This window comes from Dipodomys spectabilis, unplaced genomic scaffold (assembly GCF_019054845.1).
Source record: "Dipodomys spectabilis isolate Male_0828 unplaced genomic scaffold, ASM1905484v1 ptg000234l, whole genome shotgun sequence".
In the NCBI taxonomy this organism is placed as follows: domain Eukaryota; kingdom Metazoa; phylum Chordata; class Mammalia; order Rodentia; family Heteromyidae; genus Dipodomys; species Dipodomys spectabilis.
This window is the reverse complement of record NW_024870911.1, coordinates 17065993-17281878: the sequence shown is the minus strand read 5'-3', so window position 1 is coordinate 17281878 and position 215886 is coordinate 17065993. Positions and strand designations below refer to the sequence as shown.

The following is a 215886-nucleotide window of genomic DNA, read 5'->3' as shown; positions in this document are numbered from 1 at the left end:
GTGTGTGTGTGTGTGTGTGTGTGTGTGTGTGTGTGTGCTTGTGCCAGTAATGGGGCTTGAACTCAAGGCCTTGTGCTCTCACTTGGCTTTTTTTTCTCAAAGCTGGAATTCTATCATGTGAGTCATACCTCCACTTCTGTCTTTTTTGCTGGTCAATTGGAGATGAAAGTCTCAAAGACTTTTCTACCCAGGCTGGCTTCAAACAGAGATATTCAGATCTTAGCTTCCCAGTTCATTGATGAAAAATTTCTGCCAGGCATGGATAGCTCACGCCTGTAATCCTAGCTATTCAAGAGGCTGAGATCTGAGGATTGTGATTCAAAGCCAGCCCAGGCAGGAAAGTCCATGAGACTGTTATCTCCAATTAACCACCAGAAAATCAGAAGTGGCACTGTGGCTCAAGTGGTAGAGCGCTAGCCTTGAGCTGAAGAGCTGAGGGACAGCACCCAGGCCCAGATTTCAGACCCTATGACAAAATAAAAAAGTATACAAGGTGGGCATTGGTGGCTCACACCTTAATCCTAGCTACTCAGGAGACTGAGATCTGAGGACTGAGGTTTAAAGCCAGCCTGGGCAGGAAAGGCTGTGAGACTCTTATCTCCAATAAACCACCAGAAAACCAGAAGTGGTGCTGTGGCTCAAGTGGTAGAGCACTAGGCTTGAGCTGAAGAGCGGAGGAACAACACCCAGGCCCAGAGGTTAAGCCCCAGGACCAACAACAACAATAAAAAATGTATACAACAAATTCCAATGGAAAAGATCAATTCATATACCTGTGTTGTTTCAATCATACTTTATGTTTTGCAGTGATGGAGTTGAGGTTTTGACACTGTTATCTCTCTTGCATACAGATTACAAAATGGTTAAGAAAGGCCTTTCCAATTGTAGCTCAGATCTGAACCTGGTCACTGACTGCATGGAGCATGCTGTAACGTCGGCACACCCTCGTACTCGATATGTGGCTGGCTGGGATGCTCAGTTCATATTCATACCACTCTCTTACTGGCCTACATCACTGGCAGACTACATATTGACCAGCCACATGCCCAAACCAGCTGAGGCAACCTAACAACAACAACAACAACAACAACAACAACAAACCTGATTCAGTTGTTCTTGGAATGAAGAATAAATCAGAAACTTGTTGGTGTCTCAGTAATCCAGTGTATTTTTTGTTTGTTCTGTTTTTGCCAGTCCAGGGGCTTGAACTCAGGGCTTGGGCACTATCCCTGAGCATCTTTTCTTGCTCAAGGCTAGCACTCTGCCACTTAAGCCACAGTACCACTTCCAGGTACTAAAGAATCAAACCCAGGCTTCATGAATGCTAGGCAAGCACTCTACCACGAACCACATTCCTATCCCAATCCAGTCTGTTTATGGTAATATATTTTCTTGCCTATACACATTTAGCTAGCATCCTGTTTGAGTTCCAGATAGCCATAGTTTGCTACATTTAGGTAATGGATAAGTATTATTTTACCCAGTGTTAAGATGAGAATGTTTCCAACATGTACTATTCTTTCTTGCCTTATTTATTTATTTCTTTTTTTTGGTCGGTAGTGGGGCTTGAACTCTGGGTCTGGGTGCTGTCCCTGAGATTTTCAGCTCAAGGTGAGTGCTTTAACACTTGAGCCACAGCGCCACTTCCAGTTTTCTGGTGTTTAATTAGAGATAAGAGTCTCACAGAGGGCTGGGAAGGCGGCTCAGTGGTAGAGTGCTTGCCTTGCATGCATGAGGCCCTGGGTTCGATTCCTTAGCACTACATAAGTAGAAAAGCTAGAAGTGGTGCTATGGCTCAAGTGGTAGAGTGCTTGCTTTGAGCTGAAGAGCTGAGGGACAGCGCCCAGGCCCAGAGTTCAGGCCCCACGACTGGACCCCCCCCCCCCCGCCCCAAAAAAAAAAAAAACAGTCTCACAGAGGGCTGGGAAGGTAGCTCAGTGGTAGAGTGCTTGCCTCACATGCATGAGGCCCTGGGTTTGATTCCTCAGCACCACATAAGCAGAAAAGGCTGGAAGTGGCACTGTGGCTCAAGTGGTAGAGCGCTAGCCTTGAGCTGAAGAGCTGAGGGGCAGCGCCCAGGCCCAGAATTCAAGCCCCACAACCGAAAAAAAAAAAAAAGAGTCTCAAAGACTTTGCTGCCCAGGTTGGCTTTGAACCATGATTCTCAGATCCCACTCTCCTGAGAAGCGAGGATGCTAGGATTATAGGGCTTGAGTTACTGGTACCATCCTCTCTCTCTTTCTTGCCTTATTAAATGGTTACATAAGACAATTCAAGCTGCTTGATATCTTTTTATATTTTTTTGGGGGGGGGGGGCGGATCTGTACTGGGTTTGAACTTGTTCAGTGTGCTGGCTCCTGGCTTGTTCTTTTGCTTGAGCCATGCCTTGAACATAACTTTCTACTAGTTATTTTGGAGATGTAGTTTTGTAGACTGTTCTATCCAGTCTGGCTTTGAATCACTACTCTCTGGATTTCAGTTGCTAAGGTTACATCATTAAGCACATAAGCACATGGCTTAATGATGTTATTATTATTTTTTAATGTATATGAAGAATGCTTCTGTGCTGTGCCCTTATTCAGGGACTACTGAGAATCATGTAGGTATGTTTATCCTTCCTTGAAATGAATCTGACTACAGATATGTTAAACCCAGGGCCTTATGTTGTTAAATAATATAACTAACTTTTTCTTCTTTTTTTCCAGCTCTTATTTTTCAATATATTTCTGTGTAATTTAAAAATAAATTGTTTGCCAGGTGCTGGTGGCTCAAGCTGTAATCCTAGTTACTCAGGAAGCTGAGATCTGAGGATTGCAGTTCAAAGCCAGTGGAGGCAGGAAAGTCTATGAGACTTTTTTTTTTTTTTTTTTGGTTTGTTGGTTGTGGGGCTTGAACTCTGGGCTTAGGCGCTGTCTCTGAGCTCTTCAGCTCAAGACTAGTGCTCTAACGCTTAAGCCATGGCACCACTTCCGGTTTTTTTTCTAGTGGTTTATTGGAGATAAGAGTTTCTTGGACTTTCCTGCCTGGGCTGGCTTTGAACCATGATCCTCAGATCTCAGCCTCCTGAGTAGCTAGGATTACAGGCGTGAGCAACCGGCGCCAGCTCTTGGAGACTCTTATCTCAAATAAACCACTCAGAAAACCGAAGTGGTGCTGTGGCCTAAGTGGTAGAGCACTCACCTTGAGCTGGAGACAGCGCCGAAGCCCAGAGTTCAAGGCCCACAACCAGCCAAAAATAAAATAAAAAAAAAAATATTTAAAAATCAATGCATATGGGGCTGGAAAGGTGGCTCAGTGGTAGATCGCTTGCCTTGCAAGCATGAGGCCCTGGGTTCGATTCCTCAGCACCACATAAGCAAAAAGAAAAAAGCCGGAAGTGGTGCTGTGGCTCAAGTGGTAGAGTGCTAGCCTTGAGCTGAAGAGCTGAGGGACAGCGCCCAGGCCCAGAGTTCAGGCCCCACAACTGGACGCAAAAACAAAACAAAACAAAAATCAATGCATATGATTAATTAAGCTCAATTAATTTATTTGATATTTAATATTAATTGATACTAATTAATATTCAGAAGCTTAGTATGAAAAGCAGATGCTATCCTTCAAAGCAGATGCTCTCAATTTTAGCTTTTATTTGGTATTTAACCCTGAATTGCTAAATAATATATTTATCTTTTTAAGTTCTATCTACCTATCTTCCATTTATTTATTCATTTATTCATTTATTTTGGTTTGGAACTGGGACTTTAACACAGGGCCTTACCCTTTTGTTGTTGTTTTTTATCTCCTCAAAGCTGGTGCTCTACCACTTGACACTTGAGCCACACCTTCATTTCTGGCATTTTGATGGCTGATTGGAGATAAGTGTCTTATGGATTTGCCTGTCTGGGTGGCTTTGAATTGTAGACCTCTGATCACAGCCTCCTGAGTAGTTAGGATTACAGACACAAGTCACAGATTCTTGGCCCTATTTTTTTTTTTTTTTTCTGGTGGTCGTGCAGCTTGAACTCTGGGCCTGGGCACTGTCCCTTTAGTGCTCTACCACTTGAACCACAGTGCCATTTCTGGCTTTTTCTGTTTATGTGGTACTGAGGAATCGAACCCAGGGCCTTATGCATGCGAGGCAAGCACTCTGCCACTGAGCCACCTTCCCAGCCCCAAAATTGAAGCAAAGTTGTTTTTTGTTTTTGTTTTGTTTTGTTTTTTTCTTCTGTTTTTGTCAATTGTGGGGCTTGAACTCAGTGCCTGGGTGCTGTCCCTGAGTCTCTTTGTGTTCAAGGCTAGCGCTGTACCGCTTGAACCACAGGACCCCTTCCTGGCCCTGTTTATTTTGAGACAAGATCTACTGCAGGCAGGCCTCAAATTCATGATCCTCCTGCCTCAACCTCCTAGGTACTGGGGTTACACATATGTACCACCACACCACATTCAGGTATAGAATGTTTGTTTTTCTCTTCCTTCCTTCCTTCCTTTTCTTCCTTTCTTTCTATCTTTCTTTCTTGTTGGTTGTAGGGCTTGAGCTCAGGGCCTGGGTGCTGTCCCTGAGCTTTTTGCTCAAGGTTAGTACCCTATCACTTTGAACCACAGTGCCACTTCCAGGTTTTTTGGTGGTTAATTGAGGATAAAAGTCTCCTGGACTTTCCTGCCAGGCCTTGCTTTGAACCAGCCTCCTGAGTAGCTAGGATTACAGGTGTGATCCACTGGCACCCAGCTGAATTTCTTCTTTCTTTCTTTTGTTTTTGGTCGGTCGTGGGGCTTGAACTCTGGGCCTGGGCGCTGTCCCTCATCTCTTCAGCTCCTTGCCCCGCCCCCTCCTATTCCTCCCTCCTCCTCTTTCACAGCTGCTGCTGCTAGTACTGGGGCTTAAACTCATGGCCTGACTACTGTGTCCCTCAGATTTTTTTGTTTTTTTTTTGCTCAAGTTTGGGCTCTACTACTCAAGCCACAGTTCCACTTGTGGCTTTTTTTACTGGTTAATTGGAGGTAGGAGTCTCACAGACTTCCCTGCTGAGGCATGCTTTGAATTTTGATCCTCAGATCTCAGCTGGCTTTTTTAATTTTTATGTTTTACTTTTTTTTAAACTGTATTTTTAAAGCTGTATTTCATCACCTTAAGTTTTCAGAGATGACACAGGTTTATAATTCAAATTCTTGGGGCTGGGAAGGTGGCTCAGTGGTAGAGCGCTTGCCTTGCATGCATGAGGCCCTGGGTTTGATTCCTCAGCACCACATAAGCAAAAAGAAAAAAAAAGCCAGAAGTGGCGCTTTGGCTCAAGTGGTAGAGCGCTAGCCTTGAGCTGAAGAGCTGAGTGAGAGCGACCAGGCCCAGAGTTCAGGCCCCATGACCGGACCCCCCCCCAAAAAAAAAATAATTCAAATTCTCACATTCTGAAAGATGTCTTTTTAAATAACTTACCACTCAAATTAAGAAAGTGCAGTAATCTGGAATTAACCTCATCTAAAGATGTAATAACCAGTTACTGTAATTGATGCTCACTGTAAGGAAGCTATAAGAAAGAGGTATAAAGAAACAAGCGGATGAAACTGATTGAATGTGTGTGAAGATATGAGTGAAGTTTCCCGGGTAACTGATATCAGCCAATAAAAAAGAAAGAGCTCAGTGTAAGATAACATCTTGACATGTTTATAGCAAGAAGCTGAGAATTCATAGCAATAGTCACTAACTAGGTAAATGTTAAAGATGTACAGTTTTTAGAAACACTGAAAAGAAATTTGTATCTTTGTCCAGATGGCTGTCAGCCTTAGTAAAGATGATAGCTGGGTGCCAATGATACACACTTGTAACTAGCTACTCAGGAGGCTGAGATCTGAGGATGATGGTTCAAAGCCAGCCCAGGCAGCGCAGTCTGTGAATTGGAACTGTGGCTTAAGTGGTAGAGCATTAGCCTTGAGCAAAAATGTTCAGGGGGAGCACCTAGGCCCTGAGTTCAAGCCCCAGGACCAACAAAAAAAAGAGAAGGTGATATGAACCATTAGTTGTGGCATCAAATGCCAATCACTGTCAAGATATGGAAGATTCAGAGTTATAACGAAATTGTAGAACCCGGTTCAGATACTAACATTGGCATTTAAAAAAATGAACACAATCTGGGCGCCAGTGGCCCACACCTGTAATCCTAGCTACTCAGGAGGCTGAGTATTTTTAACTTTTTTTGACTGGTCGTGGGGCCTGAACTCTGGGCCTGGGCACTGTCCCTCAGCTTTCAGCTCAAGGCTAGCACTCTACCACTTGAGCCACAGCACCACTTCTGGCTTTTTATGCTTATGTGGTGCTGAGGAATTGAACCCAGGGCCTCATGCATGCAAGGCAAGCACTCTACCACTGAGCCACCTTCCCAGCCCTATTTTTTACTTTTTTAAAGATGGAGTCATCTTACTATGTAGCTCAGGCTGGCCTGAAACTTGCTGTGTTGTCCAGGCTGACATTGAACTAGTTATCCACTTGCTACCTCCTCCCAGACATAGAAGAATTCAGACACTCTCCACCATGACTTGTTTCTTCATAACTTCCTTCTCAGTTTCAAAATGGAACTTCTACTTCTGTGTGATTTAGTTTTATGAGGAAGAAAGAAGTATTCCATTACAGAAGACAAAGCCTTCTGTCTGAGAGCACACTCTCCTTACCTATTGTAGTCAATTCTCATTAGTTGTGGTAGATATCATAAGGAACAAAGTTTTCCTAAACTTTAATAGCCTTAAGTTTTAAAATGGCTTCTAGATGGCATGTACCACACTGTCAGTTCAAGTTATAAAGATTTAAAAGGCATAGGAAAGCTATGACAGGACATAATGATTTGAAGGCATGAGCTTGCAGAAATAAAACTACATGATCCTTACACATCATTATCCTGAGTCTAGACTTGAATTTCTAATGATGCCTGTATTTGTCCCTTGCAGTAGGTCTCAGGGGGGACTGCCAAAACAGATTGTTCCTACACATAATAGTTGCTTAATAAATATTCATTGAATGATAAAGCAGAGACTGCCACTTCCTGTCCTTATCTGCATGGAAAGCTGCTGATTGAGATGTGCTGCAGGTTTCTGGCGTAGGTGGAAATGGTAATAAAATAGTACATGCAGGATACAGAAGTAACTAGAAAAAAGACCTTGAAAAACTTCTGATGTAGGGCTGGGAATGTGGCTGAGTGGTAGAGTGCTTGCCTAGCATGCATGAAGCCCTGGATTTGATTCCTCAGTACCACATAGACATAAAAAGCTGAAATGGCGCTGTGGCTCAAGTGGTAGAGTGCTAGCCTTGGGCAAAAAAAAAAAAAAAAAAAAAAGAAACTCAGGGACAGTGCCCTGAGTTCAAGCCCCAGGACTGGCAAATAAAAAACAACAAACAAAACCCATATTAAAATAACTGGGCTGAAGGTCTGGGAAGGTGGCTCAGTGGTGGGGCGCTTGCCTAGCATGCAGGAAGCCCTGGATTCGATTTCTCTGCACTATATATAAACAGAAAAAGCTGGAATGGCACTGTGGCTCAAGTGTTAGAGCGCTAGCCTTGAGCTGAAAAGCTGAGGGACAATGCCCAGGCCCAGAGTTCAGGCCCCACAACTGACAAAAAAAAACAAAACAAAGCAAACAAACAAAAAAAACCCAACAACAACAACAAAACACAAAAAAAATAGTGCTGGGAATGTGGCTTAGTGGTAGGTGCTTGCCTAGCATGCATGAAGCCCTGGGTTTGATTGCTCAGTACCACATTAACAGACAAAGCCAGAAGTAGAGCTGTAGCTCCAGAAGTAGAGTGCTAGCTTTGAGCAAAAGAAGCTCAGGGATAGTGCCCAGGCTCTGAGTTCAAGCCCCAGGACTGGCAAAAACAAAACAAAAACAAAAAACAAAAAAAAAACTACACACACATATACACAAAACATTAAAAAAAACCACACAAAAACAAAAAACAAAACAAAATACAACAAAAACCTTCTGGTGTGATTATGTAACCAAGTTATCCAGAGCTGAGGTCTCAGTGTAGACGCAAGGAACTCGGATATCCTTTGAACTTAAGTTTTTTTAGTTTTATATTTCCAATTGGCATTCAGTGAACACAACTGAGCTCCCCTGAGGCAGGCACAGGGGCTGCAGAGGCCAGGAAACAAGAATCTTGCCTTTAGACTGGCCAGAATTTAGGATACAGTGAACTGCCACCAGTGTGGGGCTGAAAATGTGGGGTTCAGAGGAAGGAGCCACGGCCCAGAGACTGGAGGAGAAAAAGAATGAATTTGGGAGAAAGTTTCTCAGAGACAGTACCAGGTGAACTAGGTCACCCAAGTGAAGTAGGATTATGTTGATCATTGGTGTGTGTGTGTGTGTGTGTGTGTGTGTGTGTGTGTGTGTGTGTGTGTGTGTGTGTGTGTGTGTGTGTGTGTGTGTGTGTGTGTGTGTGTAGAAGGCTATATAAACAGCAGTTGATGAGGTATGAAGTAACTGGGGAAACAATAGGGTATTGTTGATACTCAATTGTAAGGATCTGAAATAGGTAAAAGTAAAGTAGTCATTGCCACTGAAAACAGAGACTAACCTATCTCTCAGGAGGTTGAGGAAAATGACATAGGAATTCAGTCCCCATAGTGAAGTGGGAATGAGAAAGAGAAATTCTGACTGACTGAGTGTGTGTGTGTGTGTGTGTGTGTGTGTGTGTGTGTGTGTGTGTGTGTCCGTGTCCAGATACTGGGCCTTGAACTCAGAGCCTTGGGCTCTTAGATTTTTCACTCACGGCTGGCACTCTACCATTTGTGCCACACCTCTACTTCTGGCTTTTTACTGGTTAATTGGAGATAAGAATCTCAGGAAGTTTTCTTCTTCAGGCTGGCTTTGAACCACAGTCCTCAGATCTCGGCCTCCCAAGTAGCTAAGATTACAAGCATGGGCCACCAGTACCTACCTAAAACTGTTTTTATGCAATCTATTGCTTTTCTACTCCGGGGCGAAGCTTAATTCTTCTGCAGCAGCCTTGGGCCCACTCTCAAGGTCTATCTCTTTCTTTTACTGAGCTCAGTGGCCTTTCAGGGCTAGCTAATTCTGCCACCATGACCATTAGTCCAACTGGTCCCCTCTCATATCAATTTTCAGAAATTTGATAGCATAAACTTTTACAAAATGCAAATAAAAATTTGTCAAAGAACTTGTTAGGTGAACCTTAAGAAGCTTGAGTAGTCAATAAAGTCCAAGACTGATGGATGACTACTTAGGATAGTCTTTTAAGAGAATGATCAGCACACATCCTTGATAAAAATCTGAAGTTGATGGAAACTTGGGGAACATTTTGACTAACCTAGATAGTAAAAGCAAAATCATAATGCTTTCCCTGTTTCCATGAAATGAGATAGGCTAGGGAAAAAGAGAGACCTGGGAGGATTCAGATCAGAGGGAAGATAAGAGGAAAGAGACTAGGTAATTAAGATAACAACACAATGAGGTGACTAGTTTTTGGACAATAGAATTTAGTCTAGCTTATTAGGTAAACTGCACAAAAAACAAAACAATACAAAACAAGTGATTTCTCACATGAAAGCTTTGGATCAATTTCCAGCTATGCTTTGGGTAAACTGCTATTTGGTAATATATTTGCAGAATCCCCAGTTTCCTCACTTTTTTCTCTGTTCTTTTTTTTTTTTTTTTTGGGTCCGGTCGTGGGGCCTGAACTCTGGGCCTGGGCGCTGTCCCTCAGCTCTTCAGCTCAAGGCTAGAGCTCTACCACTTGAGCCACAGCACCACTTCCAGCTTTTTGCTTTTTGCTTATGTGGTGCTGAGGAATCAAACCCAGGGCCTCCAGCATGCAAGGCAAGCGCTCTACCACTGAGCCACCTTCCCAGCCCCTTTTTTCTCTGTTCTAAGGGAAGAATACAGAGTGTCTTTCTTAACCACTTGTGACCTCCTTGATTGGATATTTTCAGGGGTTGGACTTGAATTCAACCCTGAACTTCAAACATTTGCAGGTATTTGGAGATGTTTTCTGTTGTTGGAAGTAATTAGTCCAACCCTAAGCCAAATTCCTTAAACTCTCAGGTGAGCTCCATAACCTGACTCTGCCCTGACCACTGTGAACTAGGTAGAAGATCTCTTTCTCTTTCTGTCCTTGGAAGGACTGCTGAGGCCCCAGTCTATGTTACCCTAATAAATACTTTGGATAAAGCACCAGGCATTTACTGCTTTTTTTTTTCTTGGTTGTGGGTCTTGAACTCTGGGCATAGGCACTGTTCCTCAGCTCTTCAGCTCAACGCTAGGGCTCGACCACTTGAGCCACAGTGCTATTTCCGGTTGTTTGAGTGGTTGATTAGAGATAAGAGTCTCATGGACTTTCCTGTCTAGGCTGGCTTTGAACCGTGATTCTAAGATCTCAGCCTCCTGAGTAGCTGATTATAGGTGTGAACTACCAGCACTCAGCTTAATGCTTCTTGCTTCGGAACTTAATGCTTCTTTCTTTGGAATTCTAACTGGCAATGGTCTTGCAGGTTTTGGGTGCTCCTTGGAGGGAACTTGCTGTCATGGTTTTTTCATAGGATGGTTCCAATTTTGGGTTTAGTGAGGAAACAGTATTGCAGGATGGTTTCTGGGTTGTTTTTTTGTTTTACTGTCGGTTGCAAAATTGTTTGATTATTGTTGTCCTTCTTTCTTATTTGGTTTGGCTGTACTGGGATTTGAATTTAAGACCTCACACTTGGTAAGTAGGCATTTTATCACTTGATCCACTCCTCTAGCCCTTCCTGCTTTGGTTATATTTAAGATGAGATCTCACTTTCTGTCCAGGCAAACGTGGATCACGATCCACCTATTTATTCTTTCTACCATAGCTGGGATAACAGGCATGTATCACTGTACCTAGCTTTTTCCTGTTGAGACAAGGTCTCATAGACGTTTTGCTTATGCATGCCTTAAACCCATTATCTTATTAATCTCTGCCTCTTGAGCACTGGTGCCTGTGTTATTTTTTGAGATAGGATCTTACTAGGTAGCTCAGGCTGACTTCGAACTTGCAATCCTCCTGTCTGGGCCAGCTGAGAGCTAGAGTTGAGAGATATGGAATTGTTTTACTATTAAGTAATGAATCAAAGACTTCCCTGAAGATCTAAGGGAAAAATATCAAATAAGCAATCCAAACTATGTGTGCTAATTGCCTGCATAATTTCTCTTCCTTTGCAGAGAAAGGTATATAAGCCTTGCCAATCCTGCCCTGTCTGCCCAAAGATGTTCAAGGGAGAGAACTCTGGGAAATAGATGGAGAGAACAAGGTCTAGGTAGCTGGAGAAGATGTGTTAGGAATTACTCAAAGGCACAAGACCAGAAATGGGCTTCCATCCCACATCTGAAGGAACTGAAGGCAGAGGCTGGTACTGACTGGGCTGCCTCTTGCTCTTCTAGCCTTGCAGACCTCCTCGGCAGCCATGCCACAGCTGCTTGTTTCCACGCACATTCAAGCTCTTTTATTTAAACTCTCCTTCTGTGTGTTTGTACAGGCTGTTCCCTCTGTCCAGAACATCAGAAGCCCCTGCCAGTTGTTACCTACTTCTCTGTTTGCAACTTAGCTGCTCTGGGAGCCCTTCATTGGCTCACTGCCTAAGGGAGTTGAAGTGACTTTCTCATTGATTCTAAACAAACAACAGTCTCCCTTTCTCCCACAGGCATTTGTTGGACACTTGGGACAGGCCTTGGGCCAGCGTCCAGGGAAAGTTTTGCTGCTTCCTCAGAGCTGTGATTTCAGGGAATAATCATTAACTCTCACAGGAAAAGTTGGCTTTTGAGCTACCCCGAGCCCAAATAGATTCAAGCAGTGAGATTTTGCAAGTTATCCACCTTGTCGCCTTTATACTGGTCTTGGACAACTTAAACAGATAAACATAATAATTGTTTCTCAAACATCCAGTTGAATACCAGGCATTCTAGAGGAGAAAGAACCCAGTGCCAACAACAGTAGTGGAAAAGAGGTTCTGATGTCTGGAGCTTGAGTTCAGTGCAAATGCCTCCCAAGACTCTATGAGCAGCACCTGCATGCATGTGGGAAGGCTAGGTAGGGTAGGAAGAGTATGTTCATAGTATATACAGTACATTGGCAAATCATCCCTCCCAAAGTACTGATACAACAAGGGTATATTTCTGAGAGAAAAGAGTGCTGAGAATTTTGTCAGGAGTAATTCCTTAGTAATTCAGTGAAGTGTCTAGAAGATCCTAGTTGACAGAACTCTGGTAAAGGGATGGGTTATTTCTCAATTCCTCTCTCTCTCTCCCTCTTTTTTTTTTTTTTTTTGGTCGGCTGTGGGGCTTGAACTCTGGGCCTGGGAGCTGTCCCTCAGCTCTTCAGCTCAAGGTGAGCGCTCTACCACTTGAGCTAAAGCGCCACTTCCGGTTTTCTGGTGGTTTATTGGAGATAGGAGTCTTACGGTCTCTCCTGCCCGGGCTGGCTTTGAACCGCGATCCTCAGATCTCAGCCTCCTGAGTAGCTAGGATTACAGGCGTGAGCCACCAGCACCCGGCTTCTCTCTCTCTCTGTCCCAGTTCTGGGACTTGAACTCAGGGCCTGGGCACTGTCTCTGCACTTCTTTTGCTCAAGACTAGTTAGTGCTCTATCACGTGAGCCACAGCTCTACTTCTGGCTTTTCTGAGTGGCTTATTTGCAATAAAAGTATCATGGACTTTCCTGCCCAGGCTGGCTTCAAACCACAATCTTCAGAGCTCAGTCTCCTGAGTAGCTAGGATTACAGACATAAGCCACTAAGCACCTGGCTCAAAATGAGTTTTTTTTTAAATTGCATTATTAAAGAGTTGTACAAAGGGGTTACAGGTATTGAGTGAAAGATTGACCCCTATCCTATTGTCCCAGGTCGATACAGATGGGAGGCAAAATCCCAGATATTGAACTTGTTTGAAGTGCAGGCAGGGCAATCCACCTAAACCCAGCTGTAAACATCCCATTGTGGGCCCAACTGAAAGGCCCCCAACCTTCTTGACCTAGTGGCTTTTTCATGAACCTCTGCCTGCTTGCTCAGACCTCCTATAAAAACCCAGCTCCTGTCCCAACTTTTTGGCACAACCTCCAAACCAGCAGGATGGTCTGTTCCTCTTGCTGTTCCTCAATAAACAGTCCTCTCCTGTTGATGATTGAGTCTGGCCTATTCCTTTTCCGTTCTCCTCCATTTTCCTAACATTGAGCACAATGCTTTTCGGACAATGTTACCCCTTCCTTCACTTTCCCCCATTTTCCCCCTCCCATCCTTTCCCTTAAGGTTCACAGTATACATTGAATATATTGAATACCATGACTGCATTTGTTCACCTTTCTTCTGTGTGTGCTTCATGTATATTTATATACTTACATATATAGATATAGATATTAATACTTTTTCTGTGCTGATACTGAGCTTAAACTCAGGGCCAGTGTGCTGTCCCTTAGTTATTTTCCTCAAGGTTGGGGCTTTGGCTTGGCCACTTTTGTGCTGGTTAATTGGAGGTAAGAGTCTCCAGGAGTTTTCAGCCTGGGCTGGCTTTAAACTTTGATCCTCAAATTTTAGCTTCCTGAGTAGCTAGAATTACAGGTGTGATCCATCAGTATCTAGATTCCTGATATATTTTAGTGTATGCTAATTGTTCAAAATAGTTTCAGAGTGATTTTTCACACACGCGTATGCAATCAGTGAGTTTTATTTTGCTATCTTCATTCATAGCTACAACGTATTTTGTTTTTCCTCCAGATGTGCATATATTATATTTTAATCAGAATAACCCTCTCTAGGGGCTGGGAAGGTGGCTCAGTGGTAGAGTGCTTGCCTTGCATGCCTGAGGCCCTGGGTTCGATTTCTCAGCACCACATAAGCAAAAAGAAAAAAGCCGGAAGTGGCGCTGTGGTAGAGTGCTAGCCTTGAGCTGAAGAGCTGAGGGACAGCGCCCAGGCCCAGAGTTCAGGCCCCACGACCGCCCCCCCCCAAAAAAAAAATAACCCTCTCTATTGCTTTCTCTTTCCCATCCTCCTCCATTCTCTTGTCATCATCAGATGACATTGAAATTCCTATATGATAATCAAACTTCATAGCCCTAAGAGAGAAACTTTCGTCTCTGATTTCACTGGCACATACTCAAGTGAAAGGTAGTTTTAATTGGTTTAAGATAACTAAAATCAAATCCAAGTTCCCGAGAAACAGCTTGCACAGCTTTGACATTGTAACAGAGGTGTTATCAACAGCAAAGTCAATAGGAGTATATTTATTTGTCACATTACCTCTAAAAATGGTGACAAAACCAAGTAACTGTAAGCTGAGTGAAATTAGAGGCCTCATTCAGCTTTCCCCTTGGGTTCATAAGCAAGAGTGATTGGAGCTGGTGACTTTATCTTAGCTAAACAGGAGGATAAGATCTGGAGGATCCCAGATCAAAACCAAACAAGGCTGTAAAGTCTTTGAGACTCCATTTCCAAAATAACCAGCAAAAATGTTAGGCTAGAAGCATGGCTCCAGTGATATCAACGCAGAAGAGCAAGCAAACCAAACAAGCTTTTGAAGCCCTGTAACAGAAGAAACCAAAAAAAAAAAAAAAAGGAAGAAAGAAAAGCAACTGAGCACTGGTGGCTCATGCCAGTAATTCTAGCTACTCAGGAAGCTGAGAGCTGAGGATTAGGGTTCAAAACAATATTGGGCAGGAAAGTCCGTGAGACTCTTATCTCCAACTAACCACCAGAAAAACCAGAAGTGGTAGTGTGGCTCAAGTGGTAGAGTGCTAGCCTTGAGCTGAAAAATTCAGAGACAGCACCCAAGCCCAGACAGAGTTCAAGCCCCACAACTGACAATAAATAAATAAATAAATATTTTAAAAAAGAGGGCTGGGAGGGTGGCACAGTGGTAGAGTGCTTGCCTTGCATGCATGAGGCCCTGGGTTCCATTCCTCAGCACCACATAAGCTGAAAAAGCCAGAAGTGGTGCTGTGGCTCAAGTGGTAGCGTGCTAGCCTTGAGCTGAAGAGCTGATAAATAGCATTCAGCCCCACAACCGACAAAAAAAAAAAATAAAGTGGCCAGGTGCCAGAAGCTCATGTCTATAATCCTAGCTACTCGGGAGGCTGAGAACTGAGGATCGTAGTTCAAAGCCAGCCTGGGCAGGAAAGTTCTTGAGACTCTTATCTCCAATTAACTACTCAAAAACTGGAAGTGGAGCTGTGACTCAAAGTGGTAGAGCACTAGCTAGTCTTGAGCAAAAGAGCTCAGGGACAGAGCCCAGCCCTTAGGTTCAAATCCCACAACTGACAAAAGAAAGAAAGAAAAGAAAAAAAGATAGCAAGAGAGAGAAGGATAGAGAGAAATAGAGAAAGAAAAGAAAGAAACAAAGAGAAAGGAAGAAAGAAGGAAAGAAAGAAAGGAAGAAAGAAAGAAAAAGAAAAAGAGGCTGGGAATGTGGCTTAGTGGTAAGAGTGCTTGCCTAGCATGCATGAAGCGCTGGGTTCGATTCTTCAGTTCCACATAAACAGAAAAAGCCAGAAGTGGCACTGTGGATCAAATGGTAGAGTGCTAGCCTTGAGCAAAAGAAGTTTAGGGACAGTGCCCAGGCCCCGAGTTCAAGCTTCAGGATTGGTGAAAGAAAGAAAAGAAGAAAGAAAGAAGAAAGGAAGGAAGAAAGAAAGAAAGAAAGAGAAAGAAAGGAAGGAAGGAGGAAGGAAGGAAGGAAAAAGAAAAGAAAAGAAAAAAGAAGTGATTGTAATGATCATATCCCATGGAATGTAAATTGACTGGACTGTGGGTGAATGCATGAAGGATGTAAGGGACAGTCAAGAGCTGGGAGGACCAACTTGGTGATCCTGGTGGGATCTGAGGATACTCACTAAAGGCTGTGAGTAGAACAGATAGGAAGAGTTGGTGAAGGACTAGAATTCATGAAACAAAGGACATAGGGACTTCTGTAGTCCAGGAGGAAACAATTGCAGGTTGCCTCTATTTCCTGCCAAGAGAAGCACATCTGTGGGGCTCTTGCTGAGCTCAACTAATTGCCAGGAAGAGGCATGTTGCAGGCACATCCTCATCCCCAAACTCTGCGTTACCAATGCAGAACATGTTTACATAGAAAAAAACCCATTAAACTTCACTATAACACTGATAGATGATCTGCTAAAATGACACTAGGAGCAATGTTCCTGGGAGTATATGTACCTTGAACTATCTTCCTTCCTTCTTCCCTCCCTCTCTTCCTTCCCCTCTTCTCCCTCCTTCTTCTCTTCCTCCTCTTTCTTTGCAGTTCTGCAGATCAAACCCAAGGCTTTGTATATACTGGACCTTGAGCTTTGTTCCTAGATCTTTTTTTTTTTTTATTGCTAGTCCTGGGGTTTGAACTCAGGGCTTAGGTGCTGTCCCTGAACTTTTTTTACTCAAGGCTAACATTCTACACTTGAGTTACAGCTCCACTTCTTTCTGGCTTTATGGCAGTTAATTGGTGTTAAGAATCTCACAGACTTAAATGCTTAGGCTGGGTTTGAACCTCAATCCTTAGCTCTTAGCTAGGATTATAGGTATGAGCCACTGGTGCCTGGCTCATTCCCTGAGCTTTAAAAATATCTATCTCTATTTCTCTGTCTCTTACTCTCGGTGTCTCTCTCTCTCTCTGGTGTTTGGACACAGGGCCTCTGCCAGAATCAGTCAGGCCTTCTACCTCCTGAGTCACACCCCTTGAATCTTGACTTGTCCTTTTCTAAAAGGCAGTGGTCACACATTGTGCGGAGTTTGCATATCTATAGCAGCAGCTTTTTGTAATAACCAGAGGAGGGCTGATAATCAACTTGCCCCCAAGCCCCTCCATCAACGTGGCTCCGGCCTGCCCAGGCGGCATTGAGAGGCTGACATCACCGCCCCAGGGGGCGTGCCGCCGGAGGGGCCGGCCGCGCCGTTGAAAGGGGCGGGACATGCCACCGAAGGGGGGGGGCTTCCCCCATACAGCCGAAAGGGGCGGAGCGTGCTACGGGAGGGGGTGGGGCGCCCAGCCCCACATGGCGAGCTGTCAAGAAGTGATTGGACAGTGGGCAGCTTGGGGGAGGAGCATGAATGGCCATTGGAAAACCCTTAGGGGGAAAACAGGAGGGAGGGAGGAAGGAGGAGCAACAAGGAAAGTAGTAGGAGCAGAAGGCGAGAAGGCAGGTGGGGAAAGCCTGGCTTGCTCTGCCTCCTCGAGAGGCCATTTGGGGCTTCTCGAGGAAGCCATTTGGGGCTTCCTTTGGAGGTCATTCGGGGCCTCCTCTGGAGGCCATTTGGGACCTTCCTCTAGAGAGGCCTGTGGAGAGTCCCTCCCAGAGTAGAGCAGAGCAGGCCTGTGGAGAGTGGACAGGCCTCAGAGCAGGCCTGTGGAGAGTGGACAGGCCTGCAGAGAAGGAGGAAGGGAAGAAAGGGAAAAGCCTTCCCCTTTGGAGCTTTGGAGGTGTGAGGTTTGGAGGTTTGCAGACTGACTAATAAAGGTCACAGGGTCAGGACTGACTGTTGGAGGCTTGGAGGTTTGGTGGTTGAGGCTGCTCTTGGTTCTGGGTTTCTAGCCCAGGACAATGTAGTTGCAGGACCCCTTTCTGGTGTAACTAGTGTAAATAAACTTCTTTTGTCCTCCTTTCACTGTGCCTCTATGGATTATCTCTCTCTCCCGAGGTCATAAGTGTTTCACTTTATTTAAACACTTCAAACACAGCCCATACCAATAATTAACCCTTAGGCCTAATTCTACTAAGCGTGTCCCACACCCAGGGGAGCTCAGGTGGCATGTCCCTTGGTGCACTTGGTCCGCAGGTCGAGGGTAGCCCATTGAAGGTGTCCTCTGGGCTGCTTAGAGTCGCTGAAGGGAGAAGCGGCTGCCTTGCCCGGCAGGCTCCAGTGGAGGGTCGGTCTGACGTGGAGTCATCCTGCTCGGGAAGGTCGTCTCGCTGGGTCTCTGCTGCCCTGGGTTTTTATATGTTTTAGGCTGGCCCTTCATTTCTGGCTATGTCTGATTACCAGGGTTGCCTTGGTGACAGCTTTGCTTCTAGTCAGGTCTGGTTATGATGAGGGCATGGCTGGCTTGCCTCTGGCTGAGTCTGGTTATGAATGAGGGCTGGTTGTCTTGGTGATAGCTCTTCAGGCTCGCTAGGTGTGTTCTTTTTGTTTGTTTGTGGCTATAAGGCTTGAACTCTGGGCCTGGGAATGTTGCTGAGCTCTTCAGCTCAAGGCCAGCACTCTACCACTTGAGCCACAGAGCCACTTCTCCTGGGTGTGTTCCTTATCTACCCATTCCAACTTCTAACTCCTAACTCCTAATTTTACAGCTTAACAGTTTATATTATTTCACAGCACACATACATTCAATATATTTCTATTCAATAGTTCAATATTCAATATGTCAATATTTAATAACACACTATGTCAGTATTCAATAACACTATGTCAGTATTTAATAATAGTACTCAATAACACATTATATCGATATTCCATAATATTCACTACACATATGCTGTATACCTTCATGTTTGCATAATTCCTAGCAATAGGGACTTAAAAGCCGAATTGCTAATAGCACTGACTCTTCACTGAGACATACAGCTATCTGATGAGTAACGGAAAAACAAGACAAAAACTTGATGTCTCTGCCTGCTTTCTAGCATGTCTCCTTTTTCTATCTTCAACCTTGGGTCAGATTCCTGTTCTACTCTAGGTGTGGACATGCCTCCATCTTGACTTCCTCCTGACTTGTTGGTCTGAGTCATCCTCTCCCACACTCATGTTGATTTTAGAAACAACAGGCTGAAGGATAAATATCTTGTGACAAGAGTCCAAACTACCCTTCAGGCAGCAGCAACATTCTCATTATTGACAAGGCCCTGGTTGTATGAGGCCCTGACACTTGCTATACAACCCCAACACTACTGATTAGCCCCTGGGAGAGACAGACTTTCTGTCACTAGATTGCTGTTCTTCTTTCCCTCTGGCCACACATAGAATAAATTCCTTTCTTGACTTTATTATAGTATTCATTTCTTTGACTGGCCTGTTGGGACAAATGGCTGGACTTGGTCCACTGGGAACTTCAGAGTTGGGGCTCTGGTCTGGAACTTTGGTAACATTACCAGTCATAACCAGCTAGTGTTCTTGTAGCCTTTTCCTCCTTCGCTTCCTTCCTCTCCTCGCCCCCCTCAAAAGATCAAATGAAATTGATGCTGTTAGTGAGATATCTGTTTTCCCTTTGTAAGGCTTGATACAATAATGACATTAACTAATGTCTTGATAGTCTACCAATTGGGTGAGGCACATCCTTGTGCTTTCAAAGTCTTCTCTTTAAACCTCTTGTATCTGGAGAAGAAAGCACAGGGCACTAGTCTGGGAAACAGGGCCAATGATTGTTACTGAATTCCTATAGTGGGGCTTTGTTTCTGGTAGTGAACCTTTCTGACTTGCAGCTAACCTGAACTAAGGAAAAGTCTGGCTTTTAGTTGATTTTACAAATCATTAGTTTTGGAGCTGGGAAGGTGGTTCAGTGGTAGAGTGTTTGCCTTGCATGCATGAGGCCCTGGGTTTGATTCCTCAGCACTACATAAGCAGAAAAAGCCAGAAGTGGCAGTGTGGCTCAAGTGGCAGAGCACTAGTCTTGAGCTGAAGAGCTGAGGGATAGCGCCCAGGCCCAGAGTTCAGGCCCCACGACCGACAAAAAAATAAGTAACTAAAATAAAATCACTAGATTTAGTTGGGCACTCTTAGTGGCTTACATGTATAATTCTTAGTTACTCAGGTACCTGAGATCTGAGGTTTATGGTTAAAAGCCAGTTCAGGCAGTAAAGTCTGAAGACTCTTCAAATAACCACCAAAAACCAGAAGTGGAGCTGTGGCTAGTGGTAAAGCACTAACCTTGAGCAAAAATGCTTACGGATAGTGCCCGGGCCCTGAGTTTAAGCCCTAATGGAAGGTCAACTCCTGGATGGCAAGCAGACTCTATCCTCCTCACAGCAAAGTCTCTGCCCAGTACCTGTGTTACCTAGGCAACTGGCACACCTGGAAGAGGTCACATCTGCATCCGCTGAGGTCACATCTGGATTCAATGTGGCCACACCTTTTCCTGCCCCTACCCTAGATAAGCCCTAGCCCAGGGCCAGAGGCTCTCTTTCCCAGCTGTGAGGAGTACTAATATGGCCTGGTGCCAGCTAGAACGATGAATAAACCTACCTCTTACCTGAATACCATGTGCGTGTTGGTTCTTACTCAGCAACCACCTCTTCTTATTTAAAGCCTAACACCTAGGACCCCCCCCCCCCCCCACACACACACACTAGTTTTATGCCAGGCATAATGGAACATGCCTGTAATCCTAGCACTTGAGAGGGCCAGGTGAAGATAATCAGTTTAAGACTAGCCTGGGATACCTAGCGAGACCCAGTTTCACAAACACAGATGAAAATCAATCATTTTAGAGTCACACAGATAAATAATTTGTACCTTAAACTTAAGGTCAGATTTCTGCTCAGCTATGTAAATAGATATGTTAATCATTTAAAAAATATTAGCCTGAAACTGATAATGCAAAATTACCTAATCTCTCTTCAAGTCCAAAGGTACTAAGAGTAACTAAGATAGTTCCAGAATTTACAACACTCTGTTCCAGACCATAGTACTTGTCCCAAAGTGTTTACAACTTACCCAAGAGGAAGTATATATTACACAAGTAAATTGTTCATGATTAGAGAATGCTATGGGTTGGATAAGTATCCCCCGAAGCTCTACGGTTAAAGGCTGAATTCCCAGAATGGTACTATTGGGTGGTGTTGGATTATTGGGGAGTAGTGCCTAGTGGGAAGTCTAAGGTCATTAGGGTCATATCCTTAAAGGAAATTGTGAGAGCTTTCTTCTGTCCTTATTTATCTCCTCTGTGCTTTCTAGCTCGTGATATAAACAGATTGATTTGGGGGGTGGCGTGGAGCTAGTTCTAGGACTTGAGTGTTGTCCCTTAGCTTTTCACCCAAGTTTTTTCACTCACTTTTTCCATCACTTGAGCTGCATCTCCACTTCCAGCTTTTTGGTGGTTAGTTGGAGATAAGAGTTTCAGGGACTTTTCTGCTCAGGCTCCCTTTGAACCATTCTCAGATCTCAGCCTCTGGAGTAGCTAGGATTACAGGATTGAGCCACTAGCACTTGATTTGTAAGCAGTCCACCATATGCTCTCCACCATTGCCATATGGCATTCTCTTCAGAGGCCCAAAGAAATGGGTCTTTCCAATATGGAACCTCCAAAACTATGATAGAGGATAAACCATTTCTCTTTAAGTTCATTATCTCAGGCTTTCATTATAGTGATTATTATAGTTTGGATCTGAAATATTCTCCACAGACTTAGGTGTTGACTGTTTGGTTCTCAACATGTGAGAGGCCAGGTGAGCTGGAGCTGGAAAGGGCAGAGGGAAGGACTGCCCTAGCTCTTTGGAGCTCACATCCCTATAATACATGTTCTGCATGCTGGACATGGTGCTATAGGATTTACTGTTTGCTTTATAGGGTTTTGGTCTCCTGTCTTCTTTCTATGCCCCATTCCCTGCTTTTTACTCTGTGTCATTGTATGTTGGAAGTATGAAGCTTGTTTTTGATTTTCCAGAGACTTACAGCTACAAGTTTGCCTTGCGTCTCAGAGGAAACTTTGGACTTGAAGTTTTAATCAGTGTTGGAATTGTTAAGACTTTGGGACACTTGGTTTTGGATTAAGCTCATTTTTGCATTATGAGATGCCCATAAGGCTTTAGTAGTCAGGAACAAAATATTATCGTTTGAATTTATAATGTTTCCTACCAACTGTTGACTCTATTTTATGAGGTGCTGGTAACTTTAGAAGGTGAGACTTAGCTAAAGGAAGTGTGTCCTGGGAGCAGGTCCTTGAAGATATATTGTTTCCTGATTCTTAGGGCCTACCTTTCCCCCCTGCCCTCCTCCTCCAAGTCTTTCTCCTTCTCTTCTTGCTCTTCCCTTGTTGCTCTTCTTCTTCCTTTTTCTCCTCTTTCCTTTGTCTTCCTCCTTCTTTTTTTTTTTTTTTTCTACCATTCCTGGGCATTGAACTCAGGACCTGGGTTCTGTCCCTTCCCTTCTGCTTTTTCTGCTCAAGACTATACAAATTTAGCCACACCTTTACTTCTAGCTTTTTTATTTTTTTTTACTGGTTAATTGGAGATAAGAGTGTCAAGGACTTTCTTGTTCTAGATGGCTTTGAACCATGATCCTCAGATCTCAGCCTCATGGATAGCTAGAACTACAAGCATGAACTACCAATGACCAGCTATTGGTCCACTTTTTTGGGGCCTAGGTTTGTTAAGTCAATGAAGAAATTAAGAAAAATAAATTAATTGGTTTCCTTGTTATGAGTTTGAACTGCAGATAGGGGCTGCAGTCAGAAGGTATGAGAAGGCTTTGCTTGCTTGAAGCTCAAGATATTTCCCTTTCCTCAAACAAAAATAGCTGCAGGACTAAAATACTTCCTGTCCTCTTACCTGGGGCTCAAGGCCATTGAGGATGGATCACTGCAGGCTCACACAGACAATGCTAACTCTCCATTTGTTTCCTTTCCAAACAGGACTGCAGGGATGGGGAAGGAAAATAAGAAGTAAGTATAAGGTGAAGGATCTTACATCCCTCCAGGGGACCAAGCAGAGGCAGGCAGGCACAGGTGAAAGATTATTACAAGGTTTATTAAAGGAGCTATATTTCCCCCTAGAGGGAGCACATGGCACTTGTATTTATCCAGGTAACAGGAGGGTCTGAGGATGGGAAGTGAGGTGGATGGGATTTCAGGTGGGTCTGGGTGGAGAGAGGGAGGGGCCTGCTGTATGGAGGGAACTCCAGGGATGGGGGGGGGGGGGGAGGGAGGAGCTCAGGTCTGGGTGGAGCTGAGGACCAAAGGTAAGCATAGTACTAACATAAGGTTGAATTACAAAGAAAACCACTGTCCTTCCTTCTGCTGTTTGTAGGCCCTCTAATAATGTTTGTTTGTTTTTTCTTTTCTTGTTGCTCAGCCCCTGCCTCATAAGTCTTCTTTCAGATTTCATCCAAAGACCATACCCACATTCACCACCAAGGAACTGTTATGGCTGCCTTCTCCAGGACTGGACAATATCTCTGCCTTCTACCCCTTAATGTCGACACCCTTTGTCAGCAGGAAGTAGCTGGAGAGAGTCAGTGTCCCTTTATAATTATCAAAAGGCTGGAATGTTAGCTCTACCTGAGAAAAAATGGCCTCTTCCCTTTGTTTTCTCTGTGTACACATGACCTCTCTAGAAGCCCCTGCCTAACACCTGTAACCCAGGTCACTAGCACACCTGGGGGCAGTGGGCGGTTCCCCCAGGCTCTGAGGTCACTTCTGAAGGGCCTCCCCCACTTTATTGTCCCAGGCCCATACAGTTGCCATGGCAAAATCCCAAGTATATGTGAACTTGTTTGATGTGTTGGCAGGGCAATCCACCTAAGCCCAGCTGTAAACAGCCCATTATAGGCCCAACTGAAAAGTCCCCACCTCCCTTATCTAATGGCTTTTTCATTAATCTCTGCCTCCTTGCTCAGACCTCATATAAAAACCTAGCTCCTGCCCCAAATTGCTGGCACAACCTCCAATCCTGTGCGAAGGTCTGTGCCCCTTGCTGTTCTATCTCAATAAACAGTCCTCATCTCAATAAACAGTCCACACCTGTTGATGATTGAGTCTGGCCTATTCCTTTTCTGTTCTCCATTTTCCCAACAACTTCCACATCTGCTGAGGCCACACCTCCTCCCTGCCCTCTCTCTGTATCACCTCTCTCCCACCATAAGTTGCCCCTATGCACACTACATCTGTGGGCCAGAAGTTCGACTCTTCCAAATAAACTCTTCTGCCTAAACAATCATGTGGGGGTGTCCTTTGACCAACCCTTACACTTACTTCAATAATTAGCATCTGGGGAGGGAAGGGATGGTAGGGGAAAAACAAAGGAGGAGGTAACAATGCTGGATAGAAAATGCACTCATGGGGCTGGGAAGGTGGCTCAGTGGTAGAGCGCTTGCCTTGCATGCCTGAGGCCCTGGGTTCGATTCCTCAGCACCACATAAGCAAAATGAAAAAAGCTGGAAGTGGCGCTATGGCTCAAGTGGTAGAGCGCTAGCCTTGAGCTGAAGAGCTGAGGGACAGCGCCCAGGCCCAGAGTTCAGACCCCATGACCGGACACCAAAAAAAAAAAAAAAAAAAAAGACAATGCACTCATGGGCTGGGAAGGTGGCTCAGTGGTAGAGCGCTTGCCTTGCATGCATGAGGCCCTGGGTTCGATTTCCCAGCACCACATAAGCAAAAAGAAAAAAAGCCGGAAGTGGCTCTGTGGCTCAAGCGGTAGAGCGCTAGCCTTGAGCTGAAGAGCTGAGGGACAGCGCCCAGGCCCAGAGTTCGGGCCCCACGACCAGACCTAAAAAAAAAAAAAAAACAAAGAAAATATACTCATTACCTTACTCATGTAACTGTAACCCCTTTGTATGGTATTTTTACAACAAAGCACACACACACAAAAGAATTAGCATCAGTTTGGTGATAGAATACATTCCTTCCTGAGAGAAATGCCCAACAAAGAGCAAACAAGAGCCAGGCACCAATGGCTCACACCTGTAACCCTAGCTACTCAAGAGGCTGAGATCTGAGAATCAGAGTTCAAAGCCAGCCCGGGCAGGAAAGTCCATGAGACTCTCATCTCAACCACCAGAAAACTGAAAGTGGAGCTGTGGCTCAAAGTGGTAGAGCACTAGCCTTGAGCACAAAAGCTCAGGGACAGTGCCTAGGTCAAGTTCAAGCCCCATGATGGACAATAAAAATAAATAAATAAATAACAAATAAATAAATTGGCAGGCACCAGTGGCTCATGCCTGTAACCCTAGCTATTCAGGAGCCTGAGATCTGAGGCTCACAGTTCAAAGCCATCCAGGGGAAGGAAAGTCTGTGAGACTCTTATCTCCAATTAATCAACAGAAAACCAGAAGTGGCACTGTGGCTCAAGCAGTAGAGCACTAGCCTTGAGCTGAACTGCTCAGGGACAGTGCCCAGACCCAGAGTTCAAGCCTCACAATGGACAAAAAAATAAAACTAAAACATAAAAATAATAAATAAAAATAAATAAACATAAAAAAGAGCTAAGAACTTAGTGAGAACAACACCAAGAGTGATCAAAAACCATGATAAATACCTATTTATTCATAACTTTAAGTCAGATCCCTGCCGTTAGTATATAAATACTCTGGAAGCTAATGAACTTCTCTTTCTTTGAGAACAGCTACCCTCTGTCAGAGTGTGCCTCTGCCATCTGCTTGTCTGTTTGCTTATTCAATAAAGCTCTGCCAAGGTTTCTTACTATTATGACTTGTTCAGAAATTCCTATTGTGCTGTGGAAGTCAGGGACTCTACGTGAAGAGTCCCTACTTTTAGAGGGAAGCTTTCACAAACCCTCACCTGAACTGGGTGACAGTACTAGAGCTTGAATTCAGGGCCTCACCTTCTCACATGCTCAAGGCTGATGCCTTATCACTTGAGCACCAACTCCACTCCTGGCTTTTTTCTAGTTAATTAAAGTTAAGAATCTCATAGATTTTTTTCTGCCAGGGCTTGCTTTCAACCAGAATCCCCAGATCTCAGCCCACTGAGTACCCAAAATTACCGAGGTGAGCCACCAGCGCCCAGCTTTTGCAACAATCTTTTGACTGGAAGGGAGAAAAATCCAACTGAAAATGGCTTAGGCACAGAGGGAATATATTGGTCTACATAGCTGAAAAGTTCAAGGACCAAGAAGAATGGAAACCACAAAGATGTTGCCATGTAGGTCACCAGCCAGAATGGGGAACAAAGCCAACAGAAATGGCAAGATAGCTAGCGGCTGGTATGCTGTAACCAGAATAGGAGAATAGGGCAGATATTTCACAAGTCCTAGCTAGTACACACAGGACAGGTTTGGCTTTGCTGAAATGCAATTGGGTGGCAAATCAAAGCATTTTTGTCCCAGTACCAGTGGCTTATACCTATAATCTAGCTACTTGGGAGGCTAAGATATGAGGATCACAGTTCAAAGTCAACCTGGGCAGGAAAGTTCATAAGACTCTTATCTCCAATTAACCACCAAAAAGCCAACAGTAGAGCTGTTGCTCAAGTGATAGAGTGCTAGCCTTGAGTGAAAAAGCTAAAGGACAATGGCCAGTCCCTGAGTTCAAGTCCCAGTACTGGCATGGAAAAAAAATGCATTCCTGATTCTGTCCAGAAGCATTCCAGTTCAGCCAGGATGAAATGCTTTGGAAGAAATCTAAAAGGCTCAACATCTTAGAACACAGATTTCTGTTAAAAAACAAAAACAAAAATAAAATCCAACACAAAACCATTAAGGAAGAGAAAGCCCAGATAGGGCCTGGAGGCGAAGCTTAGTTAGCACAGCTTAGTAGAGTGCTAGCCAGTGAGCAAAAGTGTCAGGTACAGAGTTCAAGTCCTAAAAGGGAAAAAGAAAAGAAAGCCCAGAATGATTCAGGACCTTAACTTGTGTTGTTAAAACACTGTTTCTCCTCATTCCATGGATCCTTTCTTGGAGTATCCATGTCATTCTCAGTTTATTTCATCTTGAGTTGTCAGGATGGCCCGCAGCACTTTGTTTGCTAATTGTTCCAGCACAAACCCTGCCTAGGTTGATCGTCTTCTATTCTCAAACCAATCACTCTATGGATAGACATTGATACCCATTGTGTGTTTTTTATAATAGTGAAAATATTTTTGAGTTTTGGGTAGCTCACTGTTCAACTGACAAAATCAGGGCTGGGGGTGTCACTCAAATGATAGAGCACCAACCTAGTAAGTGTGAGTTCCTAGTACCACTAAAGAAATCATTTTCCAGCCTCTCGTCAAACCATGCATAGTGACTGCATTCTGGCAAGTGTTTTGTTAGCAAAAGTGAGTGCAACTTGTAACTCACATCCTTGAAAGAAAAAAGTACATTTTCTTTTTCCATTCTTTCTCTCCCTCTTTCAGTTGCTGGCAAGGACCCTTGGTGACGAGCCATTTTGGAACATGTGAATGAGAGCAGCACCAGGAGACAGAAAACAAGAAGATGTGAGGATCTGGACTTCTGATGTCTGGAAGCATCTTGATGACTTAAATTAAACTGCTGCCAGACAAAGAAGCCTTCATCATTATTCATCTCCATACTGATGCTTTAGGTCTTCTCTAACCATGTTAATTAGGAGAGGTAATTGTCCTGTCTATTTGATTGGTAAATTATGGTCTAGTACTTACTTGAGAATTCTCTCTTTTCCATTTGCATAGAGTTTATAAAAATAGGCATAATGTTCTCTATCTATCTATCTATCTATCTATCTATCTATCTATCTATCTGTGGGTCATGGGGCTTGAACTCAGGACCTATTTTTACCCAAGGCTGGTGCTCTACCACTTTGAGCCACAGCACCACTTTTGGTTTTCTGGTGATTAATTGGAGATGAGTCTCATGGGCTGGGCACCGGCGGCTCATGCCTGTAACCCTAACTACTCAGGAGGCTGAGATCTGAGGATAGTGGTTCAAAGTCAGCCCAGGCAGGAAGGTCTGTGAGACACTTATCTCCAATAAACCACTAGAAAACCGGAAGTGGCACTGTGGCTCAAGCAGTAGAACGCTTGCTTTGAGCTGAAGAGCTGAGGGACAGCGCCCAAGCCCAGAGTTCAAGCCCCATGACCCACAAAAATAAAACAAAACAGAGTCTCATGAACTTTCCTGCCTGGGCTGGCTGTGATCCTCAGCTCTCAGCCTCCTGTGTAGCTAGGATTACAGGCATGAGCCACCAATGCCCAGTTAGGCACAGAGTTCTTTTCTTTTATTCCTTCCTTTTTTTTTTTGTGCTAGCCCAAGGGCTTGAACTCAGGGTTGGGACATTATTCCTGACATTTTTTTTTCTTCTTCAAGTCTATAGTACTCTACCACTTGAGCTACAGCTATACTTCTGGCTTTTTTTGGTGCTTAACTGGGATAAGGGTCTCATGGATTTTCCTGCCCGGACTAGCTTTGAACCTTGATTCTTAATCTCACCATCCTAAGTAGCTAGGATTGCAAGAGTGAACCACTGGCAGCCAGTGAGTATTTATTTATTGTTATGTTTTGTTTTTACTTCTAAAATACTAGTTGGTATGTAGATATATTGCTGGAGATTGAATCCAGGGCATTTCATATGATTGGCAAACACTCTATCACTAAGTCACATTCCCAGCCCACTTTCTGCTCACTTTTTAAACTGGTATCTATTTCACATACTGTAAAATCCAATCTCCAAAGTGTATAGTTCAGTTGGTTTTTAGCTTATTTCAATGTCGAGGAAACATTACAATTATCTGTCTTCCAAACATTCCATCTACCCAGGAGAGAACTCTGTACCCATCAGCAGCCTCTCCTTTTTTTATTTTTTTTTTAAATTTTATTTTATTTTATTTGAGAACATACTGTACAGAGGGGTTACAATTACATGGGCAGGATAATGCATACATTTCTTACCAAGCATTGCAGCCTCCTCCTTTGTTTACCCTTCACCTCCCTTCCCAGCCTCCCCCCTCCCCCCCAAGCAGCCTCTCCTTATTCTTTGGCTTAGCCCTAGGCAAATATTAACTTACTTTTTATTACTATGGACTTGCATTGCCTTTATATTTCATACAAATGGAAGAATTAATATTGACCTTTTATATCTGTTTTCTTTCACTTAGTATATTTTCAAAAAATTCATCCATGTTACACAATATGGATCATTGTTTGTTTCTTTCTTTTTTTTGTCAGTCATGGGGCTTGAACTGAGGGTCTAGGAGCTAGCTGTCCCTGAGCTTTTTCACTCAAGGCCAATGCTCTACCATCTTGAGCCACAGAGCTACTTCCCATTTTCGTGTGGTTAATTGGAGATAAGGATCTTGGGGAGTGGTGGGAAGGTAGCTCAGTGCTAGAGTGCTTGCCTTGCATGCACAAGGCCCTGGGTTTGATTCCTCAGCACCACATAAGCAGAAAAAGCCTGAAGTGGCGCTGTGGCTCAAATGGTAGAGCGCTAGCCTTGAACTGAAGAGCTGAGGAACAGCATTCAGGCCCAGAGTTCAGGTCCCACAGCAGACAAAAAAAAAAAAAAAAATCTCACTACCTTTCCTGCCCAGGCTGGCTTTGAACCAAGATCCTCACTTAGATCTCAGCCTCCTGAGTAGCTAGGATTATAGGCTTGAGCCACCAGTGCCAAGCTATTGTTTTTATTTTTTTGAGAGAGGGTATCTTTATGTCCCAGGTTGATCTAGAACTATATAATTCATGCTGGCCTTGAATGACACAGATTCTCCTGTCTCAATCTCTCAAGTATTGGGATTACAGATGTCAACTACCATGCCTGGTTCATTGTTCCATTTTTTTTTTCAAATTTTTTTATTGTGATTAAGTGGTTACATAATTTCCCAAATTTCACAGTATTGTGCGATAGTGATGCTCCATTAAAGTCACAAACACATTCTAACTTTCCTCGAGCAAATTGTCTATCACGGTCTATAACATTTATGAGTTCTATGAGCTTTGCAATACAGTTATTTCTTCCACATTGGGTGATATGTACATTTCTTTTGTTTTTCATAGCATCAGCTGTTCCCTATTTCCCACTTGTTCCCTCCCTCCCATCACTGCCATTGAGTTGCTTAGTTCATTTTGGTCAATGTCCAGTGTAGCTGATGGGTCACGCTGTTATATGTTTTTCCCTGATTCCCTCTAGTTCTGTGTCATCTTCCTGGTTCCCCTCCGGTGTACACATATATACCATACATGTGATTAGCAGCATGGGGTTATTCAGTAGTGATTCAACCAGATAAGTGGAAGTCCTTTATTTCTTAAGTCCTGCTAATTTTGTCGTATCTCCTAACATTTTGGATTTAACATTCACTTATCAGGGAGACCATGTGCCGTTTGTCTCTTTGCTCTTGGCTTACCTCGCTCAACATGATTCCTTCTAGCTCCATCCATTTCCCTGCAAATGCCATTATTTTGTCATTTCTAATGGCTGCATAATATTCCATTGTGTATAGATACCACAATTTTTGGATCCATTCATCTGTGGTGGGACACCTGGGTTGTTTCCATATCCTGGCTATTGTGAACAGTGCTGCAATAAACATGGAGGTGCATGTGTCCTTGTATACTGGTTCCTGTTGTTCAAGTTAGATGCCTAGAAGTAGTAAGACTGGGTCATAAGGGAGGTCAATATTTAGCTTTTTGAGGACCCTCCAGACTGCTTTCCAAAGTGGTTGTATAAGTGTACATTCCCACCAGCAGTGTAATAGGGTTTCTTTTTCTCCACATCCCCTCTAGCATTTGTCGTTGGCTGACTTGAGGATGTGGGACATTCTGACTGGTGTTCCATTTATTTTTACGTCTGAATTATGTATGTCATATGGACATGTCACATTTCACTTATTCACTCATCAGTTACTGGACATTTGGGTTGTACTTTTTTTTTTTTTTTTTTACCATTTTGAGTAGGCTACTGTGGATATTTGTGCACAGGTTTTATGTAAACATATTTTTGATTCTCTTTCAATACCCAGGGGTACTAACTATAGAATAACTCTATGTTTAATTTACCAATTGTTTTTCCAAAGCAGCCATGTCATTTGGCCTCATTAACTTCACTGTATATAATATTGAGCCAAATCTCATAAAATTAGATATGTTTGTGGTGTTTAATTTTTTGGCAGTGAAGGCATTCTTTGGCTTTGGATTTCATTCTTGACTAGATAATAGCTCACATATTATTATTATTATTATTATTTTTGGGTCCGGTAGTGGGGCCTGATCTCTGGGCCTGGGCACTGTCCCTCAGCTCTTCAGCTCAAGGCTAGCGCTCTACCACTTGAGCCACAGTGCCACTTCCGGCTTTTTTCTTTTTGCTTATGTGGTACTGAGGAATAGAACCCAGGGCCTTGAGCATGTAAGGCAAGTGCTCTACCACTGAGCCACCTTCCCAGCCAGTATTATTTTAATACTTTTTCTATGGTTGGATATTTTTTATTTTGGTATGTTCATTTTAAGAAATTGTAGCAAGTAAACTACTCTGAGTTTAATATTTGAGGGCATATGATCAAGAAATTTACTACATGTAGGTATGGAGAGAACAGGGCTCATTTTCAACGTAATGCATTTTTGCAACAAATAAAGATTTCATTCAGGGAGCTTATACATATTCATATAGGAAAACACTTTGGAGTTGGGCACATTCCCAAGCATGCTCATTTCAAGACATACATCATGGAACATGCTCAGTTTAAGGTCATAGTTCAAGAAGAAAAAATGGTAGACCAGGGGCTGGGAAGGTGGCTCAGTGGTAGAGCACTTGCCTTGCATGCCTGAGGCCCTGGGTTCGATTCCTCAGCACCACATAAGAAAAAAGCCAGAAGTGGCACTGTGGCTCAAGTGGTAGAGTGCTAGCCTTGAGCTGAAGAGCTGAGGGACAGCGCCCAGGCCCAGAGTTCAGGCCCCACAACCGGATCAAAAAAAAAAAAGAAAGAAAAAATGGTAGACTGGAACTCTTCTGGATACATTTAGCTTGTGTTATAGATGGCTGATGCTACTTTCCCCCAAAAGTTTTAGCTGCAGCCAAAACAAAGGACATTTTGAGAGTGAGTTAATATAGGAGTTTGTTCCTAAGGGTGTCTGTCACACTTAACTGCTAACAATATGGTCACCCTAATTACTGCAACGATTCTCATCTAGGGAAAAAGCCTAATTTCCTGAGTGTGTAAGTATATTGGAATGACCAAGGGTATAATGATCAGTTAATACCTAAGAAGAAAACCACACAAGTTATTTTAGTTGAAAGAATTTAAAGAATTTTTAAAATCAGTAACTGGGAAAACAAAATCTGATTTTATGGAGGTAGAAAATAAAAGGAGGGCTGGGAAGGTGGCTCAGTGGTAGAATGCTTGCCTTGCATGCATGAGGCCCTGGGTTCGATTCCTCAGCACCACATAAGCAAAAAGAAAAAAGCCGGAAGTGGCGCTGTGGCTCAAGTGGTAGAGCGCTAGCCTTGAGCTGAAGAGCTGAGGGACAGTACCCTCAGGCCTAGAGTTTAGGCCCCACGACCAGATCCCCCCACCTCTTCCAAAAAAAAAGAAACTACAAGGAGCGTTGCTACTCAGGACTAGAGTTATTTGAATCTATATACTCCAAAGAGAATCCCCTAAAAAAAAAAAAAAAAAGGAATTAGAATTCTACCACTAGGACAAGATACTGGCTGGCTGATATAAGTGCTTCAAGAACTCTCTAGAGACACAGAATCTTCTTATTGTTGTGGCAATATGGTTATTTGCTCACAAGTCTGTCCACTTTGCAACAAAACAATTGGGAGCACTGGTTACATCACCTGAACTTTGGAGGTCCTGTTTACATTGCATTTAGGGGACTGAAATGAGCATCCTGCTTCCTCCCTGGGGACTGTGCTGCTACCTGTGGAAGGTGGTGCCTTGCAGGATGCCAGTCACTTTCTGGTAGGCCCAAGAACCCCAAGATATTTAGGGAACTTGAGAAGGCCAAGAAGTGATCCAGTTCTACAGGAGTGACAGGCACAGTCTGATAGCAATCCCCAGGCCTCGCTTCCTGCCTGGAGAGGATTTTTAAAACTTTAATCTGCCCTGGGTGTGGTCATACATACCTATAATCCAAGCATTTATGAATCAGAGGCAGAGGCAGAGACTGGATACTCAAGGCCAATTTAGGCTATGTAGTAAGTTCTAGATCAGTTTGCATTATATACAGAGAAACTGTTGCCAAAAGAAAAAAAACCCAAAGCCAAACAGAAACAAACAATAAAAACCAACCCTCTAATTTGAGGTTGAGATCAAATATTACACTTATTAATCATTCTCCTCCTTCTCCTCCCTCTCCTCCTTCTCCCTCTCCTCGTTCTCCCTCTCCTCCTTCTCTCTCTCCCTCTCACTCTTCCTCTCCTTCTTTCTCTCCCCCTCCTCCTCCTTCCTCCCCCCCCTCCTTCTTTTTGTTCCACTAAGGTTTGAACTCAGGTGTCTGTGCTTGCAGGTTTTACTTGCAATGCTTTACCTCTGAGCCATAACTCCAGCCCTTTTTGTTTTAGTTTATTTTTCAGATTTGCCTGGGGCCAGCCTCAGACAATGATCTTCTGGCCTAAGCCTTCTACCACCTAGCTTGTTTTTTATTTCTTGGTGGTGGTGGTGGTGGTGGTGGTGGTGGTGGTGGTGGTGGTGGTGTGTGTGTGTGTGTATGTGTGTGTGTGTGGTACTGAGGCTTGAAATTAGAGCCTGGTGCTTGTTAGGCAGGTGCTCTACAGTTGAGCCATGCTTCTAGAATTGTTTTTCTGTGGTTAACTTTGAGATAGGGTCTCCTTTTCAGCCAAGGTGTGTGTCTGAGCTGTGATCTGGGTATACTAGGTTTCCTATCATACAAGTGCTCATGTCCAATTCCCTGGTTGATATAAGAGTCTTATAGACTGAAAAATCTGGACAGATTTCCATTCAATCTGTCTGCACTAGCTCAGACCCTTCTTCTGGTTTAGTCACATGGGCTGACATCAAAGTGGCTGTCTGCCTTCACTGAACCTAAGCAAGCAAACACATAAGCCCCCCAGAAGCTTTGGGTTTTAAGCTCCCCACGTAAAACTATGACCATGTGAAGCTATGATCAAATAAATACATAGTTTTTCTCTGTTTAATCTAAAAGGAGTATTGATGAGGGACATTTATAATGGACAGAGAAAGGACCATCTCTTTTCTGTCCTTAGAGGCCCAAGAGTAATTTGGTAGCTTATTAAAAAATAAAAAAAGCTTTAAGCTGGGCACTGGTGGCTCATACATGTAATTTTAGCTATTCCAGAAGCTGATATCTGAGGATTGTGGTTCAAAGCCAGCCCAGGAAGGAAAGGCCATTAGACTCTTAGCTCTAACCACTAAGAAAAGAGCCAGAATTGGAGCTGTAGCACCAGGTGCATTAGACTTGAGCAAAAAAAGCTCAGGGAACAGACCCAGCCCCTGAGTTCAAGCTTTAGGACTTGCACAAAAAAGAAAAGTTTTAAAATCACATAAGATAAGCCATATGCATTAGTATTTTAATTTTCAAAAGTGTATCCTAAGTTATAATAAAATAATTACTTGTAAGTTTAACTATCTCACAGTGCTGTGGATAATTGTTAAAAATTGGAAACAATCCAGCCAGCCAAAATTAACAAAATGTGGAACTTCATGCAATAAAAAGATGTTCTAAACATGATATAAAATACATATAATATATTTAAATATACACTAAGAGCGAAATCATATGAACACTATGACCCACTTTTGGGGTGAAGGGGGCTTGCACTAGGCTTGAACTAAGGGCCTTACACTCTTGCTTAGCTTTTTCCCCTCAAGGCTGACACTCTAACACTGCAGCCATGCTTCCCCTTCCAGCTTTTTTCTGGTTTGCTAGGTAATTAGAGATAAAAGTTCCTCAGATTTATGTGCCCAAGCTGGCTTTGAGGCTCATCCTAACATTTCACCCTGACGAATAACTAGTATTATAAGAATAAGCTTCTGTACCCCGCCTCCCTTTTTTTTTTTTTTTTTGCCAGTCCTGTACCTTGAACTCTGGGCCTAGCATTGTCCCTAAATTCCTTTTGCTCCAGGCTAGCACTCTATCACTTGAGCAACAGAAGCACTTCAGGCTTTTTCTGTGATTAATTGGAGATTAGAGTTTTCTGTCTGGGCTGGCTTCTCAGCCTCCTGAGTAATTTGGATTATAGGCATGAGCCACCAGTGCCCAGCTCTAACCTCACCGCCCCCCCCCCCTTTTTTTGTGTCAGTCATGGGGCTTGAACTTTGGGCCTGGGTGCTGTCCCTCAGCTCTTCAGCTCAAAGCTAGCGCCCTACCACTTGAGTCACAGTGCCACTTCCGGTTTTTTGGTGGTTAATTGGAGATAATCGTCTCATGGATGTTCTTGCCTGGGCTGGCTTTGAACCACAATCCTCAGATCTCAGTCTCCCGAGTAGCTAGGATTACAGTGCCTGGCCTCCACCTCATTTTTAAAGCATATATGTGCAATAAGAAAAATCTGGAGCCAATTAATCAACTGATTAACCTTGGGTAATAAAGTGCTCAGGCACAGTGTCCAGGCCCTGAGTTTAAGCCCCACAACAGACAGAAAAAAGAAATCTGTATTATTGTCACAAAAATATAAATAGTGGTTCTCTCTTAGTAGAATTAAGTTTATTATTATTTGTGTGACTGTGTGTTTAATGTCTTACAATGCGCATGAATTACTTATCTAATAAGGAAAACAACAAAAACACATGTATAAGTATATACACATATACACACACACACACATATATATATATATATTTGCTTGTACATTAATTTTTTGTTTGTGTAGTATTGGGGTTTGAACTCAAAGCCTCATGCTTGTTAGGCAAACACTCTTACCACCTAGACCCCAATCTTTGTTCATTAGTTGTAAAGTGAATGGTAACATAGATAAAGCAGGGGAGACTATAGCATTTATTCCACCAATGATGCTTACTAAAATAATAATCAAGAGGAAGTGGCGGTGCGAGGGCTGCTGCACAGCCAGCAGAGCCGCGGTCCAGATGGCAGCGCTGCCTAGGCTCCCGGCCTGCCCCCGCCCGCCAGCCCGAGCAGCCCAGCCCGCGGCCCTGGAAGCCGCGCCTACAGCAGCCCGCGAGCAGCGCCACGTCCGGAGGGAACGCCCACATCCGCCACCTCCTGGCGGACCGGACCTGTCAGGACAAGGCCTTGGTAAGCTACAAGGACTCGCCCTCAGTCTGGGCAACCGTCCCTGAAAAGACCTTCGTCAACATCACGCCAGCTGACGTTGGTGTCCTGGTTGGCAAAGACCAGTCAAGTTGTTTTTTGTTTGTGTTTTGTGGATGGGCTGACATGTAGGGGCCAGAAATGCTCTGGGATCCGGGATTCACTGCTACAAGACTGAGAATTCATCATGGATCTGTGTGCCAAGAGTGCTGGCGGAGCCCCTACCTTCAATGTCAGTCACTGTCACCATGACTGCCAAGACGCTAGTCTTGCTGATGGATAAGGAAGGTGTCCATGGCGGTTTGATCTACAAGAAATGTTATGAAATGGCCTCCCACCTTCCGCGTTCCCAGTACTGACCTTGTCCATCCTTTCCCCTCACGACTCCCCACAGCTTTTGTACCTCCCTCCCTTCCCATACACACACATATACCATTTTTATTTTGGGGCTATTATCTAATTTCCCTTATTGCTGCCAAAACCACATGGGCTAGGGGTAGGGGCTGGATGGGCAGATACCTCCCCCCCTACCCATCCCCCTCCTGTGTGTGGTTGGAAAACGTTTTTTTTTCTGAATAAAAAAAGACCCTACTAATAACAAAAAAGTGATGATCAAGTCCTTCCTTTAATCTGTCTGTTCAGGAACAACATAAACTAGGTCTTTATAAGGGAAGATATGCTGATTAATACCCTCTTTCCTTCTAGAAGCAAGTTACTCTGTAACATTCATCCATCCCACAGACATTACTGAGTGCTTGCTGTGAGCAGAGCATTGTGCCATTAGTACAATGAAAAACAACAACCCTGCCTCCACAATAAGGGTGCAGAAGATGAGGGCTGATGGCAGTGTCAAATAATCAGCATGCAGGCCGTTGGAGGTGAGAGATCAGCCACCTCGCTTGGGAGGGGCTATGGAGTACTTCCTGAGTAGATGCTCTGTAAAGAAAACAGAAGGGGCTGGGAAGGTGGCTTAGTGGTAGAGTGCTTGCTAGCATGCTTGAAGCCCTAGGTTCGATTCCTAAGTACCACATAAACAGAAAAAGCCAGAAGTGGCACTGTGGCTCATGTAGTAGAGTGCTAGCTTTGAGTACAGAGAGGCTATGAATGGGACTGAGCCAGACCCCCAGTTCAAGCCCCAGGAGTGGCAAAAAAAAAGAGACAGAAGAGAAGGGCAGGGCACTAGTGGCTTATGCCTACAATCCTAGCTACTCAGAGAGCTGAGATCTGAGGATCCTAGTTCAAAGCTAGCCAGGGCGGGGAAAGTGTCACTAAGACTCTTATCCCCAATTAACCACCAAAAAACCAGAAGGAGCTGTGGCTCAAAATGTTAGCTCACTAGCCTTGAGTGAAAGAGCTCAGGGACAGTGCCCAGGCCCGGAATCCAAGCCCCATGACTGACAATAAAATAAAAAAAGAAAAAAAAAAGAGAGAAGAGTGTGTGTGCAACCCCAGTACTGAGGAGGCAGAGTCAGGAAGATCGTGAGTTCAAGATCTGCCTGGGCTGGGTACTAGTGGCTCATGTCTATAATCCTATCTACTCAGGAGGCTGAGATCTGAGAATCAAGATTCAAAGCTTGCCCAAAAAGAAAAATCTATGAAAAGCTTATCCCCAATTAACCACCAAGAAACCAGAAGTGGAGCTATGGCTCAAATGGTAGAGTACAAGCCTTGAGTGAAAAAGTCAAGCAAGATTGTAAGGCCTTGAGTTCAAGCCGCAGTACCAGCACACTTAAATGCACACACACACACACACACACAAAGCGGATGGACTTTATTTTACCCAGTAGCAATGTGAGGAGACAAAACATCACTGTCCCCATGTTACCCTGTGACATCTGGGAAGTGACATGAGCCTTCATGACATTGGTCATATCACATGGCAAGAAACTAAAGAGTAGCTTTAACAGCAGACCCACTCAGTATAACCCATTCTATTCACCCATCTACTCACTCATCCATCCATCCATCAGTTACATGAATGGAATAATCCATTCATAAGAGTAGAGTCCTAAGGCAGGCATTGGTGGCTTACCCCTGCAATCCTAGCTACTTAAGGGAATGATATCTGAGGATTGTAAAGTTTGTGAGACTCTTGTCTCCAGTTAACCAAAGTGCTAGAAGTGGATGGAGGTTTGGCTCAAGTGGTAGAACACCAGCCTTGAGCAGAAAAGGCTAATATAGGACAGAGCTCAGGCCCTGAGTTTGAGCCAACACACACACACACACACACACACACACACACACACACACACACACACACACACACCAAACCTCAATTATTTAAATATGTGTTAATTTTCAATTTGGAAAAAATCCACTTTTTTGGAGTTTCTTTATATGTTTTAATTTTTTTGTGTGTGGGGGGGGGCCTTGGGCTTGAACTTTGGGTCCTGGGTGCTGTCTGTGAGCCTCTTTGTGCTCAAGGTTAGTGTTCTACCACTTAAGCCATAGCACCACTTCTGGCTTTTTCTGAGTCGTTTATTAGAGATAAGAGTCTCATGGACATTTCTGCCCAGACTGGCTTTGAACCTTGATCCTCATATCTTAGGTTCTTAAGTAGCAAGGATTACAGGTGTGAGCCACCAACTCCTGGCTATGATTTTAATCTTTTAAAATTTATTGAGACTCTTTTAGAGCCTAGCATATAATCAGTTCTAGAGAATGTTCAATATATGCTTAAAAAGTAAGTGTATTCTGCTGCTGGGTAAAGTGCTCTAAGGTCAAAATAGTTCCAGTCTAGTCTCCTATGTCTTTATTAATTTTCTGTCTAATTGTTTTATCACTAATCAAGAGAGGAATGTTGATAGCTCTGTAATTATTTATTGTTATATCTATTTTCCTTATAATCTCTTTATTTTACTTTATGTAATTTGGGGAGCTATCATTAGGTGCCTATACATTATAATTTTTTGTTTTTGGTTGGTTGTAATGCTAGAACTCAGTCTGGGCACTGTCCTTGTGCTTTTTCACTCAAGGCTAGTATTCTATAACTTTAAGTTACAGTGCCACTTCCAGGTTTTAGAGGTTAATTGAAGAGTCTCATAGACTGTCCTGCCCAGGGTGGCTTTGAACCACAATCTTTTGTGAATATTGTGAATATTGACACTTTTTTTGTATGTACAGATTTGTTGCTTAAGTACTCTACTACTTGAACCATACCTCCCTTTCCAGCTTCAAGCAAAAATCCCTGGATCTTAACCTCCTGAGTAGCTAGGATGGCATGTGTAAGTCTCTGACACCTAGCCTTGACAATTTTATTATCAGAAAATGGCTCTAACAATATTACTTTTCTTACATCCATTAATATTGAAGGGTTAAAGTACTTGAGGCAGTGATCATTTGTTGCTTGTTTCAGAGCAGAGCAACACATGGTGCTAAACTACCTGGTTTTGTGCCTTCATAAGACTTGTAAATCCTTAGCTCGGGGCTCTCCTCCTAGGCTCCGCTGTGTCTGTGTCGGAGTGTAGGATGAGGCCCAAGCTGCAGCCCGTCTAAATAAAACCTTAAAACAGCTGTAAACTCTGACTCTCAATGGTCTTCTTGGTGGGGGTCCTGCAACCTGGGCACAACATATTAGTGGGGGCTCATCTGGGATCCCACCACAGATCCCCGAGACCTCAGACTCCAAAGGTAAAACAGCGCTGTTTTTTGTTAATTTGTCTTGTCTTGTCATTTGTCTGTCTGTACTTTTGTTTTCCTTTGTGAGGACTGCCGCCCCGATTTATATTGTGTAAAGGGTTGTCGAAGCAGAAGCGCTTGCATGACAACCCTGGAGGAACTGGGAGACGTCCCAGATCCTCTTGTGGGGTGGGGGTCCTTGAAACCCCACCGTGTGAATTGTGGGGCGGGGGTCAGTTCGGTGTTGGGCTGGAACTGACCAAGAGAGCCTCCTAACTGAGGCCCAACTTATCCACTGTGGGTCTGCTCCTTCTGCTGTGGGGCGTGGGTGTGGAACCCCGCTGTGACAGGAGTCAGCGGACCAATTTGGGAGATCTCCACTTCGTAAGCTTTTTTTCATAACTGTCAGGCCTGTATGTATTTTGTTTGTACTGTTTGTTTTTTGGAATTTGTCTTGTCCTGTCGTTTGTCTGTTTTACTTTCATTTTTCTTTGTGAGGATGGCCGCTCCGATTCGTAAAGGGTTGTTGAAGCGGATGCGCTTGCATGACAACCCTGGAGGAACTGAGAGATGTCCCAGATCCTCTTGTGGGTCGGGGTCCTTGGAACCCTGCTGTGTCACAGATGGCAGCAGTTTCATTTGAGAGGGACCTAGGAGTTGGCTCAGATGATTATGTTTGCCTATATAAATCAAGCTGCACCAGACATAAAGCAAAAGTTGCAGGCTCTAGACAGACTTGGTGAAACGTCTATTAGGGATCTAGTAGCTATGGCAGAAAAGGTTTACAATAAGAGAGAGACAGAGGAGCAAAGACAGGAAAGGAAGGACAGAGAACGTGAAATTGAGTGTGAAAAGAGACCGGGCCAAGGAAAAGAGGCCAGATTTGTTGGACTTGCCACTATCGCATGCCGAGCATACCTGGTTCACAGATGCAGCAGTTTCATTCAAGATGGAAAAAGGTATAGCAGTCACCACGGACACTGAGATAGTGTGGGCAGAAGCACTCCCCCAGGGAACGTCTGCACAAAGAGCAGAACTAGTGGCACTAACAAAAGCCCTACAAATGGGAAAAGGGAAGAGACTAAACATGTACATAGACAGTCGGTATGCTTTTGCCTCCGTGCATGTCCATGGAGCCATTTACCAAGAGAGGGGGCTGCTGACAGCTGAGGGAGAGACTATTAAAAACAAACAAGAAATTTTAAGCCTCATCCGGGTCTTATGGGAACCAGCAAATATTGCCATTATGAACTGCCCTGGCCATCAAAAGGGAACTGATTCTATAACCAAAGCAAATAACTTGGAAAATCAGGCAGCCAAGGAGGCGGCCCTCTAGTCCCGAGCAGAAGTACTGACTCTAGTAGACCCAGGGCCACGAGCTTTGCCTCCTGAGCCTCAGTACTCCCAAGAAGACTTGGAATGGATAAAGAAAATTCCCATGACCTATAAACCCCCAGACAGAGAAGGAAACAAAGACTGGTGGAAAACTGGTGAGAGGAAACTTATCTTGCCACAAAGATCGGGCAAGGGGATTCTCTCACATGGGAACCCGAAGAATGCAGGACTTGCTCTGACACTCAGAAGTAAAAATTAGGCAAGGAAATCAACTCATTGAGGACATTGTTTAAAATTGTAAAGCCTGGGCTGGGAAGGTAGCTCAGTGGTAGAGTGCATGCCTTGTAAGCATGAGGCCCTGGGTTCGATTCCTCAGCACCACATAAACAGAAAAAGCTGGAAGTGGTGCTGGGCTCCAGTGGTAGAGTGCTAGCCTTGAGCTGAAGAGCTGAGGGACAGTGCCCAGGCCCAGAGTTCAGGCCCCATGACCGGCAAAAAAAAAAAAAAAATTGTAAAGCCTGGGCTGGGAAGTTGGCTCAGTGGTAGAGTGCGTGCCTTGCATGCCTGAGGCCCTGGGTTCGATTCCTCAGCACCACATAAGCAAAAAGCAGAAAGCCGGAAGTGGCACTGTGGCTCAAGTGGTAGAGCGTTAGCCTTGAGCTGAAAAGCTGAGGGACAGCGGCCAGGCCCAGAGTTCAGACCCCACGACCGGACCCCCCCAAAAAAAAAGAATTAAAAAAAAAAAAAAGGGCTGGGAAGGTGGCTCAGTGGTAGAGCGCTTGCCTTGCATGCATGAGGCCCTGCGTTCTATTCCTCAGCACCACATAAGCAGAAAAAAAAAAAAAAGCTGGAAGTGGCGCTGTGGCTCAAGTGGTAGAGCACTAGCCTTGAGCTGAAGAGCTGAGGGACAGCGCCCAGGCCCAGAGTTCAGGCCCCACGACCAGACCAAAAAAACAAACAAACAAATAAAAATTGTAAAGCCTGTCAGCCCCCAATCAACTGGTTACAAAAGGAGCTGGCCTCCGTGGAGATAGGCCAGGTTGTATTGGGAAGTAGACTTCACAGAAATTAAAACTGGAAAATTTGGATATAAATATTTGCTAGTTTTTGTAGACACCTTTTCAGGATGGGTTGAAGCCTACCCAACAAAGCATGAGACTGTGAACGTCGTGGCTAAGAAGATCCTGGAAGAAATCCTACCCAGGTATGGCTTCCCATCCACCATCGGGTCGGACAATGGACCGACCTTCGTCTCAAAAGTAAGTCAGGGAATAGCCATGGCACTGGGGACAGATTGGAAATTGCACTGTGCTTACAGACCCCAGAGTTCAGGGCAGGTAGAAAGAATGAATCGGACTCTAAAAGAGACCTTAACTAAATTGGCCTTGGAGACTGGCGCAGACTTGGCACTCCTTCCTTTTGCCCTGTTTAGAGTAAAAAATTCACCCTATCAGCTTGGCTTTACTCCTTTTGAAATAATGTATGGATACCCTCCACTCATTATCCCTAGCCTTCAGACTGAATTGCTTGCTGATTTGGATGATACTGAATTTCTGTGTAAGCTTGACTATTTACAGCTGATGCATAAGAGTATATGGCCCCAGCTTAGAGCATTATATGATTCTGCTTCTATTTCTACCCCCCCATTCATTTAAACCAGGGGACTGGATGTTTGTTCGAAGGCAGAACTTGAGATCTCTGAAACTACAGTGGAAGGGACCTTACATGGTGCTACTGGCTACACTCACTGCCCTTAAGGTGGACGGCAGTGCTGCTTGGATCCACTGCTCCCATGCCAGACCGGCTGACACCTTTGCCCTGGACAGCCATGGGAAAACATGGGAAGTTTCCAAGCATCCTACTCAACCACTCTGCATACGCTTCAAGAAAAGAAAAATGGACTGATTGTTATTGGTATTGTTGTTTAATAGTATGGTTAAGGTCAGAGAGGGACTATACCCGTTCAAGATCAAAAGCTGTTGGAATTTAGTTTTGGGCCAGAGCCACAAGATTGTGTCTCAGGACCATAAGTCAAGGGGAGGGGGGGGGATGAAGGGTTAAATTACTTGAGGCAGTGATCATTTGTTGCTTGTTTCAGAGCAGAGCAACACGTGGTGCTAAACCACCTCGTTGTGTGCCTTTATAAGACCTGTAAATCCTTAGCTCGGGGCTCTCCTCCTAGGCTGAGCTGTGTCGGTGTGTAGGACGAGGCCCAAGCTGCAGCCCATCTAAATAAAACCTTAAAACAGCTGTAAAGTCTGACTCTCAGTGGTCTTCTTGGTGGGGGTCCTGCGACCTGGGCACAACAATATATCAGATGAAGCTCTTTGACAATTCCTGTTTTTATAATGTATCTTTTTTAATACCTTTTTTTTGGGGGGGGGTCTGGTCGTGGGGCCTGAACTCTGGGCCTGGGCGCTGTCCCTGAGCTCAAGGCAAGCACTCTACCACTTGAGCCACAGGAGCCACTTCTGGTTTTCTGGTGGTTAACTGGCGATAAGAGTCTCACGGAGTTTAATGCCTAGCCTGGATTTGAACTTCGATCCTCAGATCTTAGCCTCCTGAGTAGCTAGGATTATAGGCACGAGCCATTGGTACCGGGTGATTTTTACTTGTCCCCCCCACAATCTATCTACTTATCTATCCATCCACTCATCCATCCTTTGAAAGGCAAACATGGGTTGTTATGCAAAAGCAGCACCACCAAAATAAGCATTTAGTCAGAGAATCCAACCTAATAGCTTTTCATGGGTCCCTCCTCTAAAAAAGTCAGAGATCATTGAGGTGTTTGCAGCTACTTGTCAACAAGTTCTCTTTGAATTCTCATTTAAAGTCTCTGGATGCTAACCAATACACAGAGACCTAGAATCCTAGAAATTAGGTGGATTCAGAACAGACGTAGGACATGTGGGAGAGATTAAGAAAACAAATCCCTCTCTATATAAATGTGGTGACTCTAATGCATAGAAGTCAAAAGTTCCAAATCTCTACCTTGGCCTATGAGTCCCCAGTTCCATTTTTTGGCTTTACCTCTCCTTGACATGTGTGTTATCTCATGTGTGATTTACCTTTGCCCCTTGGGAAAACATTATTTATTCCCACTTTATTGGGAAAGATACTAAATCATGAGGTATTGGATGACTTGCCCAAGGCCACAAAGAGTGGAGCCAGAACTGTATCTCAGCTATCTGGACTCCCATTGCACCAGTGAGTCACAGCTATGGGCAAAGAGATGAAGAGGATGGAAGAAGCTAGTCAAAAATGCTCAAGTGGCCAGACTCCGGTGGCTCAAACCTGGAATCCTAGCTACTGAGAAGGCTGAGATCTAAGAATCAAGGTTCAAAGCCAACCTGGGAAGGAATGCCCATGGGATTCTTATCTCTAATGAACCATCAAAAAGCTGGAAAAGTAGCTGTGGCTCAGGTGGTAGAGTAGTAGGTTTGAATGGAAAAACAGCAACCAGGCCCTAAATTCAGGTCCCAACATCGGCACAATAAATAAATATTTAAATAGGTTCAAACAATCTGGGGTGAAATCAAATTTCCATCAAAAGTATTTGGGATGACCTATGCAAGAGAACTCTGAAAAGGTGTGATGTGTGGTACAAAGATTTCTTATTTCTTTGTTATTGAATAGCTTATACTTGTATCGGGCTTATGTGTAAGGCCATATAATCATAGAGCACCTGTTAGAGTATTTTAGACTTTGCCAGAAAACCACACAGATACACAGGTACAGTGAACAAAGAAAGGTTTATTGCTGGGAAAGGGGCTGGCAAGACCTCTTCTCACAAGGGAGATGTGAGAAGAAGCACCAGCTATTGTCTGAGGTGACCTATATAACCTAGGAGACTTAGGAGGGGCTAGAAGGGGCTAGGAGGTGGAGACCCTGGTGTGGATGACGTGAGGACCAGGGGCTTCATCATGGTGGTCTAGGATTTATGGCTGCTGCGCAAGTAGTAGATAAGGAGTCCTGCTGCTGCCCAGACCTGAAGGTCACTCTAAGGGACTCTTGTTGCCTTATATGGTGGTAGCTGCCCCAGAGAAATGCCATCCCAAGGCAAAGGGGGCTGGAGGCTGATTATTTACTGCCTTTACTAAATGGGCCTACTGTTGCCTAGGAAGGGAGCATGCTAAGCTGTGGAGAGGGGAGGAGCATGCTAAACTATGGGAAGGGAGCTCACTAGGCTAACAGCATGCCAAGTAGACTTAGCTACTGTCTTACTTTCAGAGCACTGTTCCTTTGCATCAAAGTGGTGAATTAGGAGCAAGATTTGTTGCTGGACACTGGTGGCTCATGCCTTTAATCCTAGCTAATCAGGAGGCTGAGATCTGAGGCTTGTGGGTTGAAGCCAGTCTGGAAAGTCTGTGAGACTATTGATGAAGTGGTAGAGTGCTATCTTTGAGAAAAAAACAAAAAAACAAGATTTTTAATGGGCCGGTTGTGGTGATGCATTCCTATAATCCTAGCTATTCTAGAGGCAGAGGAGACTTGAAGGCCAATGTCAGCCCAGACAAAGGTAGCATGAGACTCTACTTCGAAAACAACAGATTTAAACCTTGCCTAGCAAGCTGGAGGCCTTGAGTTCAATCATTGGTATTGAATTCAATCATTGGTATTAAGAATGAAATAAAGTAACAAAGCAAAGCAAAACATTGTGAGTGTCTTTCTCTGTCTCTTTACTTTTTTGCTGGTCCTGAGGCTTGAACTCTGGGCCTGTGCACTGTCCCTCAGCTCTTCAGCTCAAGGCAAGTGAGCTACCACTTGAACCACAGTGCCACTTCCAGTTTTCTGGTGGTTTATTGGAGATAAGAGTCTCACTACTTTCCTATCTGGGCTGGCTTTGAACAGCAGTCCTCAAATCTCAGCCTCCTGAGTAGCCAGGATTACAGGCGTGAGCCACCAGCATCCGGCTTCTCTGTCTCTTATTTGAAAAGTTGGTATTATCTTCAGGAGTTTGCTGTAGCAATGTTCTCTGTTTTGGTGATACTCCTCACTCTCCTCAGGCTGACATCTGACCCTTGATCAGTTCCTCCTGAGAACATGCAGGCAACAGCCTCAAGCAACACAGGCCAACATCTGCTCACAGGAGTCACATCTTTTGAATAAGTGGTCTTTGACTCAGATGGCTCAGCATCACCTACCTCTCCCGGAACAGGAAGTAGTAGAGTGTCCTGCAGGTGCTTCTTTCTTCTCTTCAGTAGGAAGACAAGCTCAGATCTTTCCTTTCCCTGACAAATTTGGGAGGAGTCAGCAGTTCTCATCTCTACTACAAAGCCCTCAATTCTGCTTTCAGAATTGAAGCTCATTTTCATCCCCTGATCCACGTCAGAAATTTCCCACAGGAACATTTTATTTGCTATTCTGAGTTTTTTTTTCCTCCATGGCTATGATCAGCATATAAAATTATTTCTGAACCAGGTGTCAGTGGCTCATGCCTGTAATCCTAGCTACTCAGGAGGCTGAGATCTGAGGATCACAGTTCAAAGCCAGCCAGGGCAGAAAAGTCAGTGAGATTCTTATCTCCAATTAACCACCAGAAAACTGGAAGTGGCGCTGTGGCTCAAGTGGTAGAGTGCTTGCCTTGAGCTGAAGAGCTCAGGGACAGTGCCTAGGCCCAGAGTTCAAGCCTGACAACTGACAAAAGAGAAAAAAAAAATTCTATCATGTCCATATGTCTGCTGCCCAATTCCTCCCTTTATGAAAATACAAAGTCTAAGGACAAGGGCTCTGTGCTATCTCCTATTGTAACACTAGAATCTAGAACTGTGCTCTTAGGGTTGGATATGATGTGACTCCACAGGCTCCACATGGGTCAAAGGCTTGGTCACCTGCTGGTGGTGCTACTGAGAGGTGATTAGATCACAAGTACAAATTTAGTGGATTGATTCATTGATGAGTTAGTTCATCACTGATAGGCTATTGGGAGATGGAGCCTAGTAGGAGGAAATGGGTTACTGGGGGTATGCCTTTGGAGAATTTATCTTGTTCGCAGACCTTTCTTCTTGGCAGCAGTGAAGTAAACAGCCTATCACATGTTCCCCCAATCAGGAAGTTCTGCCTCACCACAGAATGAAGCCAGATGGCCATGAACTGAAGCCTTTGACATCATGAGCACAAATAAATCCTTCTTCCCTCAAGCTGATTTTCTCAGTATTTTGTTTTATCAACAAGAAGTGACTAATACACATGTCTGATACATAGAATGATCACCATAAGTTCTCTTGGCTGACTGATGAAACCCATCCCTGATTAAAATCTATCAGTAGGAGACTAAAGGTATAGCTCAGCGGTAGAGTACCCACCTAGCAAGTGTGATACCCCAAGCTCAAACCTCAATATAGCAAAAAAAGAAAAATAAAATCCATCAATGGCTAGACCTTAAAATTGTATGATAATCTGATCCATTTTATCATTCTTAGAACCACCTGTTAAATATCTCTCTCTAGGGAAAGTATTGAGTTAGCTACCTACTTGAGTGGAAAAAAGGGGAATGGAAAAAAGTATAAACAGATATCTCAGAATATTGCCTACCTATAATTTCCACTAGAAAAATTTTATGTGCTCCACAAATCAAATTTATGTCTATTTACTCATCTATTTATCTATCTGGTGCCAGTTCTCAGCTGTGAACTCAGGGTCTGGACTGTCCCTGAGCTTTTTCATTCAAGGCAATTGCTTTACCACTTGAGCCATTGTTCCACTTATAGCCTTTTGGTAGTTAATTGGAGATGAGAGTCTTACAGACTTTCCTTTCTAGGCTGGCTTCAAACTGTAATTCTCAGATCTCAGCTTTCTAAGTAGCTAGGTTAATAGACATAAGCCACTGGTCTGTGGCTTCAAATTTATTTATTTATTTATTTATTTATTTATTATTTGTTGGTCATGGGACTTGAATTTTGGGCTTGGGTACTGTCCCTCAGCTTTTCAGCTCAGGGCTAGCACTCTACCACTTGAGCCACAGTACCACTTTCGGTTTTCTGGTGGTTTATTGGAGATAAGAGCTTCATGGACTTTCCTGCCCAGGCTAGCTTTGAACCGTGATCCTCAGATCTTACTTCCTGAGTAGCTAGGATTATAGGCATGAGCCATCGGTGCCTGGCTCAAATTTATTTTTGATCTCATTTCAACACTTGCCATAGCATACAGGTTTGAGTTTTTAGGATTTTTAGGTGTGTGTGTTTGTGTGTGTCTGTGTGTCTGTGTGTCCATGCATATGCTAGTATGGGCCTTGATTCAGGGTCAGGGCACTCTCCTTTATCTGACATTTTAGCACTTGAGCCACATCTCCGTTTCCAGCTTTTTGGTGGTATATTTAAGAGTTTCATAGACTTTCCTGCCTGAGCTGGCTTTGAACCATGAGTCTCAGGTCTCAGCTTCTTGACTAGCTAGAATGAGTCACCAGCACCCACTCAGATCTGAGGTTTCTTTTGTTTTTATTTTTTAAATTCCATTTTCTTAGTCAGTAAGCATTGTGATAGATGCCTCCACATCCTTACTCTGTCCCATGATGAACTGAAGCAATTCAGGCAACCCTAACCCTTGTTAGTGATTAGTTGAGTAATGGATATGCCTAAGCCAATAAAGGTCAGTGGGATTCAAGGAGCATCTAAATGAGGGTTCAGGGAAAACGCCTTTTTCTTTTTTTTTTTTTTTTGTCAGTCGTGGGGCCTGAACTCTGGGCCTGGGCACTGTCCCTCAGCTCTTCAGCTCAAGGCTAGCGCTCTACCACTTCTTTCTCCATCTCTTTTTTTTTTTTTTTGGTGAGCCTCTTGTGTGAAGGTTTGAATTCAGACCCTTGCCTTGCTAGATAGGCATTCTACCACCTGAGCCAAATACCTAGCTGTTTTGGCCTTTATTATTTGTTGACTAGAGTCTTGACTGTACACTCAGGCCACCCTGGACCACGATCCACTTATTTATACTTCCTACATAGCTAAGATAATAGGCACACACTACCACATCCATCTGGTGATTGAGATGAGGTTTTCTTACAATGCTCAGGCTGGCCTTGAACTGTGATCCTCTTGATCTCCATATCTCAAGTAGCTAGGATACAGGCATGAGCCCTGAGCCTGGCTCCTTTGTCCATGAATGCCAGAAAGGCTCTGGGGAATGAGGAAGTCTAGAATTCCCATTGCCATAAGTATTCATGCCCAACTGTGGGTGGCAGAGCAAAGAGCCTATGCCCTTGAGGTCATCATTCAGACATTGGGCCTTGCCTCACTCTGTATTGCTGAAGCCAAAGGGAGTGTGTTTTTCCATTATACATTGCTCAGTACATTGTACCTGATTCAGATTTGGTACCAGGAACAGAAGTGCTGCAAACAGCCTAGTCAGTTGCATGCTGATCCCTGAAACCTATGTATGTTTACAGATATAATTAAGCTATAGCTTACTAATCTCAAATTCAACCAGATGTTGCAGAGATACAAACATTTTAATTTAAAAAGTTATATTGACCTTTATTTTATGACCATTTATCAAAATCCAACAATTTTCTCAGCACCAGTGGCTCATGCCTGTTATCCTAGCTACCGAGGAGGCTGAGAACCAAAGATTGCAATTCAAAGCCAGCATGGAAAAAAGACCATAAGATTCTATTGCCAAAATAAGCAGCAAAATGCTGACTGGAGTTGTGGCTCAAGAGGGATAGAGCCAGTTGTGAGTAAAAAGAGCTGAGTAAAAACACACAAACACACATAGAATATTTTTTTTTCCATGGGGCATTGTGGTATATGCCTGTAATCCTAACACTTAGAAGGTGGAGGAAGAAGGAACTTGAGTGTGAGCCAGCCTGGGCTACATTAAAAACAAAACAAGCCGAGCACTGGTGGCTCACACCTGTGATCCTAGCTACTCAGGAGGCTGAGATCTGAGGATTACAGTTCAAAGCCAGCCTGGGCAGGAAAGTCTGTCAGACCCTTATCTCCAATTACCCACCAGAAAACCGGAAATGGTGCTGTGGCTCAAGTGGTAGAGTGCTTGCCTTGAGCTGTAGAGCTGAGGGACAGTGCTCAGGCCCAGAGTTCAAGCCTCACAACTGACAAAAAACAAAACAAAACAAAACGAAAGAAATGAAAAACAAGGGCTGCAGCTGTATTCAACAATGAAGTAGTTAACTAGCATGCTTACAGTTCTAGATTCAATTCCTAGAACCATTAAAAAAAGTTTTCAACAGAACTTTATGTGATTGAGAAATTTAACTTAAAAAAAAAAAAAATCCAGCCAGGCGCCAATGGCTTACATTTGTAACCTTAGTTACTCAGGAAACTGAGATCTGAGGATTGTTGTTGGAAGCCAGCTTGATCAGAAAAGTCCAAGAGACTCTTATCTCCAATTAGCCAGCAAAAACAAAAACAAAAACAAACAAAATCAGAAGTAGAGCTGTGGCTCACGTGGTAGAGTGCCAGCTTTGAGTGAAAAAGCTAAGGGATCACACCCAGACCCAGAGTTTAAGTCCCAGGACAGACAGACAGACAGACACACACAGACACACACAGACACACACACACACACACACACACACACACACACACACACACAAATTCTACCACTTACTTGAACTAAAAAATAACTCTGTTGAGTTATTAAATAACTGTTAAACTCTGTTGAACTCAGAGACTGGGGTGAATGGGATAGGTAGATCACTTCCTCCTCTGGGTATTCTTCTTCTTTTTTTTTTTTTAGTAGTAGTTACTTCTATGGAACTATCAGTGACTCCCAGGTGCCCAGGTGTCTCCTAAGCATTTAGCCCTTGAGACCAATACCCAGTTCTGCGCCCTATCTCAGGTTACTTGAATCTGATTTTCTTTTGCTTTTTTTTTTTCTGGTCTGTCGTGGGGCTTGAACTCTGGGCCTGGACGCTGTCCCTCAGCTCTTCAGCTCAAGGCGAGTGCTCTACCACTTGAGCTACAGCGCCACTTCCGGTTTTCTGGTGGTTTATTGGAGATAGGAGTCTCACGGTCTCTCCTGCCCGGGCTGGCTTTGAACCGCGACCCTCAGATCTCAGCCTCCTGAGTAGCTAGGATTACAGGTGTGAGCCACCAGCGCCTGGCATTTGAATCTGATTTTCTATCATTGGGGCCCATAGATACTTTGAGCTAATTAGGTGCCTATGTTGCACAGCCAACTTGGGAACTACTACAAGATGCACCCCAGCTCCATTTAAATATTTGTTTGCTGGTTTCTGTTCCTTCACCAGTGTCTTATCTCTGTGGTTACACATTGTGCTAAAACAAAACCACACAAAACAAACAATACAAAACCAAGACTGGTTTTACCATCTTCATATCCCCCCAGAGCTTTCATAGTGCCTGATAGGTAGTGACTACTCAAAAAATATTTGATTTATTAATCAATAGCAATTAAATAAGTGATTTCCTGTGGGTCCCAGTCACTTACAATAGACAAGTGTAAAGAGAAAGAAAGAATTTTAGACGTGCCAGACGTGCTCGTACTTCTGGCTACTCTACTATGTGCTTCATCGTAGTTGTGTGCTTTAAGTCAGTATGTCTGGGAGGCCTATGGAAAAAGGGGTGGGGCTCCCTCATGGATTAGACTCTCTCATAGAGTTTCCCAGAGGGTGACAGCTTCTGATTCAGCAGAAGCCAGTTTTGCCCTCCATATTTCTTTCTTCTTGTTTGTTTGTTTGTTTGTGTTGGGGTGGTTATGGGGCTTGAACTCTGGACCTGAGCTCTTTTGCTTAAGGCTAGAGCTCAAGCCATAGCTCCACTTCTGGAGATAAGAGTTTCACTGGGACTTTTCTGCCTGGGCTGGATTTGAACACTAATCCTCAGATATCAGCTTCCTGAGTTGCTAGGATTACAGGTATGATCTACCAGCCTCTGGCCCTCCTTGATTTTTCTAGGTCCAGAAAAAACTTACACCCTGCTTGGGTGACAGCTGGTACTATGCCACATGTCTTTAAAGCTATAAAGGCCATCTCAGGTTTCTGCGGGCCCCAGTGGGTGGAAGCGTCATTTGTCCCAGTGAGTGTCAGCCAAGGACAGTGTCCTTCACAGTCAATACCCCTGGGGTGTCTGATTCTACCTCTTGGGACCCCACAATCCTTCCACCCCCATGTTGCACTCTGTTGATCGCCCCTTGAGCCTCCCAGGTTCAGATACTGTCCGCTGGCCTTGGTAGGTATCTGGTGAGGAAGAAATCTGTCACACAAGTGGGCAGTTTAGCTAGTGGGAGGTAGAGGAGTTTGACATCCAGGCCAGGGTTGTAGCGGATGCGGGGACTCCGGGAAACGATGGCGTGCTCAATGCTGTTGGTGACATCGCTGATTCTCGGTTCTGACTGACGGGCAAAGGTTTTTAAGTTGTCAGTGTCTGTTTCCGAGTACATTTGGGGAGAGAAATGAGAGCCTGTTAGTCTTCATAAAAGATGATTTCTTTTGAGTTTTCCCCTTTCCATCCAGTCCTAGGTCATAAGGACATCACAATGTAAACCCACCCAGGGGTCCAATGGATGAGGGGTCTTCTGCTCACACTGTGCTCCCAGGTAGAGACCTTCAAGGGTAGAGTACACTGGTGGTACAAGCCTGCCAGGACTCACAGGCATACAACTCCTCACCAGGACCTACCTTGGAACTCTGGGACAAATTGGGGAGACTCAGATTTCAGTGAGATTCTGAGAGGCAGACTTCCCTGACAAAGGATTAAAACTAGGAGCAGAAGCTGTCCTGACTGGAGTGGTCCAGAAAGGAAGTAAACTCATCTCCTCAGGGTCAAGACCGTTGTAGGGGGTTGGGGAGGACAGGCCAGAGGACTTACATGTTTACCCCCCACATTCTGAGGAATCATCTTGCTGCTTCTTGGAGACAATAATCACTAGACTGAAAACACCAAGCTATATATACTTTGGGGTCCTCAAATCAGTCACACTTGCTGAAAGCCAGAGTTGTTTGTGATTGATAATGTCTGAGGATGCCTTTGACCTTGAACCTGAAATTAGTTTTCCACCAGCAAGGTCAGGCTCAGGGTGCTCGGGGCTCTGGCACTCCTGAGGGCCAAGAGGATGGAGAGAATTTTCCCAGGGAGGAGGTAGAAGAATCGGCAGACAAAATGTGTGTATGTGTGTGTGTGCGTGCACGCGTGTGCACACACACAGGTACACGCATGTGCACTGATACTGGGGCTTGGACTCAAGGCCTGGGTGCTGCTGTCCCTGAGCAACTTTGCTCAAAGATAGCACTCTACACTTGGGCTTCAGCTGTACTTCTGGCTATTTAGCGGTTAATTGGAGATACGAATTTCACAAACATTTTTTGCCAGAGCAGGCTTCAAATCTTGATTCTCAGATCTCAGCCTCTTGAGTTGTTAGAATTATAAGCACGAGCCATTTGTGCCCAACTCTCTATCAGTCTTTTGAAGAAACTAGAGATAACACCCTAACGTCACCCCAAAAAAGGATTGCTTGGCACCACTGCCACAAACTCGTAATTCCGATTGATCTTCAGGGGATCTATGTTTCCTTCTCATAACTAATTGCAGATGAGAAAACAGAAAGGTTGTGTAACTTGCCCAAAGCTAGTAGATAAGCTGTACATGGGCAGCCTAGAGTTGAGCTTACCCATGATTGAAACTTGCTTCTTGGGCATGCTTATGCAGCCAAGGAAGATAGATAAAGAAAACTGGATTAGGGATATTCTGGACCACTCAATAATTCAGGGAAATTCAGCCTAGACTCCTTCTAGGCTACTGAGGCCTAAAGGGGGTAGGGACAGGCTAGGTGCGCAGCTGTTTTGCTATTCAGGAAGGGAGACTCTTAGACAAGCACAGTACGAGTTCCATGTTCCTTCCCAGATAGGCAACTGGAGAAGAAAGATGCCTATCAAGGTTACTTTGGCTAACTGTGCCAGAGCTGGCTTCTGCCACCACAGAGGGGGCTTCTAGAGGTTCCTCAAGCCCTAGAAACTATGATTCAAAAAGACCTAGTGAGGCTGGGTGCTTGCTGGTGGCTCACACCTGTAGTCCTAACTACTCAGGAGGCTGAGATCTGAGAATCTCAGTTCGAAGCCAGCCTGAGCAGTAAAGTCCATGAGATTCCAATTAACCACCCCTCCCCCCAAAAAAACCAAAAAACAAAAAACAGAAGTAAAAGTGTGGCTCAACGTGCTAGCCTTGAGCAAAAAAGCTCAAGGACAATGCTCACTTAGTCCCTGAGTTCAAGCCCTACAACTGACAAGTAAAAAGAAAAGACCTAGCAAGTCTGATGGATCCATTCTTTCTTCCTCAAACCATCTAGCCCAGCTTTGAGATTAGCTGCTCCAAAGGAATGTGAGGTCTTTTGGTCCTCACTGTGGCCGCTCTCCTGAGGATGTATCCAACCTCTGGCCATTCTTCCTCAATGCCCATCTGGCCATGTCCTCTCACATTCCCTATTGGGCAGGGACTCCAGTCATCCCCAAACTGTGCGGCACAGTCTAGATGCTCAATAAACAGCTGAGTCATCCCTCCTTCAGCCTCCATGGCCCCAACTTTCACAGGACAGCATTAGTTCAGGGAGAGGAAGCAAGCTGCCAGGGGACCTTCCTATGTGTTTACTTTCCTTGTTATTTAACAAGAGTGCGGTGCTAAAAGCTTCACACACATAGTAACCTATAAAGCAGGCACCCGTATTAGCTCCATTAATAGATGAAAAAATGGAAGCAAACAAGCCACAGAGTGAAGACTTGAACCCAGGCATCCTGGCTCCAGCAGCCATGAGTTTAATCACTTCTCTGTACTACTATCATGTGTATTATTCACCTGACTCACCGGCACATGATGTTTGGGAGCAGGGGCCTGGCCTAAGCAGATTCTTGGCAGACCTTCCTACCCCCCAAGTAGCTATTGTCTTAAACCTCAGCCCTCCACTACTCACTGCCGTATGGCCTCAGGCACTGAAATCCTAGGAGTCTCTGCTCTGTCAACTGAAAGCTGAAAGGGAGATGGTGACCCCAAGATCTTCTTGCCCTTGTTTTTTTTGGGGGGTCTGGTCGTGGGGCCTGAACTCTGGGCCTGGGCACTGTCCCTCAGCTCTTCAGCTCAAGGCTAGCACTTTACCACTTGAGCCATAGCACACTTCCAGCTTTTTTCTTTTTGCTTATGTGGTGCTGCGGAATCGAACCCAGGGCCTCATGCATTCAAGGCAAGGGCTCTACCACTGAGCCACCTTCCCAGCCCCCTGCCCTTGTTTGTTTGTTTGTTTGTTTTTGTTTTTTGGTTGTAGGGCTTGAACTCTGAGCCTGGGCACTGTCCCTCAGCTCTTCAGCTCAAGGCTAGCACTCTACCACTTGAACCACAGCGCCACTTCTGGTTTTCTGGTGGTTTATTTGTGGTAAGAATCTCATGGACTTTCCTGCCCAGGCTGGCTTTGGACCTTGATCCTCAGATCTCAGCCTCTTGAGTGGCTAGGATTACAGGCTTAAGCCACGAGGGTTTTTTGTTTTTTTTTTGAGCTGGCTCTGCTCTTGAACTCAGAGCCTGCATTCTGTCCCTTAGCTTTTGTGCTCCAAGCACTATAGCCAAAGCTTCACTTTTAGCCTATAGGTGGTTAATTGGAAATAAATGTCTGTTGGGTTTGTCTGCCCAGGCTGGCTTTCAACCATGATGCTCAGACCTCAGCCTCCTAAATCCTGACCCTCTGGTAAACCCTGCTCCCATCCCGGGACTCACAGGCATGGAAATACTCCTCTCCATAGCTGTCCCGGGTCTCCTGAGGCAGCCGATCCCAGAGCTTCTGCATGCGTGATTCCATGCCCTCCGTCCCCAGGATGGACGTCCGATAGTTCCCTGGCTCAATGATGCTCACCTTCACCCCAAAGAAATGGAGCTCACGTCTGGGAAATGCAATCAGTCCAGGCATTCAATATGACAGTTACCAGGGAGAGTCACCTTGGGAGGGACCTCCCTCTCTAGGAGTTTGACAGCTCTGACAGCTGTTGCATGTAAACATGTCTGCCTTTGGGCCTCAGACTCTTTGGAAATCCAGTACTTTGTGCAATCTGCATTAGGCAGACTCAGCAAAAAGACAATCAGTGCCAATCTACACCAAGGTCTTGACTCCACAGCTTCCTTCCCACTGGACTCCATCCATCCCTGGCACCTCTGCCCCCAGACCACAGTGTCTGTTTGGGGAATGTGTCTCTCTTATTCCTGGGGGAGTAAGGCAGTTTCCCTCATTCTATGCCTGCTCAAGAGAGGGCCATCCATCCAGCCTTCTCATCCCTTCAGGTCTTGATCCTTGGGGAAAGCTTACTGAAGTCTGTCTTCCTTCTTTTATTCTTTTAATTTTCCTCTCCATAGCTGCTGTACTCACATGATGCCTCCCTCAGCTCTCTTTTCTTGGGTTGGCCCCCAACCCCTTCCCTCAAGGTCACCACCTAGGCAGTGTGATACCAGGGCCCAATCACCTGATGCTGTCAGAGAAGGCCTCGACACCAAACTTGGAGACACAGTAGCCACCACCAATGAGAGCTACACGACCACCAGAGCTGGACATATTGACCACTCTGCCCCGGGCTTTCTTGATGAGAGGCAGCAGGTGAAGGGTGACATCGATGAGTCCCACCAGATTCACATTGATCACCTTTACGAAGTCTTCTTTGGTCAGCCATTCGTTGGGACCACTGGGCAGGCCCAAACCAGCATTATTCACTAGGGCCCAGAGGCCTGGGGGTGAGATGGAGAGAGACACACACACACAGAGAAAGAACCACACAGGAATCAGCAGTATCTCCAGAAAAACTCAAGGGATCATTACCTACTAGCTCAAGGCCACCAAGAATGGCCCAGACCTAAGAGGAGGGAGCAGGCTAGGACAGCATAGTGGAAAGAAGAGGGGCTCACCCTGGCTGAATTATTCCTTAATTAGTTCATTCAACAACTATGTATTGAGATTCCTAGGTGGAACTTTTATTCCAGTAGAGAAAACAGATAATGAATTTTTTGAAATAGATTTAATACATTACAGACTGGTAAAAGATAAGTGCTAAGGAAGAAAAAAAGGCAAAGAGCTCCTGTTGGTTTCCTTCTGGATCCCAGGGCTCTTTCCCCTACTCAGCCTTATTCCTTTAGAAGTGAAGCCTTCCCCACCAGCTGCTGCTTCTGTAGCAGACCTATCCTGTTCCTTCTTATTACATTCCTTGCTATCCTTTGTCCATACCTTGTATGCTAGAAGTCTTCTGGTCTTCACACAATCTTGGTCTGGCCCTAGCCCATAGGTTATTCCCCCCCCCCCCACACACCTCCTCCTCCTGCTCCTGCTCCTGCTCCTGCTCCTGTTCCTGCTCCTCCTCCTCCTCCTCCTCCTCCTCCTTTTTGGTTAGTCATGGGGTTTGAACTCAGGGCCTGGACACTGTCCCTGAGTACTTTTGCTCAAGGCTAGCACTCTACCACTTTGAGCCACAGCTCCATTTCTGGTTTTCTGGTGGTTAATTGGAGATAAGTGTCTCACAGACTTTCCTACCCAGGCTGGCTTTGAACTACAATCCTCAGATCTCAGCTCCCAATGGAGCAGACATTTGGATGGAGGTGGCAGCATCCATTGTGACATAAGGAAGAGATCTGCCTCTCCTTTTTCCTACACTTGGATCCGGCCTTTTGTTCCCTTGCCCCTGCCCCTAGCCTGATCCCTATAAGAAATATATTCGTGCCAGGTGCTGGTGGCTCAGGTCTGTAATCCTAGCTACTCAGGAGGCTGAGATCTGAGGGTTGCAGTTCAAAACCAGCCCTGGCAGGAAAGTTCATGAGACGTATCTCTAATAAATTACTGAGAAAAAGCCAGAAGTGGTGCTGTGGTTCATGTGGTAGAGTGCTAGCTTTGAGTACAGAGAGGCTCAGAGACAGTGCCCAGGCCTTGAGTTCAAGCCCCATAACCAGCAAAAAGAAAGAAAGAAAGAAAGAAAGAAAGAAAGAAAGAAAGAAAGAAAGAAAGAAAGAAAGAAAGAAAGAAAGAGAAAGAAAGAAAGAAAGAAAGAAAGAAAGAAAGAAAGAAAGAAAGAAAAAGAAAGAAAGAAAGAAAGAAAAAGAAATGTATTTGCACTTCTTTAGTGCTGATGATAGTACTATTTCTTTCTAAATACTGGGGTTTAAACTCAGGGCATATATTTACAAGGTGGACTCTCTACCACTTGAACCACATTCCCAATCCTTTCTGCTTTATTTATTTATTTTCAAAAGAATCTCACAGTTATACCTAGGCCAGCCTTGACCATTATCTTCCAATTTATGCTTCCTGTTGTAGCTGGGATACAGGGATGCATTACCATACCCAGCTTGGGGCCTCATGAACGTTTTGCCCCATCTGGCCTCAAACTGTGATCTTTCTGATCTCAGCATCTTGAGGAGCTCATTTTATAGGTTCAAGCCACCCCACCCAGTTTGATAGTAGGGCTTAAGCCTCCGAGGAACACCTTCATCTTCAAAGGTTTGGACTTCCAGAACCTATCTTCCCAGCCTCAACTCCTACTGAGACTTCTGCTCTGTCCCTCTGAATGTCTGGAAGAGATACCTTCCTCTGGTAATTGCTTCAGCATGGGAAAATGCCAAGCCATGCAGTGGTTTCTAACCCCACTGCCCCAGCCTCCGAGACTGTTTCCTACATCGCCTCTGCTACCACTTCATTTAGACATCAGTGCCCCTGGTGTTGTCAGATGCTGAGAGAGAGAGAGAGACAGAGAGAGACAGAAAGAGAGAGAAAGATTAAATAGAAAAAGTCACCCCACCTTGTTCGCCCACTTGGTCCCTCACCCACTGGGCCACTGCCTTGACGTTCTCGGTGTTGGTGACGTCCAGGATGATGGTCTGTAGCTGGTAGGAAGTATCCTGCTGAAGTTTCTGAGCTCCCTCCTCAGTTAAACAAGCTGCCAGCACTCGCATGCCCCGATCAACCAGCTGTTTAGCCAGCAGGTTCCCAAAGCCCGAGTCACAGCCAGTGATGAAGACATACTTCTCTGACAGATTGCGAACCAGATTACAGTTCTTGAACCAACGATACATAAAAGAGAAGTCTGTGAGTGCCGCCATGGATCAGTGGGGAGCTGATGGTTCAAGAGACAGCCAGAGAGGCTGGTCCTTAGGAGCTAGCTGACAGTGCGCTGGAACGCAGGAGGAAGGAGAGTTTCTAGTCCTTGCAACAGATGCAAGGCCATGGGTGAGCCACTCTATAATTTTATAGGTAGATGCATCACCACACCAATTAGCTCAGATACAAGAAATTCAAGTCCAACCTGAAGCCTTGCCACCTCGGACAGTCCTGGAGACAGTCTCTTTCTCACCATTTTCCCTGATGGGTGAAGGGACCCAAGCTGGGAAAGCTCATGGCAACATGAATGCAAAAGGGTCATTCACCCAAGTGGCAAGAGAGGATGAATGAGAAGAGGAGTCAGTCCACACAGCCTTCCCGGGGGGAAAAAACCCCACCCCAATCTCATCTCCTGCCTAGAAATCAAAAGCATTTGTCATCAGTGTAGGCACTTAAACTGATTTCTATTATGAGAGGAAAATTAAGATGAATCCATTAATGCAAAAACAAATAAAAATCAGACTGTACCCTCCATGCTCCAAGAGAAAGATAGCCCAGATTATCAGCTCTTTGGAGATTTGAAGTAAGTCTCTCCATTAGGAGAGGTGATGAAAACACAGGATTTCCCAGACTGGGTGTTGATGTCAGAGACAGCAGTAGCCTACTATGTGGAACTCTGGAAATGAGAGTCCCAACTTCCAGAAAATAGAAAGACTTGAGGTAATCAGGACCTGGATCCTTTGGGAGTGAGACTTAGGATACCAGCAAGGACTAGTCTACTCCTAACTAGTCCAACATTTTCCCCATACCCCAGCTCCTGGTGACCAGGCCAATAGGGAGACAGCTAAAAGTACACCAGCTTTCCCAGGCAGCGGAAAGGCCCAAGCAGAGCATCTTCCTTCCATCTTGGGGACCAGGCACATTTTAGGTGGTCTAATGAGCCAGCTAAGAAGCCTGGAGGGAGGTGGAAACCTGGGAGGAAGGGATTATTGAAGCTGTGACTAATTGGATTTGCAGAAGGAAGAAAGGCTAACAGTCAAAAGTGACTCAAAGATACAGCCAATGAGAGGCAGAAAGACCCACAGGTGGTAAGAGAAATCAGGAGGCATGAAACTTTGGCATTTGTGGGACAAGAAGACAGAAGGTGGCTGGTTTTGGTCTGAACATCACTAAGACTGGGGTCCAGCCCAGTGGTGAATTCACAGCAACTGAGGAAAGAAAGACCTGGGCAGAGTCCTAAGCATTGAAAAGGATGAGATGTAGGAATGGGAGAGGCTACTGCATTTGAGGGCCAAGACTTGGAAAAAAGTCAGAGTCAGGACTTGCGAGGGAAGGAGAGATTCTAGGTGACAGGCAGATAACTCACAGAAAGGTAGGAGGGACCTGCTAAAGCATAGGAAAATAAGCCAGGTATGAGTTGAGAGGGACCCCACCCAGGATTACATAAGATAGCAGGGATAGAATGATGCTGGGGTGTAGAGTGGTTCTGTGGCTTAATTTCCAGAGTCACCATTCCTCAGGATGAGTCTCCTCACCAGATTGTATCTTTCCTGTTTAAAGAGTCTGACACAGAAATAGGGTCACAGCCAGGCACTGGTGGCTCACACTTCGAAGTGGAGATGTAGCTCAGTGGTAAAGCACTAGCCTTGAACAAAAAAGCACAGGGACAATGCCCAGGCCCAGAGTTCAAGCCTTAATATCAGCGCACACACACACACACACACACACACACACACACACACACACACACACACACACACACACACACACAGATTAGGGTCACAAAATTTCCTGCAAGGGATGGGCAAAGGTTGCATAATCTGCTCCATGATTCACCAGCTCTCCAGAATCAGATAAAGCACTGTCCCTTCAGAAAGGGTCATTATATGACAAGGGTGGTATTGCAGGCAGGCTGGGGGGGTTGTGAGAGCATGAGCCCCTCTCTGAGTGGTGGAAGGTAAACACATGCACCTCATTCTTTCCCAAGGCACAGCCCAGCCTGTCTTGGATTGGCAGGCATCCCTCATCTCTATTGGCCTCTGGGGTACAGAAACAAGGAAGTTGTGATGGCGAGAAACCAATGTCCTTCAAGGGCTGAACAAGGCCAGTGGGCATCTCAATTCCTGCGGTCACAGGTTGGCTCTGGCCCTAGAGAAAGATGACTTAGAACTAATCCAACATAGACCTGGGCCAAGCCCAGCCACCTCCTGGGCCTCTCTGTTGAGTCTGGCCAACACAGTGTCCTGAGCTCAAATGTAAAAATGCAGGCCATTGAAGCAGGAATGTGGGGCCTCCTGCAGGGCTAGGGGACCCTCTAACATACACACTCTGAAATAACATTCTCCCCACTGAGTTGCCATTTTGAGCCTGAGAAATCAGGCTGAGGGTGCCCTTCTACCCCCCTGCCCCACTCTATGTACTTAAGCATAGGAGGACAGAGTCCTCCTTCCTCTCTTCTACCTTCCCCACCCCCCCCCCCCCCCCGCACCCTCACCGACACTTCCCTCTCCCCCCATGTTCCAGAATCCTGACCCAATGTCCCAGAAATAACTAGGGGCAGAGGGGAGAAGCTAAGAGGCCTACAAAACCCTGGAGATATCAGAGATTCCCTTCCCACAACACATTGTCTCTCACCTAGCACCCTACCAGCTCTATAGGCATATCCCAATCTTGACTTCACAGAGCCTTGGACTAGCCTTGGGGAATTCCAGTCAACTACAACATCTCCCGGGGAGGTAGGTATGTAGCTCATGGGTGGTAGGGTGTTCCAGACATTTGTTTACCAGTTGTAGATGTTCGGCAGTCTGTGTAATCTATTGCTCCTGGCAAAGTCAACTTGTGTCTTTACCAAAATGTTTTTGTATATGTTGAGCTCTGTTTAGGATAAAAAAAATCTTTAATGTAATTTTTCTACTTCTTGTAACAATTCCAAATTACCAGGAAAGTTTCTAAGATTCCCTAGTCCCCCACAGCAATACACCCCCAAATCAAATCTACTCAGATTCCTCAAGGTGGACCCCAAACCTTACATCTCCCAAACAGCTGAGTGTCTTCTCTTTCTGGCTTTAGTTTCTTCTTTAAATATTGAGAATTTGGAAGTGGCACTGTGGCTCAGAGTGGTAAAGCACTGGCCTTGAGGAAAAGAGCTCAGGGACAGCACTCAGGCCCTGAGTTCAAACCCATTACTGACTATCTGGCTATATATATATTGAGGATTCAAGGGCTGGAGGTGTGGCTCAGTTGGTAGAATGTTAATCAATGGTGAAAGTGGCAGATACCAAATTCAAGTTCCAGTTTCAGACTTTAAACTGAATGAATGAATGAATGAATAAATAAATAAATGGAGAGAGGGAGTCAAACCAGGCCCGTTCGTATGTGCTTGTAGTCCCAACTACTTGGGAAACTGACGTAGGAGGGTCACTGGAGCTTAGGAGTTCAAGTCAAAACTCTGTATCAAAAAAATAAAATTTGGGGCTGGGAAGCTGGCTCAGTGGTAGAGCGCTTGCCTTGCATGCCTGAGGCCCTGGGTTCGATTCCTCAGCACCACATAAGCAAAAAGAAAAAAGCCAGAAGTGGCACTGTGGCTCAAGTGGTAGAGCGCTAGCCTTGAGCTGAAGAGCTGAGGGACAGCGTCCAGGCCCAGAGTTCAGGCCCCATGACTGGACCCCAAAAAACAAAAAAGAAAAGAAACAAAAAAATAAAATTTGGAGCCTGGCATTAGTGGCTCATACACCAGTAATTCTAGCCACTCAGGGAGGCTGAGATAGGAAAGCAAAAAGTGAGACCCCATCTGAAAAATAACTAAAGTAAAAAAAAGGCTGGGGATGTGCCAAACATAAGTTCAAACTCCAGTATGATAAAAAAAAAATTGGGGAGCAGAGAGTCACACAAGACAGCGATTCCCAGTCTAATAAGCCCCTTTTAGTGGCTAGCCTATGTAGAGCTAAACATCCTCATTTTGCCAGGGAGTCAGAGCCTGCAGGATGGACCCCAATAGTGATGACGGTGCAAATGAGGGACCCAGGACTCCAAGCAAGTTTGTTTCTCTTCCACTGTGTACTGCTTAGTAATAAGATGACAGAAACTTCTCAAATAGGTCTCCTTTACCTCCAACGGGTCCTATCCCCATGTCTTCTTGAAGATCATCTGTCTGTGTGTATATGTGTACTCTGTGTGTGTATGTGTGTGTACTTGTGTGTGTTTGTGTGTGTGCTGATACTGGGGATTGAACTCAGGGCTTGTGTGTTGTCCCTTAGTTTTTTCACTCAAAGATGGTTCTCCACCACTTGAGCCATGACTCCACATCTGGCTTTTTGGTGATTTACTTGCGATGAGTCTCATGGACTTTGCTGCCTGGGCTGTCTTCAAACTGTGATCCTCAGATCTCAGTCTCTTTTGTAGCTAGGATTATAGGAGTGAACCTCCTCTGTCTGGCTCTATATCAGTCTTTCGAAGAAACTAGGATCAGAAACTGGGATCAGCCAACTTCACCCCCAACAGGATTGCTTTCCTTTGCAAAAATGGACAGGCAGAGGCCAAGGATTTCAGGGGACTTGGAAAGCAAAACAATAAAGCAAATAAATCGGATAGAAATGTGAGCTACAAGGGAAGACACCGTATGAAAGGAAATGTACTCATTACCTGACTCATGTAATTGTAATCCTCTTTACCTAACTTTTATAATAACAATAAAGTAAATGATAATTTAAAAAAACTACTAGAAAGAAAAAAGAAATGTGAGACAAGATTGGAGCAAGATCATCTAGAAGTCCCGGGCAGCAGGACATGGATGGCACAGCATGCGTGTTTGAATATCACTTCAAGTATTTTGCATGCACTGGCCTAATGCTTTAAATCCTATACATTCTGCTTCAACGGGTCATTTAACTCACTCCTGTTATTTCCCCTTACATCCAGTGGATCATCAGACTTTGCCTGTTAACCTCCTCCACGTTTCTTTCTCTCCTCTTCCCAGTCCTGCCCTAGGAAGCTACCCAGACTCTCAGCCGGGCTTCTGCAACCGTACCCACCCACCTAGCCTCCCTCCTACCAAGCTCAAGTTAGCATTATAGGTAAGGAGAAGAAAGATGGTGACATTTCCAGGCCCTCTAGTCCTCAGGAATCCTGCCAGGGAGCACATAGGAAGGAGATATCGCCTGTCCACACAGAAAAGAAACCAGACACGAAGGCAGTTCCTCTGTCCCTACGTACTCCTTCACCCATGGGGTGGCTACAGCAATGTTCTCTGTGTTGGTAACATCTGGGATCACAGTCTCCAGCCTGTCTGACGTCTTGTTCCTCAGCTGCTCAGCTGAGGACACGCAGCCAGCATGTCAAGCTGTCTGAAGCCTGAGTCACAGCCAGTGATGAAGACATAGAGGAGGCTCATCACTTGCTACTCGGTACCAGTGCAGCAGGTAGCACAGGCCTACAAGGGCCACCAAGTAGAACCCACTTTTCAGAGGGCAGGCGCAGACACAGAGGGGTGAAATGAGCCTGTGTTCACATGGAGGGATAGAACAAAGTAAGAACACAGAGAGCTGTGGCGGGCAGGGCAGCCTACAGGGCACTGGCATGAAGTCCTTGCATCCTTCCCCAACCTCTCTTTCTGGATTTTTTTTTTCTCTTGCTCCTCCTCCCTGCTCAAGACATCTTGACTTGAAATAAATTGCAGATTGTTTTTATTTAGTGACTACAAATTGCATCAACCTTGAATTCTCAAGGGCCATCCACGAAGTCATGTTTTCCAATACTCATATCTACTGGGTGTGACTTCCCAGGACTTGTTGGAGCAATATTTGGAAGTTCCAGATATATAGAGAAGGAGCCTGGGTGTGATTTTCTCACCTGGACCCACAGGGCAGAAGAAAAATCCACAAAGGCACAGACTGGGTGGAGAAATTCCTGCACAAAATGCCCTGATTATGAAAAGCCACTCCCTGTTAGCATCCTGGGGGAGAATTTGGTTTATCCAAGTACCAGGGCCACTCCCTTCTCCTCTTCTCTTGTTCTTCTTGTTCTCCTTCTTGTTCTCCTTCTCCTACTGCTGCTCTTCCTCCTCCTCCTCCTCCTCCTCCTCCTTCTTCTTCCTCCTCTTCTTCTCTTCCTCCTCCTCCCTCTTCTTCTTCCTCCTCCTCCCTCTTCTTCATTTTTTTCCTCTTTTTTTTTTGTCGGTCGTGGGACTTAAACTCTGGGCTTGGGCGCTGTCCCTGCACTCTTCAGCTCAAAGCGAGTGCTGTACCGCTTGAGCCACAGCACCACTTCCAGTTTTCTAGTGGTTTATTGGAGATAAGAGTCTTATGGACTTTCCTGCTGGCTTTGAACCATGATCCTCAGATCTCAACCTCCTGAGTAGCTAGGATTACAGGCGTGAGCTACCGGCACCCGGCTTCCTCTTCTTGTAGTACTTAGATTTGAACTCACAGCCTTGCTAGGAAGACAGTCTAGCACTTGAGTCATACTCCTAGCCCCTTTGCCTTTGTTATTTTTTACGATACGGTCTTACATTTATGCCAGGATCTTCCTGGATTGTGACCCTTCTGTTTATACCTCCTGTACAGCTGACAGTATATCCCACCACTGCACCCAGCTATTGCTTGAGATGGGGGTCCCAAGAACTTTTTGCCCAGAAGAAGGTACATGAACCATAACCCTCTCACTCTCTACCACACCCGGCTCAGTGTTGCACTTCTGTTTATACCTCCTGTACAGCTGACAGTATATCCCACCACTGCACCCAGCTATTGCTTGAGATGGGGGTCCCAAGAACTTTTTGCCCAGAAGAAGGTACATGAACCATAACCCTCTCACTCTCTACCACACCTGGCTCAGTGTTGCACTTCTGAGCAACTGCACACTCCAATCCCCTCATGTGCCCTTGTGGCTCTGGTAGCAAAGTCACCTGCTGGGACAGGACCCTAGGGAAGCCCAAATTAGCCACTTAGTAAGCACTGTTTTCAGCATCAGGATGATCCCACTCATTCTCTCTTCTCCATGCAACTGTGGCTTCTGCAGGACTAAAATGAAAGGACACCTATAACCTGAGAAGCCAAAGTTCTGGATATTGGGGGCTTAAATTCGGGACTCCGTGGCCCTGTGTTCTGTATGGCAAAGGGAAGGAGTGAGGGAGCTTCTCCTGTGTCCTATGAACTCCGGTGAGTTGGGCTCCAGTCCCTCCACCAGTCTATCTCAGTCCATCCCCTCCACAAAAGAAATCTACAAGGAAAAGGAAGTTTGGGTTTGGGGTGAGGATATCTTTTAAGATCACTGTTGTTCCATCATGACCAAAGTAGCATTGCTGAGCCACAGTTCATAGGGGCCATAGATCTGGCATGAGTTTTACCTCCAGTGAAGCCTTGTACAGGGACAGGGATTTGGTGTATGTGTGCATGCACGTGTGCATGTTGGTTCTTGAGGAAGGAGGTGTTACTTGTGTGTGCAGAGAGGGTTAAAAAGGTATAAAGAATGCTATCAAGCTCTTACTCTGCTTCTGAGGGGACAATATGGATTGATCTTGAATGAGCTCAGCACAGAAGTTCGTTGAGGATTCTTCTTGATCATCCTTGTTTCCTCTGCCTTCAAATGTTGGACTTAGCACTCACAACAAGTACTAAAATGGATGATCTTTGAAACGTCATATCACAATTGATATGCATGGTTATAAATGTTTTATTTATCAGTTTAAAATTAAGCAGATCTGGGCACTGATGGCTCATGCCTGTAATCCCAGCTACTCAGGAGGCTGAGATCAGAGGATTGTGGTTTGAAGTCAATGTAGATGGGAAGTCTGTGAGCCTCCTATCTCCAATTAACCATGAAATGCCAGAAATGGAGCTTTGGCTCAAGTGGTAATATGTTAGCCTTGAGCAAAAGAGCTCAGGGACAGCACCTGGGCCCCTAGTTCAAGCCCCAGTATTAAACAAATGGCTCTGCAACCATGGGTATTACTTTGTTTTTCACAATGAGCATAGTCATTATTAAGTGACACCAGGTTCCATAAATTCCCCCTATTTCTGATTGTGTGTGTGTGTGTGTGTGTGTGTGTGTGTGTGTATTGTGGATTGAATTCAGGGGCACACTAGCTACAAGCACTCTGTTACTTGGGCCACAATTTCAGTCCTTTTAGCTTTTAGTCTGTTTTTCAGATAGTCTCATAAAAACTTGAAAACGTAAAAATCACAAATCATGATTCTGTTACCTCATACCTCTCAAGTTACTGGGATTACAGAAAGGAATTACCAATCTTGGTCCTAAATCTTCATTTTTAAACTGAGGAAGAACAACTATTATAGCTAGGGAGGTATCCCTTAACTCAAACTTGTCCTTATCCCAGGCATCTCTGCCACCCTCTGCAAAGCATATGTAGCTGACAATATACAGAGCCAGATCTCAGAAAGGCAGGGTCACCATAAGGGCACTCCTGCAACTTGAATAGAAAATGATATGTCCATGCCATTAGAGGGGTATGGGAAGGGAACAGAGGTGCAGGGACACCTGAGAAACAGCGTAGGATGGAATCCCATAACTTAAAGGAGGGCCAGTCATTTGGCTTCAAAGAGGTTACAGGTGAGGGGAGATCTTCAGTTCCCAGGAAAGTGTTGGGGCCTGCTAGTCCCTTCTGGCCATCTCCTTGCTTCCCTATTCTTTTGCCTAATCTTATGAGCCAGGCTATTTGGAAATCTTGGAGGAGAGAGAGAAAAAAATTGCCCTTGACTTCTGTGAAATGATAGGCTGGGAGAGAGGGCAAGGGTAATGTGACTTCCCCTTTCTAAACTCTTCCCAAGTCTATTCTCTCTTCCTGGCCTCCATGAAGTCACCAGACTCTCCAGTGGTCCACACTCACTGCTCCTCTAGGCTTTTCACTGGGCATGGATGAACTTCTAAACCTCAATTCTAAAAAAAAGTAATCAAAAGAAAGCCATGTGTTTTTGTTTTTTTTTTTTTTTGTCAGTTGTGGAGCCTGAACTCTGGGCCTGGGCACTGTCCCTCAGTTCTTGAGCTCAAGGTGAGCGTTCTACCACTTGGGTCACAGTACCACTTCTGGCTTTTTCTGCTTATATGGTGCTGAGGAATCAAACCCAGGCCTCATGCATGCAAGGCAAGCACTCTACCACTGAGCCACCTTCCCAGGCCCAACCATGGGTTTAAAAAACAATTATTGTTATTACAAAAGGGCTACAGTTATATAAGTCAGGTAAAGAGAACACTTCTTCCCTTCCTGTGTCTGTTTTTCCCTCCTGTCCTCACCCAGAAGTTGCATAGCTCATTTTCAATGTAGTGTCTAGTGAGTACCACTGCTGCATTCCTTTCACCCTTTGTCACTCCATTTCTGTGCCCCTTGACCCTCCCAAAGACAGATAAATGAACAAACAAGACAAAAAGAAAACAGAAACAAAAACAAAGAGAAAAACCTCATTTCCATATCCTGGAGTTCTTTTCAATAAATATTATTTTATAGGATCAGATGCACATAGGCATGGCGTCTTTGTGTTTCTCACCTAAGAGTATCCTCCTTTGGTCCCTCCTTTGTGAATGCCTACCATCCTGTATAATTTATCATGTCCCAGCGTATTTTAGATCTAGCTTCCACGTATAAGAGAAAATACATGTTGTTTGGCTCTCTGAGTTTGGTTTACCTCACTTTGGAGTGGAAATTTTTTAAGGGACCAAGCAGTGTCTTTCATTTGAATTGTTTTTAATGTTTTAATGCATCTTTATATTTGGCAAGACTTAAGTTTTATGTGACAAATTTGCTTACAACAGGCATGTGTTCTTGCTAATTATTAAGCTTCTTTATTGCTGATTAACTCTGAAAGCCTTCTAGTGAAAATACTGCTGGGTAAAATAGTGTGGTTGAAAAATCTTGGAACTCCATCTGCTTTGTTAGGATAATGAAAGGTAGGTGTTTCTAAATGAATGGAAGCTGTCATCACACAAGAAGGGCCAAGCAAGTGACTTGGTTTGTAATTGTCAGCATGTTATGGCATTGACTTTTGGCCATGTCAGCATTATTTTTCATGACAATCATCCTTGTACTAATAGTCCTTTGATAATAATTTTCACATATTTTATTACTCAGTAAAACAAGTCAAGCATCCCTTTAGTACATCACGGGGTGTGCTGAGTTTGGGGAAGAATCAGAAGAGATCTCAGCCTAGTTCTGGCCAGGGAACCAGCCTGGTATGTTCTATTCCCTCCATGCAGTCTCCAGCAAGCCTACCCTAAACCTCACACTCTTGCCTCTCCAAAGTTATTCCAGCTTTCCCATCAGCACCCTTTTCCTTCTCTAGCAGACCCCTCCTAAGCAAGACATTGGGCAGAGCAACTACCCTGGAATTTTGGCATTTGGAGGAGCCAAGGAGAAAGCTTCTTTTTTCCAAGTATGTTCTGGAAGCAATGCCTCAGCATCACCAAGAGGGGTGGGGCATATTTTCTCTTAGGCAGGAGCATGCTAGTAACGTAAGATTTTTTTTCTTTTTCCTTTCATGGGGTTTGAACTCAGGGCCTTGCGCTGTCCCTGAGCTCTTTTGCTCAAGGATAGTGCTCTCCCACTTTGAGCCATAGTGCCACTTCTAGTTTTTCTGATGGTTAACTGGAGATAAAAGTCTCATTGGGGGCTGGGAAGGTGGCTCAGTGGTAGAGCGCTTGCCTTGCATGCATGAGGCTCTGGGTTCGATTCCTCAGTACCATATAAGCAGAAAAAAAAAGCCGGAAGTGGCGCTGTGGCTCAAGTGGTAGAACGCTAGCCTTGAGCTGAAGAGCTGAGGGACAGTGTGCAGGCTCAGAGTTCAGGCCCACGACCGGACCCCCCCCCCCTAAAAAAAAAAAAAGTCTCGTTGGGTAGCCTGGCACTAGTGGCTTATGCCTGTAATCCTAGCTATTCAGGAGGCTGAGATCTGAGAATCACAATTCAAAGCCAACCTGGGCAGGAAAGTCCATAAGACTTTTACCTCCAATTAACCACCAGAAAACTGAAAGTGGCACTGTGGCTCAAATGGTAGAGGGTGAGCCTTGAGTTGAAGAGCTGAGGGACAGAGCCCAGGCCCAAAGTTCAAGCTCCAGGACTGACAAAAAAAAAAAGAGTTTTATTGGGCATTTCCTACTTGAGCTGGCTTGGAACTGCAATCCTAAGATCTCCTGAGTAGCTAGGATTATAGGCATGAGCCACCAGCTCCTGGCTTCTAAACAGATTCTTTTATAATGAAAATAACTACTTCCAAATGTTGATCTATTACATACTTCTCTGAAATTGCCTTTAAATTGTTAAACTTGGTTTTGTAACATAGTAAAAGGACTAGGGAAGGGGCTCAAGTAATTTTAAACCATTTGTATGATAAAGTAATATGCTTATGTTTTCAAAAAACACTAAAAACAAAGTAATGTGTACTTATATATTTTTGAAAAAAACACACCAAAGCTGGGTGCTGGTGGCTCATGCCTGTAATCCTAGCTACTCAGGAGGCTGAGATCTAAGAATCAAGGTTCAAAGCCAGCCCAGCCAGCAAAGTCCAAAGCCAGCCCAGCCAGAAAAGTCCAAGTGACTATTTTTTTTCCCCTGTTGTGGGCTTGAACTCTGGGCCCGGGTGCTGTTCTGAGTTCTTCAGCTCAAGGCCAGTACTCTACCACTTGAGCCACAGCAACACTTCAAGTTTTCTGGTGGTTAATTGGAGATAAGAGTCTCATGGACTTTGCTGCTCAGGCTGGCTTTGAACCATGATCCTCAGATCTCAGCCTCCTGAGTAACTAGGATTAGAGGCATGAGCCACTGGCGCCCGGCTCTATGAGACTTTTATCACCAATTAACCAGAAAACTGGAAGTGGTACAGTAGCCCAAAGTAGTAGAATACTAGCCTTGAGCAAAAGAGTTTGGGACAGAGCCCATGCCCTGAGTTCAAGCCCCACAACTCTCTCTCTCTTTCTCTCTCTCACACACACACACACACGTAAAGAAATAACTCCTTACCCAAGATCTCTGCAGGAAAGAACCAGATAGGGTGGCATCTATTTTCAACTAGAGTCAAAGGAATAAGCTGATCCATCTTGGAGTTAGGCTCAAGCTTTTCCTCCCCCATCACTTGGGAAGCCTCCCTGAAGCATACATGTGTGGGAAGGAGAGACCTACTGCAACAGTACAGGAACACGGGAGAAGGAGCCACCTCTGTTTGTGACTTCAGGGTTCCCACTTGATCCTGCTTCTGACTATGTGGTCATCACAGTCCAGTGGGTTGCTGCTATTACCATGTCCAGTCTCCTGGCAGTGGAGCTCTAGTGCAGCTCCAGCTCATCTAGTCCCTTCCTTCATGCCCCCAATGGGCAGCTTTGACCTTCAGAGTTCTATCTCTGAGTCCTGATCAGGCTTTCAAACCACTTGGTAAATTAAGCAGTAGTCCCAAGGGCTATATTTGAAAGCCATGGCTTTTATTTATTTTGTCGGTTGTAGGGCTTGAACTCTGGGCCTGGTTGCTGTCCCTCAGCTCTTCAGCTCAAGGCTAGCGCTCTACCACTTGAGCCACAGCACCACTTACAGCATTTTCTGTGTATGTGGTACTGAGGAGTCGAACCCAAGGTTTCATGCATGCTAGGCAAGCACTCTACCACGAGGCCACCTTCCCACCTTGTTTTTTTTTAATTTATTTATTTTTTATTGTGAAAATACCATACAGAGGGGTTACAATTACATGGGCAAGATAACCCACCCTAGTTTTAAGACATTTTAAAAAATGATTTTATTGAGGCAACTGAAACATGTTTAGTCAGAAGGCAGTGAGCATGGGTGGTAGGCAGATGAATGAAGAGAGAAAGAGTAGGCAAAAACAGTCATAACATTCAATAAGCAAGCATAGATGACAATGGAGCTGGGCAACTTGAAGGGGTGAGTGGGGGTTAGGAGAGGTGGGAGCGGAGAATGATGGCAGGAGTGTCACATATTCATCAAGATGTGGAACTTATAAGCTGACATATCAAAACATCTTTGTACAACTACTTAAAGATTAAAAAACAAAAGTTTTAATGCCTACTCTCCAATTAATTTTACTATATGAGTAGTTCAACTGGTAGAGTACCAGCCTAGCAAGTATGAAGTCCTTAGTTCAAACCTAAGCGGGAGGGGGGGGGGGGGAAGATAGATAGAAGGAAAGAAAGAAAGAAAGGAAGGAAGGAAGGAAGAAAGAAAGAAAGAAAGGAAGGAAGGAAGAGAGGGGGGAGGTGGAGAGGGGGAAGAAAGGAAGAATAAAGAGAGAAAGAAAGAAAATTTAAAAAGGGATGGAGGGAGAAACTAGAAAAGAAATTAATGTTGCCATTATCTGGCAGGATTCCTACCAGGAATACAATTTTCTATCCAAAACCTACTGATAGTAGTGCCTATTGATCTGGCACTCAAAGACTAGGCCTAGTATAGATTGCCGCTGGCGCCAATTAAAATTTCAGACGAGGAGGGTCTCTAGGCCATTCCATGTTGTGGGAAGGTGTAAACTAGCCAGAGTTAACGCATGCACAGAGGAGGAGGGCAGGGTCAGAAGAGTGGATTGAGTATCTGCCAAAACACTGGAAATCATGTGGATTACTCATAGTATGCCATGATGTTCAGAGCCTTGGGTAGCTGCCTAAGTCTCAGGAAGTATAATGGAATCCCTATTCCTTGGTTCCTTTTTCCTAAACTCACCAGGCCTTTTATTTTTGTGCCAGTACTGAAGCTTGAACTCAGGGCCTGGTCACTGTCACTTAGCTTTTTCACACAAGGTTAGCACTCTAGTGCTTGAGCCATAGCTCTACTTCGGACTTTTTGGTGGTTAATTGGAGATGAGTCTCTTGGACTTTCCTGCCTGGAATGGCTTCAAACTGTGATCCTCAGATCTTGGCCTCCTGCCTATCTAGGATTATAGATAGGTGTGAGCCACTGGTGCCTGGCTACCTCATTAGTCTTGAAGAATAAATATCTCAGCAGAATTGTTTGGATGAAGAAGGTTGAATAGGAGCTTTCCTGACATGAGAATACTCTCCCTTCCCGATGTGTCCCATCCCTCACAGTACTCAACCCAATTTCCCCCAACTGTGCACCTAACTGTTGGCTTCCTAGGCCTTGGCTGGTTTTATGGAAGTCCAGTTGACTATGGCATCCACTAGGGAGGTAGGCAAGTAGCTCATGGGGAGATAGAAGAGCTTGGCATCCCAGCCAGCCGTGTAGCGAGTGCGAGGATGACGGGCAATCAAAGCATGCTCCATGCAGTCTGTCGCCAAGAACAGGTTCTTTGTGCACTTTTGGGGCAACTTTGAAAACAATTTCAGGTCTGTGGAGGATGAGAAAGTGATTCAGGTATCTGTCTTCCTCCCATCACTCCTGCTCTGGGATCAATGGCAGAAGGGAAGTGTCTCCTAAGACCTCATTCCTCCCACCCTAGGAAGCCAGGTCCAAACCTAATCTATCCAAACACTCTGGAAGTACCAGAACCCATCCTCAAGGAACAATTGTTCCACATTCTTCCCAGTTCCTGGGAAGGTGGGCAGGACATCAACAAAAGTTCTCTATCCTTAATAGAAGGAAAGCTGAACAGATGGGAAACAGTCTCTCCATCCAGCTCACATGCATGCACAGTCTTTCCTGTCTAGATTCACTTTCCAGTCCCACCTTCTGGTGAATCAGAATCCTGTCTTAGGTCAATGATTCTAAGGAGCTCTCCTGTGGCAAACCACATACTATCAGAGGCCCTTACAGTAGACTAAGGATTCTGGATGAGGGTACAAGTTTCCCAAGTCCACAGCTCACTTACAGGATGCCAGAAATTCCTCGCCATAGGTCTCCTTGATCTCAGAGCTGGCCTTGTTCCACAGCTCCTTGAAGCTCACCGATAATAAATCACCTTGGATTAACCCAGTGCAGAAGAAACCAGGCTCGATAATAGCCACCTTCACCCCAAAACAGAAGAGGTCCCTCCTGCAAGACAAATGGGTAGAAAGCAAGGATTTCACAGGAATTTTTCAAAAAAGAAATAATACAATAATGACCCAATGAAAGACTGGGAGAGAAAAGTTCAAAAGCTTGAGATCTTAAACTAAAAGTTATAAAGAAAGCATTGCATCTGTACATTTGAATATCACTGCAAGTATTTTGCATAGACCAGCTCTAAATTCTACCTAGCAATTTAAGAGTTATCTTTTACCGCTTTCCTTCACATGTAATGGATAACCAGGCTTTGCCCTTGTTACCATCTTCATACTCCTTGGGCTCTCCTTCCCTGCTCCTACCCCAGGAAGCTCTCAGCTGGGCTCCTGCAACTCTCTTCTAGGCAGCATCTCTTTCCTTCATCTTCACTTCTTGCCAGTAGGAGCCACCATTCATGTGCCCTATAGCCATCATGGATGCTGACTGGCCCAAGTGAGAGGCTGCCCTCCCCAAAGCATGCTTTACATAACTGGGCAGAAACCCACCTGCCCAGTCTCCTTTCTACCAGGCTTTCGCCTTTCCCAAGGCACCCCCACAGCTCAGACAGTAAAGCTCTCACTGGTTCTGGGCTGATGACATTTTCTCACACATGACACTTTCTTTCCACCCTTCTTTACCCAGGTACTAAGCTCACCTTTTCCTCTCTTGGCTTAGATCCTTTCTTTAAGACCACCCAGAAATGGAAGGCTACCATGGTCACCACAGCTGACTTGGTCACAATCAATGTAAATAATGGCAATGATGACTCTGTCTTGTTTCTCCCTTATCCAGCTGCCAGCGATCTTAGGTCAGGGACAGAACCCTAATGCTGAGCTCAGGTATAGTTATTGTGTAGTCAAACAAGAGTCCCACATGGATCTGTTGAATTGAGCAGGATGCTCAGCCCACCTCAAGAACTTTCTGAAGCTGAGGTCATGGGGCTGGGCTTTGGGCCCAAATTATCTCCATCCCAATTCTGCTCAGAGGCTCTTCAACTATGATCCTCATCCAGGGCAGGGTAAGTGTAACTGAACTCAGGCCTGGGATCCCCTCCCTGTAACCAGGACTTGAAAAGATGGTTCTCAATAAATGATTACCTAAATCCAGAAAAAGGATCATAGAGTCACAACAAACTGAGAAAGAAGGCTCTCCAAATCAAGGCTGCCAAAACTGTAATCAAACAAGACATCTTGCCAAAGGCTCCCCCAGGGTATTCCAGTACCTGAGGGAGTCTGAGAAGGCCTCTATGCCGAACTTGGAGATGCAGTAGCCACCACCAAAAATTGCAACGCGGCCCATGACACTGGAGACATTGACCACGCGGCCCCTTGCCTTCTTCACTAAGGAAAGCATGCTCAGAGTCACCTCGATGACCCCCAACAGATTCACCTCGAGAATTTTGACATAGTCTTGTTTGTTCAGCCACTCAGTGGGGCCACAGGGAGCGGCGATGCCTGCATTGTTCACCAGGCCCCAGAGTCCTGGGGACATTGGGAAGATAAGAGAGAGGATGACATTGTGTTAGATTTGTGCAGGTGGACACAGTTCTGGCTCACATTCACACTCAGCCAGATGCAGAACATGTTGACAGGTGCTGGACTGAGAGCCGGTAGAACAAATACATGAGGCTGCAGGGTTGTGGGTGTGGATTCTGGACGGTATGACTGACAAATCTCTCCTCCTACTTTTGGGGTGCGTGCATGCGTGAGTGTGTGTGAGTGTGTGTGTGTGTGTGTGTGTGGTATGTGTTGATACTGTGGCTTGAACTCAGGGGTTCACATTCTCATTCTCTCTTGGCTTTTTCACTCAAGGCTGGTATTGTACCACTTCAGCCATAACTCTACTTCTGGCTTTTTGCTGGTTAGTTAAAGATAAGAGCCTCTCAGATTTGTCTGCCCAGGCTTTGGACTGCAATATTCACATCTAGACTCCTGAGTAGCAGCATTGTAGGTGTGAGCCACCAATGCCCTATTCTTCCTCCCATTGTGACTCTTCCTGCTCCGGCCCACTGCCTCATGGGAACAGGCAATCACCTCAAGGCTGATAGGTGTGCTGGAGATACTGTGCAGTCATTAGTCTGAGAACAAACTATGTGGGGGGCTTTATACATTAATGTCATCCTTACAGACATTTTATCCTTTTACTTCAACTTCCAGATTTTTCTAGGAGCATATACAGAGTACTCCACACTATCTATTGAAAGAAAAGAAGGATAGGAGAAAGGAAAAGAAGAATACAAAAGGGAAAAAGGAAGAAAAGGCAAGACTTACATTTAGGTAGTTTAGTTAGGGAATAGAAACCCAAAGGCCTAGCTTGGGGAGAATTTGGAAAACAGTGCTGTGTGTGTCCTCAGAAAACTGGCCCTGAAACTTCCCCTGCAGAGCTGTTGAGCAACTTTCTGGAAGAAGCAATTGCAAAATGCAAACAGCAGCTTCAGGGAGGAGGCAGGACCTCCTTGTTTTACCAACAGCACACAAGTTCTACTCTAGAAGTGCTCTCTTTCTTTCACAGTGCTGTTCTCCCATTACTCCCTGATCTCCCATCCCAGATCACTGATCTTTGTATAATCATTCTGGAAAGCCAGACACCAGTGCTGTGTTTAAAGAGATTTAAACAAAGCTGGACACCGGTGGCTCACGCCTGTAACCCTAGCTACTCAGGAGGCTGAGATCTGAGGATCACGGTTCAAAGCCAGCTGGGGCAGGAAAAGTCCTTGAGACTTTTATCTCCAATAAAACACTCAGAAAACCAGAAGTGGCACCGTGGCTCAAGTGATAGGTAGAGTGCTAGCTTTGAATTGAAGAGCTGAGGGACAGCACCCAGGCCCAGAGTTCAAGCCCCACGACTAACAAAAAAGAAAAAGAAAAAAAAGAGAGAGAGATTTAAACAAATAGAACTTTACAAAGATGCCATTTATAACAATAAAAAGTGGGCTGGGAAGATGGCTCAGTGATAGAGAGCTTGTCTTGCATGCCTGAGGCCCTGGCTTCGATTCCTCAGCACCACATAAAGCAAAATGAAAAAAGCGGGAAGTGGTGCTGTGGCTCAAGTGGTAGAGCGCTAGCCTTGAGCTGAAGAGCTGAGGGACAGCGCCCAGGCCCAGAGTTCAGGCCCCATGACCGGATCCCCCCCCCCCCCAAAAAAAAAACAATAAAAAGTAAGAAAAGCTGGATATGTAATGCATGCCTACAATCCCAGCACTGGAGAAGCTGAGGGATGAGGGTCTTAAGTTTGAATCCAGCCTGAGGTATATAGCAACACTTTTCTCAAAAACTTAAAACCAGGAGCTGGGAATTTGGCTCAGTGTAGAGAACTTACCTAGCATGCATGAAGCCCTGGGTTCGATTCCTCAGTACTACATACACAGAAAAAGCCAGAAGTGGCACTGTGGCTCAAGTGGTAGAATGCTAACCTTGAGCTAAAAAGAAGTTCAATGCTCAGGCCCTGAGTTCAAGCCCCTGGCAAAAAAAAAACAAAACCAAAAAATTAAAATCCCGCAGGTGCTAGTGGCTAAAGCCTATAATCCTAGCTACTCAAGAGGCTGAGTACTGAGGATCCTGGTTCAAAGCTAGCCTGACTGAGCAGGAAAGTCTATGAGACTCTTACCTCCAATTAATCACCAAAAAGCCTGAAGTAGAGTTGTGGCTAAAAAGACAGAGTGCTAGCTTTGAGCAGAAAAGCTCAGGGATAGCATCTAGGCTCTGAGTTCAAGGCCCCAGAACTTGCACACACACACACACACACACACACACACACACACACACACGCACACATGCACACATACACACACAATTAAAATAAAGCAACTTAAAAACAAAAATGTGCAAAACAGTTCCTGTATCCAACCACTAGAGATGTTTAAAAAAATTAAGTAGGGATATGTCAAAGGCTAAATTATTAAACACTATTTGAAGAAATTTTCAATAGGTGGCAAAATTGCTAATACTAGGGTGTATGTGTGTGTGTGTGTGTGTGTGTGTATGTGCAAGCGCGCGCGCACGTGTGTTAGTACTAGGGCTTGAACGCAAAGCCTGGGTGCTGTCCCTGAGCTTTTATGCTCAAGGCTAGCATTAGACCACTTTGAGTCATAGCTCCACTATCAGCTTTGTTGTTGTTGTTGTTTGTGATTTATTGGAGATAAGAGTTTAAAGAACCTTCCTACCTGGGCTGGCTTCAAACCATCATCCTCAGATCTCAGCCTCCTGAGTAGCTAGGATTACAGGTGTTTGCTACCAGATACTGGCCTATTGTTGTTTTATTTATTAATTTTTTTTTGGTGGTAGCACTTAAATGAAGTTAAACCACACCTCTAGCCTCTCCTCCTACCCCCCTTTGTAATGAAAAGGATAAGATAGAGCCGAGTGCAGGTGACTCAAGCATGTAATCCTAGCTACTCAGGAGGCTGAGATCTGAGGATTGCGGATTAAAGCCAGCCCAGGCACAAAAGTCCATGAGACTCTTATCTCCAATAAACCACCAGAAAACCAGAAGTGGCACTGTGGCTCAAGTGGTAGAGCGCTTGCCTTGAGCTGAACAGCTGAGGGACAACGCACAGGCCCAGAGTTCAAGCGCTATGACCACCAAAAAAAAAAAAAAAAAAGAATAAGATACAAACTATGAATTAAATATAATCCTACCAGGCACCAGTGTCTTACATCTATAATCCTAGCTATTCAGAAGGCTGAGCTCTGAGGACTCTGGTTTGAAGCCAGGCAGGCAGGAAAGAAAGTTCTTTTTTTTGGGGTCCGGTTATGGGGCCTGAACTCTGGGCCTGGGAGCTGTCCCTCAGCTCTTCAGCTTAAGGCTAGCGCTCTACCACTTGAGCCACAGCGCCACTTCCGCCTTTTTTCTTTTTGCTTATATGGTGCTGAGGAAGTGAACCCAGGACCTCAGGCATGCAAGGCAAGCGCTCTACCACTGAGCCACCTTCCCAGCCCCAGGAAAGAAAGTTCTTAAGACTCTCATCTAGAGATGAGAGATTAATCATCAAAAAGCAGGAAGTGTAGCTATGGCTCAAGTGGTAGAGATACAGCCTTGAATGAAAAAGCTAAGGGACAACACTAAGTCCTGAGTTTAAGCCCTAATAGTGGCACCAAAATAAATAAATACATGAACTAAACTAAATACCTGGGTCACAGTATTGATAGCATTTATCTCTGACAGGTAAGACTTCAGGTGAATTTTGTTATGACTTCATACATTCCAAGATTTTCAACAAAAATCATATTTTATATTTATTCCTAGATAAAAGAAATTAATGTTCTTTTCTTACCCCACAAAACACAGATAATGTGAAAGGAAGAAGAAAGAAAGGAGGGAAGAAGGGAAGGAAGGAAGGAGGGAAGGAAGGAAGGAAGGAAGGGAAAGAAAATAACCTCCCTCCTAGTTTTGTCCTGTCCTGCTGTAAACAGGGGCATGGTCTTGGCTCTGGTATAGGTGGAGGATGAGAGGTGCCTAGTGAGAACAAGTTACAGCGCTGATGCATGAATCCCTCTCCAGCAGCTGCAATGCCAGCAACACACACAGCTCCCTGCACCTCAGGGCCACAGGAACCTCCTCTCTTCTAGAAAGGCATGGGCTCTTAACCTGGTACTCAGTATCCAGCAGTTCAGACTTTCAAGGCAAAGAACAAAAATGAATCTTGGAGAATAAACTCTCTCTAGAACATCCTGTTACCAAGACTAGAGAGATCTCAAAATGGAAGAGGGCTGGAGGAAAAAAGCGTCTCAAAGGGACATGCTGGGAGGGGGAGAAAGTTGTTATTATTTCAAGCTTCAACAAACCTCTAAGGAATCCTGCCAGGGAGCACACAGAAGTCCTCTGTCCACACAGAAAAGAAACCCACAGACATGCAGGCAGTACCTCTGTCCCCCACGCGCTCCTTCACCCACTGGGTGGCTGCAGCAATGCTCTCTGTGTTGGTGACATCTAGGATCACGGTCTCCAGCCTTTCTGATGCCTTGTTCCTCAGCTGCTCAGCCCCCTTCTCCGTCAGACATGCAGCCAGTACCCTCAAGCCTCGCATGTCCAGCTGTCTGGCCAGCAGGTTCCCGAAGCCCCTGTCACAGCCCGTGATGAAGACATACTTGTCCTGGAGGTGGCTCACCACCTGCCTCTCTCGGTACCAGCGCAGCAGGTAGTACAGACTCACGAGGACCACAAGGTAGAGCCACATGGCTTTAGAGAGGACAGGCACAGACACAATGAGGTTAAACAAGTCTGCCAATAAAAACAGAGAGCTGTGGCAGGCAGGGAAGCTTACAGGTCTCTGAGATAGCGTTCTCACACTCCTGCCTGATCACTGACTCTCTGGAACCTTTTTTTTTTTTTTTAAATTATTACCTTGCCCCACCTTTCTACTCTTTGAACTGTTTTGATTATATTGATGCATTAAATGCCCTTGGCTATCCCAAGTCATGACCATAAGCAAAACACAATTACAAAATCACACTAATTCCTTGATTGCTCTGTGATTTCTTGTGGCCACATAGAAACCCACATCCTCTATGTATCACATGCCCTAGTCTGATCAAGTTCCAGACTCGCACTGCCTTTGTGTGCCTTACATGCTAATACTTATCATGGTCTTTGTCTACACATTAGGTAGTAATGAGAATTTAGTCTTGGAGCCAAAGCACACAGTGAAACCTTCACTGTGGGGTTTCTCATTGGTTTGGCACCCAGAATCGCTCCTGAGAAAATGAAGTCCCTGTCATTTTCTGCAGAACAACAGGAAAAAGCCAAAGGAGTAGGACAGAAGATTTAAGTGCCTTCCTGGTATAGTAGTTGTCTGGAATGATAGAGCAAGAGACCTTAAACAGGAAGTCTGACTTGAGAAGCAAGGAAAGAGAGGTAAGAAGGGAATGGGGGCTAGAATCAAACTCCCAGAGCTACTGGAAGGGAAAGAGAGTGCCTTCTACCTGCTGAAGCTGATCTTTTCCAAGCTGCAGGGATCTCAAGTTGTAACTGCCATAATTACCCTAACCAGTTTCCCCACATACTTTCCCAGCAAACTATAGATAAAACTTCCTTTTGTGTGCTAGTACTAGGGCTTGAACCCAGGTCCTGGGCACTGTCCCTAAGCTATATTTGTTCAAGGTCAGCATTCGACCATTTCAGCCACACTTCCTCTTCTGAATTTTTGCTGGTTAATTGGAGAGACAAGTCTCACAGACTTTCCTGCTAGAGTTGGCTTCAAACTGCAATCCCCAGATCTCAGCTTTCTAAGTAGATAGGAAGATATGCACACACCTCCAGCACTTGGTTTAGGTGAAACTTAAGAGTGGTGTGTGGAATTTTGCAACAGATCCCTGGCTGTAGGGATATGCCTGATTCCTTGATACCAGCTTAAGATAAACCAGGGGTTTCCAGCCAGGATGGCATTTTTTTTTTTTTGTCCTAACCCATATATACACAGATTTCTCTTTCTGATCCAAATTGATGCAAATTATTACCATCTAGGACCATAGTTCTGGCCACAAGTCCCCAGTAAACTGCATGTATCTGTCTTCCTCTCCTGCTGCTTATATCTCACAGCACCTTGGCGTCAGTCTTCCTACATGAGTACTAAGTTGTGGAGCACCAACCTTGGGTACCTGTCTCGTGCCCTTTGCAATAAGGTCCTCTCTTGTCAGGCCACACATCGAGAATCTGTTCCCCTTCAGACACTGATGATTTAAAAGTAAAAAGACTCACTGAACAAGGACCACAGAGACAGCAGGGAGTCTTGATCTTCAGCCAGGCATGGAGGGCTCTGTATGGGCACACAGGAAGGAGCTTCCTCTCTAAAGACCAAAGACAGGGCCAGAGATTGTATCCTTGGTTCTCAGAGGGCAGGATAAAGAGGGGTAGGGAGCTAAGGCAGAGAAGGAACAGAAAAGAAGCCAGTATTTCCCCTACTGTTCGCCTCTACCCAAAGTTCTGTCATTTAGTTAAGGGAAGATGAAGTAGACTAGAAAGGAGACTTTTCCTGCTGTGGCTGGAGAAACGTCCAGTCCCCCTGCTGGTTAGTTTGGGGTATTGCAGTCTTGGCTCAGTGTTAGGTTGGAATCTGCCACTCTGGCTGGACTCCACTCTATTCCTTTAATAGCATTGTTTCTGCTATAGGGTGTCCTTCCTCTGGAGCTTTTCAGAGGAAAAGTGGAAGACGGTGCTGGCTGGTAAGAACATGAAGTACTGATGCAAACCTGTTCTTAGCCCTCCAGAGCATGTAACAACATTCTAAGCCAGACAGAGAAACTCAAACCTAAAAGACACACCCCTTCCTGTCAGAAATGGGAGATCTGGGAGGAAGAAAGTGGGAGCCACTTACTAGTGATAAGATAAGTAGGAATTTCTTTTTTCTAGTGGTGCCCACACACAATGACAGGAGGGAGCTCCAGTCCCTGTTCAGATCCACTAGAATGGACCAGGAAAAGAGGGAGTAGAGCAGCCCGAGATCTGAGAGGACTTGGTGTTCTAAGTATGTCAGACTTCTATGTTCATGTGGGTCTCCTTCCACCAGGACAGGCCCGTAGCTCATAGCCTGGTGGAACAGCACCTGTAATTTCTGTCCAGGGAGATTAGAATCTTAAGAGGTCGCACCCAGAGAAGGGTCATAGAAGTGAACCTCTACCTCTGGACCACCTTCCTCCTCAGATCTACACATTTCTCAGTAATCAGTGTCATTTTTCAGAGAAGAAAAATAATATCAATCTGGAAGCCCCAGTTTAAGCCTGAATAAAGCAACATGTTTCATTTGAATAAAGCAATATGTTGTGCTAGCTAGACAGGTCTAGCTACTTTGACCCACACCTGCATCCCTTTTTGCTTTCATTAATATTTACAAAGGTCTGGTGTGTTCTTGCCAGGGTTGGCTTGGACTTTGATCCTCCTATCTATGCCTTTCACCCAGCTAGAATTATGTGTGTACTGCCACATCCAGCCCTCATGTGTTGAAAGAGCCAAACACAGAGCTTCGGTGGAATCACAGCTCCCTGAGGAGAGGGATTAACTCTTCCCCATTTCCTGTGTTTCTGGCTTCCTTCTGGCTGTACCTCACATCTAGCAGAGGTGAATGAAGAGGCAGAAAAATACAACATCTGGCTTCACTCCTCACTTTCATCTGTATTTCTTACCTATCTTTATAATAAAGAATATCTCTTAGAAGCTCTTCAAGGGCAATCATTATGTATAACCTTGTGGGGCCTTTTGAGAACCTAATGAAGGCCCTAAATCTGCATAAAAATACATTCACAATATAACATTTCCTATATAGCACCTTGTAGGGAATTCACAAGGAATACTTTATTAGATACAAGGAATTCTGGTTAAGAATCCTTACTAGAGGGCTGGGATGTAGCTCAGTGGCAAAGCGCTTGCCTAGAAAGTGCAACATCCTGGGTTCGATCCCCAGTACCAAAAAAAAAAAGACAAAAAAAAAAGAATCCTTACTAGAGACTTAATTGAGTGACTAATTTAATTTAATTGGGAAAGTTGTTTAATTCTTTATGCCTCAGTTTCCTCATGTGATAGTAGCCACTTCATCCTTGTCATGAGGATTAAATGCAGTCATTCATCTCCCTTATAACCGTGTCCAACAAATGGTGGATGTCCAACGAATATCTCTTCTGTGATGACTCATAGTGGCAGTTGAGAATGTTTCACTCACCAAAGAGGAAGTGGACACTGATCCAACTCAGAGAAAGATGGCAGTCAGTGGGACTAGAGGGCAGTGTTTCAAGGTTCATTCCATTGAAGCAGTGGGGGAAGGGCATGTTCATGTGTATGCCCTTTGCATGTACTCTATCATCATTATCTTCACTCCGTATACAAGCAGCCTGAGACTCTGAAAGGTTAAGTGACTAACCCAAAGTCACACAGCCAACTGGGTAGTGGAACAAAGTATCAAAATCAGATCTGGTTCCTCAAACTTATTATTCATTCTGTCTGGTGAAGGATGAGTGGTCAGAAAAGAGCTGAGCACAAGGAGCCATGGAGAGTAGTGAACCCTTCTTGGGGGAGTCTGAGGCCCCCCCCTTTCCAGGGCTACTGTACAGACAGGCTGGCTTTCTCCTGGTAGGATGACCACACATGCCTTTTCCACTCAGTGACCTTCTAGAAGCTGCTGTTGAAAATGGGAGTATAGTCATTGCCAAACTCTTTGGCCTTGACCTCTCCACCTTCCACCTGCTCCTGCAGGTGAGGAAAGTCAGGGGAGGTTTCTGGAACAGCCTCATTTACTTCTTCTCCAGAGTCTACGCTCCAGGCTTTTGCCCCCAACCCAGCCTTGGAAAGCTTCCAAACTTCCTTCATGTGTCTTGTTATCGCCTCCCTGGTACCTTCCTTCCTTTCCCATTGTGGATCACAATGTCTGGTCCATATATTGGGGTGTGGGGAAGGAGAAGGAGTAAATTTCCAGGAATTGTTTCAAAGCGGCTACAACTGCTGCTTGGAGAAAAACTGTGTGTCCTCCCCAGCTGGCAAAGAGACTACCCCCAGTCCCTTCCTCCCCTTCCTCACACTCTCCCCCCCCTCTTTTCAGCTGCCCTCCACCCCACAAAAGAAGGTCATACTAAAAATGCAAAGTTCTCACTTACTGCTTCCTGTGGGAGCACTTTCCCTCTGAGGATCTGCCAGGAGGAGCCACCATGACTTCCGGTGCTGCAGATGCGTGGTGGGTGTTGGGCACAGGCAGGGGCTACAGTGAGCAGAGATGAGGCAGATGAAGGAGGATATCAAAGTAAGCCACACTTCACATTGTCATAGCTCATGATAAAAATGTCTTGATCTAGAAATGATCTCATAGGTGAAAGTATGGTTTAAGGCAACTGCAAAATGAAGCAAGGTTCCTGTGGCTCACATCAGTAATCCTAGCTACTTCATAGACTGAAATCTGAGGATTGTGGTATAAAGTCAGTCTGGGCAAGAAAGTCTATGAGACTCCTACCTCCAATTAACCACCAAAAAAGATAGAGGTGATCACTGGGTGCTGGTGGCTCTTGCCTGTAATCCTAGCTACTTAGGAGGCTGAGATCTGAGGATAGCAGTTTGAAGCCCGCTCAGGCAGGAAGGTCTGTGAAACACTTATCTCTACTAAATTACCAAAAAAAAAAAAAAAAAAAAAAGCAGAGGTCGAGCTGTAGTAGAGTGTTAGCCTTGAGCACCAAAGCCCAGGAAGAGTGTCCAGGCCCAGAGTTGAAGTCCCAAGACTGGAAAAAAAGTCAGAAGCGAAGTTGTGTGACTCAAGTGGTATAGCACTGGCCTTGTGCAAAAAAGTTCAAGGACAGTGCCCAGACCCTGAGTTCAAGGTCCAGGATTGGTGCTTGCATACATATAAGCTACACTACAAATTAAAAGACTTCCCTTCTGTGAAGATGGATGGGGTTACTGGTTTCATAACTATATGAATGCACTTAAGGCCGCTGCATTGTATCCCATAAAATAGTTAAAATGGTGCTATTTGTATATTTTTATCACAAAAAGGTTAACTCAAGCACCATTAGCTCATACCTCTAGTCTCAGCTACTTGGGAGGTTACAAATAGGATAGTGGTTTGAGGACATCTTACAGGCAGAAAAATTTGTGAGACCCATTCATAGCTTATAACTGGTGATATTAGCCTGTCACCCCAAACTATGTGGCAGACAAATTGGGAGATCACATTTACAGACCAGACTGGGCAGAAAAGTCCTTAAGACTTCATCTCAATGAAGGGAACTGAACATGGTGATATCCTCCTGTCATTCCAGCTACAGGAAGCCTAAAATAGGGATATTTCAGTTCAGGCCGGAACCTGTCTGAGAAGTGCAGCCTTACCTCAAAAATAATCATCACAAAAAAGGACTAGAGATGTGGTTTAGTGGTGGACTGCCTTCCTTGCAAGCACAAGGCCCTGAGTTGAAACCCTAGTACTATGCCAAAAATTCATTTGCAAACTTGAAAGAATCCCTCTGTTCAGTAGATACACAAAATGTGTATCTACTCTGCCACAAAAGGAAACGAAGTACAGACACATGCTACAAGGTGGATAAGAAACATTAACTGCCCGGAGGAGATGAAGCCATGGAGATGGAAGGCAGGCTGGTGGTTGCCAGCTCTCAGCCATCCTCAAGATCAGGCCCTCCAGGGTCATGGGCCTGGGAAGGGCCACACTCGGTGTCCCACACATGCAAGAGGTGCCACAGGGCTCCACATGCTGTGCACCCTAGACTTACCTGAGCTAAGCTGCTCCATCAAGGGCACTGTGGAGGACAACTAGGTTAAAAAGGCAGGCATGCGCTGGGCATCAGTGTAATCCCAGTTACTCAGGAGGCTGAGATCTGAAGGTCATGATTTAAAGCCAGCCCCAGGGGCTGGGAAGGTGGCTCAGTGGTAGAGCGCTTGCCTTGCATGCCTGAGGCCCTGGGTTCGATTCCTCAGCACCACATAAGCAAAAAGAAAAACGCCGGAAGTGGCGCTGTGGCTCAAGTAGTAGAGTGCTAGCCTTGAGCTGAAGAGCTGAGGGACAGCACCCAGGCCCAGAGTTCAGGCCTCACGACCAGACACCCCCCCCCCCAAAAAAAAAGCCAGCCCCAGCAGGAAAGCCAATGAGACGCTTAAATCCAATTAACCACCGAAAAGCCAGAAGTGGAGTTGTGGCTCAAAGTGGTAGAACACTAGCTTTGAGTAAAAGAGCTCAGCACCCAGGCTCAGTTCAAGCCCCACAACCAACAACAAACAACAACAAAAATAGTGGTTGCCGGGCTGGGAAGGTGGCTCAGTGGTAGAGTGCTTGCCTTGCATGCATGAGGCCCTGGGTTCGATTCCTCAGCACCACATAAGCAGAAAAAGTCATTAAAAAAACAAAAATAAATAAATAAAAATCACTTAAATACATTCAAAGAAAATATTTAAGACAATAATAAATGGAGGAGGATAAAGAAATGAGGTGTTTTTTAAAAAAAAATAGTGGTTGCCAAGGGCTAGAAATGGGTACAGGATTTTCTTTAGAGTAATGAAAATATTCAGGGCGTAGGCAGAAGTGAGAGATTCATGATATGATGACTGTACTAAATGCCAGGGAATTATATACTTTGAGGTGGCTTTGTTAGGAGAATCCAGCTCGAGTAAATCTATCAACATACCCTTAGTCCAGCATCCCAGGTCCAAGTGGCTCTACCACATGCAGGGGCTTGTGCAGGACAGGTGAATCACTGGATCCCAAAGAGTATGAAGGAGCCTATCCTCACTCCCACAAAGAAACTTTCTGAGGGTCTATGGGCTAACATGCTGGAGAATCCAGCAGTTCAGCTCACAGAAGCCATGAAAGGAAGAGAAGTCTGGTCCCTTTCTGAGTTGCCATCCCATCTAGCCACATACCACACCTTCCCATGGAGATTTAAGATTTCTCCTCTCTCTTCCCTGCCATCCTGGAATCTCCCTGAAGCTGAGGACTGCCCCCCCCCCGCCCCCTACTCCCTCCCACATTCAGACTCTCCTCATAGTCTCCCCGTTGGTCACAAAATGAAGTGGGAGAGTTGGAAATCCTTTTTTGGGGGGGGAAGAGAGTGTCCAGTTGTGGGGCTTGAACTCTGGGCCTGGGCGCTGTCCCTCAGCTCTTCAGCCCAAGGCTAGTACACTACCACTTGAGCCGTAGCACCACTTCCGGCTTTTTTTTTCTGCTTATGTGGTGCTGAGGAATCGAACCCAGGGCCTCAGGCATGCAAGGCAAGCGCTCTACCACTGAGCCACCTTCCCAGCCCCAAGCTGGAAATCTTATTAGGGGAGGTAAGGATCAGTAGGGGTCAGTAGGTGGTGAATGTGAACCAGTAAGGATGCTAGTGTTATTAGGCTGAGTATGGTAAGTCATTTCTATAATCTCAGCTACTCAGGAGGTAAAGATCAGGAGAACTGTGGTTCAGCCTGTCATCCCAGCTTTGCAGGAGACCTGTAGGTATGAGAATTGATGTTTGAGGGCCAGCCTAGCTCAGGTCTCACAAACTTGAGACCTTACCTGAAAAATAACTAAAGCAAAAAGGGCTGGAAGTATGACTCAAGTAGTAAAGTGCCTACCTAGCAAGCCTGAGGCTAAGTTCAAACCCCAGTACTTCCCCCAACCAAAAGAGCCTAATTTTCAAGTTAGTATTTAGCTCCAACCTCATCCTCAAGTTCTATTGTGTAGGAGTCTAGCTAAATGGGGGAGTGGGGAGAAAGCAAGTTATGCATTGGGTAAGATGTTGGCCTCCATGGCTGTCCCTGTGCTGAATACTTAGTGCTGAATACTTTGCCTTGATGGCTCATTTAAACCTTACAACCTCCCTCTTAGCAGATACTATAGGATCTTCACTTTGCAAAGGCTTCAAGAGGCCATTCGTGCAGCTGGTGAGTGATGGATCTGGGCTTTAATGCTTGCATGCTTACAACCAGTGCCACTCCCCCTGCTCCCCCCCCCCCCATTTCCACCCCCCGCCCCCTCCGCTGCCCTTTGCTGGGTCTTTTGCTGAGACATCCCCTTCTAGCTGGATTGGGAGAATGCAGGAAAAATCCCAGCCTTCTCCTCCACCTCTCAGCCAGTAACAGCTTCTCTACTTCCCGGATGAAGGGCGGCCCCTGAAGCCAGCAGCAAAGCCAATCCTTCCCCCCCCCCCCCAAAAGCCACAGCCCCTGAAGTCTCCTGGCAGCTAACAGCCCTGACTTACAGGACCTGCCAGAGGAGAAGTGCTCCCAAGGGAGATTCAGGTAAGTGTCACCTTTTCCTGGGAGAGATGGCAGGGCATCAGGGTTTGGAGACAAATGGCTTTCCTGCGTAGGATCCTGAGATTTTTCCCAGCGGCAAATTGTGTGTGTGTGTGTGTGTGTGTGTGTGTGTGTGTGTAAATAGCAAGACAAGACAAAGCAGGGACCCTGCACGTAGCCCTGCTCCAAAAGCATGCCCAGGAGTAAAGCACTCACGCAAACTGCTTAGCAACACTTGGGCTGAAAGTGGGGGTAAAACTGGCTGGAGCTAGGTGCAAACAGTCCAGATCTCTGCCAGCACTGAAGAGACAGTGTCTCTGCTCAGTGTGCATGTTAAACATTCTCTTTTCATCTCTTTAGCCCCAGAATCTTCCATCTCCCCTTCACCTCCAAGTTCTTGGGCTGTTTTCCCTTTTCTTCCAACCTTCCCTTCTTCCCAGCAGGTGTTAGCTGGTCCCCATGTCAGTCAACCTCAGCTCTGGGCCGGGCCCCTCGGAGGGTCCCACTCCAGGGCCCCACCATGACTTGGGAGAGATCCACAACTGGACTGAGCTGCTGAATTTTCTCAATCATACGTTGTCTGAGTGCCACGTGGATCTCAACGAGAACATCAAGCGGGTGGTCCTCTTTGTCCTCTACTTGGCCATCTTTGTGGTGGGGCTGGTGGAGAACCTCTTGGTGATATGTGTCAACTGGCGCCACTCGGGCCAGACAGGGCTGCTAAACCTCTACATTTTCAATATGGCAGTGGCAGACCTGTGCATCATCCTGTCCCTGCCCGTGTGGATGTTGGAGGTCACCCTGGACTACACCTGGCTCTGGGGCAGCTTTTTCTGCCGCTTCACGAATTACTTCTACCTTGCCAATATGTACAGCAGCATCTTCTTCCTCATGTGCCTTAGCGTGGACCGCTATGTCACTGTCACCTGTCACTCTCCCATCTGGCAGTGCCATCAGCATCGAATACGACGGGCTGTGTGTGCAGGTGTCTGGTTCCTTGCAGCCGTTATGCCACTGCCAGAGGTGGTACACATCCAGTTGTTGGAGGGCTCTGAGCCCATATGCATCTTTCTGCCTCTGGAGACATACAACACCTGGACTCAGGTGGTATCCCTGTCCACCACCATCCTGGGCTTCCTGCTGCCTTTCCCTTTCATCGCCATCTTCAATGTGCTCCTGGCCTGCCGGCTTCGGAGACAAGGCCAGTCTGAAGGCTGGCGCTACAGCCTGCTGGTGTGTGGCTACATCACCGTCTTTGTCATCTGCTGGCTGCCCTACCACGTGACTCTGCTAATGCTCACTGTGCAAGGGATCTACACCTCCCTCCCTTGCTACCTGGCCCACCTGCTCTACTTCTACTATGACATCATCGACTGTTTCGCCATGCTGCACTGCGTCGCCAACCCCATCCTGTACAACTTTCTCAGCCCTGCTTTCCGAAGCCGGCTTCGGAGCGTGGTGGTCCATTACCTGCCTAAAGACCAGGCCAGGGCAGGGGCACAGGCTTCCTCCTCCTCCTCCACGCAGCACTCCATCGTCATCACCAAGGAAGGCAGTCCGCTCACCCTAGCAAACGCCCACCCTCTCCCCAACCCAAACTGCCATATGTCCTCTGGGCCCCCAACTCTGGACTCTGCCATCCCATAGCCAGCTGAGATCAGTTCCAGGCTGTTTGGATCCAGAAAGCAGAAGGAAGGGGAAGTGAGACTTGATTTGCCAGGCAGTATCAGAGATAGAGAACCTTGATTGAACTTTTAATTACATGAAAATCTGAATTTAAAATTATATTTTAAAATACAGAGGTGGGGAGAGGGAGAGGGTGGAATGCAAAGAAAAACAAGTCCTTCCTTGGTGATGTACTATTTGCTTGGGTTTTTATGTCGGGGGCTGGGCAGGGAGCGGGGAAGCAAAATAAATAATAGAGACAGCCATGGTTCTGGATTTCTGAGACCTCTTCACACTCAGCTGGACTGGGGAAGGCAGCTTAGGCTGAAGGGATGCGCTGCAGAGTGAACTAGATGTCCTCATTTCATAAATCACCCTAGCCGGAAAGAGTGAGTCCCACAGGAACCTCACAAAACTTTCCTTTTGTGTTTGTGTGCTTGTTGATCTATCTCCCTGCGCAGTTGTGAGGACAAGAGGCCAGAGGCCAAGGAACCCGGAGGCCTCACAAGGCCACTCCCTGCCAGTGCATCCTCAGTGCACCGATAAATGGAGGGGGTGGGGCAAAGCTGGGGCTCAGACACCCTGGCAGCTGGGTCAGCAGGATGGTCTCTTCACCCTTGACATCCAGGAAACACGGCTCCATTTCCTTGCTGATACCCTTCCTCTCCCCTTGTCCATCCTGCTCTCTACCCCTTACCACCCCCACTCCTACCCCCAAGCACAGGCAAGCTGTGTTCCTCACAGTGAACCTCCTCACCTCCAAAACTAGGACACACTATTTTTTTTTCTTTTAATGGTACTAGAGTTTGACGTTGGGACCATGACTTGCTCAGCAGGTACTCTCACTACTAGAGCCAACCCTGTCCTTTTTGCTGTAGGTTATTTTTCTCTCCCCTTTCTCTCTTTACTTTCTTTTCTCTCTCCCTCCCTCCCTCTCTCTCCTTTCCTTTCTTTTTCTCCCCTTCCCCACTTTTTTGGGGGGCTTGTTCCTTAGGGTCGAACTCACAACTTGCACTCTTGCTTGGATTTTTTGTACTGGTCCTAGAGCTCAAATTTAGACCCTGCACACTGTCTCTGAGCACCCTACCATGAGTCACAGCTCCACTTCTAGGTTTTTGGAGGGACAGTTTATTGAAGAAAAAAAAAACTCTTGTGGACTTTTCTGTCTGGGCTGGCATCGAACCTCATTCTTCAGATTTCAGCATTCTGAGGAGCTGGTGCTCTACCACTTGAGTGATATCCAGTTCCTAGGTTATTTTTCACATAGGGTTTTGTTTTCTACCTGTGGCCTAGCTTCTGTCTTTATAGCTAGAATTACAGACATGAATCATTGCTCACATCTTGCTTGAGATAAGTTTCATTTTTTGCCCAGTCTGGCCTTGAACCTCAGTCTTCCCCATTATAGGTGTAAGCTACTATGCCTGGCCTAAGACACCATGTATTAAAGAGATAGGGCTCTCAGAAATCCCTCTGCCACCCTCCTCCCTTGCTTCTCTCTCCAGATCATAGGGAAATACCAGGGGCATTCATTCTGGAAGGCAACCTAGGGAAAGGCAGCAACAGGAACCAAGAGTAGCCCTATTCCTCTGCCTTTGTCCCCTGCTCTATGACGGGAAAAGCCAAAGTGGAAATTTCTGATTTCGGTCACAGGCCAGAGCTGTGGCACTAAATCAGTTCTCCTTCACCAAGTATCTTCACCAAGATTTTTCTGTCTACCAATTTCTGTTTCTTAATATAAAACAGGGCTGGGAAGGTGGCTCAGTGGTAGAGCGCTTGCCTCGCATGCATGAGGCCATGGGTTTGATTCTTTAGCACCACATAAGCAAAAAGAAAAAAGCCGGAAGTGGCGCTGTGGCTCAAGTGGTAGAGTGCTAGCCTTGAGCTGAAGAGCTGAGGGACAGCGCCCAGGCCCAGAGTTCAAGCCCCATGACCGGACCCCCCCCAAAAAAACCAAACAAATAAAACAGATGGGAGAGAGGTTCCTCTTGTAGGTACATTCATCAGTCTGGAAAACTAGCACCAGGCACATGAAGAGAAGAATCTGTCATGAAAGCCTAAGAACAGGTGCTAGTTTCCAGTTCTACATACTTGGCCTTTGTAGTCCTGCTTGCACAGAGCAGAGGGCTTGCAGGTGTAATTGCTGACCTCTCCACGGTCCCTCGTCCCCAGTCCTGCTCAGGAACCGTGTGCCTGCAACGATACACTGGAACAACCACTCACTTGCAGGAAGTCTGCTTTTAGAAATTTTAGCCTGCACTTGACAGGTTCATGAAAAACTCACTGCAAACCCAGGGCTTTGTCAGGGTTACAGAGGGAAAGCCAGTGTCTACCATCTCCTCCTGCTAATTGGGTCCAAACCTGACAGCTGCTGAAGCTTTTCTTTTGGTCAGTCTTGGGGCTTCAACTCAGGGCCTGAGTACGGTCCCTGAGCTTTTCTGCTCGAGGCTAGCACTCTACTACTTTGAGCCACAGCTCCACTTCTGGTTTCCTCATAGTTAATTGGAGAGAAGTCTGTGAGACTTTCCTGCCCTGGTAGGCGTCGAAACAGGATTGTCAGATCTCAGCCTCCCAAGCAGCTAGATTTCAGGCATAAGCCACCAGTGCCCCGCTGAAGAATTGAGGCTTATTGAACCACAGTTCTGGGTTGTGGCTGGGGGCTATAGTGAGGGCTCACCCTAACAATGCAGACACTGCACCAGAAAGACATTCTTCCCTTGTCCCCATTTAGCAAACCAAAGTTTGATGTCCTATTACCACATTCCCCGACTTGACAGCTTTCTGAAGGAAACCTGTTTCCATTTGTTACATCCCCGATCACCACAGAGGCCACTTCCCCAGGCCCAGTTATCACCCTTAGTCTTTCCGCCCACAAAAGAGAGGGAACTGGCTATGCTGACTACAAGCCTTTCCTGAGCTGGGCCTAGGCTGTGTGCTCTGTGAGACGGAGCAGAGGTCTGTCTCTCTGTGGGAACACCCTATCAGCATGTAACCTTTGCCACTTCCCTGACTGCTCTTTTCCTCACTTTGTCTCCCCATCTGTCTCCTCCAAAGGCACACAGCTCCCAATAGCATAAATAATTATAGCAAGATATGTGGCCAAATCCCTCACATAATGACTTGGGGCCAAGTGGACATGGCAAAAGTCCATGCTCCCTTCTCTGACAGAAGACCCCTCAGGAATGTCCCCTGCAAAAGAACTTAATTTCCCACTAGCATCCTGTCAACAAGTGGGGGGGGGGGGGGAGGAGTGGGGGAAGAGGGGAATTCCAGCTACAGGAAAGGAGAATGAGTCTATGAAAGAATCCTGGCATCTTCTAAAAGAAAGATGAGCCAGGTGTCCCTGAACTCAAGCTATGAATGGATTCACAGCCCACAGGAAGACAATTCCCATTTCAAATTTCTTCTTGTTTTTATTATTCTAAATAAAAAACACACTTTGTGCTGAACAATGGAATATAAAAGAATCAGATGTACAACGATTTTAGACATCTACTATTCAGGGGGAAAAAGTTTACAAAATATACAAAACTTTACAGCAATAGATAGTAAACACTTAAATATTAGGAGGTCAGTACTTCTTAATTTAATGGAAGGAGTTGACAATAACTCTTCTGGGTTTCCTAAGAGACTTTTAACTATTAGGAGTGGGTGGACTGGACAGGGGAGGGTGTTAATGAAACATCAAAACCGAAAGTCTCCTTTTCATTCTGATGTGGCATTTAATAGAGTCACATTGAAAGTAACGTTTCATAGCCTGTCTCCTGGCCCACCACAGGATGCAGGAGAAAGGACCCGTGGGCACTCCTGATGGGCACACCCTGCTCCACACAGCCCACTTCCATGCCAACTCATCAGTGTTCATCTAGAAAGGTTTCAATTCAATTTCAAAGTTGAGTAGTCTGGGTTGGGGAGTGGAGTGGGGGGTGGGGGGTAAGGGGGGGACAGGACACAGCAGGAAGCCAGAAGAGGAAGAAAATTATCAGTAGCAAAAGCCTGACTGGGAAAAAGATACTTAAGCCCAAATGTTTGTTCTGGAGACAAAGGATTGCAGATAGATAGAAGAATGAAAAGTAACTTATATCCATTTCCTGGATCTTAGCGATTATCTGGTCCTTGCTCCCCACCTCACCTCCTTCCTTCCTGTAGGGACTCTATGGAGTCTTCAATTTTAGGACCAAATATTAAGGATCAGCAGAGCACCCACATGCCAGGGCACTGAGCCCTTCCAGCCAGAGAACTTGCTGTTTTGTCAGTCATGGGGCTTGAATTTAGGGCCTGGGTGCTGTCCCTGAGCTCTTTTGCTCAAGGCTAGTGGTCTATCATTTTGAGCCACCCTTCCGGTTTTCTGGTGGTTAATTGGAGATAAGCCTCAAGGTGGACTTTCTTGCCCGGGCTGGCTTTGAACCACGATCCTCAGATCTCAGCCTGCTGAGTAGCTAGGATTATAGGGGTGAGTCACCAGCACTCGGGGCACAAGAACCTGCTTTTTATCCAAGTCTCAGACAAGTGTTACAGTTTCCTTACACATGGGAGTGCCCCAAGTTTGGTTTAATGCTGTACAATTGCCATCTTGAAATTCCTGACAGCTGTGAACAAGAATGTTCTACAGTTATACAGCTGGCCCTGAGGATGAAACACGAAGGGAAAACAGGTGAAGCACTATTTGACCACTCAACGGTCCAACAACTCCCCAGCAGGACAGTGCTCAACTGGCCTCCAGGAGAGAGGAAGGGAAAAAAAAATCAAACAGCCATTAGGTTGGCAAATGAAAAACAAAACAACCTTCCACCAGATGCCCTCTACAATATAGTGTTTCAAGTAAAACAACTCAGCAAACAGTGAACTAGAAGCAGAGAAAGCAAACAATCTCACAAGGATACAGGGTTCAGCTGTGAATACGGGGGTGCCCAGAGGGGCAGGGTTTGGTCAAGGAGCCTCAGGAACTACAGATCCTGTTTGCTACATGTCTGACTGAGACCAACTGGGCCTCCCTGATCAACCACTTAGGCTCAAGCAGAATCAGGGAGTACAGCTTTTTGTTTAGTGTTTCAAGGGCAAAGATTCAAGGATCTGCTTTTTGGTTTGCTGATTGAGAAGGGAAAACTTCACAGTTTCAGTTAAGTATACGGACCACCTAGCATCCTTTATGTCCTGCTAAGGAAAAGGGGCTCTCCAGCATGTTTATTCACTCTCATACGGACTGGGTTCTTGTAAGTACCACTCCTCTCAAGCTGACCATTCAACAGCTGAGCCTCATCAACTGTCTGGGAGGATCCCTTAGGCTTGAAAAGCATGCAGTCTGTTCATTCCCTTTTTAAATTCTTGTTTTTTTTTGTGTGTGTGCGTGCGCGTGCGTGCGCACCCGCGCATATGCAAGCGTACCAGTTCTGGGACCTAGATGTTGTCCCTTAGCTATTTTGCTCAAGGCTAACACTACCACTTAACCTGTAGTTCCACTTTCAGCTTGTTTCATGGTTAAGGTATGTCACACAGACTTTCCTGCCTGGGCTGGCTTTGAACAATGATCCTCTTTTCTCAGCCTGAGTAGCTAGGATTATAGATGTGAGCCACCAGTGCCCTGCCTCTCTTCTTAAATTCTTACTGGTCAGTGTGACAGGAATGAGAAATTAGCACTGATTTCCTGACAAGATTATCCCCAATGAAAAGTAGCCACTGTACAAGTCTTGTCATTTGATAGGGGACTAAAGAGCCCACCAGGAATGGAACTTTGGTTTGCCTGTGTGTCTTAATTGAGGCAAAGACAGGAGGCCTCCTATGTTTAGGATAAGAAGCTGAAAAGAGACACTTCCTGTGGCTTGATCCTCTCAACTTCCATCACAGGATGAAGGCAGGACACAACTTCATATATGGAGGTGGAGTTCAGTTGTGAATATGGGGAATACCCAAAGAGGTGGGGTTTAGCCAGTGAGCCTCATGAGCAGTCTAGAAATTTAACAGGCCCCAACCTTTCAAAACTTACAGCTGTTGCCTTAAAGGGCTACCAGATTTATTCTGCTACAGGCTAATGTGGAGAAAAGATAACTTACTTGCTTAAAAGATTTGACTCATTCTCCCCATAGGTCCTCCCCTGTGCCTCAAATCTGTGGTGAGGATCGGCCCGTGGAGTATGACTACTTGCTGGGGAGAAACTCGTTTTCCTAAAGTTTCTTATCCAAAAGAGATGCTGGGCGATATGTATACAAAAACAAAAAAATAAATAAATATCCAAAAAGGCTTTGTGAATTAATCAAAACCACTTGCTTGTAACTGAGCCCCAGGGTGCTGCAGTGACAGGGCTGAGGCTAGGGACTCCCAGAGCTCACCTGAGCAGGGTGAGGTAGTATGAGCTACTGAGGTGACACTTGTAAGTATGCAAGATTGAGGCCCTCTCCCTCTCCAGCCTTCTTTGGGTGAGATCCCTTCAAAGACCAAATAAGAATGCAGCCAAACAGCCATGTGGACTGGGCCACCTAGGGAAGGAAGGCCTAAACCAGCTGCCATCCAACAGCACCCCCTGGAGGTTAAGCAATGACAGACCAGGATGGATTCCAGCAGGTCAAAGGTGAGCTGCCAAAGCTCCCACTTAGCACAAAGTAAACAATAGGTTACCAGCCTAGGATAGTTGGAAGCTGGGATGGTCAGAATGCATACCCTGCTACACTTTTGGGGTTACTCAGGCCCTTTCATCCTAAAGGGCTCTCAGTCTACCACTCCACCACCTCACAGGGTCTTCATACCCACACTACAGGCCAAACCCTTCTGGGTGGGAGACTGGATGTAAATTAAGGCAAGGCTGCTATTTGTCAGAGTCCTCCCCTCCACTTCCACTAGGAAATTCAAGGTCACTGAAGGAGGCCAGAAAGGACAGATGACCGTATCAGAGTGGCTCCCTGTCTTTCAGGGAAGGCCTGATGCCCTGGGCCTTCACTCCACAATATTGTTTCTTTGGAAATGAGAAAGCGGAAGCCTCTTCTGTCCATCCAGGTGATCCCATCTGGTGGCACTACAAGACACCCCTTCTGCCAGCAAGGAATGATCCAAAGCTTTCTATCCTGAACAGGGAGCTTGGTCCTTAGTTTGGCTCGAGATGCCCAAAGATTTTCACAGTCCAGTCAGCCCTGGAACAAGCAGGTCCCCTCCATCCCTGATAACCTTTTCCCTGCTGAATGAGGGCTGGCACTAGAACCCGGCACTGAGGTGAAGTGCCCTGCTGGCCAGTCCTTTTGGAGAGACCACAATCCCCAAATCTTTCTCATCGCTGGTTATCCCATCAGAGATCTGGCGGTAACACCCACAGTGAAAACCTCTTCGCCTCCTCTATCCAGTGAGGCTGTTGGTTGGATTCTTAGCAGCATAAAACCTATCCGTAAACTAAAACTAGAGAGGCTGGGGAAGGGATCTAGTTGATGTGCTTCGACTAGATCCCCAAACCAGCCTTGAGAGAATCAAAAACACAGCCCTTTGTGGGCAAGAACAGGTATGGAGGTAAACGTGATAGGGCCATTGCTGCTCAGGAACAGTAACAGCTTATGTGCTATTTCTTCTTTCTTCTTCAAACACAACACAGAAGAGAAATCCTAGCAAGGCAAAACTGTAGCTTCAGCTGGGGAGGGACCAACAGCCTCTAGAAAAATCACCATTCTGGCTGCCGCCTGGGAGCTCCCACTGGCTCTGCTGGGACTCAGTCAGGTGTCCGGGTTCTTTTCGGCCTCTTTGGAATGGATGATGTACATGAAGGTCTGCTCAATGGTGAAGTCAGGCGGGAGGCTGCCTTTGTGCACCCCGACATGTTTGCTCATGAGGTTAAGGGTAGAGCTGTAGTGGCCACACACCGTGCAGCGGTACATGAGTGCCCCTGAGTGTGTCTTGAGGTGGCACTTGATAGTGGAGCGGCCGCGGAAGAATTTGTGGCATACCTTACACTGGTAGGGTTTCTCCCCTGTGTGGATCCGCCGGTGATAGTTGAACTCGCTTGTGTGGGCAAACCTTTTGCCACAGACCTTGCAGCTGTACTTGCTGTTCCCGGGCTGGCCCTGCAGAGCCAGCTCCTCACTCAGAAACTCCTCCACTGGCAGCTTCCGCTTCTGCAGGGCCGGATGCTGCAGCCCCAAGCCAGGCCTCGAGTCGAGGCTGCTGTTACACTTGTGCTGGCTGACGTGGTAGCGGTAGGCAGCCTCAGACCTGAAGCTCTGGCTGCACAGGTGGCAGCGGAAGAGGGCATCTTCCAGGCTTTGGTGCACAGCCACGTGCTTCTCCAGGAGATGCCAGTCCACAAAGCTGCTGGCACAGACAGAGCAGGAGAAGACTGAGATGCCCAGATGAGACAGCGTGTGCCACATGAGGCTACACAGGTTGAGGTGGCGCTGGTCGCAGACGCTGCACGCCTGGCCTTTCAAGTTCAGATGGTCCAGGATGTGGCCCCGGACCACGTGGAAATCTTTGGCCAATGCTTTCCCACAGGCAGCACATTTCAACTCTGGGGAGGCTGCCCCTGAAAAGATACCTAGTTTCCCAGGCAGGGGCTCATTGGGGTGGACAATGATGTTGTTCTCGAATATTCCATCCCTTCGGTGAAGGGTTAGCTGCCACTGGGTAAAGAACTTGGTTTCACACATGTCGCAGGAGAAGAGGAAAATGCCAATGTGGGACAGGACGTGGGTCACCCGGGAGTTTCGGTCCTGGAAGTGGGTCTCACACACTTTGCAGTTGCCTGTCAGCAGATCCACGTGGTCCCGAGCATGCTGCCGGATCAGCTGAATGTTGGGCTCTAGAACTTTCTTACACACCTGACAGGGCATGGCCTTATTTTCCCGGTTGTCATTTTCGCCAAAAGTCAGCTCGTCCTCACTGTCATCACTTAGCTCAATCACCTCCTCAGCTGTCCCGATCTCCTCAGTGGGGTCTTCAAACTGCAGATCATCGTCCCCCAGATCCTCCAGCTGGAGCTCATCCATCTGCCCAAAGCCTGGCTCTTTGGAGTGGTCACTATTGCTCAGACAGGAGTTGGTCCCAGTGGTAATGTCTATTGCATTGTCAGGAGTAAAGAAGCTGTTTTTATTGAAGTCTCCATTGCTCTGAACTTTGTATGGCTGGTAAGAGCTGGTACTGGTCTGGATGCCCGCATTGACAGTGCCTAGGCCTGGCTGGGTCATAAGAGGCACAGACGTGAACGGGGCGGGGGCGTCGTGGTCTTCTGTCTTTGGCGGCAGAGGTGGCTGCGGCAGAGGCTGGCTATGGTGATTAGGATCACTGGCAACATTCCTCTCCTCCTCTTTGTAGCTTCCTCCAGTATCAGCGGACAACACATAGTGTCTGTCAGGACCCAGGTGTTCCCCACCACCCCGGAGTTCTCCAAGGGGATGGGTGGGATCTGCTGCGGGACAAGTCAGACTACTATACTGGCTGTCACTGGTGTTGCTCAGGGGTTTGGTCACAGCCGTGCTCTCCAGGTCAGGAAAGGTGGAATGACAGGCCTGAAGCAGGTCCTCCATGCCCAGCCGCTCAGCTACCTCATAGATGACCCCAACATTGATAAGGTCTGTGAAGAGCTCTGAGGTGTAGACAAAGCTGAGAATCTTCTCAAAGTTGGCAGGAGTTATGAAGTCTACCACATAGGTCCTGGCGGCATCAAGCCCAGTATTCAGGAAGAGGTTCTGGAAGTAGCCAGCCGCACAGGCCAGCACGGCCTTGTGGGCCGGGAAAGAGCGGCTCCCCACCACAATGGTGACATCACACATGGTCTCCGAGAGCCGGCACTTGTTGAGTTCCTTCAGCAGGTTGTTGGGGTGGTTGGTGCTTTGCAGTTTGATCCTCATGCCCATCTTAGCAGCTCCTGTACAGTTGCCTCCTTACCAGCACAGTTAATCTGCAGATAGCAAGAGCAAAAGGTGGGTGACCAAACACATCCCTGCAAGACAAGAACACTGCAGGACAATATGCTGTCATCTGGAATGGGGCCAGGCCCCAGGGAATGAGAATGAACAGACATGGAAGCTGTTCCATGTTGCTGAGGCTAAAGACAGCAACAATGGAGAGACAGTGACCCGTCCCCCTGCATAAACTCATAGTTATATGACAAGACCCAGAAGGAGGCCAGGCACTTGGTGGCTCATGCTTATAACCCTAGCTACTTAGGAAGCTGAAATCTGAGGGTAGAAGTTTGAAGTCAGGTCAGGCAGACAAATCTGTGAGACCCATATCTCCAATTAACCAGCTCTAGAAGTGGAGCTGTGGCTCAAGTGCTAAAGCATCAGCTTTGAGTAAGGGACAATGCTTAGGTCCTGAGTTCAAGCTCCAGTACCAGCACAAATAACATACACCCAAATGCATGCACACACCAGAAGGAGTGAAAAACAATCTGATTAGTTTGGTATAAAAGCTAGGAAGAGCTTGGGTGTGGTGGTACACTTTTGTAATCTCAATGCTTAGGGAGGTGGGTCTGGAGTTCAAAGACAGCCTGGGCTACACAAAGGAGATTGTCTCAAGAAGAGAGAGAGAGAGAGAGAGAGAGAGAGAGAGAGAGAGAGAGAGAGGTTGTAGCCTCAAGCTAGTGCCCTAGAGCCAAGCAGAAAGCATCTTACCTAATGCAATCCTAGATTTCACTGCCTCACTGTGTCTTCTCATATTAATTTCCTCCTAAATACATGCTTTCCTATCTCATTGAATCTATTACTGCGATGCCAACTGACATAAATATATCTGAATCCAAATGATCAAACCTCCATTGGCTACTAAAGAAGACACATTAATCAAATGCCAATTTCTTGGTATTTATTTTGTTGGGCTGTTAGTTTTTCTAAGGAATTACTCCCTTTGAATTCTCTCCTGCAAATAACATACTTTGGTTAATACATTTGGGTATAGTTGCACACAGTCCTGTATGTGTTTACTTGTACATTTATAAATTAGTTCTAGCTTCCTGAAAGGTTAAGGGGAGAGGGTAGATGAATAAAGAGATGAAGTGAGGAGAATACAGTCACAACGTTCAATGCATGTCTTATGGAATAAAGAAATTCAAGGAGAGGAGTGCGGCTGAGAGGGATGGGAGAATGATGAAAAGGGGTGACTGATCAAGATGCATTGTGTTCATAAGCTGATCTGTAAAATGGCAATTTGTGCATCTACTTAAAGATAATAAGTTAAATAAAAAATTAAAAAATTTAACAGAAGAAACATTTGGCAGTGTCCTAAATAACCTCACACATCTGAATCCCCACTCTCCCTACCTACACAGAATGCTTGTCCCGTTGTAACCTGGACTCGTTCCCCATGCTACTTGATTACACTGTCTCAGTCTTGTGAAGTTAAGACCAAAGAAGAAAACAGAGCAAAACACAGCTGTGGTATTTAATATTACTTGGATCTGTCTTTATCTCTTCTCAGGGTCTGTGCTTAATGTTGATCTTATACCAACAAAAATCGGATCCCTCCCGAAAGCCAATCTATCACGAAGGTAGGCTCCTTCAACATCACTCTCTGCCCACCCTCCCCTCCTGCTGCTCCCAGGAAGAACGGTGAGTTGCTGGGGCTCACGCCTCGCCGAGGGCAGCCCAGACCCTCTGCATTTCACCAGATTCTACCAACAAGTCCCAACTTTTTCCGGGGCCCAGCAAGCTCGAGTATGGTTGAGTACCAGTACGCATCTCCCTGGGAGCCGCTCATCCGTGGTGGGAGGGTCAGGGCTCTGGGCAGCTTCCAAAGGGGAGGAAGGGGAGGGCGGGACATTCGGAACTTCCAAGGAGGAGCACCCCCCCCCCACCGCAACAACCAAGGGGCTCCCCTCCAAAAGGTCGGGGTCCGCCAAGGGCTGAGCATTGGATCCACCTGGGGAGAGGCGGGGGTGTCCAGGCGCCTCGGTCCCCCCCCCCCCGCCTCCAAGGGCGCGGCGGTCCCCTCGATGACCCGGGTGGGGGGGGCGGGGCGCGGCGCGGGGACCCCGGCGCGGCGGCGGGGCCGGCCGGGCGGCGCGCGGGGCGAGAGGACGGGGCCGACCCCAGGGGGGCGGGCGGGCCGTAGGGGCCCAGCGAGAGCGACCGAAAGGCCGGGCCGGGGTCGTGCCCGGCCAGGGGCCGCCCTCGGCCCGCCGCACTTACCCGGCTCCGCGGGTCCCGAGCACCATCGCCGCCGCCAGCTCCCACACAAAGGCCCCGGCCCGCCGTGCCCGGCCCGACGAGGAGGCGGCGCCGCTGGCCGCGGCCAGACTCTCCATCCGCCGCACCGCTCGCCGCGCCGGCCCGGGCCGCCCCCGCCGCCCGGCCCGCAGCGCCCCCCGCCGTCCCGGAGGAGGCAGCGCCCCCCGCCGCATGGCCGCAGCGCCCCCCGCCGCCCGGGAGGAGGCAGCGCCCCCTCACGGCGGGGCCGCGCACGAGCCCCGAGCAGGCCGAGCTGGAGCTGGTCCCCGTCCCTGTCCTGATCCTTGCACCACCTGGGATGGGCAGAGCCTGGTCCCAAGTCCAAGTCAGCTCCCCCATTCTCGCTCTGTCACGGCCCCAAGTTGCTTGGCTCACTTGTCTCTTCCACCACGGTGGGCTTCCTGGGACGCAGGGAGCCGTGGTTTTGCACGCCAATTCCTGGCACAGGTGCTAGGTGCTTAACAAAGTCTGTGTCAACGAATGAGTGAGGAGCGCTTGAGGGCTGAAACGTCCTTTTTAAAAAGGAAAAAAAGTGGGGGCTGGGAAGGTGGCTCAGTGGTAGAGTGCTTGCTTTGCATGCATGAGGCCCTGGGTTCGATTCCTCAGCACCACATAAGCAAAAAGAAAAAAAGCCGGAAGTGGCGCTGTGGCTCAAGTGGTAGAGTGCTAGCCTTGAGCTGAAGAGCTGAGGGACAGCGCCCAGGCCCAGAGTTCAGGCCCCATGATTGGACCCCCCCCCCCAAAAAAAAGGGAAAAAAAGTATTATTATAAAGGTGACATACAGAAGAATTACAGTTACGTAAGTCAGGTAGAGTACCTTTTTTTTTTGCTAGTCCTGGGACTTGAACTCAGAGCCTGGGCACTGTCCCTGAGCTGTTTTTGTTCAAGGCTAGCACTCTACCGCTTGAGCCACAGCACCACTTCCGGCTTCTTCTGTTTATGTGCTACTGAGGAATCAAACCTAGGGCTTCATGCATGCTAGACAAGCACTCTACCACTGAGCCACATTCCCAGCCCAAGAGCACATTTCTTTCTGGACAATGTCACCCCTTCCCCTCACTCCAGTTTTTCCCTCCTATCTCCATCTACAAGTTATATAGTTCATTTTCAACATAGTGTCTAGTGAGTACCATTGCTGCATTTGTTCGTGCAAACCATCCTTTTGGTAATCCACTGCCATCCCTCCTTCCTCTTCAACAGCCAGGTCTAGTCAGACACAGGATCCATTGCATCTTGGCCCCCCCTAGGCCAGTCCCTGACTCTCTACAACTCAGTCTCTCTGCCTCCATCTCCTCCCAGAGTTTGTTATCAAATGCTCCTGCTCAAGAATCGTCATCAAGCTAAAACGACCTACCCTTGCAGGCCCCTACATCACTCCCCAAGACATGTGAGGTCCCAGTTACCCACATTCTGTCTTCTAAAAAGGAAGAAGCCTTCATGTTCCAAACCCTTTCTTTTTACCCCTTCTTCCCTCTTTCTCTCTCCTCTTCACCCCTGTCCTCCCTCCCCTCCCCCCTCCCATCCCATTCTCTGCTTGAAGCTGGCCCACTACCAACACCTACCTCGGACAGGCATGTGGTAGGGTTCAGTATTTCTTTGATGGATCAATGATAAGGAGGAGCACTAGATGTTGTCAATGATCTAAGTTAGTGATGGTCACTTCTCTTTGGAAGATCATGTGTCTTCATTTCCACCCTCTCAGGACTGGTGGTACATGATATCTAAGGCAAACACTCTAGCAAATGCTGCCAAAGATGTACCATTTATTAGTAAGGAGTCACAGAAAAGGCTAAAAGACCTGTTCTTAGAGTCTGAGGGTGGGCAGTTCTACTTTGTCCTTATAGTGAAAAGGTCACTTGGAGCCTGACATGATGTTTCAGTGGCAGGCCCAGCCCCCAAGTCTGTGTGAGGTGAATGTCATACCAGCCTCCAGCCTGACTCACACAGTCATGAAGTGCATGACTTACTTGCATATATGTACAAATCTAGATAGAAAAGTAGAAATATAGTGGAAATCTTGATCAGTCTCCTTAGGCATCAACCTCTTTACAACAGGATGAGGAGGGTCTAGATCCCTTCACACATCTAAGCCCAGAAATAGGAATCTGAGAAGCATTAGACATGGTAGTGCACACATGAAATCTTAGTACTCTGGAAGTCCAAGCAGGAGATTGGTAGTTCAAGACCAGCCAGGGCTACGTAGCAAATTCATGACCAGCTTGGGCTACATAGTAAGACCCTGAGGAAAGATGGAAGGAAGGAAGGGTAGAGGGAGGGTACAGAAAATGAGGGAAAAGAAGGAAGGAAAAGGGGAGAAAAGGAAAGAGGGAAGGAGGAAGGAAGGCAGGAGGGAGGAACAGAGGGAGGGAAGAAGGGAGGGAGAGGAAAGGGAGGGAGGAAGGGAAAGAAGAGAAAAGGAGGGAAAAGAAGGAAGGGAAGGACAATGTGAGAAAGGAGAGAGAAGGAAGGAAAGGAAAGAAGGAAAAAGGAAGGGGAGGGAGGGAATCTGATTTAAAATTTATTTTTGTTTACCCTGGTACTGCAATTTTTGTCAGCCCCACCAGAGAGCAACCTTTCTGCATTTATACTCATTGTCTCACCTCCACATATATTCGTGACTTGACATGTAAGCAGACTGCACTCTTGTAGTTTTCTTGACCTCAAGAAATTCTTCAAACTGGGCTGGGAAGGTGGCTCAGTGGTAGAGCGCTTGCCTTGCATGCCTGAGGCCCTGGGTTCGATTCCTCAGCACCACATAAGCAAAAAGAAAAAAAAAGCCGGAAGTGGCACTGTGGCTCAAGTGGTAGAGCGCTAGCCTTGAGCTGAAGAGCTGAGGGACAGCGTCCAGGCCCAGAGTTCAGATCCCCATGACCAGACCCCCCCCCCCAAAAAAAAAGGCAATTCTTCAAACTCCACAAAAATGTCTATACATTTCTATATTATAGTTAGCTAATCTTGAAAAGTCAAAGTGATGTTTCACTGGAGAAGGCTCTAGGGTTTGGGATGCGGAGTGGAGTTTGACCTTTGACTGTGAAGGTGAGCATTTTCTCCTTTCCTCACCTTGCATTGTGTAAGTCCAAAGCTCTTGGAAACAGCACTTTCACTGGGGTGAAAGAACTTCAGGAAATGGACTTTGGTTCAAGACCTGCCTTGACACTGTCTCAGAAGAGCTGAATGTTGACTTTCTATAGGTGTAATTTAGGACAAAATCAAGCCCTGGCACCAGGCTAAGATTAGGGAGCTTGAAGATTTCCCAGGCTGTTTCATTGGGGTTACAGAACACCCTTGGGTCAATGGACTCTGACCATTGACACAGAGGATTAATAAAAGATATCCACAAGCTGGGCGCTGGTGGCTCACGCCTGTAATCCTAGCTACTCAGGAGGCTGAGATCTGAGGATCGCGGTTCAAAGCCAGCCCGGGCAGGAGAGACCGTGAGACTCCTATCTCCAATAAACCACCAGAAAACCGGAAGTGGCGCTGTAGCTCAAGTGGTAGAGCGCTCGCCCTGAGCTGAAGAGCTAAAGGACAGCGCCCAGGCCCAGAGTTCAAGCCCCACGACCAACAAAAAAAAAAAAAAAAAAAGATATCCACAAGCATATGCATAGGTATTTAAGGCCTCTACACGTTACTGAGCCAGTGCTGCAGAAGCTGGCAACAAAAGCAAAATAGAATCTAAGTAAATATTTTTGCTTTTTTGCTTGTTTGTTGTAGTCGGTTGTAGGGCTTGAGCTCTGGGCCTGCCTGGGCACTGTCCCTGAGCTCTTCAGCTCAAGGCTAGCACTCTATCACTTGAGCCACAGGGTCACTTCTGGCTTTTCCTGTGTATGTGATACTGAGGAATCAAACCCAGGGCTTCAGGGGCTGGGAAGGTGGCTCAGTGGTAGAGCGCTTGCCTTGCAAACCTGAGGCCCTGGGTTCGATTCCTCAGCACCACATAAGCAAAAAGAAAAAAAAAAGCCGGAAGTGGTGCTGTGGCTCAAGTGGTAGAGCGCTAGCCTTGAGCTGAAGAGCTGAGGGACAGTGCTCAGGCCCAGAGTTCAGGCCCCATGACCGGACCAAAAAAAAAAAAAAAAACCCAGGGCTTCATGCATGCTAAACAAGCACTCTACCACTAGGCCACATACATTCCCAGCCCCATTTTTGCTTTAAAAAAAGTTTTATTTTTATTTATTTTTTATTATTACTCAAAAGGTGATTAGTTACATAAGTAACTAATGCCTCAAAAGAGGCATTAGTTACATAAGTCAGGTAATAAATGCATTTCTTTTTGGACAATGTCACCCCTTCCCTCACTCTCTTCCAGTATTTCCCTCCTGTCCCCACCCACAAGTTGTATAGTTCTATTTTTGGTTTTTTTGTGTGTGCCAGTCCTAGGACTTGAGCTCAGGCCTGGGCCTGTCCTCCCTGAACTCTGTGTGTGTGTGTGTGTGTGTGTGTGTGTGTGTGTGTGTGTGTGTGTCTGTGTGTCTGTGTGTGTCTGTGTGTGTTGTGCTGGTCCTAGGGCTTGAACTCAGAGCTTAGACATTGTCCCTGACCTGGGCCTGTCCTCTCTGAACTGTGTGTGTGTGTGTGTGTGTGTGTGTTGTGCTGGTCCTAGGACTTGAACTCAGAGCTTAGACACTGTCCCTGAGCTTCTTTTGCTCAAGGCTAGTGCTCTACCACTTGAGCCACATCTCCATTTCCAGCTGTAGTTTATTGAATGTAGTCTCACAGACTTTCGTATCTGGCCTGGCTTTGAACCACAATCCTTATATCCTAGGATTACAGGTACCTGGCTATGTTTTCTTTTTTGTTTTTTCTTTCTTTTTTTTGGTGCCAGTCCCTGGGTTTGAACTCCAAGCCTGAGCACTGTCTCTCAGCTTTTTGCTCAAGGCTACCACTTGAGCCACAACTTTACTTCTGGCATTTTGGGTGATTAATTAGAGATAGGTAAGTCTCACAGACTTGAAGCTAACAGCTTCAAACCGTGATCATCAGATCTCAGCCTCCTGAGTAGTTAGGATTACAGGCACGAGCCACCAGCACCCAGCTAGTTTTTGCTTTTTATAACTAAGATAGCCAGATAGTTCAAATGACAAAGTACCTGCCTACTAAGAGCAATGCCCTGAGTAAGGGAAAAAAAAAATCTGGGAGAGCCATTTAAAACTGAAAACTTTCTTTGTTGGCCTCTGCAGTAACTTTCCTGTCTACCCTTCATCCTGGGGGGGGGGGGGGGGTCAAGTTATAATTTGCTTGTCTGCAGCCCTGCTGGACTATAAAATCTGAATGTGGGCCACCATCTTGTCATCACAGAACCCATGCCTGACATTTAGAGACAGAGATTGGCACAGGGCTATAGGCCCCTCCTTTCTGTGGCAGAGTCTTTGCCCAGTTTCAATCCCCAGCTCCCTCTCTAAATTAAGTAGGGTCAGATTCAGATATTGAGGTCTAGAAGTACAGGCCAGTTTTTAGAATACATACTTTTTCTTTATATGATACTGGTCTGGAAAAGTCTTCCAGTTTAGAAATTATTTTCTAAATTCATGTAGTCAATTTTGTAGTCACTGAGGCAAGCTGACACTAATGGTGCAAAACACTGTGTAAAGGTACTATTGGGAGCAATCAGTGTGCGTACAAAATAAAAGTATTTCTAGTTAATGATCATCTGTGTATCATATATATCTATACATGTATTCATTTGTGATGTAACTAGAAGAGTCAAGGGAAAGAAAAACCTACTCCCTGATCACCAATCCCACAATATATCACATCACTCTTATGTAAAAATCCTTTATTACTGGGGAATAGAGAGACATTGTATTTTTAATGTAGAACCCTATGGAAACTATAGCAGTCTGTAGAATTGACAGCCAGTGCACCTGGGTTTTAGGAGATCCACCATGCAGTGTCTATGCCAGTTCAGGGAGAAGGGTAGGGAAGGAGTCAGAACATAACAATGTTGCAAGCACGGGGAAACAGGAGAGCGTGCACTTGGGATCCGGACAGGGGACAGTCTCTTCATGACCAGGGGTCCAGAAGCGGAGTGCTGAAGACAAAACACACACAAAAAATATCACATCTTTGTCCTATAAACCCTCGTTTCCTACACCCTCTAGGGAAGCACAGGAGCCAGGAAGGGCACTCGTGAGCAAAGAAGGAATAAGGATATCTTCACCCTCAGTCATTTCTGCGGCCTTCGGGCTTGAGGGCTGTTATTCTAACAGCAGGTGCTTCCCATTTCCCACCGCGATGTGTACCATGATGAATACCTGTGGCATGCTCCACAGGACCCACACAGAAAAGCATAGTGACCCAGTTCATATCCACCACCCCAGGATCTCACTACGTGTGTGTGCGCGTGTGTGCGCGCGCTGCGCGCACACACACACACACACACACACACACACACAGAGCCATCCAGGTCACCCTAGTTCTAAATGCCATCTCTGCCTTATCTGACCCGTTTTTTTCTCAGAACCCTCTCCCCCCCCCCCCCAGGAAGGACAGCCCCAGGATTCCTTCTATTTTCAACAGTTTCACATGAATGAAACAAGATGAGACAATGATCTGTTTTCATCTATCTCCTCTGATCTTCTTTAAATGCTAGCCCTTGGGGACCTTATGTCCCAATCCTGCCTGGCACCACAAACAGGTTGAGAATTCTCCATAGTGGTGATATTGTAGAGGCTGCAATTATGGGCTGGTCCCTCTGAAAGAGCTTGGATTCACCAGCAAACATTAAAAGTAGACTTCCACAATGCACTTGTTTTTGCCATTTGTATAAAATACTATGGCAAAATTGCACTGTAATTATCTTTATGGCTGGTGTACAACGCTGGAGGAGAGTATGCCATCCAGATATAACTGCTCATATAATTATCTGGCCATCGGCAGGACTGAAATAACCATCTAATGAGAGCAAAATGATACAGTAAGTACCATATAATCAGCGAGTTACAGTTATTACAGACCTCTGTGCTCTCTCACCCAGCAGTGAATGAGAGGAGCCAGAGCCTGTGCCTGGTCCCAAGGAGTCATCATATACAAGCAGAATCAAAAGCTAGTTCCTTGGGTCTCAGATTTGCCACCTTGAGGTCAGTGAGTGTGGCTTCTGGGGGCACAAGGAGAGAGTTGATGTTGTATGTGATTATTGAGGCTTCCTGGACTCTCCCTCCTTTTGTCATCCCCCCCCCCCCCCCACACACACTTTCTTTGGAAGTGAGTGAAAAGAAAACCATCCATTGAGCTGTCAACACCGTGTGTGTGTAGATGGTGTCAGGAAAAAGAGTCTGTGTTTTGACTAGCTCTTGCCTTGGGGGATTGTCACACTGATGGACAAGTGAAGAATATGTCAGCGCACTCAGGCCTGAGGCTCTCAGCAGACAGACCAGAGCCAACCAGGAGACACACTAGGACTTCCCCCCCCCCTCTCCACCTCCCGGGCTGGAAGAGCCATAATATAGCTGACTCACAGCACTGTGCTTCAGGCATTGTTCTGAACACCTTCCCTAGGCTCCATCTTCAAAACCCAACCCTGCAAGATCTATCATCACCTTCATTTTTCAAATGAAGACACTGAGGCCAAGGAGACACAGCTGGAGACTGGCAGATCCAGGATTCAAAGTTAAGCTTGAATCCATTACACCACACAGATAGACTAAGATGCAGCTTCCAGCTAGTCCTGTTAAGCTTCTATCTCTTCCTCAATCACTCTGCTCTGGCTGAATTCTGTGCTGATAACACAGGATGTTAGGCAGAAAGGTTCCACCTGTCCAGAAAGCAAATGCTATACCTATGGACAGGATGTGGTACCTGTAGTAATTGGGTGATAATTTCTCCATCCTTAGCCCAGGTCACAAGAGAACAAGGTCCAAACAACAGAAGCTACCCTCTAGCAAAGCCCTATGGAAAGTTTTTCTTTTTTTGGGGGGGGGTGGCGTCCGGTCATAGAACCTGAACTCTGGGCCTGGGCGCTGTCCCTTAGCTCTTCAGCTCAAGGCTAGCGCTCTACCACTTGAGCCAAAGTGCCACTTCCAGCATTTTTCTTTTTGCTTATGTGGTGCTGAGGAATCAAACCCAGGGCCTCATGCATGCAAGACAAGCTCTCTACCACTGAGCCACCTTCCCAGCCCCTGGAAAGTTTTTCTTTCCCTATTTTCCACCATTCACCTTTGCTGAATAATCAATGGGAGTCCATTACAAAGGAGAGAGAGAAAGAGAGAGGGTGGGGGCAGACAAGAGGGTGGGACAAGAGGGTGGGTATCTATGCATGCACACATGCCTGTCTCTGGGTATCACTGTGCTGGCACTGAGAACATGCACATCTGATAATTGCCCCCTCTCCCCCCCCCCCCCCCGCCATCTCATCCCAATACATAGTCCCCTCTCCTCTCCTCAGCCAAGGACCTTACCTCATTCTGCACTGGGAGGATACTTAAGAGTACCAAAGCTGGGGATATTCTCTTCATTCACCTTGGTAGGAGTGTCTGGGATGAAATAAACAACAGTTGGGAGGATTCTTCTGAATGGGAACTAAAATCTGCCTCAATAGTGAAGGGCTAGTGATGAGAGGCAGAGCTAGAAGACAGAGCTGGAGGAAGCACAGCCTCCTTATTCCTCTCTCGTCTGTAGCAGGGCTATTTTAGAAAGTTGCCCTACTCTGAGTTCCAGGAGGACTCAACTGTAAGCCCAAGCTGCTTGGGAAGAAGAGGCCAAGAAGCATTTGTTAAAACCACCAGCAGCCTAAGACTTTCCATTGTACCCCCCTCCACCCCTACCTGGTTGGCTGTTCCTCTTGCCCATAAGTCCCACAAAGAAATCATGCATGTCACCTGCAGAAAAAGGTCAACACTGTCAACAGGAGAGGTGATGCTTTCCACATACAGTGTTACAACTTCTGAGATGGTTTCTCCACTCTCTCTCTCTCTCTCTCTCTCTCTCTCTCTCTCTCTCTCTCTGTGTCTGTCTTTCTCTCTCCTTCCCTCTCCCCCCCCCCCCCCCCATAAGATCTTCCTATGTAGCCCTGGGAACTGGGAACTTATGATTCTCCTGCTGTGGGAACTATAGTGTACACCACCATGCCTATCTAGTCTTCGTATCTTGCCCCAGCAAGATACAAAGATAACCCACCATTATTAGGCATGTACTCTTGTCCCATCCCGCCCCTTCCATTTCAAGAGTTCTCTACAGCAGGTGCCTTGGCTTTGAATCTCCAGCGCCATTGTAAATCTCTTGGTTTTCAGTGACTCACCAGTAGAGGAAATCTCCCATACCCCTCACACCTGCCTCCTTCCTGTGCCCTGGTGGCCTTTCCTACTCAGAAACACTGGCCAACCAGTTGCAGCTGGCATATTGTCTGTATCAGCTGAGATAGAGCCAGCCAAAATGGCCCATGGGCCCCATGCCCATGGAGCTCTGGGCAAGTGGTCAGCAAAGATAGGGAGGGAGAAGAAGCTACTCACGTTTCTGGGGAAGGGATGATTCCTTTGAATCTGGAAAAATAAAAAAAAATTGAGAAATGGATGGTGGGAAGTGATGATTTGATAATTCAAGGGCAGTTCAGATGACAAACCCTGATGGATTCACTAAGTCATTTCTGGTGTCCCCCTGCCCCCTGCCCGTGGAAGTCTCCCAGGCCTATCTCATCTGCAGACTCCTTCCCCTCATCCCTCTCCCCGGGGCCTGGCCCTACCCACGCTAGCCTTGCTCAGAACTTTCAGTAATTCCTCCAGAGAGACTGAGCGGCTGTCGTAGAGTCTCCGCAGCAGGGATGGAGGCAGCTGGTACAGATCTGAGTCCTTGCAGGGGAGAGGAACAGAGAGGTGAGCGGGGAAACTAACATCCCTCCCACTTGCTCTCTTCCCACATAAAACTCTCTTCTGAAGCCCCCACAGCTGCATCCAAGATTTCCTCGGTCTGCTCTACAAGTGGATACTCAAAGTGTGGTTTTGTGGACCAGCACTGCAGGGAGCTTGTTAGAAATACAGATTCTACCCAAGAACCTGCATTTGAACCCCATTCACAGTTAATTCACTTGTACAGTATGGTTTGAGGGGGTGGGGAGGCAGGCTGGCTGACCATCCTGATTGCCAAACTGTAAAGACCTCCAGAAATCCAGAATTTTCTTAAACTGGCACAGTTATTGCCTATCTCACAAGCTCAAGGGCGATTGTTCCCTAGGGCCCCATCCAGCTTCTGTCATCTCTCTGTGACAAGGGCCATAGGTTCTTTTCTCCCTGGCATATCATGAACCAATATGCTACCTATGGATGAGTCATGAATTTCCCCAAAGCAAGGAAGGCCTCGTCAGAAAGAGCAAGTATCCTCTAGTCTGTACGCTGTGATGGAATCTCAGACAGGATTAAGTCCCAGGGTTGGATGACAGCAGGCAGCCAGGGCAACCTGCAAACCTGAGGCTCCCCTCCCCCTCCTCTGTGCCATGTTGTGCATGGTTCTCCTCTGCCCCTCCCCTTTCTTTCTCCCCACTATGTCCCTTTGCCTTAGTTTTTACTCTTTCACCCACACACCCTTCCTGCCCTCGATCTAGAATTTCTTTCAAGAAAGATACATGCTCAATATAACATAAACTCTCCCACAATCAGCACCCCAAATTCTGCAGCTATGCAACAGGGGGCTCGGCATTGTCCTCATGATTTTTTTTTTCCCTAGAAACTTGTGGCCACAGCAGGGTGGTAGATAGGGGCCACGTACACCTAAATTAATGCTGTAGAAAGACAATGTTGGTGATTATGTTGGAGAATCTCACCTGGAATTTTAAGAGTGCCTCTTTCCAGAGCTCAGGGGGTCCGTGAGCTGCTGTGCATGCACAAACATGCATTTACCCAAAATGTACCATACACACCGACCCAATTCCTAGGCACCCAGGCATCCTACCCTCTTCCTGCATGGATTTTCCTTGTCCTCACAGGAAACAGGTCTCTCTTTCAGTGACCACAACCTGACAGAGGGGCCATCTCATTGTTCAAGGTCCTGTAGCAGATTTGTCTCAGATGTTCAGACATCTTGGGCTGAAATTGAATGGCTCCACACACAAGGTCCAGCCTGTATTTGGCACACCCTAGGCCTTTCTGGATGGGTACTGGTCACTTGGATCTGGTGCAACTGCTGTCACCTGCAAGACTGCCCTGATGATCACACACACACACACACACACACACACATACACACACACACATACACACAGCCAACCACACAGTTTCCTGGCAGCCACTCTTCCCAAATTGTTCCAATACTCTGCCTACCTCCTGTAATGAGATGCTAAACAGATTGGAAGTGGAGAAGCAGTCAGACTTCACACACTGAATTTGTAATAAGTCCCACCTGTAATCATCTTAAAAGCATTTGTACCAATGTAATTGCTGTCATCTCAAAACCCTGAAAAGACTTCCTTCCTGCACTCCTCCTGCACACACCATGACAATTCCTATTCTTTTTCTTAGAGGGACTTTGAAAAGCAGGGCTCAACCTGACTTTTTTCTTGTTCTTTTTCCTTTTCGTTTTGCCATTCTGAGTAAACAAGGCTGGGGGTCAGGTAAGAGAGAGAAGAGAAGAAGAATAAGGACTGAAAGTCATAGATACACCTAAAGTTATAGACAGTGGGTACGCAGATGATAAAATTTGCATCTTGAAAAGAAAAGAACCCATATAACTGATAGGTGAAATAACATGCAAATGACCACTTGGGAGAGAAAATTTTTACTGTGTGTTTTTATTATCCAGGGAGTAGAGAGCACTCCCCCGCCCCTGCCCACCAAGGGACAGAACCTGACTGTAGAAAACCTCAGACCACCCTACCTTACCCCTTCACAGCACCATCCAATAACCAAATCACCCAACAATCAACCACCCCAACAACATATGTAGGACATCTTTTATGTACAAAGACACACAGAGAGCCAGAGATAGTTCAGACATACCCTGGAGAGGATGGAAAGGTGAGAAGACCAGAGAGGAAGAGACATCGAAAGGAAGATGAAATGCCCTGGTTAGACCACCTACCCAACCTCATCCACCCTCCTCTTCCCCACAGTTGTCCAAACAGGCAGAATCCAGGTCCCTGTGATGTTCCAGGACTCTGCCAGTGGGTGCCTTACCTTGCTGTGACTCCCACTGGGTACCACCTGCTCCTGTGATTCCTCGCAGACAGCTCCAAAGCTTGGAGCCAGGCTGAGAGCCAGGATGGCTGCGAACAGCAAGGTAGTCCTCATGTTTCCTGGGAAGGCAAAGGCCAGGGAGATGGGGAAGATACAACGTGGTGGAAGCATAGACCCTCCTAATCAGCAGCCAGGTTCCACCTTGCTTTTCTAGCCTTAAACTCTCCTAGGCAAGTCCTATTCTACGGAGGATGGAAGGGATCTCTGAGGAAAGGGGTCCATTCTTGGAGCTCAATTTCCCTTCTTTCCCATTAGATAGATAGATCCCAGGATATTCCCCCCCCCCCCCCCCCCCGCCCCGGCAATGAGCAATGGTGCCTGGGCCTGTAGCTCATAAGGAAGATGACAGATTTATAACACAGGCACTCGCTCTTTAGTTGCCTTGAGGAGGGGTCCTGGATGCTGCTTTCCAGAACTAAATAACCCCAAGACTTAAGGAAAACTTTCTGGTGAGGAAAAAATCAGTCTGCAGCTACAGACTCCAAACACTCACCCAGTAAGCTGCTTGCCTACCAAGGGCTATATCTCCTCTGTTCTTCTGAACGGGGACCCCTGACCCCTGGTGCCAGCTTCTGTCCATCAAGCATTGTCCCTCACCCCCTGAGCCTACCTGTGGAGCTGCTCTGAGCTTGGCCTGGCAGGATCCGGGAGCTGCCTGGGAGCACTCCCCACTCTCCACGCGCTGAAGCTGCTGTGATGAGAGAGACCGAGTGGAGGGTATGTGGAAGGTGGCAGAAACTCCGTCCCAGCTCCCTGATAAAGGCTCTGGGAGGGTATGGGGAGCTAAGGGGAGGGGCTGAGAATCACCAATCCCAAGGTGGCTGGAGGGAAGGAGGGGGAGACTGAGTTGGGGGAATGGGAAGGCTGCAGCTATGCACCTAGACTCATAGGCACGTGCGCACTCTCTCTCTCTCTCTCTCTCTTTCTCTCTCTCTCTCTTTCTCTCTCTCTCTCTCCAGACCCAGCAGTGCACTAGAGTCGTTCAACAGCCTACTTTCCAAAGGTATGTAAGGCAGGCACTCTAGGGTATGTTATTGTGTATGGTATGTCACAAAATTACCATACAGGTCTAGATCAATAGGTGTGTCCTCTGGGCCTTTCCTTCCATGTTCACTCATCAGCTCCCCACCCTTTTAACCTTTAGGCTTGGCCGGCAACCAGGCTGAGATCTAATGACCATAGTTTGAAGCCACACACACACACACACACACACACACACACACACACACACACACACACACACCAATCCTTCCACTCATCCCCCCCCAAGTCTGAGAGACTCTTATCTTCAATTAACTATCGAAAAGCTGGAAGTGGAAGCATGACTCAAGTGGTAGAGCACTAGCCTTGAGCAAAAATGCTCACAGACAGCATCCAGGCACTGAATTCAAGCTCAGGCAGGTGCCTCTTTGCCACTGCCAGTCCTGGCTAAGGTTCTCCTGCCAAAAAAGAGGATTGTAGGTGAGGGCTGAGATGTAGCTCAGTGGCAAAGCATTTGCCTAGCAAGAGCAACATCCTGTGTTTGATCTCATTCCCTCCCAAAAGAAACAAACAAACAAACAAACAAAACAGTATAAAAAAACAAGAGCCCAGCACCACTGGCTTATGCCTGTAATCCTTTACTCAGGAGGCTAAGATCTGAAGATTGTGGTTCAAAGTCCGCCCGGGCAGGAAAAGTTTGTGAGACTCTTATCTCTAATGAACCACCAGAAAACTGGAAGTGGCACTATGGCTCAAGTGGTAGAGCGCTAGCCTTGAGCTGAAGAGCTGAGGGACAGCGTTCAGGCCCAGAGTTCAAGCCCCACGACCTACCAAAAAGAAAAAACAGGGGCTGGGAAGGTGGCTCAGTGGTAGAGTGCTTGTCTTGCATGCATGAGGCCCTGGGTTCAATGCCTCAGCCCCACATAAGCAAAAAAAAAAAGCTGGAAGTGCAGCTGTGGCTCAAGTGGTAGAGTGCTAGCCTTGAGCTGAAGAGCTGAGGGACAGTGCCCAGGCTCAGAGTTCAGGCCCCACAACCGGACCCAAAAACAAACAAAAAACAAACAAAAAACAAAAACAGGCACAGGCCTGTAATCCTAGCTATTCAAGAAATTGAGATCTGAGGATCCTGGTTTGAAGCCATCTTGGGCAGGAAACTCTCTGAGACTTTTATCTCCAGTAAACTACTCAGAAAAAGCTTGGAGTGTGTAGCTCAAGCGGTAGAATGCTAGCTTTGAGCAAAAAGAATTTCAGGGACAATGTCTAGGCCTGGAGTTCAAGCTCCAGGACTGGTATGGAAACAACAACAACAACAACAACAACAAAACCAAAAAGACAAAAAACAAACAAGGATTGCATATGGATTCTCTTCTATGGAGCTTCGTTATTTATTTATTTTTATTTATTGTGAAAATACTGTACAGAGGGGTTACATACAATTACATGGGCAAGAGAGTGAGTACATTTCTTATCAAGCATTGTAGCCTCCTCCTTTGTTTCCCCTTCCCATCCCTTCCCATCTTCCCCCGACCCCCCACCCAATCCTCCCTGTCCCCTCCTCGCCCCCCCACCAAAGTTGTAAAGTTCGTTTTCGCCATAACAACCTGTACATCTCATTGTTGCAATGGGTCCACCTGTATCCCTATTTAAACAATTTGTTTTTCCCCTTCCCCTCCACAATGCTTTACCATTCTTATCTTCACATCCAGCGTCAGTGCTTCTCCACTGCTGAGAGCAGAAAACTCAGTCAGTTCCCCTCCTCCCCACCGGTGCTAAGCCCTCTCCCCTAGACCTGCATCCTGCCGTTCTCCTTCCTGACCTTGGATCAGCCTGACCCAGTTGCATCCTTCTAGAGCTCTACCTTCCGTTCCTCCTCTCTGAGGAGGATCACACAGGATGGCTGAGCTGTTCTCCATCCCTCCCCTTCAGCATTGATTTCTGAAATGCTTCCCTTTTCTTTCTGTCTGAGAAAGAGCCCCAGAGGCAAAACAGTGGCAAGATCAGACACCCAGAGAGAGGTGACAGACAGATAGACAGACAGGATGCTGAAGAGATAGGGGAGGTAGAAAGCAAAAACCAGCTTGTTAGGCCGGGCACTGGTGGCTCACACCTGTAATCTTAGCTACTCAGGAGGCTGAGATCTGAGGATCACGGTTCAAAGCCAGCCTGGGCAGGAAAGTCTCTGAGACTCTTATCTTCAACTAACCACCAGAAAACTGGAAGTGGCTCTGTGGCTCAAGTGGTGGAGTACTTACCTTTAGCTGAAGAGCACAGGGACAGCGCCCAGGCCCAGAGTTCAAGCCCCATGACTGACAAAAAAGAAAAGGAAAGTAAAGAAAACCAGCTTGTTCTTTTGAGGGGTTCCCCCAGTGGGGCTGAGCTTGGGTTTGATGTTCAGAAGATACCCTTTCATCGAGGGATCTGTTTGACTTTTGTATTTCCAACATGTACATAGGAAAATACCTTTTTAAAAAAATTTTTATGAGGACTGAAGCCTAGGAGATTCAGTCACTCACTCCAGTACACATAGTTTCCAATCCGTGATGAAGAGCCAGAAATTCAGGTTCACCTCATCTCAAATCTCCCATTCCTTTTACTGCTTGTTGTGTGGGCTGACCTGAGACAGAACAGTTAGCACTCCCTGAGGGAGAAGATGGCCCAGCTGAGACGGTAGGTTTGGGACCCTCCATTCTTGGAATGAAGACATCCCCTTATTTGCTACAGACACTGCTCAGCAGGGCTTTCCTCATCAACCTATTTAAAATTACCACCCCAAGCCAGGCACTGGTGGCTTATGCCTATAATCCTAGCCACTCAGGAGGCTGAGATCTGAGGATCATGGTTTGAAGTCAGCCCAGACAGGAAAGCCTGTGAGACTCTGATCTTCAATTAACTACCAAAAATAAAAGTAAAAAATAAATAAAGCTTCAAGGTGAGCTGTGGCTCACGTGATAGAGTGCTAGCCTTTAGCAAAAAAGCTCAGAGACAACACCCAGGTCCTGACTTCAAGCCCAAGGACCAGCACCAAAAAATTTTAAAAACAAACAAACAAACAAAAAAAACCATCCCAATACTCTATATCCCCTCCAGGTTTTCTCCTGCATGCATTCATTATTATAGCATGAGGGTATTTTACTTATTGTCTCTTTACCAAACATCCCAGCCCCACCAGGAATATAGGAGCCACAAGGGTAAAAATTATCTGCTGTTAATATCCCTTATCTTATAGTATTTGGCATATAATATATGTTCAATAGAAATATTTGTAAAATGAAAAGAGAAGCCAGAGCTTCTCTGTTTTATCTTAGCCTCAAACATGGACCCTCTCAAGCGCTGCTAGGGTCCTAAAACACCTTCTTCCCATGCCAGCCACCCTGGGACTTGGGCCATATTCATAGAAGTTGCCCTAACTGCACAGGGCCCTTGGTCACCCCAGAGTGAGGGCAGCAGCTGGGTATGAAGGCCTCTTTATTATATGAGAGGCTAATGAGGCCTCATTAAAAGCTTCTCATTACCCAGCTAATTGCAGGACTGTGTGGGCAAAGAACATGGGCGAGGACCCAAGACTGGGAGCATTTGGTGGTATGAGGAATAGAAATCCACCCAAATGACCTGACAGGTTCATTCTTTTGAGAAGCCCAGGTGCGGTTCTTAATGGCATTTAGCTATATTCTTCGTCTTCCTTCTCCTCTCTCCTCCTCCTACTGATCTGGAAATGGAAGTCTAAGTGAGGCAGGCAGAGGGAGTTAGGAATGCAGGAGGTATGAGACCACTGTGCATCAACCACGCCCACCCCACCCCCACCCCCACCTATCCATCCCTGCTTCCAAGCCTTGACACCAGGGAAGCAGGGCTTCAGCAAAGGCTCTCCATGAATAATGTCCTTTGATGATCTGGCAGCTCACAGAGGATGGCAGGAGTCAAGGCTCTGGAGAGCAAAGGGATGGCCAGAAGTGCTTGCCTCTTGATCTCTGGGATTAGCAAAGACTTGAAAGAGCTGATGCTAACCTAAGCAGGAGAGGTGATCTAGGCGGAGGCCTTGAAGAGTTGAGCAGGCAGCTTCTTTTTGCCCACAAATCATATGCAAATAACACGTAAAGTGCCATTGCAGCTATAGAAGCATTTAAGGTGTTTCTTTCTTTGAGCATCCATGCTATACTTGAGCCACATCCCAGATGCTAAGAGGAGAAGGTACTTGGAATCTAGAGACCCTCGCAGCTCCCCTCATGGCCTCTTGAGTGATGCCAGAAAAGTGTTTTTAGTTGCTGAGAGAGATAGGTTAGGCAGCTCTTCTCTAGGGGCTATTGGTGAAGGCTGACCCAGCTCCTGCTGTGTACACAAGATGACCTGCACACATCCATCGCATGTTTGACTTGTGGACCCTCTCAATACCCTGGAGAGTTTTGGAGGTGAGGGCAAGCCATAAATGACACTGGGTAGAGAGATGCCAGTGATGAATAAAGGAGGACAGTTTCTGGATCCAGCCAGGTCCTGTAACCAAGAGACTGCTGAGAACAACTCACAGTACAGGAAATGGGGAGAGTCCCTCAGAGCCTGGGGAAGAGATCAACTGAGGCAGGAGGACCACACCAAAGCTAGATTAGTCTGTGAGGTGCCAGGAATGGCTCCTTCTGGAGGCTGAGGGGCCCAGGGCAGCCTGCACCCCCCTCAAAGCCTGAAGAGAAGAGCCAGTGGCAGAACTCCCTCCTTCCTTTCTCATGGTGAGAAAGCTAATTTTAGCCCTGTTATGTGCAGGGAAACTGAGCCCTATAGGCTTCAGGCTATTAGACTCCAGAAAGAAAAAAAAAAGGCAATCAGGAAAAAGAAGGTAGAGATGGAAGGGTAAAGGAGGCAAGAAGCCCCTCCTGCCCGTAGTCAAGCAGGAATACATCCACATGGCCAAGGTAGGGAGGCCGGAGACTTGGTCCTCTCCCCACTCCCACCCCTACCCTGGGAGCTGGCAATGCCCTCAGCCCTGGAAAAAGAAACGCAGGATAGGGAGCAGCAGCTGCATTTTCTCCTGAAATTGCTTCTGAAAATGACCAGACACTTCAGTAGGAAAGTGACGACAATTTGGGCCCTGGGAGCAGGAGATGAGGCAGAGAGCGGGGGCGATTGGGCTCAGGTCACCACCCGCCTCTTAGCCAGACAGGATCTTCATGGCCTGATTCTGAGAAGCTGAGGATGGGGAAGTTGTCAGGAAGGAGGCTAGCCAGAATCTGAGCGACTCTTCCTCTAGATGGCCCCCCTCACAACAGGTTCTAGTCCCTCGCCCACCTACGAAGAGCTCATGACTGGGTCCCATCTCAGCTCCGAGCAGGGTATGCTGAAGCAGGGGGCTTGAGCTCAGAGAATGAGATTAATCTGCAGGCAGGAGGCAAGTTTAATCAGGTCTCCCAGCCAGCATGATTACCTGGGGCCGTGAGCTGCCTGCCGATAGAACCTGGAAGCGAGGTGAGGGAGACCCCAGCCTTAAGACACAGCGGAGCTCAGCGCTCAGCAGAGGAGGCAGGGAAGAAGCGGACTTCCAGAACTGGTAACAATGGCAGCCCTTTGTAAGCCCTCACAGACAGCTGATCTAAATTTCACTGCGGATGTAGAAGCAGTGTGTTCCCTCACGAAGTAGAGAGAGCGATGGGGAGACAAGGCAGTGTCTATGGGGAAATCGCTCTGGAGGAGAGTGAAAAAAATTATTACATATTAATATTAATCAGAGCCCACACAAATGGGGGACAATAAGATGGTGTGAGATAGTTGGAGACTGAGAAACAAAATGACAGTGACAGAAGACAGGGGTTGAGTCACGGGGAATGCCAGAGCCTGGGTGGAGGAGTCTGTTGCCTGCCACCAGCTACAGGCCTCAGGTGGGGAATTGTGATTAGCCAGATAACTGTTGGCAGCAGCTGAGCATCTCAGGTACATGGAAAGCCAGGGAATGCTCAGGAGGCAGGTGTGATGCAGCCCACTGCTGAGTGGAGGGGAGATGGAGCTCCTGGGTACAGGGGACCCTACACTCCCCAGCTCACCTCAGCTTGCATGCATGAGCCCTCCAGTCTTGGGCCTCTTTTCAGGCTAAATCTTCAAAGAATCCCAGTCTCCACCATTGCAGGGATCCTTACTTCTTCCCTCCAGGGACACACTTAATGAATCAGCCCATTGGCCACCTGCGACCTGAGCCCTATCCCCGACTCCCGCTCTCCTACCTTCCATCCTGGTCTCTCAAAACCCAGCTAGAGCTCAGCCGGTCAAGGAGCCCAGAGACAATTTCCTTTCTTTTCCCTTATTATCTGTACTAGCTGGCTCCCAGGAGCCTGAGGGACAGAAAAGGGCATGGAGAAGAAGGGTCTAAATGCAAGTGGGTTAGGAGACAGGGGAACAGGGACCCACCCACACTGACCAGACCTTTCTGAATGACATGATCTTTATTAGTAGACAAACAGACTGAGACCACTGCATTTGAAGAAGAGTTCTGGAAGGGTCAGGGAGAAACATGGCATTTTAAGTGTTCTCTTTATTTCACCTTACCATCAGAGGGGCTAGACATGAGATTTCCCTCCACCCCCACCCCAAAGGCAGGCAGAGGGGGTTCATGCTGGTCCGGGAGAAAGATGCTGTATCTCTGTGGGGCAGCAGCCAGCCCCTCACTGCACCGTGACCTCCAGGTGACTCCCCTTCTTCTTGCAAATTAGTTTGTTCTTCCCACCACCTACAGGGCCCTGGATAACCTTGACAGCCACGCTTTTGTCCTTGAACCTCACTGAAAACCTAGAGGGAGAACAAGTTGCAGAACTGAAGCTAACATCTGCATCCTCTCACTCCTATTCCAGAATTTCAACAATGGATCCCCATTCCTCCCTGAAACAAGCACATGGTACATTCTCCCACCCCACCCCCATCCTCCCACTCCCCACCCCTCCACCCCGTCAGATGACTCAAGGCCCCAGAGAACTTGGGTGGGGACCAAGAAACACCTCCAAGCCCTGCCCTGACACAGTATGCTTCACTTTCTGATCGCATGATTTCCCCGGTCACAATGACCATGAGCCCGGTCATCTGTCCCAATCTGTCCCTCACCACCAGCTCATGGCCTTACTTCTCAGTCACGGTGACAGAAAGCTGCCTCTGTGTGGCATCCAGAACAGCCTGGTACATTTTTGTCAGTAATTCAACCACATGGTCACTGATCAACAGGATGTCTCCCTTGGAGCCCACTGATGTTATCTTAGGAAGAAGGAAAACAGTAGGAAAGAGATTCATTTATTTTCTCCTTAGAAGCACCCAGAGTGACATCAAAGGCCCAGAGTAAGAGGTCTGGTCCCAGCTCTTTTAGTCTGCCCCACCCCTGGGATGCCCACCCCCTTCTCTGCACCCCATTCTGCTACCTCATTCAGATGCAAGCTGAAAAGCCCATCCTGGAGGCTGCTGACTGACACTTCAGCCACACTATCCAGCCCAATGATGGTTTGGGCCTGGAATTTCTTGGTGTCTGTGATAATCACATGCCCCTTGGTCAGAAGAAGAATTCGAGCAGAAGTCTACAAGAAAAGAGAATAGTGGGAAGAAGAAAGAATGAGGGACAGTTAGAGTTAATCCTTACTTATGTACCCTGTATATTGTACAGCACGCGAACACACACACACACACACACACACACACACACACACAGTGCTGCCCATCCAGGCCTGGAAACCCCTGTAGGGAGGGGTTAAGCTGTAATTCTTCACCTTGCCATTGCCACGGTTGACCTTCTTCACAGTCTCTGCCATCAGAACAGGCCCTTCATCCCTCCCTTGCAGCTTCTGCAGTTTGGGATTTCCCTGAAGCCCAACGTAGTCACCACGGAATGGAACTGGGACACTGAAGACACACAGGAGGTGTACAGTGGGGAACAAGGCCCTATTCCTCCTTTCCCAAGTGTTCCTCCTAGTACTCTGCCCCCTCCTGTTTCAGGGAGTCACAGGCATGGGCCAGGAGCAACACCATCAGTCTCACACAGGATGGACCCCCCCCCCCCACCTACTCAGTCAGACTCTGAGGAGGGGACACAGCATCTGGGGTTCACAATCCTGCCAGGCAACTTTCTGATGCAGGCACAAGCTTGAGAATGACCATTGGATGGAACTGGCTGTGTGGGTAGTAGTCTAGGGGCCTTTACCTCTGGGGATAGGAAGCCTTCTTCCCTTTGAACAGTTCACTGGCACAGAGCTTTTCCTTCAGTGTCTGCACCTGCTTTGGGGACAGCTGATCTCTGAACTTCTTGCACTGTGAAGAGCAAAGAACAGGAGTTAAGATCATGGTGGAAGAGGGAAAGGTTGAGGAGGGAAATAAAGATAGGAACTAGAGGACACAAGGGGAACAGAGAGACAGTAATGCAGTAGATACTTCAGGAGAGGGCAGGGACCAGCTGGAGGATGAGTGAGTAGGACTGAGAGCACTGAGAGGTGTGGGGGATGAATGGAAACTAGCAAATGCAGGTACCCTGAGGGCATATGCCCAGCCTACAGAGGGGCTCCACAAGTATTTCCTAGATGTGTAAGAACACTGTGAGTAACATATGTCAGGCACAAAAAGACAAATATTGTACAATTTCCACTTATTGTAGCTGATATCTACATTGGTCAAATACATAGACACAGAAAATAGATTTGTGGTTAGGTGGGGGTATGGACAGTCATGGCAGAGTAGTACATGGGTGTGCATTGCAGTTTGGAGGGGGAAGTAAAAAAAGTACAGAGATGGATGGTGGTGATGATCATGCAACAATCTGAATGTACTAAATAACACTAACTGCACACTTAAAAATGGTTGATGGGGGGCTGGGAAGGTGGCTCAGTGGTAGAGTGCTTGCCTTGCATGCATGAGGCCCTGGGTTCGATCCCTCAGTACCACATAAACAAAAAAAAAAAAAAGCCGGAAGTGGCGCTGTGGCTCAAGTGGTAGAGTGCTAGCTTTGAGCTGAAGAGCTGAGGGACAGCGCCCAGGCCCAGAGTTCAGGCCCCACAACGGGACCCCCCAAAAAAATGGTTGATGATAAATATTATAGTTTATTACAGTAAAAGATAAAAGTGGGGAGAATAGAAGGAGGAGGGAAATGAGAGGGAGGTGGAAAACCAGAAGGGAGGGGAGAGGTGCTAGGTCTCACCTTCCACTGGCGGAAGATCTGCTGCAGCTCCCGATTAGCTGTGTTAAAGCAACTGTAAGGGGCAGCTGGCCACCTGTTGTCCAAGACATTGGTGGATGGCAAATTGTTCCTCAGGCCAAGCAGGAATTTCTGTGCCTAGGTTGGAAGCAGGGGATTCGAGGGGGAATGATAAGAGCCATTTCCTGGCAGGCAGACTCATGCCCAGATCCTGCCACTGACAACAGGGAAGGCCACCCCTGGTGAGAAAGAAGCCAGAGCAGAGCTGGAGGGAGGAAAGGGAGTCTTCTCTGGCATTCTATCAATGGGCAGAATAGGTCTGAGGCTGGGAGGTAAGAGCGGGAATGGGAGAGCATTATCTCCAACCAGAGGCCAGCCAAGCAGGTTGGTGAGGTGGAATGAGCCAATATAAAAGTAAGTTTCATGCCAGGCACTGGTGCTCATGCCTGTAATCCTAGCTACTCAGGAGGCTTAGATATGAGGATCGAGGTTCAAAGCCAGCCTGGGCAGGAAAGTCGTGAGACTCTTATCTCTGATTTACCACCAGAAAACCAGAAGTGGATCTGTGGCTCAAAGTAGTAGAGCAATTGCCTTGAACAAAATAGCTCAGGGACAGTGCCCAGGTCCTGAATTTAAGCCCCATGGTCGCTAATAAATAAATAAATATTAATCAAAGTAAGTTTCAACCAATTGTTCCTGAAGCTTCCTATTCTCTCAGCTCTCAAGTGCTTAGAGGTGCTAGGTACTGTTGGCTTGTTTACCAAATCCGCCCACTTCTTTGACCAGTGGAGCCAAACACTTCAGCCTGCTATTCAAAGTCCTCTACTTGGCTCCCAAGGTCAAGTCACAGGATTCCCTGAACTCCCAGTCATCAACCACACAGGCTCCGTGCCATGGCCTACACACAGCTCATACCCACTCATGCTGTGCTTAGCACAGCTCCACCAACCTAGACATTGCTCATCCTCACAGGAGCAGCTCAAAGCCTTCTCTGGATGCCCAGGTGAGTCAACAAATATTCCTAAGCTTCTCCCATAGTACTCTTTGTTCCCACTAGTGTGGAGTACAGGTCTTCCTGAGGGTTTTATTTTAGCTTGTTTTTTTTTTCTCCTTGCCTAGGATAATGAGTTTCCCTGACTCCTTTTAGTTGGTATAATCTTAAGCAGTGGATAAAAGCTCTGAGTCCCATACTTCATATTCCAGTTCTACTATTTACCAACTGTGGGACCTTTGGCAAGTTACTTAACCTATAAAATGGGGAAAGCAAAAGGCCTATGCCACAGGGTTGTTGAAAGCCTTATGAATTAAGCATGTGAAGTCAGATGCTAGTGACTCATGCTGAGATCTGAAGATTGTGGTTCAAAGCTAGCCTGGGCAGGAAAATCTTTAAGACTTTTTTTTTCCAGTAAACTACCAAAAAGCCAAAGTGGAGCTGTGGCTCAAGAGCTTTAGTCTTGAGCAGAAGAAGCTCAGGGCCAGTACCAGGCCCTGAGTTTAAACCCCAGGGCAGGTGAAAAAAAATGTTAAACATGAGAACAACTTAGCACATAGAAAGTGTTGAAAAGATACTGCCCTAGCCTCAGATATAGGCAAGGCTTGGCAAACTATGGACTAGTGAGAAGTACTGGAGGAAGAAATCTGTGCCCAGCCCCCTGCATGTTTCTATGGGGATCCTACGTTGATATTCAGCAGCTACTTGATAAAATCCAGGTGCTTGTCAGGAGACAAGCGCAAAATCAGATTAGAGGTCTCAGGTATGTAGCAAGAGAGCATGTATACTGCAATGGCAGACACAGTGGAGCCGGTGGGACAGGAGGCCAGGACAGGACGAGGTTTTGGAGGAAGGAACTTGCCTTGGGGAACCAAGGCGGAAGCAAAAACTGGGAAGCAATGAGGTCCCAGCTTCAGGCCTCCCATTCATTAAGTCAGCTGAAAGATCAAGCATTGCTGATGACAACCAAGGGTTCAAATGAAAGTGCCTCAAGATGCATTGTACTCAAAATGTTGAACTGAAACCCCTTTATACAACTATTTAAAGATAATTTTACATGTGCAATCCTAGCTACTTAGATCTGAGGATCACAATTCAAAGCCAGCTAGGACAGGAAAGTCCTTGACACCTCCATTAAGTGCACACACGCATGCGCACGCACACCACACACACACACACACACACACACACACACACACACACACACACACACACACACAGAGTGAAGCTGTGGCTTAAGTGGTAGAGTGTTAGCCTTGAGCAAGCCCCAGGACCATCACTAAATAAATAAACACTAAAATAAAAATTTAAGAATGAACACGTAGCCAGGTGCTGGTGTCTTACACCTATAATTCTAGCTACTCAGGAGGCTGAGATCTGAGGATCATGGTTGAAGCCAGCCTGGGCAGAAAAAGTCCCTGTGAGACTCTAACCTCCAATAAACTACTAAAAAAAAAAAAGCCTAAAGTGGCGCTGCAGCTTAAGTGGTAGAGTACTAGTCTTGAGCACAAAGAGGCTCAGGGACAGTGCCCAGGTCCTGAGTTCAAGCCCCAGGATCAGCAGAAAAAAAAAAAGAAGAACATTGACTCTTCATGGTGGTCCATATATGGTGGGTCCTATCAGCTGTCTGATGCCATCAGTGGGGGTTAGTTATAACTTACTGCAGTCCTTTGGCCAGAGCCCTGCTCCTCCCTCTGTTCCCTTCCCTTTCTTAAGGCCTCACTGATCTCTCCCCAGTGTATCTTGGGAAGCACCCTTACTGGCTGATAGGTATCTCCAGAAATCATTCTTCTCTAACTCTCTTTTCCTCCGCTAGAAGCTGCCCAGAGTTTGGATGTGTAGCCCAGGCTTAGCTTCTTCCTTCTCACTTTCAGTCCTCTAGAATTGGGGGAAGTCCTACCTGATTTATTTTCTCCCTTGGCCTGCTGTGGGTTCAGAGGGAATAGAGGGAAGATATGATTCCTCTAGACTCATCCCAAAGTGGATCTTGGAAGGTTAGACAGTTATCCCTCTGCCTATAGCTGTTAAATGCTCAGCCTCAAACTCTCCTCCAGCCTATTTGCCCATGGCCAAGATGGTGGGAGTGCTAAGACTCCTTCCTGCCTCAGGATGCCAGCCTGCAATGTCCACTCAAATTAAAATGCTCTCTTAGTCTGTGCTGGACCCCAAGGATTCCAGGGTCTGCTCCCCCAAAACTGCTGCTTCATCCCCTCTTTTCAGGTTTGGAGAAATTCTCAGAGGGAGTTTCAGGTCACCTCTTCCTTTCCCAAGCCTGTCCCAACCACCTCAACCTCTCCATTTTCCATCCTAACCCAAGTACTTACTATGCTCCTGTAGATGAAATTTGCCAAGGTGAGGGTAGCTCCTGACCGGAAATATCTTCGATAATTCTTACGAGCCTGGTAGGAACAAAAAGAAAAGACAGATTCTAGATGAGGTTCTGCCACTTTTTCAACCATACCTAAAACAGACTGGGAAGGAGGGCATAAAGTCAGACAAGATGCCAAAGGAGGGCAGCTACAGCACAGGCACACCCATGCACACGTATAAGTCTTCTCATCCCACACCCACACACAGGCCATCCTCAAGGAAGGGTGTTGGTAGGTCTTAGTCCTCTAGGCTTCCCCCCCCAGTAGCAAGCACAACCCACAAGGGGTCATATGTGGACAGGAAACTCCTCTGCACTCCTCATTACCTTCCATCCTCTCACAAAAGCTTGGATCAGCAATGCCGATGCCTTCATCTTCCCATAGTGTTTCTTTTGCTGTAGGAAAAGATTGGGCCTGATAGAAAAATCCACATCCCGAACCATTTCTCCCACTGCAATAAGAGTAAACAGAATGGGACTTTGACTGCACCTTGTTACCCCGAAACCAAGCAGAGATGAGAATCTGACTCTTCCGCATGAGCTGGTAGTGGGTACGGCAGCGCCAGCCTCGGTAAACCTTCTGTATGAGGATAGCCAGTTGCTGGAGTCTCAGGTGCCTCTTCTCCTCCAGGTAGAAAAGCTGGGGAGGGAAGAAACGTGGGGAGAAACAGCTAGCTTCTCTCTTCCTGTAGCCCGCAGGGCTGCAGTTTCTCTTAGATGATGCTGAAGAAGGCAGAGTGGAAACAAGCCTTCAGTTCCCAGGGGCAGAGATTTCCCATCCACTCCCTATTCCAGAGACTCTCTTCCCCTCCGACCTCTTCCCCATGTGGGCCCTGGACTCCTCCCATTCCCACACATGTGTTCTCCCCAACTCACAGTCTTGGGGCTTTTGATGAAGAGCTTTGTTTTTCCATAGGCTAGCTCCTCTGAAGATATGCTCAGTTCCCCCAGGACCTTCTCAACCCCCTCCCTACAGGCAGATGGGAGAAAGCTGCTGAAAAGCCCCTATGTCCTTCCAGCCCTGGAAACATAATTCTAATTTCCCTAAGTATCCATCCACTGGCTTCAGCCCACTGGGTCTTACCTGTCTCCCCCATTCCAGTAAGGCCAAGTGCACGGGCTCAGCAGTCGGTACCTTTCCAGGAAGGGCTTGTAGCCCTGGCGGAAGGCATAGCCAGCTCGGCGCACCCGTACATTCTCGAGCAACCCCAAGTACCGTGTCTGGACTACTACCAGCTCTGAAGAAAACTGACCACGCTGTTGATGCTCATTAGGCTTTATGCACCTAGGAAGGGGGTGGGGGAAAGGCTTAGGGGTTCAGGAGTGGATACCTTGCTGGTAGACCCTATCCTGATCTCCATACCCCAATCTGTACACAGTTGCTCCCTTACTAGAAATTTTCAGTCAAAGCAGAATCTCACCCCTTGGCCTTCCCAATTTTACTTACTACCCTAATGCTTCTCCTCCCAGCCTTGGGATACTCAGCTCCTCACTGGCCTCTGTTTTCTGTAAGAATGGGCCTCCAAGACCCTTTTCCAGAGTTACTCCTCTGGACATGTTCTACAGCACATAGACCTTGCACATGCCATCAGACATGAAGCATGTTCCCCTGGGTGCCCAGCTTGTCACCTGATATAGTTCGGGTTCTTGGAATACAAGTTCTTCATGAGTATGGCCACAGAACTCTTAAACTGGGCCCCAGCAGTCAGAGGGCGCTTGAGAGATGCTTCCTTGGGATTTCCCTCAGGGAACAAGGAATGAAGGAGAGGATGGCGAGCCTTCCACATGACCTGGGACAGGTCTCGGAAGAGCAGGTCATTGTTCTTGTCAATGAAGCCAGCCACATTGTATGTTACCTGTAGAGGAATATCTGTGGTTTGGAGACCCCATGGTCCTGTTCTGCTTGGTCCTCCCAGTTGCATTCTAAAGTATCCTCAGTAGCATCTTGCCCACTGCCTTCAGTTTGTGCCCTGGCCCTAGTCATTGCCCTGAGCCCTACTACATTACCTTGCCTGCATAATGGCAGATACGGAAGCAGCTGAGTCCCATGGTATGGTCGTACTGGCGCTGGGCATTCTGGGTAACTTTGCTCTCATAGTGACTATGCTTGGAGAAGAGCTGGTTCAGCTTTGCTAGGAAAGTGGAGTCACTGACCACTCCAGGGCGCAGACACTCTTCATCCAGCATAGCCAGGATGCCTCGCTGGTTCTAGGCCAAGAACAAGATGAGTGCAACATACATCTGGTCTTTCAAGATGTACACATTCTCGCTGTTGCTTCATCAACCTGCTCTTGCCCTTTTTCTCCTTTATCATCTTTACCAAGTGGGGCAGGGAGGAGAGAAACAGGAGAAGGATGTTTGGGTAGTCTGGAAAGGGAGATTCCCAGAAGGAAGAGAAAGATCACTCACATGCTCAATGAGGTTACAGATGATGCCATTATCAAAGTAGTCCACCTTTGTCCATGCTATGCCCTGGTAAGGGGAGACATCAGTTGCAAGGGCAAGTCCAAGTCAAGTCTCCAAAGACTTCATCAGACCCAGCCTTCCTTTTAGCCACTCTCACTACAAAGAACCATCAGAAAATCCCATAGTTCAGAGGATCCTTGTTTTGGTTCTACTCAAAATCCATTCCTCCAAAATGGGTGGGAAATTTTGTGACATGGGCAAATAGACATGTGTGGGGAACCAGGGCACCTGTGAATGAAGATGAGACAATGCAGAAAGCTCTGTAGGTGGAATAGAGCCAGAGAGAAATGTAATGTGTCAAGTGGAGGTTGGGACAGACAGAACACTAGTGTGGGACTGGGGAGGGACCCAGGTGTATGTAGCAGATGACCACTCTGATAATAAACTATAAAACTATAATGCATGAAAGAGTTTCTCATCAAGTAATTAGCCAAGTTGATGTGTCTCCAGAGCTCTATCTACATCAGTGATTTTCAAGCTTAAGAGTGCATCACAATGCACTCACTGTAACCTAGATTGGTGGGAGTCTTCCTTCCTACCTCACCCTCCTAATTCAGCAGCTCTGGGATGGTGCTGGGGAAATTACATTTTTCATATGCTCCCAAATTATATTGACACCACTGGTCCAGGGCCACATTTTAAGAACCACTGATTCACACCATACTTTGGCATTACATCATTTTTTTAAAAAGCTTCGTACAAAAGATGACAATTGACCCAGAGACAATTGCTCTCTGCTCTGAGAACGTGCTGAACATGAGGTCCACAGGCAGGATAGCTTCTCATTGCTCCCAAGGTTCTAGGTGTCTCAGACTGGGGCTATTCCCAAATGTGACTGGGAAGTGTAAACTTTGCTTTTCTTTCTCCTTCACTGACCCTTAGAGAAAAAGTTTCCCTCCCACTTCATCCCCATAATACCTCAACCAGTTAAATGAATATGATATCCTTACAATGTAGCTGTGAAAAGGATCTTTATATACTGATATGGGAGAGCTCTTGTTAACTGATGAATGATAAGGTCCATAACAGACAGCATGTACTGGACTTTGTCTAAACTTTATAGAAAAATTTATTTACATATTTGCTTGTGCACCTGCAAAAGATCTTCGGGAAGAAGGAGGCCCAGTCTAGTTGCCTTTGGAAGAGAAGGGGACCTGGGAGGCTGAAGGCAGAGGTAGGAGGGAGACCTTTATCTGTGTACTCCTATAAGTTCTTTGAATCTTGGAACATGGGAATGCATTATCTATTTGAGAATTTAAATTGTGAAAATATTGGGGCCATATTGCCATAACAGATTCTTGAGAGTACACGAGGGAACATCCCTGGAAGGGTTTTAATGAGTAAGACTCTCTGCCACTAACACTTCCGGTTGGATTAGCTCAATCAGAGAGCTTTTCTAAGTAACACCTAGCCATAGACAACTGAAGTTTGCACTGAATCAGGGAAAGAGTGTGGAAATTTGGAGCCAAGGGCACTTCCTGTGAAGGAGTCTGGATTCAGGGTGCTATAAAAGGGGACAGCAACATCAGCTAGTGCCTGGAGGAGACAAAAGATTCTGAGATATTGGAGAAGGGCATAGTCAGAGATGTGGTAGGGTGCCAAGCCCAGGAGAAATATCCCTTCTAAATTTGGCTCACAGTCTGCCATAGGCCAAGTACAGCTGTCACTTCACTCTTGTCAGGACTCTCCTCACACACACCCTTCTATCAATCTGTCATCTGCTTGGCCTGGCCTAGAGTGGGAGGCTGGGGAGCAGAACGTCCTGGCTACTTAGTAATGCTGAATGCTCAGCTGTGCGATGGCAACTTTGTCCTTTGTGTTCCATCTGGGGACAATTTAGAGAAGTTGTGATGGAGGAGGAAGGAAGATCTGGTATACGTCTGGGGGTGGTTTAAGAAGGTGAGCAGGGAGAAGACATGGCTTACCTCTCTCTTGTACTCCTCTTGCTCTTCCTTTAGGGTCAGTTCTATGAATACCTGCTGTAGCTTCTCATTGCAGTAGTTGATCACAAACTGCTCAAAGCTATTATCCTGAGGATTAAAGAGAGAGACCAACTCACCTGAGACCTCTCTCCCCTCACAGCCCCGTCTCTTACCTCCACCTGTGAGCCTGTATCCCCTAAAATCTAGGGGAGCAGGCTGGTAAGATTTGGCAAGGCTCTCACCTCCAGTATTTCAAAGCCATAGATATCCAGGACCCCCATAACCTTCTTCTTCTCTCCAGTGCCTACCTAACGAAAATCAAAGGATAAGTCTTAGAACAGATTCCCTGGGCACACCCAGCAAGGGTTCTCTTGGGAAGATGATGTGAGAAGACGTGCAAACAGAGCTAAAGTGAGCTTGACAGAGCTGAAAAGAAGCCACAGTGTCTGCTCTTCTTCCTCTTCTAGGACAAGCAAGAAGGAAGGAGGGAAGGAGAAATGTAAATAGATTCCAGGATGGTGTTTCCATGGTCTGAGGCTAGAAAACATTAAAATCCTCTCAGGATATTAGTGGCTCGTGCCTGTAAGCCTAGCAGCTCAGGAGACTGACATCTGATGACTGAAGTTCAAAGACAGTTTGGGCAAGGAAGTTCATGAAACTCTTATCTCCAGTTAAACAGCATAAAGCAGGAAGTGAAGCTGTGGCTCAAGTTGTAGAGTGCCAGCTTTGATTGAAAAAGCCAAGCACGAGCATGAGACCCAAAGTTCAAGGCGTAGTATTCAGAAAAATAAAAGAAACTATAATAATCATTCCTAATATTTGTAGCATATTTTTTAAAAAATCCATGCCATTTAATAAGCTTCTCGTAATTTTATAAGGTATTTATTCCCATTGTACAGATAAAAATAATCAGCTTGCAGAAAGAAAAGGCATTTACCTCATCTTCAATTCAGACCCTACCATATCCAGAAACCTTTCAGTGATACCTTCGAAATAGATGCCATTTTCTTGTAGATAAGTGCTTATTAACAGCTTTATTGGAATTAGGGGGATGGCTCAGTGGCACAGCATATGTTTCACATGCATGCAGCCTGGAGTTGGATTCCACAAAATTTAAGTAAATAAATAACAGCTGTATTGAATATAACTTATATACCAGGTATAATTCAGTGGGTTTTTTAAGTTATCCAAAAGTTTATATAAAGAGAGGAAGTAGAGGGAGAATGCAATCATAATATTGAATGCACAGCCTATGAAACTAGGAAAACTGAGGAGCTGGGAGGAACTGGGAGAGAGAGGGAGAAGGGTAAAAGGGGGTGACACTAACCAAGAAGTTTATATAACCTTCACCACCACCTGATTCCAGAGCAGTTTCATCATTCCACCAAAGAAATCTTTTTTTTCTTTTTTTGGTGGGGGGGGGGGTCCAGTTGTGGGGCCTGAACTCTGGGCCTGGGCGCTGTCCCTCAGCTCTTCAGCTCAAGGCTAGCGTGCTACCACTTGAGCTACAGCACCACTTCCGACTTTTTTTTTCTACTATGTGGTGCTGAGGAATTGAACCCTGGGCCTCATGCATGCAAGGCAAGCGCTCTACCACTGAGCCACCTTCCCAGCCCTCCACCAAAGAAATCTTATCCCCATTAGTAGCTACTCTTCCTTTCCTTCTCCCCAAGCTTCTGACAATCATTGATCTGCTTCCTAGCTCTGTAGATTTGCTGATTCTTCACATTTCATGTGAACAGCATTATATAAAAGGTAGTATTTTGTGACAGCCATAATGTTGTCAAGGCATCAGTGCTGCAGCATATATAAGAACTTTGCTCCTTTTTTATTGCCAAATAGTACTCTGTAGCACAGTTTGCTTACCTATTCATCTGATGGACACATGGGTAGTTCCTAACTTTTGGTCTATTATGAATAATACTTCTATGAATAGTTGTATACAAGTTTCTGTGAAGATACCTGTTTCCAGTTCTCTTGGATGTATACCTAGGCAACTGTGTGCATCATTTTAACCTGATCAGTAGTCAATTCTGGGAAGCAGGTGGGCCTTAGTGTTTTTTGTTTTAGTGATCATGTCTATCAAGAAACTGGGGCTCAGCATCTTTGTGAAACTGAATGATGACATGGCTGAGAAATAAATGGATCAGATTTTCAAACTTACTATCAGAAGGAACTACTAGAAGGCACCTTCCCTCTCATCCTCCTCTCTGTTTAATCTTAGAAACCAAGGAAGGAGCTGATGGCCAGGGTGAGAAGGTGAAAGTCAAAGAATATTGAGAAAGAGGGCTCACCTTGATGCTTTCGTTGATTCGATTCACTATCCAGTTGAAGAGGCGGTTGTAGATATTCTTAGCTAGAGCATCTCGTGCATACTGAGCCTGAGTGGGGGACACAGTTGGAGGATGAGGGATATGTGTTACCTAGTTATTGTGACAGCCACAAAACAGATAAAATCAGTCCCGACAGAACCTCTCTTACCTGGATGACATTCAATACTGTGACTACCTTTTCTTTGGCTGTTTCCATGGTTCTTGAGCACAAGGCTCTCTCTAGTTCCTCAGAATTCAAACCCACCATCTCCCCAATCTCTTGAATACCTGAGGTGATGAGGAAATATAACAAGGTATCAAGAGAAGTCCTTATCTTGGTAGGAGAGAAAGTCTGATAAGGAACTGCCACCAGTCTTGGTGGGGAAGTCATTGTAGTTGATTCGGACTACATTGACAGCCCTAGAGGAATAGGGGCTGAAAGTATGCTGCAGAGTAGGTAGATCTGGGCATTTACTACACACTCTCTAAATCTCCTGATAAATGTGCTTACCCCCACTGTAGAAGAGTCAACTGAGAGGCTGAGAAGTCCCAGACCTAGGTCTATCAAATTTGAAAATCTTGTTCCAAAATGCTTCACAAGGAATGCTTCCCAAGGGAAGACCTCAGGAGTGGGCCACATGGGAATGATCAGAGTGAGGCTGGTTACACTAGACATGGTACAAGAACTCAAAATAGGAGACTCAAGGTGGAGCTTCGGCAGGGTGCCACAAACCTTTCCCGTTACGGATGCCACTTGCTGGTATCCCATTGGCTTGGAATTCGTCAGTCATCTCCACGTTCCCCAGCTTCAGCACCAGAGCAGTTACCTCCAACACTTGTCGAATTTCCTCCTCTGAGAACCCAATCACGGTCATTGCCCTCTTAGGGAAGAAGGCAGATATCAAGTGAGCTGGTGGTACCAGTCCAATGCTGAAAGCCAGAGCTTGGACTTCGGGAAGAGCCTAAGAACCCAAGGCTGCCCTGCCCTGAGCACCCACCTGAACAGCCCTGAAGTTGGAGGCATCATCCATGCCACCTATTCTGGACACCTCAGGGTTCAGATAGGTATAGCAACTTATGTCTTGTTCCAGCTTCAGGGCCTCTGGGAAGGTCAAAATGGAGGAAGAAGGTTAGTACCTGCTCTCCCCTGCCTGCCCCCCCACCAGCCTTCACACCTCAACAGCTTTGCTCTGAGGGGCTTCATTCTTTTAATCAAAGGAACCATTTTTGGTTTAAGTCCTTCCTCTGTTTCTTGGATTAGGAGATCATAATTTCTACAATAATAGACTCAATTTTAAGTAGTCTAGGTTTGGGTACTCACACTTGGAGTTTCTCCACAACAACTATGAAAGAAAAGCTTTATTGAACCCCTCCAGGATCCAACTGGAAAAAAGATAGAACCTTCCAGGTTCTAAATAATGCAAATAGTAAACAAACAAACAAACAAACAAACAAAAAACCTTCTTCATCCTGCTCAGACTTCAGTGCTTCCTACCCACTTCAGCCTCAGCACCTAACTCACTTTCAGTCTGGGTTGATTCATTGTTTGTTCATTAGGTACCAACAAAGTAAGAGATAATTGTTCCCTGGCCCTGACATCTCCTGTGGAATGCTTCCTTTGATATTGAAGGACTGAACTCAATCAATGGTCTTGCATCCCCCTGTGTGGCAAATCTTTATCCCAGCCCCTATCACATGAGCTAGGGCTTGGTTTTTCTATCTCTCCCACAAATGAGCAAGTTGTCGGTTGGAACTGTTTCTCATCTCCATAATCCACGTGCCTGGATAACAAGCAGGATCTTTTATTTTAATAAATGCATCAAGGAAATATTCAGAATATTTATGATAGGAAGAACTGGTCTAATCCTGGAGTTTGAGGGTATTATTTATCTCTTAGGCAAATTACTTGAGATCATGGAATATATCTCAAACTGTAGTTTAACTGCAGTTCCCTCTAGCACTAAAACCTTATTTTTATTTATTTAAAATTTTTGTGCAAGTTGTGGGGCCTAGGAGCTATCCCTGAGCTTTTTGTGATCAAGGCTAGTGCTCTATCACTAAAGCCATAGACCCACATCTGGCTTTTTAGTGGTTAATTGGAGATAAGAGTCTCATGGACTTTCCTGTCTTGGCTGGCTTTAAAGCTCGAGCCTTAGATCTCAGCCTCCTGAATAGGTAGAAATACAGGCATGAAACACGTTAGATGCCCAGATTAAGCACACAAATCTTGAAACAGGAGCCTGCTAAATTGAAGGGAGAATGAGTCAGAAATCCTTTGGATATTAATACCAAGGAAATCTCAGACTTGGCTTAAACTGACAGGTGATAGACTCTTGAACCTATGACTTCAACAAATTGAGCATCACCTTGAACATCATTTTGACCTAATAAGGTCAAGGTGATGACCTGTGGGGACTCTTGACCCACACAGATCTCAAGCAGGAAGGAAGTAGTTAGACATAGGTTCAGCATAGAACAAAAACAAACCAAAGGGACAGTCTTAGGGGCCTGAAACCCATTTTCACAGCTGGAGAGGAGATTGAACCATAAACTCTGGCAAGGCCTAAGTCCCACTGGACCCCTGTAGTGAGCATCACTGAGAGCTACCTTTAGCCAGTCCAGCTTCCAGTCTGGCCTGGGCTCTTCTCCAGAATAAGGTAAGGGTCTCTATGTCTTCTGCTCATTAGCCACCTGCACAGGCCTACTGGCACTAATCACACTTGCATTGAAATGCTCTTCCAGAAATCTGAGTTCTTAGAGGACAGGGTCCATGACTTACTCAACTCTGTGTACCAACAGACTAGCACAATGACTGATCAGAGATGCATAAGGATGAGTGAATGAGTGGCTGAAACATTCATAGAGTTAGTTAAGAAGAGAAAGCCAGGAACATAGTCCTCAGCAAGGAAGATACAGGTCCAGGATAGCTGCAACTAGAGTTCCTAGGAAGTTCTTAAACACTTTTGTAACATCCTGCCTGCTTTCCCGCTGAACTCTCAATATAGCCACTCAAATTGGAAGTAGGAAGGAAGATAGATGATTGATTCCATATTTGAAGCCAGCAGACAAAAGAGAAATCCAGACAGGAGGGAGATGAGAGCGGCAAGGAGACAAGAAAGGCATAGCCCTAGGCAGGTTCTGGTTAGCGATATAATCCTAGAAACTCAGGAAGATGAGATCTTAGAATGGAGATCTGAAGCCATCCTAGTAAGAAAAATCCATGAGATCCGTATTAACCACCAAATTAACCACCAAAAAGCCAGAAGTGGAGCTGTGGCTCAAGTAGTAGAGAACTAGCCTTGTACAAAATCACTAAGGGACAGTGCCCATGCCCTGAGTTCAAGCCTCAGTGCCAGCAATTAATTAATTAATTAAACAAGAAAGGTATGTCCCTGGATGTCAGTCCCATCAAAGGACAAGAACAGAATACTTGGGAGATTCAATCCTAATAATGGGTTGAGAGGGTCCTGATGGGGAATATAAACACAGAGAAGTCTGGGTGGCCTCAAGAAGGAGGCTGCAGGGCCTCAGAGTGGTCTGGGTTTCTGTAGGTGGAATGGAGTTTGGGGAGACTTTTCACATGTCCAGGGCAGGCACGTACTCAGCAGCTGTGCGTCTGCTCCAGCCAACAGCTGATAGAAGATATGGAAGTTCCTTTCTCCTTGGAGCTGCTTCACCACTCGGGATTTCTCAAGCAGATCTGACAGAGAATTAGAAAATAACTTCCCTGGGACATCAGGCAGATCCTTCTAATTCCACCTCAACCTTGGTGTTTCTACTGGGAAGCTTCCTGGAGTCCTAATACTCTTCCTTTTTTCAAAAGTAGATGTGGCGAGCTCCAGGGGCGCATGCCTATAATCCTAGCTACTTAGTAGGCTGAGATTTTTAGGACTGCAGTTTAAAGCCATCCCAGGCAAGAAAGTTTTTGAGATCCTTATTTCCAATTACCCACCCAAAAGCCAGAAGTGGCTTGGCTCAAATGGTAGAGCACTAGGCTTAAATTAAAAACTACAGTACCCAGGCCCTGAGTTCAAGCCCCAGTACCAGCACGCGCGCGCGCACACATACACACACACACACACACACACACACACACACTAGATAAGCCGAAAGGGAAATCATGGGTCAGGTAGAACAAGCAAGAGTTGGTGAGGAATGTGAAGGAGACACGTACAGTTTGTGATGACACCACCGAGGGGAGATCCCTTGAAGTCAAACTCGATATCCATATATTTTCCCTTCAGAGAGACCAGAGAAAGGATTTGTTCCCACCTCTTTTCATCTCCCTGTCTGAAGTTCTGTACTCCTCCTCCCAGCCGCCCTGCCCCAAGACTGGAAATGTGTTCACTCACAAATCTAGAAGAGTTGTTATTGCGGATGGTCTTGGCATTGCCAAAAGCTGCAGAGATCAGGAAGGGGAAGTGAGGTGGCTATGGAGACCATAAGATTCTAGGGGAGGGAGGTCATGGGAAGCAGGCTGAATGGGAGCAGTGATTTTGGAGGAGAGTCTAGGACTGAGAGACTCTGGGGGACCAGGGGCAGGAAGAGTGGAGAGGGCAGAGGCCAAAATGCTCACCCTCCAGCACTGGGTTTGATTGGAGCAGCTGCTCCTTCACCAAATTCACCTGCTCCCCTTTCCCACAGACAGCAGCCACGTAGGACATCACCAGCTTGCTAGCCTCTGTGCACAAGAAACTCAAGGAGTCCCAACCAGGCCGGACACACACCACCCACCTCCCTCCTCAATTCCCTGCACCCCAGCAGTTCAGACCATACCCTCAGAACTCAGAAAAACTAAGGAGCAAATGCTGATGCCTGGGACAAGGCTAGGCCTGGTTTGGAACAGACACAAGCAGATGCTTTCCAGAGTTGACTTCATGACTGCCCCAGCCAGGTGTCTCACCAGTCTTTCCAGAGCCACTCTCGCCTGTGATGACGATACACTGGTCTCGATCCTGATCCCTCAGTGACTGGTATGCCATATTTGCCAAGGCATAGCTTGAAAGGAGGAGTAGGCAATGACTAACATGAGCCAGCCCCAAGTACCACCTTTTACTCAATCCCCAGCACTGGGTTCATCTACCCTCTGCACACAGGACAGACTAGGCAAGTAGGGCTAGGCCTAGTGAGGAGCCTCCAGAAGGCCAGGGGAGTAGGGGCACAGCTGGAGAGCTCTCTTTAGGAAAAGGGATAAGAGAAATAGGAATGCTTCATCATCACAAAGATGGGACCTTCTCGGCCTTCCCTGGGTTTCTTTACTCACATATGAGGTTTCAGCTCATAGAAGGTATAGTTCTGGTATTTGGCAATGAATTCTGGGCCATAGATGGGTAGCTGTTGATAGGGATTCACTGAGATTATCACGTTCCCAATGTAGGTCTGGAAAGGGGAAGAGGGTGAAGGAAATGAGTGAGGTGAACATGAACGGTGAAGGTGAAGGCGTGAACTTTCTATCTCCCTTTCTTTCTTCCTTCCTTCCTTTTTTCTTTCTTTCTTCCTTCCTTCCTTCCTTCCTTTCTTTCTTTCTTTCTTTCTTCTTTCTTTTTCCTTCCTTCCTCACCTTCCTTCCTTCTTTTTTTTTTTTGGTCAGTTGTAGGGCTTGAACTCTGGGGCTGAGTGCTGTCTCTGAGCTCTTCAGCTCAAGACTAGAGCTCTACCACTTGAGCCACCACTTCCAGTTTTCTGGTGGTTAATTGGAGGTAGGAGTCTCACGGACTTTCCTGCCTGGGCTGGCTTTGAACTGTGATCCTCAGACCTCAGCCTCCTGAGTAGCTAGGATTACAGGCATGAGCCACCAGCACCCGGCTTGGAGATGTGAGCTTTCTAGACATGCCCAGAGCCTCGGCTTGGAGATGTGAGCTTTCTAGACATGCCCAGAGCCTGCTCACCCATATCATACTCACATAAATTTCCTTGTTTTCATAGCGAAGCTGAAGGTTCTCAAGCATAGATTTCTCCTCCAAGGGTTCCAGGAGGACAAGGTCCTCCACTCCCACAGTATCTTCTAATAGCGGCATGTCCAGAGGGGTTGGAGATCCTAGGAAGAAAAGAAGACATACTGCTAACATCTGCTCAACATGATAGAGGAGGGCAGAAGGACCAAGAGGAGTCCCCTACCTACAAAAGCCTCTGGGCCAGCCAGACCAACAGGGAGGTAGAGGAGTCTTCCACTCCCTAATGTGGGATGGGGTGGGATAGGACCACTTGTCTCTGCCTATCTGGGGAAGGACCACACCAGTAGGAAGCAAGGAGATGGGCTTGAAGGAGAGAGCAAGCTTGGGAGGGAAGTATGAGCCAAGCTTTAGGCAGCAGCCAGGTAATGAAAGCTTCCTTCCTCCTGTTCAGAGACTCTGGCCAGTTTCCAGACTCCCCGATTGCTTTGTGTTCCTGTTCAACCTTCTACCTCCCACAGCCTCTATTTCAGTCACCTAACCCCTACTCCCCCATATCTCTAGCAGGAGCTCTTTCAGAGATCTTTTCTTCCTTTGATTTCTAGCTTTTTTTTTCTTTATTATTATTAATATTATTATTACTAAGTAGTTTTACAAAGGGGTTACAATTCCACAAATCAGGTTATGAGTACAATGCTTCTTGTCAACATCACCCCTTCTTTTCTCCTCCACTCCCCCCTCCTATCCTTACTCTTAAGTTACATAGTTAATTTGCAAGCTTCATTTTTTTAAAATGGAGACTGAACAAGGCAACGGATTTGAAAACACAGTCATCCATAAAAGTCAGAAAGCAAGAGTCATCCATAAAACATTAGAACAGCCAGGTGCCCGTGGCTTATGCCTGTAATGCTAGCTACTCAGGAGGGTGAGAACTGAGAGTCTTGGTTTGAAGCCAGTCTGGGCAGGAAAGTCTATGAGACTCTTATCTCCAATTAACCACCTAAAAACTTGGAGTGGAGCTGTGGCTCAAAGTAGCAGAGCAGGGCTGGGGAATATGACTTAGTGGTAGAGTATTTGCCTAGCATGCATGAAGCCCTGGGTTCGATTCCTCAGTACCACATAAACAGAAAAAGCTGAAAGCGGCATTGTGGCTCAAATGGTAGAGTGTTATTCTTGAGCTGAAGCTCAGGGACAGTGCACAGGCCCAGAGTTCAAGTCTCACAACCAACAAAAAGAAAAAAGAAAAAAAAATTGAAATCCTCATATAAAATGGAAGTGGGATGTCTGGAGCATTAAAACCCCCTTTGCACCAGTAGAGTTACAAAAACAAAAAAACTTAAACATACAGATTATATAATGTATTTTCTTTTTGCCAGTCCTGGGGCTTGTACCTGGACACTGTTCCTTTTGCTCAAACCTTTCACTCTACCACTTTGAACCACAGCACCACTTCTGGTTTTCTGTTGGTTAATTGGAGATAGGAGTCTCATGGACTTTTCTGCCCAGGCTGGCTTCAAACCAAGATCCTCAGATCTCAGCCTCCTGAGTAGCTAGGATTACAGGCATGAGCCACCAGTACCCAGCTTATATGATGTATCTTAATGCAATAAATTTTATACTTATACCATTTATAATTCCTATATACTTATGAAGTATTTTGTTTTCAATCTTCTGAGATAATAAAGGCTGCTTCACAGGTATTCCAAGAGTCTCATAACAGTGGTACAAAAGCAAAAAAAAAAAAAAAAAAAGCCTCTTGCACTTGGAAGGCCATCTCTTTCTCATGCTTGTGGGTTTGACCCAGTGGGAAGAAAGAGAGGGTAAAAGGGCTGTGAATATGATTACTATAATCATATATTTTTATTTATACTTACATACATATATATGAAATAGAACAATGAAATCTATTAAAATTGTTTTTAAAAGTAGGGTGGGGTGAGAAAGAGAAACAGAGGAGATGAATTTAATCAAAGTACATTATATATATGCATGGAACTATTATAACAAAACCCCTTGGTACAATACATGCTAATAACATTTTTTAAAAAGGAAACAAAAGTGTAGTTTGTTTGCCCAACTGTCAGGGCCTCTGGATGTTGGCCATCTCTGCCCTTGTTTTTCTACCTCCAGATCTTACACCTATTCCTGTACGCTTCAGGAGTGGACTTTGCCCAGAGGTACACACCCAGTTTTTTAGTAGTTGGTGGGAATGGGTCAGAAGGACGGCTGCAGAAGGGGTTGAAAGGCTGGCCCCATGCAGGACACACATAGCAAGTGTTTCCTGAGCAGGAAGTCCAGCCCCCTCCCACTCCCTCACCACGTTCTTTCTTGTGGATCTGAGTAAGCAGGGTGGCTGGGTACAGGGCAGCATTAGTACAATGGTCAATGCCACTCCCAAGCAGGAATAAAAGAGACACACAGTCTCTCCTCCATCTTTAAACCTCAGTGGGGGAGGGGAGGAGAGGAAGCAAGACTGGAAGATGAGGGAAGAAGGTGGGAAAAGGTTTCTTCCCCCGCACTCAGCCTCCTTTCCCAAGCTCCAATGACTTCCTGCAAGGAAGTAGTAAGAATATTGATAATAGCAATCACTAGAAATCATGTAGCAATTAGCCAGGGCTCTAAACCCTGTGCAAATACTAATTCATTTGATGCTTACAGTATTCCCATGAAATAGGTACTACTGTTCTCTCACATTTTTCAGAATTAGTTTTGAAAGACCAAGTCTTTGAAGCAACTTAGCAGGGAAGGGAGAGAAGTCAGAGTTGGCTGGGAAAGACATCTTTGGATTTGGATTTGAGAAGAATGGGAATGGGATTAATTGGGAAAGGGGAAGGGGAAATAGAAACAGACTTCCAAACGGGACACCTTGAAGTATGAAAGAGTAATGACAGATCAAGACAGGACTTACCAAACACTGGAACAAGGATGTAACTTCAGCGTCCCTTGGAGAATGGGAGATGAAATCCCAATTTGACAGGAAGGAGACATAGAAATCCCCAAGGCCAAGGTGAAGGGTCTTAGTTAATGGGAGCTGTCCATGGTGTTTGGGGAATCCAGGCTGCCCTCCTCTTGCCAGTGTCCACTCCTCTGACCTTCCTCTGTGCTGCCTTCTCCAGCCCAGACTGCCTGTGCCAAGTCAGGCCAGGAGACCAGAGATGGCTGCTCAGCACAAAGTCCGGGGCTGTTCCTGCTGAGGGTGTGGCTCACTTAACCCTTCACACATCTGAGATGCTCAGTCTGCCTTTGGGTAAGTCAGGGTATGTGGGTGACTTTAACTGTTCCAAAAAAATTGGGAAATGAGAGCAGGAGGAATAGAATTTATCATCAAGGAAGGTTTTTCTAAGGTCAGGAATTCTGCCAAGGAGGAAGGCAGTCTAAGGTGTCTTCCTAGGAAAGAGACAGCACCTCCCTTAAACCTACCTTTCCTAGTTTACTGGGAGTCTGAGGATAATGAGATTACTTGGAGAGCGAAGCAAAATTTCCAAATCCTGTCCCCTGCTCTTCCCCCGTCAATCAGTGCTCATCACAAAGACCCAAAGACTAGACTTGGTGGTGATAATGCCTCCCATTTGTATGGATGTCCCAGTTTCTTTGAGCTTCTCCTTGTACTGTCTCAATGAGCAGCCCCTCCCTGTGAGCAGGCAATGCACATACTCCATCCAAAGGGAAAATTAGAGGCAAACACCTGGTTCAGTTGTTACAGTTGTTACATGCCCTTATTTCCACAGCTAGCATATGTCAGAACTAGGAACAGAATACAGCTTCCCGACCCTAAGTTTGCCATAGATTGTAGCCCAAGTCTGAGGTTTCTAATTTTAATCCTTCCGTATTAGGATACTGAATAAGACCCTCAGATACTGTTTGCTAGGCATTAGCCCAGCAGGAAAAAAAAAATCTGTCTTTTATAAGACAAATAGCTTATGAAATCCAATTTCTCAAACACTCCTCATCTAGACAGGAAAATTCCTGAACAGTAGGTCCCCTCTGCTAACCATCCTTTCTCCCAGCCATGCACAAAGAACAAATTAGGTAATTTACAGATACTTAACTAAGATAGAGACGCAATTTTCCAGCTCTCAGCCACTGCTGCTTGGTTGAAGGTCCAAGCTCTATTGCGCTAGCAGAAGCACTTGGCATAAACCTGGTCCATCAGCAATTCCATTATCAACCTGCCTTTACATAATTTATTATATGTATTTGAAGGGAGGAAAGCAAGGAAAAGAGAAAGCTGAGTGCAAGTAACATCAAAATATAATCTCATAGGACTGGAGGTGTGGCTCTATTGGTAGAACACAGGCCATGAGCAAAAGAAATCCCAGCAAGCCTGGTGCCAGTGGCTCAAGCCTGTAATCTTCGCTACTCAGGAGTCTGAGATCTGAGGATCTTGGTTCAAAGCCAGCCTGGACAGAAAAGTCCATTAGACTCTTATCTCCAATAAATTACTCAGAAAAAGCCAGAGGTGGTGCTGTGGCTCAAGTGGTAGCTCAACTAGCTTTGAGCACAAAGAGGCTCAGGGACAGTGCCTAGGCCCTGAATTCAAGACCCAGGACCAGCACAAAAGAAAAAAGAGGGAAAGAAGGAAGGAAAGAAGGAAGAAGGAAGGAAGGAAGGAAGGAAGGAAGGAAGGAAGGAAGGAAGGAAAGAAGGAAGGAAGGAAGGAAGGAAAGAAGAAAAAGAAAAGAAAAGATATCCCAGCACAAGGCTTTGAGTTCAACATTATATCAAATGCAGAGTGACTACAGAGGATGAGAATGAGAAAAAAAGAATTTACCTGTGGTCATACCACTGAAAATCTGGCAGAAACTATATCTCATGTTCTCTTGGCCAGGAATCTGAAGCAACTTAAGCTTTATCTGTGCCTAACCATTCATGGGATTGCCTCCTATTTATTCATAGAAGTCTCTAAACCAAGATGGCAACCTTAGGCCATAAAATAATGTCCTGAACATCACAGCTCTGGCTACTAACTATAACCCATAGTGGGTTCCTACCAAGTGTGAATTTGAGTGTTGAACCCAGCGAATTCCTGGGAAAAATTGAATAAGGAGATCATACTAAGTTAACAAGGTATGACATACGTAGCCAAGTTAAGTGGGATTTCAAGATATGTCAAAGCCTCTCTGGGAGGATGGAGGCATGGCTCAGAGTAGAGCACCTACACAGAAAGCTGTGTCCAGAGTTCAAAGCCTCAGCACCACATGTACCTTAGGTAGGGAGGTGGCATGATGGGAAAGCGCAGCATTACAATCTGTTTTTCACATAAAACTAGAGGAACCAGAGCTTTTTAACTTATTCCTCTGACCAACTTCTAAATAACCCTCTTAGTCCACAAATGAAATGGCTAGTCCAGGACTGATTGGGTAGTCAGTGGTAGTGTGTTTGTCCTAGCATGCGCAAGGCCTTGGTGTGATTCCCCAGAACCAGGGGTGTCGGGGAGATGCTTAGTCCATACAGTGGGGATGAGGGAGCTCTATGATGAGGGAAATGTTTATCAAAATTGTAGTAGTGGTTTTACACCTGACTTTACTTTCTGAAACTCAGTACAACTATACACTTAAAGTAGATAAATTTTATTATATAAACTACACTTCAATAAATCTGACCAAAAAAGACAACAATGATAATTCCAAATTGGTTGGTACTGATTTCTGGTAACATTAAGAGAGCAGAAGTCTGAACAATTCACTAGTCAGAGATATTAACTTTTATTATTATTATTATTATTCACTACCAGAGATATTAACTTTTAAAAAACTTTTAGAGCCAGCCGCTGGTAGCTCATGCCTGTAATCCTAGCTACTCAGAAGATCTGAGGATTGTGGTTCAAAGCCAACCAGGGCAGGAAAGTCCATGATACTCTTTAGCTCTAATTAACCACCAGAAAACTGGAAACAGAGCTGTGGCTCAAAGTAGCAGAGTACTAGCCTTGAGCAGAAAAGCCCAGGGACAGTACTCAGGCCCAGAATTCAAGCCCCACAACTAACAACAACAACAAAAAGATGCTACATGTTAAGCTGGGCATGGTGGTACGTGCCTATAATTCCAGCTCTCAGGAGACTTAGAAGTCAGGAGGATTCTAAGTTTGAGGTCAGCCTGAACTAATGTGCCAGGCAACTAGTAAAGTGCTTTACCTCCCTGCTATTCAAAATGAAGCCCACAGACTATCAGCATCTAAATCAACAAAGGCTAGTAGAAATGCAAAATTCTGATGAGTGCTGGTGACTCACATCTATATTTCTGGCTATTAGGGGGCTGAGGTCTAGAGGATCTCAGTTTGAGGCCAGCCTGTACAGAAAAGTTCAAGAGACTCCATCTCTAAAATAACCAGCAGGGTTGGGAAGGTGGCTCAGTGGTAGAGCGCTTGCCTTGCAGGCATGAGGCCCTGGGTTCGATTCCTCAGCACCACATAAGCAAAAAAGAAAAAAGCCGGAAGGGGTGCTGTGGCTCAAGTGCTAGAGCACTAGCCTTGAACGCTCAGGCCCAGAGTTCAGGCCCCATGACCAGACCCCCCCAAAAAAATAAATAAAATAACCAGAAAAAAGACAGGGGAGAGCTGGGCTCAGGCTTCATGACCAGAAAAAAAAAAGGATCTATATTTTTATTCTCTATTATTTTTTATATTCTTTTATTGTTATTATAAAAGTACAAGGCCGGGCATCAGTGGCTCAGGCCTGTACCCCTAGCTACTCAGGAGGCTGAGGATCATGGTTCAAAGCCAGCCCAGGCAGGAAACTCTTATCTCCAATAAACCACTCAGAAAACCAGAAGTGGTGCTGTGGCTCAATTGGTAGAGTGCTAGCCTTGAGCTGAAGAGCTGAGGGATAGCACCCCGGTCCAGAGTTCAAGCCCCATGACTGACCAAAAAAAAAAGTAATATATAGAGGGGTTACAATTATATAAGTCAAGAAATGAATATATTTCTTTTTGGACAATGTCACCTTTTCCCTTGCTCTCTCCAAATTTTGCTCTCCTGTCCTTACCCACAAATGGTATAGTTCATTTTCAACATAGTGTCGTGAATACCACTGCTGCATTTGCTCACCATTTGTCCCTCAATTTCTGTGTTTCCCCTTGCCCTCCTAAGACAAAAAGAAAACAACAACCAAGAAAAAAAACTTCATTTCCATTTCCTGGAGTTCATTTCAATAAATATTATTTTATATGATCAGAAGCACATAGGTTTTGCAACTTTGTGTTCCTTCCCTAAAAGTAACCTTCTTTGGTTTCACCATGTGAGAATGGTTAGAAGTCCTGTTAGAATCTACATTTTAAACAAATTCTCCAGAATGTTAAAATTCCTATGTCTGTTAAAATGGGGGAATGGCTTTACACATTCTAATCTTTTTCTATCCTAAAACCCTGCTATGTAGCACATCTAATAATAAGTTTTAATTCAACAATTAACAATCACCTATGCCTCCTTAATTATCTACTAGTAGTTATAAAAGGGAGAAAAGATGTCACCAGTGCACATTAATTACATAAATTTACATATGGTCTACATATTGTATAATTCTTATTTTACTAATTTTGTCTTTAAAAATATGAACAATAGAAGCTGGGAAGGTGGCTCAGTGGTAGAGTGCTTGTATGCATGAGGCCCTGGATTCGATTCCTTAGCACCACATAAACAGAAAAAGCTGGACGTGGTGCTGTGGCTCAAGTGGTAGAGCACTAGCCTTGAACTGAAGAGCTGAGGGATACCACCTAGGCCCAGAGTTCAAGCCTCAGGACCTACAAAAAAAAAAAAAAGGACAATAAAACTGGACACTGATGGTTGATGGTTCATGCCTGTAATTCTAACTATTCAGGAGGCTGAGATCTGAGAATCATAATTTGGAGCCAGACAAGTCAGGAAAGTCCCTAATACCCTGTGTGTGTGTGGGGGGGGGGGGGGGGGGGGTTTGAACTCAGGGCCTGGGCGCTGTCCCTGAGCTCTTTTGCTCAAAACTAGTGGTCTACCACTTTTTTGGGGGGTGGGGGGTCCAGTCGTGGGGCCTGAACTCTGGGTCTGGGAGCTGTCCTTCAGCTCTTCAGCTCAAGGCTAGCACTCTACCACTTGAGCCACAGCACCACTTCCAGGGTTTTTTTTCTTCTGCTTATGTGATGCTGATGAATCGAACCCCAGGGCCTCATGCATGCAAGGCAAACACTCTACCACTGAGCCACCTTCCCAGCCCCCTCTACCAATTTGAGCCACCACTCCACTTCCTTTTTATTTTTTGTCAGTTATGGGGCTTGAACTCTGGGCCTGGGCGCTGTCCCTCAGCTCTTCAGCTCAAGGCTAGCACTCTACCACTTGGGCCACAATGCCACTTACGGTTTTCTGAGTCGTTTATTGGAGATAAGAGTCTCATGGACTTTCCTGCCCAGGCTGGCTTTGAGTTGCCATCCTCAGATCTCAGCCTCCAGAGTAGCGAGAATTACAGGCTTGAGCCACCAAGGCCTGGCCACTTCCATTTTTTTCAAGTGGCTAATTGAAGATTAAAAATGTTATGGGGACTTTCCTGCCCAGGCTGGCTTTGAATCGAGATCCTCAGATCTGAGCCTCCTGAGTAGCTAGGATTACAGGCATGAGCCACTGGCACCTGGCTCCATGATACTCTTATCTCCGATAAACCCCCCAAAAGCCAGAAATGGAGGTGTGGCTCAAGTGGTAGAGTGCTAGGCTTGAAGAAAAGCAGCTCAGAGACAGTACACAGGCCCAGGACTGGCACACACATGGACAATAGTGGGTACCAATGGTTCACAGCCATAATCCTAGTACTCAGGAGGCTGCGATCTGAGGATTACAGTTCAAAGCCAGCCGGAGCAGGAAAGTCTGAGAGCTTCTTATCTCCAATTAATCAGCAAGAAGCTGGAAGTGAAGGTGTGGCTCAAGTGGTATAGTGCTAGTCTTGAGCAAAAAGGAGCTCAGGGGCCAGCTCCCAGGTCTAGAGTTTGAGCCCAAGGACCATCAAAAGAAAGGAAAGGAAAACGAAAAGGAAAAAGCTGTAGCTTAGGTGGTAGAGCAACTGGCCTTGAACAAAAAAGCTCAAGGACAATGTCCAGGCCAGACACACACACACACACACACACACACACACACACACACACACACACACACACACACACACACACACACACACACACACACACACACACACACACACACACACACACACACACACACACACACACACACTGTTGGCAGACATCTCAATAAGGTTCTCCCCATTGGAGAAATAAGAGATACATTATGCCATAAATAAAGACATAAAGCATAAGTCACTCCTTGGACCAGGAATATCCTATACTTCTGTTTATCTGAGACAGCAAGGTAGTAGTAAAACCTGCAGCTACTTCAACAATGCCCCACTGTGCCAAGTGGTAGCTCCACATGTAATCTCAGCTACTCAAGAGGCAGAGACAAGACCCTAAACAATCTAAAAGCAGGGCTAGGGCATGGATCAAGTGGTATAGTACTTATGGTAGGCCCTAGGCTCAACCTCTGATATCCCCCGATGAAAGAAAGAAAAGAAAAGAAAGAAGGAAGGAAGGAAGGAAGGAAGGAAGGAAGGAAAGGAAGGAAGGAAGGAAGGAAAAAAGAGGGAGGGAGGGAAAGGAAAGGAATACATTTCTGAGATTTGACCTCCAGAGAAATCCAGCCCAAGGATATAAGTAGACCAATACCAATTCACCATAGGGAGGGAGGAGTGGCTTAGGAAGAGGGGGAAACCGACAGCATAAAACTGAGTTCATTGCTGATCCCATGAAAACATAAAAACCACCCAAGTGTTCATTTATTAAGAAACCACTATTTACTCCATAAAATTTTATTAAAATTGGGACTGCTTACAAAAGGTATAAAAATAGAAAAATACATAAAAGGTTATTTTTTCTTACACAAAGGTAGGAGAAAATGAGAACCCAAGGCAAAGAACCATCCCTGATAATTTTGTTCTTTTTTAACATTTATAAACATTTATTTCACATACAAGTAGCAAATCTTTTATTTAGATAACACAAAGGCATTGCCCACCAGATAAAACTTAGCCAGTAATTTCTTACCCGTTATTTCAACATTAATCCCATAAACATGGAATATAGTGGCAACTGTAGGCTGCAATAGTTCTAAAATTCACATTATGAGTTGTCTGTTAATCTAAGGATGCTGTTCATACTGTAGGCAAGTTCAAAGTGACTTCACCAACAGGCAGCTGTGAGAGTCCACATTTTGGGAGTCTGATCATTCCTGTCCCTGCTAACACTGCAGGTTTATATTGGCATGAATCTGTTTTGCTTATCCCCTTAGGAGCTCTAGCTCCTGAGGCACCAAATAAATCAATCAGTCTCTCCTCTCCTCTCCCTCTCCCCTTCCCCCCCCCACCTCCAAATCACTGTTCATAGTTTCCTCTCTCCCTTTCCTCAGATGAGGTCTTGCTTTGTTGCCTGGGCTGGTTTCAAGCTCCCAAACCCAAATGATTTTTCCATCTTAGCTCCCAGTTCTGGAACTACAGACCCAAGCTACGATGCCCACCTTCCAAACACAATTCTCAAGGTAGTAGCCATCTATAAACCAATTCAGCAGTAACCTGACTCAATTAGTTAGGTAACTAATACACTGCAGGATTATTCTAATTGTAAAGACATACCCCTCTACAAATAATCATTTCTGCTGTGTGGAAACCAAAGCAAATGGCTTAGGTGCATTTACTGTGATGCTGATTTCATTATTTGTTACTTGGTTTCTGTGCCCATATAATGTGAGGATATAATAAATCTGTCCAACTGCCCTCTCCTTAGTTCAGGTAAGTCTTAACAATTCAGTCTAAGTTATCTCATATGTCAGACCTGAGTCCAAAAGAATACTAGAGGGACATTTAATTTCCTTTCCTTCTACTTCAACTTTCACCAGTCAATTCAGAAAAGTACAGGTACACAGCTAGGAATCATTTTTATGTAGGTATTTTCTAAGCCCATCTTTTCCTGAAGAAAATAAAAAAGGAGGGCAATTACATAATCCATTCCCAAGTCTTTTAATGGATATCAGGGCCTAGGGGAACTCTGGCCTATTTGGGTCCCTTCATTCATCAAACCTCCATCCTACATGCCAAGTGGGGATTGGCTACAGGGAAGAGTGCTGGGCCCTAGAATGGAATGCATTATCTTAAATAGGGCAGTAGGACCCAAACAGCCATTATCAGCAAAAGTATCCTTGAACAGACATAATACACATTAAGTTTTTTATTCAATGCAGTGGCTGACAGGAATTTTATTAGAATAACAAAGTTGCTATGTTTTACCTGCTTTAAGTCATCATAATTCTGTTGATCTCCTGTAAACTCTTTGAGTGAGAAAGGAAAAAGTTTTAGGTCAGTTGCCTTTTGTATTCCCATTAATGGGGGTCATGCTCTACATAGCTTGGGTCAGACCAATTAAGGCAATAGATTTTCCAATGCTGATGAGACCCTGAACTCTGGAGCCAATTTATGGACTGATATTTGCCGAGCAAGACGCTGATGTGGCAGCAAACGTGGCTCCGATGTCCAGCTCACTCCTCAGTTATCCCTTCAATCCTTCTTGATGAGATCAGTAGGAGAGATGAGACTGTGCTGAAATTGCATGAGCTATAACTGCTAGGGAAAATTAAATAGGGGCTTCAAGTAGTGGCTGAGCCAGCAGACTAAGTGGCCAAGAGGGAGACGAGAGCAGCAACTGAAGAAGGTTTACCGTCAAGCAATCTCCGGGCACACAGACAGAAGCACGTGGGCAGAGCCACACCGGCAGGCAGGGCAAGGACATGCAGCACAACAGACACCAGCCTTCACTGTCTGAGAGCTCCTCACCACTGTCATCTCCAATACCTCAACTCAGTTCAACTATCAGACAGGGAGTCATAAAATCAATTTAATTTTATTCAACCCAAATTTAAACAGGAAAAAAAAAGACAGATCTTGAAATTAAAACTGTATTTTACAAGAAGTTTACTACACAGGAGATCTTTTCCAATTTCGAGGTGCCTTCTCCTTGAAATGGTGACATGAGGGGAAAGTTACTCTGGAGCAGGCCACCTCTCTAAGGAACCTGGGATGGACACCAAAGTCTCCAGAGAATCCTGAGACCACTTGTACAGTTGAGTCACTCAAAGCAACTTATGCTCAAATATACTAGATACTCACTTATAAAGGAAAAAGGTAATGTACTTCAAAATGATTTTGTGTTTCATGCCGAAGATTAAACCCAGAGTTTCATGCATGCTAGGTAAGCATTTTACTACTGAGCTATATCCCCAGTCCCTCAGAGGTTTTAATATTTCTTTATAGAAGGACAAAACGTTGTGTACCTAAATCACCAAGGCATAAAGATTTCCTGAGATTAAGTTCCTAGTACTGTAACTTTAACCCAGAGCACCTCCCCAAATACTGCTTATTGTTTACTTTCCTATATGCATCTCTTTCTGCCAATTGAGGTAGTTGTCACGTTAGGACGGTCTAAGACCATGGAAGGAATCTCAGAGTTGACATTTTGGAAGTTAGCAATGGAATGAATCCAGGGCCTTTCAAAACTACACACTAAAGACCTGGTCTGAAGGAGGAGTCACAACAACTTTTTTTTAAGAAACCATCTTCCTTCTTTTTGTTGTTGTTGGTGGTGGTGGTAGACATGGGGCCTGAACTCTGGGCCTGGGTGCTGTCCCTCAGCTCTTCATGCTTAAGGCCAGTGCTCTACCACTTCAGCCATAGCACCACTTCCAGCTTGTTCTGCTTATGTGGTGCTGAGGAATCGAACCCAGGGCCTCACGCATGCAAGGCAAGTACTCTACCACCGAACCACCTTTCCAGTCCACCATCTTCCTTCTTATAAGACAGCAAGTCTGACACTATACACGTGCCTTCAAGTGTCCACCTTCCTGGCTAAAGGTATGAGGGTGAAGATCACAAAGAAAGAACCTAGCAAATGGCAGGTCCTACAGAATTTACTCCTTCATAAATGACATTGCTGCTTATAAGAGTTCTTGTTATTTACTAAAAGGAAGCATGAATCTCTGGTCAGAAGTAGAACTGCAAGTAAGTATAGTAAATTAAGGGAAAAATGTGTTTGATTCCAATGGTTGAATGAGCATTCAGACTCATGAAGATAACCTAGAGGGCTATTTTGTCAGCAACGCAAATGGTGAAAACTATCTAGCACAAAATGTATACCAAGAAACTTCATTCAATCCCCAGTACCAAAAAAGAAAAAAGCATAACAAAGAAACTTCAAACCAGGTGTGGTAGTATATGCCTGTAATCACAGCACTAGGGAAACTGAGACAGAGGGGATCTTAAATTCAAGACCAGTCTGAACCACATGAGACCATTTCAGAGAAGAGGAGAAAAGAGAAACTTCGTAGGCAGTTTCAGGGCTTACAAGTAAGCTAGACATGGGAGACCATAAGTGGTAAGGGAAGGTAAAAAGGAATGACTAGAATGAGAATACAAAGGGAAAAAAAATAGTTTCTTGAATCCATAGCAACTCAAAGATGTGACCTGGTAACAGAAAAAAAAAATGGGGTATACAAGATCATTTCTCCTAGTGACCAGGAATAATACTAAAAGCTAATGAGAAGGAAGGTAAGAAATGAGACAAAGAACTATCACAATGGCCTGTGGCTGTAATCACAGTACTAGGGAGGGTGAACCAAGAGGATCTTGAGTTTGAAGCTATCTTGGGCTACACAGAACAGCTGCCCTGTCCTAGAGAATGAGAGCAAGAGAGAGAGAGAGAGAGAGAGAGAGAGAGAGAGAGAGACAAGACACAGAAAGAGAGATGTTGTGGATTATGTGAACATTCCACAGGTGAGGGAACAGACCCTTCCTGAAGGAGAAAACAGTGGCAAGGAATGGGAAGAGGAAAATATGTTTCTTAAAATTAAATGTTGAATATAATAAAAAGTCCAAGAGTTGATCTACAAGTATCAGGCTGGAAGCATGTTTCTAAAATCAAGCAGGACTCAGAAAATCATATGTGAAAATGAATTAAAAGTTCAACACAACAGCTCCTGGGGCTTTAATGGATCCATATTAATAAATACCTAGTGGCCAACAGGGCTTATCACTCAGGACCACTTGCTGGTTTTGGAACATGAGTTTGTTACACTTCAAAAAATATATTTAAATATATTTCATATATTTAAAAAACAAGGCAGACAAAAATCCATTTCCTGTCAAAATAATTAAATCGGGGAGTATTCTACAGTCACTTGTTTCAGTGGAAGTGACGGAAGCTCAGATGAGAGAATGTCTGACAGATGCAGCTGATGGTCTGAAAGCATTATTGCACTACAATTCTCACTCCAGAGGGTCAGGCACAGTGAAAGAAACGCCGTGATTGAATCAACTTTCAAAGACTAGAATGTCATGCTGGCTGTGGCCATCCAATTTCTTTAGGAACAGAAAAGTGGGCTGATAGCTTAATCAGTAGGAAGCAAACTGCCATAGCACTCACTACTTTATCCACTCTCCTTCAGGGATCCCATGGAGACCACGAAGACCACTCCCAGAGGGAGAACTACTCAGGCCTCTCATTTCAATAGGAGAATTTCTGCACCATCTTCAGTCTGCTAGAAAGGCATGGAAGAATTGCATGGCACTTGTAACATGGACCACTGGGGCACCAAGCCAGTCTATATGAAAATAACTGAGCACCACTTAAGATCGGAAGTTGTTCTGTGTGACAGCAGTGCATGGAGAGCCTGAGTCCTCCTCCTCCTTCTCCTCTTCCTCAGAGGACAGTTCATCATCCTGGGCAATAATGCTCCCTAATCCATACTCCTGCTCGTGGACAGAAACTTCATTTGGTGTTAGATGGAAAGAGCCTTCTATGAAGTCAGCAAATCTGGAAAAGAGAAGGGAACACTCATTAAGAATCTGCCTTCCATCCTTTACCATTGTCTTTCAAAATTAGAACAACCTGAAATGACTGATAGGTTCACAACTTAACTTTCAGAGGGAAAACTTAATATGATAATGAATCTTCTCATCTCAAAGCTGTAATCAAGGCTACAGTAGGTAGTTCCTTGAGGAAGCAGGAAATAGGCTACAACTTCTGATAATACAGAAACCTTTGTGTGGACTACTCCTAGATTAATAGTTATCAAAGAGTACAAATACAACAAATTGAAATGATTGATAGGCTCATAACACAGGTCGTATTGAATGTAACTAAGATGCTTTTCTTTTTCTTTTCTTTTTTTTTTTTTAATAAAAGTATATCCAAGGGCTGTGAAGGTGGCTCAGTGGTAGAGTGCTTGCCTTGCATGCATGAGGCCCTGGGTTCGATTCCTCAGCACCACATAAGCAAAAAGAAAAAAGCCGGAAGTGGCGCTGTGGCTCAAGTGGTAGAGCGCTAGCCTTGAGCTGAAGAGCTAAGGGACAGCGCCTAGGCCCAGAGTTCAGGCCCCATGACCAGACCTCCCCCAAAAAATAATAAAATAAAATAAAATTATATCCAAGTTTTATCAAGGATTTCAGATTACATATTTCAAATTTCTGGTATGGAATAGAACCATTTTGGAACTGAAGAAATGGCATAAATGAACACTGAAATCCCTTGAAACGTTATAAAGAAAACAATTCCTCTGCCAAACACATCCCCATTATATAACAACATGAAATATGATCTACCTCTTCACTTTGGCAATAGCTATTTCCTAAAGGAATGAAAAGTAATGATTTTGCTACTTCTGTAAATTCATTAAAGATGGGATTCTATCTTCAGATTACAAATTTTAATGTTAGATGAACTATAATTACAAAAAATATCAGCAAAGAATGTCTAATAAAAGCAATCAAATCATTTTGAAAATAAAGTGAAGAAAAAAAAGCCTATTGTAATTGGTTAAGGACTTCTAATAGTTAAAAATCTGAGGAAGAGTTATGGATAGTACTATACAAATGTGTTTACATTCTAAGATAAGATGCTTTTTTCATCTGGCAGTTAAGTACAGTTGAACAAGAAATAGGAAGAAAAGGAAGAAGTGGGATACTGGAACAACATTCCCCCAAAAACTTATCCTGCTTGATAAACACTAGACTGCCTTTGAGATTATGGAAGAGCTAAGGTTTGTTGAGTCACCATATTCTCGATAAGAAAAGATTACCAGTACTGGTACAATTGTTCCTCTCTAAAAAAGGTTAACAAAAAAAGAAAGAAAATTTTAACTTGGAGAGCAGTGTATAACTTTCAGGGGGAAACCTGAAAGTTATATGATTATGGAGTCTTCTCATCGCAAAGCTATAATCAAGGCTAGAGTAGGCAGTTCCTTGGGGAAGCAGGAAACAGGCTAACTTAATACATGATAATATTGAAACCTTTCTCTGGACTACTAAATTAACAGTTATCAAAGGGCACAAATATAACATAGTTATCTAGAAGTATGATCTCTGTTAGAGCACAATTACTCTGATAGATACTCAGCTTATCTGGCCAAACGTTTACCTTTTGGGGGACTGGATTCGAGAGATAGTCTTCCATGGAGAGCAGTCTGGACTATTACAAAATTTTCGGAGCTCCTCTAAAGCCCTTCGGGTCTCCACCTCCCCTTGTAGCCGATACTCTTCTTCTGTCAGGAGACGAGGGGGAACAGGCTTTTCTGTTGCCTTACACACCTTTCTGTGCTCACCAAAATAACATCATGAATCATTAATCAGTAATCTATATCCATCCTTACCTCTAGCTCCCTTCAGTGGACCAAGTGCACGGCAGACAGCTTGAACATTAAGAGTCATCATTCCCACCTTTCTTCCGTAATTTTTCATTAAAATGGACTCCTAATTCATCAGACTATGAGTGAAAAATCAGAGTAGTCAATATTATTCACTAATGTGAATTCACTTATTTTCTAATAAATGATAAACAACATATTTATTTCCAATAAATGGAAAAACAACAAGAAAATGATGCTATAATACTGTGATCCACTAATTTGGCTCCTCAAACTAATGGTATCACTTTGACTCTCTGAACAGAACAACCATTGATAATCTCAGAATCCATGACCATTCCATATTTACTACACAAGATGATAACATACTATATTTCTAGAGCAATCTGAGAGCCAACTGTGAAAGCAGGTGACCTACAGCCTGAAGTACAAAATGGCATAATTTGCACCACCTTGTGGCAATAAGAACAAATGACACTTTACTGGATGTTTTTATATAAAATGACTAAAATGAAAAAAAAATTTAAACCTATGGAGTCTAAAAAAGTAAGAGTTTGGAAGTAACAAAGGCAAGAGGTTTAACATGGTAATTTTTCATTAACAATGAGGTTCCAAGGCAACACCTCTGTATCGTTTTGCTGTAATCTGAATCCCACACTGCATGTGTCAATACAAAGTTATACTGCTTTCAGTCACCTGTAGGTGATGTACAGCCACTGAATAGGGTACTCCAGGTTCTTAGTACACAGTGAAATGACGATAAGAGCAAGGGCAATGTGAGGTATCTGGATGCCAGAATACATGAAACTGAGGCCCATCAGCTGCAAGGTCCAGGTCAGAAGATTGATACTTCTTTCGTTCTCCAAGGGCCCATACTTGTAACACACTGCGAAACTCATGAATCCAACCGTGAGGATGTAGCCTATGACAGGAGTTAGCAGAAGACATTCCTTTTCATTTATACATAGTAAAAAAAATTGTGTGGTAAGTTCATTATATATTAATTGTGTAGTAAATTCACTATATCTATTAAATTAGAAAATTGAACAAGATCTTTCCTCAACTATTCATACTTCATCATTAGGAAATATTCATTCCTAAAGTTGTCACAACTTTATTTGGTTCAAATGGAGCATTAAAGCTAAACATTGTGGGCTGGAAATGTGGCTTAGTGGTAGAGTGCTTGCCTAGCATGCATGAAGCCCTGGGTTGGATTCCTTAGTACCACATACCCAGAAAAAGCCAGAAGTGGTGCTGTGGCTCAAGTGGTAAGACTGCTAGCCTTGAGCAAAAGCAGCTCAGGGACAGTGCTAGGCCCTGAGTTCAAGCTACATGTTGAACAATTCTGAAAGTCTATTTCAGATTAAAAATTTCTAAAAATTTCTAGATCAAGGGTTTCTACTGTACCATCAAACTATTCCTTCTTTATAGAAAACACTCCTGATGTCATTTTTTTACTTCCTAAGATCATCAAGGCATTTGAAATAGGATTATATTAATAAAGTTTATTTACACACTTTTCAGAAAGATACTTAGTATAAAGGGAAGTGCTAATAAATTAAAGTCTTCTCCTTAGTGGCATTTTAATTTTAAAGAGGGTAATAATGAAAATAGTATTAGAAATAAGTCATGGAGAAGCATGATTCTTACAAGTCAGTCCAATAACAATAATTATTAACCCCTTGTAAGCAAGCAATCTCATTTCACAATCAAATTAGTTACAACAGCCTATAAGCATTCAAAAGGGAAAACAAAACCAACACTTACTTAAAAGATACTGCCAGTAACACCTCCAGATTTCTTGCAAATTCTTAAAAACTAGCTGAATGAGGTACAGAGAAAAGGACCAGCCTCCCACCAGGATGATGTAAATGGGACTTTTCTAAGACAGAGTAGAAATGAAAGCAAAAAGTTACAACAGACTTTCCAAGCATAAAAGAAAATGGAACTATGATTTTTAAATTTAATCTACTCAAAATGCACAAAAATCACATCTCTTGAAAAGAATTGCTTTATATTTAAGAAAGTACAGTCTGTAAGGAACATTGGAAAGATGAGATGCTAAGTAACTTAAAGCTTAGCTATATAATTAGGAAACAGAAAGGTGACTTTAATCTTTCCCTGAGTACATTTTAAATAAAAAGTTTGTATGTAATCAGACTCAAGTCTCATCATGAAAAGTACCTTGCAGAATCAAGGCGAGTAGGACAGCCATCAATGCAAATTTTTCAATGTTCCAAGATTAACCCCTAAAATCCAGTAGTGCCAGGCACCAGTGGCTCCTATCTGTAATCCTACCTACTCAGGAGGCTGAGATCTAAAGATTGCTGTTCAAAGCCAGCCTGGGCAGGAAAAATCATTGCGACTCTTATCTCCAATTAATAACCAAAAAGTAGGAAGTGGAGCTGTGGATCAAGTGGTAGAGCAATACCCTTGAGCACAAAAGCTCAGGGAAACACTCAAGGCCTGAGTTCAATTCCCAGGACCTACATGTGCACACTACACACATACACACACCACCACCACCACCACCAACAACAACAACAAAAAATGAAGCTGGGGACTGGTGGCTCACACCTGTAATCCTAGCTACTCAGGAGGCTAAGATCTGAGGACCACAGTTCAAATCTAATCCCGAGCAGGAAAGTCCATGAGGCTCTTATCTCCAATTAACCACCAGAAAAACTGGAAATGGCACTGTGGCTCAAAGTGATAAAACACTAGCCTTGAGCAAAAGAGCTCAGGGACAAGTGCCCAGGCCCTGAATTCAAGCCCCACCACTGAGGGAGGAAAAAAAGGTATGTTAGCTATTCAAACTCAACCTAACTGCAGATGAAGATTCTGTTACTTACTTTGGGTACAAATTTGGATAGTATAAAAATGATGATTAGTAGAGAAGCCACAATTCCCACACTCATTCCAGTGGAATAGTAGAAAATTTGACTCCTGCAGAGACAAAATATATTTCATGACTATGACTATGGGTATACACTTCATACAAAGTACGGTATTGTTGAAATTAGAAAAGTGATACAGCAAAAGGGTTTTTTTGTTGTTTTTTGTTTTTGTTTTTGTCAGTCATGGGGCTTGACTCTGAGCTTGGGCGCTGTCCCTACGCTCTTCAGCTCAAGGCAAGTGCTCTACTGCTTGAGCCACAGCGCCATTTCCAGTTTTCTAGTGGTTTACTGGAGAGAAGAGTCTCACATACTTTCCTGCCCAGGCTGGCTTTGAACTATGATCCTCAGATCTCAGCCTCCCGAGTACCTAGGATTACAGATGTGAGCCACCGGCAACCGGCTAGCAAAAGTGTTTTTAAAGGGTACAAGATTAAAGCAAGAATTTGCCTAGGACTTAAGACTAGTAGACTATAGAGACTGACAGACTGGAAGAATCAAGTTGTTGCCAGTCTATGGAGATTAGTACCAATGAAGTCTACTCAAAAAGATCCCAAAATAAACCTCTATTTAATCTCCTACTCCCTTCCTCCATCCTAATTTTTTCTCCAAAGTAATTTTTTTTTCCATACCAGGGTTTGAACTCAGAGTCTCAATGGTAGAGCCCTAGCATTGAGCACAAAGAGCTCAGGGACAGCACCCAGGTCCTCTGTTCAAGCCCCATGACCAAAAAAAAAGATAATTTTTTTAAAAGCCAAGTTCCAGTGATGCCTAGGATTACACCTGAAATCCTAGCTATTCAGGAGATTGAGATCTGAGAATCATGGTTCAAAGCTAGCCCAAGCAAAAAAGTCCCTATGAGACTCTTATTTCCAATTAACTTCTCAAAAAACAGGAGTGAAGCCATAGCTCAAAGTGTTAGAGAACTAGCCTTGAGTAAAAAAGACCAAGGATAATGTCTAGACCCTGAGTTCAAGCCCCCTAACAGACAAAATGAATTAATTTAGCTCTCTGGGCCTGGACCCGAGTTATGGCAATATGGCGAAAAGCACCAAGAAGGTTGGCATTGTTGGTAAATACAACACCTGTTATGGTGCCTCACTCCAGAAGATAGTGAAAAAATTGAAATCAGCCAGCATACCAAGTACACCTGCTCCTTCTGTAGCAAGATTAAGATGAAGAGGTGAGCTGTGGGCATTTGACACTGTAGTTCCTACATGAAAACAGTGGCTGGTGGTGCCTGGACCTACAACACTACTTCTGCTGTCACAGTAAGTTTGCCATTAGAAGACTGAAGGAATTAAAAGACCAGTAAAAGCTTGACCATCTGAAATATCCCTAGTCTACAATAAATGGGTTCATTTACATAAGAAAATTTTTTAAATTTAATTTAAATGAAAAAATACTGACTCTCTTTAACTTAATGATGGTTCTACATAATAAGGAATATTTTTAAATATCTTATTTTTTAATTTGCATAATTTATAGAAGGTAATTTCATTGTGATATTTCCACACATAAACATAGTGCGCTTTGAACAAATTCACTCCCTCCACCATATTCCTATTCCTCCCCTCCCGTAATAGGGACATTTCATTATTAACACTTACTATATAAATCAGAAAAAATGTAAGTCATAACACATAAATGTTTTTAAGGCCGGGCACTGATGGCTCATGCCTGTAATCCTAGCTACTTAGGATGCTGAGATCTGAGGACTAGGATTTGGGTCCGGTCGTGGGGCCTGAACTCTGGGCCTGAGCGCTGTCCCTCAGCTCTTCAGCTCAAGGTTAGCACTCTACCACTTGAGCCACAGTGCCACTTCCGGCTTTTCTTTTTCTCTGCTTATGTGGTGCTGAGGAATCGAACCCAGGGCCTCATGCATGCAAGGCAAGCGCTCTACCACTGAGCCACCTTTCCAGCCCTGAGGACTGGGATTTGAAGCCAGCCTGGCAGAAAATCCCCATGAGAGACTTTTGTCTCCAATTAACCACGCAAAAACTGAAAGTAGAGACTGGGAATGTGGCTTAGTGGTAGAATGCTAGTCTTGAGCAAAAAGAAGCTTGGGGACAGTGCCCAGGCCCTGAGTTCATGCCCTATAATCAACCAAAAAAAAAAGTTTTTTTGGAAGTGGCGCTGTGGCTCAAGTGGTAGAGCGCTAGCCTTGAGCTGAAGAGCTGAGGGACAGCGCCCAGGCCCAGAGTTCAAGCCCCACGACCGACAAAAAAATAAAAAAAGTTTTTAAAGTATTTTAAATATAAATACCAAAGCAGGGGGTGCGTCGGGTGGTACAACGCCAGCCAATGAGCAAAAGCAAGCATAAGATACTGATTTTGAGTCCCAGCCTCGAACAAAAATAAAAATACCAAAGCAGGCAATATTCAAGCTACACAGGTGACAACGAGGGAATAATAGTTCCTGTAGTTTTTTTTTGTGACAGATGTCAAGCAGTGTAGTGATGAAGCCTATTGCAATGCCTGGAAACCTACCTGCTCAGCAAGTCTCCACAAAAAAATAGCAGAAGTCCAAGGAGGAATATGAGGAAGAGTTTTGGGTCAAATCCTGAAATAAATGAAGACTTTTACTTAAGAAAAAAAGTGGTTTAATTTAAAGTATTATAAAATACTAGTATTATTGGTCAACTACAGTTTTTTAAAATAGAGATAGCCTACCCAAATAGCACTGTAGTTTCTTCAAAGCCTAGGCACCTACCCAAAGAGAAACCATAATTAAGTCTGTCTTTCTGTACTTTCCTGAAGAAATTATTGTATTTATTGCTATTATTAATAGATTATAATTTTATAATTCAGGTACTGTGTATATTTCTCTTGTGGATAATATCACCTTGAAAAAATTATTTTTATGTTGACTACCTATACAAAAGTTAAAAGAAACTGGCTTTACTTTGGACCAAGCTAGACATAGACCACCAGCACTTCACAGTATTGCCCAGAAGAGGTCTCCACTACTGTGGCTTTCAAGCCTTAAACTACAAGTGCAGAATTTAGCAGATATGCCTACAATTTTGCATTAGAACCTCCCGTTGTTTTCTAATTGTCCAACAGTTTCATTCTACTTTCCTTTACTCCACGCACTGTACTGGAAAAAAACTACTAACTAAACACACCTCATCCAGGACCAGAAGTCCCAATCAAAGACCCCTTAAGGGACACACCAGAAACCCCACCACCTTTTCCATTTAAGAACTCTAGGTCTGGGGAAGGTCCACAGAGAGAGGAATCACTAAATGTATTAGAGTACCAAAAACAGAACAACTGCGAAACCATATTCAACTGTGAAACTATAGGATAATTATCAGGGCATTTTTGCTTTGTTTTTATACCAGTCCTGGGGCCTTCAACTCAGGGCTTGGCCACTCACTGTCCCTGAGCTTTTTGTTCAAGGCCACTTGAGCCACAGCTCCACTTCTGGCTTTTTGGTAGTTAACTGGAGCTACAAATCTCATAGGCTTTCCTGCCTAGGCTGGCTTTGAACCACAATCCTCAGATCTCAGCCTCCTGAATAGCTAGGACTATAGCTGTCAGGCACCAATTCCCTACAGAAGATCATTTTTATAGCAAAATTTGGAAACAAACATTCCTACTACTTACAACACCCCAGGATACTGATTAGTAACCAAGGAGAAACCAAGTCTCAGAGAATTCAACGGAATCCACTCCTCAAAAACTATCTCAGACACCTACTAAGAAAGATAAACTTCTGGTTCTACAGAATAAGCCTTACCCTGCAGTGGTCTTTACTTAAGTTTCTACAATTTTTTTTTTTTTTGGTCCGATCGTGGAGCTTGAACTCTGGGCCTGGGCACTGTCCCTCAGCTCTTCAGCTCAAGGCTAGCTCTCTACCACTTGAGCCACAGCGCCATTTCCGGCTTTTTTTTCTTATGTGGTGCTGAGGAATCGAACCCTGGGCCTGATGCATGCAAGGCAAGCTCTCTATCACTGAGCCACCTTCCCAGGCCCTCCACAAATTTTTACTTATGGTTCCATAAATACTCTAGCAAATTATTAGGAACCAATTTTACCCTTTATTCTGTTTTTTGTTTAATCATTTTGTTATCTAAAAGTATCCAGAAAGCATGATCATAGTAATCTGACTTACTATAAAATACTTACTATCATAGTCATCTGACTTACTATAGCAGCTCAGTGCTAACTGGACGTATTAGAAAGCATGCCTTCACAATTCTAGGAAAGGGGTGTTCAGAATAGCCCTGAGTAGGTTTCATTCTAACTAAAGAGTCTCATTCATGGTTGGGTGCCAGTGGCTCACGCCTGTAATCCTAGCTACTAAGGAGGCTGAGATCTGAGGATCACGGTTCAAAGCCAGCCTAGGCTGGAACATCAGTGAGACTCTTATCTCCAATTAACCACCAGAAAACCGGAAGTGGCACTGTGGCTGAAGTGATAGAGCACTCGCCTTGAGCTGAAGAGCTCAGGGACAGTGCCCAGGCCCAGAGTTCAAGCCCCAACACAACCAACAACAATAACAACAACAAAAAGGTCTCATTAATATAGTTGAAGTCTCTATGAGCTGTTTGGAGCTGTAGTATATTCATCATTATAACCATTAAAGAACCTAAATGGATCTGCCTGGTCTGGGTCTTCAGTGTCACTAATTCTCCCCTCCCAAACTCATTATAGAATCCATCAGAAAAACAAGAGGTGAGTGAGACTTACTCCGGGTCACAATAACACTGTACTTGGTGTCCTTCTCTATAATCTCAACTTTAAGGCAGGTTTTTGTGCTGTAGAGACCCACGTTAACATAGGTGTCATTCAATTTCTCTTTTAAAAAGGAAGAAAAGAAGTTCCAGATACTAAACTGCTCCAGCTCCTTCAGTTTCTCCTCATTGTCCACCTGCGTGACTCGGACCAATTTAGAACTATTTACCCGGATCTGTAACATAAGTAAAATCAAGATGAGAAACAAGAAGTTGTTCATAAATACAATTTTTAGAGTAAATAAGCTAAATAAGTAATGGTGCCTGTCTCCATGAGGGTTACAAAAAATACACAGCTGTAACAGCTGAACATAATTGGGCAAACAGCACTGCACATGATACAGAGACACAGCTGGTAAATGACTTCTTGTTAACATGATCTGCATCTATTAGGCCAGAACATAGACGGGGAAAGACTCCCAAGCTAGATGAGTTATCAATACAGCTATTTATGAGATCTTACAAAGCAAGGGTCTGAATATTAAGAAAATTGCCAGTCATAACAGCCCCAGAAAACTGAAAATGTTTCCCATAATGACAGACTGAGAAGTTCAACCCATTGTCAGAAATCACTGATTATGGATAAATGTTGGTTATAATGTGCCCTACATAGAGTATGATTTTTACATCTGATAATAAAAAAAAGAAAAATTTTAAAACCCACAAGCCCATTCTTAGGTTTTTTTTGATGTGAACAACAATCATCCATATCAATATACTTATAGCAGCAACATTTCCAAAAGGACTCATTTTGTTCAATCACTATTATAGCCAGATGCTCTTGCCTACCAGGTGATTTAGCAATGTTATGAAATAAATGAAACCAGTTATTCTACCAAGGAGAAACTGTAGTTCAAGGGGTTTATGAAACATCTTGTGCAGAACCAAAACAGAATAGGAGCAGCAAGGCAAAAGTTTATACATCCTGACAGGCACACCAGTTTCCTGCCCAAAGAAGGCAGGTGTTTAAAAAGAATATGCATGCACACTACAAAAGGAAGTGAAGACAAAGAAGCAGCTTCTTTGAGAAAGGCAGAGAGGAAGAAAAGAAGTTTATACCTCTGGGTTACTTAAAAAAGCCAAGATGTCCCTGAAAAGGACATCCAAATTATTACCTGTATCCGGGTCCATATATCATGCCACTTTGGGGTAAGCACATTTTTATAACAGAATTGTTGGCTGGTAGTCATATCATAAACTTGGGATTCCTGAAGCATGACCACATTTACATCAAATCCAGCTTTATACAAAGAAAGAAAACAAGAATTAAGTATAATGTACCAGGACAAGCTAGTAATTATAATTTATTTCATAAAAAGAATTAAACTGAGCCGGGTGCCAGTGGCTCATGCCTGTAATCCTAACTGCTCAGGAACTACTCCTCAGATCACGGTTCAAAGCCAGCCCAGGCAGGAAGGTCCATGAGTCTCTTATCTCCAATAAACCATCAGAAAACCAGAAGTGGTTCTGTGGCTCAAGAGGTAGAGTATTAGCTTTGAACTGAAGAGCAAGGGACAGTGACCAGGCCCAGAGTTCAAGCTCCAGGACTGACCAAAAAAAAAGGAATTAAACTGATCATGTTCTTAAACTCAGGGTAGGAGAATAAAGCATAGTTTATCTTGCCCAGTTTAATCTTTTGTGTGTGCTTAGGTAGGACCTTCAACATGCTAAGCAAGCACTACCTTTAGCTATTCCCTAGTTCCAAATGTAATTATTTAAATATTAAAAATAGTCATTAACTCAGTGAGTAATAATGAAAGCTATCATTAAGTATTTATTAACGCAGACAGTATGCTGTCTCATTTAATGCTTCTAACAATGCGAGGAGGTGGGAATTTTCATAATACCTATTTTACAAATGAGGAAATTAATGTCTAAGAATGATTAAATATTTGTCCAAAACTACACAGCTGGTAAATAGCCTAATTCACACTCAAGTCTGACTTTGACCTTAACCACAAGATATCCTGCCTTATGCTCACTTTGGCAGCACACATACTAAAATTGGAACTATGCAATTAACGTGCAAATATGACATGTAAATTTGTGAAGCATTCTATTTTGAAAAAGAAAAAAGATATCTTGCCTCTCTTATAACAGGATAATTAAAATAACCTAAAGTTATCCCATCTGTCCATTTTCCCCACCCTTTTTCTGGAGTAGGATAAACAGAACTAGCAGTAATTTAGCTTAGTTTTGTTAGTAGTTTTTTGTGTACATGTGTTTATGTGTCCCTACTGAGGCTTGAAGTCAGGCTTCCACTGTTTTGTTTTCATTCCCATTAGGCTTTTTCACTAAAAGCTGGTAGTCTATCATCTGAGCCATGCCTCTACTTCTGGTTTTGTGCTGGTTAACTAATGGTAAGAATCTTACAGATTTGTCTGCCCAGGACTGGCTATGAGATGCAATCTGCAATCCTCAGATCTCAACCATTTTGTGTGTGTACACCTAGGGCTTGAACTCAGGGTCTTACAGCTCTCCTTGAGCTTTTTCACTCAAGACTAATGCTCTACCACTTGAGCCATAGCTACATTTTCAGCATTTTTTTTGTAGTTAATTGGAGATAAGAGTCTCGTGGACTTTTCTGCTAGGGCTGGCTTTGAACCACGATCCTCAAGTCTCAGCCACCTGAGTAGCTAGGATTACTGGCATGAGCCACCAGTGCCCAGCTTGTCAGCCTTCTAAGTAGTGAGGATTACAGTATGAGTCACCTATAACAATAGTACTATAATAGTACTTTTAAAGGGATGTAAAGTTGCCGCTTGTTCCAGCTATTTGAAGTTTTACAGTAGCCAATGCAGTCCTCTGATTGACCAAATTGGAGATTCCCCGCAGTTTGCATTCATTCTTAGTTAATTCAAGTTTTATGAGCGACCACTGTTCTATATCTTCCCATTCAACTTTGCTGAAAATACCTTAACAGTTAAATACCTTTTTTTTTTGCAGTGCAGGGGTTCAGTGAACCAAGAGCCTCATGTATGCTAGGTAATCACTGCACCTACCACTAAGCTATACTTCTAAACTTCTTCCTTGAGTTCTACATCATGCATACAATGTATCAAATACTACTGAGCGTTAAAATTATATTTGAGCTTTAGTACAAAGGTGGGTAGATTTAAATAAACTAAGACAGACAAAACCAGCCTATATCCACCAGCCCAAAATGATTCTAGGGTGAAACTGAGACTTTTTTTTTTTCAGTACTGGATATTACCCACAGCCTTGAGCATGATAGGAAAGAGTTCCATAACCAAGCTACATCCTCAGCCCCAAGATAAGACTGAATCTGAAGTTAAATTTAGTCTCAAACCTAAGTGTAAGAGCAAAACCTATAATACCTAGAAGAAAATACAAGTATAAATATTCATTGCCTTGGGCTAGGCAATTGTTTTTAGATATGACACTAAAGCATAAGTAGCCAAAAGCAGGGGGGGAGGGGGCAGATAAACTAGACTTAAAAATAAATTCTGCTGGACGTGTTGGCTCACACCTATAATCCTAGCTTTTCAGGAGGCTGAAATATGAGGATCATGGCTCAAAGCCAGCACAAGCAGGAAAGTCCATGAAATTCTTATCTCAACCACCAAAAAGCCAGAAGTGGAGGTGTAGTTCAACTGGTAAAGAACTAGCCTTGAACAAAAAAGCTCAGGGGCTGTGTCCAGGCTCCAAGTTCAAGCCCCAGGTTTGACACCAAAATAATAATAATAATAATTTTAAGGTAAGTTCTTATGCTTCATACAAGATTAAAGGGGAAAAAGAAAAATATCTAAGCTTTTGTGTATCAGTGTACACTATCAAGAAAGTGAAGACAGCCTCACAAAATTAAAGAAAATAGTTGCAAATCACACATCTGATAATTGTTTAGTATCCAGATAACGATCTAGTATCTACAATATGTAAAGAAGTATTACAACTCAATGATAACGCCATTTCTTTCTATGTTTATACAGGATGTGAACAGATATTTCTCTAAGGAAAATATATAAATGTCTAATAAACACATGAAGAGAAACCCAAAATCTTTAGGGAAACGCAAATCAAAACCACAATGAAATATTTCTTTACATCCACTAGAACAGGTACATTCAGGGGCTCAACAGCAAATGTTGGTTGAGAATTTGGAGAAATGGAAAACCTCAAATACCACTGACAGGAATGTAAAACAGCACAGCTTCTTTGGAAAAGTTTAGCAGCTCCTCAAAAAGTCAAATACACATATAGTTGCTATAGAATTCTACTCCTGTATATATACCTAAGAGAACTAAAAACATAAATTCACACAAAAACCTGTACATTGAGCTAGAGATGTGGTTAAAGTAGTAGAGTACTTGCCTAGCATACATGCTGGGTTCAATATCTACTACTGCAAAATAAACAAAACCATATATGAATTTTCACAGCAGTATTGTACATAACAGCTAAAAAGTGGTAACAACACAAATATCCATCAATTAGTGACCAGATAAACAAAAAGAAGCATATATCCATACAATAGAATACTATTCAGCTATAAAAAGAAATGAAGTACTAATACATCTACAACATGAATTTTTTTGGGGGGGGTCCGGTCGTGAGTCCTGAACTCTGGGCCTGAGCGCTGTCCCTCAGCTCTTCAGCTCAAGGCTAGTGCTCTACCACTTGAGCCACAGCGCCACTTCCAGCTTTTTTTTTTCTTTTTGCTTATGTGGTGCTGAGGAATCAAACCAAGGGCCTCAGGCATACAAAGCAAGCGCTCTACCACTGAGCCACCTTCCCAGCCCTACAACATGAATTTTTAAAAACACGACACCGAGTGAAAGAAGCTAGACTAAGAAAAGACTAGCGCGCACACACACACACACACACACACACACACACACACACACACACACACACACACACACGCCACATATTATTAAGATTTCACTTAAAGAAAATGTAGAACAGACAAATCCACAGTAACAGAAGTAGATTAGTGGTTGCCACGGCTGAAGGAAAGGGGAGCAGGGAGGAACTGATGAGTATATAGGATTTCATTTTTTAGTGAAATGTTCCAAAATTAGAAAGTGATGAAGTTGGCACAACCACTGGAGATTGATTTGTTTTTAGGATGCAAATTGTTTTCTTTTAATTTAGGTTTTGATATACTATCAAGTTTCTCACTAAGATTTAAACAAATAGTAATTTGGATTTCCTCCAAGTCTTTCATAAAAGAAAATCTTTTCAAAATTCTGTTAACATTTATCTCCCTAAGAAGTTCACAAATACATTGAAAGAATACCTATTCACCAACACAGATCAAGAAATTATTTTCTTCTAAAGAGTAAGCTTATGGGAAACCTTAAAATACTGTATTTACAAATTCATTGGGGCTTGAAAAACAGAAGTATTTAGAAAAACAAGAACCTTATCACCTCCTAAAAACACTATGTAACCTATTTACAAAGACCTCTTCCAAAAATACACTTATACTTGTTCAAAAGAAGTTTATAAATTCCTTCTGTACAATACCAATTACAATAGCCAGTAACTTTATACCTGTTTAAGTCCATTATTATTTTTTTTAACTGTATTTTTTGTCTTTTCTTTTTTGGTACTGGGGATCGAACCCAGGACATTGCACTTGCTAGGCAAGCGCTTTGCCACTCAGCTACATCCCAGCCCTCCATTATTATTTTTAAGAGAGTAATAAAATATAAATAATGTATGAATAGCACAGGCCATCAGAAAAAAATGTAGTGCCAGGAAAAGGTATCATTGTTTTTAAACTAACTTTAAAATTCTCCAATACCATATTCCTACAGAAAGAAAGTTTCTGGCCAATAGAAGAATAAACAGCTTTTAAAATCTTTTTTGTTTACTTTTCCTGAGTTCCAGGAAAATTAAAGAATTAAAGTTTAAAAATTAAAGAATTTTTAAAAGTAGATACATTTCTTCAATAACCTCCAAGAGAATTCAGCACCTGGCTATCCTTGTGATTGGAAATGCACAAGCAAATTAAAATGTATATTCTCAGTATATTAAAAACTCCTTTTATTCTGAAATTACACAAAAATACTAAAAATCACAATGAGCAAAAATCAAAAGACACACACACCCTCAAACATTTTGCCTAGCCGGGCACTGGTGGCTCACGCCTATAATCCTAGCTACTCAGGAGGCTGAGATCTGAGGATCGTGGTTCAAAGCCATCCTGGGCAAGAAACTCCATGAGACTCTTATCTCCAATAAACCACTAGAAAACTGGGAGCGGTGCTGTGGCTCAAGTAGTAGAGCGCTTGTCTTGAGCTGAAGAGCGCAAGGATAGCGCCCAAGCCCAGAGTTCAAGCCCCATGACTGACAAAAAATAAAATAAAATTGTCTAGGGGCTGGCAAGGCTGCTTAGTGGTAGAGTGCTTGCCTAGTATACACAAAGCCCTGGCTTTGATTCCTCAGCACCACATTAAAAAAAAAAAAAAAAAAAGAGAGAAGTGGTGCTGTGGCTCACGTGGTAGAGTGCTAGCCTTGAGCAAAAAGAAGCTTAGAGACAATGCCATGGCCCTGAGTTCAAGCCCTGGGATTGGCAAAAAACAAAACAAAAAAAGTTTTTCCTATACAGAAAATTTAAATTTCTAATAACCAGTTGAAAATATTCAGTCTAAACTGGGCATCAGTGGCTCACACCTGTAATCTCAGGAGGCTGAGATCTGAGGATCACGGTTCAAAGCCAGCCCAGGCAGGAAACTCTGTGAGACTTATCTCTCCAATAAACCACCAGAAAACCAAAAGTAGCGCTGTGGCTCAAGGGGTAGAGCGCTCACCTTGAGCTGAAGAGCTCAGGGACAGTGCCCAGGCCCAGAGTTCAAGTCCCACAATCAGGGGTGGGGGAGGGGAGAGGGATAAGACTCCTAATAATCTAAGACACAAAAAATAAGATATTATGTTAAATGTATCAAATAAACAAATATAACAGGCTAGATTATCTAATGATGGCAAAGGCATATATCACAAATACTATAAATAATGATGAAAGTGGGTACACTTTTTCAAGAGAGTATTTTAGTAAGATATTTAAGCATTTTAAATTTTTTAGTTTCTTAGGAGAGAAGAGGAGAACAGGGAGGTTGGCTCTGGGGCTTGAACTTAGGGCCCAGGCACTGTCCCTGAGCTTCTTTTGCAAGGCTAGCATTCTATTACTTGAGCCACAGATCCACTTCTGGCATTTTTGGTAGTTTAATGGAGATAAAGTGTTTCACAGCCTTTCCAGCCCAGGCTGGCTTCGAACCACAATCTTCAGATCTCAGCATCCTGATAGCTAGGACTACAGGCTTCAGCCACCAGCACCTGGCTCCCAGTAGTTTTTTGGCCTCTAGAGAAAAGAACTAGATTGACAGAATATTTTTTTTTTCAAGACAGGATCTTGCCTATGTAACCCATTTGGACCTGGAACTTGAGATCCTCCCACCTGAGGTTCCCCAAGGCTATGATTATAGGATGCACCACAGAAATGTCCAAAAATAAAGCTCAGCTAAAGGCATTGCTCAAGTTTTAGAGACTAACTGAACAACTGGAAGGTCCTGAATTCAAATCTCAGTATTGGCAAGAATAAATTAATGAGTTTAAACATTTGGAGGGGTAGAGGCAGAATTTTGTAGTAGAATGCACTTTGCTTAAGCATAAGACCCTGGGTTCGGCCAGGAACCATTGCATGCTTGTAATTCTATCTACTAAGGTGGCCAGGATCTGAGGATCATGGTTCAAAGCCAGCCTGGGCAGAAAAGTTCATGAGACTCTTATTCTATACACACACACACACACCCTGGATTCAATCACACACACACACACACACACATCACACACACACACACACACATCACACACACACACACACACACATACACACACACCCTGGATTCAATTTGAAGAACCAAAAATTAAAAATTAAATAAAAATCATGTGGAGGGGCTGGGAAGGTGGCTCAGTGGTAGAGCACTTGCCTTGCATGCCAGAGGCCCTGGGTTCGATTCCTCAGCACCACATAAGCAAAAGAAGAAAAAAGCCGGAAGTGGCGCTGTGGCTCAAGTGGTAGAGCGCTAGCCTTGAGCTGAAGAGCTGAGGGACAGCGCCCAGGCCCAGAGTTCAGGCCCCACGACCAGATCCAAAAAAAAAAAAAAAAAAATCATTTGGAAAAGAGTAGAAAATGTGCTAAAATAGACTAGTTCTAAATGGAGTAAACATCCAGGTTTTTGCCTATTTTTTTATATTTACTTATAGTTGCTGAACTTAAACATTTTTTTTTTTTTTTGTCGGTCATGGGGCCTGAACTCTGGGCCTGGGCGCTGTCCCTCAGCTCTTCAGCTCAAGGAGAGCGCTCTACCACTCGAGCTACAGTGCCACTTCCGGTTTTCTGGTCGTTTATTGGAGATAGGAGTCTCACAGTCTTTCTTGCCCGGGCTGGCTTTGAACCGAGATCCTCAGATCTCAGCCTCCTGAGTAGCTAGGATTACAGGCGTGAGCCACCAGCGCCCGGCACTTTTTTTATTTTTTTTTTTAGCTAAGGGCCTAGACATTGTTACTGAGCTTTTCTGATCAAAGCTAGTGCTCTACCACTTTGAGCCATGGCTCCACTTTGGGTTTTCTGGTGGTTAATTAAGTATAGGAGTCTCATGAACTTTCCTGGCCAGGTAGGCTTCCAACTGTGATCCTCAGATCATCTCAGCTTCCTCAGTAGCTAGGATTACAGACAAGGAAAACATCCATAATTTTTATAATAAATAAAATGTTTCAAAAAACTTTCAATGAGAAGGATCTCATTACCTTTTGAAGTAATACACCCTCCATTCTGTCTTTGGGTACCTGACATTTATAATTTTGTTACATGATTTCTTTTGTTACAGAACTTTGTTACATGATTGTAGCTACAATTCATATTATCTTTCAACCTGTAGAAAACATTATCTCCAATTAACCACCAAAAATGCTGCAAATTGAGCAGCAGCTCAAGTGGTAAAACACCAGCCTCAAGCAAAAAAGCCACGAGAGAGCATAAAACCCTGACTTCAAGTCCCAGTACCAGCACAAAAGAAAAAAAAATCTAAATAAAACTTTCATGCAGACGGCTGGAGATGGGGCTCAGGTAGGAGAGTGACTGCCTAGCAAGCTCCCAAACCCTGAGTTCAAGCCCCAGTAACACCCACCCACCCCCCAAAGTCATTCAGGTAATAATAGCCCTTCTAAGGTTAGACTTGGCTTCTAGATCCTACATCACAGAAAACTACTTTCCAGGACACCTACTGGGGGAAAGGAGAGGGCGGGCAGGGGCGGCTGTGTGTGGAAGATTTAGGAGCACTTGCTCTGGAACTAGATCTCTGGATACTGACACCACCTTGAAGCTGTAGCTAAGAATAATTCTATGTGGAGATACCAGATAGGAGGAACAGAAATGAGAGGTGGAGTGTGTAACGTCTGTTTATAAGATACGATTATCTTTATTCTCCCGAGTTTCAGCTCCCTCCAGAGGAAGCTTGGAAATGTCCCTTATTTTTCTGTCGAGTTTAACATGGGGATAAAAGGGTATCTCTTACAAACGCAATTTTTAAGTTTTCTGGATTGGAGAAGAAACGTGTTTCCTTCTCAGTCCAAAGCTGACTCTCCAAGTAGCACATACCAAGTAAACGTGAGAAAATGAATAACATTTCCAAGGAAAAGCTATTCGATGTTAAATGGCACTGGTGGGTTTTGTTGTTGGGGAGAGTACTGGATTTTAATGATTCCAGGCCCGTCTTATAGGACTGTTGAGGTCAAAGACCAACAAGATGAGAAGGTGGTAAAAGACCACCTCATTTTTAAGAACCTCTAATGATCAGTTCAACCCTATGCCTAGGCTGAAAGGTTTTTGAAGATTAGCAGAATGAAGGGGATGCCCCCTTTCCCACGGCAGCCCCGCGGGCTCGGAAGGTCCCCCTCGATCTCCTTCCTCGCGTGTAAAACCTGGAGGGGTCCCTAGCAGCGCGACAGCAGCCCCCAGCCCTGCTTTTCACCCAGTCCAAGCCTCCCTTGCCGTGACAGCAGAAAGACGTCAGGGTCCGCCTCTCTCGGGGGGCCATCCGGGAGACCCGACCCCTCAGTGCCCACCCCCACTAGACAACAACGCCGCTTTCTCCACGTCCCCGCAACCCTCGGCAGAGTAACGGGCCGCGCCCTCGGGATAAGCCCCACTTTTCCAAGAACACCCTCGGCACCCTCCCCGTTGGCAGTTGCCGCCCGGCTGGTACCTGAGCCGCAGACCAAGAAGACGAAGAGGACCAAGAACAGCCGCATAGCCCCACCGCCCCCGGCCCCCCAGTCCCAGAAGGGCCTAGGACCAACTGCCGGCAAGACCGCCACTTTCATTCCTCCCGCCATGGTTTCCTCACGCCGCCGCCTCCTCACGTGATTCTCCCCAGCAACTAACTCAGAACAGGCAGCGCCCACAGCCAATCGGCAGCACAGCTCGCCCCTAACGCCCAAGTGAGTAGGCGGGGCCTTGAGCGTTGATTCCTCCCAGGGCCCTAGATGTCCCTCCCCTTCGCAATTGATTGGGAGAGGGCGGGAGAAGCAGGTTTCAGCCTATTAGGAAGCGAGTTCTCACCTCACCTCTTCAACGGTGACAGGAAGATTCCGCCCCTTAACCAACATGCTTCCGTTCCCAGTTTATTTACAACATGGGCGATTGATGGTCATCTTAACCAATAGAAAATCAGAATGGGCGAGGCCTCCTAGACTAAACTTGGTATTTCCATCGAAACTGTCTCAAGTTCCCTCTGTCTTCTTTTCTTTTTAACCACAATCTCTTTGTTATAGGAAACTTACCATTGAGATCTATGAATAGAGTCCTGACTTGAAAATTTTAAGTAAGGCGATTGACAAGTGTAGTCCTCCGATATAAAGGACTTAAAACAGGAGTTGTCAAAGTTTTCTGATAAAGAGCCTTTCAAGGGGCTGGGAATGTGGTTCAGTGGTAGAGTGCTTGCCTGGCATGCATGAAGCCCTGGGTTCAATTCCTCATCACCACATAAGCAGAAAAAGCTGGAAGTGGCGCTGTGGTTCAAGTGGTACAGTGCTAAGAAGCTCAGGGACATTGCCCAGACCCTGAGTTCAGGTCCCCAGGACAAGCAAAAAAACAAAAACAAAAAAATCCTAAACTAAACATAAAAATACCCAGCACCATTATTTACATGTAGAATATGTTCGTTTATGCCTATATTTCAGCATTTGTTATTCCATAATTGATTGGATTTTAGAAGTCACAAGTGAAAGATAAAGCCAAGCAGGACACTGGTGGCTCACAACTGAAATCCTAGCTACTCAGGAGGCTCTAATCTAAGGATCCTGGTTCAACGCCAGTCCAAGAAAGAAAGCCTGTGAGACCCTTATCTCCAATTAGCTACCAGAAAACCAGAAATGGTACTGTGGCTCAAAGAGATAAAGAGCTATCCTTGAGCAAAAGAGCTCAGGGACAGTGCTCAGGCCCTAAGTTCAAGACCCACGACAGAAAAGAAAGAAAGAAGGAAAGAGAGAGAGGAGAAAAGATAATCTGCTTTGCAGTTAACTTTTATGTAGTTCAGTCTCATTCAGGCAATATGCTATATGTGCAAAAATACTCAACTACAAGTATTAAATATTGAAAAACTAAGTTTATTAGAATTCATTTTATTTAAGAATCTCAGAAGTTCATAGTCATCAGCAGTTTCAGTGTAATTTCAGGTACAACTGGATTTTCTGGAATCTTAGTGGAGCTGTTAGTGTAGTAAAACTTCTAGGTAAATACTTTTTTGTGTGTTCGAACACTAGGGCTTAAACTCAGCCTTGTGCTCTTGCCTATTTTTAGCATTCAGAGCTTTTGCTTTATTTTTGACTAGAAGCAAACACACACACACACTCACAAAAGCTGGGCGCTGGTGGCCCAAGCCTGTAATCCTAGCAACTCAGGAGCCTGAGATCTAAAGATCAAGGTTTGTAGCTAGCCTAGACAGGAAAGTCTATCAGACTCTTATCTCTAATTAACCAGCAAGAAAAGCAGGAAATGGAAGTATGGCTCAAGTAGAAGAACACCGACCTTTTTTTTTTTTTTTGTCAGTTGTGGGGCTTGAACTCTAGGTCTGTGTACTGTCCCTGAGTTCTTCAACTCAAGGCTAGGTCAGTGCTCTAACACTTGAGCCACAGTGCCACTTTGGCCTGTTTGTGTGGTGCTGAGGAATCAAACCCAGGGCCTCATGCATGCGTGGCAAGCACTCTACTGCTGAGCCACCTTCCCAGCCCCTAGAACACCAACCTTGAGTATGAGACTCTGAGTTGAAGCCCTAGTACTAGCACAAAAGAATAAAAAGGCTAATTTTAGGTTTGGGCACTAATTCCAGGAAATCACTGACCACTATTAAAATGAGTAAATGAGGTCTACAGTAATGAGACTCGTTGTCCATAAATAAACCATACTTCATCACTCAATTGAGTGCTGTCACTTCAAAACAGTAATTCAAGAAGCATGTTACCTTATTTTACTAATGAGGACACAGCTCAAAACACATTGAGACTCACCTTCAGAATCTAAATAACACACATTGCAATGAATATTCATTATCTGCAGGTGGATCTGATTTATGCAAATAGCCAAAAGAACTCAGGCCAATACTGATGAGTAAATAGGGTGGGAAATCTGGATGGTAAATGTGTTTGAGAATTTTTTAGAGTTTAGAAAGGTAACTAATGTCTACTCACTATACAAGGCAACAATCTCAGTAGCATCTAAAATAGTACTTTGTAAAGAAATTAATATTTCTGCAATGACAAATACGAACAATGTCACTAGAAGCAATGGAATAGCTCTAAATAACCTCATGTAAGTTTAGGTCAGATACTCTGCTGCAAAATGAGTCCAGGTCAGATTAGAATGTGGGGTTTTCTAGTGCTAGAGATTGAACCCAGAGCCTGCCACATGCTAGGCCAAGTGATCTGTCAGTTACATCCCCAGGCCTTAGAATATTTATTTTTTTATGCCAATACTGGGACTTAAACTCAGGGCCTGTACTCTCACTTGGCTTTTTTGATAAAGGCTGTTTTTTTTTCTACACTTGAACCACACCTTCACTTCCAGCTTCTTGATGAATAATTGGAGATAAGAATCTCACGGCCGGGCGCTGGTGGTTCACGCCTGTAATCCTAGCTACTCAGGAGGCTGAGATCTGAGGATCGCGGTTCAAAGCCAGCCCGGGCAAGAGAGACTGTGAGACTCCTATCTCCAATAAACCACCAGAAAACCGGAAGTGGCACTGTAGCTCAAGTAGTAGAGCGCTCACCTTGAGCTGAAGAGCTGAGGGACAGCGCCCAGGCCCAGAGTTCAAGCCCCACAACCAACCAAAAACAAAAACAAAAGAATCTTACGGACTTCCTTGCCTAGACTGGTTTTGAACTGTGATCCTCAGAGCTCAGCCTCCTGAGTAGCTAGTATTACAGCTAGTATTACAGCCACCAGCACTCAGCCAGAATAGTTTTTTTTTTTTTTCATATAATTTTGTTATTATTAAGGTGTTATACGAGAGGTTACCATTTCACAATTCAGGTAATATGTACATTTCTCTTTTGGATAATGTCATTCTTTCCTTCACTCTCTCCAAAGCAGGTTTTGTTACCAAATAAGTTATGAAAAAACTTTTGGTTTTCATAGTGTTTTGAATTTAGAGTTATGAATAAAAAATTATAGGGCATGAGTATTTGATGAAGACAGTTTAGCCAATCACCAAGTTCAGCTGGCTTTTCTTTTTTTCCTTGGAGTCTGAGGTTTGAACTCCGGGGCTCCTACTTAGAAGGCAGGCACTGTATCACTTGAGCTATACCTCAGCCTCTACTTTTTTATCTTTCAAATCTGTCATTTCCTTTTGAGCTAAACCATTGACTTCATCCAGCACCTTGCCATTTCTCACTAGGACTTCCAAGTAAGAACGTTCTTTTGTTTTGTTTTTCTTTTGTTGTTGTTGTATGTGTTGAGTTGAACTACCAGTACTGGCAAAAAAAAAAAAAAAAAGCCAGCCCTGGCAGGAAAGTCCATGAAATTTTTTTAGGGGGGAGGGGGTGTTGGTCATGGAGCTTGAACAGTGCCTGGGCACTGTCCCTCAGCTCTTCAGCTCAAGGCTAGTGCTCTACCTCTTGAGCTACAGCACCTCTTCCAGTTTTTCGGTAGTTAATTGGAGATAAGAGTCTCACGGACTTCCTGCCTAGGCTGGCTTTGAACTGTCATCCTCAGATCTCAGATGCCTGAGTAGCCAGGATTATAGGTGTGAGCCACCGTTACCAGCTCCATGAGACTTTTATTACCAATTAACTAGAAAACCAGAAGTGGTACAGAGGCTCAAAGTGGTAGAATACTAGCCTTGAGCAAAAGATTTCCGGGACTGGGAATGTGGCTTAGTGGTAGAGTGCTTGCCTAGCATGAATGAAGCCCTGGGTTTGATTCCTCAGTGCTACATAAACAGAAAAAGCCGGAAGTGGTGAGGTGGCTCAAGTGGTAGAGTACTGGGCTTGAGCAAAAGAAACTCAGGGAGCTGGGCGAGGGTGGCTCATGTATGTAATGCTAGCTACCCAGAAGGCTGGGATCTGAGAATCGAGTTCAAAGCCAGCTTGGGCAGGAAAGTCCATGAGACTCTTATCTCCAATAAACCACCAGAAAACTGGAAGTGGTGGCGCTGTGGCTCAAGTGGTAGAGCGCTAGCCTTGAGCTGAAGACCTGAGGGACAGCGCCCAGGCCCAGAGTTCAAGCTCCAGGATTGGCCAAAAAAAAAAAAAGAGTTTGGGACAGAGCCCAGGCCCCGAGTTCAAGCCCCACAACTCACACACTCTCTCTCTCTCTCTCACACACACACACAAATAAATAATTCCAACAGTGCTATTCAAAGTTTGATATTATTTGATACCAATATTCATCAAACAACTCCAGTGTGCAAACATTAAGTGTAAGCACCTAGTGTAACAGTAAGTTGATAGAGATACTGTGGATAAAGAAGAAGCTGAATACTCAAAAACAACCACAGCAAAATTGCTAGAGATGTGACTCAAGTCGTAAAATGCCTGCTTAACAAGCATGAAGCTGAGTTCAGATTACAGTACTAAGCTCAGATCTTAGCCAAAAGTAAGTAAAAAAGGAGGATACAATAGTAGGTTAGACATTTTATTTTTATTCATCTAGTCCTTAACCACAATTTGGCTTGCTCATATCCCAAATCTCTTTCCTAACCCCTCCCACCCACCACCCAGGAATAAAGAACAATTTTTACAAATAGGTTTCATGTGTCCAATCAAGCACATACTCTGGTCTCCCTGACTTGTTTTCCTTTTTTTTTTTTTGCCAGTCCTGGGGCTTGAACTCAGGGCCTAGGCACTGTCCCTTAACTTCTTTTGCTCAAGGCTAGCACTCTACCACTTGAGCCACAGCACCACTTCTGGCTTTTTCTGTTTATGTGGTACTGAGGAATCGAACCCAGGGCTTCATGCATGCTAGGCAAGCACTCTACCACTAAGCCACATTCCCAGCCCAATTCCTTTCTTTATGGAAATCTTGTATTCATAATTCAAAACCCAGGGCGTCCTCACCCACCTCCCTCTAAACCAATTCCTCACAAACACAGGTAAACTCTCATGCTTCTCAGTCATTGCACTCTTTTTTTTGTTGTTGTTGGTCATGGGGCTTGAACTCTGGGCCTGAGCACTGTCACTCAGCTCTTCAGCTCAAGCCTAGTGCTCTACCACTTGAGCTACAGCGCCACTTCCGGTTTTCTGTTGGTTTACTGGAGATGAGTTTCACGGACTTTTCTTGCCCGAGCTGGCTTTGAACTGTGATCCTCAGATCTCAACCTCCTGAATAGCTAGGATTACAGGCGTGAGCCACCAGCGCCCAGTTCATTGTACCCTCTTAGTACATTATGTTGTTTCTATGGCTATCTCCTTTACTAATCTATAAGTTCCTTATAAAGATACTTTAGGATTGTCTTTAGAGTAAAGCATTTCTCATAAAAATAAATTGAAGGATAGTGCTTCTTGGATGATAATTTCCAGCATGTTATTGAAAGAGAAGGAACATGAAGATCATTACCTTATATTCATATTATTCTAGTTCCAGGAAAGATTTTAGCCTTCAACCTATAATACCTAGTAGGTTAACTTGTCAGATGAATGGACACGAGGATGCTAACAAGCCAGACTTGTAGGATTCACTGGAAACCAAAAAGAAGAGAGATGTGGAAAGTTCATGTTTCCACTTAAGCAATTTTGTCAGGCTGGGCACTTCTGGAGTAAAATCTCAAGCCTATATGATAGCATCATCATTCATTTCTGAGGGTCCACTAAAATATTAGGCCTAATGGGAAGTGGTCCAGAGCTAAGAGCACAAGTAACTACATTGAAATGATCTAGGGGACTGGGAAGGTGGCTCAGTGGTAGAGCGCTTGCCTTGCATGCACGAGGCCCTGGGTTCGATTCCTCAGCACCACATAAGCAGGAAAAAAAAGCCGGAAGTGGGGCTGTGGCTCAAGTGGTAGAGCACTAGCCTTGAGCTAAAGAGCTGAGGGACAGCACCCAGGCCCAGAGTTCAGGGCTGTGGCTCAAGTGGTAGAGCACTAGCCTTGAGCTAAAGAGCTGAGGGACAGCACCCAGGCCCAGAGTTCAGGCCCAAGACGGGACCCCCCCCAAAAAAAGAAATGATCTAGGATGACCCATGTGGCAACAAAAAAAGGTGGGTGTAATTCTACCTGGAGGCACAGAGAGGGTAGTGCAGGGAGGGATTCCACAGTGGTGAGTTTCAAGCAAACCATGCAGAGTAGGACTCAGCAGACTGAGTGAAAATGGGGAAATGCACTAGATGAAAATCTACAAATGCCTGGAGACAATAATCCTTCTGGTTTGCAATAGTCTCAATCCTCTTCCTCACACTCTCTCCCCTTTCTTCAAAGTCCTCTTTGCCTGGAAAACAAAGACCAAGTTGTTTTATTTTTTTCTTGGAGACCTGTGTAGACAATACAGGGACCATTAAACTTTGATTAAATGAAAACAGTTGCTCAGCAGGGTGCCTTTGAGAACAGAGGGTGATGGCAGCAGGTGAGTCAAGTAAGGATGTGGTCCTTAGTAAGAAGGGGGCCCAGGCAGAAAAAGAAATGAAAAAAATCTTACTTGTCCCCACTCCCTTTTCTATCACCTCAGCCCTCACATATCTGTTGTTGTTGTTTTTTAATAGCTTCTCTTGGTCTCAGTCTCTTGCCTTTCTCTTTCTCCCTTTGCTAAAGGCTGGAAATTCCTTGTTCTCAACGGAAGGGAGTAGGAGGGGACGAGGGGGTGGTAGGAGTGGGAGGAAAAGGAACAGACATCTCAGCAGCTCCGGCTGCGGGCTGCGGGGGCGCTCTGGGCCTCTGGCGGGGCCTGACAAGTCAATGATTTTTTTTCTAATATATATATGTATATATGTGTGTATATATATATATTACCCGCACATAGAGGCTTAGATACAAACCTAGACAGATACGGATAAACAAGTAGATGTGAAGAAACATAAATACATAGACTCAGGAGACTGTCCAGTCTTGAGTCGGCTTCGATTTACAGTTTCCCCATCCATTCTCCATCTGAACCTCAGGACAGACCTGGAGAAACAAAAGATCCAGGCATCAAATAGTTTCCTTCACCCTCAGGTTTGCAGGCCGACCCCTTTCTGACTCAAGGGGAGTGATCATACCCCTTAGCGGGATTTTTCTCCTTTCCTTCCTCTTTGGTCAGGCACCTGCTCCAGGACTCTGGAGTGGAAGCCTTGGAACTGGCTCCTCTCCGGACTTCTTTCCTGGACTCGGACCCAGGGCTTCTCCCCTCCTCTCCCCCCCACCCTGCATCCCTCCTCCCCAGGTTACCGCCCCCTAACTTCACGCTCTACCTCCACCCGCCTCCGACCGCGGGCGCCGCCCTCCAAATCCCCAGACTCAGCGCCGCCCCGAGGGGGCCGGTGGGAGGGAGGGGGGCGCCGGGAGCAGAGGCTGCGTGGGCGGAGGATGTGCGTCACGGGGAGCGTGGGCAGGGGGAGGGCGGGGGCACGTGGAAAGCCGGGGCCAGCGGCTGGCAGCCCAGACTCCAAAATAACCAGAGGGGTGTGAGGGAGGGGCGCCACCTCCAGGGGGTCTGGGTTCGTCCCAGAGCGAGTTTGTCTAGCCTCACCCACCACTTGCCGGACTGGGGGGCGATCGATGGGAGGGGACTCCGCTCCCTCCTACACCCCCACTATGTTTGGCATTTAATGGGATGGAGACAAAAATCTGTGAGCTACTGAAATCCCCTACCAATAATGCACCCTTCCTCCCCTGCCTCCACCAGAGATGGAAAGGTCTCCTTGCCAGGCCGGAATGTAGAACCAGCTCCCGCCCACACCACCCACGCCCTGCTGGGCTGCGCCACTCAGAAGTGCAGAATGGCGGGGTGGGGCTAAGGTTTCGGACTGAGGGACCCTTGCCACCGGCCAGTCCTGTTCGGTTCTCAGCCCCCCCCCAACCTCTTTTCCCCTGGGCCTAGAGCCCCCGCCTCCCCCCCACTTCCTCCCACCTCCCCTCCTAGCCGTGGGCGGGAGTGTAATGGGAACCAGATGGGCTAGGAGAAACCAGGGGGGGGAGGGGAGGTAGGTTTGAAAGGGGACTAGGCTCCTTGGAGGCGTTCCTCCTTCTTGCTCCTCCTAGGGAGTAATGTGGGGCGCCCCCCGGCCTCCTGCTCATCTTCCACTAAGGTCCCCAAATAGATGACCTTAGAGTGGGTAGCCTTTTCATTACGGCTTTGCTACCCAGCTGACAAGGAACAGGGCCCCATTCTCAACTGTTCTGAGTAGAGGAAGGCGGGATCGCACCCCCTCCCCCCCACCTTGTCTGCCTGACCTACTCTCACAAAACCAGACACACCTAATCAACGGGTGCCTGGGACTAAGTGGTGCCCTCCAACATAACCGGCTCATTCCTATTCCCAAAACTTCAAAGCAGGGACGATGAAAGACCCCTCAGATTACTCTCTTTGGGGCCTAAAGAAGGTTATTGGACTATTCATAAGACTCTGGTAGAGCCCCATATTGATGCATAACTGCACTCTCAATGGGAGCGAGCTGCAGCCGAGGACAAGCTGCGGTCCCCGAGCTGTCGCCAACTTTTTCCCCTACTCTAACATTCACGGGAGAGCACGGAGAGCCGGCCGGAGTGTGGGCAGCGGTGATCGTGTAGTCGTTTGGGCGAGCGTGCACGGCTGTGCGCTCCCTGTCTTTGTGTACCTGTGCGTGGTTGTGAAACTCCGCGCTCAGCTTAGAGGAATGGGGGGAGTAGGGGGGGGAGTAGGAATGTAGCCGGCTAGGAGCTCACGTGGGTATGTGGGCGCAGAGAGGGCCGGCTGTGCATCCGGCGTGGGCGGCCCAGAGCGACCTCGCCCCGCCCGCTGGGTCCCTTAAGCTCCCCCTCCACAGCCCGGCCTCGGTTACCTCGGTCTCCAACTCTGCGCCCTGACTCCGAGTCTCCGCCCCCGCCCCCTGCTCCATACCTTCTCCCGCCCCCCAGTTTCCACACCTCCCTGCTGCAGTGTCTTGCTGGCCCAGAGGCCCGGGCTCCCGCCCCCCGCCCCCGGTCCCAGCCCCCGGCTCTGCCCACGCCCTCCTCCCGCCAGCCCAGCAGCCAGCGCTGCGCCGGGCCTCGCTCCCCGTGCGTCCTGCGGGGGCGGAGGCGCGGAGAGGCGGCAAGCGCAGCCGGGGAGGGGGGGGGGGGCAGAGGCACCGACAGAGGCGCGGAGGCTCGGAGAGAGAAGACGTGGAGGAAGGGACGGAGCCTGGACAACGGTGGACACGGTCTCGCGCGGGCCAGAGTGCAGCGGGCACCGAGTGCCGGGCACGGATCGGGGCGGCCTGGGTGGTCTCCGGCTGTCCATGCACAGAGCGCCTTCTCCCACAGCCGAGCAGCCGCCGGGCGGAGGGGACAGCGCCCGCCGGACCCCGCAGCCCAGACTCAAGTTAGTGGGGCCAAGGGAGACGACGGGGTGTGGAGATGGGTGGAGCTGGACTCGGGAATGGGGTCCAGGGGGTGGAGGTCGAAGAGAGGACGTGGGGAAGCGGGACGGGGGTGGGGGGTGGAGACTGATGGAAATGAGGTGAGTTTCGGATTTAGGGGGCCGGAGGAGCAAACCAAGGATCGGGTGAAGCTGGATACCGAAGAGGGTATACTGCCTCTTCTCCATTGTTAGATGTACTCTTGTGGGCATGACCTGGCATGTGAGCCCCCATGCAAAGAATGCGGGAGCCCCTAAGCGCTAGGGGAAGCCCTGGAGTTGGCGCTGGCAACCGTGCAGGGGGTGAGGGCGCTCAGCTGGCTCAGGATCTGTGCTTGGCATTCAGCGCGCGGTCCCCGGCTCAGGCAGAAGAAGCTGGCTCCTTTGAGTTGAAAGAGCATCTACGGGACTTGAGGCAGGGAATGCCTCCAGCGTCCCTTATCTATCTCAACCTTGGTTCCCAGCATGGGTAGAGGAGGTATCCTGTGCAGTTCCTTCCTCAAGAGGTCTTGAGTGGCTCCCCCCCTCCCCCTGCTCCTCCACAGATGTGGGTGGAAAATAAGGGAGGGGAGGAGAGTAGGCGGGAGTCCTTAGGCGGTTTTCGCCCACAGACGCTACCACCGTGGGAGTGTGTGGGCAGAACGGCCTCAGAGCAGAACAATTGAGGCGCCTGTCCCCTCCCCCATCGCCTGAGCTGAAGGAACAGGCCCAAGTTAATGAGGAAGGCCACACCGGGGGAGGGAACAACTGAGACAACGAAGGGGGCCCTGGGCAGAGGTCCTAGGGGAAGAAAGCAAGATGAATGAACAACACCAAATCTGGGAAAAGCGGAAGGGAGAGAATAGGGATCCACTTGGCTCATGGAGGGGGAAAGCCATGGAAGGGGCCACACCCCTCCCTGTCAGCTGGCAAGGGGTGAAGCTGACCAGCAGTGGCCCTCAGTATCCACTGTGGGTAGAGCGGGGGTCCTACATTCACCTTAGCTTGGGGCTGTCACATTTAAGAGGTGTTGAGACTAGTGAGTCTCAACCTGTGCAGCCCCTTCCTCATGAGGTCTTGAGTTGGCAGCTGGGTTATGCCAACTACAAGTGTGCTGGTAGCCTAATGTGCTGAAGGTCAATTTGCCCCAGACCAGAAAAGTGGGGGTAAGAGAGGCTTACTTTCTTTTCTTTTTTTTTGTTGTTGTTGTTTTCGTTTTTTATTTCTTATACATAGGCCATCAGCTCTTTGTGCTTCTGGCTAGTCTGGAATAGCCCTGGCATTCTATGAACAATGTCTGATTCTCAGGCTGTGCACAGCCTTGAGCACTGGACAGAGAGCATTCATAGGAAGGAGGAGGGGGAAGGAGGCAGGAAAGAGGACAATTGTTAGTGTGGGTAGGGACCCAGCAGGGGCATTTGCACTAACAGTCTCTCTCGTGCCTCTACTTCTCAGGGCAAGTGCCCGAGCCATGGCACTGCCTCGGACTCTGGGGGAGCTGCAGCTGTATCGGGTCTTGCAGCGAGCCAATCTCCTTTCCTACTACGAGACGTTCATCCAGCAAGGAGGAGATGATGTCCAGCAATTGTGTGAGGCGGGTGAGGAGGAGTTTCTGGAGATCATGGCACTTGTGGGCATGGCCACCAAGCCCCTCCATGTCAGACGTCTGCAGAAGGCCCTAAGAGAGTGGGCTACCAATCCAGGGCTCTTCAGCCAACCAGTGCCTGCTGTGCCTGTCTCCAGCATCCCACTTTTCAAGATCTCTGAGACTGCTGGTACCCGTAAAGGGAGCATGAGCAATGGGCATGGCAGCCCAGGGGAAAAGGCGGGTAGTACCCGCAGTTTTAGCCCCAAAAGTCCCCTTGAACTTGGAGAGAAGTTGTCACCACTGCCTGGGGGAACTGGGGCAGGAGACCCTCGAATCTGGCCAGGCCAGAGCACTCCAGAGTCGGACGTTGGGGCAGGAGGAGAAGAGGAGGCTGGTTCACCCCCCTTCTCCCCGCCTGCAGGGGGAGGAGTCCCTGAGGGGACTGGGCCTGGGGGAATGGTAGCAGGTGGAGCTGGGAGTAGTCCGGACCGGCTGGAGCCAGAGATGGTACGCATGGTAGTGGAGAGCGTGGAGAGGATCTTCCGGAGCTTCCCAAGGGGTGATGCTGGGGAGGTCACATCCCTGCTGAAGCTGAATAAGAAGCTGGCACGGAGCGTGGGACACATCTTTGAGATGGATGATAATGATAGCCAGAAGGAAGAAGAGATCCGCAAATACAGCATCATCTATGGCCGCTTTGACTCCAAACGGCGAGAGGGCAAGCAGCTGAGCCTGCACGAGGTGAGGACTCAGGTCCTCTCAGGATAGCCTTTGACTCCCAGGCCGCTTCCACAAACCTTTGAGATATCCTGTATCCTCCAGCCCTTGTTCCCTTCCCTGTTGTCCAAGACCCTAGGCCTTGATCTTCTCTATAACCATACACACTCAATTGAGGGGGAAGTAGAGATTGAGGCAAGAACCCCGTTGTTCTGCCGTGTGTCACTCAGAGCCCCAGAGTTATAGAGGAGGCTCCAGGCACTCTCAGAAAGCTGTGGGTGTTTTCTTGCTCCCTCAGAAAACTCCTGTGCATTGTCCAAACCAAAGCACGTTTCCTACGGATGGGCCTGTTTGATGATGATGGTGTAAGGAGGTCTAAACAGTGAATGTGGGGATGTAAGGATTCTGACTGGCTGTCCTCTTGCCACAGCTGACCATTAATGAGGCTGCTGCCCAATTCTGCATGAGGGATAACACGCTGTTGCTTCGGAGAGTGGAGCTCTTCTCCCTGTCTCGCCAGGTGGCACGGGAGAGCACCTATCTGTCCTCTTTGAAAGGCTCCAGGTAAGACCCTTCCCCCCTTCCCCAAGTCCTTCCTAGGTTGCAATCCTGCCAAGGAGTTGGATCAAGTCCCAACTTCAAGCTCAGGCAACTCTAGGCCTGCTTCTCATCCACTTGCTTATTTTTCTTTGGCCAGTACAGTTTGTCTGAGGTCTGGTCTAACCTTTTCCAACCCTTCAACCTCCCAATGGTGAATGGATTTGGAGCAGACTACCCAGCCAGTTTCTTTGCAGTTTTTTAAGTAGTACATGCTTCTGGCCAGATGTTTTATGTGCCCTGCTCATTCTGGAGCCCTCTTGAGCCTCACTTTCTTTTTTTCTCTTTCTTTGTAGGCTGCACTCTGAAGAATTAGGAGGGCCCCCGCTGAAGAAGCTGAAACAGGAGGTACATTTTTCTAGGGTGCTGTAGGAATGGGATGGCCTACCCCAAACCTCTTCCTTCCCTTGCCAGGTCCTCATTTCCCTATTTGGGGCACCCACAGGTTGGAGAACAGTCTCATCCAGAAATCCAGCAGCCTCCCCCAGGCCCTGAGTCCTATGTACCCTCATACCGCCCCAGCCTGGAGGAGGACAGTGCCAGCCTGTCTGGGGAAAGTCTAGATGGACACTTGCAGGGTGAGTGTGCTTGAGAGCAGTTCTCCTTTCCTTGGTGGGGGAGGTGGGAGTGGGTGGGTGGCGGAGTGAGCTAGGAGCCACTGCCTGGAACAGGGTTGGGAAGTTTGGATGGATGGGGGCAGAAAGACCTGTGGGTCTGGCTGTGTGGTTGAGGGTGGGGTTTCATTGGCTGCAGCCCCTTACCTGACCAGTGCCCATGCCCACAGCTGTGGGGTCGTGCCCAAGGCTGACGCCGCCCCCTGCTGACCTGCCCCTGGCATTGCCAGCCCATGGGCTATGGAGCCGCCACATCCTGCAGCAGACACTGATGGATGAGGGGCTGCGGCTCGCCCGCCTCGTCTCCCACGACCGTGTGGGCCGCCTCAGCCCCTGTGTGCCTGCGAAGCCGCCTCTCGCAGGTGAGGCAGCCAGCAGTGCTGTCCCCAAAAACCCCCAGCCACCCAGGCCCACACATCAGTCCTGTGTCCTGAGACCCTTGCGGGGAGGGAAGAGGGATATACAGTTGCCACCAAAGACAGTAGGAGGGGCTCCAGCTAACCAGACCTTGAATTGAGGCCCTTACTGGGCTGTTTCCACTGGGGAGGGAACAGAAAAATGAGAGATCAGGATAGCAGGAGAGTCACCAGTAAGAGAAGCTTGGTTGGGACTTCCACTATTGCAGGAGGATGAAGCGGGAACTGAGTTGTGGGGATAGGACTGCCCAGCTTGGAAGCAGAGTCCAAAGGGGGTGGGGGAGGACGCTTTGTGTGTGGATAGGGGAAGAGAGAGTGGGCAGGCAGAGGGGCAGGGCAGCGGCTGGGCTGAGAGTGACGCAGCAGACAAAGCCACCAACCCTAGCTTGGTATTTTTAAACTCTGCGTGGGTGGGAAGTGGGGGCGGGGACTGGAAGGGGGGTTCTTGAGGGAGGAACTGGGAGGCTGGCTTCCTGTGTTCCCCCTGATTTGGCTACCCAAAAACTTGGGGAGCAGTGGTTAAAGTAGGTGGGGCTTGGAAGGGGTCCAGAGATGAGTGGGGGAGGGGGGTGGCAGAGTCAGGGGAAGAGGGAGGGGGAGAGGTCAGAGCCAAACCGCCCCCGGAGCTCCTGACAAAACCAGAAATTCCAGCAGAGCAGAGCAGAGGCGGGAGAGACAGAGAGAGAGACACTAACAGAGACAGAGAGCTACACACAGCCAGAAGGGGAGGGGGGCTGTGCACGCGGGTATGGAATCCCCCCCCCAACTCATACACACTCAGTGGGCAGGAGGCAGTTAATTCAAGAAATTCCGTTGTCTTCACATCTTTCTTTCCTCAGTTCACAATCACCTCTGCCCCCAGCCTCTACCTCATGTCTCCTAACTCTTGCCTCCATTCCTTGCAGAGTTCGAGGAAGGGCTCCTGGACAGATGTCCAGCCCCAGGACCCCATCCTGCTCTGGTGGAGGGTCGCAGGAGCAGTGTGAAAGTGGAAGCTGAGGCCAGCCGGCAGTGAAGGTGGATTGGTGTCCTTGACCCGCGACCTAGACTTCTGGCTCACACAGACCCCCACACTCCTTCATCCTCAACATCTAGTCACCACCCCAGAAGGATCCTTCCGCTGCCCTTCTCCTGCCTCCCCACCTGCTCCATGGGCACAGGACTATGGGGCTTCAAGCAATAACACGCAGGGGCCTGGCAAAAGGACATGAGGAGGTTGCATGGTGCCCGCTCACCCCCATTTGGGGACAAGGACTCTGGCTCCACGGGTGGGCGGCTGGGGCTCTCCCCTCCCTCACACATCACACTCCCATTCTCTAGGTGGCTACCAGAGGTGTGAGCAGTAGGACTCAGTGTGGACATGGGGAAGGGGGTATTCCCTGGGAAGGTCCAGCCAAAAAAGAAAAAAATAAGGCACCCTTTCCCCTCTCAGATTGGGGGCCTGGTAACACTGGACCTCCCCTCCTCTTCCTGTCCCCATTTTTGTGCTTCTAGTTTGTTTCTTTAATTTAACAAGTGCTGCAGTTTGCCTGCCCATCCCCATCTCTCCCCCAAGCTCTCAGCAGTTCTTTTTCTCTTGCCCTCTGGGGGATGTAGTTGGGGTTCCTTTTGCCAGCCCCTGGGAGACCTGGGTTGGATTCAGGGTCTCTTCAGGTGGGGCCAGACGGCAGCACCTGTGTGAGCACTTACAGCGTTTTTCTTTTCAGATTGTGTACAGTAGATTATTTATTTTGTTATTTTGGAATAAAATTTATTTTATGGCTTAGGATCCATGACCACCCCCTAAGAAAGAAGAAGGGGCGGTATGGGAGTGTGGGAGTGGAGGGAAGCTGGCAATGGATGGGAAATTATGGAAGAGAAGCAGCAGGCAGGGCCCCCAACACCCAAGAGAGCCACATAGCAAGACTTGGACTCAACTCAGCGCCATGGCTCTGGGTAACACAGGAAGTGTTAAGCCTCCAAAGCTACAGCTGTCCATACATGTTGTAGCTATAGAAACAACCTGGGCAGGACATTTAGGTTAATATCAGAGGCTAGCTAGCACACTGTGATGTCTTAGCCAGTGTCTCTTTCTTCAAGATGTCACACAAGCAGAAGCACACAAATAGATACATGTTCTATGTGGCCTTACCATAGACACGTGACATCTACAGGTAAACTGTCTCAGACACAGCTACACATAAAACAGCCCTTGGATCGCACAATCTCACTCCTGCACTGAAAGCTTCATTTGGCAAGAGTTTGGGGTTTAGGGGGGTTAGTTTTTTAACCTGGACAAAATTCGGATATATGTGTCCAAACTCTTTTTCTTCTCATCCAGGGTTCCCTGGACTTTCCCATTCCCTCAGGGCTGGGGCCCCTTGGCTCCAAGGCCCATTCTCTTGGTCCCCAGCCTCTAGAGTAAATGCATGTGTGTTTCAATATGTATGTTCCAGGTCGGCTCAGAAGGAGCTGCAACACCTCTGTGCCCTAAGCCAAGCTGTCACCCAACCCCTGTCCTGCTCAGCCAGTACTAGCCCTCTATACTTGTGTGTGTTCTGAGGTGCAAGCAGGCATGCTGGGTGTGTCTCACTCTGGAGCCTGAACTTCAGTTCCATTCCACTGCTGGAAGAAAGGGTCACGTGTATGGTGGTAAGGAAGGAGTGGAGTAGCTTTTCCAGGGTGCATTCTCCAGGCAAAGTTTTCCTCCTGATGGAGGAGTAGCTGGAGATGGGAAGCACCTGGATGAGCGGTGTCCACAGCAGGTCCTTGGAGACAGTAGAAAAGCTGTCTCGGGCTCCTCCTCCAGTTTAGATCACCAACTGGGGTTGGCCCTTAGGTCCATGTGGGACATAGAAATCCCAGACTGCCCATAAGGGGAGGGCTGCAAGAGGTGCTGGGCTCCTAAGGACACTCCTCCTGTCTCCCCTTGGCCCTCGAGAAGAAGCTTGGTGAGGTCCTGTTCAGTGGGAGGCAACAAGTGAGGGAACATATCTTCACCTGCCCTGCAAGCAGAAAAGGGAGAGAGGCAGTGGAGTAAGCCTAGCACCCACTCCTGCCCCTACCCAACATCCTCTTCAAGCTACCACTCACCAGGTGCCCCTGGGGAACCCTCCCACTGGCTGATTTAGACAGCTGTCTTCTGCCATGGACACATCTGAGCAGAGCAGGGGTTCAGGACTGGCTACAGCATGCTCCTGAGGCTGGCAAGGCAGCAGGCTTCTACCGGGAACCAGAAGAGGAAATGAGGAGGAGGCTGGGAAAGGATGAGGAGGAGCATGGGCTCAGAAGGGGCTTTGTCACTCACTGGGTGGGAGGCTGGTCAAAAGACAAATTTATCTGGCTCAGGCTGGGGGGCATATGCAGGTGGGTCCTGAAAACAGGAAGGAAACAGGAAATGAGGCAAAGGCACAGTGTTACAAAGTCAAGACCACTGGGTGAACTGCAAAGCACAAACACTTAGTGGCTCACTGACTGGCCTTGGGCAAGCCATTTCTTTTTCTTTTTTTGGTCCTGGGGCTTGAACACTGGGCCTGAGTGCTGTCTGTCCCTGAGCTCTTTCCTCAAGGCAAGCACTCTACCACTTGAGCCACAGCACCACTTATGGTTTTCTGATGGTTAACTGGAGATAAGAGTCACAGACTTTCTTGTGTGGGCTGGCTTTGAACTGTGATCCTCAGATCAGATCTCAGCCTCCTGAGTAGCTAGGATCATAGGCTTGAGCCACTGGCGCCCAATTGGGCAAGCCCTTTCTGTGCTCTGAGATCAGTGTTCTCTGTTGCAAAATGGGGGTGGAGGCCTGAGGGGGTCAGTTTCTAATATTTCTTTAGACTTTGAACTTGATAGGTCTAAATTCTCCATTTTCTACCCTGCCTCTCAACTCCTGGGAAGGCACTTCTTGTGTCTTGACTAAGAGTTAATAAGCCCCTGATTGTGACTTGGGAGAAAAATGTCTACACCATATGGAAGATGAAACAGATAAAACTCAGTACAGCTGGGTGCCAGTGGCTCACACCTGTAATCCTAGCAACTCAGGAGGTTGAGATCTGAGGATCTCGGTTTGAAGTCAGCCTGGGCAGAAAGTTCTGTGAGACTCTTACCTCAATTAACTAAGTGACACTGTGGCTCAAGTGGTAGAGTGCTATCCTTGAGCAAAAAGAGCTCAGGGACAACACCCAGGCACAGAGTTCAAGCCCCAGGCCCAGCAAAAAGAAAGGAAAAAAAAAAAGCATAGCAGCTGGGTGGAGGTCAGGGTGGGGTGCATGCTTAGCATTCTTGAAGTCTTATGCTTACTCCTCAGCATCAAAAATCAATCAAACAAAACAGTAAGTAAATGAGCCTGGATTTCACAGGCATGAGAGAAAATACTACCATAGATCATTATATGAGCCAGGCACCATGTTCAGCTGTACACATATTATAAACACATTTAACAGTAATATCAAGAGGTAGGACCACTTTTGTCATTATTAGCCCCCACTGTACGAATGAGCCACTGGAGGCTGCCCAAAGCCAGCAAGTGACTGAGCTGTTATTCAAACCCAGGCAATCCAGATCTTGCCCTCCAATCCCTGTGAGTAGACAGAGGTTCTCCCTTCTAATAGAAGAGCTTCCTTAGTAAATATAAATACAAATGCAATAGGGTTCTGCCTCCTCCTACCCTCCCCCCGCCCCCCACCTCCCCAAAGGTTCTGACTTACTCTGGGAAGGCTGGCAGCACATTGACGGACTCTTCTGTGGAAAGGCCTTGATATGAGGAGATGGGGTGAGAGTGTGGAGGATACACTGGGGACCTAGGAAAAGAACGTAGACCCTTTGATGCCAGTCCTTCCCCTTGGAAACTTCCACACCCTGCCATGGAAGGGAATTTCTTCCATGGAAAGGAAAATTCCCTGCTTCAGCTTGCCATACCAGCTCTCCCAGATGCCCATGCTGAAGACTTGTCTGCCCTGACCACTCTCCTCTGTATCTCAGGGGCTCCTTACCCCATCTCTGGGCCAAGTTGCATGCTTATGGAAGGATCAGGGGCCATTCCAAGATCATAGGAAGGTAGCATGGCAGGCATCTGGGGCTCTGGAGTAGGAAGGGGTTGGTCCCTGGAGGAGAGAAGAAGGTACATGTGACTGACAAAGAATTGAGGCCACCATTCATTTCTTTTTTTGGGGGGGGTCCAGTTGTGGGCCTTGAACTCTGGGCCTAGGCGCTGTCCCTCAGCTCTTCAGCTCAAGGCTAGCGCTCTACCACTTGAGCCACAGCGCCACTTCCGATTTTTTCCTTTTTGCTTATGTGGTGCTGAGGAATTGAACCCAGGGCCTTAGGCATGCAAGGCAAGCACTCTACCACTGAGCCACCTTCCCAGCCCGCCACCATTCATTTCTGCAGGTACCAGTCCCCAGCCCCACCCACCATCCATACCACCACACCCACCTTTCCACAGTCATTTTGATAGTAGCTGGGACATAACCTCGCCCATCCTTTCCCATCTGTTCGTCTGTGGTAGGAAGGAAAGAAGAACTGTGTAGCATTCCAGGATTAGAAAGGAAGAGAAATGGGACTGAGGAGTAGGATGTTGGGCAGGTAGAAGAAGTGGGGGATACAAAAAGGGAAGAGAAGTCAGGGAGATGGGAGGAAGGAAGAGCTGGGAGGAGGTGGGTGACAGGAAGGAATCAGCGCTCTAGCTCACGCTTGTAATGGCTCCCAAAAGCTTCATCCTTGGGTTTCTTGGGGTAGAGGTTTTTGAGCTGAGCAAGATCTCGAATTCTGTCCCCCAGGGAGCGAATGGATAAGTCTTTGGCGGAGAATGGCTGGATGTTCTCTATCTGTGAGGAGCCTACAACAGGAGTAAGAAGTTGGGTCTCCACTATCCAGACTTCCCCTTCCCCCAGTCCCACCCAGAAACCAATCTCAATCCATTCAAGCAAGGGTAAGACCTAGGGTGGAGGTCTTGAGAGAGGGCCCTCCACTAGTGTCCATTGCCATATCTGACTTCACAGTGAGTAGTAGACATTTAGACCACAGAGGAGGAAGATAAATTAAACTTTAAGAGGAACTTCCTGAAGATCAGGTTGGCATCAAGGAAGGTCAGGCCATTTCCTTCCCAGAAGAAACCCTAGAGAGCACAGATACAGAGGAAGAGGGCTGGCTGGGGTGACCTCACCATCCTGGCCCCGGATGACATGGGCAATAGTGATGCCCCCAATCTCTGAGTCACTGAAGCGGAGAAGGAAGGTTCCATCGGGTGCATTGAGGAGAAGGCTAGTGACATATTGTTTGCTGATGAAGCCAATGATCAGCCTGGCCAGGATGAAGAAGAAGGGAGTGTGGGTACCAAGGGTGGAGATGGAGCTCCAGGTACAGCTGCTTAGACCACCAAAGGACACAGACTTACCTGTCTGACCAGTAGCTCTTAAGACAGCGTTTAGTAAGGTCCAGGACTCCATCAAACCACTGCCAAAAGGTAAAGCCTCGACCCAGCAAGATCTCCTAAGGGATGGAGGGGAGCAAGGGTAAGTCAGGAAAGGACTAAGCTGAAGTTTGATTGGTAAGCACAAGGGCTGTGAGGGTCCACACGACAGCCAAGGACTAAAGGACCAAACTGTACCTGTGGCCCACTAATGACAATGGGTAACACTCACGCTTAACCATATACTGGACACCATTCCAACCTTTCCATCTATCTGTCTGTCTCTCTCTCTATCTGTCTGTCTGTCTGTCTGTCTACCTACCTACCTACCTGCCTATCTATCTGGAAGTACTGGGGTCTAAACTCAGGGCCTCATGCTTGCTCATCTTGCATGCTCCCTTGGCATTCTACTACTTGAGCCACATTTCCAGCTCAGCTCTTTTGCTGGTTATTTTGGGAGGAAATGACATTTCAGACTTTTCTGCCCAGGGTGGTCACAAACTATGATCCTCCAGATCTTTGCTTCCTGAGTAGCTAGGATCACAACTCCAAGTATTACTTTACTTGATTCTTTGCAAGACTATGGAGAGAGGTATTATAACAACCATAGGAGCACAGAAAAGCCAAATGACTGGCCTAGGATCACATAGCTGGTGAGAGGCAGAATGAGATTTAAGCTGAAGTCCCTCATAAAAATTGTGCTAAACTTAATCCCTAGGCAGAGATGTATTCTAGGAGAAGATAATTGCTAGTTATATTCTACGGTCATGTGGTTCTCGTGTGTGTGTGTGTGTGTGTGTGTGTGTGTGTGTGTGTGTGTGTTTCTCCCCATGTGCCCGTCCCCCGCCCCCCCCCGCCCCCATCTATTTTTTTGTGCCAGTCCTGGGGCTTTAACTCAGGACCTGGGCACTGTCCCAGAGCTTCTTTTGCTCAAGGATAGTGTCCCACCACTTCAGCCACAGTGCCACTTCTGGCTTTTTGGGTAGTTAATTGGAGATAGCCTCATGGACTTTCCTGCTGGCTTCAAACTGCAATCCTCAGATCTCAGCCTCCTGAGTAGCTAGGATTATAGGTATGAGCCACAGGCTCCCTTTGTTGTTGTTGTTGTTTTAAAGAGCACAATATGTAGCTGTATTTACCCATATGTCCTGTCAAACAGGACATGAGATCTCTTTCTTCCAAAATGCAGTAATCAAGAGCAAGATTCAGAGGCTGGGCATAAGAGATCATATCTATAATCCCAGCTACTCAGGAGGTAGAGATTTGGTGGATCAAGGTTTGATGCCAACCCAAGCAAAATGATAGTGACACCTCATCTCCACAAACAATCTGGGCATAGTGTTAGCCCTTTGTAATTCAAGCTTCTAAGAGGTAGAGGTAGGAAAATCATGGATGGTCCAGGCAGGCCCAGTTGAAAAGCAAAAGACCCTACCTGAAAAATAACTAGAACAGAAAGGACAGGAGGCAAGTGGTAGAGGCTAAAGTGTGAGAACCTGAGTTTAGTTTTTTGTTTTTTTTTTGGTCCGGTCGTGGGGCCTGAACTCTGGGCCTGGGCGCTGTCCCTCAGCTCTTCAGCTCAAGGCTAGCGCTCTACCACTTGAGCCACAGCACCACTTCCGGCTTTTTTCTTTTTGCTTATGTGGTGCTGAGGAATCGAACTCAGGGCCTCATTCATGCAAGGCAAGGGCTCTACCACTGAGCCACCTTCCCAGCCCTAGTTTTTGTTTTTAAAGTCAGGAATAGGGGATTTGGCTGGTCATTGTAACACACGCCTGTTACACCAGCTACAGAGGACTTGGAGATAGAAAGATCCTGGGTCTGAGGCTGGCTCAGGCAAATAGGTCTGGGGATATGGCTCAGTGCCTAGGGAAGTGAGAAGCCCTGGATTCAAATGTCAGTATAGCCAGAAAAAAAAAAAAAAGACAGAAAAGGAATATGGAGTTCTATTTTACTTCTGCCATTTACCTACAGTAAGACTTGGAACAAACTACATACTCCCTGTAAGCATAGGTAAAATGGGGATAAAATTAGTATCCAGCCAGGTACTACTCAGACTCATGCCTGTAATCCTAGCTACAGGAGGCTGAGATCCGAGGGTCATGGTTCAAAGCCAGCCCTGGTAGGAAAGTCCATGAGACTCTCATCTCCAATTAACCACCAGAAAATTGGAATTGGTGCTGTGGCACAAAGTGGTAGAGTGCTAGCCTGGAGTCAGAAAGCTCAGAGACAGTACCCGGGTCCTGAGTTCAAACCCCACAACCAACCAACCAACAAAAAAAAGTAGTACCCATCTCACTTCAAAGGGATATTGAAAGGATTCTATGAGATAACATACAAAAGTGTGGAGCAGGGCTGGGAAGGTGGCTCAGTGGTAGAGCCCTTGCCTTGCATGCATGAGGCCCTGGGTTCGATTCCTCAGCACCACATAAGCAGAAAAAGCTGGAAGTTGTGCTATGGTTCAAGTGGTGGCCTTAAGCTTGCAGAGCTGAGGGACAGCACCCAGGCACAGAGTTCAGGCCCCATGACTGGACCCCCCCTCAAAAAAAAAAAGTGTGGAGCAGTGCCTAGCATATACAGGAAACTGCCACAATATGGCAACTGTATTACTGCTCGTGTCCTTCTGCAATTTCATCCAGATTTTGCAATAGGAACTTATTTTCCTAATGGGTCAAAGTCATTTAATCAGAGCTCTATTTGCTCACAATCTGAGCAAATCATGCAAGTCATCATTAAAGAGGAAGGACAGAGATTCCCTAGACCAAAACCTGAAATTAAAGAGGACCAGTTGCTGAGCACCAGTGCCTCACACCTGTAATTGTAGCTACTCAGGAGGTTAGATTTGAGGATCGTGGTTCAAAGCCAGCCTGGACAGGAAAGCCGTGAGACTCTTATCTCTAATAAACCACCAGAAAACCAGAAGTGGCTCAAGTGGTAGAGTGCTAGCCTTGAGCTGAAGAGCTGAGGGACAATGCCCAGGCCTAGAGTTCAAGCCCCATGACCAACAAAACAAACAAAAACAAAGAGGGCAAGCTATGGAGTGATCTCCAGAGAGGAGAAGTATTCTGCTAGGCACTCCTGATGGACACGAGGGGTACTGGGAAAACCCTGGGATCTGTCCCTGATCTCTGTGGATGAAGAAGCTCAGAGATGGGAGGTCCAAAGAGCAGGAGAATGACCTTGTTGAATTGTGACCAGGACACAGACCGGTGCTGGAAGGCCTCCATGTTAAGGCTGTTGTCATTGAAGATTTTCTGGGCCAGGAAGAGGAAGTGCTCTGGCAGCAGTCCTCGGTTTGTCCCCACCTCAGCCATGAACTTGAGGTTCAGAGTTTCACACATCTTTTCCCAGGGTACCCGCTCAGCCACCACAAAGGGAACACGGTCCTAGGGAGGGGAACAGGAAGGGAAAGAAGGGCCTCATTGCCAATCTTCCTCTGGTAGCTTTCGTTCTTCCCACCTCCCAGACCTGCCTCTCCTGGCAGAGTCCCCAGAGCTGGCTCACAAAACATGATACTTTCTCACAATATCAGTTTCTGGTGCCACAGCAGAGACCACAATGAAAAGAAGTTAGAAGTACAAAAGTAGACCCAGGAGAAGGAGTTAAAAGTCACACACATTTGAATGTTCCTGTCACCCACCAGCTGGCACCCTGACCCCTTGTTCTGGAATTCATCCTGTCTCTGCCCCTTACCCTCGGTATTTATTTGCTCACCATCTCAGAGAAGGCATTATCCCAAAGGATGGTGGCTTTGGCATTGTTGTCCTGGTTCCCGTGGACGATGACCACCAAGGGTAGAGACAGGGCCTTAAAGGGATGAGAAGAGGCATTTAGTGTGTGTGTGTGTGTGTGTGTGTGTGTGTGTGTGTGTGTGTGTGTGTGTGTGTGTGTGTGTGTCCTGGGCCTTGAACTCAGGGCCTGGGTATTGTCCCTGAGCTTTTCCTTTTTTGGGGGGGGCGGGGTCTGGTGGGCTGGTCGTAGGGCCTGAACTCTGGGCCTGGGCGCTGTCCCTCAGCTCTTCAGCTCAAGGCTAGCGCTCTACCACTTGAGCCACAGCGCCACTTCCGGCTTTTTTTTTCTGCTTATGTGGTGCTGAGGAATCAAACCCAGGACCTCAAGCATGCAAGGCAAGCGCTCTACCACTGAGCTACCTTCCCAGCCCCCTGAGCTTTTTCTTTTCTTTTTTTTGGTTCAGGACTAGCACTCTACCACTTGAGCCACAGCTCACTCCAGGCTTTTAGTAGTTAGAAACAAGAGTTTCATGAACTTTTTTTTTTGTCGGTCATGGGCTTGAACTCTGGGCCTGAGTGCTGTCCCTCAGCTCCTCAGCTCAAGGCTAGGGCACTACCACTTGAGCTACAGAGCCACTTCCAGTTTTCTGGTGGTTTAGTGGAGATGAGTTTCACGGACTTTCCTGCCTAGGCTGGCTTTGAACCTCGATCTTAAGATCAGCCTCCTGAGTAGCTAGGATTATAAGTGTGAGTCACCAGCACCTGGCTTTCATGGACTTTTGTTCCTAGCTTTGAACCTCAACCCTTGGATATCAGCCTCGTGAGCAGCTAGGATTGCAGGCATGAGCCACCAGTGCCTGGTGAGTCATTTCTCCTTATCAGAGCCAGAGAGATCCTCAAGAGCTGGCTCTAAGCATGCAGGGGAGTCATGGGCTCACGGGACATAGGTAAAGAGCATGTTGCTAAATGCATTCTGAAGCTTAGTGAGGCCTCACTGTACAAAGTGACTATTACAAGTCAATGCTACAGGGCCAGCCTTAATGTCGCATAGCCACATGACCTGGGAACACTAGAGGATCTCTGTCACAACGTCCTTATCTGGAAAATGAGGCTAGTGAACAGTACCTGTTTTATAATGCCATGAAAACCAGGTGTGTATGTATTGCTTAAAACAGTGCCCTCATCTATAGGTGTGTGTGTGTGTGTGTGTGTGTGTAACTTCAAACAGCTCCTTGAGATGGAGGCATGACTCAGCAGTAGAGCACCTGATTAGCAGGCACAAGGTCCTGAGTTCAACTCTCAGTACTGCCAAACAGTGCCCCGTTGTATAGAATATGTTTGATTTGGTAAGAATTGGTTACTAGGTTAGGGGTGTGGTTAGCAAGCTCAGGGTCCTGAGTACCAACTCCAGTAACTCACAGGCTCGTATCTGTAACCCTAGCTACTTAGGAGACTAAGTTCTGAGGATTAATGTTTGAAGCCAGCCTAGGCAAGAAAGTCCATAAGACCCTTATCTCTAACCATCAAACAGCCAGAAGTTGAGCTATGGCTCAAGTAGTAAAGCACCAGTCTTGAGTTAAAAAGCTAAGGGACCCAGGCCCTGAGTTTAAGCCCCAGTCCTGGTGCACGCACATGCGCGTGTGTGCGCGCGCACACACACACACACACACACACACACACACACTAGTGCTCATTACTACTCCCTGGGTGTGACCCTATGGTCTTGCTTCTCCCCACTCACCTTGCCCCAATGTGCATAAATCCTAAACACATGAGGAACAAGGCAATGAGGATCCAGGGTTCCAGTGCATGGAGGCCATGGGTCCCAGACTGTTAGTGGGGCTGAGGCCATGGCTCACCTGGAGCTGGATGGGGAGTTTGTTGGGGCCCAACAGGAAGTTGGTGGAAAAGAGCACAGCACACTTCTCCTCTGTGACAGACTCAGTACCCTTCCGCTCACACCGCTTGATTTTCTTCAGGAGCTGAGGGGAGCCAGGGTAAAAGAGAACAGGGGTGAGGACAAGAGAACAAAAAATCAAAGCTGGGTACTGGTGGCCCATGCCTGTAATATTAGCTACTGAAGAGGTTGAGATCTGAGATTCATGGTTCAAAGCCAGCCCAGGCAGGAAAGTCCAGGAGACTCTTATCTCCAGTTAATGACCAAAAAGCCAGAAGTAGAGCAGTAAACTGGTACGGTAAAGCACCAGTTTGGGGTGAAAAAATTAAGGGACAGCACCTAGGTCTTGAGTTCAAGCCCCAGTATCAACACAACACACACACAACACACACACACACACACACATATATTTGAAGAGGGAGGAGAGAGGGAGAGAGAGAAAGAGAAAGAGAGAGAGAGAGAACAGAAATCGGATGGCTCCTCTTGGCCTCCCAACATCTCCAAGGAGGGTCCCACAGTCAGGGTCTGGCATACTCTCTCCCCACCCGCACCCTGCAGCCCCTCACCAGATTCTTGAACAGGGCAGAGCAGCAGTTCCCAGGAATGCTGTTCTCCAAGGGCACTGTGTTGTTCATGATCTCCCCAGTGCTTTCTCTGCCAGGAGGGTCAGAGTGTGAACAGCTCAGCACAACCCCGCCATATGTTGACTACCCACTGTCGCTGGCCCTAGAGCTCTAGGTCCCTGCTTCAGCTCTCCCTCGTTCCCTCCCCCCTTCCCTCCCTTCCTCCCTCCCTCTCTTCTTCCTTTCCCTCCTGTTCCCTCCTTCCCTCCTTTGCTCCTCCCTCCCTTTCCCTCCCTCCCTCTCTTCTGCCCTCTCTCCCTCTTTTGCTCCCTCTCTCCCTCCTTTACTTCCTCCCTCCTTGCCCTTCCTTTCTCTTCTCTTTTTCTTGGAAATCAAACTCAGGGGCTTGTGCATGCCAAGCCCACAGTCCATCACTGGCCTATACCCCCAGCCCCCTACTTGAGTTCCTTGTGGAAGAATCCTCATCCTAGCCAAATTCTGCTGTCTCCCCCTATTCTAGACCAAATGAGGCTCTTCTCTTCCTCTGCCATGACCATTCAGGATCTCTGCAGACCAGGAGCCCTCTTTCCCATGTCCTTGTGGTGCCAGTACCTCAGTTCCTCTTGCCTCTTTCACCCCAATCCTGGGTCCAGCCCCAGCTTACGTTCCAGCCCCAGGCCCTTGGGCTAGGCTCAGCTCCCTCGCCTGCTTCTCTGTCACCACATCAGCCCTGACTGGAGGAGGCTTGGCTGAGGTCCCTAGGAACCGCAGGCCCAGCAGGAATCGAACTCCAGCCTGGAACTTGGTTTGAGTCTTCAGAACCTGAGGAGGCTGCTTCTCCACCAGGAAAGAGCTAAGGGGAATGAGAAGGATATTGGGGGTGGGGGGAGGTGGTACTTAGGGTCTGAGTCCCCTCCTGGTGGCTTCCCCATAACTCTTTTCTCCTCAGGGTCTGCCCAAGGCCAGGCAGGGGGCTCATGGGGCCTACCTGGTCACCAGGGTTCTCAGGACTTCATCCAACCGGCTAATCAGCGATTCCCTGGTGTTGGGCTCTAGCTCCCTACTGGCTGCTCCTACCTCCTGATGTAGCTGAGAATAAATGTCCACCAGGCTCTCACACCTGGGGCCAAGACAGTGGTTAGGGGACATGCTCCAGCCCAGACCTCCCTCCCCTAACCAAGCCAGAAAGCAAGATATTGATGGAAGGGGATATATCTGCAGGAACTGCTTCTGGGACCTGCCTTTGCTCTTAGGAAGCAGTTCATTCTCAGTGCCTAAACTCCAAGTGGAAACCCAGTTGCCTCTTCCCCTGGGATCTAGTACCCAGAAAGATACCAGCATTGGTAATACTTTAGGGCAAATTGGAAAGTGCCCAAGCCCAACAGACTAAATAGAAAAGGGTTGCCAGGTGGGCCCAATAGCTCAAGCCTATAATCCCAGCTACTCAGGAGACAGAGATGGGAAGGATCTTAGCTCCAGGCTATCCTGGGCAAAAAAAAAAAAAAGAAAGTTTGAGAAAAAGCTGGGTGCCAGTGGCTTTTGCTTGTAATGCTAACTATTGAGGAAGCCTAGCTAATGGACCATTGTGTTTTGAAGCTAGCTTGCAGAAAAATCCATGATGAGATTCCCACTTGCAGAGGGCACAATGTCAGACTGGAGGGGTGGCTCACGTGGTAGTGTACCAGCAGCACTCAGCAAAAAGCTGAGTGAGAGAGCACAAGGCCCCGAGTTTAAGCCCTGGTACTAGCACAAAACATAAATAAATAAAAGTTTGAGAGACCTCCATTTTAACAGAAAAGGCCAGGTATGATCATGCACTGGCCATCGCAGGATGTTTGAGCAGGAGATGGAGCAAGACCAGGCATAAGCAACACCCTCCCTGGAAAATAACCAAAGCAAAAACTCTGATGGTATAGATCAAGCCACAGAGTGCTTCCTTAGCAAGGACAAAACTGGAATTCAAATTCCAGTACCAAACAAAAAAAACAACGTTCCCGGGGCTGGGAAGGTGGCTCAGTGGTAGAGCGCATGCCTTGCATGCCAGAGGCCCTGGGTTCGATTCCTCAGCACCACATACGCAAAAAGAAAAAAGCCAGAAGTGGCGCTGTGGCTCAAGTGGTAGAGCGCTAGTCTTGAGCTGAAGAGCTGAAGGACAGCACCCAGGCCCAGAGTTCAGGCCCCATGACCAGACCCAAAAAAACAAACAAACAAAAAACAATGTTCCCTAGTCTTCTGGGTATAGAGAGAAAAGGAGAAACTTAAATATGATCCCTCAATTGAGTACAGTTGTACAGGATGCAACCTAAACAACTGTGCAGGCCTCCTGAAGCTAACTTCCCAGAGTCTTGGCCCTCTAAACCTCCTACCTGGCTTTCTCTTACAGCATGAAAGCAGGTGCCCACCCCAGCCAGTCCCCTTTCCCTGTTAGCCTTGCCCTAACCTCTGCTGTAGCCCAGCCAGGCTCTCTTCAAAGGGCGCACCATTCCCTGCCAGCTGCTGCTGCCGTTTCCAAATCTGGATCCTCTTTAGCACCAGGCCTTGGACCACCTCCAGCTCCGCCACAGTCTCCTGCAGCAGTGTGGCCAGGTCCTAAGGGAGGGAAGGGGTCTGAACCAGGGACACACACAGCCTCTTCTCCCAAGTCCTGAGGTCAGGGCCTCCTTTCTTACCATCCTGCCATTCTTACCGCGCCCCCCCCACCCAACCCCAATCTGTGTCTGTCTGTGTCACCTCTAATCCTTCCAGTTGCACTTTGAGCCCAATTTCCTCCGCCTTTCAGGCTGTTTCTCACCTCACTTGGCCCAGTCCCATTGGAAGAAGTTTTTATCAAGCTGTGAAGAGACACTGAAGAGGGGGCAGGGAGGGAGGGGAGGACAGGAATCAAGGATACAGAGAATGGAGATTCAGTCAAAGCTGAGATCCAAGAAGGGACCACTCCCACACACTGCCCAGACTGGTCTTAGGGCCCCAGGGCTTGTGCCTCACCTTGGCCAGCCTCAGTTCCCTGATGCAGGGCTTCTCGGAGAAGGCGGGTCTCCCCAACCCGGTGTTTTAGCCTCTGCAGAGCTGTGTTAAACTTGAGTTCTTCCTGCTTCCAGTGGAAGGTCATTGGCAGGTGGTGGAACTGCATAGGACAGACAAACACAAATGGGTGAGTCTCTGCTCACCTTCCTCCATGACAACCCCCTCCCCCCACCTTTGGCAGTTCCTCCAGCCTTTGGAATACCCTGGGGATAAATTCTTGCTCCTGGCAGGCAGGCACTGGTGGCTCCTGCCTATAGTACTAGCTACTCAGAAGGCTGAGATGTGAAGACTGAGATTCCAAGCCAGCCCAGGCAGGAAAGTTTGTGAGACTCTTCTCTCCAATTAACCATCAAAAGGCAGAAATAGAGCTGTGGCTCAAATGGTAGAATGCTAGCATCAAACCAAAAAGCACCCCAGGTCCTGAGTTCAATCCCTTCCTCCCCCCCCCAGGCCCCCACCCAGCACACACACATACACATACACACACACACACCCCAAAATAAAACAATAAACCATCTCCTTACAATCCTGTTCTGTCCTCCCTTAGACCTTTATTCGAAGCTTCCTTTGAACTTGGCTTGAGTTTCAGTTTGACTGGACTGTCTTTTGGGTCTAGAATCTTGAGCCTTTCCAGAATATCAACTTCTTCCTAGTTTCTAATGACTCAGGCTAAAGTCCCAGAAAGCCGAATCAAGGTGGGAAGTGGGTTGTCATAATACCTGTTGGATAACAGCTTTTTTCTCCCCTTGAAGTATTTGTCTGAAAGTGGCCACCAGCTTCAGGGGATCCCTCTGATATATGCTCTACAGAAGTGTGGGGGGGGGGAGACCGTTAGCTCTTGCTCATGTCCTCCTGCTCCAGTTTCAAGACTCCCATTCATGCATTCACAGAAAGGTAACACAGCTGTAGATTCCAGAAGTTTCATGCATTTGCATGCCTTTAAAATCAAATTTGCATGCTAGCTAGCAGCTCACCACAGGAATACCATTTTGCTTACAACATCCTCCATCATCCAACCAATTTTCCTCCAGTGCTCATCCAGCTCTGCCTCAGCCCCACCCCAAACTTGTCCCTTTCCCTTCTGCTCGACCTCCAGGGTACTGATGTGTGGCAAGATGGCATTCCCCTCTCCTTGCTCTCCTGCAGAGGCCTGAAGATGTTGAACAGTGGCTGAAAGTAGCATGCTAGCCATTTTGCAGCAGAAGTCATCCAAGCCAACCAGGAACTCCCTATGGGAACATCAGAATGAGGCTGTATAAGACCAGCTCCTAACCATCCATCCACAGCCTACCACTCAATTTTTCCTCTCCTAATTCTCCATGGCCATTCTCTGCACACTATCCTGCCCCCTTGCTTCTCAGTCTTCTGCTGTTAGGAGAAGTGCCTCTGCTCCAGCCCTGACCTCCTTCCTCTTTAGCTAAGCCTCTTAAGCAGTGAGGTGTTCACATGTCAACGCATATAGTCTTAATTTGGTGGTTACACATTATACTCACATAGAATAACCAGTGCCAGAAGAGACTAAAGAGAGGGAGGCGCTGGGCCCTAATGGCTCATGCCTATAATCATAGGTACTCAGGCAGATCTCAATTCTGAGATCTGAAGATCATGGTGCAAAGCTAGCCTCAGGAAAGTCCATGAGACTCTTTTTTTTTTTTGGTCATAGGGCTTGAACTCAGGGCCTGGATACTGTCCCTCAGCTCTTTAGCTCAAGGCTAGAGCCCTACCACTTGAGCCACAGCGCCACTTCCGGCTTTTTCTATTTATGTGGTACTGAGGAATCGAACCGAGGGCTTCATGGATGTGAGGCAAGCACTCTACCACTGAGCCACCTTCCCAGCCCCTCTTAGCGCTCTACCACAGCGCTACTTCTGGTTTTCTGGTGGTTTATTGGAGATAAGATTTTTATGGACTTTCCTGCCTGGGCTGGCTTTGAACCTGGATCCTCAGATCTCAGCCTCCTGGGTAGCTAGGATTACAAGCATGAGCGCCTGGCTCCCATGAGACTCTTATCTCCAATGAATCACCAAAGAACCAGAGGTGGAGCTGTGGCTCAAGTGGTAGAGTGTTAGCCTTGAGCACAAAAGCTCAGGGACAATATCTAGGCCCTGAGTTCAAGCTCCAGGACTGATACTTTAAAAAAAAAAAAAAAAAAAAACAGAAAAGAGGGAGGCTGCATGAGAGAGGAGGACATGGGGTGGAAGGACTCACCAGGGCTGGTTTTCCAGCCAGTCACTCAGGAGATGCCGCAGGTGTTGGGGAAAGTCAACATAGAGATGCTGTAGTTTTTCTGGGGGCACTTTGGAGACCAGATCCCACAGAGACATGATCTGTGGTTTGGAGGGTGCCTAGAAGAGAAGAAAAGACGGGGCTGGGAAGGTGGCTCAGTGGTAGAGCACTTGCTTTGCATGCCTGAAGCCCTGGGTTCGATTCCTCAACACCACATAAGCAAAAAGAAAAAAGCTGGAAGTGGAGCTGTGGCTCAAGTGGTAGAGTGCTAGCCTTGAGCTGAAGAGCTGAGGGACAGCGCCCAGGCCCAGAGTTCAGGCCCTACAACCGAACCTCCTCCCCCCCCCCCAAAAAAAAAAAAAGAGAAGAAAAGAACAAGGATACTCCAAAAGATGCCCAAGAAACTAGACCTACCTTCTGTGGCAGCCCTGGACTTCCTGTAGCCAGGCCTTCTAGAGCCTGTCCTCATTGCCACTTGTGGCCAGGACACCTCAAACAGGCACCCTCAGTCAAGTTTGAGACAAGCAACAATGCCAATGGTAGACTTATGTTTTTTTGTCAGTATTTGCCATTAAATATTTTCAGAGTGTGGTTTACTGGGGTAACTGAAAGCATGGAAAGCAAAACCATGGGTGAGGAGGAATCACTCAACACAAAAGGGTGTAAAACTGGAGTTGTTCTGTTAAAGACAAATGGAGATGGTTAGAACTCCACGGTCTTCCCTCTCTACCTCCTGATCCTACAGATGTCCCTGAAACCTCTCAGAATTCTAAAGCTCCACGAAATTTGAAAACCAGGCTATGGATGAGGATGTAGCTCAATGGTAAAGCACTTGTGTAGATTTTGTAAGGCCTCTGGGTTACATTGAGAGAGAGAGAGAGAGAGGAAAGAGAGAGAAAAGAGAGAGCAGGAAAGAAAGGAAGGAAGGAAGGAAGGAAGGAAGGAAGCAAGGAAGGAAGGAAGGGAGGAAGGAAGGAAGGAAAGGGAAGGGAAGGGAAAGGAAGGGAAGAGAGGAGAGAATATAAATAATAGTAATAATAATTTAAACAATATAGTTCTTCTTCATAGATGGAAAAACAGGCTAAAAAGGTTTTATGTGTTGCCCAGAGCTCCTAGGTAAGTGAGATGGAAATCAGGCTCTGAATCAGAGTGGTAATCAACCACTGCTGTTAAGATTCCTTCTAGCTCCAAATCATATCACTCCCAAAAGAGCGGGAGAGTGTGAGGCGATGAAGCAAAGGGAAAATAGAGAGTGGAAGGAAGAAGGTGATACTAGAGAAAAAATGGGGTTAGTCAGTCCGGAGTGAGGAGCCTAGAAGAGGAGGAAAGGATGTTAAAGGGCTAGAAGGCCAATGAGAGAGGGTAAGGGGTCATAAAGAGAGTAGGGGAGTAAGTGCTCCCCTTCTCCCCAGAAGCTCCTGGATAGACCAGTGGTTTTCCAGGGGTCTCTCAGTTCATGTTTCTCATAAAGTCCCTCTCCCAGAGAGAAGGGGAAAGGAAGGAATTGGAAACTCCCGGGGTCTCCCCTAATCCAGGAACCCCCCCTAGTCCTCTTATTCTTCCAGCCTCTCAACTTTCCCAAGGCTCCCAAAGGGATGGAAGAGGCCTCTCCACTGGATATTCCCAGTGGCATTCCCTGAGCTTTTTCTCCCAAAGGCAGAAGCCTTCCCTCTTGCTGTTTAGGGTCCTCCAGCAGGCCTTTCTGCAGCCATTCTCCTCAGGGTTAACATCTTCTGATCTAGTTTCTCCATTTTTCTCTTCTTTCTCCCCAGTCTCTGGATGCTCAGATTCCAGACCCATCATCCTGCTCTCTACCCACCCTACTGGAAAGAGTAGGTGAGAACCTACTACTATTGGTGAAAACCCCAATGATAGACAGCTTCCATTAAAAAAAATATATCCACTTGGTCTAGAGTGAGTATTTTTTCAAGTGGATATGAAAAATTAAAAATTATTGCTGGGCACCGGTGGCCTATGCCTGTAGTCCTAGCTACTCGGGAGGCTGAGATCTAAGGATCATGTTTCAAAGCCAGCAGGGGCAGGAAAGTCCATGAGACTCTTATTTCCAGTTAACCACAAGAAAACCAGAAGTGGAGCTATGGCCCAAAGTGGTAGAGCACTATCCTTGAGCAAAAAGAGCTCAGAGATCATGCCCAGGCCCTGAATTCAACCCCCCTCCCCCACCAAAAATAATAATAAAAATAATTATTATCTTTAGTTGTGCAAAGGGGTTTCAATGCAACGAATCAGTTTATAAGTACAATGCATTTTAGTCATCATTCTCCCCCATCTTTTCCAACCCCTCCCATCCCCTCAAGTTACATGGCTCCATTTTCATATATGTACATTGAATATAATGACTATATTTACCTTCTTGTCTCTCCCCTTAACCCTCTTCCCACAAAACATATTTCAGCCTCCTGGGATTCATTTGTTAAACTATTCATTAGTTGTTCAGAGGAACTACATACCATCCTCCGGGGGAGTATTTTATTTCATTTTGGAGATAAGTTCTCTTTATATAACCCAAGCTGGCCTTGAACACTCAGTCCTCTTGCCTTAATCTTCCTAGTGAGTGGGATTACAGGTTTATACTATCTTGTTGAGTGATCATCCTCCTGGCATGACCTGGCTTCAAATTTCCACCACTCTTCTCTCTCTATACATATACACATCAGGAGATCAAGTTTGCCCCCAACCCCAATTCAAAACAAGGGCCGGGTGGATTGGTCTGTGCAGGACCTGCCATCCATTCCTGGCAGAGAGGGAGGAACTAGAGTACAAAGGGGCGGGACCAGAGTTCCCTTTCAGACCCTGGTGTGTGTGTGGTGGTACCAGGGAGCCTGAAGTTCAAGATCCTCATCTACCAGCTTGGTGACCTAAACCCCATCACCTCCACCCTTATATTCCCAAGTCCTCTGACCCTAGAGTCAAAAGGGTTTCTAGGAGTTGCCCAATGGGTGTTTGTGGCAGTGGCAATGGTGGTGGAGGCGGGGAAGGGAGCCCAGGAGGTGGAGCCAGGTCAGCACAAGGAGGGTTAACCCCATGCTTCCCGCCTGCCTGCCAGGAAATCTCAGTGTTTCTAGCAGCCAAGCGTGGTGCAGTTTTGAGGGGGGGAAATCCCCCCTCCTCCAGGACACCATGAGGTCTACATCTGGGGCTCGCTCACCCTCCAATCTTTAGCAGGGACCACTCTTAGGTTTGGACAAGCCCGTAGCCCCCCCTGGTATCAACCTTTAGGGAGGGGCAGCCATCCAGTGGGGACCACCCGGAGGACTGAGAGTCCTCTTTTCTCTGACTTTCTATTCCCCCCCCCCCCCCACACACACATGCAGGGTTAAGGGCCAAGGGTATGGGGGTAGGTGACCAAAGAGGGAGGGAAGTATAGGAACTTATACTCTACCCCACATTCCTGAGAATACTCAGAAAGTGACAAAACCCAGTGTCACCAACTACCAACACTAGCTGAAACCATTTCTAGGGGGCCCATCTGCCCCGCCCAGGGGAGGATCCCTGACAGACCCTGCGAATCCATCCATCCCCCACACTAACAGTCAGAGACCCCCCACCTTCCCTTCCTCACAAGCATCCCCTCACCTGGCACACCCCTCTGCCGTCTTCTCCCTCTCTCAGCAGGCACTGCCAGGCCCCATGGATCTGTAGCTCTGTCCAGCAAGTTCAGGGCTGGCCCTGCTATCAGAACCCCTCCACCATCACCACCACCAAAATGAAAAACAACACACGTTCTCTCTCCTCTCTCTCCTCTCTCTCTCCTCTCTCTCTCTCTCTCTCTCTCTCTCTCTCTCTCTCTCTCTCTCTCACACACACACACACACACACACACACTTCTCTTCTGGGCCTTCCTCTTCATGCAAGCCCTAGCTGCCCAGCCTGCTGTTTCCGGCTTCTCTGTCTACCCAGGTCCCTCCCTGGAGTGCTGACGACACAGAAGAGAAAGTGGGCTGGAGGAGGAAGAGGAAGAAAGTGGGGTGAACATGTGTGCCTGCTCTGCTGGGTGGGGAAGCACGTCGTGCAGAGGGCAGGGCCAGGGGCTGGCTCCCCACCCTACAACCAGGCTGGAACCCTGACTAATCCTATTCTCCTCAAAAGCCATCCACTTTTCTCCCGAAAGTAATCACACAGAAAGCTTCCGCCCCAAATTGCCCTGTTCCCACATTCAAACTTTTTCAGGGCTTGAGTCTGGGGGCCACCAGGGACTGGGCTGCCTAGGGACTTTGGAAAAAGCAAATCCTACTGGGCTTTGTGCTCCACCCAGTGGAGGACCCCGAAAAGCATCCGGGAAGCTGGAGGTTTGTCTGGAACTCTTAGGTTTGCCTTCCTGCCGAGGGTAACGCCTTAGAGGTCTCGTGACACCAGTGGGGGGGGGGGGAGGAGAAGAGGAACCCTCAATTCAGTTCTGGAAGGCTCCAGGAGTCTCGCAGACCCAGCTGCTGGCAGCTCCTGGCAAGATACCACTGCACAGAGCTGATTGGTCCTCAGCAAGCAGTCCTAGTGCTGCCTGTAGATTCCCAAGGGACAAGTTTGAATAAGAATCTGCTGTGTAGCCTCGGCCAAGTTCCTATCTATTTCTGGAGTAAACAGTGAGACACACCCAGAAACAAACACGATATGTACAACTTCCCGAGTCATAACACTACACACACACACACACACACACACACACACACACACATACACACATGCAGGCAGGCTCACATACATATCAGAGCCATTTGTAATTACAACGCCACACAGTGAAGGCATGCAAGTTTGCATGCACGCACCAGAGCGTGTGTGTGTGTGTGTGTGTGTGTGTGTGTGTGCAAACACAAAACACACAAGACATGCTTCGTTTCTAAGCCATCATCGTTAGCTGGTGGATTTTTTTTTCTGAAGTTTTTGCTGGTAAAGGCTCTGGAGGTGAACAAGGTAATTGGGGAACCTTTTGAGCCTCCCAACTTGATAGCCAAGTGGTGTGTGGAAAGGGCAGGGTCTGGGGACAAGGGTGGATTAGGAGTTTTCTGTTCTCTCTTCAGGGCTGAGATGAAGGGCCAAAGCTAGTCCTATGCTGCCTCCTGCTGTCTGAATTGATCTTCTTCCATTTACAAGAACTATAGTGTCTGTATGAGACAAACAGCCAAGGGTAGGAGTTAAGCAGAGTATAGCAGTAAAGAGCTGGACTCTGGAAACGAGCTGTTTCAATTCAAATCTTACCAACACAGCTAATGGGACAACCCTGTGAAACTTACTTTTTTTTGGTCAGTCGTGAGGCTTGAACTCAGGGCCTGGGTGCTGTCTCTGAACTCCTTTGCTCAAGACTACTGCTCTACTATGAGCTACAGCGCCACTTCTGGTTTTCTGGTGGTTAATTGGAAATAAGAGTCTCTTGGACTTTACGTCCCCAGCCTGGCTTTGAACCTCTATCCTCAGATCTCAGCCTCCTGAATAGCTAGGATTACAGGAGTGAGCCACCAGCACCTGGCAGAAGTTTACTCTGTCATTCAGTTTTATCTTCTGTAAATGGAGCAAATAAGAATCTTAACTGGGGGGCTAGGAAGGTGGCTCAGTGGTAGAGCGCTTGCCTTGCATGCATGAGGCCGAGTTCGATTCCTCAGCACCACATAAGCAAAAAGAAAAAAGCCAGAAGTGGGGCTGTGGCTCAAATGGTAGAGCGCTAGCCTTGAGCTGAAGAGATGAGGGACAGCGCCCAGGCCCAGAGTTCAGGCCCCACGATCAGACCCCCCCCCAAAAAAATCTTAACTGGAAGGTTATAAGAGTGTCATGTGAAGCTGGGCAAGGGTGGCTCATGCCTATAATCCTAGCTACTCAGGAGGCTGAGATCTGAGGATAACAGTTCAAAGCCAACCTGAGAAGAAAAGTCTGTGAGACTCTTATCTCCAATAGACCACCAGAAACCTGGAAGTGGCGCTGTGGCTCAAGTTGTAGAGCACTCGTCTTGAGCTGAAGAGCTGAGGGACAGCACTCAAGCCCAGAGTTCAAGCCCCAGGACTGGTAGAACACACACACACACACACACACACACACACACAAACAATAACAATTGAGCATGTTTTGGAGGTAGATGACCATCAGCTATCACTCTGTATTGCTTTTCAGTTGTTTTATTTGTTTATTTATTTTTACCAGTCCTGAGGCTTGAACTCACAGCCAGGGCAATGTCCCTGAGCATCTCAGGCCCAAGGCTAGCACTCTACCACTTTAGCCACAGAGCCACTTCTGTTTTCAGTTATTTTACAGGCACATCTTCCTCAACAAGGAGTCCAATGTGGAACCACCTCATGTGTCTGATAACCTACAACATGAAATTGTTCAGCTGCAAAATGATGATGAGCTAAAACCTCATCAACTTCCTACTGCTTGAGTTCTATAAACATCACATAAGCAATGATGAATTTCCCACTCTGGGGAGACATCCATTGGAATATGCTTCTGTGTTCAGAACAACCTACTCGGGCTGGGAAGGTGGCTCAGTGGTAGAGCGCTTACCTTGCATGCCTGAGGCCCTGAGTTCGATTCCTCAGCACCACATAAGCAGAAAAAAAGCCAGAAGTGGTGCTGTGGCTCAAGTGGTAAAGCGTGTTAGCCTTGAGCTGAAGAGCTGAGGGACAGCGCCCAGGCCCAGAGTTCAGGCCCATGACTGGACCCAAAAAAAAACCCCAGAACAACCTACTGCTATGAGCAATTCCTTTAAAAACTTATCATCAAAAGCACATGCCTGTAATCCTAGATATACAGGAGGCTGAGATCTGAGGATTGCGGTTTGAATCCAGTTGAGGCAGGAAAGTCTGTGAGACAATTGTCTCCAATTAACCACCAAAAAGTCAGAAGTAGACTGAGGTTCAAGTGTTAAGAGTGCTAACCTTGAGCAAAAAAAAAAAAAAAGCTCAAGGGCAGAACCCAGGCCCTGAGTTCAAGCCCCAAGACTACTACAAAAAACAAACAAAAACAAAAACCTTACCATCACAGTCAACTAGGTTCCATACTGACCCTGACACAAACCTGGAAAAGTAGTTGAGTCATCCATACATACCTCACCAAAGGGGGCAGTTCCAGCTATTATGTTAAGGGTGAGCTAATTAAATGTTTGACCAGATACAGAAGGCTAATTTGTGTGTGTGTGTGTGCTGTCCTAAGGCTTGAACTCAGGGCCTGGACACTGTTTCTGAGCTTTTGTGATCAAGGCTAGCATTCTACCACTTGAGCTCCACTTCTGGATATTTGGTGGTTCATTGGAGATAATTATCACATATTTTCCTGCCTGGCTGGCTTTGAACTGTGATTCTCAGAGCTCAGCCTCCTGGGTAGCTAGGATTACAGGTATAAGCTACAGGCACTCAGCTAACTGTTTTTTTTTTTGTTTTTTTGTTTGTTTTTTGTTTTTGCCAGTCATAGGGCTTGAACTCAGTTCATGGGCCCTTGTCCCTGAATTCCTTTGTTCAAGGCTAGCACCTTTGAGTCACAGCTCACTTCTGGTTTTCTGGTGGTTAATTGGACTTAAGAGTCTCACAGACTTTCCTGCTCTAGCTGGCTCTGAATCATAATCCTCAGATCATAGCCTCCTGAGTAGCTAGGATTACAGGTATGAGCCACCAGCACCCTACTAAAGGCTAATTTTTAAGTTGGCAATTTTGTATGGCCCATAAATGATGTTATAAATATCCAAATGGCCCTTGGCAGAAAAAAGGTATGATGATATATACCATCATATTAAATACAACTTGACAGCAGCTGTAAAAAGATAACATACATCCTTGCTAATAAATACACAGGACTTCTATTTTTCTGAGGGTTTCCTATGTACCTAGTACTGAGCTAAATGTGTAAAAAACTAAACTTATTAATGCATTGGTTGCTAGAACAGATAAAACAGCTCAAGAAGAGGTCACAGAAGTATAGGAAGTTGCTGGGAGCCCCTTTGCCAGCTCTGTCTCCCAAGCACTTACTATTCTCCCCAAATTTTGTCCACTCTGACACCAATTTACACTTAGATTAGAGGAAACAGAGATCATCAGTTGGAAACTTCACCAATTTCCTGCCTGCTCCTTACCAATAGACACAATAGTTCCTACAAACTTAGAGGACAGGAATGTACAAAGCCTGGGGAGTGCCCGAATTCACGAGATTATCCCTCCCTTCCTTGTCCCTGTAAGTTTTCTTCAAGAGAATAACAAGATTAGGTCTTATTAAGAAGAAAAAGCCAAGCACTGATGGCTCATACCTGGATTCCTAGCTATCAGGAGGCTGAGATCTGAGAATTGCGATTCAAAGCCAGATGGGGAAGGAAAGGCAGTGAAACTCTTATCTCCAGTTAAGCACCTAAAAACGGGAAGTGAAGTTATAGCTCAAAGTGCTAGAGTGCTAGCCTTGAGCAAAAATAAGCTCAGGGATAACACCCAGGCCCTGAGTTCAAACCCTAAGACCAACCAAAAAAAGAAGAAACCATGTTGTAACCCTACCTCTCCTGACTCACAACTCTTGGCTTGTTAACTAAGCCTAACCAAAGCTGTGATATTCAGGACTATCTCTATGCAGAGCAGTCTTGCAGGGTCACTGGGGTGCAGATCCTGTAGTCTGAGTCATTCATTCTTGTGGTGCTCCCACAGGTGGAGTCAGACTAGTTAGCAGATGATGTTACAGGATAGTCATGGCTGCAATTCCCATGAGCACAGGATGTCATGGAGACAAAAAAGAGGGCCATCTAAACTAGGTAAGCGATAGAGGAGATCACAGAAGATTTCCTGGACTGGATCTAGAGGGAAGAATAGGAGTTACTCAAAGAACATACGAAAGGCAAGGACATATGAAAGCATGGATACCTCTGGGAGGGTGGTATCTTCTGGACTGGGAGGTGGCTGGCAATGAGGAACACTAGAGGACTTAGGCATGGAGGACTATAATGAGATTTGGCAGCGACATCATCCTAGCTTCAGTGATTGAAAAGGTAAGTCGGAACCTTCAGTTCAATAGGTTAATAAACAAAAGGACTTTGCTGTGTGAGGCGGCTTACTTCTGTAATCTTAACTACTCTGGAGGCAGTGATTAGAAGGATTCACCAATTAAGGCCAACCAGGGCAAAAAGTTAGGGAGTCCCTGCCTCAATCAATAAGGCAGCGTGATGGTATACAACTATCATCCAGTGATGTGAGAGGTCTTATATAAATAGGAGGATAATGGTTCAGGCCAACCTGGCAAGGGGCAGAGGCGAGGGGAGTATGACCTTATCTGAAAAATAAAAACAAAAAGGGCTGTGAGTATGGTTTAAGCAGTAGAACATTTTCAGGCATAAGGCCTTGAATTGAAACCCCAGCAGTGCAAAAAATGTGAACAAATGATTGAAAAAAAGGTGGAATACTGTGGAATGGAACTGGATAAGAAAAGTGAAGACAAAGGGCTGAGGGCAAGAAAGAAG

General features: G+C 46.1%; 10 protein-coding genes, 1 long non-coding RNA gene and 2 pseudogenes across 16 annotated transcripts in view; 6 read left to right on the top strand and 7 right to left on the bottom strand.

Moving 5' to 3' along the window:
- The window catches only part of Hsd17b6 (hydroxysteroid 17-beta dehydrogenase 6), an 11498-nt gene extending 10339 nt beyond the window's left edge, over window positions 1-1159 (top strand). The window contains exon 4 of the mRNA XM_042699168.1: window positions 852-1159. Coding sequence (XP_042555102.1) covers window positions 852-1069 — 218 coding nt within the window. The 3' untranslated portion in view covers window positions 1070-1159. The remainder of the gene's footprint in view (window positions 1-851) is intronic.
- A 29946-nt stretch (window positions 1160-31105) lies between these two features.
- Window positions 31106-36371, top strand: LOC122124291 (annotated as a pseudogene).
- Window positions 36372-51849: 15478 nt separating this feature from the next.
- Sdr9c7 (short chain dehydrogenase/reductase family 9C member 7) lies at window positions 51850-58748 on the bottom strand. Its single transcript, XM_042698724.1, has 4 exons — window positions 58448-58748; window positions 56135-56393; window positions 55398-55561; window positions 51850-52067 (listed from the first exon to the last, which is right to left on the bottom strand). The coding sequence occupies exons 1-4, from the start codon at window positions 58746-58748 to the stop codon at window positions 51850-51852; spliced, it is 942 nt and encodes a 313-aa protein (XP_042554658.1).
- A 13963-nt stretch (window positions 58749-72711) lies between these two features.
- Rdh16 (retinol dehydrogenase 16) lies at window positions 72712-82427 on the bottom strand. The gene is made up of 5 exons (XM_042698722.1): window positions 82247-82427; window positions 79526-79852; window positions 74886-75144; window positions 73512-73675; window positions 72712-73031 (listed from the first exon to the last, which is right to left on the bottom strand). Exons 1-5 carry the CDS (start codon window positions 82308-82310, stop codon window positions 72817-72819), a joined length of 1029 nt encoding a protein of 342 aa, XP_042554656.1. The 5' UTR covers window positions 82311-82427; the 3' UTR covers window positions 72712-72816.
- A 4662-nt stretch (window positions 82428-87089) lies between these two features.
- Window positions 87090-100601, top strand: LOC122124077. The gene is made up of 3 exons (XR_006150493.1): window positions 87090-87158; window positions 92559-92560; window positions 100588-100601. It is a non-coding gene; the product is annotated as an uncharacterized LOC122124077 (long non-coding RNA).
- On the top strand, window positions 88139-90290 carry Gpr182 (G protein-coupled receptor 182). 4 transcript variants are annotated; one of them, XM_042698718.1, is made up of 2 exons: window positions 88139-88339; window positions 88798-90290. In XM_042698718.1, exon 2 carries the CDS (start codon window positions 88817-88819, stop codon window positions 90002-90004), a length of 1188 nt encoding a protein of 395 aa, XP_042554652.1. In that variant the 5' UTR covers window positions 88139-88339; window positions 88798-88816; the 3' UTR covers window positions 90005-90290. The 4 variants fall into 4 exon arrangements, with proteins under 4 accessions (XP_042554652.1, XP_042554655.1, XP_042554653.1 ...); XM_042698721.1 differs by having other exon boundaries at window positions 88139-88340; window positions 88795-90290; XM_042698719.1 differs by having other exon boundaries at window positions 88139-88360; window positions 88801-90290.
- Window positions 96008-102227, bottom strand: Zbtb39 (zinc finger and BTB domain containing 39). The gene is made up of 2 exons (XM_042698717.1): window positions 102115-102227; window positions 96008-99887 (listed from the first exon to the last, which is right to left on the bottom strand). The coding sequence occupies exon 2, from the start codon at window positions 99841-99843 to the stop codon at window positions 97708-97710; it is 2136 nt and encodes a 711-aa protein (XP_042554651.1). The 5' UTR covers window positions 99844-99887; window positions 102115-102227; the 3' UTR covers window positions 96008-97707.
- An 8320-nt stretch (window positions 102228-110547) lies between these two features.
- On the bottom strand, window positions 110548-114362 carry Tac3 (tachykinin precursor 3). The gene is made up of 5 exons (XM_042698725.1): window positions 114249-114362; window positions 111827-111932; window positions 111597-111626; window positions 110913-110966; window positions 110548-110621 (listed from the first exon to the last, which is right to left on the bottom strand). Exons 1-5 carry the CDS (start codon window positions 114360-114362, stop codon window positions 110548-110550), a joined length of 378 nt encoding a protein of 125 aa, XP_042554659.1.
- A 7565-nt stretch (window positions 114363-121927) lies between these two features.
- Window positions 121928-140501, bottom strand: Myo1a (myosin IA). The gene is made up of 27 exons (XM_042698777.1): window positions 140388-140501; window positions 139748-139863; window positions 139388-139482; window positions 139061-139165; window positions 138837-138883; window positions 138659-138722; window positions 138086-138184; window positions 135483-135586; window positions 135218-135365; window positions 134654-134772; window positions 134467-134553; window positions 132415-132480; window positions 132176-132280; window positions 130194-130256; window positions 129792-129992; window positions 129414-129640; window positions 128869-129069; window positions 128661-128754; window positions 128275-128424; window positions 128112-128180; window positions 127741-127815; window positions 124429-124563; window positions 123442-123548; window positions 123011-123143; window positions 122669-122821; window positions 122380-122507; window positions 121928-122051 (listed from the first exon to the last, which is right to left on the bottom strand). Exons 1-27 carry the CDS (start codon window positions 140499-140501, stop codon window positions 121928-121930), a joined length of 3129 nt encoding a protein of 1042 aa, XP_042554711.1.
- Window positions 140502-153141: 12640 nt separating this feature from the next.
- On the bottom strand, window positions 153142-175083 carry Nemp1 (nuclear envelope integral membrane protein 1). Of its 2 annotated transcripts, none has more exons than XM_042699140.1 (9): window positions 174930-175083; window positions 165813-165937; window positions 164654-164873; window positions 162446-162518; window positions 159915-160008; window positions 158830-158944; window positions 157759-158020; window positions 156837-157010; window positions 153142-155234 (listed from the first exon to the last, which is right to left on the bottom strand). In XM_042699140.1, the coding sequence occupies exons 1-9, from the start codon at window positions 175057-175059 to the stop codon at window positions 155048-155050; spliced, it is 1380 nt and encodes a 459-aa protein (XP_042555074.1). In that variant the 5' UTR covers window positions 175060-175083; the 3' UTR covers window positions 153142-155047. The 2 variants fall into 2 exon arrangements, with proteins under 2 accessions (XP_042555074.1, XP_042555075.1); XM_042699141.1 differs by having other exon boundaries at window positions 157759-157984; window positions 174930-175070.
- Window positions 160995-161271, top strand: LOC122124393 (annotated as a pseudogene).
- A 9228-nt stretch (window positions 175084-184311) lies between the features above and the next one.
- Nab2 (NGFI-A binding protein 2) lies at window positions 184312-190404 on the top strand. Of its 2 annotated transcripts, XM_042698636.1 has the most exons (7): window positions 184312-184689; window positions 186160-187033; window positions 187440-187573; window positions 187903-187954; window positions 188052-188184; window positions 188391-188582; window positions 189542-190404. In XM_042698636.1, exons 1-7 carry the CDS (start codon window positions 184607-184609, stop codon window positions 189649-189651), a joined length of 1578 nt encoding a protein of 525 aa, XP_042554570.1. In that variant the 5' UTR covers window positions 184312-184606; the 3' UTR covers window positions 189652-190404. The 2 variants fall into 2 exon arrangements, with proteins under 2 accessions (XP_042554570.1, XP_042554571.1); XM_042698637.1 differs by lacking the exon at window positions 188391-188582.
- Stat6 (signal transducer and activator of transcription 6) lies at window positions 190229-210193 on the bottom strand. The gene is made up of 22 exons (XM_042698635.1): window positions 210054-210193; window positions 206439-206575; window positions 205321-205459; window positions 204950-205033; window positions 204192-204330; window positions 203998-204050; window positions 203647-203795; window positions 202195-202326; window positions 201871-202059; window positions 201210-201297; window positions 200606-200728; window positions 198730-198822; window positions 198195-198401; window positions 195004-195098; window positions 194773-194909; window positions 194299-194445; window positions 194043-194106; window positions 193601-193711; window positions 193316-193408; window positions 191923-191988; window positions 191709-191837; window positions 190229-191620 (listed from the first exon to the last, which is right to left on the bottom strand). Exons 2-22 carry the CDS (start codon window positions 206552-206554, stop codon window positions 191431-191433), a joined length of 2544 nt encoding a protein of 847 aa, XP_042554569.1. The 5' UTR covers window positions 206555-206575; window positions 210054-210193; the 3' UTR covers window positions 190229-191430.
- Window positions 210194-215886: the final 5693 nt, after the last annotated feature.

Coding starts and splice junctions, on each gene's coding strand:
- Sdr9c7 (XM_042698724.1), bottom strand. CDS start 58,748: ATGGCGGCACTCACAGACTTCTCTTTTATGTATCGTTGGTTCAAGAAC. Junction 56,394..58,447: donor GGACCAAGTGGGCGAACAAG/GTGGGGTGACTT, acceptor TCTCACCCCCAG/GCCTCTGGGCCCTAGTGAAT. Junction 52,068..55,397: donor AGAGGAGTATTTCCATGCCT/GTGAGTCCCGGG, acceptor ACTCGGAAACAG/ACACTGACAACTTAAAAACC.
- Rdh16 (XM_042698722.1), bottom strand. CDS start 82,310: ATGTGTAGATCTGAGGAGGAAGGTGGTCCAGAGGTAGAGGTTCACTTC. Junction 79,853..82,246: donor CTTCTATGACCCTTCTCTGG/GTGCGACCTCTT, acceptor TGTCTGTGCCTG/TCCTCTCTAAAGCCATGTGG. Junction 73,032..73,511: donor CGAGGAATTTCTGGCATCCT/GTAAGTGAGCTG, acceptor CATCCTCCACAG/ACCTGAAATTGTTTTCAAAG.
- Gpr182 (XM_042698718.1), top strand. CDS start 88,817: ATGTCAGTCAACCTCAGCTCTGGGCCGGGCCCCTCGGAGGGTCCCACT.
- Zbtb39 (XM_042698717.1), bottom strand. CDS start 99,843: ATGGGCATGAGGATCAAACTGCAAAGCACCAACCACCCCAACAACCTG.
- Tac3 (XM_042698725.1), bottom strand. CDS start 114,362: ATGAGGACTACCTTGCTGTTCGCAGCCATCCTGGCTCTCAGCCTGGCT. Junction 111,933..114,248: donor CCAGTGGGAGTCACAGCAAG/GTAAGGCACCCA, acceptor CTCCCCTGCAAG/GACTCAGATCTGTACCAGCT. Junction 110,622..110,912: donor CAAGAGGAACAGCCAACCAG/GTAGGGGTGGAG, acceptor ATTTCATCCCAG/ACACTCCTACCAAGGTGAAT.
- Myo1a (XM_042698777.1), bottom strand. CDS start 140,501: ATGCCGCTATTAGAAGATACTGTGGGAGTGGAGGACCTTGTCCTCCTG. Junction 132,481..134,466: donor GAATCAACGAAAGCATCAAG/GTGAGCCCTCTT, acceptor GATTTTCGTTAG/GTAGGCACTGGAGAGAAGAA. Junction 122,052..122,379: donor TCTGTCACCGTGACTGAGAA/GTAAGGCCATGA, acceptor TTCTCCCTCTAG/GTTTTCAGTGAGGTTCAAGG.
- Nemp1 (XM_042699140.1), bottom strand. CDS start 175,059: ATGGCGGGAGGAATGAAAGTGGCGGTCTTGCCGGCAGTTGGTCCTAGG. Junction 157,011..157,758: donor TGGCTGTACATCACCTACAG/GTGACTGAAAGC, acceptor TGGTGAGCACAG/AAAGGTGTGTAAGGCAACAG. Junction 155,235..156,836: donor CGAATCCAGTCCCCCAAAAG/GTAAACGTTTGG, acceptor TCTCTTTTCCAG/ATTTGCTGACTTCATAGAAG.
- Nab2 (XM_042698636.1), top strand. CDS start 184,607: ATGCACAGAGCGCCTTCTCCCACAGCCGAGCAGCCGCCGGGCGGAGGG. Junction 184,690..186,159: donor ACCCCGCAGCCCAGACTCAA/GTTAGTGGGGCC, acceptor TCTACTTCTCAG/GGCAAGTGCCCGAGCCATGG. Junction 188,583..189,541: donor TGCGAAGCCGCCTCTCGCAG/GTGAGGCAGCCA, acceptor CATTCCTTGCAG/AGTTCGAGGAAGGGCTCCTG.
- Stat6 (XM_042698635.1), bottom strand. CDS start 206,554: ATGTCTCTGTGGGATCTGGTCTCCAAAGTGCCCCCAGAAAAACTACAG. Junction 204,331..204,949: donor AAAAAGCTGTTATCCAACAG/GTATTATGACAA, acceptor TGTCCTATGCAG/TTCCACCACCTGCCAATGAC. Junction 202,060..202,194: donor CTGAGAACCCTGGTGACCAG/GTAGGCCCCATG, acceptor CATTCCCCTTAG/CTCTTTCCTGGTGGAGAAGC.